The sequence below is a fragment of the Meleagris gallopavo genome, chromosome 12 (genome assembly GCF_905368555.1).
Source record: "Meleagris gallopavo chromosome 12, MGAL_WU_HG_1.1, whole genome shotgun sequence".
In the NCBI taxonomy this organism is placed as follows: Eukaryota; Metazoa; Chordata; class Aves; order Galliformes; family Phasianidae; genus Meleagris; species Meleagris gallopavo.
This window is the reverse complement of record NC_139415.1, coordinates 18,153,468-18,441,825: the sequence shown is the minus strand read 5'-3', so window position 1 is coordinate 18,441,825 and position 288,358 is coordinate 18,153,468. Positions and strand designations below refer to the sequence as shown.

The 288,358-nt window shown below is 43.9% G+C and overlaps 5 protein-coding genes and 2 long non-coding RNA genes across 17 annotated transcripts in view; 2 read left to right on the top strand and 5 right to left on the bottom strand.

The window, feature by feature from the left end:
* LOC146543571 (uncharacterized) overlaps positions 1-2,345 on the top strand; it is a 4,542-nt gene extending 2,197 nt beyond the window's left edge. Inside the window, exon 3 of the long non-coding RNA XR_014886001.1 lies at positions 12-2,345. This is a non-coding gene — a long non-coding RNA (uncharacterized LOC146543571). The remainder of the gene's footprint in view (positions 1-11) is intronic.
* The window catches only part of MAP2K5 (mitogen-activated protein kinase kinase 5), a 110,442-nt gene extending 52,151 nt beyond the window's left edge, over positions 1-58,291 (bottom strand). For 3 of the 5 annotated variants that reach the window (XM_085234403.1, XM_085234402.1, XM_031555358.2), the window contains exons 1-15: positions 57,996-58,290; positions 53,729-53,777; positions 49,043-49,110; positions 44,825-44,894; positions 41,852-41,892; positions 41,077-41,144; positions 38,616-38,664; positions 34,026-34,090; positions 21,677-21,716; positions 16,945-17,013; positions 16,773-16,854; positions 13,404-13,465; positions 7,955-8,003; positions 2,327-2,400; positions 1,383-1,433 (exon numbers count right to left, since the gene is read on the bottom strand). In XM_085234403.1, the coding sequence (XP_085090529.1) occupies positions 1,383-1,433; positions 2,327-2,400; positions 7,955-8,003; positions 13,404-13,465; positions 16,773-16,854; positions 16,945-17,013; positions 21,677-21,716; positions 34,026-34,090; positions 38,616-38,664; positions 41,077-41,144; positions 41,852-41,892; positions 44,825-44,894; positions 49,043-49,110; positions 53,729-53,777; positions 57,996-58,133 (975 nt within the window). In that variant the 5' untranslated portion in view covers positions 58,134-58,290. Of the gene's footprint in view, positions 1-1,382; positions 1,434-2,326; positions 2,401-7,954; positions 8,004-13,403; positions 13,466-16,772; positions 16,855-16,944; positions 17,014-21,676; positions 21,717-34,025; positions 34,091-38,615; positions 38,665-41,076; positions 41,145-41,851; positions 41,893-44,824; positions 44,895-49,042; positions 49,111-53,728; positions 53,778-57,995 lie in introns of all 5 variants that reach the window. The other 2 variants (XM_085234404.1, XM_010717608.2) reach the window with 2 other exon arrangements.
* An 8,479-nt stretch (positions 58,292-66,770) lies between these two features.
* On the bottom strand, positions 66,771-69,459 carry C12H15orf61 (chromosome 12 C15orf61 homolog). Its single transcript, XM_010717663.3, has 2 exons — positions 68,834-69,459; positions 66,771-67,480 (listed from the first exon to the last, which is right to left on the bottom strand). Exons 1-2 carry the CDS (start codon positions 69,162-69,164, stop codon positions 67,353-67,355), a joined length of 459 nt encoding a protein of 152 aa, XP_010715965.2. The 5' UTR covers positions 69,165-69,459; the 3' UTR covers positions 66,771-67,352.
* A 1,519-nt stretch (positions 69,460-70,978) lies between these two features.
* IQCH (IQ motif containing H) lies at positions 70,979-131,457 on the bottom strand. 3 transcript variants are annotated; one of them, XM_085234064.1, is made up of 21 exons: positions 131,330-131,457; positions 130,897-131,019; positions 130,476-130,573; positions 130,018-130,132; positions 125,468-125,590; positions 119,091-119,202; positions 118,269-118,394; positions 117,152-117,363; positions 115,343-115,861; positions 114,645-114,711; positions 110,503-110,586; positions 108,333-108,508; positions 104,539-104,811; positions 102,504-102,695; positions 91,851-91,971; positions 90,282-90,568; positions 80,658-80,825; positions 77,660-77,785; positions 76,203-76,264; positions 74,849-74,957; positions 70,979-73,596 (listed from the first exon to the last, which is right to left on the bottom strand). In XM_085234064.1, exons 1-21 carry the CDS (start codon positions 131,381-131,383, stop codon positions 73,495-73,497), a joined length of 3,249 nt encoding a protein of 1,082 aa, XP_085090190.1. In that variant the 5' UTR covers positions 131,384-131,457; the 3' UTR covers positions 70,979-73,494. The 3 variants fall into 3 exon arrangements, with proteins under 3 accessions (XP_085090190.1, XP_085090191.1, XP_085090192.1); XM_085234065.1 differs by having other exon boundaries at positions 119,091-119,223; positions 130,476-131,209; positions 131,330-131,442; XM_085234066.1 differs by having other exon boundaries at positions 119,091-119,223; positions 130,897-131,428.
* On the bottom strand, positions 85,642-90,275 carry LOC146543570 (uncharacterized). Its single transcript, XR_014885943.1, has 2 exons — positions 90,133-90,275; positions 85,642-85,889 (listed from the first exon to the last, which is right to left on the bottom strand). It is a non-coding gene; the product is annotated as an uncharacterized LOC146543570 (long non-coding RNA).
* Positions 131,458-131,484: 27 nt separating the features above from the next.
* AAGAB (alpha and gamma adaptin binding protein) lies at positions 131,485-151,700 on the top strand. 3 transcript variants are annotated; one of them, XM_085234070.1, is made up of 11 exons: positions 131,485-131,726; positions 137,418-137,608; positions 138,483-138,579; positions 139,096-139,185; positions 141,227-141,310; positions 145,116-145,198; positions 145,762-145,852; positions 146,649-146,753; positions 147,276-147,325; positions 147,836-147,927; positions 151,310-151,700. In XM_085234070.1, the coding sequence occupies exons 1-10, from the start codon at positions 131,654-131,656 to the stop codon at positions 147,911-147,913; spliced, it is 942 nt and encodes a 313-aa protein (XP_085090196.1). In that variant the 5' UTR covers positions 131,485-131,653; the 3' UTR covers positions 147,914-147,927; positions 151,310-151,700. The 3 variants fall into 3 exon arrangements, 2 of the variants coding, with proteins under 2 accessions (XP_085090196.1, XP_085090195.1); XR_014885942.1 differs by having other exon boundaries at positions 131,486-131,726; positions 147,836-147,967; XM_085234069.1 differs by lacking the exon at positions 151,310-151,700 and having other exon boundaries at positions 131,487-131,726; positions 147,836-150,345.
* Positions 151,701-151,750: 50 nt separating this feature from the next.
* SMAD3 (SMAD family member 3) lies at positions 151,751-217,087 on the bottom strand. 3 transcript variants are annotated; one of them, XM_010717600.3, is made up of 9 exons: positions 216,530-217,087; positions 170,638-170,831; positions 169,651-169,785; positions 168,950-169,024; positions 167,096-167,146; positions 162,616-162,828; positions 161,215-161,352; positions 159,096-159,240; positions 151,751-156,101 (listed from the first exon to the last, which is right to left on the bottom strand). In XM_010717600.3, the coding sequence occupies exons 1-9, from the start codon at positions 216,733-216,735 to the stop codon at positions 155,978-155,980; spliced, it is 1,281 nt and encodes a 426-aa protein (XP_010715902.1). In that variant the 5' UTR covers positions 216,736-217,087; the 3' UTR covers positions 151,751-155,977. The 3 variants fall into 3 exon arrangements, with proteins under 3 accessions (XP_010715902.1, XP_085090194.1, XP_085090193.1); XM_085234068.1 differs by lacking the exon at positions 216,530-217,087 and adding an exon at positions 177,951-177,972; XM_085234067.1 differs by lacking the exon at positions 216,530-217,087 and adding an exon at positions 175,249-175,481.
* Between the last annotated feature and the right edge of the window lie 71,271 nt (positions 217,088-288,358).

Below are 288,358 nucleotides of genomic sequence, written 5' to 3'. Positions count from 1 at the left end.
TCAATCAATAGAACAATGCATCACAGTCATCCAGAAAGAAGAAGAAAAAATGTAACCTATTCAACGTACACCTGGGAAAGAGAACAGTAATCTGGATTAGTACAGCGAAAGCATAATACAGTTTAATTATTAGATCTGCTGAAGACCACTCTAAAAGCAAGAGCCGAGTTGGAGAAGTTATTACTTTGATGCTGTTGGCTTGTCTGAATCACAGTGGTGCAGCTGTTTTAGGGAACAGAGGCACGGACACCAGCAGGCTCACTGCAATGTATACGACCAGATTCTTTATTTTAAACAATTTTGATGCACGTAATATTCCGGTGACAAAGGACAACCCAAGTCCTTCTAGGATGGTGGCACGAGTGTTTCACAAGCCACATAATGACTACACCTTGACTAGAAAAGCACTTAGCAAATAAATGGGCACCCAGAGCTGCTTTCTCCTTACAAGAAAGTAAGGAAAAATACCTGAAAGCGATGAAAGGTCATGGATTTCTCTCTCCACTTTTCCGAGGTTTGAAAAACAAGAATCAACCATTCTGTACAGCTGCCTGCACTTTGGTGCTGTGGGCTTTTTTGTTTGCTTGCTGTTAAACAAGCTGAAGGCTGATTTTTTTCCCCCCACTGATACCATGACAGAAGTAGTTGGCAAATAAGAAATTGTAATGACCAAAAATAAAAGACAACAATTACTGCAATCCTAAACTGAAGCATTTAAGTCCTCACATTCATTAAACAAAGAGCGCTGATGAACAGAAAGCAAACGCTGATGTCTGTGCAGTGAGCATTCCCTGGACTGAAATGCTTATAGAGCAGCGAAAGGCCCTGATGTCTCCTGACACATGGTAGAACACCACCCAACACGCGGGGCAGTGGCCTGGTATTATCAGCCCAGGTATGCAAACTTCAAATTTGCACATGGCAGTTTCCCATGGGAAACACCCACACAGATGTGCAGGTATCAGAACGCCCATGGGACTGACTCATATCTGAATGCTCAGCACAGCGGGCCCCATTCTCTGCACAGTAACGCCATCAGTGCTCTGCAAGGACCCATGGGCTCCCGAGGGAAAGCTGCATCTATTTATTTTTCAGTGTTGGACTGGCTCTCCTCTTTGTTCCCAGCTGTTGCGGTGCACGAAAGACAACCAGAAGGCACACGCAGAGCAGAATGCTCTTCTGATGCTATTCTCCATATCAGCAAAGCCTGCCGTTGTCACTGAGCTGCCACGTGAGCGTAGAGATGTTCTGTGACACACCATCACAGCAAGGGCAGGGGAGAGGAGGTCTGAGAGCCAATTTAGAATATATCCTCACCACGTAGAACAGGACTGTGAACAAATACTTGTATTTACATGTTATTCCTACATAAATCCACTTACCGCCATGTAAGCATTTGTTCCGACATACGTCTTGGCTATAGAATTCACCAGCTATCAGACAAAACAGTCTGTTAGAACAATATAAAGATAATGCGGAAATAAAATGGGCAATTATTCCTCATTTAACCTACAATCATCATTCCTATAAATCAACTAAAAATTATGTAAAAGGGAACAAATTTATCCGCAAAGGCATTAAAAATGATTAAATCTCTCTTTTGTTTGGAGCTCCCATTTAAACAAGTGCCGCATTACCGTTTATGGCAGATAACCTTAAACCGTTCTGTTAAACAGGATGCTTATCGCTTTAGTACCCCACACCAGTCTGATATAAAAAGTCAATTTGACGTAGGATTGAAGGCGCTCGTTTTTCAGTCAGCTGGCTCAAGATGTGCATAAAGCCACATTCATCACTTGAATGCAACCAGCACTAAATACGCTCGAAGGGACAACAGACCCTGACAACTTATCATACCGGGCTGACCTTCTCTTTGGTCCCGGCGCTTGGCTGAGAGTAAAGGTGCTGAAATTCAAATCACCAGCACGGCAAGCTCGTGGGTCACTAGCAGAGAAGTCCTCCAGGGAGGCCCAAAATGGAAATTAATTAAAATTTGTGCTGCACATTGTAAAAGCCCACCACTATTGTTACTCCCAATATTAATTTTTATTGTGGGCCAGTTGGGCTCCCCAGACACATCTCTCGTTCTGCCCTCCCTTTTGTCTGGCCAAAAAGCTTTCATATCAAAGCTGCATATCAATGAAGTTTGCTATTCGTAAGTAGTAATTACAATATCAGCAGTTTTTACTGTCATTAAACAATGAACAATCATATTCAGATGGAGAAAAGTCGCCCGGAGATTCGAGCTGAATGGCTGGCTCCCAGCAGAGGGGGGCTGCCCGCCCGGCAGCCAGGTGACTGCAGCATGAGACGTGCAATGGATTACCTGGGTGCTCACCCCGAAGTCACACAGCTTCACCTGCCCTCGTGTGTTCACCAGCATATTGGACGGCTTCACATCTGCCAAACAAAACCAGAGGTCATCTGAGTTATCCTGGAGGCGTCCAGAGATGGTTGTGATTCTAATACAAGAGTTGGGGTGACCATCACCGGCGTGATAGATTTTAATAGAAAACATTTCAAAGGTATGTTTCAATTACAACCTCTGGTTTGTAGCTGTCATCAGCACAGGTGACGTTACACCTGTCCCCCAAAGAGCAGCAATCCGTGCTGTTGAAGCTGCAGGTGACACCAGCTGGGAAGAGGCCACCAGAGCTCTGCAGGATGGGATCTGGAATTCAAAGCAATCCTGACAAATGCGACTGAAAAAAATATGCTGAAATTCAATAGGGACAAGTGGAAGCACTACGTTTTAAACGAGGATTAATCAGAACAATCCACTGCCTGGGCTGGGATGGGGCTGCAGGAGAAGACGATGCAAGGGAGAAAATCAAACACTAAAAATCCCATAGAGCTATGCAGGAACAGATGTGCACCGTAAAACCAGACTGTAAGTGCAGAGCTCCCATCACTGACCCCCTCTGATGTACAAGAAGTTCTGTTGCACACTGTAAAACCAACGTGCAAATAAAGCACTAAGCACCCAGCCAAGCTACACCATGAGAACAGCAGCATGCATGGTATGGCCAGGCTTACACAAGGGAAGATGAGAGCTCAGCCTAATCGCTGCCTTCTTCTGTCATTATGGGTTAAATGCAGCCACTCATCTCCCTGCTTCTTTAAAAGAGAACACTAGTTGGGTGCAGATGGATGAAACCCAACTAGGAAAGAACCTAATTTGGTTTATCATTAAGTTTGCCTTTCTTTAGCAGATGTCTTCTGGTACCACAGTAGCTCGCTTAATTTGTCCCTGTAATGTAAAAATGTATAACCTCAATTAGCAAGCTGATTAAACGCTTCCCTATATTTGAGCTAAAAAAACACTTTAGGAGGGGGGAGCGTTCAATAACACTTTATACAGCTTCACAGGATCCGCACGTTTAATTTCGGTATCAATACTCGTAGTACATTTTGCAATTTCCTCCCAAAGCCAAGAGGAAAAATCAGTGCCGGGTGCCTCCGCTGCACGACAGCATGCACAGCTTTGGGTGTGCTGACCTCTGCTTCGACTGCCACCCATGCACCAGTCTTTGGCAGACAATTACCTGCCCTCCAGCTGCAGGGGATGAGGCAAAATCCTGCGACAGAGCAATCCACGGCCCCAAACTGCTGCACACGTACCAGTGTTTTAGGAATATTCTTTCTAACCGAAGCTTCAAGAAGACTCTCACATTTGCTTATGGCAACCTCCAGGCAATGTGCCTGCCGAGCTGCTTTGCTGAGTGCCATGGGATGGGCACAGCACACCAGTGGGCCCTGCGCTCATCCCAAGCACTGCAAGGTGTGCAGCCATCCCACCCGACCTTCCCAAGGACACAGCATCGCTTTCTGACAGCACAGCAATCCTCTCTCTCAGCTCAGCACAGGTCTGGGCAGACAGAAGGATGCTCTGAGCACGAAATGCCACGACCCTGCAGAAGGTTTGCTTCTATAAGGGCTCGGCTGGGTGTGAGAAGGAGGCAGGGTGTTCTCCCACTTCTCATTCCCTTAACACGGCCTGCCCAGAGGAAACCACTGAGCCCAGAGCCAGCACCTCGTGCCATGGGGGATCAGCAGATCCCACCTCCCCACTCCCGACACGTGGCACCTGACAGTAAGTCGATATCATTTTAATTGAATGGCCATCTGTCATTCATTAAGCGTCGCCTGATCCGAAAATCCTTCCATTCACTAAAAATAAATAAACCAAAACAACAATGGCAAAATCCTAAAAGAGAAAGAAAGCAATGGGGAAATGAGTCCATTAGGGACGAAGGAAGGCAGTGCAGGTCGGGACCCGCAGAGCAATCCGCAGCCAAACAAGCACTGCTGAGAACAAACCCTGGTGGTCTTTGCAGCACAGTTTACGTAGCACTACAAATGGAGAACGTGAGCAAATGTTTGCTACAAATTCCAACGGTTGTGTCTGTTTCCTTGAGAAAAAAGAAAAAGGAAATGACAACCCAAGACAAAAATGTCACTCTGGAAAGTAACTCACATTGAAGGGAAGGAGGAAGAATAATCACCCCATCAGTAAATTGGCCTTTATGTTCATAAACCACTTCAGCTAATGGGTTAAATATTTTTTGGTTTTGGAAAACAAATGTGCATAAATAATGTTCTGCACCATCTGCTTGTGATTAATATTACTGTTTAGAAGTGAAAGAATTTAAACAAGAGCCAAAAGGGGTCATTATGCTGCCATTACCAGTGCTTGCTTCATACAAATGACTTCTACGAAGCATCATTATAGAGGGTGAACAAGTTCTCTTTGTGATCTAAGTCGTTTCACCTCTGCAGATAAATGGGACCTCCAAGCTCTTACTCACCAGTAAACACACGCGTCAGGGCTTCAGCTTTGCCAACACCCGACATTTCACTCATCTTGGTTCATTGAAAGGAAAACGGATTTATGATTGTAGGAAAAAAAAAAACAAACATCTCCCAGGTTTCTAAAAGCTGTCTCTCGACTTTCAGCGTTTTCCTCACGTCAGGCTGCAATATGCCAGGTTCAAGGGAGACCAGATACAAAAGCCATCTTAGCCGAGGACAGCTCACGGAACATTACTGTGAACAAAGTGAAGCTGCTGAAAGAATGAAAATATTTCCAATATTTTCTTGCCAAATGACCTCTGCAGCACTTTTTGCTGTGATTTTTATTTTTCTGAACTAAGCCCAAGCAATGTGTAAGTGTGCAGCTATGGGTACAGCCACGCGTGCACACGGTCTGTAATGCACACACAAGTGCCCCACTACCTTTCCTCGTGCTTCATTATATGCGATGCTAAAGCTGATCAGCTCTCACCAACGTGGGCTCAACCCCACGCATCACAAACCAGAACACACTTCCATCTACTCTGACACACCTACAACACACTCAGAGGCTGCGGTCCCAAGACCAGAGCAATATCTGCCAGTCCACATACGTGCATACAAATGCCTGTTGGTACAATTAAACACAAGTGGGTAACACTTATTTCAAACATCTCTTTTAATAAGAAGGTGAGAGAAAAACACACCAGATAAAATGCATGCGGCCTATACTTATTCTTGAACTTAACAGATTTTGGTTTGTCTTTATACAAACTTTGACTTTGTACGTGATTAGACTTGTTTAATTGCTAATTCTGTTTTAAATCTAAGTTAATTTCTCATTACCCTTCCATTTCTACTTCTTATCCTCTGGGGAAAAGAGCACACTTATCATTGGGACATTCTCACATCTTCCAAAGAAGCAGTGTAGGTGTTAATCTCCCGTTTACGTTTGATGTGGGTGCGATGGCTACGACTACAGCTTTGCATTTATTAATATGCACGGCTATCACCTCATTAGTTGCAAGGTACGTTTTGAAGTTAAGCTGTAATATTTGCTGAGATGTCTGATCTGGAATAAAAGACTGGCTCATTGTGTTTCCTTCGCTTTAATCCGTGCTCTGGTCACAAACCATCGTTTGCCACACTGCATTGCACAGCTTCTTCATAATGACTGCTCCTGCACCTCAGTTACCACCACCATGGAATTCTGGACCTGTTACCCCACTTGAGCATCCTGCCCAGCCTGCCTGATACATAACAGCAAGGAAGACTGAGTTCCATTTTCCCCCGTTTACCTCTGATGCGTTAGAACCAGTGAAGAGCCGGAGGAGATCACCATGACAAACTGGTGCTTCCCTTGCACTGCATTACATGCAGTGACTCTCTGGTGAGACAGGAAAGCACACGTATGTGTGTGTGTGTGCACTGTAACAGGCCCCTGAATAAACACTCTTGGACACTTCTATGCATTTTGCATATTGTTCTCACCTCGGTGAACCCAGAAACAGACCAAGGCCAGAAAAATCTCAATTGTGATGGAAGAGCCATTTCTGCACTTTTCTTCAGACCACAGCGAGGATCATACATAATTCATTAAAAACTCAGAGCTGCTCTCTATCAAGGCAACGAAAGCCACACACAGAAGGGAAAACTTGAGAAGTAAAAAATCAGGCTCAAGCTCTAAACTTACAACAGAAACAATGAGACATAACAGTGATAGTATTTCTGCTTGACCACAATGCTCCTCCAAATCATACTCAGCAGGTGGCCATAGCTCTTAATGAAAAAGATTCAAACAAAAGGGAAAAAAAAAAAAAAAAAAAAGATTCAAACCAGCTTTTCCTTTTCAGGTGCTGCAAAAGTGTGGCAAAGGACTGAGCTGCCCAATTTGCATGATACCCATCCACGGATGTTCCAGCTCCCTTTTCTGTTCTTCTCATTCTGACATTTGCTGTGGCATCTAGAATGGATGTCCCCTTGCCTGGAGCAGGTGGAGCTGTTAAACCACAGTGTTTGGTGACAGGCAGGCTCATAGATCCCATGTTTAAACCAGCACCAGAAACTGTGCCTGCACCCAGCTGGCCACGATCTCTGGGTTATTTCTGTTCTTTTAATCCAGGGACAGCCTAAGGTTAAATACAGGAGCAGCCAAAGCTTCGAGGTGGGGCAGAAACTCAATGCCTGGTGGTAATTAGGGTTTCCTATTAACTTCTTCTCAGGCACTGCAGAACTGGACACCCCCAGAGGAAACGGTCTTCCTCACCTATTTGGTTCCCAATCTGAACTGTTCTGCTTGTCTCCCTGCTTTACACTTCTCCTTCAATCACAACTGATGTCGGTTACTGCACGCTCCAACTGTGCACAAGGGCTGAGAGAGCAGATGGGTTAAATTAAACAGTATTGTTAGTGACATTAGGAGCTGGAGCTGTTACTTTCAGACATTTTAGAAACATTATAAATGTAATGAGTTTCTCTTTTCCTTTTTTATTTGGGGAGATGAGTGGGGGAGAAAGGGCTTCTTTGTTCTTTAAACAGCATTTCGCACTCTTTTTAGAGCACACATTGAAAAAAAAAAAAAACAACTCCATCTCAGCCCCATATATTATTTTTATAAATAAAATCAAGAGCAAGAAATAAATTTGGTTGTAAAAAGAATACAAGTTAGCTTCAGGAGCAAAACAGGCATCAAATGGCTTGTAATGCCCAAGCAGGATTCTGTAATTATACATGACCACTGCAGAGGACAAACAGGTGACAATCTTAGAGGTGTGACACCCCATCAACACTGGTGGATGCCACGCAAGATTTCTGAAGCACAAAAGAAGAAAACTCAACACCTATCTTCTGGTTTCACAAGTCAAGCATTTGGTGAACGCTGGTGACTCTGAGAATTCCATTTGGCACCTGTCTGTAACCACAAGCATTTCAGTCTCCACAACATTCGTTTCTCCCCTTAGGCTACTGAGAAGATGAAGGAAAATGAAGGAGAATAGTGGTAAAAATATTCAATCAGCAAATCTGCAAGGCTAATGAATAAGATTCACTCTGTGTAACCCCACTGCAATCAGATCAGATGTTAGTTTGGTCCGCTGCTTCTGTGGAAAGTGCTGTTAAAACAGGAGGGTGTTTTACCAAAGAACAGAAAATATCTGTTACTCACCTCTGTGCAAAATCTTCAGACTCCATAAATACGTAAGGCCTTTCACGACCTGAATTCAAGAAAAAGTAACAACACATATTAGAGACTTTTCCCCGACTTCCCACATTGTTTACTCGTTTAATGCAAATGTTGAACATTTCTTCTTCAACTACAGAAACCATCTTCTTTTCCTTACCATTCTCTGGACCAAACACGAGCCTCACTGCACCCTGCAGCCCCAGAGAACAACTGGGCCCTGAAGGGAAAGGAGCAGCACAGCGCTCTGCTCTCCTCCCTTCCATCACTGGAGCCGTTAGAATGAAACGTGAAAAGCTGTTTCTCCATTTCCACATCGGAGCATCAGGAGATGTGTTTTAATGGACATCTGTAGCACGTGCATTTGTACTACAGAATGTTTCCTAAAACAACACCCATGGTATTTCCGTGGGCAGAACATAGCCATGGGCTGGGCACTGCAGGGTGCCATCTCTGCAGGCTTTACTTCTGTCACGTCACTAACTCCCAAACTTTAACACAATTTTGTTTCCCAGATTTACGTTTTCCAGCAGCCCTGAGGACTCACCAGACCCAACCAACACATTCCTGCTTGCCTTTGCTTTTTACCTGCAGCACCTCTGCTCTGCCAACCAGCCCCCACAGAGCAAACCCTCTCCACAAAGTTTCTATCCATGAAATGACATTCCATTCATTCTCCCAAGATGTCCTCTTCATGCACCTCCACAGCAATAAAGCATTTCTGACATTTGTGAAGTCGCAGGAGTTTTTTCAGACCAAACAACCGCGTTCTTTCTGCTGTCCAAGCAGGTTGAAATGAAATCATTTCTGTTACAGTGATCAAGCAGAAGCACAGCAGATATCATACAGTGTGAGAGCAGAGAGCACAGCAAATTTTCAGCCTTCCTATTGGATTAAAAACTTGTCTTAAAATTCATTCTGTAACCAAAAACTGAATCCGTCCTGCAAGCCAAATAAAGATCCTGGATCTCTGGCAAAAAGCTCTGGATGGCAATTCCTCAGCGCTGCGCTCACGCCACTCCGGCTATCTCGTGGCCTCAGATGGTAATTACCTGCAACAAAGGGCCTCAGTCCAATTCTGCATGCCCTGCGGTGTGGCCTTGCTCACTTTATCCTTTCAAAAAGCAGAACGGGGGAATTCTACTCACACAGCTTTTTGACATAAGGAGGAAAAAAGCATCGACGCAAAAAGGGTATGCAACGTTTCAGGTTTCCTCCAAAGGTGAAAGAGATTTTAAGTACATCAAGCTTCTCTGATTATTAAACATATGTTTAGACTGTTTAACATCCCTGGAATAATCATAAAATTATTTAAAGTATGTATTCATAGAAAAAAAGGAAATATTCTGGAGGGGATGGGGAATCAACAGCTGTGAGTTATTATACATCTCTATAATGGAACATGTGCTGAATAAGCAGTTACAAAGACACTACTGAACAAACTCACATTCAGACCATCTCAATGCTGTACAGAGGAATGAAAAGAGGGTTTTCTTCCTTCAAGGGAGGCTGCAAATACGCACACAGAAAAACCCCAAACGGGCCCTAGTGCAGAGCACCGTTATTCACCCAACTTATGGCTGCCCATGCAAAGGAAGGGCTCTGCGTATCAAACGTGATGCTAAAATGGTGCTGGAGCGGAGTATCTTTTGATGGAACATCCAGCAGGAATTATTGGTATTCAGCAAAGTGGGTTTTACAACAATGAGTTGACAAAGCCTTGACACAAAAAGTACTTCCACCCGCTGTCAATCACTCACTCTCGTGACAGTTCAAGTGCACATCCTTTCAGGGAGAACTTCAATCAACATTAGCACTCAAAATACAGTGCACAATGTCACTGCTTCAGAAATTGAAGTGAAAATAAATGCATGAAGTGGCAAGCAAAGGTAGAAGAGATTTTACATCGGCAGACCCAAATAAATACACGGCACAAAAACAGGAGCCTGCACATTGCTTTGGGATTCCCAAGATATGCTTTTCCCATAAAAAAACAAAAACAAAAACAAAAACCAACCCCTCCCAGCCCTCTGCACAAATAAGGAGAATGAAAAGACAGATTTCCCCTGCGTGCTGACACTGCCTCACTGAGACAGCCAGGATGGAGTCGGTGATGGAGCCAGATTGCTCTCCAGCATCCTGGGGAGCCGGGTCTGTTCTGCCCCTGTTGCTGTGCTATCCTGCCTCTGAAAACACAGAGCATCACCCCAAGCTTCAGCAATGCTTCCTCTGTCCAGGCTCTCCTTGCATTATTTCCAGCATTCTGGTTGTCAGCTTCAGCACTCTCCCCCCAAAATAATAATTGAGAGAAGTGTACCGCACTCGACAATAAATTCCTGCTGCTTCAGCCTGAAAGCTGACTGTCCACCACAATTAACATGATCACTTCTGCTGTGTGAATCAGATAACAAGAATGGAAAGCAGGCTGTGCTGTACCAACTGCATGTATGCTACATGGCATGTTTGTGCCCTCTATCAGACACCTGCAATGCACAGTGCAAGTATTTACAGCAGCACTGCACAGAAATGGGGGAGAAAGAAGGAACTGAACGCTCCCTGGCTAAGGGAAGTTGGGGCTGTCACAAAAGGGATGTGTCCTGCTCAGCCTCAGCCTGTGCAGATCAGGGAGGACAGCAGAACGACCTTGAATAGGGCTCAGCATTTAGCTCAGGGACGCGGTGCTGGCCTTGCTGCGTTGAGCAGACACGGATCTCATCCTGGACCAGCTCGGTTCTGTGAGCAGGACAACTACTTTCAGGAGTGTCAGCCCAGTGCTTTTCGTGGAGATTAAATGTATGTACTGAGAAAGGAAGCAAGAAAACCATCAAATCAGATAGGGGAATGCTGGGGCACTGCTACATGCCCCCCCTCATCGCTTTCCTGTGGAAATGGCTTAGCTTAGAAACTTCTACAAGTATAACAAAAAGGTACTCTAATTAACAGATGTGCAGGTCACACATATTATTAAGCAGCTCCAACAGACTAATGCACTGTGTGTGTCTCAGGAGAATGAAAGACAAATGACTCTGTGTACACGGTGCAAGGAAAGGAAAAAGAAAATGCACAGACTGAAAGAAAAATAACGCAGAAGCTCCGGATTCTGTCCACAGAACCAAGCTCTCGCTTTTGTTCGACATTCTCCTTCCCACCAGTATGTGAGCAGAAATCCTTTAGGCTCTGGGTAATCTTCACAACCTGTTCGGGGAGGGGATTGTGGTACACACACACTATGCTTGGCAAAAGGTGCCACAAGCCACGCGCCGGGCTGCTGGGCTCTGCTGAAATGTCAGGCACCAAGATGAAGGGCACTCATTTGTGACAACTTAGCGGCGCCGTTCCCGCTGCTCCTGATAAATGATGGAGCAAACAGCAGCTCTCAGTGCCTCCTTCCAACAAGTCTACTATGCCAATTGAGCAAGAATTCAGCACCAGAGCAGAGGGAGCTGCCAGTGCTGGTTCAGCCTCAGCGCACACCTTCTGTTACTGGGAAGCAGGAGGAAGGGGCGAGCTCCACTTTGGAAGCACCTGCTCCTTTGTTCACCTCTTTGCTGACCCTCTGCACCACAGCAGCCACGGTATAGATTGCTAAAGCAGCAAATGAAATCACTATGAAAAAAGCCAAGCATCAGCTCTCTGCCTGTGTCAGGGAGCCATGCACCACCAGGTTTGCAAAGAGATGACCCTGCAGCTGAACGTGTAGGTACACACACACACACACAACATCTTTACTGAAGACATAAAAGACGGGGCTGAAGCACCACTGCTATAGAAAAGTGAAGAAGAGGATGAGGACATCTGCAGAGCACCAAGCTGGGTGGGCTGGAGATGGGAGGGAGACAAAAATAATTAAAGAAATGATCAAGTAGGTTAGTGTGGATGTATTAATTACACAGTATGAAGTGAGATAAGGAAAAGGATTTGAATAAATGCTGGAAGGCCCATCCCAGCATTATTACACCATAATACACATGCTGCTCGGCATCAGGAATGTGATACCACGAGCAACTCACCATCCACTGCTCCATGGGGAAGAAAAGATGAAACGTTTTTACTCTGAACTAAAGGTGAAAAGCATTCAAATTCCATAAGAAGCTGCTAGGCTATATAATGAGCAGATTTGAAGCTACTTAGAGGAAACAGCATCAGAGAAGGATGTTCATCACTCTGGGCAGGCCACACAAATTAAGAGAAAGTAGAGCTGTGAATTACAATGAACAGAGACTAAATAGCTGCCTGTGTTGGATTAAAGGATTTAAATTGTCAGCTTGATGTATAATGAATGTGAAAACCCAGCACTTAATTAAATGGCACACGATAGAATAACTTTGTTATGCTTTAAACTGCTTAAGTTATCAAAGTATTCCTTATATTTAGCAATTGTTTAGCAGCATCTCTCCCTTGTGAGATCCACTAAGACAGTGGTCAATTACACACTGTTCAGCCTTGGTTAAAAAAAAAAAAAACACTTTTTTTTTTCCTCCCCTCTCTCTTTTTTTGTTCCATAATCTGCGTTTTCAGTCACAGCTGTTGAATTTCTAGCAACACAAAGTCACAGGATGCTACTGAGACACAATGGCAGGTGGTGCAAGGAGCCCACCATCAGCCCCTTGCTACCAAACAGGCACGTGGGGCTGATGGATCCAGGCAGCTCCTTGCTCATCCCAAAACGACAGCAGGGTGATCCCAGAGCAGCTCCCTGCTGCCTTATTGCCAAGACAGAAAGAAGACAGAAAACACGTTCTACCATTGCGCCTTGGTATCAGGAACTGGTGCCATTTTTTCAACCCCAAATCAGAGTTTTCAACCAAACCTCATTGTGTTACTTGGTGCAGAGTGAGGATGGACCAAATGGAAATGGCACAGACAGTCTGCAGAAGTGGCCAACGAGGGATCAACGCGAGGCTGAGGACAGGACTGCAGAATTGATTTTTTAGGAAGCCACACAGCATAGGCGGGCACACAAAGGTAAATTAAAGGAGGATAAGAGGGCTGCTCCATCCCAGAAAAGGTGATACCAAGAAGCACAGCCACACAGATCTCCAGTAAAACGTGTTTTTTTCTCATCCCACTCGATTTATCACATCCTCTTACATTCCCTGAGCCTTCGGCAACACGAGTATTGGTCACACAATGGGATGATTCCCTTCACTCCTCTCTGGCCCAGCAAAACCTTTACAGCAGCAAATGGGCTCCATCGGTGTGTGCCTATGATCTGAACTGCAGAGGCAGCAGAGCCCTCTGCCCTCAGAGCTGCGTCCTCAGGCATGGGTAGGAGGAGTGACAAAGAGGATGGATCCTCCCTTCACATGGGGGCAGTGAGGAGGGGGGTTAAGGAGATAACTCAGCGTTCCCAAGGAGAATGGGTGCACTCACATCCGGGTGTGTTACACGCCCAACCAAAACCAGGCAGAAAAATAAACAAAGAAATACTTACAGCTACTGCTATTCTTCCCAGTACGTGCTCTGGAATTTTTCTATAAACATCCAAAGAACCCCCTGCAGGGACAAACAAAATGTGCTTAGGTAATACAAAATAAAATACTGCCCTAGATTTGAAGCCACAAGGGCTTTCTATGCCTTGGTTATTAATAAAAACACCATCAATGATATAACAATAAGTGTGTCAGAAATAACTGACCTTACTAAACTTTGAATAATCACATGAAACAGTACTTGCTTCTCTTTTCACCCACGTTACTTATTTTTGTACATAGCATTAATGCTAAAACACCTTTTGGAAAACCTCCCAGCCAAAAGACACAATATTGAAACTGGAGAAATCAAAACCTGTGCGTAGGTTCTCAGGAACTGACAAAGCCATGGTAACGAGCCAAAGTGGATTTCAAAGCCAGAAGTATTCTGCCTGCCTCCAAAACCTGGTGCCAGCATAATGCAAAGCTTAAACCCATACTTAAAGTCAGCTTCTTTGTGTGATGATCAGAGCAGTGAGTTGGGCTGAGCCTTCCAAACTGCATCTGCACTGATTCTAAAACACGAGGAACTTCTGGGCAAGCAAATAAGTTTTGCCAGAAAGCTCCAGTATGGGACACAATTTCTTACTTGGCACAGAAACATCCATCAGCATCAGAGAGTTACACAGAAAGCAAGAAATCTAAGTCATGGTCCTAAAGACATCCCCCAAAACTGAGAAAGACTGTTTCCCTCATCTCCCACGTAAATACAAGACCAAACTAGCATTAACAACGTCTCTGGGATGAAATACAAATTCTTGGCTAAGGGAGAAAATCTAAAATTGAGAATTAAAAAAATCCAAGTAGAATAGGGAGAAGAAAAAAAAAAAAAAAAGGACAGGCAAATTACACGCAGAATGTATTACACTTAGCTTGCAAGAATGCATAGGCTTATTCCAGGCTAAAGGTTCCCAGAAGTGCTCAGCACTGATCCAACTGCTCTCAGCATACCCTACGGATTGCACTGATGTCACCAATGGGAAAAGAGCTGGGCCAGTACTCAGCAGTTAGGAAAGCTGCACCTTGCACTTTGCTTATGGTTCTGTTTTTAGAAGTTAAACCCATTCGTTCTTAAACGCTGCAACATAAAGAAGTCACAAGGTCCTCATTCCAGCCTTTAGTCTTAACACTTTCTTATTCTAATGATCTTTTTTCCCTTTTTACAAGTACACGTAGATAGTACAAACGGAATTAAGAGGCAGCAGCACCACACAGCTGCTGTTGATTATGAGAGCCAAACAGAAGGCCATGCTCAGCATTAACAGCAACCACCTGACCTTATGACTTATCCTTCTGTTCTGGATTAAAAGACCTGCTCTCATACACCAAGCTGCTAAATGCTGCCGTTATGAGTGTTGCTAAGGGGGGTGCAGTACAACAAGTTTGCAAACAGTTGGGGAAATGGGCCACTTCTTTATGGAGAAAAAAAAATAACTGATAGTGAATAAACATTGTGGACCAAATTTCCAAACCAAACCTTTGCACAGGTAACTGGGTGGTCTGATAGCCTGCACTCCCATTGCTTCTATGGGGAGTTTAGCGGGTGCTCAGCGCTTTGAAGGCAAAGAGGCAATGGCACGGGTAAAAGACTGTGGTGCATTTCAGCACCTTTATTTACAAGAACATCAGTTCTTCTGCAGACAGAAAGATCAGAAAGCCTCATTTCACATCTCCATTGATCTCTACCATGGCAGCATGTGGAAGGGGAATCCAGATCAGTTCAGCCTCTTGTCTTCACCTGCATCCTCACCCATCCCAGTCGAATGCTTGGGAAAGGAAAATAATTGGCAAGGTCCCTTTATTTGCATTTGTTTCTTCCTTTAAATGATTGCTGCCGCTTTCTGCCAGAAGGGGTGCACAACATGAGGCAGATCAGAGGTCATCTCCAGTATAATTCCAAATAATTTTGCGTGGTCAGTGAACACCACCGTCGTGCAACATCACAAGGGATGCAAGCCCTAAAGGCTTAAATATTTCCAAACAAGAATTCGGAACTGCAAGCATTTATGTCCATCATATTTAAGAGTCTCTGAATTAGCAGCACACACGCTCCAGGCAGACACATGCTTTGGCATGAGCAGCTGCTTCCTTCCTGCGTGTGATACTGCGTGCAAATCTTGCAGTTGCAAAAACAGAAAAGAGAAATGGTGAATGGTCACAGAGAACACCCACAGATTTAATCTGTAGGCTTTGGCGAATAAATAAAGTACTTTTTCATCAGGCCTTGCAAATAGGGAAAATCTAGGAGAACAGAATGTTTGCAAAGGGGACACAAGACCCACTGGAACAGAGGCTGTAAGTGCAAAGAGGGAAATAACAGTAGTAAGAGATCATTTTAACAGGAAGGAAACAAAATGCAGCATAAAACCCTACAGGGCCTTATCTGAGCTCCCCATCAGAAAGACAGAAACTGCTCAACAGTGCTTAATGGCACACATTTGGCTTGGGAATTTTTTTTCCCTGTCAGTTAGCCCTTTCTCTGCAGTAAATCATTGGCGAGATCCTCACTTCTTCATATGCAGCTTAACTGAACCTTCGTGCACAGCCTGGGTAGGGCAGCAAACGCCGGCTCAGGGCGAAGGCCTGGAATAACACACATAGGAACACACAGCTGGGAGCAAAGCAGGGCTGCTGCACCACACACCAGGGCTGTGTCTGCCACGAGACGCTCTCAGGATTGGTACACAGAGGGCAGCAATGATTGCAAGCTGCCCTCAGCTGCGTGCTTCTGCCTTTGGTGCAAGAATGCAACGTTCCAAAGCACGTCTCTGCAAGGATGCAGGGGCAAACTGCAGGGAAGGGGATGGGAGAGATGAGAGCACGCTCAGAAACAAACTTGGTGCAGCACTGCTAAACAGCTGCGTTGGAAAATAATTCCTTGCTTTGCAATTAAGAACCGATTTCCACTGAAAACACACAGGACATTGGGTTAATAGATTTCTTTAAAAGAAAATCTGTTTTGGCTATCAAAACACTAAAAGTGAGGAACAGCTGTTTCGTCAGTGAGGACAGATTGTATGGAAGACTCAAATATCAAACCACAAATTAAGCCAGCATTTATTTCTCTTCTATTTACATTTTCAATAAAAGTAAGTGAAATTGCATTCAGGAAAATACAGCACAGCACAGCACATAACACAAACCCCACACTAACCCATTTGAAAAAAAAACCTACCTGCCAAGTTCTCAGTATTTTACTTGATATTTCAAAGTCAAAACACTGCATCTTGCTCCATATTGGGAAAGCACATCTATCTTGGTCTTTCATGTTTATATGCTTAGCAATTAAAAGCACACTAAATATATTTTAAAAAACCAACAGAACAACTCACCATCCATGAACTCTGTACACAAAGAGATTCTGTTCTCTACAAAAAAAGCCCCATAAAATCCTATGATATATGACGAGTCGCACTGGAAAAAGAAATGCAAAAAGAAGCCTGTAACATTTTCTGTAGGACGATGACAAGCAAGAGTAATTAAAATGAGTAAAAAAATCTGTACCTTATAGAGAATCTCCAACTCTGACATGATCTGTTTCTGGAGCTCTAGCGTTATATCCAAGGGTATGACCTGAAACACAAACATCAGACACACATTCAGCTCCCCATGGAAGCAAAGGATTCGACACAAAAACAGAAGATGTGGATTAATGTGAGCAAAGGAATGGGAGGAATTGGTGGAAGGACTGCTTTAACAGTCATGGGCAACAAAAGGAAATGAAAGGACAGAAGTATTTACTTCGGGAAGTCGGTTACAAATGAACCGAGCTGTGCAACCCATTTTATTCGTGAAAAGTGGGGAGATTTGTGGTTTATCCATCTGACCAAGAGATGACCCAGAACTTGAAGTCGTGCCCAACACGCAATGCGAAGAGCAGGTATGGTGGGTCTGTGCTCTGTGAACAGAGCCTGCAACTGACCCCTCCTGCTACAAACACGTTTGTAAGTAAATTCTGAACGCTGTGACCTTGATGAAGGTGCTGATTTTAGGCAAGGGCCAAACAAGCACTGCAGTATCAAAGGCAGATCTGAACGTCTCAACAGTGCCCTAAAGGGGTGTCCAGAGCCACCTCCTGCAGCCACTCTTCCAGTTCCAGGTTTGCATTCACCCCTCTTTCTAACATAAATTCTCATCATTGTACATTTGTTCTTTTTTTTATGAAACGTTAAAAAAAATTAAATATACAGAATAAATGCAGATGGCAGCAGATGGCACAGATGCTTCCAGGTAAGCATCACTAAAGCATTCCTCAAAATGACTACAAACAGCCCAACTAAGCAGATCAAAGCAGCCATTCACTGCCAGGGTCATCTGCTCCCCCCATCCATGCCCTCACTTCTCATTGCTTCGAGGCTGACAGCAGGACCTCCCAAACATGCAAGCTGACTGCAGAGCAACGATAACCCATAAACCACAACTCTGCTATGACCTCATTTCTTGGATCTCTGCACCTGAATTTTTAAGAGAACAGTAAATATTAAAAATAAGACCACAAAACTTTCTTCCATCTTCTCCAGAAGCCATCAGAGAAGACCAGCCCACCCTTGGCAGTACTGAGAAGCTGACTTTTAAAACCAATCTATTCCATGATTACAGGAGACTTGCAGACTTACTTCTCAAGTGCTACCATATAAATCAAAAGGACTCTGAATGCATTCAGCCAGGCTCGGACTCCTACCACAGGATATTTCACAGCTACATACATTAAGCTGAAGGAAAACAAATTCAGTCCACTTGCAGAATTATCAGACACAGGCTGCACATACTGCTGACAAAACCAAATGCGTGGAGAGCATTTCCAAACACATCTTACAGTATTCTGACAAAAAAAAAAAACAACAAACCCAATATCCTGCTTCTATCAGGAGTTTGCTTTAGGGTTATTTATACAAGCTGTCACTAAACTAAATTGTAAGTGTAATACAGGGCTGCCGAGGAATGTTTAGCACACTTGTCTAGATCAATAATCATTTGCCAACAATATTCGCTTACATTTTTCCAGCGTGAAAAACCTAAAATAATTTGCTGGTGTACCACCAGTTTTACCCACTGAATACTAACAGAATTTAATCTATCAACTGTATAAAATCAAATTTTATCTCACTGAATTCCACTCAGGGTGAGATTTCCCAGGCTCACTCACCGCCCCACACGACGATCCGTCAGCGTCATCAGCATCAAACACATCACTGGAATACAGCAAACCAAGACCTGGCATGAAGGAAGGTCCCTGGCTGATCGCATTAATCATAATTACTCCCAGAACCTGCGTTCTAATAGCGATGCTAATTTGGAGGAGTGGAGCTCCCAGCTTGTGGTGTGATGGACACCAGAGGGTAGAACCGCACAGAAGCCCACTGGGCAATCTGGAGGTGAACATCCCTGCGGAGCACACTGGGGACTCCACTGCCCTCCTTCCTCCATGCAATTACATGTGTTTTATTCCACCCAAACACACTCACAAAAGCAGAGACATCCACCCGACGGCAAGGTTGGAGGAATCTTAAGTTATCTGCGCCACTGAAATGGGGGCAAAAAGAGGAAAAAGGTCCATGGAGCACTACTTCGATCTACACTTGCAATCTTCACTGCCATTCTCTATCTGCATCATTTCCAAACACGTCTAGAAAATGAAAAAAGACTCCTCAAACCCATCACTAGCGAGACAGAAACCATAAATATTGACTTGGTTGCAGCTCCCACCATCATAGCACAGGTAAGCAAATGAGATGCAATGCTAAGCAAGTCTCTAAAACAGCACCTTCAGAAATAACCCTTCAGCAAAACAGTGGCTTTCTCTAGATTACTGAGAGCAGAGCAGTGAAGCTGAGCTCAGACAGAACCCCTTGCTGCAGGAGGAGCTGGATGGGCCCTAACATGGGGGAACCCAACACAGCCCCCATTCCAAGTGAAAAGGGTTAACTCCTGCAGGAGGAATACCTGAACACGTTTCCTCTGCTCTTCACTACACCTCCAGGACAAATAAGGATGAGTTGTCAAGTTAAATACAAGCAGTCAAGTGACTGAATTATAATTTACTCTGTGCTCAATTTAAATTAGTGTGAGGCTATTAAAATATACAGTATAAATACGGCAATTCATCACAAGCTGTCATGGATGACTTCATCTATTTGCTGGAGTGGCATACGTTCCACTAAAGGGAACGAGAGCAAAATCACAGGTCAAATAAAGCTGCTATTCTGTTTTAATTCACTTATTTAATCTGTGCCAACATAATTGTCTTTTACAGTATGTACAACTCCAAGGAAACTTGGGAGTATTGTAGTCAGTATACAAATGATTAATCAAATGGTCCATTTAAATGCTAGCTTAAGAGCAGGAGAAGCTAAAAGCAGCTGAAGATCAGCAATGCACACCCACATCTCTCCTTTGGATTCTTCCTTCTCACTAGAAAAAGGTTGTGTTTGAAAATCTACGAAATCGTTTGCACGATGCCTACCTGTAAGGGATAGACAAACTGCACAATGACAAAGAGAGCTCTGCTCTATAATACAGATATTAGCATGATTTTGGTCTATAATACAGATACTAGCATCGCTTTGTTTGCCTGTCCAGTATATTTGCAAGATTAACCAACAGCTGACAGCATTCTGATCAACAGGTCTCCAGGCTGATGCTGTGTCCTATCAGATCTGTGCTGATCCTGGCACAGCTCTCCTCTTGTTGTTGCTGGCTGTGCTGAGCCATGGATGCAGTCACTACGTTTATTAATAGAGTAAACCAGCATGATCACTGCCATAGCAGGTTTCCTGACCTCCAGCATCTCACTTTAACTATGAGAATACAGACACGCTGCTGCAGTATTAACTCAAAAACACAACTGACAGTGATAGAACCACCACAGGCAGTACCTGCACACAGAATTCCACTTCCCAAATCTTCACGATGCTAATTAACCAGGAGGACCAACCCAACCCTTGGACTCGAAGGGAAACAAGAAGGTGAAATTGCGGGGGAAAGGCTTTTTTTTTTTTTTTTTTGCCACAGGGAGGTGATTTCAATTAACCTTGCAAAGGTTGAACTCATTTCCCCTCCTGCTGGCACCATTTTGCTCCCGCTCCTCCACCTTCCTGCAGCCGCCTCCGGGGCAGCCCCTGCACAGCCCACAGCGGGCAGTGGGGGCACAGGGGGACACCAGGGAAGCACAGCATCCGGGGGGAGAGCTTCCTTAGTTCTGCATTGGAATCTGCAATAAAAGTATCACCGACAGCTGGATTTTCTGCGCTTTTGTGCGTATTGAGAACTGATAACAGGTAACGCTTGGAAAGACTTTTTCAAGTGATTTTTTACATTCCGTGCAATCAGGAGTTATTTAAATTGCAATACCTGTATTTTCAACATGCAGAGAATGAGTTCAGACCTGGTAGTAAGTGCTTGCCTTTACTCAACTCATGGCAAAGTTGAAAGCAGTTCTTCCAGCGGAGCAAAGGGCCCTGATGTGATCCTCAAGAAAAAAGCAGCACCCAGGACTGATAGGACCTCTACAAGGACTGACATCAGTACTTTCTCTACAGCTTAATTGCATTAACAGTTCAACTCTAAGTCATGCAGAGGTTGACAAACTGCAGTTGTTGTAGCATTACTGGTTTGCCACAGCTTTAACTGAACTTCAGAGAGGTCTGCTACTCTCCTGCCCAAACAATACCACCACAGCACACGGCTTTGCTGCTCAGAGCATGACAGGACAAATAGCTGTAGGTAAATACACACATTCAGCTGCATAAAAGGAACCGCAGGGGAGAGGAAGAACGTGACAATAACTAAACCTGCTAAAGGCACAGAATCTCCCAGGAACACGGAGCACAATCCTTAAGAAAACAGACATCCTCTTCATTTAAAAATGAGGTTGCAGAGAGAGCTCAAGAAAACAGCCCTGGGGACACGTGGCATTAGCAGAGCTGTAGTGCTGACACTCAGTGACCTCTGCAGCCCTTTCTGTTACACCTGAGGTGAGCAGATCCCTCCTAGCTGTGCCCACACCTCACGCAGCCCTGGGCTGGGGGTACCCATGCAGCCCCCACAGGGTGAGAGTGGGACCAGGGGAACTCTGTGCCCACCAGGATTCCCGTACTGCAGTCTGCCTTCATAAGCAATGGGGACCTGAATGCCACGAAGCAAACTGAGTGCTAACGATCAGAGGAAGGAGATGGAAACCCAGGTCAAGAAAGAATGGAGAGAAAGAGAGAGAAAGAAAATTACGGTAATATCTTACCTTTACTGCCAGGATTTTTCCACTAGGGACATGGTATGCCCTGCGTGAGGGAAAAAATTAAATAACTCAAGATGACATAAAATTATTTTCATACATACGTGCAACATGTATACGCTAATTTCACAGAAAAACGACTTGGAGCCAGTACTTTTCACTCTAAACCAATTTCCATAAAGCATTTCTCAAGACAGGCAGCGATGAACGCAATTGCTCTGCGGAACATACCTACAATGGAAGTGCTGAGTAGCTGTGTTTTGTTTGCTATCTGCACGCTTTACATACCATCCATACGTCGCAGACTTTGGCACAGCGTAACAGCAGGCTTGAATTGTGAATTTATTCACTTTCTCATTTTCTCTCAATGACCAGCTGCAACATTGAGTTATTCAGAGCCGTAACAACCAGCAGGGCTGGCTGCACCCATTGCTGAGGGCCTTTCCAGGGTTCAGACGGTGAGATGCACAGCTGCATCACCACACCGACGTGAGGTGTCCAACTCTTTACCAAAAACTAAAGACCTGCAGAGGATACGTGTGAAATGAACCTTCCACGTTCATAGTTCTTAGCAGTAGTGACTCACGTATTCCTAATCTAAGAGAAAGGTACAAGAAAAAAAAAAAAAAGTCTACTGAAAATCCAATGGAACTTTGCAGACAAGCAAAACTAATAAAGCTTTTCCCCTTCACTGGCTTTATTGCCTCATACCATTTGCATGGTGCCCTAAATCTGTGTCATATCTGTGGCACTAACATGGAAAAATGACAAAATTTGAGCACTGTCTACCTCTAGCAATGATTACTGAAGAAAGAGCCTAATAAGACTTTTCTACATACAAAGTCAGACGTGGTACAGAGCATTGGATCTCACTTATGACCCGGAGTGCTCAGAAATTTCTGAAAACTTCACCTGTGATTTGGAACTCCTGGATGAACACTGATGGAACTGAGTGCCATCAGCTTGTAGGAACAGCCGTGGTTTATAAAGAGCATCAGAAATCAGCGTTACCAAATGTCAGCTTAAGCACAAACAGCAAAACCCCGGGTGGAGCTCTGAGAGCGGCGGCCGAGCGCACGATCGATGCATCAAGGGGAGGAAATGAGCTCCGCTGTGACGACGGAGGAATCGACAGCAGCAAAACACGATGGACTTGAGATCAGCAGAAATGATAAGAAAATGAACAGGTTGAGATAGAGTGCTCAGCGTCTGTTGGCTTCATACGCACCGCGCCGGGCAGTTTGGCAACTTAATTAGCTTGTCAGGAAAGCCGATCTTTTTTCCATAAGAGAGATCTCCTGTTTCCAAGTGAATTAAAAGGGAAGACTTGATTATTTAATTATGATGCACGCTAATTCATCCGTGGAAGTTTGGGTTAAATTTCCAGCAGAGGGCAGATACCTGGTTTGGTTTACAGAGCATTGACAGTACCAATTTAACATTTAATTATCACTGAGAATTGGATCACAAAGGAGATGCCGGGCCCACGGGTACAGCGTGTCCGTTGGCTCTGCGAATGGCGTGCTACCTGGGAGGAAGGGAATTTGTTTACTCTGGGCTGATATGGCATCTCAATTGTCCTGACCTTCCCCAACACAATAACTGCAAAGTGATTAATGGAGTCTGAATGGGAGCTTTGGTTACACCAAAAGACAACCGTACACCTCTGTAGTGTTTTAATTAACAGCTAGCACTTCAAATTAGTCTGTAGTTGCTGCAGTAATTACCTGTTCCAATGAGCGTGTAGGGAAAACGCTTTTGTTAGATATTATGTAGAACCGTAAGTTGGAATTGATCATTTTGGCTATAGTTGGAACAGCTGAAACCTGAAAACTGAGCACTTCTGTGGCTTCAGAAGGATAAAATGTAAAATCCCTCAGAATAATGCACACAGAAAGAAGAGAATCATACTTTCGTGTGCATACTGGGCCCATCAAAAATCCTACAGATGTCTATTATGAGAATAAACTAACGTTCATACTCTATAAATAACATGAAGTCTCATCTCACGGGTCAACTCTTCCTGATTTCAGTGTCACCTCCAGAGGTAAGTAAACAAGCTCATCGTTGTAGAGCCAGATCATTAGACAAAGCAAAAGGGTGGGGGGGGGATTCATCATCCCTGGAGGTGATCCAGAACTGTGGGGATGTGGCACAGTTGGGGCTGGACTTGAGGATCTTTCCCAACCTTCATGATTCTATGAGCCCAATTCCTTCAAAATTCCCTCCTGCCCCATTACAACAAACAGCTCCTAAGCAGGACTGGCACAGCTGTACCAAACATTTTACTAACCATGAATGTTAACTGCATCCCTCAGCATTCAAAGCCCTGTAAGGACTCACACCAGCCGAGTCCTTCAGCACAACTTGGTCTCCACTGCTCCAAAAAAATGAAGACTTGCCCTCGGGGAGCTCAGCCTTAGGAGAAAAGTTGGGATTGTGGGGAAAGGAGAGAGATGGTGTGAGCACCCACAGACTCCTCTTGAGCCAACAAAGCCCTCCAGAAATGCAAAGAAACTTGTGACATTCTGCATGGTACAGCCCGTGCATCCCCCGTGCTCCATAAGACAAAAATCAATGCTGTGCAAAACTAGAGTAGGGCTTTGGGGGAACTGCCAGCTCCCCTGCATCTCTCCCCTTCTTGGATGGAGGATTTCCGTAGGAAAGCAAATTAAAAAATGAAAGCGTCAGGAGCAGCTGCTGTTTTTAAAGAATAAAGGGGGGAAAAAAAGGAGTAGCTGAATTTCATATTGCTTGCTTTGTTCTTCCTGAAGTATATGGCAAAGGAAGCCAAAGGAGATCGTAAGATGCTTTGGCTCCATCCTCTTTATGAAATAAATCACAGCCTCTCCTCACGTTAATGCTGAAAGATTCACACACCAAACAGAGATAGCATATAAAAGCGCTGTAGAAACTCACTACACTTCAAAAGTAAAACAAACCCACCAAACAGAACATGCACAAGCTTCCTTCTGAACAGCTTAGACGGCAAACAAAAACCATCACCCCAAAAACCTGCTAAGACAAACAATGTGCCATTCTTCCTACAAGGAGTTTTACCTAAAAGCACCATGGGGAGCTGCATTCCTTGCTGTGACTGTGGCAGAATTTCTTTCAGGGCAAAGAACTGACTTCAGCTTTCAGCACTGCACGCACTCGAGAGAAACAATTTTCCATTTGCTTTCTCACTTTTAATGGCAAAGCATTCACCCACATCTGCGTGACTTCAGGACGGTCACCTCGGAAGCGCGGGCTGATGACACAAAGATCCTTCAGCTCCCTCCATCAGCTTGCCCTAAAATATGCATATTTTCCCAACTTCACGCATGCAATGTTGTCTAGAAACTCAGAACAAATACAGCCTCTTCCTAGAAGCAAAGACGGTACTAATTATTGCATCATGATGCGAGACAGCACTGCAGATGCCCTCAGCAGCCCACCACGCAGCCCTGCTCTCCCCATCTGCTCATGTGGCCACCAGGATATATTTTCCTATTTTTCTCCCCAGTAGCCACGGAAGCAATCTCTAATCAATAAGATACTCCTTACCAAGACCAAATGATTCAAGGGGAAGCCATGACCTGTCTGCTACGCCAATGAGTCAGTCCCTTCCCTTCTTAGAAATATAACTAACATCAGCAAATATGACAAAATGATGTACTGACAGCGCTGCCACGTTAGTGATGTGAGGGCAGGAAGCTGGGAAGCAGCGCTCCCCTCCAGTCAAAGCACAAAGAAACTTACAGCTCGTGCCACAGCGTAGAGCTGCTCTTGCCCTCCTGCCCCCCAAAAAGCAGCAGTGTGCCCCTTACCATTCTGCTGCATGCTGCTTTCACATGCATGCTGCTTCCCGCAGAAGTGCTGGGTGCTGCACACTGCCTGTGCTGATGTCTCGAGGATGGAGATGTCCTGCCTGTCTCCTGCCTCGCCCTGCTGTCCTTGGGAAGGAGACTCAGGCATTTTCACCCAGAAATGACCACGCAGAGAGAACTTTTTAGCTCAAATAAGGGCTTAACACAGAAAGTGATGGCTGTTGACAAGCAGCACCTTCAGATGTAGGGAGGCAGACCAACGCTCTCCTGCCCTGTGAGAAATAACCCAGAGCAAAATCCCTGTGTCAGTGTCACATGAGATGAATGCACTTCTCTAAGTGTTATGCACTGCAGAACGACACGCCAGCCACCAGCTGCAAACTATACGCAGCAAATCACCCACAGATTTGGTTTACTGTTAATTTTGCCTTTTTTCCCCTCCGTCCTCCTAGCACTGTCACTGTCTGTAGTGCTCTTGGTCAGGCCCTGGCAGACTAATGATGGGACTGTCACGTACTCAATGGCCATCTAAAGAAACAGATTCAAATTGTTTCTAGGAAATAAACACTCTGACAGTTGTTGCCTTCTGCAATAGACAAACACATTAGCCTGACTCTCTGGCTGTTAAAACAGGAAATCCAAAGTGCACAACAGTTGTAAAAAGGAGCTTTTATGGGGACTGTGCTAGTACGAACAGCAATCTATGCCAACCTCCCCTCTATCTAAAATCCCATTACAGATGCTTGAGCACTGATTGCAAAATGATTTGTTGTTAAACCAGAAAACAAATCGAAAATACTTGCATCTAAATTCCGAACTTTTTAAAAGAGCAAAATTGGCACTAACAGCTGCAGAAAGAAAATGCAGAAAGAAGCAAAATGTCTCACTTAACCCATCTCTGTGGGAAAGAGAAGGCATTGGCATCCAAGCTGGAGAGCAGCAGAATGAATCCCTCACCTCTCACTCACAACCTCCTATTATCTCCATCTGTTACCACTTCCACCCACCTACCTTCTCCATTGCAACCGCTCAGGGTCATCAGCACAGTATGAATCCAGCGCAGGTTTTGGGAGGCATCTGAAGCAACAGAGAGGGCCAGAAAGTACATCACATCCTATGGTGATGGTAACATAGCTGTCTGTCTTCCATCTACAGCTGGATGATCCGCATCACCAAATCACGTGTACATGATGTACTCACAGCAAAACAACCGTTCAGGAAACACAAAGCAGATCAGTAACGACCAGTGCTGGAGGACAGAACTGTGCTAAGAAGCAAAAGTTTTCCAGGTATGTCCAGAAAGCTGCAGATTCCCCATTCCTGGAGATGTTTAAGGTAAGGCTGGATGGGGCCCTGGGCAACCCCACCAGGTGTCTGATGTAGCAGTTGGCAGCTGTGCCCACAGCAGGGGGTTGGAACTCGATGATCTTTGAGGTCCCTTCAGCCCAATCCCTTCAATGACTCTGTGATTCGTTGTAACGCCTGAAATAGCTTTTTCTTTTAATCATAGTTCACTTTCAGGAAGGAAGGTTGCATGGAAGTTTTAGTTAAGACAACAGACAAACAACATTTCCAGGAAATTGCTGCAATTCCATTCTGCTCTTTAGGATCCAGAGTAATTGAGTGTGGAACAAACTATCCAGAAAAAACCACCACCACTACCACCACCACCACAATTCACAGCATCACAAAAAGACCCCAAGCAGGGGCTACAGCCCAGGAAGGTCTCAGCTGTGTCCCAGGAGCAGATTGCTATTTTTAACCAAGAAACTGCTGATGTTGCCTAAATGAAGGCTACGTGCAGTGAGAATTGCACTGCACTCGCCCAATGCCTCCTGCAACACCACCAAGAGCAAACTTTGGGGTTTCTCTTTGCCTTCTCTTTCAAGCTATGGACCACAATGCAAACAAACTGGCTTTAATTTAAGAATCATCCAGTTTCTAATTAAACAGCCATAGGCAGCTGGCTGGATACATTTTAATCAGTTTCAATAACCTATTGATTGCATACTGAAGCTTAAAAAATTAAAAGTAAAAAGATGATCGGGGAATTGTCCCATCTCAGAACAACAGTAGAACCCTCTGTAAATAACTCCTCTTTTAACCATCAGCTAAATGAACACTTCAATACCGCAGCACAAAGTCTTCTGCAAAATTACTTTAACTAACAAGCAGAAATTTATCAGCTTCAGCCAAAATCAATGCTGAAATCAATTTGAACACTGGTTGTGTCTAAAGGGGCTCATTGGCAATTTAGGGAAATTACACCATGTAAATGCCTGTGCTTTAATTGAACAGTTTCATCAACTAGGCTGTGATTGCTGTCCATTCATTTATTTACTTTCACTGCAGCTACCATTCTGCAAAGGAATGGTTTTTGTCAGACTCGAAGGAGGCACTTTATCTTCATTTTATGCACTTTCGTGCATAACAGATTTTATGAGGCAGGCAAGCGGTGGCCGGGGTCAGGAGAAACAAGTGCCCAGCAATCACTGGTCAGTCTTGTTTAAACTGCAGTGGCAATATGCAGAAACGTCACGGAGTATTTCCAACGCGGCCCAGCTATGATCACCACAACGCTAAAAATAAAACAGAATAACCACAAGGAGCAGAAAACGAATGTAATCTGGGGAAGGCACTAAATGAACATGCCTCCGTAGCTGTAGCACAGGACTGCAGGGAGCTGCGAGGTGCAGACAGATGTGTTGAGCACAAATGAGGACATTTTACCTTTTCATCCTTTCCCTTGCAGAGCAGCTCAGCAGCGCTGTGCAGGGCAGTGCTGGTGGCACACAGCCAGAGCCCAGTGCTTTGGGCACAGCTGCAGAGCTGGGTTTGGTCACTGCTCCGCTGCTCTGCTACCTGGGAAAACGTCAGCTTGAGTCTCTGCTTACCTTGCTGGATGCAGATAACGAGACAGGTCTCCTCTGCAAACAGAGGAGAATCTGAGAATTAAAGTATCTTAAGATGGGGCAAAGGGCGAGAGGGAACGGCCTCAAGCTGTGCCAGGGGAGATTCAGGTTGGACGTCAAGAAAAACAACTTCTCTGAAAGAGTGGTCAGGTGCTGGAATGGGCTGCCCAGGGAGCTGGTGGAGTCACCAACCCTGGAGGAACATTTAGATGTTGTACTGAGGGACACGGGTTAGTAGGAAACATTGGTGACGGGGGGACGGCGGGACTGGACCTCAGAGGAATTCTCCAACCTTGGTGATTCTATGATTCTATGACACTATTACAGCACTGGGGATTCCAGCAGAAAACCAGAAGTTAACGGTAGCTGAGAAGAACAAAGGGGAGCTACAAGAAGACAAGGGCTCTGCTGAGGTTTGAGCAGCACTGCAGTTAGCCTTTGGCAGGAGCTCCTTCACGGCAGCCTTGTGCACTGGAAGCCCTGGGACAAGCTAGCAAACCTCACAGAGCCAAAGCTCCTCAAGACAACAGTAAATCCCAGCCATCCCAGCACACAGAGCTGCTCCTCGCTAACGGCTCTGCCACGCTCACGCAGCACCGTCTGCAGGCTGTCGGGCAGGAGAAGATCCACGTCCCAGCTGTCTCGCCACTCGCAATCTTTAATGTGCTAATGGGGCACCCCGAGGTTGGCTGAGATGGAATGAAGACACGGGCATATGTTGGAATGCACAACTCGACCTAGCAGCAGTAGTGCTCAAGTAAATGGCTCGAACAAATTAAGCTCCCCATTTATCTGCACTTTCCCTGGCTATGCCTCTCATTTAGGTGGCACAGCAGCAGCAGCCGCTTCTCCTCCAATCACTCAGCTTAAAGTGAAGCCGTCTGGTTTAAGAGCATTCTGCTAAGATGAGAACTCATTCTCTCCTCTCCTTCCCTCTCTTCCAGATTCTAGATAACCACAAATTAATTACAGCATCGTTGGGACTTTACGTTTATTACAGTACAAGAGCTTGCTGCTCTTTAAGACTCCTCTAACAGAATCCAGAGTACTTACATACCATACTTACATACATACTTACATCCCATACACGATACGTCCTTTAAAAGCAATCCCAGGTGCACAAACCTACACTGTTCTCTAAGAATATCTTCTTTCTCATTAGCTACAATTACAAAGCAAACACTAGAAAACGAGATAAGAAAAATATTCTTCTTGCTTGTTTATAAATGAAGCAAAGAGTGATGCTCTGGATCTGCCATGTTAGAGACTTCCAACCGTAACTACCTGCTCATGTCTACTGCCTAACACTTAGATGCAAAACACACACAACCACGTATTTTTTCTTCTAAACAGTTTGACGTAGCACATACATCACATCAGAAACCTTATTTCATTGAAGTAAAGGAACAGTCTTACAAAAAAAAAAAAAAAAAGAAAAAAAAGGAGTCTCTCAGAGCCCTGCAGCCAACGATGGATCTGAAGGATGCTGCTGAGAAGTATAGACTTCAAATGCCTTTTGGTATGCTAGCTAATTATTTTCTCTAAAGAAGCAATTTAATACCCCAAGTGCACTAGTGTAGGCCTTCTGTATGGGTGAAGCAGCCCAGACCATACATTCTCCATCCTACCAATTTCTAGCCATTAGCTGAAAAAAAATTGGAAGGTCTGCTGCAAAGCTGTCAGGTTGTGCGAGCACAGCGTAACCATCGCAGGGAACCACAGCACCGGTCTTACAGCACTGCACAGAAACTGGAAATCCCACTGCAAATAAACTACAATCATGGGAGGCAGAAGAGAAAGGTTCTGGGGTGCTTCCTGCCTTTGCTGTGGCAGATTTCACCCTTTTCTTGATAGGGTACATGCCTCCACGGCTCACCAGTGGAATAATTCCTGCTTTTTGATTGTGTATTCAAATACACTTTTTGAATATACAGCTTTGGATCTGCCGCCCGTTCACACATTCCTGAACACCCAAACAAACAGAAGGAATAATTAAATGACTCTGCCATACCTATCACTGCAGCTGTTGGATATTAGGAACAATTTACTCTCTGGAAGGGCAGTGCTGCCCTGCACAGCAGCCCAGGGAGGAGGGGTCACCATCCCTGGGGGTGTTCCAGAACTGCAGGGATGTGGCACTGAGGGATCTCAGAGGGCTTTTCCAACCTTCATGATTCCATGATTTTATAATCATTCTTCAATTAAGAAAATACTGTATCAAAATCTAGGGGAAAAGCAGGAGGTCAAAGAACTATAGAAATCTCTCCTCTTTTTAGAAAAGGAAAACATTTAGATTCAGCAAGTTCTCACTAGAAATATTGCTATAAAGTATTGATTTTTTTTACCAGACTCAATTGACTGAAAAGTTGTTTGTATAGCAATATTGGCCAAGCCAATATACTGGAACAATTTTGCTACACACAGTAATCAAGTGTATTTCTAAAGTATAATTATACTGTCATAAAAATAAAGCTAAGACACCTCTTCTCCAAGCAATAAAACAGTTGCAGCTGTAAAGAACCCAAACAAATGAAGCAAATTTTCTAACTAAACATAGCGTCTTCCAAAGAGAACAAAAACACCTCTCCTCTCCCCCACTTAAGCCAAGGTTGGCATGAAAAGTGATCAATACTTCAATCTCAATAAACTATTTCAATAGTAGTTAATTCATGTGGAAAGAGAGGCTGAAAATTTTTGCTCAGCGACCTGCGACACGCTATCTTGTTTGCTGAATGCTGATAATATATCATTGCCATAATGGATATGACTTAGTATAAAGAGCTGGGAAGAAAGGAAGGGGAGAAAGAGAAGGATGCTACATGCACACAGTCATTCTTTAGGTTCCAATCAATACTACACACAGCCTCTTCTGAAACGAACCGACAGCAAGGAACGCTGGAAGAGGAAAACAGCCAAACGTTTGCAATTAATTTTATTTGACAAATGTTCATTGATTTAGTGGAATAAAATCTATGTGGGCTGCTCTCTATGACTAGTGCAATCCAGCTACCTGTAAGTATTCCATTTTGCAATTTCTTATTGGCTTGTGCAGCACGGCTGCTCCTTCAGCCAGGGGATTGGGCTCCCCATACCCAGGGGGGATTGCTGTGGTGGGAGAAGGTCTACCTGCTTTTTCACAAAGCATGGGGAATGGCAGCTCCCTGCAGCAATGGCAACTGGCAGCTCTTCTGGGATGTAAGAGTCACCTGGTGCAATTCCTCAATCCAGCACAACAGGAAACAAGTGTGGGAAGGCTCGAGAGGAACACAAAGCTTTGGAGCAGCACAGTTTGGAGAGGAAATAGGAGAATATAAATATTTTATAGTATTTGCATTGCAAAGAAAAATCAGACTTCAGGAACGTGCAAATGACTCACAAAAATGGTGCCCATTCCCTGGAGCTCTGAAGAATGGTATCTACACTGGAGAGAACACTGCAAAGTCACTGCAATCGCCAGTTTAAAATGTGAACAGTAAAAAGAGAAAGACCGAATCAATTCCATGGTGGGGAGGAAGGCTCATGTTTTTACAGGTCTGATTTTTGACTTTCCCAAATTGCAACCAACACTCAAAAAACTTAAGGAAGCAAATCACAGCAGCAGCCCAAACAATCCTGCATTCCTTCCTATGCTATTATCCTCCGAAACTTCAATGCTCTCATCTCTGGTGCTTCCCCACTGCTGCAGACTGTTACTAGAAGAGTCACTTACATTTGTGTAAGAATATGAAACAAAGAGCTGGTAGGTAACTATCCCGCCCTTCCGAAAGACAAAGCCTGAAGGTGCATGTTTGGCTTTATACAGCATTTTAACCAAACTTCTCATATGAATTTTACAAAAGGCGGAGTACATACAATGCATGTGGCAGAGTTATAGAGGAAGAGGTATTTGTATATCAATTTCTGCACCCAAAGGCACTGTGCTGCCTGGCAGGCCGTTACACACAGCAAGGAGGGAGGAGCAGAGCTGCTCCATGGGAGCAGAGCACGCTAAGCTGACCGAGGGATGCCAAGTTCAGGAGATCTTAATGCAAAAAGATCAGCAAAGCACACATTCACTTGCCTTACTTTGCATTCCTTAGACTTTGGCCACCATCAGACGCAGGACAAAGGAGACTTTTGGTACAAGGGCCATCCTTCTGCTGCTCAGTGTTTCACATAGCTAACTCCTATTTCAGCTAAGTAGCTAACGAAAGTCATGCCAAATTTGGCAACCATGATGCAAGAGGGGTCCCCCCTTTGTGGGCTATTTCTTTTCCCTGCACAGACTTCAGGTGCCTCTCCCAGGGAACGCAACCCTCCTGGGCCACACTTCTCCCACTCTCATTCACAGCTGGAGCTGCAGCAGTGTATGGGGATGGGGAGGAACCTTTCCCAAGCCAGAAAACATCAAGGCATCACAGGCTGAGCCGTGCAGCTCAATGCTCTCTCTCACAATCACAGAATCATGGAATATGCCAAGTTGGAAGGGACCCACACGGATCACTGAGTCCAACTCCAAATGTTACTATAAAGAAAAGAATCCTGTTTGTGCTAGTTGCTTGGTCTAGGAATATCTTTCCCCAGGAGAAGGTGAATGAGCTCCATTCCATCTGCACGGCTAACCTAATTTCTGAAGAGTCCATTCAGACACTACTGCTGTCCCTTCGAGGTTAACCAAGTCCACTCCTGTTAGACCTTCTGCAAGAAGAACTAGGCGGGCTGTTTATTATGCTGGCAGCCCATCACAAATTAAGCTAAATGCACCGTAGCTTTTAAAACATTTTTTAGAAAATGTTAATATCAAAGTTAGAATGCATAAGGTATAAACAAAATCCTAATGGGATGCTGGGTTACTGTATATGGTAAATAGCTCTCCGGAGGAAACCTTTATTACTCCCTCAGGGCTTTCATACAAAGTATGGATTTCTTAATTCCTAGCAGAATATTTTTCATACACCACTGCAGACTATTAAGTACCAGATATTACATTATGTAGTTTAAACTTTGCACTATGCATGAGAAAGACCTTCCTGTCGAGAAAACTATCTCTCTGCTATTATAATCTTTACAATATTAAAATTAATATTGGCTGCAGGGTATAAGCTTCACCACCAAAATTTGGGGGAGTTGATCATTTAATGTATTCATCAGCCTGTGCGTGAAGCTTCTCATAGGGGAAAGAAGGCACTGCGACAGCGAGAGGGGTATTTACTAATTTAGAACTGCTGGAAAGAGGCACAGCCACCGTGTTACCACGTCCCACTGGTGTCACTCAGCACCGGGCTGCACAGGGCGTGGTGAGCCAGCAAGAGTAATGGCACTGCAAATACCAAAGGCAATTCATTATGCTTCAGGACATTTCAAGTTCCACTTGTGAACCATTAACTTGTTACCCAGGAGGGATTCCAAGCTAAGCATTAAAAAGATTATAAAATGCACCAGCCCTCACGGCGCCCAAAAGCAGATACCTTGTAAATATGTAAAGAGAATTCTTAAGAAGTTTATATTAAGAATTTCTTTTATAGCCTTTTCTGCATAGCAGTAACGGCCCACCTACATCTCACTGCATATGTGAATGGGGAAAAAAAAAAAAAAAAAAAAAAAGCACTTACATTTTATTTTCAAAAATGTTAAATGAAATTGAACACTCACTTGTAGACCGTGCCTCCATTGCCATGACCGAGGATGTCTCGATACCGTATGTCTTGTTCATTCATCTCCACAAGAAAGAAAGAAAAACAAAAGAGATGTCATGCTGTGGATGGAAATGTCAAGGAAAAGCAACTCTAGGCCATAAACAACAAGCAGTCTGGGTCATTTCAAGTTCAGCTGCAAGAACGAGAAGATCAATACAACATTTGCTGTCCAATTTATAAAAGACGATACCAAGGGACAAAGTGATGGAAAGTTTAATGACAATTTGTTTGCCTGGGTCATTTCATTAAAGTTTGATAAAAGGTGTCAAAATGGAATGATATAATATAGCTGAAGAGGGTCAGGTCACAGATAACTGATAGGAAAAGGGTCTCCAGAACAGCACATAACCAAAGCCAAAGTTGGAGGTGAATGGAAACAATCCAACAGAAAAACTGTCATCTTAAGCGTGGCTGGAAAAGTTCCTGATTTATTCTGGAATCAGCTTAATTGATGCTAACTTAGGACAGCTCTGCCAGCAGGATTACTTCGCAGTGCTTAATTTTCATACACAACTAACTCACCTAACTAAAGCAAATATGAAGAAGCAAGAATAGCCTGTAAATGCTATCCAATAAAAAGCAGTTTTCCTTGAGATACAAAACAAAGCACTTGCTTTGGTCTCTGCTCACTGGGACACCTTTCCAGATACGGCAGCGTCCTCAATTCTTCAAGCAACAGCCAGGTATAAGCACCACACACTGGGAATGCTGGAATTTGTGACTTTTCTGCTATGAATTTTCACAAAAGCTTATCAGCGCCACCTCAACGGTCAACCAAAAGAAGAACTAAGTTCAACCTTTCCACACACAAATACAGCCATACTGAATCTCAGGCTAAATCACCTTACAAAACAATCACTGAAGATGTTTTTTGTAATGCCCACGCCTGCTAAAAAGAGACCTCTGAAGCAGAATAAGTTCTGTGCTATATGCATTCTCCATTCCAAAAAGATCTCCTCTATAGCCTTTTCACTGCAGTGAACTGGGCAATTCCCATTTTTAAATGGCATTTCTCTTGCAATCTGCGACCAAATCATTAATTTATTTGTGTACATCATGTATTTTTCACGATACCAAGTTAAATGTTCACCACAAGTTGACAAAGGCTTCCAACAGAAAACCCCATGATGCAACTTCCATGTCAGTGATGTCAGTGAGATAAGAGGAACTTTGCCCTGGCTTCAGCTGGAACAAATAAGTGGTGGCAATGAGCCGAAATGCCCCAGTCAGCACTCAGCATGTCTTAGCAGTAGAAATGGAATGTTTAGTTGATTTAAAATAGCATCTTATAAGGACAGGAAAGCTGAACTCCAAAACTTGCATTCTGTTCTTTCAGTACCTTGTTTCCCCCAAGAAACACTTTCTGCAATGCATTTCTTCCGATGAGGCAAAATCTCTGAGTTCTGAGAGAACGAGAAATACCTCAAAGCTGAAGTAAACCCTGCATTATTACCTATTATTAGTTAAACCTGGGCCAGGTACCTCCAAATGGTATGAACGTGCCCACTGAAATGCCAAGGTTAAGGTACTTCATAAAGCAGTAATTCAGGAATGGAGTTTAAAATATGTGAAGAATAGATACCAGGGTCCTGTGTTTTAAAAATAACTTCTCCCAGGCTGCCAAACCCATTAATTTAAAGCACGTTTGCTGTTTAAGGCTTTCGTTAATCCTCCAGTCTTGGAGGTAGCAACAAACACGTTTCTCCTATATTCGCAGCACCGTTCTCACAAATAAAACTCTTAGGAGAAATCAAATGAATCCACCACGCTAGGAGCACACTTGGATCTTTGCTTCTTGGGGGAAAAAGAAATATTTTTTTGTAGCTACGCAAGTTATAAGCAATAAATTGAGCAGAACGAGAGACATAAAACGTGTTCTCGTTTCTCCTCCTTCCGAATGGGAAGAAAGTGCATCTCCTTGTGGGGCTCCACAAAAGAACCGGGCAATGGGGAAGGGGCAGTGAGCCCCGCCAGCACAAGGAGCAGAGAGAAACCGTGATTTACTGGCTCAAATAAAGGTGCCAAAAACGTGCCGTGATTTATTTGTTTGACTGGGAAAACTGGATTCTCAATCACAAAATGATAACGTAACAGCAATGAACTCGATGGCACGGGCTGGAATATTAAAGCTGCAAAATCAAGTTTGATTGGATGCCAATATTAATGGAATTAATGGAAAAGCAAACCAGACTCCAATTACGGATCAGCAACAAAACGCCCTCGTTTATGCCTGATGTTTTTGAAAGAAATCAGCATCTGTCTCTTGTAAATCATTAAAAGCAAAATGCTCAATTAATCCTTATTTTATTTGTAGAGGCCGACAGAGGCAAAGTCCTGTAGCCATACCTTTGCTTTAGGAATCGAAGCAATAATGGTTTCAGAAAGCAGTCACACTCTATGAGCAGACAATTGAAGAGATTTAGTAAATCCCACTTTATAGAGCAGAGACTAATCGGAAAACACGAGCCAGTCAAATGTTTCTTATGAACTGTTGACACTATATCAATGCTGAATCAATTGGTGGCATTTACTCTGAGTGACAGAAAAGAAATAAATATTTATATCACATCACCTATATCAATGAACCTGGGCAGAAAGCTATTTCTAACCTGTCAATATTTGATTATCTTGAAGAATCATGTCCCCTTCTTTTAATGATTAATATGAATTCCTTATTAAACCTAAATGGAAACTACGAGAGGGACATCATTATGAATGCCTGAAAGCAGAAACTGACAAAAAATAATAAAAAATAACAGCCCAACCCATATTTAAGTAACGATAAGTGTGATGTAATCCCCCAAAGGAGGAAAAGTTTAGGTTATAACCAGAAACCTATTCCCACTTACAGATCTGTGACCAAATTATGCAGAACACAATGCATTTTCTCTTGACTGTTTGTGTGCACCTCTGCAGGGAAGGCTAGATAAAAGATTAAAACTTACTCTGAATTTTCTTTGGGTTTAAGTAACTTCTTATGTAAGATTTTTGGTTCTTTCTCAAATTCTACTGCACAGGAAAGAAATCTGTAACAGTCTATGGCAGGGCACAAAGTGCACTCATCTCTGTTGCTCAGAACGAGTTAAATGCCAAATTCAGCCTATGGACACAATCACAAGAAAATAGCTTTTACTCATGTTCAGTATTTCCACTTCAGAATAATATTCCAAACAGGAGGTACGATATTGGAGTAACCATCACATTCCATTTTAAAAGCTCAGAAGCATGCTGGCACTTAAATCGTTTTAAGTTAGCCACAGAATTATGTTCTTTAGCTATAGTTTTGGAACATTAATAAACCCACCCAGTAAAAAAATCCGTGAATATTAAACCACACCTGCACACATAAGGAACGCTGACAGGCTTGAAAATGCACTTCCAAGCTGTACTCAAAGGATGCAGCACCAAACAGACAAGGTTACAATTCGGGGCTGTTAGACTCACATTTTAAAGGGGCACTCTCATCTATTAGACCATAATGTTACAGGTGATACTGAAGGACAAGCGTGAAGACCAGCCTTTATCTTCTTGACACGCTCAACTACAACTACTTGATTCATGAAATGCCAATGAGGCTTGGAGAGGTCATTGTGTGAAGGCACTGAATACGCATCTGAGATAATTAAGATTTCAGCCTTCGAAACATGGAGGGGAAGTGAACAGCAGTTAAGAAAATCAATAAGAGTCTTTTATTTGCAGTGACACAGATGTCTCAGTCAATAGAGCCTAATAGGCAAGCTTGATCGCAACGGACAGGTGCCTGCCTCCAAGGCTATCAAAGGGCTTTCGCTATGACAAACATTAAAATATATTTATGTTGCTACTGAAGAATCTGGGATTCTTCTAAGGTAGTTTAATTTAACGGCGTATATTTAAAGTCACTGCACTGTGTGAGCCTGCCCGGGTGCTCGGTTCAAAATGAGTAAGAAATGATGCTCCGTTTGCTCAAGACGTTCCCCTGCCCATCAACTTTTACATTAAACCTTTCACTTCTGGCTGCCAGCACCCAAACGCCTGAAGCACGATGAGAAAGTAACAAGGCAGCATTCTGCAGCTTTGGCTTTGTTGTTGTTCTGAGGCTTGTGTGCTTGTTTGCTGCTTTTAAAGGAGCTGCAGAATAAAGGGACTGCAAATAGGGCAAAAAACAGCTTCCTTGCAAGAACCCATATTTAAGTATCTACTGCCCTAAAAATACGAAGGTCACTCTAGCAGTTGACTTAGTTATTCAAAATTGATTAACTTTCTTCCCTGAAATTGTGGCAGCAGTGCAACATGTGTGAGATACTTCAATTTATTCGGAGCTAAATCTGATTAGCACATTTTGAGAAATGGGAAGCAAATTGCTATGCCAATCAAAGTAAACCAGGACACATAACTCATTCATATCATGAAAGTTTTCATGGCCTCTCCAGTTCTGTATTAAAAGAACGGATTATAACAAAGTGAGCAGTAAGCATCTCTCCATCTATTTGTGGGGTGCCAGTCACCATGGCATTAGGCAGCAACAAGATGTGCATGCAGCCAAGATCCAGCACACTGCACCTACCTGCCCATTAGCAAGTATCTTCTTCAGCTCCGCAGAAGACTTTTTTAAGCTTAAAAAAAAAAAAAACAACAACAAAAACCAGCAATTAATTTTAATGATTGTGTCATTTCACTCCACAAAATGAAGGAAAACCACACTGAGATGAGAAGAAGGCACTGAGAAGAAGCTTAAGCCCACTGTTACGCATTCTGAGCAGATTTAACCGGCAGTGCTCAGCGATGCTGTCCATGTAGAAATGGAAAAGCATTAATAGTTGAGAGAATCAATATATTTTTCACCTTAACAAACAAGTGCTTCTAAATACACGACAATAGTTTCCTTTGAGATAGAACCCATTGTTTGTCAGCTCAAAAAAAAAAAAAAAAAAAAAAGGAAAAAAGGAAGATATGCTCACAAACCAGATGTTTCAAAAACAACAGCAAACACAGGGCTCACCCCTGGCCTCCAGGTGCCTTACCTTGTTTCAGAACCTCACTAATTTCTATAATATTTCAGCAGAAGGGATGTGCCAGTCCCTAAAGGAAGGGGGTCAGTCCCCACTGCTGTGTGCATCCAGTCCAGCTCTCATGGCTGCTGCAGACCCCTTTATTTTTCAGGGGAAGCCACCCCAGTGTCAGCCTTAAAGTAGGTAAAATGATCTGTATTTATTTTCAAGTGAGAAACCTCTAACAAACCCCAGGGGAGCATGGCACGCTGCTGGCTGTGAAAATTACCCACGCCTTCAAATGTCTTCTGCCCACCCCAAAACACCACTTCTCTGCTTCTATCTCCGTTCCTTGTGCATTCCACACACCAAGCTGCCTGTGAGCAGCACCTCTGCAAAATTCCTCTCAAAGAGGCATTCTGCTCTTATTACCCAAGTATATATAAAAAAAAAAGTACAAAATAATATATTCTTGAAAGGCACACACACACGTCTTGATCACAGATCATTATTAACAAGAACACTGAAAACACAGATTTCGTATTTGGTGGCTTTGTTCTTTAATAGGCCTCTTGTTCCCACGACTGCTTTAAAGAAAAATTAAGTTTCCCAAGGAAACATAAGTTGATCTTGTCATCTTTCATGACTAACAATTTGTGAACATGAAACAAAGAGAGACTTTCAATTACTTCAAAAACAAAACTCATAGTGCAGAAGGTTTTAGAAAAGGAATGGCAATTAACCACCAAATAAGGTGACAAGAACCTTCTAGAAGCCTCGTTTTCGATGCACTTTAAAAACAATCTCAAAGTACAGGAAGGGCTGAAAGCAAAAGCACGGCAGTGACAGAACGCAGCTTTATTTAGTGCAGCAGTACGATGGATTGGGACAAGGAGCGCAGCTCAGAAAGATGCTCCTGTAGACAGCATCTATATATATAGCTCCTACTACTTGCTTTCCTTGCAAAGCCACAGATAAACAGCACCAGGGCTGGTCGGAGTGGTCCTTGACAAGGCCACGTGCCATGTCCCAGCCCCAGCATGGCCCCATCACTGCTGGGAGCAGCACCTCCCAGCCCCACCGTGGGGCTGTGTCTGAGCACCTTCCTCTTGGTCGTTTATTTCCAAAGTGGGCTCAGAGATAAAAGCTGTGCTGAAGCACAGCTCAGTGCAGCAGCACACGGCATATGCTTATTAGAATCGAAGAATAATTTAGGTTGGAAGGGACCTCTGGAGGTTTCTATTCCCGCGTTTCAAATATGCTCTTATGTGAAGAAGAGAGAGGAGGCAAATTTTTCTTATTTCCTTTTCTTTTTTTTTTTTTTAAATTATATGTATGTGTGTATAAATATAAAATTATATATCATAAAAATCAATATTGAGTGTAACACCTTCCTGTAACAGTTCATGTAATGAAAGTGAGTTCATGCTCCAGTGTTTAAAGACAGACCCATGGAAAGGAGAAAGCATTTTCTTGCATTTTAAGACCTTAATATGGGTTTTGAAACCAGGGCTCAAATAAAAAAAGGAAAAAAAAAAAGAGAGAGACTTGAAAGCTTTGCTGAAGCTGCATGTCACAGGGCACCTGAGCTGCTCGGGTTCTCACAAAATCTGACCCCACAATTACAAATGTACCAAACTGGGGATCAAATCTGAAAACCAAAGAATCCTAATGAGATAAGCAACAAAGACCTGAACATACAGACTTTGCTATGCATAGTGACAACTGCATCAGTTAAAGTAGCTCACCCATAAACAGTATCTCCACACTTTATATAAAGGACAAAGCCACCTGAAACACCCAGCACAGATGTATTTCTTTGGTAGAAACCCCTGCTAACAACCAGCAATGTGAGCCCAGCAAGGTCCATGAGTCACAGTTGATTCTGCCCCCCCTCCCACTGTGCTTCGCTGTGCCCAGCTGTCTCACTGAGAAAGTTACTCAACACCAAGCCTATGGCAGGTGAGTGCTGTGCATAGGATCCATTTTGATTTAAGAAAAGAAAACAAAACGCATGCTCCCATTCTTGACTCTTACCTATTGCTTGGAAGGGAATCCGAGACTGCAGAACTGCTATTATTAGCAGACCCTGCTCGTGTATTTACCTGCAGGCAGGGAAAGAATCTTTATCAGTCGTTTGTGTTCAGAGGACACTATTCTAATTAACCTGTAATTTGCCATGAATTTCTCATTTCACTGCGGAGGTTAATTAGCTTGTTGCTAGGCATGCCGATGGTTGAGTCTTGCCTGTATGTAGGTTAGCAGGCTATACAACCCACGGACTACAAAATGCACTCCTTCTCTCTTACGCGCTTAGTTAGATAAAACAGAAAGAGATGGGATGTCCACCATTTAGTCTTAAAATCGGAACGATCCATCAGTATGTTGGCAGTGCTCTGCATTTCAGGAGCAGTCAGTATGGACCTGGATGAACCAAACAGCCCCAGAGATGGCCCTGCAGTGCAGTGGGCCCCACGCTCTGCTATATTACTGAGAACAAATGAACGTGCTATTTTTGCTTCCAACTCTTTGAACTAGCAGCAGACATCAGTTAATAACTGAATATTAAAATTTAAGAACCTTACAAACAGTGCTTTAAAAAAAAAAAAAAAAGAGGCAATTCCATCTTTATTAAAACTGTATATATAGATACCACAGCCAACACCCAGCAGATGAATCGCTCTCCCATCCTCACACAAAAAATCTGCTTGTCAGAGCTCAAGAAAGTGCAGTTTTATTTGACATTTCAATAAGTGGAACACAGCATTACAAATCCATCTAACTTTACTGAAACAATTATTGAAATTCGTACCTTCAGGCCATGTATGTTCCGTTTCCCAGGAGGCTTGCAGGCTGAAACAGTAATTGACTAAATTGTAGAACACATCAGGGCCATTTACAAATTTGCTCAAAATGAATCTTTTAAAAAGAAATGAGGGTGACACCAAAATTAGCAGAGAGAAATGATTGAAAAGTGCCTCCCAAGACCCAGAGTGGGAATTACGAACCAGGATTTTTAACTTGCAGGAGTGAGCATTTATAAATGCTAAGAGCTTTCTGACACCATGTAATATAAATTCTAATTTCTGCTTAAAACACATCAAAATTCAGAGAACCGTCGGATTAAATTATCAAATTCTTTTTGTAATTCAAATTAAAATCAATATCTTATGTCATTATATTTCTATGTGCTGTATTTGTCTGACATTCAACAGAAATATTTGCAAGGAGTGTTTTAAAGGAACCGACTGCCACGTGTCATAAATTAGCCATGTTGTCAAACACAGCTTGTTCTAAATGTGGAAAAAACACATCGGGGCAACAGCAGCGAGCCTCAAGAAACTAAATACTGGATACAAGCTGTACAAAATGCCACATTTTGGCTCCAGACGTAGAAATGTGGCACCTCACTGTGACATCTGGGCTCAGAGAGGAGCAGGCTGCTGGAGGAGCAGGCATTTCCTTTGAGTCTCCAGAGCTGCACGCTGCCTCGTTTCCCTTGTCAGTGGATGTGCTTTTGTCAAACGTTAAAGCCACGACGGCTCCTAGCTACATGTTACAGACAGTTCCCATTTCCAAACTACAGTGCCCTACAAATGGCATGTTAAAGGGCCTGTCACTTTTGATTGATTGTCTGAGGAGGGATGGATTTGATTTTTCTCTTTCTCCGATGCAGATGCATTTCACTTCCATTTTTGACAGCAGGAAACAGAACTATTTATTAGTCAGAAGGACACAGATGATAGTTATTAAACACATCAGTTAGGGCCAAGCTGGGCCACGTGCCTTTCAATGACATTAGGAATTACCACGTGTGCCTTAGAGAAGAAAACAGTATGGAACCGTGGGCAGAAAAAACCTCAAACAACAATCAGGAAACAATAAGCTATTCTAAAACACACAGAAGGATACTGTGATATTGTTCCCCCAAGAGATGAAAATCAACATCTTGAACTAAATTTTAGGAAGCCAGTATCTTTCTGACTTACACTTGAATTATATATATCACACATGCTATTATATGAACACATACAGACAGAGTCTACATCCCTACCACGGAACACAAAGTGAGAATATGTATACACACACATATACATGTATGTATGTAACACAGACAGGATTTGTGTGTGCATGCACTATATATATATTTAAATATACAAAATAAACTAAATATCAGTTTTCCTTCCTGAGAGACTTTCGAATTATTAACTGAGAAGAGCACAGCCGAGAGAAGACAGAACAGCAGGTGGGCAGTGGCTGATGGCTGACTGTGGGGTTTTTTGGAGAAAGGCTGAAAGGGCAGAGAGGGCTTGGGAAGAAAGCTCTTAAAAAGGGAGAGCCTTCAGTTACAAGCAGAAAGGCTGCGTGTCAATGATGAGGCGTCAAGGTGAAGCAGCAACTCTGCTCTGAAGCAATTTAGAGGAGTAATGGCAAACCATCTGCAGGGAGATGTGCGTGGCTGAACCAGTGGTGGCTAAGGGCCATCATCAGCATGCCAATGAATGCTGGATCTGTACAGTCAAAGATCATCACCTTTGGATGGACAGCAAACAAAAAAGGAGCTGGTAGAAGGAACAGGAATCCATTGGGCTGGTTTTTCAGGAGCAACCCAGCTACCCCCAAAGGAGAACGTAAAAGGTTAAGCATGATTTGTAACCTCAGAAAGGCCCCTTTTCACACACAGCCAAGCCAGCTACTGAGCTTCTCCTGGCAAAATATCCTTAAGGAGATACTCAATTGCTCTGCATTAAGGGGTACCCCTCAACCAGACCCTGTGATCCTGAGTTGTACCCCCTTTGCATTCCCCTTGCATCCAGCCTTCTTTTAGCTCGGAAGCCCAGCATCCTTTGGAGACCTTATTAGCACGTGCTTGAGAAGAGTGTTGGTTAATTGCCCAATTCAAACTTCAGAGAGTTGTAAGTAATGGAAGTCTAGAATGTTTAATTGGGAAACCCATGGTATGATTATTTGTATAATATCAGTTAAGTGAGAGTAGTTTAATTTTTAATTATTTCAATTAATTTATTGCTGGGAGATTTACTTGGAGAATTTAAAGCTTATCTGTTTCATCAATTAAGAGCCAGATTCAAAGACTGGATACTGAGAGAATCTGAATGAATCAGTGGAATTATGTAATGGATTCATCTCTTTTTTTAAACCATTACTTGAGTTCAGAGAGCGCGGCACGTTCCCAAAAACCTGGCCAGCTGCCTACGGATTTTTTGTTCAGGACGGAGTGACCTATTTTTCAATGGCCTCAGCCTGCATAACTGATTGCAGTTCTGGAGAACTATTAAAGCACTTGTGATCATGATGATACTGCACTAGCTGCCCAAATCTCAAACATGTCATACACAGAGCTTCTGTGATAGACAGGATCCCTTTTAACAGTGACACGTCACATTCCTCAAGTCTGTTAAGATGATTAACATATTAAAATATATAGCAAAATCATAAAAAATCCAATCTTTCTAAGCACCCAAAAATTAAATTATTCATCTGCTTTGGTTTGAATACAAGCAGGATCATCGTCAATGAGTTTCTTAAATGTACATAAATATGTACCATGCAAACTGAATCTTGTTAGTCTAATTTACTCCAGTAAATTAGCTATTTTATATGCAATAAATGTAGTTTTCACTACACTCCCCACAATAATGAATTCTTGTATCCAAATTAAGAGGTAAACATCATGTTATGTGCATTTAAACCTCTCGAAAACATAACTGTTGATGAAACAGTTTACTGATATAATCATTGTTGATTAGAATTTGTTAAGCATTACCTCTTGGATATATCTGGAGAGGCTCTATTAACTGTCCATTTACTTGCTGTTCCATTACAGTGGAGTAATACTGCAAAGAGATTAAAAAAAGAGATTACTCAGTAATGTACGAACAGTAGTAAGTGCACTTATGGATTGTTTAATTCACTGTACATTTTTTTACTGCCATTATAGATATCAGCCTCTGCAATGCTTCCTCACCACTTGTAGTGCTCACACAGTGAAGCGGAATGAAAGGAACACGACCAAAGGGTGGCAACAAGCAGCACAGGAACCTGCTCCTCATTCAACGATGTGCATCTCAGGCTCACCCGAAACCTGGGCACGCTGCAGCAGACTGGGCAAATGCAACATTTACAGCAAACACAGCAGCTGCCATGCCTGGAGAAGTTGGGAAAACTAGTCAAATGAGGAAATAAATATAGTCCAAGGGAAAGAAATAAGTGACATTAAGGAGACTCCAAGGGAGAAAAGAATCTGCGAGCTATCCAAGAATTTGCAGAGCTGAAGCACAGCCAGAGCAACTGGGGCCACATGCCACATAGGCAGAGAACTCATGCAGTCCCTTGCTGTTTTCATTTAATGCACAGTAGGGTGAGGGAAAGCCACTGCAGCCATCAGGAGACCTTGGACTACTGCACTTGTGTTCTATTGAGACCACTGGGAGCAATCTGCAGGGAAAGCACATTGCTAAAGGAAGGCTGAGCATGGACAAGAGCGATGCAAAACCATCTGAAAACATCAATATTTAGGAAAATAGAAAACACCTAACATGGCATGAGGATGAGCAGTGGCATTAAGCAATGAGATGAATATTTGGATTGAATAAAACCTTTTCTAGCCAACCTTCCTCAAGGAGCAGTGAGCACCCACCAAACAGAACGCAGAACCGTGTGACCAGTGACAAAGCAAAGTGGCCCCAGGGCAGCAGACAGACCTTTCCCCAGGCACTGCCTGGAAAGCACACATCTCCCACCACGATGTGTAAAATATCAAGAGCACATCACAAAGCACATTTCTTTGGCAATCCCCGTGCATCTTTGAAGCAAACACGCTGGCGGTGGTCCAGATCTCCATGGCATAAATCAGCACAGCTCCACTGACTTTCATGCTAATTCTCACCAGCTGAGTGTGGTCTAAGACTTCAGAGTGTCACTGTTACCACTTCTGGTGATACTATTACTCAAATTGGCAAGAATAGATGTCAACAGGAAAAAAAATTCTAAGACTGGATGAAACACGAGTATTTTGCTCAGGCCAATGATTTCCCACAACGCAAGCATTCTTTACTTATACAGCTTAAAAAAGGCAAGAAGTTGACTAGCTGCTGAACGTTACAAAATGTCTCATTCTTTGATAATGGGATTAAACAAGTGAACTACACTAAGTAGATTTTTAGATGGGCACCACAGCCAATTTGTGAGCAGAACCTCATTCTGTTTCCTTTACAGCACAAAGACCGTGACCTGCTGCGATAGACCAACAGCTTCACAGAAATAAACATTTCAGTACTTCTCTTGTCTCCGATTTTTTTTTTTTAAATTAATTCATGCTAAGAAACAGGAAGAAATTTCCTCTTGTAAAAAAGAAATCGTTACGAAAAAAATTGCTGAGGGCATGAGTATCCGTCCAGCCCCACCTCCTGTGTGTACATTTAGCACAGTGCCTGCTGCTTAAAGCATTTCCCTCATTAAAGTCTCACCACAAGATTTCTGAGGAGGGTAACTTGTTCATAGTAGTATGTAAACATATAAATCCGCATCTTAAACAACCCCACGATGCATGCTTTCACTGTGTTTATACAGAGCAAAGCTATTCATTATAGAAGCCCATTGCTTTGAAATAATCAGTGGGGTTTTTCTGGGAGTCAGGACTACCTGCAACCTTATTTTGTATTGTGGGTGGCCACACGTAGCAAGCCAGACCCACTCCCATGCCCTCATCCCCTGAACCTCCTGGTTATGTTACCTGAACCCAATAGTTAGGCCATGACTGCTCACGAGAACACAAGGTTGGTTCTTTTTGTTGTTTGTTTTTTAACTACTACTTTCCTGGTGCCACTCTATGACCTCGAGACATGTACATACAGTATAAACAGATATTGCATACTCTCCAGAATAATAAATTAAAATGAACATACACAAAACTACATTTCTTCCCCCCAAAAAAAGGGAGAGAGGAAAGCGTGGCCCTCTCCATTACTCAACCGGTGATGACAAGTAAATGAAATATCAATCATGTAAGCTGTCAACCTTTTGGGACAGCAATAACTGTTAACAAGTAGTCTGGAAAAATTGTCTGAAAATGACTTGTCCTCCACATATGAGCATTTGAGGTTTCCGTGGAAAATTAAGATGCCAGTGGCTATTTGGAACATTGTTCAGGTATTCTTTTTAATGGAAAATTTGCCAGTTATTGATCCGGAGCATGTACCCCTTGCTTTCAGAAAGCTGCAAGCAACTTTCCAATCAGAGGCTGTCAAAAAAATTACTGCCTTTTTATAGCGATACAAGACAACAGCTAAAGTGCAACCCCAGCACTGCTCAATGCCTATCTTTAATCAACTGCAACGTGCAACAGAAAAATAGCTGTATTCACCATTCCACAACATTTGCATGGGCACAGTGCAAAGTGTTTCTGTGTACTCTGAAGTAATTCCAGAACTGTCCAAAAGCATTCCTGCTGTCAAATGCTAAAACCAAAAACACGAAGATGAAGGGCTGGGCATGGCTCAGAACAGCTCTGCCATCCCCACGTCGTGCCTGCAAGGAGCAGATCTGTAATCTCAGAGAATTATGCGCTCATTCTTAATCTGAAAGAAAATCTCCCACTGCAAAGCAGCAATGAAGTGGCCAACTAGTTCAAAATGAACATTTCCAGAAAAGGAAAGCCGCTGAAATGGAAAGGAGTCATTTAAAGACATCCTATAATTTTTAGGGGAAAGCAGAGTTGAGCAATGGTAACAGTAATGTACTGAAACTTTCCCAGTAAGCTTGGAAGCACGGGAAAGAGGTGACTTTACAAAGATGTGATTAACTGTAAGGCTGTGCCAGGAAGGTGCGAGTTTTCCAGTTTAACAGCAAAGCAACAGACACTTTGTGAGGAGCAGCGATAAATGCAAAGAACTTTGCTGGGGAAGCACTGCCAGTGATCTACTTGTATCAAACAATACCAAACCTAACAAACAAGCATAAAATCCCTTTCCTTTCTTTCCCCCAATTTTTTTTTTTCGTGCTCTTCAATACCTGACCAGTACTGTAATGGTCTTACCGCCTCTGCAAAGAAAAATCACGAGCAGTTCCAGAGCTCAACCCCAACCCAGGGATGCTGTCCTTCTGCCACCCCACGACAAAGTTGGGGCAATGCCCCAAATCTCTCTGATCAGAGCCCTCCAACAGAACTGCAGTCACTGGCTCCAACCAAAGCAGCCACGGCTGGCACTGATGAGTTTGATGTTGGTGCCATTCACGTAATCAGAAGTGCACTTTGCAACGAACTGCCATTCCATTTGACTTAGAAAAGATCCATTTGTTATTTATTTGTTATTTTCTTGCTATCCATTTCATTTCAAAGGAAAGGTTAAATGATTTTTTTTCACTTCCATCTGCAACTTGAAACATACATCTAAGCTATATTGAAACTACTGTTTCAATAAGTAACCACATGCTTTATTTCTGTAGTCTGATTTTATATTTATGGGTATCTTGACAGATTTTACATATATCTATGTGCATAAAGACACAGACCTGCACATTTCTCATACTAAAAAACAGAAAATGTGTCTTTAAATCCTCTATGAATACTGAGCCTGCAGCTACAATGAAACTCTTCTGTTAGGAGGGGTGAAACAGTCTCCAGATGAAAGTAGATTTTGAAAAATTTTTAGAGCCCAGGGGTTCATTTTTAATGAGCCGTTACTTTAAGTACTGCATAAAAAATACAAGAAATTGATAGTCCATTTAGCCTGCACTATACCTAATGCAAAAGTCATTAAGATGCATTATTCTTAATGTTTATGATATGATCAGTAAGTGTACAAGTCTTTTTTTAAAAAGTCAAGCATGACCATATATCTCACGTGATAGAGTTTTTAAACACCTACGCTTAACATTACACTGTGAATGCTGCAGCTCACATTAATGATTTGATACGTGCAAAAACACATGAACAGAAGCTGACAAACATGGAAAGCATCAGCATTTATCATACTGTACCTACATAGGACAGCATGGCCTTCATTTCTTCATCACTTCTGACAGTAATCCGATCTCCGTCCTCATCTTCATCTAACAAAGAAACGCATTACGTCGTGAACAGTGGAATAAGGAGATCTACATCTTTAAATCCAAGGGTGGTTGGTTTTTTTTGCCTGCACACTTTCAAGTCAATGAAAATAAGGATATATAAGCCCACAACACAGGTAATTAAGTGCTCAGGGAATAATAACACACGGTGATTTCAAATATTAATTAACAAAGACAACAATTACATATAAAAGGGAAGCACAAATGAAACACTCAAAACTTTGCTTCCAAGAATTCTTCTATCACCAGAACCTCTCCAGAAGCTGAGAACCCCATACCAAAACCCTTTCAGTGGTTATTCCAACACAGCAAACACAAAGCAAGGTTTCTTCGTGTGTTTTGGTCCTCCCAGACAGAGTCAAGTTCGGGCAGAAGTTAATTTATTATTATCATGTTGAAATTTATAGCGATCTGTTTTCTTTCCAGAGAAGCCCTCTGCTCTCACTGCTGTCCTCAGCAACCTCAGCCCACATGGACGATGCCAAGGTCCTCCCATCCACGTTAGCTTCATGACACAGAGACATTGACTTAAACTGTAGCTTAGAAGTGGGCACAAATCCACACGTTTATAGACGGAAATGCATTTACAGGAGGACAGCAGCATGCCAACAAGCAAAAACCGTTGGTGTTTTTGACCATGGGGCAACTACAGCTCCGTGCTGAGAGCCCTGGACACGGGGACAAGGCAATTCTGGCCTTGAGGCCCTGCTGTAGGGACAGAATCAGAGCAAAGGTTGGAGAGGCTCCAACAGAGCAAGGTGTTTAGAAAGAGTAGTAAGTATATGAAGGTGTAGAAGAGGAAAAGCCATCCCAAAGACATACGGCAGGATCCAGCAGGTGCAGATGCAACAGGGAGACAAATCCCCCCACCAGCACCACACTGTGCTCCCACACACTGTGCCTGCTGCAGCAACCAGCCCCGTCCTCTCCTCCAGCCCCAGAGAACAGCTCAGTTTGCACTCGCTCAGCACCAGGAGAGCTGCACAAGGCCCCGGCTGTGGGCACAGACCCCTCCCTGCCAAACCCATAATAAGACGTTCATTTCTTTTTATTGCTCCAGCTTTGGGGAGAAGGGAGGGCTTAATGATCTGTCTCCAATTTTTGCTGCAATCTAAATATCTGCCGTAGATACTTAAAAAACAAACAAACAAAAACCAAAAACACAAAGCCTGTGGGTGTACACCCCCATTTTACATTTATTTTTTTCCCCTTGGACCATGAGATTTTTTGGTCAGGAAAAGGGCATCTGTTGTGATGAACCTCAGACCCACCTGAGCTGGGTTACCTGAAGTACTACAAACCCCTACTGAACACCAAAAGGTGTGGATACAGAGTGAATGCAACTATTCCTGTTTGGCAGGGGTTGGACTCCATGATCTCTTGAGACCCCTTCCAATTGCTGTGATTCTGTGATATGGATTTGGATCTGGAGCAGATACGCTCACTTTGGGACACAAGCAGAGGCTGAAATCTGTCTGCAGCTCTGCTACATGTTCTGCCTGCAAACAGCTCTCACCCCAGCAAATGGAAGGTGACTCTGTTCCCCTGGATGAGAGCTCACTCCTGCATGAGAATCTGGGAACGGACCTAAATCAACTTATTAAGATTCCACTGAGAAAAAGAGTTTGTTCATTCTAGCTCTGAAAACCAAACAGCTCATTCTGAGGATGCAGAGAAGAGCAAAAACATTGCAGAAAAGAAAATACAAAAGACAAATAAGAGAGAAAAAAAAATAAAGTAGCATAAAAAACCCTTAGAATTGCACTTTAAAAACGTACCAGGAAAGAGCTATGGGACACTGGAACATGAAAGCTGGGTGAAGAACTAGATGGCACAGTCGTGTCCTACAAGAGCCTTGTGGAAGTTAAACTGATGGATTGCCAGCTTGCTACAACTACTTGCTGAGGTTACCAGCCTGCAGCGAGTCATGACTGATGAAAAGATTAAGAAGAGTTAGCGAGTTGAAATGCAATGCTTCCTTGCCTGGAAACATCTTAGGCAGAGAGGAGGAGGAGCTGCAGAACTGCTCGCTGGCCAAAACCCAAGGCTCAGCCGTGCTGCAGGAGCAGAACTGAAGGAGCTGCTGTACATGAGCGCAGCCAGAGCTGTGCATCAACAACGGGATTGGAGTGAAAAACAGAAGAGGAAAACATATGTCAGAGACAGAGATAAAACCTCTAGACAGGCTTGGTTTGAAGGGACAAACTGAGCTGGGACCACTGAAATGAAAAAATAAAAGCTGGAGAACTCCTAGAGCCCAACCGCAAAGCACTTCTAAACATCACATATTACTCCTTTCAAATGATAAGAAATTAACTGCAGAGTTCTCCGAGTACAAAAGTCCTGATAACACTGCAAAGAGAATAAACTCAATTTAAAATGCGTTGATGAAAAAGCAGGAACTGTAACCTGGCATTAGAAAAGCAAACTCTAAAGTAGTCAGGCAACGCCTGAAAAGAGCAAAACCAGAACAGAACGTATTTCTCTTTTCTGTGCAGATTCCCTTGCTGTCCTGCCATAGCAGGCACAGCCCCAAACTAACCAGACAGAATGCACGGGTTCACAAAGATTTCCAGGCTTCTCTACTTGCCTAGAGCACAGCAATGCGATTTTCCAGCACATTAGGGAAGCAAAAGTAGAACCAAAAAATCCTACGTACTGGCTGGATTTTGCTAATGTCACTTAAAATGGAGGAAGAAATCCTAGCAAGATACCAAATAGCATGCAGCAGATGGTAAACAAATATCATGAGGCAATCTTCACAAAATCTGCAGCGTGTCACAAATACACAAAATGGCAGAGTTTGGATAAGAGGATCATAACAGGCCATATGTTGTTAGTGATTTTATTTGTAGCAATGTGTGATACGGTGGTGAAATCCACATAAAGGTCCAATAGCAGGAGAAGCACAGCCCCAGGTACGAGCCGCAATGGGCGCTGCACTGTAGATAACAATAACCAAACAAACAGCTGAGGAGGCTGCACGAGATGGCAATTACCCACATCTGAAGAAGCAATGAAGCAGGTGAGAACAAAGCTTGAGCTGGAAAAATCCAGGCATCCGATATGGATAAAGTAACCAGAAAAATCAGGCATCAATATACATAACATATTTTAGATGCCAGTTAAATGGCAGGGGAAATGGTTTTGTGCAGATGTAAATGACAGACTAGAGACATGAACTGAAAGCACAGAAGCAGATGTTGGAAGACACGATGAAATAAGTATTTCCAGGAAAGTTCTACACATGGTACCATTAATATGGGCTACTGCCCTGATGGCACTGGCTGCTATTGGCGCATGAAGTTCAAAGAGAGCTAATGGGTGATGGGGAGGGATGTTCAGAAAAATAATAAAATATCATACTAAAAAAAATTAAAAAGGCAAGGTCTGGAGACATTGACAGTTTCCATTCTTAGGTCTCTGGTATTTTAGAAGGGCAAAACACACACATGAAAAGAACATCGGAGAGCAATAAGTAGCACTTGAAGGCTCACAGAACAATTTCCTTTGATTATCCACACTCAGAATTCACCTTAAGGCCCTGAAAATGGGAGAAATGGTAACAAGAATGCCAGGCCCTATGCTGGCCTATCTGCCTTCACCATCAGCATCGCTATCTGACTCTCCTTGGCACCTCACTGCTCTTCAGACAGGACAATCCCCTGGGGGGTCCATACAAAAATAACAAGAGTGCTGAGAGCAGAGCTGAAAGGTGCTGGTTGAGTATGTCAACATTGGACTAAATCCACAATAACACAGCCACTAAAAGCTCTCCTAGCTCAGCAAAAGCACAACACAACCCCCTACATGAAGAGTAAGTGCTGGCAGGGACAACCCCAACCTGCAGCTTGCTCTGACCCCATACACAAGCTGTTCTTCTCAATCAGACCCACGGGGCCTTCCAGAAGTTATTACCTCTCCCAGGTCTGAGCAGGTGGCACATCCTGCAGCTCTCGTACCTCCTTCAGGAGCTGAAGCTCTGTATCAGGGACACCACCAGCAGGGGCGGTGGCAATGGGTTGATGGTTGGACCTGATGATCTTACAGGTCTTCTCCAACCTTACTGATTCTATTCTATCCACCCACACCTCCTGCTCTTCACACACAGGGGAGGCAACAGGGAGATGGCATATAGAGCCTACGCCCAGCCACAGAAGGAAAAAATGAAGCAATTCCCCATTACTAGCAGTAACTGGAGGTGCAAATACAGCCATGCTGCCATAGTGGGTAATAAAGCTCTAAGTCATACCATATTTCTGTTAAAACTACCACTCCTTTGATTTCTTCCATAAGAGGATAAAATTTGCAACTCAGACCTACAGGTACTTTATACTTCTCATTTAATTCAAGCAATATAATTGCAGTGAGGAATAAGAGCAAAGGAAGGTCATGCTGGTAATTAAAGCTGTATTGTGGAAATATGCTCACTCAAGTTGTGATTAAATAATAAAATATTACTTAGTCAAGTATCATCATTAAACTTGCATTACTGCATAAATATTTAACTGTAACATATAATGAACATAAACATTATTTATTTAAAAAATGACAACCTTATAATGCAACCAAGAAGCCCGTTTATACAAGTCATACTTACACTCAAACGCTGTTGTCGTTGCATCTGGCAGAACTTGACCGATGACATCCTAAAATGTAAAGAAGAATTAGCTACGTAGCAAAGGGGAAATGCCTGAGACAACTCAGAGTAAATCACTCTAATTGCTCCCCAGCTGCAGGCAGGAGACCTGAAGTCCTGCGCCTCACCGCCGCCCCAAAATCACCAACTTTTCAGTGCACACCACAAATCAGTGCAAATCACTGCTCTCTCCTCCTTCCTCTCCACGTTACCTCCAGGAATACCTTTTTCTTTTTAAATAACTCAATCATAACAGCAAACAAACCAGTTGTCATCCGCTGCTGCAGTTCAACGGATCAATTTTTACCCGTGGGTTATGGAAAAATGTACATCTAACTCATGGATGTCATAAAAACAGAGGTTTATGAATAGCTTTTAAAGCCAGAAAGCAGTTTTTTTTCCCCTCAGTCCTCCTGCACTGCCCCGAGTGCTGGAAGGAGAGCTCTCCACACGCTCTGACCCTGCAGGGTGACCTCACTGCACACCTCCACCTCCCCGTCCCACAGCTCAGAAACATGAGGAAGCATCCACAGCCCCGCTTTGGACCAAACACAAACCCTTCCTCTACAGCTAAATTTGCATATGAAGAACTGCTTTCCCCCCCTCCCCTCTCTTTTTTCCTTCCCCGAAGTCTTTACCCCCAGCACTCACTCAGAATTCAGTGACAACATTCTGCTGGGATTTAAGTCATCCCGGCCTCCCAGTGCATGTGCCGTTGTCAGCTCGGCGCGGCTGCAATAAGTCATGTCGGGGCATGGCAGAAATGCACAGCATGGTTTTCTCCTTCCTGCTGCCTGATTTCTCATGTCAGGCAGTCTCTCTGCTGACAGTGTCACAAAGTGATTAGAAATTAATGCACAGCAATATTTATTGCGGTACGTGCACTGTGAGCATCTCGGGGTGCTAAGCACTCCCCGTAACAAAGCCTTAGCAATCACTGTCCTGTCACTTCTGTTTTCTCCATATCCTTCATCTGAGTGCAGGAAATTAAACATTCTGTGCAATGTTAAAGAGACACAATTAATATAATGAGAAGCAACAAAGATTTCCACAGAGCTAACTGAAGCAAATAATATTTCTCAGAACTTTCTCCTGTCTCTCCAGTTCAGATGCTAAAATAAATGAACTGTCATTTAAACTATTAATTTGACAAAAAGACAAAAGCTGTGCAATACAGCTTACCTAATGATTCCAACCATAGAGACTGTAAATCCACCCGACCACAGCAAGACCCCAAATGCTTCCATATTAACCCAAATCCTTCTGGCTAAATGAGTGGACAGTTCTGTAGATACTCGGTCAAAAGCCAGATGAGCTGTACCCTTTGTCCTTAACAAGAAATTAGAGAAGACTGTGCTGTTAACTAATTACTTCTAAATCTATTTAGTTAAACACTGAAAATTCCTCAGCAAACACTCTTTAATTGCATTAGGCTTAAGCCACCTGTAAAACATCAGTGTGGGAGCACACGGAGACTTGCATTACATGGAGGTAAAATTGGGTATGAGAAAAGCAGCCCGCCTGGGGATGTTTGCAGACTGAGAGGTGTGTAAACACAGGACAGGGAGGGATGTGTGAAGGCTCCCGAGGTCTGCCAGGAGTGCTCTGCAACTTCCACAGCGATGGCACTGCGACACCGACGGTAAATTCTGTTATAATATCCCTTTTTTCATTCAGGGACTTCTTTAAAACGAGTAACAACAGCGTAGCACTCAAGAGCTGTTCACAGCCTTGTACCAAAAGTCAAAAAGAGCCCACCAACAACCACACAGCTTTGCTCTGAGCAACTTTCAGTATTTCTATGAAATCAGTGCACTGAAGAAAACCCATCCGAGCAGTGTGTGCGGTGAGCTCCCTCAGCTGCTGCACAGCACCTCCACACCTCAGACCTCACAGTGACCCAGGCTTAAGGGATTACTCTAAATTTCTACAGACTGTGTGCAGTGGTTTTCTACGATCACGACAGAGATCACAAGGAATAAAATACTGTGGCTCGTAAGCAGTTACTTCAACAGGATCATATCTGATAGCTCCTGTTCCACCCTACAAAATGAAAAGCCTCCAACAATGAGGGAAATAACAGGGAAAGGGCAGCCAAAAGGAATTCCGTCAAATCCACCCTCTAGCAGAACTGTGGAGCACTTATCTTGGGTGAGCAGAAAATGTGAAAGCACAGCCTTTAAGAACAGCACAAACATTGAGACCATGGGCTCCGTTCTCTCCATTCTCAGTCAGAGCTCATCTCATCTCACTATGACTCCATGAAGTTATCCTGAATTAACACCAAGCACTTAAGTGCTCTGCTGACGGCTCGGACAAATGAATTCAGACAGCCTGATAAGAAAAATAAGCTCATTGTAATTCATTTAGCGGTGCCTTTAAAATAAATCTGTTTACTGGTAACTCACAGGTCTGCAAAGCTGATACACACCGAACATATTTAAAGTGACATTATGAAGAACAGCTCTTAGCACCCACTTCAGGAAAGTAATCAAGCAAATGTCCAACCTGAATACAGCAGCAGTGGCACCGCTAGGCACAGTCCTGCTGCACCCAGGCCAGGGAGCAGCACCCACCTGCAGCTGTTAGGTGTGCATACAGGCTGCATGCTTTACGACCAGACTCGAGAGATACAGGGAACAGTGGGGCCTGATCAGAGCGCTGCTATTCAATAATTTACTTTAATAGGGAACATCTCAATTCTCCACACTATCCTTAATTGGCCCTCCATAAGCCCTCAGTGATTGCCTGTGAGGAGAAATCACAACAAAGGCAGGAGGACAACAAAAGGTTTGTCCCACTTTGGCCCTCCTCACTGACATAGGACAGCAATGCATCATCATCACCTGCTGACACACCGGGACACAACAGCATCGCACGACCTCTACTTCCAGCAGGACATCACTGCTCCCCATGGTGCCCAGCTCTGACCACTGACAATCACCAACACCAATGAACCTGATGCACAAATCTGTCCCCTTTCCTTGGGACATTTCAAACCAGAATGACTCACTGGCTGTAAAATGGGAAGCTCAACCTGCTCAGAAGCAGAGAAACACATCTGCAAGACATCCAATAGATCTTCTAGCTGGATGCAAGCAAACATCTAAGATGAGCACCAAAATCATGCGTGGAGAGGGGAAGCATCAGAAGCCACTTGTTCGCATGACTTCAGCAACAGTGCAGAACAAGACCAGCAATGCATTCATCATGTGCACCTGCAGTTTTTGGCTTCGGAGAGTGGATACTTATGTAACTGAGGCTTGCTGACCACGGGAACTGCTCTCAGAAGGAGGAAGAATGCTCTGCATGACCCCTGCTATGGCAGAGTCCCTCAGCATTGATTTGCCATACACATTCAGTGACACATCCCCTACGTAACTGCTTCTCCAAATACATTAGCAGTGAAAGGAGTCCTCTCTGACTAGGGATGCACCGAGCTGAAGAGCTGCTGGCACACTCTCCCTGACCTGCTCATTTTCCACACCATCACTCTCAGAAAGCATCACCTCCAGGTGGCCACAGACTGCTGCCAGTGTGGATGGCTCCAGGGGCAACTCCAGGTCTGTGCATCCATCGATCGCAGTGCTCAGTTGCATTTCAGGTGTTGAGGTCTCTGCTGGGCTCCTTCAGGTCACTTAGTGTCCTCACCTAAAAGGGCAAACCCTAAGGGCTACATTGGCAACTGCAGAGCCTCACGTGTAAGACACGGGTCAAGCACCAAGTCACAGTTATAATGCCTGAACACCTCTCTAGCTTCACAAATTCCCAAATAAATCGCGGAATCTCTGGGTTGGAAAGGACCTCCAAGACCACCAACCCCAACCCATCCCAACCACGCCCAGTAACCACGTCCCCAGTTAGGAGCTCTGGTTCCTGCTGCTCCAGCACCAACAGCACTTGCTGTCATCCCACTGGATGAGAAGCTCCAGTGTTACGCCCATGTACCTCCAGCTGCTTTGGTACCAAAGTGACACAACTGAGACTAAAAAACAAAACAGTTTCACTGAGCCATGCTCACCACACCTGCAGTAGGGGCAGAGGGGTCACGAGTTTCAGCAACTCCAGAGAACAGAAAGAGCCTTCGGAGAGCCCCAGGGCAGCTCAAGGTTGAGCCCAGAGAGCAGCCAGCAATGCCATCACGAAACCCGGCTCGATTTGGTGATTATTTCCCCATTTTTGTGGGCAGGAGGCGGCTGGCAGCCCACCCTCAGCTGCACCCACTCACCAGCACGTCCCTGAAGAGAAGCTGGGGCGCCGAGTGCACGGTCCAGTCCACGGCCCCGCCGTCGGGGATCTTGATGCGGATCACCAGCACCTGGTGGCTCTCCATGGCGCGGGAGGGGCCGCAGAGCAGCCAGAGCATCCCCGCCCCGCCGGGCTCACATGCTGCGGGGCCGCGGGCCGGGGGCTGCCCTGCGGGGCCGGGGCCGCACCGCCTCCGCCCCTCCCCACCCGCAGGAAGGACTCGCGGCCGCCCCGCTGCCCCGGAACCAAAACGGAGGAGCAGGGAGGAGGGAAACGAGAAAAAAAAGGAGAGAAAGGAGGGGAGGCGGCGCCATGTTGTGGGAGGTGCCATGTTGTGGGGCGGTGCCATGTTGAGGGGAGGTGGCGCCATGTTGTAGGAGGTGCCATGTTGAGAGGCGGTGCCATGTGCTGGGAGGTGGCGCTGTGCTGGGGGCGGTGTCTCCCCTCTAAGCGTTTTTGCCCCTACGTTATGCTGTTTTTAAGAGGAAAAGCGTTGCTGAAACGGCGCTTCAGATTAGCGGTTCTGCATTAAATATATAAAAAAGTGTGAAATAGCCTGGTACAGCCAAGCAGTCAGAGTGACGGAGCTGCCCCATGTGGTGGATCTCCCATAAAACTTCCCAGGGCTGATTTTCCCTCATGGTTGAAATGCAGCGCGGTCCCAACAGCCACAGACCCAGAGCCCCAAACCGCAGCATGCATTTTCTGCTTAGTTCAGTGGGAGAAGAACATTAACCTGTGCATTTTATCACCATCTTGCACATTACCTCACGTGACAAACTGAAGTGTTTGGCTCACGTTACCAAATTAGAGGGGTAAAAAAATGTACCTTCTGTTTGATTCAACTCCTGAAGCACCTTCAGGCTTCCCCACATTAGAAATCTACACTGAGCTTTCCAAAAAGAACAGTGGACATTCGCATAGATGAATCCTCTCTCTGCTCAGTAACTCTGTAATTTAGTTCTGACACTGGAAATTAATAGAGCCCAGCTCCCCAACACCTGAGGAATCCAGGCTGCCCGCGCAGACTTCCTTCTATTCAGAAGGGCCTTTTATTCATGGCCCCCCTATGCCTTTCAATCACATTCATTTCAATCAGATTCATTTTCTATAACATTTTAAAGAATAGGATACAGACTCAAAGAATTTCTATAGAACCATAATGTTTCTAAAATGTCTTCTTCTACAAGACTTTGGGGAAAGCCAACTTAATTTGCCGAATTTGCATAAATATCAAGTAGTGTTTCTAGGGCTGATCACAACCTTACATCCCCATTCTGATTTGTGTTGATGCAGTTGTAATCAAACTTCACTTTTTTTGCATCTTATCAAGAGCATCAAGCATGTGTTTGTGGATACGGGATTGTTTTTGACACAACTTTCTTTAAAACCCATCTTTCATAAGAAATTTTCATTCTAACTGCACCAGCACTGAAACAAATATTTAAACTTTGTCAATTTCCAGAATTTGTGGTATGAGAACAGAAATTTATTTTTATTTGTTTTCTCAGTGCTGGGGGAATATTCATTTTTCAATGTATCTTAAGGGATACTTAAAGTTCATTACTTGCCCAAAGAATTTATTTAAAAGTTTCTGACACAAAAAGTTCAAGAATTCCAGAAAGCCACAGGAAAATAAAACAACAAAGCAGTCTGGCTTTCTCCACCAAACCCAGATGACATGCTGTCAGCGAGAAATATGCATGGATTTCCTATTTGTAATTACGTATTGGAAGCTATTGTCTACCCACAATGACATAACATTCAAAATCTGCAAAGGAGCAATATATCAGGTCTTTAATTACAGGAGGATCTCAAAGCCCAGGACTTCTATAAATTCCACGCTTATTTGTGCGGGGGAAGCATCCTCCATCAGTGCCACAGCCTCCCAGGCTGGCGGTGTGCTACAGGCGCAGGAGCAATCATCTCAGAGCAGTCTGCTGCTGCTCTCTGCTGCTTTCCATTGCCTGTGGAAAGGACAGCAGAGATGAGGAGATGGCCACATGAAGAAAATACATCTTTGTTTTCAGGGAAAAGCAAAATGCTGACACAGAAGAATACTAAAATTGCTAGCATTGCCGTGCTGCAGGATCTCAGAGAAGCATCAGTGAGCGGTCTGGAAATAATGCTGTGCCCCCTGATTCCCTGCAACGTAGCTATCTCGGTAACCTGTAAAGCCCTCAAGAAGTAGGGCAATAAGTTATTACTTGTTTCCCTAACTTCCTTTGCAGTGGGAATTATCTAACACACTCATTTTCCATCTTTTCCCTACCACAGACACAATGTAATGAAGTTTCGAGTCCTGTTACCAAAACTCCATAGAAAAAAGAGGAGGGAAAGAAAGAGCTGACTCTGCTGGCCCAACTCTTGCACTATTGCTGTTCAAGGAGCTGTGTCTAGCAGGTTTTTTCTTCCTGTTTTCCTTGCCATTGGTTTAGGGATGGATGAGCTGAATCTCTGGAGTGAATCAGGCCAATGCAGACATCACACACAGTGCTCAGAGCTCATACCGTCCTTCCTACGGTGCACTTCCTTGCCTACACACTGCATGCTGGTTTTGCACTGACCCTTACAATGCTCCCATTGCAGATCTTCAGTGAAGATGAAAGCAGGTGGATTATGCCACTCGCAATGTATTGTATGTATGAGGCTGTATGAGGAGCTGAAATACATTAGAACAAGGATTAAAATCCCCAAATAACTCCTGCTAGTCCTGTGACCACTGGGGAGAAGGAAACAAGGCTCAGGAAGGAAGCGGAGCACGAGGCAGAGCCAGGAAGTCCTGTGTGCTCATTAGAGCTCCCACAGAGCATGGGGGAAATTCTAACCTTGGTACTTGGTACTGCTAAGATTTCCTGCACCAGTTTCTACATAGCTATTAGGCATAAGACAGCATAAGCCCTTCACTTCCTAAAGAGAATGGCATCTGGTCAATTGTTTGGTAATTTTCTCTTTTTTTTTTTTTTTGTTGTTCTTTCTTAAATTCTGAAAAGATTAATACATAACTTTCTATGACAGTAAACATACCACAGTAAAATTCACTCTTTGCTTCCCACATCTTCAGATTGCCAGTGCAGCAAACATAATTCCCTTAGGCTTATGAAAAAAGTAGGTCAAGTGTCCAGCCTTTCTAAACACATCTTTCCTCTCTAAAAATGCATCTCCCGGGAGAGAATCGCCCAAGTGTACCAGCTTGATAACTACAAGTATAAATGGAGATCCCTTAAAGCCTGCTCTCCAAAGTTGCACAAAAGCAGCTGCCTTCCTTTCAGGCCTTCTCAGTGCCCTTTACATTCATTTTGCAAGGGCTTAAACAGGCAGAAACCCACTGCACACTGCAGACACAAAGCAGTGCGGCTAAGAGGCAAACGGCTGCTTGTAAACCAAAAATCAGGACATTAATTCATCTTACATCCAACTCAGTGGGAGCAGAATCTGGCCTCAAACAGATCTTTTAAAACTCATCATAAATTCCTGTTGCCTTGAAAAAGAAACCCAAAGCTATGAACTTGATGTTTAAAGCTCTTGCTCGAAATTATAAAAATATTTTAAAAGAAAGAACACAGAGTTTATGCAGAATAAAACTAATATTGTTTAAGGGCTACATAAGATGCACAATTACTGAAAAATTACAACGCAAACCAGACCAGTTGTAGTGAGTCAAAGTGGCTGTGTATCATTAAGGATATTGCTGTACCCACCAAACCAGCTTCAGGGTCTGCATAATTGTTTCTGTCAACCTATAAATTCTTGAGTAACAACAAAATTATTGTGATTTTTCTTGCTAAATAATTCATACATCACAAAGCATATCTATAACCAGGCCCATGAATCACCAAGCATAGAACAATCATACGTAATGGCATTTCTTCCTCTAAGAAATAGATCTGACTTTGTAATATATATTTCTAATTTTGCTTAAAATCTTCAAGTGTTCTTTAGAAGCCATCTATTTTGAAACCTGTATTTTAAAATTGAAAGTTTTCTTGATCAGACTTTTTGTCTGCAGGACTGTAAAATATGGTTCAGAGCAGTTATAATTCTATTAGGATTATTAACATCACTGAAAGTAATATGTTGGTTTTATAACTGACTAGTAGAAGGCTTACAAACTGTGCTTCACATGATGCAATTGCTATTAAAATCTAAGCCACACACAGTCTACCTTACCAAGCAAGTAGCAGCCATAACACATCCAAAGTAGCTAAAGTATAACAAAGTACTGCATCATTTCAAAGCTCGGTGGCCTTAACTCTATTTTTTAAATGCTGAATTGATATATACGTGGGGTTTCCTATCAAACTGCCTCACTGAAACTGCTAATGATGTGGGGGGGTTCTGACTTGAACTCAGACAAAAATCACCACCTCTTACAGTGCAGCAGAATGCGCCCATTATGTGGACTTCATTTCTTTCCAAAAAGATATTGCAGTGCCTTTAGTAGAATATTATGATGTATTAGCATAAATAATTAAGGTTAAACTACAGTCATCTAAGAGTCATAAATATTTGGAGTAATAAATATGAGCCTTCTTTATTGCAGCTGTGTTTATTCACTTACTAATTCACAAAGGTCAATAATTTACACTGACTTTCCTAATCATTAATGCATATTTTGGTGTTCTGCTGCACACATGCTTTATTTAAAAGACTTAATTGCAAGTGCAGTAATACCATCTTATTCTTTTCTAGAAATAGAAAAAAATCTTTTAAATAAACTTGGAATATATTAGTGACAATTTCTATTATTTTAAATCCCCCTTTCTACATCTCCTAAGTTGCCACTTCTGCTTTGGCACATTTAAGCTGAAAGAGTAACCCAGCAATGCACACACGACACCCACTTCTGTAACTATGTATTTCTCAGAAAAAAATCAAGGCAACTTACTTTTCTGTAGTGAACATGATTAAGGACTTACAGCAAAAGCCAATTTAATTTGAATGGCCAAAGTAAATAATACATGAAGCAGAATCTCCTTTGTTTCTGGCAAAGCTGGTTTAATTCAGAAGCCCAAAGGGCATTCAACTACTACGAAATACCCAAGTTTCATTCATATGAAGGAGATCTACAATTATGGTTTGCAAAGAGATTCTGACAGTAACAATCTTTATATTGGTGTTACATTCTCAAAGGTGACTACTTAGGTCATTAAACTTTTTTTTTTTTTTTTTTTTTTTTAACTACAGAACGATTCCAATAAATCCTATTTCGTCAATTTTAAATTGCCACAAACTATAAGGACTGTGGCAAAATGCAGTAGCATTTCTCTTTTGAATATGGGAAGAATGAACTCTAGATTCCTGTTCTCCTGTTCCAGAAAGCATTAGCAGTGGAAAGAACCTCAGTAGGTTTGAGAATACTTAAAACTCAACAGTACCAGGCTAAGGCAAGCAGCTTCTCAGAACCCACCAAATTCTGCAGGGAGAGCAAGGATGTACATACAAAAACAAAGCCACAAACCCAAAGGATTCTAACCTGATGCTGCTATGCTCTCAGAATCACAGCATTTCAGCCACAAAGCAAGCTGTGGATGGACGCACGTTGTGCTCAGCTGGATGAGAGCTCCAGGTGGCTTCAGGTTCCTTGAAAGACTGGGAAAAAAACTAGAGGGAAAGATGGGCAATTCAGAGGAAGGGGACACACCACTTATTTTTGAAACAGAGAATTGACAACAACTGGGAACATCACTCCCTGGTGCAGACCTAAGTTCAGCATTAATTCGGAGTGGAAAACAGCTAGGAACTTCAAGCTGAAATTGCGTCCACTGGAAGGTTATCAAGCGCACCTTGCGATAAAAGGAATGCCATTATACGTAACGAATGATAGCTAAGCACAATGAACTGCCTAAAACTAGGTTTGCATTAGTAGTCACAAAACGTTGTTAAAAAAACATGAAAACACATCTTATTCCACTTTGGAGAAGCGATATCAGAAAACAGTATTTCCTGGGGTACTATCGTTAGTGCTACACAGTCTCTAGTGAAACATTTGTCAAACATACAAAAAGGTATAAAAGTGAAATATAGTAATTAAGACCTGGGCTTTATTGATTGTGTGGCTTAAGTAATTTTTCACTACAAACATAAGATTTAATAAGTATAAGTAGTTAAAGATCCTGAGTTGGCCGTAGTCATTAGCATGTAATTGAACTGGTAAAAAAGATCAGTTAAACCTATGTTGATTACCACCTTATCTTTGAAAGGCAATTAAGGACCTCAATCATTGCAACAAGATTTGATTGTGCAGCCTTTATTGGACATTGATCTTTCAGCAAAGCGCAGTTACATTTTCCATTAATTTACAGTAGCACAGTTTAACTTGGATACCTGAAACCATTGACCTGGGTGAGATGTAATGCTAAGCGCTCGTTTAGGTTAAGATGCCCCCAGTAGTCATTACTGTTTAAAAGGACTGCTACAAGAAGCAGCTACCTGATCCGCTGGGCTTAGAGTAAGGTTTCATTTATCTGAAGTAGTTGTTAAGTGCGGTGAAACAAAGCTCTCTGCCTTTTTCTGTCATCTCTCACTCATTTAAACATCATCCTTGAATACAGCAGAGATAATTAAGGCAAGAGTTACAAGATAAACTACGCTTTGTTTCAAATGGAAGTGGAACAGATCAAGTTCACATAAAGTTATAAGGGTCACTTTGTAATTCAATCATCTACACAAAAAAATTGTCTGAAGCATATGTTGCACACATAACATATGCATAATATAATACACAAAAAAAGAAGCCCATTATGTCAAACAAGAAGAAAACCAGCCTGGACGGGAGAATTCACAAAGCCTGGTTCCCTACAAGTTGGCCTCTTGAAGCCTTGTGGTTACAAGACAACCCCAAAGGTCTCAGAGGCAAGAGAGAGCAGTTAGGTGTTACATGCACAAATCAATCAGCCTCTGAACAAACTGCTTGTCTTTAAAGCCCACTTCAAGGACACTCTTGGACATCCCCACAAGAAGAGGCGCTGTTCCAGGATTGTCCCTATAGGAGCCGACAGCTACGAGGAGTTCCTGGCAATGAGGGTCAGAAACATGAAAGAGAAAGGGCTTGGCTGAGTGCCGAGCCATCGCAGCACTGCTAGCACGTCTGTCCTTGCTCGCCATTCCTGTGCTCCCCAGAGACTAGCAGAGATTTTAGACAAGATGGTACCAGTCCAGGCCATCGACATTTCTGCCTTGCATTCAGGTCAGAACTCAAGATAAGTAACAACAAAAGATACTAAGAAGCAGCCACCTATGGCAAAAAGAGACCGCAAGGCAGACGATGCCTTTTACCTTCGGTTGAAGACAGTGAAGTAGATACATATTCATATTTGTCAGCAATTTTGTAATTTAGTGATTTCCGTTATGCCTTCTAGCATATTTGCCATTTCAGGTACTGCAGCAAGTCACACACACAGGCCTTAGCAAAACAAATGAACGATGCTATATTTGCACTCTGCCCTCAGACATCTTCTAGTTCATCCTTCAGCACGATCTGCTTCATAAGAGCAAGAGGTCTATTGATTTTCATGTAATACAAGAAAATATTACATTTGCTTAATTGTTACACAGTGAGATCATTGAACAAGAAATCAAGTCTCTATTTAATGCTGCAAGCAGCACAGAATTGCAGTAATCAATAGGGTAGTTTGTCAGATGTTCTCTAAGGAGACTTGCCCATCACCGTATGGACAAGGAGTCACGTTGCCTGCAGTTATTGAAAAACAGGTAAGCAAAGTCAGCAGTACACATTATCAGAAATCAAACAAGCTGCAGTGAGTGGAGGTGCAACTCCAATAAAGAGCTGTATTTATAGTCTGGTAATTAAAAACCATTTTATCAACCTCGTGTTGAGACTAAACCTTTACAGCAGGATATTGACAAGATCCGCAGCAATGAATGAGCAGTATTTGACTGTAAACTTATGAGCTGCAGTTATTTAACTTTCTCCAATACGGTGAGAAGCAGTTCTAGAATAACACTAACAGTCATTTTTACTATTAATGAGGTTTCTTATCATAGTGTTTTTCATCACTGAGACCCATTTAACTCGTGTCAAGAGTATTCACCAAGATTAAATACAACAGTGTGAGCGCTTTTCTGATTAAAGCATTACTTAGTGTTGCTTTTAGAAAATTGTATTGCTTCATTAAGTGGGGAACAGTTCCATTATCCGGAATTAAGTAAAAAAGTATTTAAATTACATTATATTGTAGCTATAGCTCGGCAATAATTTATTTAGGAATAGTGATTACCCTCCAAAAGCAGCATCTACTCATTTCACATTTATCTTCCTATTATGAAAACTGGAATCATCGGCTTCCATCACTGGACTCAGGATTTGGAATAGACAGCATTACCTGCTGGCATTAAAATTAAGCACCAGTAATATAACCCGTACAGGCACTTCTCTTTGAACTTTTAATCCAGTAATTCCATACTTTCCAGTCTCCAAATAATTCCCTATAAGCTTTTTTTTTTTTTTTGGCCCATGTTTGCAGCTGAATTTAAGTCTTCTCAACTTTATCTTTGTCTGTTCTCACCTACAGCTGGAGAGATCATTTGCCTTGGACAGTAATGAGGGTTGTATTCTTTTCATTCTTCTACATCAATTAAAAATATCAGCAATTTGTAAAGATTTAGTCCCCAGCACTATCTCACATTACTTTAGCTTTATTACTTGCCTATAAACCAACCAAAAGACAAGAAATATAATGCATCTATCTGGAATTGAAATATTATAAAATAAAAACCAAAACCAACCATGAAGCATATTTTAGATACTTTATTTAAATACCACTTAAAGAAATGTGATACATACAGCTTTTTTTTTTTTTTTTTTTTCCCCAAACTTCTCAGAGGTATTTTTTCTAGAAAGCCTTCTGGTACCACTAGCAGTCAGTGCCATGGGTTCATCCAAACCCTCTCACAACTGTAACCACTATTACATTTCAAAACACCAACTAGTTGAGACTTAAGCAGTTTAGTGCTTTCAGAGAAGTCTCACGGATTCACAGCTTCCTTGCCCACATTGGTAGATGTACCTTTTTAAATTATTAGAAACTTCTTGAACAGTTCCAGTCACTGACTTATGTACTTATGTATTCTAACACTCTCAGAGATATTAGTTCTTCTCCCAAAGCTTCTACTTTTTCAACTTTACTATCCTCTCCAAAAACAAGCCTATTGCCAAAAAATTCCAGGAAGCTTCCTGAAGACACAGTGTTAAGTGAAAGAATACACCGTATAAAAATACAGAGCTGCCTTGAGTTCTCTTTAGGCACCGGGAGCAGATACTTGTAGCAGCTGTAACATGGAAACCCACCAACTGACAGTACTTGAGGGCACCATTTCAGTACATTGCACCTTCATCTTCTTTATTTAGAAAATAAATAGTAACCGGGCCACGACTGGTGTGAACAGTCTCTGTGACACTGACAAAGAACCAGGAGCCAATTCCATATAGTAAGGTTGGGATGCCTATGAAAAGACAAAAACATGTTACATACAAAGACAGCAAGTCAGGAAAATTAAGTCTGATAATTCAGATATTAAATAGAGGAAAAGCATTCCTGTAAAGCAGTGCTAATAACATTCTGCCCTTACTGAAACGCTTACAAGAGGTGTCGGTGCACACTATGCTCCTTGTGTGTGAAAGAAACAAGACTCAGAAGGCAGCTTAAGAAAAGCAGTACACAACAGAAGAAAATGGGATGGAAGCAGTGAAATGTGATGTCTACAAAGTTTGCTTTCTTCCGATTTAAAGAAAAATCCAAATACACACCCACAAAGACACCCACCCAGACACCAGCTGAGTCTTGCTAGGCGTGAGGAGAGATGGAAGCACGAAGAACTGAACTGACTGAACAGATCAATGAGAAGTTGCGTGGGGGAAAAATGAGCTCAGCAGTCACAACTACAAACAGTGCCATTGTTTTTAACACTGCTGAATGACCACCTACTACAGAGAATAGTATTTCACCTAATACAGGGTAAAAAAAAAATAGAGATGGATTTGGGCCTCCAGTTCAGTAAGACAGGGCACTGAATTCAATGTACTTTCAGTTACCTAAATGCTTCAACTAGATTCTCAATAACGATGGGCTGACATTTCAGCCATGTTCACCCATCATTTCAGTATGGCACATGCACAGCAGCTGCAAGAGAGAAAAGTCTAACTGTGGGGAGGATAAAATCAGATGAAAAGTTACTACAGGAAAAAAAGAATATTTCTTACTAAGTCCGGTAAAAAGGGGAGAAGATGAGGAGCAAGAAGTTACTGAGGGCATGCAAAGCAAAGAATTTCTCTCTGAATTAAATACAAAAACCAGAAATTGATGGAGATATTACTTAAACGCTGGCAGTGTTGCATTCGTAGACAAAGCACTGATACATATCCGTATATTTCAAAACATATAGAAAACGTTAATTCAAAATAGACGTTTTGAAAGATGCGGCAGTGCCGATTCAGGTTCTTTATTTATAAGCACGGAGCAGCTCGGATCAGCTCGCACGGCCCACTGCAAGCAGCGGCCATCAGCTCAGTCCCTCCTGAGAAACGAACCGCCGCGCTTCAAGCGCAGCGCCCGCTCAGAGGGCGGCGAGATGAGCGACGCCGCGGGATCCCAGAGCGACAAGCGCGGCCCCGCGGGATGCAGCGCCCGACCCGCAGGGAGCGCAGCGTTGGGGCAGCGCTCGGAGCCTCACGGAGCGGGACGGCAGCGCCGGGCCGCGGTCAGCGCCGGAGGGCGCGACCCCGAGGCTGGAAGCGGCGGGGGAGGGAGGAAGGAAGGAAAGGAGGAAGGGCGGCGGGGCCGGGCGCCGCGCACTCACCGGCGTTGAGCACCTTGAGGGCGGTGAAGGCGGCGTTCTGCAGCGCCAGGTCCTGCGGGGCGGCGCGGGAGCAGTGGTACTTGACGAAGGGGAAGCAGCCGGTGCGCAGGATGTGGTAGTTGGCACCGTCCACGCACCAGTTGAAGTGCGAGAGGCCGAACTGGTCGTTGCGCACCGCGCTGTACTTAACGCAGTACGACGTCCAATGAGGCAGGCCGCGCTGCCGCAGGTGCTGGCTCAGCACCTCCGAGGCGTCGGGGCGGGCCGATGCCGCTCTCCCCCACAGCAACAGCCCCACCGCCGCCTCGTGCAGCCGCCTCAGCGCCTGCATCCCGCGGGCCGCCCCTCCCCGCCCCCTCCGGCGGGTACGGCCGGCGCGCCTGCGCGAGGCGAGCGCGCTTCCCGCGCATGTGCCGCCGGCGCGCGGCGCTCCGACCTTTGGGCGGGAAAAGGCGCTGAGGGGCGGCGCGCTGCAGTGCTGTGAGGAGCGGCGTCAGACGCGTGGTGTCCTGTTGTACCTCAATAAAAGCTGGGGTTTGAACCGACAGCCGTTCTGCTTGAGGAAAATTGTACAGAAGAGCGGCAGACTTTTCCTTTAAATAATTACAGAGAGACTATTTCACGCTCAGCAGTCTTAAATCGTTGAGCTATTCATGAATTACTACCAACAACGCGCCCTGTTTATTTACTACAATGCGCTATGTGTCTGTGGGACCAGTAATTAATAATCATCAAACTCACCTCCCATAATTAATAGAGCATAGAGCTCCCTTTGGTATCTATCTTTATTAGCAGCAGCAGTGGGAGGGGTGGGAGCTGAGGTGAAGGGCAAAGCTGTGTTACATTGTGAGAGGGACCTCAGGGTTACTCAGTGAGCATACACTGCCTATCCAACCAGCATACCTCATCACAGTTACTTGGGGTTTTTAAAGGAGTTATTTCACAATACTTTGCTGTTAAAAATAAACAAAGGGAGAATTCTTCAGCTCCAGCAGCAGAACTTCTTGCTGGTTGAGTGAACACGGCTGTATCCTTGCTGAGACAATGTGTTCTGCAGATGGGGTGAAGGACCACCTGCATCTTCCAGTGCACAGCAAAACACTGCCTGCTTGACAGTACTCCAGAATCAGGACCAGAATGACAATTCCTTAAAGGTGAAGATGGAGTTAGTCTAGTACGGAGCATGCTGTCAAAAGACTTCCATTAACATTTAGCTTCACAATTAAGGTCTCTGTCCGTGTTGGATTCTGATGTAGTCAGGCAGTTCTGGTAGTGCCTTTTTTACATCTTACATTTCCAGGGATTTGTTACTTTTTAGCCGCAAATTCTCCTAAACTTACTTTTTAAAGACCAGATTTTTTAAAGGAACTGGGAGGTTTCCTATCTGTTGTATTCCTCTGCTGCTGAGATGCACTCTCCAGCTCCAGATGTCTGTGTAGTCAATGCAAAGAAGCAGAGCTTTTACAGCAAGGAGTATTCCCAAGCAAACTACAGAGTAGCGCACAGCAGCTGAGCTATCATTAACGTCAAAGCCAACAGCAAGAGCTACAGAAACGATGGTCATGTGTTGGCCACTGCTTCAATGTCTAAGATCTGAGGAACGCTCTACAGGACAGGAACAACAGCCCTGTGCATGGAGGTGACAAGATTTCACACAGACATGAGACAGGTTGGTGCTTTGTGCATTGTGCATACTGGTGGGGAGAGAACATAAGCTACAGTCTGTCAGTTCTTGCACAACCATAATTAACACAGATGTAATTTTAAAAAGCTGTTGAGATTCATGAAATGCTATCAACTGAATGCATGTCTTCATTTGCAGCCCTCGCCCACTGAAAGCATGATACCTTTATTTTAATTGTCTGTCTTCTGCAGCTGATGCCCAGCCCCACTGCCCCTCCTGTTCTTCCACAAGCATTCCTCTGCACCTTGCAGCTGGGGAACCACCCTGGGCTTTTGCTGTTATTAGCTGCAGAATTCTTTGGCAATTGCTGATGAGCAGCTATGCCTGGGTCATCTTTTATCTCTTGATTCCCACATTTCCCACTTGCTGTGTTTCTTCCTAGTATAGATCCTATTCTAAATACTGCTAAAATTCTTGCTATGGTTCAAGAACTCTGGGCATGGAAATAAATATTTCCATAGTCAGAACAGGAGAATAATAGCTATATTTCTGACTTCTTTTTGGAAGATGATGATTTCAGTTTATAGCTGTTGTATTAAAAAAAAAAATAATAATACACTTTTGGCACCAGCAGCATGGGAGTTGAATGTGAGAGACTGTGAAGCATTTTCAATCCATCCATCAGCTCAACACTCAGAAGTGTTAATAGTAATTAAAAACTTTTTTCCTCGAAATACATTTCACACTTTGCACATGCTGAGAAATCTCTCTCACCACGGGAACTTTCAGATCACTTGTCCTCTGCAAAAACAGGTACAGTTGTCTTTTGTCAGAACAGAACAAAGACATAAGGAAGTACAGGTTTCATTTACTCCTAGGACACTGAAGTCTATTAAGTGCCAGTGAACTAATGAGCCTCTCAGACCTTATGTTGTTCTGGCTTGGATCAAAGCTTAATTTTCCTTAACCCTTAAGAAACTAGCTGACTCCTAGGCTGATACCTAGGAGTATACAGTTCTTCTATACCTCCTACCCCAGGTTTCTGCTTTTTTCTTTCTTTTTTTTTTTTAAATTGATCAAACTGGGACATTAATAGAGCTTGGAGATCAAGCTAGGTGAAAAATCCTTGAAGAGTATCTTGGCACTAAAACAGAAAAGAATGTATTATGAATGCAGTGAGAAGGTAAGAAACGCACATTAGTCTGTAGCATGTCAAAGAAGAACACAGAACAAAAACATCTCATCTTGTTGGAAGAACAAATGAGAAATTATACTATGTTTTCTGGGCAAAGTATTTCTTGGCAAATGAGAGATCACTGCTATGCCTTCCACAGCCAAAAAGACCTATGTTGTTGTCATTACTAACTACGAAAACTTCTAGGAAGTATGTTCACTGTTAAATTTCACATTACAAAAATTTGTGTAAAATTTCTGTGGAAAAAAAACGACAACATTGAGATGATGTCAAATAAGGTACAAGGACAAACAAGAATTAAACAAAAATATGCTTAGATTTTTAGTTTAAACCCATCTGCAAGGAATGACTTCTGTGACTAAGTAAGAAGAGAAAAATGTTAACACAAAAGGCTGTGTGTGAAACTGATAGGTCAAAGACTCAGAGGCACTGGAAAAAGTAGATGCTGATCTCTCATTGCTTGCTCACATTCATAACTTGTCTCAAAACTGATTTTGCCTGAGGTTTTTGGGCAGTAAGTCCAGATATATTTGCCATGCATAATACAATAATAAGCATCCAAGGGAGGAAGATGAGCTCTTCTACAGTATAATTTAGAATGTGTTTTCTTTTGGGATAAGGTTACGGATCTGATGGACACAGGTACAAATGTAGCAGTTGTTCTCAATATAACAACACACAATAATTCTGATGAAAAAGTCAGCAGTATCTGAAATACAGAATATATCTGATGAAGAGGTCTGCAAAAGTCACAGCATACTGGGAATTATAGTACAAACGTGAATCTCAGAATCTACTGTTGCACCAATGTTATTGCTATTATTTTTCATAATTTGAAACAGCATAAAATAACTGCTGCAAAAGCAGGAATGATAGCAATAAAGATGTTTGGTTCTAAAGAGGAACGTGAGATGCTAGACTTCTAGATAAGAAAGCAATGAAGTAAATTATTTACAGGTAGAAGAACCCAGAACTTACTCCTATGTTGGAAGCCTGTATTTTAGTAGACAGTAGGTTCAAAAGGGAGTTTGGGATCCCAGAACTGTTTTCAATCAGGAATGATCTGGTGATCTGATTAGTGACAAACATAGGATGGTATCTCAACATACATGCAGGGAAGCAGTAAAATGTAGAGAATGGCATTTTCATTTTATAACACCAGAGACAAAATTACTGGAATACTTCATGAGGTCTGGGTACACCACTTCTATGGGAATATTAGCAAAGCAAATCTCACTTAGGAATTTTGAGTCTAGGAACAAAAAGGTTTGTTCCACAGAAACGTGTGATTTTACACCAAACAGTTCTTCATTTTCTGAGACAGGAGCATAACGAGATCCAATCCTGGAAGCTGAAGTCAAACAAATTCAGACTAAGTGCGAGGCAATGGCTTTAAGGACAGTTCACTGGGGGATTAGCTAGGGATACAGCAGACTGTCTGCCTCCATTAACCTATCTTGGAAGGTAGCTCATGAAGATACAATAAGACCATTTTAAGTTGTAGGCTTGGTAAAAGTACAAATATATATGTGGCATGTAGGTCAGAGTAGATCATCTCCTCTCCTTTAGAGTCCATGATTCTACTAATAAGGTTTTAAAAACAAATACTATATTTCAGGACTCACCATATGAATATTAGGGACATTTACTATGATTCTCTGTTTTTGAATAGATTATTTTGTGAAATAAGGGCTATTTCTGTAATTACTGTATTCAAAAATCATGGATACTTATTGTCCCAGGTTACATTCACATGCCAGTGCAGAAGGAAAACCAAACCTGTTCTTACAGATGAGAAAGCATTTCCAGAAGTATAAAGAGCACTTAAACATCTTCTGTTAACTATTCTTTCAGAGCATCTGCTTTTGAAGGATGCTCTTCTTCCAATTTCAGTTTGTTTTCTGCTGTAACTCCTAGAATTGCTTCAATATCCTGAATTGCCATCTGTAACAGATTCAAGGAATACAAGTTATTTAATGGACATTATAATGAAATCTAGCAGCCAAAAAGCACAGCTGGTTGTACTTGCTTCCAAAAGGTAAAAAGTGTTCCACGGGAGAGGATGCAGCAAGTAAATTTACTGTTACTTTGAGTCTGCTACAATAATATAAAGTATGTGCAAAACTTTGAGAAATAAAAATATATTTCCTTGCACTTTGTATTTCTAATCAGCTAACAGGTGCTTTACTTCACAGATGTAAATCATTGTTAGTTCACTGTGAAGATTTCCCTGTGATATTTTTCTTCAGTGGTTGCTTTTGGCTCCCTCACACTGAAAAAAATATATATATTTTGTTTTTCTGTAACAGGATAAAATTTAATTATGTCTTCTCTAGAACTCTCATTTCACAGTCTGCTTATCAGAGGAAAATACTGTCAGAGGTAACACTGGAAACAGTCTGACAAATTATGTGATGTGACTTCAGTGCGAATCCATAACACGGTGCTCCCCTCTACCTTTCTACAAAATGCTTACAGACAAAATCTCAGAAACTTCGTGAAGTAAAAGATCGTATAGTTTAGCAAAAGAACTGCCTCCGGAAATCTCTTTTTGGCAGCTGGGTTGTCACAAAGGAGCTTCAGAGGCGCTCCAGGGGGAACATTCCCAGCCTGACAAGCCTCAGCACTTTGTCCTGCCTCCACGGGCAGCTCCTGAGCGCATCCTCTGGCACACAGGGGTGGGCACTGTGGGCAGACTGAAAGAGCGGAGAAACACGGGGAACAAAACTGATGGCAAAAATTAATGGAACCAAAGTTGAAGGATGTGAAGTAACAAACTCTGAGTCTGCCTGCTTAAATCAGAGTTAATAATCTAAGGAATTATTAAAAATGAGAAACTTGTTTCTAATTTGAAATTCCTACTTTGATGATGTTTCCTTAAGATAAAATAGACAATTGAGACAGAACTGTCTGAAGCAGCGCCAGTAACTCCTTTGCTTCTTACAAGGGAAAATCAGGAGCACTGCATTGTAAATGACTTCAAGCTGGAGTGTGCCTCTTCTCAAAGAAAAAGTTTCAAACTTAAATTTAACTAACAGGTTCCTTGGGAGACTTACTGTATTGACCTAGACACTGTAAAATACATACCGCGAGCAATAAGAAAGGAATGGTTTAGCACTTGTTTATGATACAGCATGAGGTATTTTCAGCCCTTGTGCAGAAATTAACCAGGATCGTTAGTTAATTAACACCTCACCTTAAAATTGGTCTCGCCTTGCATATTAGGTGCTGATATTTCTTGATGGATGATGAAGAGATTGCGAGCAAAGGTCATGAGGACCCCCTGGAGATCCTCTCCGATTGTTCTGTTAATGATATCCAAACAAATGAGTTTACCAATGATTCCCTTCACATGCTTAAAAACAATCGCCCTCTCATTTGTGCCTGTCTGGTGATGGAATTTAATGAGGATTTTCAATCTCACAAGGTGGCAATCTTCAGGGAGATATGAAGGATGAGGCTCCATTTTAACTTGTCAACAGAAAGGATTTGTGTAATAAATAATTTTTATTAATCAACAGCAGAAGTAAGCAGTAAGGTTTCAGTTACTCCAAGTAAAAGACAGTCTTTGAGTTAGGAGTGAGACATCAGAACACTTCAAATACCTGGATTAGTTTTCGAAGAACTGTTAATTCTGCCTGCAATTTGTGAAAGACGTCTAATAGGAATTTCAGCAGTATCAGCATTTCTTAGATTGCTGTATCTTTCTTAGAAGTACAAACATTACCTTGTGAGGATTTGGTTTCTCAGTGCTACAGACTCTCAGTACACATAGGATATCAGATATCAGAAGAACAGTGTTCCTCGTTTGCTTACTGGAGCTGACAATAGATCTCCAGTGTAGTAAAGTGGATTATACAGATGCTTTAGGTATGTTGCTGATGTCCTATCACCTTATATCCTTGAAAATGCCACATTAAGATAATGAAATTGCACTGGAAAGCTAGTGGAAGACAATCTAGGATCAGAATATATGGCAAATATATGACAGCGTTCTTACTAATTTATTATTACAACTGGCAACCCATGCTGATGATCCAGGAGGTGGTGGTGTTTTTCACCAAGGGGAGCAACTTCTGAAGTATTATCCTAAAGGAGTCAGAAAGAACGTAGGTAGGATGCAGTGTCTCTTACATACGGGCTCTATTTTCCAAGGCACATAGCTAATAATTAAAGTGAAATCCCACAGGTGGGGACAACCTCTACAACCTCCAACAGCTTGCAGACTCCTAAAAGGACAGTTTACCAGTGATCTTGTCTTCAGTTTCTCCACATTTATCTTGCATAACTCCCATACTTGCTATCTACCTGTCTCTGCACTCATTCTGTTTTAGCCTCAAGGAAAATTAATCCAATGAAAGAGCTTTCAGCTGAGTTATTGAGCCAAATCAACTCCCAGAGGTGTGAAAGTACTGAAGTCACTACACTTGTTTGTTTTCTGCATGACTTTTGTTAGAACCCAAGCCAGCACACACTGTGGTGCCTCTCTTTTCAGATCAGCTGTGTTCCCAGCTGCTTATCAGTCTGCATAACTGACAGTGTTTACTTACATCATTCCCAATCTGCATCGCTTCTGATCGTCATACAATATAAAAACAGTTCCCTGTTTTTGCTGTGAAATAGAAAGACAAATCTGCTTTAATTATTCCTAACATAGTGATAATTATAACAAATACATTGGACAATAAGTAGATCATCATATCTAAGAAAGAGTAGTTTGGAGTTGTGTGCAATGGATTATTGCTCAGTTAAGTAGATTAATGCTCTAATTATTGTAGAGAATACAATATATTAACTTCATCTAAAAAGAATACACACATCAAAGTCCATTCAGTAGGAAATACTTCTGTTGTAGTGCAACAAGAGATGGTCATAATAACCTTATAACTGTGTAAAGAGACAATTTTTATTATCAAGAGACAAGCTAACCTCTAAAAGCTTTATCCTTGCTTTAATTTAGACAGTGAAAAAGTTTAGATTTTTCCTGTTCTTAAATTTTGTTCTGATAAACACAGGGCATGAACTTCCATTAACCTCTGCTCTGGTTCATCATGGGCCTGATACTCATGACTGCACTGGCAACAGCTCACGTGGCACTGTGAGAGGGCTCATGAACAGGTGCCATTCCTGGGGAGAATTTATACTGAGATAACACAAAAAACTCTGTGTTTCCCAATGAAACCCTGTGCCGTGGATCTGAAATCTCTTACCTGCTCTTCTGTCCTACCTAACACCTTCTACATTCCTTAAATTTTATTATTTTCCTTGTTATAATTCTGTTCATAAGCCTTAAACATTTCCTTTCCTAGCAAGGACTGCATTTTCATTTCTTCATGCCTCTCCTGTTCTCCCTTCTCACCTGACCTCTTTGCCTCTGAAGGTGTATTTTATGGTATGGGTACATAAACGTGAAATGGCCTTGTTAGGCCAAGTGCTGTTGTGAGAACTCTGTGTTAGTGCTGTCCTAAGCCCAAGCCCAGCCCCTGGCTGACGGCTATAATCCTTTTTGCCCACATTGCTGTGCAAATAAACCAGCCAGGAGAGCGTTCTCTCTGTAGTCTCCAGGAGAACAGTGTCTCACTCCCTGGTGTGCAACTTAAACATGTGGTAACACTCCATCCTTGGCTGCTTCCAGGCAGAAGCCAAAGCAACAGACATCTCAGTACTGTGGTTTTTCAAGACTCATATCCCAGATGAAGTAAGCTACCAGGTGTTGGTTATAATACTAGAGTAATTTTTGCAGGAACGGGTGAAGACTTTCACTTACAGTTCATTAATTAGCATCATGATAGCAATTTAAAATAAAATTAATGGTGATGTTTTCTTATAGGTCCTCTTGAACATAACTCCAGTCTAAACACACAGCAAGGAGCTAGCTCCAGCAGAACACTTTATATTATGCTCAACCATATACTTCAATTTTACCTTTTTCCAAATGGCTTCACAGTATGAGAAGTTACATACAAAAATTATGCAGAATGAATATCATGATTTGTAGTCTTCTTACCTGGAGGTCAAATCCAATACCATGAGCTTTACACATCTGGAGGAGAACACTGTAGTAGATGACTGAAAGACTGGAGTGCCTCAGCTGACTGCTTGCTACTGCACAGCGGCTGCTTCCTGGAGAAAGCTGGAGAGAACCACACAAGTTTCTCTGTTTTCATGCCATTTTATATCAGAAACTAAGATGTTTCTATCTAAATAAAGGTGTTTTTTTCCCTTCAGTTTCACTAATGTAAGCATGAGCTAGGGCCACTGATTCCTTCTGGAGGAATTCCTGTTTGTAACAATGTCTACTGCACATAGGCATTTCCATGCAGAGAGATTAAATCCTCTCCTTACACTGTACACAAACCTGTACATCACAGATGTAAACTACAGAATTAGAGAATTAGTGACATTTCAAGTGCGTTTCTTCAAGACTGAGTGTGTGATCTTTTCCCTGGAAGTGCTTGCCCAAGCTCAGCGACTCCAGGGAGCGATTCAACTGGTATCAGCGGGTCTGTGCTATGGATGAAAGTCAGTACAGCATTTGAGTTCAAGCTCAATCAGTGCTTAAGCCTGGAGAACAGAAATGTTGCATTGCATAGAATTTGATAGAGATGTTCTCCTAAACCAGGGAAGGCTTTTCTGTAATGTTCTTTTGAATACTGGACTCTCTGATCGGAGTGGGGATACTGCACATTGAAGCGTGTAATTTACAGTATTTTCTCCAAAATAATATTTGTTTTGACAGTGACTCATTTAAGTTGACATAGTTGAAATCCTTATATAATACATCTCTGCCTGAAAATTAATCATGTTTATAATATTCTGAGAATTAATAACACCCATTGCTCAAGTCATTAACTTAAAAAAGGAGCTTCCAAAATCTGTTCTCTGCAGTAGGGGACCACAAATAAATGAATGCTTGATAAAATAATCCAAGTAGCAGTTTAACAAGCGTAAACTTGAATGTGGCTGCAATAACACAGAACTATTGTTTAAGGGTTGGCATCAGGTTGATGAGGTGCTTATTTCAGCTACAAAGCATGCATACACATGCATAATGAACTGCAGTATGAATTATTAATGTGTTGCTTATTTAGCCTCATCTGTCTAGAAGATAATGTATCCTAACTATAATGAGTGATTGGTTTTGTACATAATTACAGTAGCAGCAGTATCTAGGAAATTTGTTCTTTCAAAGAAGGATTTCTAAAAATAATATCATCACACAAACTGAGTTGCTGCTCCATTTTATCAAAATCAAACCTACTAGGATTGAGAATATATAATAAATTAAAAGGGACAGAATCATTATTAACATCATAATTTCACACAAAGTGTTTTACTTAATCATTCATTACAGATCATGTGCTGTAAAAGCATTTGTCTCCTTGTTTGTTTGTTTTTTTTTTCCCTAAAGATGCTTTTCAGAGAGAGCACTTTTTTATAGTTAACTCTTAAGGAGATAAAAACCTCAGAAGAAAGAAGAAAAATAAAGAATATAGTGACAATTTATGTTAATTCTGACAGAATTTTAATTAAAAAAAGTTGCTACTTGATTACTTTTCATTTCTAAAACTTGTACTACTGGGACCAATCTTATCTAATTTCCTTCTCTCCAACTAAAAGTGGTTACTTGACAAGAACCAATAGATCAAGAGCTCATTAACCTCTGAATTACAGATCCATGACATTTTTGGAACAGTGCTACACTCCTCCTCTGTCAGAAAAAGGGGAGTTTTGACTCTTCAGTCAAAATATGTAAAAGCAGCGTCTGTCTTTCTTACACATACCTGTATACATACACTTTTTAATCTCTGACTTTCCTAACGGTCTTTCTGCCCTTTTAGAGGGACAGTCTCAATGTTGAGAAGTCTTATTAAGTCCTCCACCAATAAACATTTTAATCTAACAGGTCACCATAATAAAAGATAGCTGTGTTAGCCATGAACGCACCCATGGTAGGTTGCTAAGGGTTCAAAGTAATATACAAATATCTTCTGTAAACTCACATCCCTGTACGGCACTGATGTGGACACAACTTAAAGAACTCAGAGAGATTAAAAGTGAGACTGACAGGAAGCAGCAAGTGCCAAGTCACAGCATTCCAGTTCCTACCTTGGGAATGCCTGGCTACCACAACAAAACCTACAACCCCCAACACCTGGGCATTGTGTGCAGCACAACATGTAGCACTGAGTGCGGATGAGTCTCACCTGGCAATGGAGAGCAGTGAGATCAAGCAGGGGAGACTGCAGGACTCGGCTGTCCTGCTTTGTCCTGCAAACTGCTGCCTTCTGCCCCTTAGGCTTCGTAACTGGTCCAGAGAGAGCAAGGAAAGGGGAATACAACCGCATGCTCCTGCTTAAGGAGCTCAGGGTGCTAAGAGCTCTTCCTGTTCAGATGGCTGTGCCCGTAATTAATACTGAATGGTCAGGTGGCTCCAGTGCCGTGCAGAATTTAACGAAGGTTCTGAGAACCAACGTTTGGGCTTAACATAAGTGAGAGCTCAGAGGGATTTACACGTCTGGATCCTTCTGTGGATGGAGCCGTGACTGTTGCACATTTAGCTTTGTGCATGAAAGTACAAAGCTGGGGTAGAACTTCAGTGCTGAATTCTGATTCCAAATCATAGTGCGTGAGCTGAAGGCTCGGATTTCCTTGTGACTGCTTTTTAGTCTCTCCTATAGAGCAGTGCTTGCAGCTCCTCCCTTTTTCTTGCAACTTAGAAACTACTAGTTTTTTTCAACTTGAAAGATATTTATTTAGAAGTTAGTTGCTATCACAAATCAACGTTATTGAGTGCAAAGGATAAATAATCAACTACCCATAGGCATTCAGAACCTTTATTTTAATTTCTAATGCAACAGTATCCCATTTACTTTATTAGCATTCTAAAACCTAAAAGCAGCAGTTTTACTATTCAGCTCCTTCAGAGCGGTGATCTAGAGCAGATTTTTAACTTTTCAGTAACTTATATTAATAACTTTATTTATGAAGAAATCACTGCTTACTGTTTTTGTCTCCTTGAGCTGAGTGCATTGGCTTTTCATTTTCCTTGAACCAAGAGGTACTTCAGAAAGGCCAGAGCAACAATCCATGTTTCCATCTGACACATAGAGCGTGAGCTGAGTCAAGGCCAGCTGGTCACTATAGCAAAGGTCAAGGTCTGTTGCCCATACCTGATCAAACACAAACAGGTGCGTTTAAAAAAGAACAAGAAAGGTGAGATTCAGCAATTGTCATCTATTCCTACGTACATGTTGAAAATGTATACTTAGGGTTCCCTTGTGCTGGTGCATTACTGGCTCCAGTAAAACAGTCAGAACTCCCAAGAAACTTCAAAAATAATTTCTTGGTGAGAATTGAAAGGTTAAGGGGAAGACGGATACCTGTGCTACCAAGGTTTTAGCAAGGATTAGTAGAAGTAGGTCAACTCAGCTGTGAAACCTGCATCACATTAAATAGGTAATACTAAATACTAAATATCACACCTGAATTTTTAACTGAAGAATAATTAAGATTAAATAAAGTCAAACAAATAGGTATTTTTAGATAGAAAAAGGGAAGTTCTAGAAGGCAAAGTTTAACTGAGTAAAAGAAGTAGAGAAGAGTGGAATCTGTGTGCAGGAGTACCCCAAACACAGCCACATCCATCCTGCCTGATTACACATTACTGCACCCTGCAAAGAGGTTGCAGCATCTCCTCCTCCTTGGAGATCTTCCCAGGAAGCCTGGACATGGGCTTGGGCACCCTGCTGTGGGTGTCCCTGCTGGAGCAGGACTTGGAGCAGATGCACCCAGAAGTGCCCCTCACCTCAGGCATGCTGTGGTTTGGCAGGCTGCACCAAGCCTGTGAGATCCTCTGCAAGCCTGTACTGACAGAGGTCGATTCTCAATGCAAGAACCTGCGATATAAGCAACATGGCGTTGGTTTGAGTCTTACTGACCACAAAGAAGCCCCTTGCCAAGTGGGTAGCATTTGCTCCCCCTTGGGTTTATTGGAGCCTGTGGGTAGCACAGATAGGTAGGAGAGAAGCCCACCCCACCTACATGCAGGTCTCACTTGCAGGCAGTGGTAGAAATCTCACAGAACCCCCAAGAGGATTTCAAAGTGTTAGAGCCTGTGGAAGCCTGCAAGATTAGTGGACAGTAGGAGAATGGAGCACTACAAATTCTTTCTGTGACTCTCCTCTGCCCCAACAACCTGAGCATGGCTTTACTCATGAGTTTTTCCCGTTTAAAAAATGCTCGTGCCTACGATGCCAATGAGAAATGTTAATGCACACAAATATCTGCCCTACAGTGGACCCTTTTAAAACAAATCTAACAGTGAATGACTTGAATAAGCCTCTGAATGTTAAATGGCATCATTATAAGGATATTAAAAGGTCAGGCAGTCAAGGCCTCTTGGTAAACTGAAGTTAATTTCTGAATCATATTCACATAGTAATGCCCTTTTTATAATGGTGAATAAATCACATCAGTAACAGTTGTTAATAACTAACTGCCAAGTATCTGGTGCTGTATTAAATATCCTATTTGTCAACTTAAATATTTCCTGCTGCACGGTATAAAATGCAAATCGGATGCTAATAGCTAGCTTTACTTAGTAAAAGGGGAACGTTCACCAATTACAGTGCTTAATTTTCTTCAATAATTTATTCTTTATCATCACTTCTGCAAGACAGGAAGGAACTTTCCTATCAATTTGTACTTCTCCAGTATGTGCTAACATTTTCAATAAGTAGTAATTATAAACTATCCATACAGTAAACATGTTACATTCATTTCCATAAATATTATCAACAGATCAGTAGTAGCAAACGTGCTTTGAACCTTGTTTGAGTTGGATTTTGGATTCATGGCTAAAGTTTTGCCCCCACAATAGTTGGCTAGGCTCTGTGAGGAGAGCAGGGATTATTGCTATCCAAGGGCCGCTCAACAGCACAGAAAAATGAACTAGCCACTCTGAATCCAGACCTGATACCACATCTGTGTTTCTCAAGCTCAAAGTCAAGGGCAGCACTATCTGGAACCTTGGCTGATGCACAGAGAGGCAGAAGGCAAATTAGACTGAAGGTGGACCATAAAGCAGCTGAGGTGGAAAAGCACAGAAGCGAAGATGTAGTGCCATAGCACGTCTGCATGGGCGAGAACAAAGCTTGTGTTATGACAGTGCATACAGAATGGGTTGGGCATTTAATAGCAGATAAAGCAAACATAAGCAGTCACTGTCACAGGACAAATTCATTACACCCTGGCAGATTCAGACAAACCACACAGAACGTGGGATAGCTTGTATGTTCTGCAAAAGTTACTCAGCAAACCTTGTGTTTTCCCTAACATGGACATGATGTACCTGGACGTGGACATCTCAGCCTTATACCCTTGCCTGCAAAACTAATGGCTCTCATCAACAGAGCGGTCTGGCGGCCCTAATGTGAAATAAGGGAAGAGGCCCTTTTCTCCCCTTCCCTCACCACCTGCCTGATTCTCTCCTTCAACACTGTACAGGAGGAGAGCTACTAATACCTACTTCAGCATCCAACCCCAGCCCTTCTATAGATATGTGATCAGTCACAGGTGCATTTTACAATGATGATATCATTGCACGTTTTGCTTTCTTAAAAACAAGGGTAGATCTCCACAGCCCTGACCATGATGGGGAGGAAGACAAACATGGCTACAACCCACCTGTCCACCTCCTTTCATTCTGGGCCCGAGCCTGAGGCTGAACCACCCCTAATGCAAGTTAAAGCAGCCAAATGGTCATTAACGCATGCCAGCTGGGATCACCCCCAAGGATTCTTTTGCTGGCTCAGGAGTATTGCAGAACACAGTATTGTAGCTATGGCCCTTTCTGTCCTGGATATGTCCCAGACCATCGCTAATACAGAGAGAAAGAAAGGAGGATCAGATGGCATGAGATTCCAGCTTTTTCCTAGCAGGGGATTCCCTTTTGCCACGGAAATCCAGAAGTACCTTTCAAACTGCCTTTGTACTGCTACAAAAACATGAGACACAGGGGCTGGGCAACTTCATGTTCATGAGACTGGAACAAGATAATTTTTTTTCAACTTTATTAGTTCAAATGCAAGCCAGATCATTAGTAGTTAGCTGATCAAATTCTTCAATGGAATGATTTCTAAGTCTCTCCCCAGTTTGTGAAGGTCATAAGTGCTCTTTGCAAAGTTACAGCAGTTAATAACAGGCAATGTTTCTGGTAGTCTCAAGCAAGGATGGAAGACCTGAGTCTGGCTGGTGGAGCCGTGTGAAGACAAGAGTTATATAGCTGCTTTATAGTGCTCTTATTCTGGAACTGGCAGTGGGCATCTGTTTGCTGGCTCTATCAGTCTGGCATCTTTCACCAATAATAGATCAATATACGTTCCCAAATGGAAAGAGGTAGCTCATTATATCATACTAAGCACATGTTGGCCATATTGAAGTTAGCAGGTGTCCCTTGAGTGTAATGACCTAAAATTAATTGTAATAAGCAAGGAAAAAAGCACCAGAATCCTTTATATCCATGTCTAAAGGATTCTAATTAGGTAGACTCCACAGTTGATGACTTCTCATTTTCTATGAAGAAGTTACCAGCCTCATGCCAAAATCACATATAGCCACTGCTTTGCAAGTGCTCTTTGGCATGCAGAACATTAACCAAAATCAGTACAGCCAGAGCTGCCATCAGCAGCTGTGGAGACGAACTGAGGAAAACCTCTCATGTTAGAGTAGGGATGGGGTAGAGCGATGCTGTGAAAAAGCAGGATGAGACATTGCTACCTGTAACAGACAACTGAAAAATCTGCTAATAGGGACGTGCAAAAAACAACAAAAACAATTCCTCAGAAACATCAGCATCTCCCTCTTTGTGGCATGTAGTTTTCAAAGCAGTCCAACAGCTCCACAGAGCTAGCGCAGGCAGAACAGACATAGCAGAAGTGCTTTGGACTGCTCTCTGAGCAGAGCAGGCAGAAAGTTCATTTAGGTTCAACTCTAATCCCACCTACTGCATTTCAGCATGATTTTCTTCAAAGTGACACAGAGCAAGTGCCAAAAGTGTCTAGAACACCCTGAAAATCTGAGCTGGGGGTTTGTTGCCTGTTGGATTGTTGTTGTTTTATGTTATGAATATATCTCTGTAGTTTAGAAAGTGATGTCTGTGAGGTCAGGCAGTTAATAACCAGCTGAATTATCATCTCCTCCAGGAAATCAGGAGCCATTAGTAGAAGGCCTGTGCAAAGGTCAAGTGTAAGTAAAGCTAAAACAGTGATGCAGTCTTACAGCTTAACAAATATCTAATACTTGGGTCTATCCTCCTTATTTCAGGATATACACAATAAAGGCATCCTTTAAGGCTGCATGGCAAGTTAGCATAGTTTACACAGCTTCAACTTGAGATCTGGGGACTTCTGGGGACACCTACGTGTTCAGAAATCAAACTGGAGCAGAACTCGCTTGTGAAGTCCAGAAGAGGTATTTGATTTTTCAAACAAAGGAGAGTTCAGAGGTAACCAGATTTGTGTTTTTATACTGACTTATCATCATCAAGAAAAAGTAGAGGCATGGGTTAAGATTTTAGATCTCAAAAGTGGTTTTAGATAAATCTGTGCTAAAAAGAGCAGTTAAAAGCACATCCTACACATCCTACAGGACTTGCTGGCTGTTTTTCCAGGTCTGGAGCTGCTCCGTTACGCAGACTGCGCTTGTGGTTAAGACATCTCCAGTGACCAAAGTCACAGTGATACTGTAATTCTTTACAACCACCATAAAAATGCTTTGGCTTTAAAACATAAACTTGAGAAAGAAATGAAACATAAATTCTTAAACAGTTGCTAAATTATAGCTTTTCTTTATCCAGTATAATTGTTTTTATCTGCATCGAGGATCGATGTCTGCATTATTGTAAAGAGCACACCTGCTATTTTTAAAGAAGTGCTTGAATGACACTGTAAAAATGTCAATTAGTAAAATATTAACTCTACTGGGGTGTTGAGAACAGAGCTCCTTTATTGACTTCTATAACACACAGCACGACTGCTCGGAGCCGCAGCGGTGCGGGCAGGATCCGAGGCGGCCGCCATCTGGTGGCTGCTGCCGGTCGCAGTGGTGCAGCCGGAGAAGTTCAGCTCTTGGGCCCGAGCACCGAACTCTGCCTGAACTCTGCCCTGCTCGATTCAAGACTGGAAGGCGGTTAAGGAGAAAACCGCAGCTCTTGTTTGAAAATAACACGCTGAATTCTGTGAGGAAAAAAAAAAAACAAACAACAACGGGAGTAATTTTAGGATGCATGTGTGAATGCAGAAGAATGCATCCCTCAAAGCATTAATTAAACACTAGCGCCAGAGCTGACTGATGAGCCACTGAGAGCGCATCTCATCTCTAACAGAATCCCATGAGATCTTCTTCCCCACCGTTTCACAGGAGTTACTTCCACTTCGTAGTGTCCTTTGACGACTTCTCTTTTGTGGGCATTTGGGACAGTGCTATCCCTTTGCTCCTTAATAAGCAACGTAACTCGGTGCTCTTTTGCTGTTGCTGCAGAAGGTACGGGGCTGTGTAATCCATCAGACCGCTACAAAAGGTGACTCAAGATCACGCTTCTCCAAATTATCTGACCACACATCTATGGATGTAAGTTTGTGCATTCATTGAGCAGCCCTGCTCAATGAAACAAACTTATTCAGGTGCAGCTCCGTGACAAGCTGGGAGCAGAAAAGCTTCTAGTCAATACTACACAGGAGTTTACTTCAAAGGGCCAAGGCCGTGCTCCTAAAGATCAGTCTGAGAATGGAGTGGGAGGCAGAAGTGGCTCGATCCACATCACACACCTCATGTTTCTCCTCAGACACTGAAAATGCCGCGGATCCACGTCCCTCCCCCTGGGGAACACAGCGATATAACAGCAACGTGTAGAAGGAAACAACACATCGAGGGCATTTGCTTGCTAACAATCGCAATCTTTTAAAATGTTATGAGCAATGCTCATGTCAAATTTATGCTCCATAGCATTTAGATTTTTAAAGACTTCCAGAGTGAATAGCCTGAAACTGAAATACGTGCCAATCTGCCTTCTGCTCCAGAGTCCCCTTTGTGGGAGCATGCAGGGTGAGCACATGTGAGGCCAGGTACTGCAGCATGCAGCTGCTCAGTCTGCAAAGGCAGAAAGATGGTCTCACTTATTTGGCCCTTCACGTTCCTTAAAGAGTTGTATTTATGTGGCGTGTAACTTTACAAAGGATTCAGGGATTTTCAAGTATTCAAATACTCAGACTGTACTGGTAACAGATGTTCAATGATATTTTTAATTTTTAGCTTTACTGAAAATATCATGTATCAGTTGATATTTTCCATAAAATACAACTTTGAAAGAATGCCTGAGTATACTACACTTGCAGGAAATGTATCTGAGCCTTTCAGCTACTGCATTAAAACGGGCACTTCTGAAATTAGTGAGCAAATGTTCTGGGAGTCTAATAGGATTTCTTGTTTGCCAAAAAAAAATAGTGCTTTCAGGAGCACAATCTTTTGTGTAATCTCTCTCTCACAAGACAGATGGCATCATTAATTGCCTCTGTAACTAGTTAAATTTAAAAACCTGTGCTTAAATAATGTTAAAGTTGTGGTACATGCTGACAAACAGGAAATATTAAGGTAGAATCAGTCAGAGAAAAGGGAAGAAAGCCAAGGCAGAACAGAAAGGAATAGTAGAAGACCACAATAAACATTGATTGATTTAATACATCCTTGTTCGTGCCAGGAAATGTCACAACTTTAGTGATTTAGGAAGCATTTCTGCATTTTGGTGAACTCCTAAGTTGAGCAAAGCAATTGGCAAAAGTCCCACTGACTTCAGTGGGTGACGGTGTCACCTCTTGATCTTTATAAAGCAACTTTACATGAAAGTTATTTGATACAGCTCATCCACAGTTCTAATTATAATGCCTATGTAAATACATTTTGGCATTCAAACTTTACTGCAATCTGTATTTCAAAGCTAACATTATTCTGTTTCTCTGGTTTACCACAGTCACCCTATAGCGGAATCATTTACCAGAAGCCCCATTTTCTTTGTGCTTAAAATGGAATACAATTATCACAGCTCTGCCGAAGAGCCAGCTTTTGCCAGTGGATACCATATGCTAACTCTTGGGTTTTAAATACAAGCCCTGTGTTTAAAGCCTTTTCTCATACCACACAAGCCGTGATTTTCAGGCGTCCAGGAGAAAAAGACACCTAAATGGATTCGAGTGCATACAGACACACCCTCTTTTGAAAGTCCAGCCATGCAGCATTGATTATTCCATGAAGAAGAGACATGTTCCCTTTAACAGTTAAACATTTTCTCTAACAGTAAAGGTCCTAAGTGAAGATTGTAGAAGACAACAAACTCGCTCAGATAAGTAGGTGAGTGCACAAACAAAATCAGAAGACCTAAAAGCCAAGGAGATGCTTTGGGAATAAAATAAGTAATTGAGATTTAATGCAGAGATCTTAAATTCACACCTTTATGCAAATGCCCATTTTGAATTTGTAAACACCACTATCAATCACCAACAGTAAATGTTTTACTTTATTTAAAAATGATCTCGCTTTCTTTAGTCTTCAAACACAAGGCCACTACCCAAATACTGAAAGCTGAGCCTCCTCACCCAGATCTTACTTTACTTTTAGTCTGGCATGATGCTTTCCATTTGTACATCTGTCCTAACATTCAACCCTTTTGGCCAGTACCAACCAAATTTGCAATAAAGTAATAATTTCAAATATATTAATCTCCCATGAGATTCCTAAAATAGGCAGCTGGGTAGGGGAAAAAAGCCTTTCTAGTGAGTTGCAATGGGAAAGGCTGTGGGGTGACTTCAGCTGGAGAACATGTGGGAACTTAATTTAAGGTATGAATCTATGGGAAACCTGGCTTCACTGTTCTTAAATTCATTCTGTTTAAAAATAAAACCAGTTGAAGTATTCAAAAATGCCCTTTATTTTCCCAGCATGTGACTTGTGAAAGAACTTAATAGATCACATTATGACAAGGAAATCTGCCCTTATAAATCAAACAAATGCCAGGTTACTGTAGCATAGAAACACGCAAGATGAATATTTGGTACAAACTGTGATCAAAACTGATCATCAGCATTCAACTACATTACAGTCAGACTAGATGATCTTAGTGGTGTTTTCCAATCATAATAATTCTACAGTTATTTCTTTAAATCCATTCTCTTACCTATTTATTCCTTGGCATTGAAAGCAGAGTGCGCTGGGACAGTGGCCACCACTCCTCTGCTTCCCTGCCATCCACCGCAGGCAGCAGCAGATTCTGGAGTCAATGCCCTTCTGCTGTCTTGATTTATTACATTATTTTTTATGTTGTCAAAAGTTCTGATACAGCTGACTGTGGTTTTACTGATGGGCTTGTAAATATTGGCAGGAAGTACTAGGGTCACTTGAATGGTTCTGATTCTGCCATTTAAAAGACCCCATTACTCATCCACACAGAACACTCTCCTGGGCAGGATTGCATGGCAGCATTAATTTAATCCCTTCCACTTTGCTTAGTTATGTCTGTTGTAAGTCACATAGTTCACCACTCCAAAACTACACTGCTTTCCTAGTAGCATTTTCCTTTCTAGGAAATTTGAGGTGCTAACCTTGAAATATCATGATTTAAAATGCTGTATTGTATAGTCCAGACCCCTCAAAACCCATCTCTTCCCACATCAGTGCAACATGTGCCCATGGTGTGAAGATTTCAGGACTGGAGAAACCACGCTGTCAGACACTACTAGAAAACTGAATTTCCTATCTTGTCACACAGTACCTGGATTTGCTGATCTTCTACAAAAACAGTCTGAAATACTCTAAAGCAAACAAATTACTAACTGCACGCACATTTGCGCTGCAGCAGAAAGTGGTGTGTGGCCTCAGGCTGGAATGACATCTCACACTGCTCTGTGAGGTGCTGAGGACTGCTATACTATGCATACAAAGGCTTCACAGCTTCACAAGGGTGAAGATAAAACCTGTCAGAACCTGTGCAGCACGGGTAGAAGCCCTGCCACCACCATCCTATTTGCCAGAAGGAACCATCAATATAATTTCTTCTTTAGATTCATCCTCAAGTTGTATCTGTATTCTTACAGAGACACAGGCTTATTCAAAATCAATTCAAAAACAATCCCTATAATTATTCTTTTGCAGAGCAAAATACAAGAGATTGGAAAATCTTGAAACTCAAATACTCTGTGTGTTCTTGCCATGAATCATCAGCTTAGTGCAGGATGACGTTATTTTTGGAGAAAACGCTCACTGGAAGAAGTATAAATATTATTTTCTTCTCATCCAGCTTTGCAAGAAGCCCTTCAGGCTTTGTCGGGTTGTTTCTCTTTGAGCAAAACATTTAAAAGGTTCCTCGGGTCCAAAGAGCAGAGCAGGTCTAAATTTTTATGTTATTGTTAAATAATCACTGGCTCTACTTACCTCAACGTGCCTCCTCCTCTCCGTGGAGGAGAAATGAAGTGGTCAAAAGGGCAAAGTTTTTTCTGGATAACAGTTTGGAGTCAAGTAGGAAAGCAGGCGTTTCCCCGTCTCAGAGGGACATTATGACACATCGCATCCGATCCACTCACCTGCTGTTCCATTGTTTGTGGATGGATGAAAGTCACAAAATCAACTGAGAAGTAACCAAGCACTCCTTTCGATTTACAGGCTTCTCCAATTTTTAAGCAGAGTGAATTAAGAACTGCTGGATCAACAGAACTTTGTGGAATGGTAGTGCCAGATGATCGCAGAGGTCCGTCAGCATGGAGCTGGTCTCCTGACGACACTACTTTTATGTCGCCCGTCGGCTCTATCAGCATATCCACTGTAAGGTTTGTGACATTTTCTGAGAGTGGGAAGGCTTCTATCACACCACCTAGCAAGAAATGAATTAGCAGTTAAGCTAGTAATCAAATTCACACGTGATGGAGTGCACAGAATGAAACCATCCAGCTCCTGTTGTGCTCAGACATTGCAGGGAGGACTGCTATGGAGATACAGCAAGTAAATAAATGCAACAGGAGCAGCATAGTAGGACCCACAAATCTCTTGAAGACAAAGATCTCCTGTACGTTCTCCATGAACGGTTCAACCAGTGGGTTTTGATCTGCAGATCCTTTGCAAGCAATTCCAAACTTGAACTATATCACATATCTGACAGGAAGAATATGCTCTTGGGCAATATGCTCTTGGGCTGTCTGACAGCACAGCCAGAAGAGCAGTGAAATGACATTATTGGGACCTTTGGTGAGCGGTGTCTCCTGCTAGGAAGTAGTCTTGGAGACTGCCATCCTTACAATGGTCTGACATGCATCGCCTGCCTTTTAGTATTCATCCACATGAGGAACTTGGTACATAGAAAAGCTGACAAATTCTAGCATGGTTGTCTGTAGGAAAATCACAAGTGTTCTGGCGTGGTGTTCTGGATTTGCTATTACTGAATGCAGTGCCACAAGCTTAGGATAAACTCATATGTAACAAAAAAACTGCCTTTATGTTAATGGGCACAGTTTTTCCCCCAAATATGTTCAAAGCTTTGCCTCATTTTTGTCTCTTCCACAGACAAAGGGATGTACAAAACGTGTATATCCACAGTATACAGAACAGTGGGCAGAAATCATAGAAAATTACCACCCTAAACACAAACACTGCACTTCTTCAGTCTAAAATTTGGCATAAAAATACAGGCACAAAACCACGTTACCAGAGGATGCTAATATATCTCTGACACTTGCAGAGTCCAAGCGATAGTTTTGTTTGCACTGCCTGTAATGGACAAACCTGGGCTCCCTTCCGAGCTCCTCATCAGTTGGATACTGCAAAGGTGCCATGACAGAGTTAACACAGGAAGCGCTGATGAGGTCTCAGCACCACGCAAACAAAACTTTCAGCTCTCAGACTGGAACTAACCGAGGATTATTGAGTCAGAATTGTGTGAGAAAGGTAAGCCAGGATTAAAAAAGGTTAAATTCTTCAATGAGATGTACGACTGATAGAATAGTCGCCTACAATTCATTCGCAAATGAACGTTTGAAGCGTAATGGAGAAATAAAAGGAGATAAATATTTAAATGGGCCCAAGATTAACAAGAATATGGCATACAATATGGTATAATTACTCCTTATAACACTTAACAGCGACTTTGCAGTCTTATTTACCTTGACTAAGAAATGTTTGGAGGAATTTTTCCCATGTAGGGAATCGTTTCTCATTGACTGGCTGTACGTGCTGTGCTAAAAGGCCCGGCAGCTCCTGGGAGATCTTCACCAAAGCTGGCTCCTGCAGAAACAAATTAAATAGAACCACAAGCAATTTTACTACAGAAATGAAAACTGCTTGTGGGGTGATTAAAAACCAGGCCTCCAACAGGCAAAAAAAAAAAAAAAAATGTGGTTACTGTTTACCCACAGTAAGGAATCCTTTTTTTAATTTTTCTGCTTACTACTCTTCCCTCCTATTGCAAATTGTTCTTCTCTGAAAGACAGTTCCACCCCCTGCCTTCAGCGTAGCATCTATTTCATTATAATTTATATCAATAATTTGATCTGGCAACTGAAAATGCTAAGCACTTGGTAACTGCTTAGTGATCAATACCAGCAGTCAATAACTTCTACACTGTTTATATTTCGAAACTGAGCATACTGAAATAGTCACATACACCAGACGTACTGTTACTGGCTCTCTTTGTGCTTAAGCTGTTTTATAAGTGGAAACACCCTCTAGTTACAATAAATAAATAAATGAGGGAATAATCAAACACAAGTTTTTAAAATGTTTCATTCTCCAGCTTGTAATAAATTCAGAAGTGTATTTGTGCCTTTATCTATGGTAGAATTTGATCAGTCATATTATAGATGACAAACTAGCTTTTTCCTTGTATCAAGTTCTTCGCTATGTTATCACACAAACAAACCAACCCCATTAAATACAGAAACTAACTGCATTGCTTTTACTGCTCAAAACCGTCCCAGAAGTACACAAGCATATAAAGTGCAAGGACCCTGACTCTATTGCTTCGGGCTCCTTTCCTTGCTGCTTCATAAGCATTCTCCTGCTTCCCTTGGGTCTCTTTGCTTCTATTTTACATCCTCTCTCTCTACCATCCTGTGCTTCAGAAGATGACCAACTCTTCCTTTGATCTTGGCACCATCCTAAGCCAAAATCATGCTATCAGGAGCTCCAGAGGAACACGGTAAAACCTTATGGCTAACATCTAGGAACTGGAAAAAAAAAGAAACATTCTCTTTTTACACATCAGTGAATTTAAGGATATTGGCTTTGTAGTGAAGCACATGATGTAATGCAACCAAAACTACAAATTGATAATAATCTTGCTGCAATTTATCTAACAGAATGAGGAGGACGTGCCAATAATGAAGGTATAGATTCCATGTATAGCAGACCTAGATACATCTTGTTCCTGGGCACAGTCTGCCTGTGAGACTTTGGAAGGTGACTTTCTTATGGGCTGCCCAGCCACAAAAAGGGGGGTGGGGCTCTTGTGCCCTCAATGAGGAACTGATGGTGATCAATGTGGTCTCTTATCATACACTACAGACAAAGAAAGTGGTTGACTTTAAATACCTCAGAGAAAAATGTTAATAAATAGCTTAAGTCAGTACACCAATATACTAAGCACATACAGGTTTATAGCAAAGACAAAGGATCACATAAAGAGCAAGAACCAAGTTCAAAATTTACCCAAATTCAGGTCTTACACAGATAGTTTCCTTACAAAAACAAATCTGTAACAAGAAATTAAGGGGTCTGATACCTCGTCTGACTGAAACAACAGAAAAGTGAACAAATATCAGTTGGCCTTGTCTTGTTTTGTATTCATGCTGAAATATTGTTAAGGCAAGAAGTTGCAAGATCAGGTGGTTTGTTGCACACTGAAAATAAATACAGCTCTGAAGAGAGGATCTGAGTCATGATGAATGACGTGGAGCTGCTGACCTACACAACGGTTTGCACCTGTCAGTGCATTCAGCAATACCTCTGTCACACCGAGCCTCATCCCTGAGCCCTAATGCCTTCGGGTATTGTGCAATGAACTTTACTGGTTCATAAAAGGAGGCTGCTGGCAAGGCAGAGAGCATTCACTTCACCTGTACGTACAGGAACATCATATGCCACCACTGTCTGTCCACATGAGGGACCTCAGAGAAGACTCGTGCAGTCCTTCCTCACCAACCTCAGTGCTTCTTGCGTCAGTGAGGTCAATTAGCACTGAAGGGAGTGCTGAGGATGAGATCAGAGCCTGGCAGGCTCCATCAGGACAAGCTGACTGTAAAACGTGCAGGCATCCAAACCAGCCACCTTACTGTTTTTTTGTTTTATTTTTTTTTTAAACAGAAATAACTAATCCAAGGAAATCTGAGAAACGTTCTGGCAAGATCAAACCCATTGTAGCAGTGCTTTTAACAAGGCATGCCTGGATAATCAAGGTATTCACAGAAGGGAGGCAGGCAGCCGCTTCATAAGGATCAGCACCTGGAGTTCCAGCTGAAGGTTTTTTTTTGCAATGGTAAGCTCTAAAAAGGCAATAATCCTGATTATAGGGAGTTTTAGTAGGCAAACACCAGCCCGGATCCAACATTCCCTCACGAAGGCAAACCTTTTAAAAGGATCAGCGCTCTGTAGGCTAATTTCATTTAAATGGGACGGTATCTCCAGCAGAGCTTACTGATGTTTCATTTCTTGATGTGGCCCCAAACAATTCAGAATCATAGGCTGAATGTAAACAGGGAGCATTTGTTTGAATCTTTCAGCTGATGTTTCTTAGCACCAGCAAAACACAAGCAGCCCAATACTGTTTACATTGTTTGGAAACCTTTAAATCTGTCCATATGTTTTGCACCTTTTTATAATGATGAGTAAGCATGAAAAATTGACACCTTTTTCCCTCTAAACACAAAATAATTTCTCACCCTTCTGCATGCTGAATTTTAAAAGGCTTTTTTAGAGTAGCAGTTGCAACAAAAAAATAGGACCAAATGTGGCATATGTTGAAGGCACTGATTGGAAATCTTCTTGAGAGAGATCAGTCAACAAAGAAAAGCCTGTTGAGAAGATAAGTAAATAAACAGAAAGAAGAAATAAAGTTAGACCTAGGAAGAAAGACCTAGGGACATAAAGAGGCTGCCGAGCAGAATGCATGAGAAAAACCTGGGGCTTTTTAGCTAAAAATCAGATGGAAAGGAAATTATTTAGACCTTGCAAGCAAATAGAGTGAAGAAAGTGACTCCAAATAAGTAAAGCTGACTGGGCCAAAGAAGAACAAAATGACAGATCCTCAGCAATACAAAGTACCCGTTCTTTGTTGAAGTCAATGAAGCTATGGCAATTTATGCCACTCCAACGGCGCTATGACAATTCACACCATTTATACAGCATATCCTTTATATTGTGATCACTGGAGCTATGATAACTTATTCCAGCTGCCTTGATGTGAACTGCTGCAGCCCAGCTTATCCTTATGATCTCAGCAATACCAGCAAACATGGCAATATTAGAAAGGTCCGGTAGCTGCTTTTGAACTGCAGTCCAAATGCATGGAATTATTTTCTGTTTTGCAAACTGAACCAAAATGACATTTCCTCTAATTCGTACAGGTACCTGCTGACCAGAACCACAATCTGCCCTGCTGAACAAAACTATTTGAAATCCTTATCGCAACCAAAACGTTTTCAGATGTGACATACCGACTACCCCACCTACTTAAAAGTTTGCAACCTGATTTAATGCCCGAGCGTTTAATTCTAAACTGCAAATTTTAAAATTAAAAAGTGCCATTTTTGCCTTCCATGAGCTGGAAAAGTACGTTCTGATAGAAGGTAACATCATGTAAAACAGCCATCATTACCAAGTAACACAAATGTTTTTCGTATGTAAAATTGCTTTGTAAAATATTTGCTCCATCTGCTGAAAGTAGCAAAGACAATTTTCCCTGATAGCTAATGGCCCATTTCAGCTGTATGGCAAGCGATTCGCCGTGGCTGCGACTTGCATTAAGTAGAATGGCGAAAACAGTGCACAGAATTCTCCACTTATGCAGTATTATCTACTCACTGCTTCCTGAGAGCCCGTCCCTCATTACCACGGCCTTCGCTTTGGATCAGCACACAGGACTAGGGTTGCTTTGACTCAAGAGGCTTTTTGTCAAACCGAGGCACATATGCTACGCTTCAATCTAAAAGCACAAAACAGCCACTTTCCTTGACGACGAGAACAAGAAGGTTAGTTCTCTTTCAACTTTCCAGCACTTAAACTGCTGTTCCTTTTTTCACACCACATGGGGCCATGGTTTTCTCTTCTGGCTCATGCTGTCACTCTGCACGCTGAGGATTTCAATATATAAAGATCAAGCACTTCTTTTAATTCTAAATTCAGTTACACACGCACGCACACAAAGCAACAAACGCTGGCCGAGTCCAAAACACCCCTCCCGATTGCTTCGGGTTCATTGTACACTCTGCTACTTACCATACCTCTATTGAAAAGCACATGTTTACATTGTGCCCCAAACTACTTCAACATCTGCTAGCAGACCAATAAAAGATAAATAAACCAGGATTGTTTAGAAGGAGAGATCCTTTCTATTTCCTCTGCACGCTCCCGAACTGGCAGCAGCAATATGCTGTCGAGATCCCCTTTTGTAGATGTCATCTCAGAGAACAATGTATGCAGGGAAATCAAAGACAAAACCACCGCAGCAAGAAGGATCCTGAAAGCTCCGTCAAACAATTCTGTGGGTTTACGCACAGCGCGTTAATTGGAGATGAAGACAATTTCATTAAATAATTTTTTTTTCCTACTCCAAAAAAATACCCTATGTGCACTGCTATTTTATGCCTAAAAGTATCTATTTGGCAAGAAAGTGGCCTTCATTTTTCAAGGCTCCCCACCTGTACCTTCAGAGTGAGGAAAACGTGACACAATTTTCCTACTTTCCTAAAAGCCGTTAAAGATATATCTCATGTTTATGTCAAACACAATATTTGGGTTCGGCAGTCTGGGTTGATTCCCCTCATACATAACGAGATAGCCAATACTTGGGTGCATCTTTTCCAAATTTTAATCAATCCCTGAAAATACACCATCAATTCAGATACCCTCAAATTAATAACATTTTCCTAATTAGTTTCTTTTTGCATGTTTCAAACTCCAAAAATTTTGCTCACTTTCTTTTTTTTGCCTTCATTTCTGGCTCTTTTCTCCAAAGAAAGGATTCCAATGAATTCCAAACAATGCCATTTCAGAAAGAAAACACGGCACCGTACGGATTATCCGCAGTCACTCACCAGGAATGTTATCTAAATTGCTGAGCTGTAACGCAGAAGGAATTGTCAGACAAAACCTGCGCTGCATTTTGCAAACAACACACACTTAAACTTTCTTAGAGCTGCCTATGCGCTCCTTTTTGGATTTTAGCAAAACAAACATTTTTAAAATAATCCAAGCAGGCATTTTATTGCGTGAGAGAACATTAACGGATTTCAGACTTCTTTAGTGCTCTTGCTTTATCCTCTCCCTTCCACGCTGTTATTGCTAAAAACTGGCAGTTAAATTCAATTGATTCAAAATATTCGGGATCCATATGGCCTCAAACCCTGGAGCTGAAGTTCTGATATTGCCTCACTGCTGTTTTCCAGCATTTGCCTCTACTCTAGTCCCCAGATGGTGGAAGTAACATTTAAACCTCCTTTCCTCTGCCTTGTACAATAGACCTTGGCACCATTTCAACTGTTTACTCCGGTAATTAACAGCACTGATACCACAACAATTACAACTCCTACAATCTTAACACAATAATGCTATGAATTAGTGAGAGCTAATGGCTGGAAGGTATAGTGGTTCCAGACTGCGAGATCTGTGCATTTTTAGAATAAAATAAAAGGTACAAACAGCACGCTTGCGGTAGACAATGATTACCTAGTAATTAGTTTACACAAAGCTTCCTATTTAATGGCAAAACGCTGTAATTAACGCGTGACAGAAAATCAAAGGGTACTTTGTAAGCATATGAAAAATTAACACTGCAGGCCTATAGCTTTATGTACTGATTAGAAGCATATTAAATCAATAGGACATACACACCAACAGCTTGCATATCTGATTATTTCCACTCTCAGGAATGGATGTCGTGGCTTCCATTTAAGCAAGGACTACAATTGTCAGGCTTTGGTTTGCTTAGGATTTAGGAAGCACCCAAAACACCGCTTCGGCAGCTACACAGAGATACCAATAAACTGAGTAAGAAGAGCACTGCAGATAGCTTAAATATTCACTATCTGCAGACGACTTAGGATACATTGCTGACAGAGCACTGTTCATAGCAGGAAACAACCTGCAACTGTTAAGCTTCACCAACAATCAGGTCCTCCTTGAAGCCTTAGGGAATCTTTCTCTTTTTCTACTAAATATCATATTGGACAGAAGAAATTTTAAAAGCTTGTCAGAAATCTGCAAATGTACCTTCTGTGTTTCTGCCACAGATCCTGGCCCTCTTCAGGCTGGAAAAATCTGCACACCTACAACTGTGTGCAAACAAGGGCAGCACGGCAGAGCCTTACTTCTGAGCCCCTCTGCTCCACATGGTTCAAAACCAGTCAGAAATCAGTGTGCTGATGGTGCCATGTTTCTGTGTCTCTTTGACAATACTGTGAGTGGTTTTATTTTGAGCTGTCTATAAGCACGCTCTTTAATCTGAATTCTTCCTTCAGTAAAGAAAGAGAATACGGTACATAAGCTTCAGGTTTCTTACAATGAATGCAGCTCATTCAACCAGCTAAAAGCTTCTTCATCCTGATTTCCAGGCAACTGCAAAGTTTATCTAATTACTTATTACAGGGCATTTGAATGTCGACCAAAACCACTTAAATTTAAAGAAAAACCCATAATTTCATAGCATTTTATCTTGGCCTTTGAAACTGTAATTTTTCAGAGGCAATCCGTGCACAATCCTGAAACCAGGATCGGAATATCGCTTCGTGCAACTCAGATCAAAAGTTGGATTTTCTGGATTTGTTGCCTTTTGAAAAGATTTTGATTTTCTATTATGCATTTTAGTGAATTAACCAAGATATGGTCTATAGGGAAAAGAAACCGTGACAAAAGAGGGCGACACAAATGGAGACAACGAGATTCAAACACTCGAACATTTAAAACAGGAGGCTGCCCAAGCACATTAAATAGCTTTTCCTCTTCTACAACAGATACTTAACAGAGACTTTTGAAATGGCTGCGTAGCTACGGCCAATTACAATGGCTCATTCAAGAGATATTTGTTGCCTGGTTTTGTGTTCTATTTTTGTACTTCAGCTCTTTTCCTCTTTATCCCCACACATCTCTCCTTTTTTTTCAGTCTGATTTTACTTACCTTAGGGTTGCTGCTAGGTAAACTCACAACACGTTGCTGATGCTGGTGGTTAAGTAGGAGATGCAGAGTAACAAAAGTTAATTCTGAAATTAATTTGACTATTGTTGGAAGAACAGAAGAGGTGGTGTTAACAGCAAGGCAGTGTCATCCTGCATCCAAAAGGAAGCGAACTGCAAGTGACTGAGGTTGAGTTAGGAGGCACTGCAGACTTGAACAGCCTGCTGTCTATTCCAAAACAAGACAAACACCTCTAATAACACACATTATAAATTATGAGTTAGGCTGTGTGAGGTCAGCTTAGCCTCGAACCTTACCTCTGCCAGCGGCCACAGGTGGGTGCCCAGGTAACAGCATAAAAGCAGAACAGCTTATTCATTACCCATATACTCTGCCACCCCCACCATTCAGCAACTCACAGTTCAGAACCCCCCTAAGCCAGATACAGTCAGCAATTTTAATAACCAGTAGTTTTCTCTTCCAATAATTTATACAGTCTCTCACCAAGGATCCATATAAACATAAGTGAGATTTTCCCCAAATCCTGGAAAAATGTTAACTTTAAACAAAATATTCTGGCTTTGTAGCGTGCTTCGGAATACTATCTTCTAGTGAGCATTAGGGCTATCTTCCTGTAGGTATTTCAAATGCTCTCATCCAATTGTCCTACATACCTTCCTTCTCTATTGCATTTTCATGTACGCTACTAGTAGCAGAACCACTATTTCTGCTATGAATGGACTAACTGAAGCTTGAATTGGTATGGAAAATAGGTTGGAAAATCATGACATAATGGCATAAGAGCATCTGCAGCACAGATATATGCATTTATTAAAAGGTTACAGAACTGAATTTATTTGCCTCCCCAAATAATTATTCACATTGCAAGATACCTTCAAACAGATGAAGTTTCTCAGTACTTTCTGACCTTTTTTGGTTACAACTGGGGTCAGATTCTGATTTTCACACTGACAAATACCTTTTGAAATGGCCCCCAACTGCCAAATGAGCATACATGGTGGCAGCAGTTCTCTTGATATTGAACACAGTTCAAATCTGGGCCTCAGGATGACATTTTGATCAGCTGGCAGACTTATGCCAGCCTTCAGAAGGATGATGGCCTTACAGACACATTCAGCATAGTTTGTGAGTTCTATTCCTTATGCAGCTGCAAAATAATTAATCGCTCGGATAACTCAGCTGCTGCAATACGTTAACAAGGTAAAATACATCAATAATCTTGCCCCACATTTTTGCATGCCCAGTGCTGTATTTGAAATGAGGAACCTAAAATCAGTCTCATTTTCAGATGGAATCGATTTTTACACAATTCAAACTCAAAAACTACATTATTTTTTAATACCTTGCCTACGACATACCAATGAGAAAAATTTGGGTATCGTGTCTTAAACTGCTATGCAAATGATGCTATTTGTAAGTATTAACATAATTTAGTGCTTACAGTCATATCCTCCTTTCTAATAATTCTACCAGAACGGAGAGTCTTTTCACTGTACTCTTAGCCTGCAGGATAGTCTTTCATCAAAAAGCTGAATATTTTAATAACCTGCCAGCATATGTTTTGTATGTGGCAGCCTATGCCGATGACACAATATCTTCATTATCCAAAGAAGCAAGAGTACATACTGTAATAGGACGTTAAAGGATGCCCGTGCTCATAAACTAACGCTTCGATGTTTAAACGTGTATCATTACAATGGTATTCCTTAACAAAGGATGATTTTAATCCTCTGCTCTCAATGGCAATACTCAAAGGAGACTGCAATTCATTCATTATATATGAAAAAGGTCTCCTATGTGAGAAAAGAGGGCTAATCTCAGAAGGCAGAAACACTTGAACATACGTATTCAAACAAGACACTGAAAATTGCAGCAAGTTTCGCTCTGCTAAAGCTCACTTGAAAACTGGTCTGGACATATAGAAGTTTTCCTGCTGACACTAGAAAGTTAAATCAAATGCATCACTCCATATATAGTTTCCAACATACGACAAATTATTATGTTTTAGGGCTTCTGAAGGATTGGCTCCCAGCTGCATCAAATCCTAGCATAAGCAGAGTATGAAAGAGAAAGCAGAGAAAGCTGGCTATCACTATGTCCCTTTATTCAAAGTCACTTAGCCATGGAAGAATTAGGAACGCTAATATAACTCTAAGTAGTAACGCTTGCAAAGGGAACTTATATCCGCAAAGAACTAGACTCTGTGAAACTGCATTTCATCATGTCTTCTTGTCTTCTCCCTCCAGTTCTGACGGTGGGAGCAGGATGAAGCCGTGATCTGGTAGCTTCATGTTCCAGATTGCTCAGTGCCACACTGTTCTTCCACCAGGGCAGCTCTCCAGTGCTCTGCGTTGTATTGCCTGCCTTGTGCAGAGTGAGGGATCCTTAGCGCTTAGGAGAAATTAGCGCTTCAGTTTTACACGATAAGCTCTGTTTTGTTATGTAGAATTATTTGGTAGCTGTCAAATGCCACAGAACTGTAAGCAGCCCAATTCGAAATTTTAATATGCAATATAATTCAATAAAAAATTTCAAAACAGTTTTGATTGAATTAAAAAAAAAAGATCAAGAGAGCTGTAATGAGTAGTTTATGTAAATTAAACAATTCTTTCTGTACACATTCCTTCTGGCTTTAAAACCATTACGTGAGGAATGAATCTGGCACTGCATACAGAAATATTAAATGCTTACTGAAATTAACATGTTTAAATACCAATGAATATTTAAAGTACAAATAGTTCTCCGAATACCAGAACTAATGAACTCATTTCAGATCAATTTTTCTGTGGTTGAGATGCATCGTCTTACAACCTCTCTCCAGCATATGGATTCTTACCCATCTCGTAGTTCATGAGTTCATGCCATCCTGTTTCCCTCAGTGAAGTATTTACACACTCCCCCTCCTTACCTGAACGCCTGCTGTAATGAAACATGCAGGAGCCTAATGTTCTCAGATACCTGGAGTGTTCTGTTTTATACAGATGAAAACTGCTAACAGGTTTAAAAGTTATCAGTGAGGAAAGATGTACAGAAGTAATAATTCTTAGCAAAACAGAATAAAAGTTACCACTCTGTGGTTTCCAAGTGACTAGTATTGTTCACCATATTAGTTCAATGCTTTTGTTCCAATAATTCCAATCTACCTATGTAGCTGTAAGGCTTTCACCACCTATAGAAACTAAACGCTTTGTACTGAACTCGTTCCACAGTTGGATTTCAGACACTTGCTTATATTTGAGGCTTTATCTTTACTTTAATTTGAATTACTGGTGCCTACTAGTTCATACAATCTACTCTGAACTTTGCAACATCAGCTCTTACCTGTGTCTTAGACTAAAGGGTTATGGTGAGGAACAACCCCAGCAGGCTATGAAGAAGCCGGGACACCAATCAAGATTCCTTTCTTACTTACATGTGCCCACTTCTTACTCCATGTCTCAGGGCTGTGCTTCTGACGTTCCTTTAGAACCCAGTGGTAGCACTCCAAATGTAAGATAATATCACAGAAGGCAGTGCCATTTCCTCCAGATTCGTCATTCATTTTAAACAGCCAGCGCTGCACTTCCATGTTGTCCACAACCAGCTGGCTGAGAGCACTGATCAGCTGTGGAGCACACAACGACACAAAGAGCTTCTGTACTGGGACAATATCTCACTGGTCCTTGCTTTAGACTCCCTGTTCCCAAACATTTAGAAATGTATTTCCCAACTATGGTTTCTGTTTCTCAGAGCTACTCGGATTGCTGTTATTTCAGATACTTAGCAAAAGCTGAATTCTTCTTTGATTAAGAATTTATGGTCTTCGTGCTGTATTGAGCCCACTTGGGCAGAGAACCTGCCAGCAACAGAGCACCATGGAGAGAGGTATTCTGCAGAGATCTGCCTGTCCAGGCTGTTCTGTCACATCAAAATCTCAAGAAATGTCTCTGGCAGGGAATAGCATGGAGCGGGCTGCACTGTTTGCAGAATCAGAGAAACAGTTGTGCCAGATTCCAACACCAGCCGAACATCTGTGAAATTTTCCTGCTGGAGAATTCATTATATGGCTATAAATATATGAAGCAGCTACAAGGCAGGCTTTATTAAAATGCTAATTATTTATTTGTATATATACATAGATCTAAATGGCTTTAAAATGCCTTCTGCCCAGCTGGTGTAGGATGCGAGTAGCTCCTTTGAAATGGCAGATGCCTTTGAACCCAGTAAAAGCATTACAAGATCTTTTTGATTGGCTAGAAAGTATTTTTCATAGCAATTTCGGGGACTTCTGTTGTGTGTTTGGGTTTTGAGGGTTTTGAGGGTTTTTCTGTTTGTTAGTTTTCAGTAACCTCAAAGACAATTACATGTGTGTTTCAGGTGCCATTATTTGTGGCTTTTGAGAATCCTGTAAATGTGTTTTTCTTGATGACTCCCCTACAGTAATGAAAAGGATCAATAACACTGTAAGGACTGTAGCAATCATAAAGAATTATGTGCTATCTTTAAGTGAAAATTGAATTGTGTTTTAACATAGTGTCACCTCGCTTTGATTATTTAACCTAAAATATCAATATTTCATACAAGCAAACAGCTGCAGAACTTCCATAACACCATGCTATGAATCAAAAATATTAGATTCATGTAAGTTAGTTATTTAACAATAAATCAAACAGTTGTTTTACAGATCATTGATCATATATTTATTTCATCTACGATAAAAGCTGCAATGTATTGGAGTAGCTTAGGCTGTTTTCAGTGTTAAAGGTGATTAATAAAAAGCAAAGGAATGTGAAAAACCTCTCGAAGCAGTAAGAATATCTACTGATTATTTCCCTGGGTTCTACCAACACAACAAAAACGTTTTAAATAGAATCATTACAAATCATACCTAAATACATAATTACTAATTACGAATGTTCAGTGTCAACTGAACAGAAAACTCTCGTGCTTTGTAATTTTAGTTTGCGTTTTGTTCTCCTTCTTGTTATGCTGGCAGGACAGTTGAGCCTATCAATGTCAACTTCAGCTGCAGATATGCTCAGTAAAACCCAAATTGAATGGGCTGACTTCTTAAATGGAAGAAATTTTCCCTTCATCAAATACTTAGTTTTCCAGAAGCCTCCGTTCTATTTTCAGTCACTGGTAAAACTCCTATTAATTTCATTAGGGCCATGACTTCATCCACGGAGCAGCAACATAAGCTGTTTGAAACAACTGAACCAAAAGGCCTTATGTATTCTCAAGAAAGAACGTGAAGATATCAGAACAATTGTACTGCTTCCTGACTAGGATGTGAATTGCATTTACTTGGTGAGGTACGGCCAAAAACAGCCCAGTCTCATACACGATTTAATCAAACCTACTTAGGCTCTAATCAATACAGTCATGGCAATTGTACAAAGCTTGCCTCCTATCAAGTGAAAATAGGCACCTGCACGTTGACACAACCCAGAGCACGTCCTGCTTACCTGTTCGTGGCTGTAGATGTCAGATTCTCCAGGAGGGGTTGGCACACAAGCACTGGCAAAAATTCGTTTACTTCCAGACTTGGTACTATAGAGATGAGCCACTTCTGGCACTGAGCCCAATATAGGCACATTTAACATGTCAGCCACTGCTAGATCATCTTTGTGGGGAACCCCTCCGATAATGTAGGCGTCTCTACTCTGGATAAGGATTTTTATTCTTTGGATTGTCTTGGGACTGTACTTCAGCTGAGTGGCTAGGCACATGTGATGCTTCTGTATAAAGATAACATTATTCTTGTTAAAAGGTGTTCTTTTCAATTCCATGGACCTAATTTATAATGTTACACACAATAAATACATTATTAATAGCAGGCTGGGTTATGACCTATCCTGTAGCTTAGCAGTTTAAATTGATAAAAGCTGTTGGGGTGAGGCTCCATAATCGTGCACATCTTTAGTGTGTTGGAAATGGGCTCACTGGGAATAGAACTAATTACTACACATCTGTATTTATTTGATCCATGCGGAATTATCCTTCTGTCAGTCGGCAGAGAGGCTGGTGGCCTTTGGATAATAGTGATTCATCTCAGCAACACTGCTGGCATCGTTTAACTCCAAAGCGCCTAAAAATCAATACAAAAATGAAGAAAAACCCCTATAGCAGGGAACGTATTTCACCATGCAGTTCTGCCGTATTTTAAGCAATTCTCTGAGAATAAAACATTTTGATTTACTAAAGCTTTCACTGATCACGTTAAATTAGGGGGGATATACGTTCCCATTATACAGTAGTTCTGAGAGCTACTGTAAATGCAACCGCAGCACGCTCAAAGTGAGAGAAGTACTTTTTGTTGTTTAAAGGCACAAGAGCTTCAACTTTTGGGGAGGAATTTGAAAAAAAAGAAGAAGAAAGAAAAACTTTTTTACATTGACATTTTACCTGAATGAGGCCCTTGTCAGGAAAGCATTCCTTGTCAGAACAGCCTTGCATCGGATTGCCAGGCCTGAGAAACCCAGCTTATGTTCCTTCAAAGACCCAGCTGTTCTTTTACATGGACTTAAGAAGAAATACTGATTCCACTACTTGGGTGGGGCTGATGGTGGGAAAGGAGACAGGGGAGCCCTTGGAAATGCACAAGAGGAAAGCTCTTTTGACAACTGCCCAGCACTTGTACCAAACGCACAGCTCCAAGAAATGCCCAAGTCTGTCTGTAAAGGCGCCAGGCCTACTGCAAAGAGCTGGGATGTATCTCCAGCTCAAAGAAATGAGAGACTGTCCAAAACTCCAGTAAGAAAGTCTGAGGGCAAGGAGAGAGACCCTCAGTGCTCCGATTCAGTTTCTTTTCTCTCAAGCTCCATCACAGAAGTGTGGAGATGGCCTTTTCTGTCGGTCTCGTGGCAGCTCTGCCGCACAGAGGACGGGATCGATATCCATCCTCGGTCACTTGCTCCCTGGGGCACAAGCAGTGATGTAGGGACGAGATTTGCTTTGTGTCTCTCAATAATGGATTTTACAGTTAATTAAGGAGTGCAGGAAACAGGCTGTAAAACCTAGTTCATTTCTGTTTTGAGAGCAGCATGGCTGCCATGATCCATGGCAAAAGCAGGAAAAAGCAGGAGAGCTGAGTAATGCCCAGAATTCCAGCACAGTGCTGCATGGAGTAATGGTTAGTGGGTTAAACGAAACATAGCTCTTGGTTCTCAAGCCAAGAGGCTTGTTTTAAACTTCTCAAGCTCCAAGAAGCTGAACTTGGCATCAGCTTCACCAAGAGGGCAAAACCACCACTCCCCCCTTTTGAATTTGCTGCTAGCTGAGAAGCAGCAGAGCGTATCACGCTGCTCCTGGCTGCGCAGAGTCCCACGAGGTCAGTCTAATGGCTAGCATCTGCCCAAGGATGCAGGTGTAGGGACAGCCCTTTCTCCCAGTCTCCTTCCTGAAGATGCCAAGGTCATTGAGACCAGTGGGCAACTAGCAGCAGTTACAAGTATGGATTCTTCCACACATAAGAGATACATTTCTAGGACACATTAGGCAATGGATGGAAATAAAAATACACTTGGTGAAAATAAGGTAGAGGGTTTTGCATATAAAGAGGTGTACTATGCTGAACAGCCATAGGTATAGCTCAACCTGCAACTGCCCGTTGTTATTGATGGCACTAATTTACTTCTCAGCATTCAGTAACTGGGCGAGGAGCACAATCTGTATCTGTGAAAGAACCACACAACCCTTGAAATTAAGGCTAGCTCGCTATATCAAAGCATGTAAACATTTCCCAGCAAATCATAGCTGCATAATAACAGAGTTGTTTGCTCTTCATCTGGAAAATAAGTTTGTTTGGAATATTTCAGCAAAAATTTGGAAGAGTGATAGCTATACAGAAGAGATGCATGCTTGAAAATGATCTGCTTTTACATTGGAACTGCTTCAACCTAATCACCGTGACCAAAATTGGTCATTAAACCCATTTTTCATTCCTGTCAGCACATCCGTGTTGAGCAGCACATTGTTTGTCCATAATATGATGTGCTTTAGATGATACTTTTAGCATGTTTCACACTGAAGGTGTGCTTGAAATGTTTCCAGCATTTTGTAACTAGTACTGGAAAAATACCACTGGTATTTATCAAGGATTTACTATCCAAACAATATTACTTTTGAAGGTGAAGGGTCAAATTCTGGCCCAGCACAATAGAGATTGCAGATTGCAGCAGCATTCAGATGACAGGTGAGTACTAAAGGAAAGCCCAGCTCCTTAGAACACAAATAGCAACTTGATGCTTTCCTCCAGCTTCAGAGAAAACAAAACACATTCGTATCTACAGAACTCCCTTTAACTGCTGCCAAACCAGCCAGCAGCTCTGACTCAACGCTCCCTTGTTACACCATGAAAGTAACAAGCACTTTTTTCCAGGGTGGTTTCAAACTTCTTCAGCAGAAGTTGGTTCAGACATACATGTGTTATGCTACTACAGAACCACACTGGAAAAGCTAACGCATTTACTACATAGAAAAAGTTTATTCATGTTCTGATTAATCTCAATCTAAATATGGTACCACCAATTTTTGTTCAACAAAATAACTAGAAAAGAGTTATTAATATGGATGTATATTGAAATCTGAAACAGGACTTAGAGCATAGGTATGACAGATATACACATATCAGAATTTCATGGATATCAAATGTTAGCAAAGATGCTATATAATTAATATTTACAATATAAAATTCCTTTCCACTGTAGCGGAGGATCACTGCACTGCAGTGCCATCAGAAATGCTGTATGTAACACGCAATAGCTAGCACCTAGCAATAGCTAGCTTTGTCTTTTTTACCATGGCCCAGCATAAGAATGGCTTGCCAGATTTGAAAGTAATATCTGTAGTATCTAAACAATTCTAAGTCCCATTCTTTAGAAAGTTGTAAGCTGGATTTAATTGCAAGAAATGTTACTAGCACGTGAATGATTGGATGCTGGGCTAGCCAGGAATAAAGTTTGAGTAATAAGAATGGTTTATTGCTCTGATCAGATATAAATCTATCAAGTTCACAGTCCCGAGCATATGGTACGAATGGACAGTGGCCTGCAAATAGCAGATATAGGGCAATCTCAACTAAGTCTATAAACTAAACCGGGATATTTATTTCCAGTGCTCTAACTAGTAGCCTAATCAGTAAAGCCCTTAAACTTGCAATAATATTTCACTGATGTGTACCAGAGCGTTACAAGTTATAAAATTTCCAATTTAATTTTACTGCATCCCTCAAGCTGTAGTAATTAGAAGACAAACTCACAGGGAAGCTGTTTATAGCTTCAGGGGTGAGAATTTTGAACCTGTCCTGCAGGTCACTCATGTCCTCAGGGTTCCCAGATCTAACAGCTGCCTGCAGACCCAGGAGTTTATTGTAATACTGCAGTAACTCCTCGCTCAGATGAAGGGGGCAGATGTAGATGACGTCCACGTTGGCATCTAAAACAAAGGGGCAGAGTGCTCATTACTGGGAGAAAGGTAGACTCTATTCAGAACTGCAATCTGACGATTCCTGATCATTTGCTAACAAACAGCCTCGCTAAAAAGGCGCTGAAAATAAACCCGAGATTTTTAATTCCCCAATCTTCGCGGTTTAACTGCTTTTTCTGTGCTTCAGCATTTCTCTGAAGACAGGTCAGCAACCCAAAGAAATAGCTAGTTTCCAGAATTCAATCTGCAGAACATATTGGGGGCAGAATTTTGAAAGAATGGCAGGGGGATTTATCTGCACAACTCACATTAGCATCAATGGGAATTGTGCACTGCTTTAAAAATATATCCCATTAACTTCAGTAAATTATAAAACTGAGCTATTAAGTTCAGAAAGCTGATGAAATCACAATTTCATACGCACGGCCTGTTCCTTTTCTTGTCCTGTCCACACAAAAGCTCACCAGGATACCATTAATAACTATTGCTGAGCATGTGAGTGTGCTGATTAGCTAGTTCAATACCACAGTGCAAAAATCTGCTTTTTTGCATGTAGAACAACTTGATCTGAAAGACACCGAGTACACAGATACTCAGGGGTGAGAAAGAGAAAGTCGTGAACATATGCCATCGTGGAGGAAAATTTTAACTACTATGCTCTTCTAAAATATTAATAGATGACTTAATGGATTAATTGCCTTGTAAAATTAATAGAATTTACTGCCAAAAAGCACTCCTAGATTTTGATCCAACTCCTGCTGAAATCAGTAGGAAGTCTTTCATTGTCTTTGCTGGGCACAGAAACAAGAGCCCTGAAAGTGCCAGGGACAACTGCCACCGCGTGGGATCAAACCAGAAGCAATGCAAGCACTGGAGTAAGCAAACTCCGACCCTTACATTGTAAAGGAATATGGTTCCCACTTATTCACTTTGAATTTGGTGAATAACATGCTGCAACACATTTTAGTACTCTTTGTGCTGCCCTATAAAGAGATACCCAAGTCTGCTTTGGATGCAGTAGGGCTCCAGAGACAGATTAGCTAACAGAGGTCACACCAAGCAGAGATCCTCTGGTATTGTAAAGAAAAAACAACATCGTAAGTGTCAATGCTCTTTTGCTAGACACAGGTAAAGCACTGAGATAGTTAATCATTTACTTAATAATTAGCTAGTTTGCATCTTACTCGTGGTCTGTCTTACATTTTACAATGGAAGCAATTTTCCTGCTCGCAGGTTTTTAGTGAAGACAGCCCGTATATAGCATGTTTACTTTGTACCTTTAAGTTGCTAACTATCACTTTAGAGACCAAAAAAAAAAAAAAAAAATCTATGTTAAAAAATTGAAAAAATAAAACTGTACTGTGGAAAAACAATATTAGTGTCTAGATAATATATAAAAGCAATTACATTATTATTTTCGGCAACTGTAAATTTCTGGATCTAATATATTTTTGTTACAAACTTATTAAATGGCATTTATAAAATAATAATGATACTGAAATATATATGAATCAAGTAAAGTATGTCATTCCAGGGAGCCAATGGAGTTGGTCATTGACAAATAATATTCTACATTTGCTTTGCTTAAGAGAGGACCGTCGTTCTAGGGAGAAACTTTTAATGTATGCCTCTTGCCTCATTTGCTAATTAAAAAAAAATTGGTTTAAATAAGATCTTGCTCTTTTTTAGCACATCTTTCTCTCCATATGAGCCTGAATGAACTCTAGCAGGGTTAGCTACCTAATTTTGTAGAACACTGAGCACTTTTGATTGTTTGTGGTGCTCAGCATGCCTTGTAGGATGAGGTTGCTTTACCTTGTCACAGTCAGAAAAATCACTACGGCGTTCTTATGAATAACAGGACAGGAGCAAACAGCACAGTGCTTCTGAGCTTGTACGTTCTCTATATTTAGTATTAATACAAAAGGAAATTCCTCACCCGACATTCTTTTGCTCACAAGTACAGGCAGATAATCACAGCACAGCCAACACTCGTAACGTACCCAGGATGTCGCACAGCCTCCCCAGCTGCAAGTTCTGTTGAAGAGCAAGATCTGGAATATGTTCACGGATGCACTGGGAATATCCTGGAAAACAAGTACAAAGTCATCCCCACTGGAACATTAAAAAACAAACGAAAAAAACATACAAGAAAAGCCTGACACTTACTTAGGAGAAATCAGCTACTTTAGATTTATATTTTAAAATCCATAAGTATTTCAAATCCTAAACACGGTATTGCATAAATTACATCATGGTTGGACTGGATGACCTTGGAGGTTTTTTCCAACCTCGGTGATTCCATGATTCCACAATGTAACATCATGTTTTTGTGTGATGAGATTTGAAGTGAATAGCTAAATGCTGCAGACCTATACAGCTTTATCATTTAAACGTGCAGCCACATCTGAGTATTTTGCTCAAGTCTTCTGTGCTGCTGGATTGTTTTTTAAATGCTGAAAACAAAAAAATGACACCATCATTAAGCAAGAATCCTGCTAGAGCCGCACGCTTTGTTCTTCACACAGATAAAAGGCAACAAAAACACTTCATTAAGGAGGTGTCTCACTGGTACCTGATCACTTTGTTGCAGAGGAAGAATGAGTGGCAGCCTGTCTGAGCTAGGATTACCTATCTGGAGGTCAGACTTCCAACTGATTGCATATTTGCATTCAAAAGGACTGCTGCAAATGACACGGCCACTGTGACTATAATCTCTAATCCTGTAATTTAAAAATTAAGTTGATTCTAAATGAATCAGTGTGTACACACAAACACGCAGCCATGCAACACCAGTTGCCGGTTGGAATAGCTGTGATTAAATCAATGAGGACATTCAGCTCAATGCTCAGTATTTGCCCGATCCTTTAACAAGACCCTTACAACACTGCTACATATCTGCTCACCATCAGTCATGAAAAGCTTCCTTGGACAAAAAATGGCCAAATATTTCGTTGCTTTCACTCTGGAAGATGGTAATGCTGTTTTTTACTGCAAGGACAATTAATGTAAGTAATGGACGTTCTAGAGTGAGGTGGGAATGCTGCTTTGCACAAAGCATCAGAGCATCTTGGCACCCCACCAGCGGAGGGTCAGCCTCGCAAGGCACGAACCACGAATTTCCATTTCTCAGTTTAGTGTCACCAAAAGGACAAGGAGGGCCTTCCTCCCCTGCAGGAGTTTTACGATAGTGTATGTGCAGTGATTTCAGTGACTGCTCCCAATTTACACAGGGCTAAGTTGTAGGGAGAGTTATAGAAGTACTAAAAGAACGGGTGTAGGAATTAATGGCAAGGGGCCTGCTTTCACCTCCCCTCCCAACCCCAGCCATGACCTCACGCCCATAGCTGCCATTTTCTTGATAAATCTTGCTTGTCTCTGAGTGCCTTTCTTAGCAAAGGATCCACAACACTTTTCAAACTCCACCTTTGAAAAGAGAAGGAGCAGCACGGAGGAGGGGACAATTTGAGGCACCACAGGGTGACGGCTGAAGGGGAAGGAGGAAAAGGAGAGACCCAGGGCTCAGCCCCACGTGCTTCCAAGAGCCTGGGACAGGGGCAATAAATAGCATTTAACTTTCCTCCCTACGCTCAGGGTACCTGCTGCTCAGCTGAAACTGCTTAAAAAAGCACTAACGGGATCACAAAGCTCTGCTGCATGTACTGCAGGCTGTATAAGGTGCTGCTATTTGAGTAGAAAAAACCATCAATCATTTAAAAATAGTTAAAAGAGAAAAAGTATTTGAATCCCAAATATTGCAGAGGTGTATTCATCCGTTAGAGTGTGGGAGTAAAGCTGATTAGAAGCCTGCAGCTCATTTTTCATCACGCTAGCTGACAAGAGTGCTAACCAATCTTTACACAAGGAAATTCTCTTTTCAGCTGTACTAAAGTCAGAAGTTTTTGTTTTGGCGAAATAAATGGAAACATTTGTTCCTCACAGCAGTATAATTTAAGCCCTTTGCTGTCCCAGTTCCTGGATTATTTCCAGAAGTGGAAGTCTGAAACTGTTCTTAAAATGAAAACTGCTGAGAAATTCAGTTAGGACTCTATCTGCGTCCATTGGAATTCCACTTGCATGAGAAGAAAGACCAGATTCTAACTTGACCCAAACGCCAAAATCGGGGAGGTGTGTGTAGAGTTTGGGGCTCTTTTTGGCCTACCAGGTCGAAGACAGAAACCATCAACAGCATTTGGTCAAACATTGCCTCTTGGTGTCCGTTTAACTCAGACACCATTTTGTGATTGTTCAGATTCAGCATTAGAAACTCAAAACAAACGAGAAAGCCCTGCTGAGGTCAGCTGCCATTCAGTCCTAAGCTGACACAAACCTTACTTGTTTCAATTGCCCAGCAGCCTACCCAGGCAGCCTTCTTGGTGGGAATGCAAAGAAAAGAATGGCTGCTGAGGTGTTTGGCACTTCTGTTTCCAAACAAACATGACAAGATATGGCTGAGCAAAAACATCACTGGAAAAGAGTAGAAGACAAATGACAGCGCTGAGAGCTGGGCTCAAAATTTTACAGATTTTGAAGAAACGACAAATGTCTCAATTAATTTAGCATAAAGAAGCATGAATCACTTTTTCAAACAATACCTTCAAATCCCTCCCACTGGACAACCTAATGTTTCCACGCTTTCCTTAAGGAGGTTTCCTAATTCTCTAAGAAAACATCTGCACTCGAGTTACCTTTGCTGCTGAGTTTCTCCCTAAGGGGAAAGTCCCACTTGTGCCCTACTGCAGCAACTCCCCCACTCACAGCAGACTGCAGCACGGAGCACACGATGGAGTCGTGGCTGTGCCAAATGGACCGAGCTTTACCCACATCCCTAGAATTTACTTAAGAGGTTGAAATAATTTCAAAGCTTTTCTTAATTCCACTGGCTGATATAGTTTGGTGCAACGTGGACGCTCTGATGCATGTTTCAGCTTAACCTGTTTTGATTATACTGAGATTCTGCTAATATAACTTTGACAGCATCTGCTGTGCAACAACTCTGTTACTTCTGAATTTGGGCTCCTAAATTAATAATTGTTTTTTTCCTGTATTAATGCACTCATTTACTTTTTTACCCACTTCAGAGCTCTGGAATATACAAATTAATTTTAAATGGTCCCGCTCTGAGATAGGACCCAGACACATCCTGGCATATTCATGTGAGACTTTAAAACAAAGATGTAATTAAAGACAATTGTTCATCAAATGTATATTTACGTTAAACGCAGTCAGCAGAGTCACTGAATTAAAGGCTACCTGGGCTCCAAAAAACGAGAGCTTAACACTTATTTACAGTCTGCTTTAATTCAAGCCGTAACCAATTCACTTTACGAAATCCTGAATCTCTCAGGTCAATTAATTTGCAATGTAAATACAAACTATAAATCAAATTACAAGCATTTCGACACCATTCCGTGTTTTAAGAGATTATCGGTGCATTTTAGAAATTCCCAAGAAATCATATTCTTTAATTTCTAAACACCTACACTTGGCCATTGCTTAGCAGAAAACAGCTTTTAAGCTCCCCAATTCATAAATGTAATTAAATAATTACATTAGTGCTAATTAACATGAAACTGCAGATTATTTAAGCGCAAAAAACACTATTCAACTTCTTAATTATTCTTGTTCACACAGCATTTCCTTTTGCTCAGGCGCCCTAGGTGCAAATAAAGCATCCCATCTGCTCGTAATTAGAACTAAATAATTTCAGAGAATGTAGCTTATCATTTTGACTGCACATTTGATTAAAAACAGTGTACAAGCAATATCCTGGCTTATTGCTGCAACAGCAACAACACGCACGGGCCCGTGTTTTCCTATCATTAGAGGAGACTGGAAACATTATCTGTTATTTCAGGGGGAAAAATACAACTTTTTAGTTCATTTCATACAGATGAAAGCAAATTACAGCAAATCACCTCTCCGCTGAATAGAGGCCCCCACATAATGACTTTATTTGCTTAATCCCCAAATTAAACGCCGTTTCGAGCGAAGGCCCTGTGTTATTACTCTCATCATGTCGAGAACATTTTCCTGCCGAGACCAATTTGAATAAAACAAGGGGCCTTCCTTGAACTCAATCAAGGAGTCATAATGTGGTGGGTAATAGAGGTTGCTGATAGATTTGCAGGCAAAAGTGTTATACCTAATGATGGGATATGGATAATAGTCCTCCTGGAGGTCCTGATGCGATTCCAGTTGGCTGCCAGATGCTAAAAATCAAGAAGAGCATTGATCAGTGACAGGAAGCTGTAGTGGATTCATCTAGTCAAACTTCAGCTGTTCTTCCACTGTACAGTTAAGCCAGGCATAAATTATATTAATTGATTTAATTACATACTTAAAACATCTTCCCCAATTAATTTAATTAGGTGGCTACATGAAGCTACTGGCAGGGGAAGATTAGAGGCTGCTCACTTAATTAACAGAATATGAATGAAAAAAAAAAGAAAGCAAACATAAATGAAATTGTGAGCACTAATTAAGAGGCTGTCTGCAAACTTAAATACTTTCTGACAAAGTGGTGACAGGAATGTAGACGAGAGAGGGATTTTTTTCAGCAAATTAAGTGCCACAAGGTATATATAGGGAGCTAAGGTAATGCAGTTAAAACATTGATTTTCTGACAGAACCACTGAAGTCAAAGCGAAGGGACATTTCCAATAGAAACACTGCAACAGATTTTACAGCCACAAAGGCTGAATCGCTGATGAAGGATGAAATATGAGACTCGGACAAGTGTATGGTTAAAGGGGAAAAAAATGGAAACAGCTTATTGCGATCACTGAAGCAAGAGATGTTTAGAAAAGAAGAGCTGCCGTAACAGCTGGTAGCACCGCACACCTTGGCCCTGATGTAAAAATTCTCCAGGTGTCTCTGACGTGATTCCTTCAGGGTCTTTTTCACACGTGCCATGTGATTGTGCAGGAGCCAAGAAATGGCAATCACACCTGATGCCCACTGCTGCTGCCTGAAGCGGACGTAGGCTGTCCTGGCCTGGTAACGCCTCCACGTTGCCTGGATCTTCACAGCCGCCATTTCAGTACCCCCTTGGCCTTTGTATCTTTGGCCAGGTCGGTTTAAAATCCTTTCCACAGTCGATCGATTCTCTATCACTGACAGTATGTCACTTTTGGTGGGGTTCTCGTTAAGCACAAAGTCCGATGCCGCTTCCACCAACTTCTGACAGCTTATTGTAGCCAATGGTACAGCGTAGGCCTGGAGAAGCTTCTCTGTGCGTTCCAAAAAATAGACAATGCTCCCCCAGGACAAACAATGACGTTGTTTGAATGCCAGAAAGCCTGGAGCAGTCTGGTCGATAGTGCCGTGGCAAACAGCAATGTTGCAGTCAGGAGATGGATCCTGTAAGGAGAGACGTGGGAGGCATTTGTGGGAGCTGCACAAAGAGAACAGCCGCAGATTGAGAGAATCTGCCATTGACTGCAAACGTGTGGTCACCTCATACGACTGCATTACCACTTATCATCTGACTGTGGCAATTTATGCATCTGAAATAACGCTCCTTACATTGATTTATACATCACAGCCACAAAGTTTATCCCGTATCTACCATAAAAACCACCGTCACACCAAGACCTCAAGTGTCATGAAAGGGTATCGGCATTTTTATTGAAATACATTAATTGCAAATGGGAACCACGCTTCATTTATCAAATATAAAAACGAAGCTCTACAGCTCTTTACTGGACTACATCAGATGGTAATTGCAGTAGCAATTCTCAACAGTAAATCAGGTTACCTCCAGTTATCTCAGGAGAATGGGTAACATTCCAGCCCGTGAATTCAGCCAGGGTAAAACTTGAGACAGAGATGTTCTTGCATCTTAACTGTATTTTAAGATCAGAACTATATTTTATGGCATCTTCAGCCAGAAACTCATTAGTTGAGATTTTCAATCTAATACACTATTTTCAAACTATTTTTAGAGATTTTTTTTTAATTTACATTAAGAACATTAACTTGCATTTCTCAAGTTTGCTTGCAAATAAAGATCTTCTTAATAGAAGAAATGTCAAAAATGCCAGACAGTGTGCTATGGAACACAATCACTAGGCTTAAAAAGATAAAATGAAAAAAAAGGAAGAAAAACGTTTCTTTTGCATGGGGATCAAGAACAGCCAGCAAACATTAAGCAGTCAAGGTCAAATTCCCCTATAGTTTCCTGTAAATATAAAGAGTAACACTACATTTGCTTAACTGCAGTGAGGTAGATTTAGACGAGACATTAAAAAACTCTTTTATAACAGTAAAGATAGTTAGTTAAGCACTGGAACAGATGGCCTAGGGAGACTGTGGAGCTGCTATCACCGGAAGTTTTCAGAACAGGTTAGGAGAACATCTGTCTGCAGTGTTGCAAGCATAGGTAACTCTGCCTGGAGGTCCAGGTAACCTCATAAGATCTTTTCTAGGCTGATCTTCTAAATTTCAATAAACGCACAGACAAATTCGAGAAAGTAGAAACTGGCAATATAAGAAGCATTTCCTACTCACTTCAGTATTTGTTATTTACTGGGTTTGGTTCCAACCCTCCTGTTCTAATTGAGCAACTTACAGTCACTTCCTAAGCCAGCTCTGCTGAAGACAATGTCACAACCATGGATAAAGAATTCATTTACCTCACTGTCTAAATACCTGCGTCTGTGCAGCCTGCAGCTCACACTGAAGCTGTTGAGCCGGGTATGCCTGCGCTGGCTTTGATTTTCTGGTCGAATCCAGGGAGCTGCTGGGTAGCAGTGATGCAGTCTTACCTTTGCTAGAGGAGTATGAGCTGCCAGTTGCTTCCTTTGAGCTTGGAAAGGTGGAAGCGTCTGTACTCACCGGTTCCACCTTACTACTAATCTGTCCTGTACCAAATAAATAAAGTATCATGGGTTTCATTGCTAAATAAGTGCAACAATAGCATCAAATTGGTATTCCACTGTTAGGTACTGGCATGCTGTAGTTTGCTCCCACATCCAAGTGGGTTGCAATATTCAGGACATATCACCAAAACCCATTTAGGAATGTCACTGGCTAGCCTTAAGCTTAACCATGCTAAAACAAATGTTTGTAATTACAAAAATTGAGATGATATTAAGGAAAACGTATCACAGTTTTCATTTATAAAAGCTCCTAATGTGCCAGTATGCAGTATACCAGGAGCATAACATCAAAATACTAGCACTTACACTCCTTGTTACTCCATATGGAATTTTAGTTTTTCAACTACTCCTTTTCACTAGGAGAACTTCCAACTTTATAGGGATGGCTTCTAAGCCCACTCTTCATTTTGCTCATGCTCATTTTCTTATTGCTGATAGCTCTGTCATATGCAACAAGCAGCTGTAGCAACAACAGTTAGAGGACTCAGGTCAGAATTCCATCACCAGAGCATGGTATGAGGAACCATTCTGACAAAACAGAGACTCGGTCAGATGCCGTAAGGCATGTTTACAGTGATTTACATATTGTTGGCTTTAACTCTGATGGTCAGATCTTGGATTCAGGCACTTAGAATTTGAAACAGGAATGTAAAAACCTACAAGGATTTTCAGAACTGAGCAAGGGCCAAATCTTCACAGGGCTCAAGAAATCTGATTCCCATTCAGTTGAAAGACACAGGATGCTCGTGTGTATCTTTATGCAAATGGTATTTTTAAGAATTTGACTGAGAGCTCATTAGACAGCTGCTTCCTCCAGAGACAAAACAAGGGCCTGAACACAAAGTTGGAGATGCAACTGCTGGCTGTCATCAATCATCTGTACTCACCTACAGCTGACTTCTTGCGCTGCCTGTGGAATTCATGGAGAGGAGCTGCTTTGGATACAACAGGTGTCTGGAGAGTTATCTTTGCTGCTGGAGGGATAAGCCTTCGTTCAGTTAGGCTCAGAATATCTACAAGAATATGACATCACTGAGCTATTCGTACACATTCCAGTTATGAAAGAAAAAAACAGAAACCATAAAGAATTAAACAATAGCACAACCGACTTCTTTGAATTCTAAATCAAAACTACAAAAGCAGTAGGTAATTTTTTAATAAGGACATTCGAGGAATGTAAGCTTTGCCTATGAAAGTTGACAAAGACATGAAACACATTATAGTGCTGATTCTGAGAGTGATGTGCTTCTACAATGGCAATGTTATACACAGAATGGATGAGAATTAACTTTTATAAGCTACAACATAATTACAACTGTGGACTGATTACTAAATTATCCAAGTGCAAGTCTACTTAAAATTGAATGATTAATAACCAGACATTAATCATAACTGTTTATCTTGACCATTTAATTTTGTTACAGAAGAATCCTCCATCAGGTACAGTTCTTTCTATGGCAACTCAGCTGACGTACAACGTAAGAACCAGGAAGGCTGATGCTCAACATAACGAAGTTAAACCACCACACAGAGCGAGTGGTCTGAAGTTAATCTCTACCCTTTGCAGTGTTTGAGAAAAAATTCTTACAAGATTAGAGGTGCCAGAAAATTTGATTGCCAGATAGCTGCTGCAAACAGCAAACCACGTGGCTTATGTGGCGTACAGCTGGTGCCTGGCAGCAGTGCCCAGGTGGACTCCTGTGACTCACCTTTCTTCATATCTTCTTCTAACAGGGGTAAGGGAGAGTCCACACGATGAGAGGCAGGCAAAACCCAAAGCTGGCTGCTGGTTTGACGCTTCACTCCCTTCTGACTACGTGTCTGGGAAGACACAGAGAAGTCCTGGATTTGCAAAGACATTTTTCTACTCAACATAATAATAAATATAAGTTCTGCTATAAATAAGATCTAATAATGTAACAGTGCAAGCATTGCTTTTACTTCTTATGCTACAGTAATGTTTTCTGTCGTTACCTTAGTAATTTAAAATGAAGTTAATTAAATCCAGTTGCTGTCTTGTGATTTCTGCTATGCAAAAATCAGTGTATGAGGGGTTCAAGAAGGGGTCACAAGAAGTTTTCTCGGTTTTAATGAGTGCATTGTGCTTTCTGGTGCTTCTGGCATTACAGAATGCATACACCAATATGACACCAGAAAGAAAAGGAATTACTTTAAAATATGGAAAGAATGAATGAATACTAATGGAATTCAAATAGGTGAAACTATCCAGAAAGCAGGGAACAAGAAGTATCTCAGAGTTCTGAAGTTTCAAGGTTCTTTAACTACAGCAGGGAATGACACAGCCTAATAATGTGATGTGGAAACATGTGCCATGCTGGCTGTGCTAGTGTGGGAATTAAAGCTCCCTTACTTCCCTTTTTTTTTTTCCTGTTCTCCAGCATTTTTAGTATCCTCACTTTCTGCCTGGACTGCAAGTTGTTCCCAACTCCTAAAGAGAATGAGAACCAGAGCTTCAGCACACGTAACTCCAGACAGGTAAGTAACATCACTGAGAACTCTCACTTAAAGACAGTGAATTATTACCAGCAGAGCATGATATTCCTTGCTCTTGTCAGACTGACACCAGAAAATGGAGACAAAGATTTATTTCAGGGTTCACCTGAAATAAATTCAAGAGCTGGCTGCTCCTAAATAGCACTGTTCTGTTTGCAGTGCGGGCAGACCCCAAACATCCTGGAACAAAGGGTCCCAACCCCCTAGGATCCTAAGCTGTAGGCACCTCACCTGCCTTCTGCGTGTCAGAACCTGAGCACAGAGGAGCTGCAGTGCAGCCACGGTGCTACGAGACAACCAGAATCTCAGACATCTTCCCGTGTGAATAATATGTTCTAGGGAAATGTGTTATGGAGGTTATGATTCAGCAAGTACCTTTTTCGCAAGTCAGCACAAAGCCTGCCCGTTCATGGTAGGTACTTTTAAAGTACAGTTTTATAGGGCTGGAAGGGAGCACTTCATCTGTACTGCAGAGTAAAGCTTACGCTGTATAATATGCTTGGAGTGTGCTGAAAAACTATGTTTTCATTTCAAGCACTTCTGAGCGTAATTAACCTGGGACATGAGAAAAACAATTCTATTACCCTTTCTAAAGTGTTTTTCTCCTGTGGATAAACCTCTCCCTCTTGATTTTTTCTTTTTGCTTTATTTTAAATGGGGCACTTGTTGCAACACCATAGGGATTTTCTGATTAGTTTTCTATTTGTTTTCTTTCTTTCTTTCTTTTTTTTAACCTAGACAGCAATATTTAACCAGAACAACTGTTTTTGAAAATATATGTATGTCTTTCCCCCAGAAAAGAATATAGTCTATTATTAAATACAAAGGAAAGATGATCATAGCATGCCTCGAAACTATAGTTTATCAACCAAGAAGATTAGATAAATGAGATTTTCCGAGTATTAGAAAACCCCTCAACTTGATAGCAATGGTGGAAAAGGTATGTAACAACAATCAATCATTTCATGATTGTCTGCTCCAAATTGCCATCTGCCTTCGTATTTTTGATTAAGATCCTACTGAGATTTGATGTACACAGTTAATAATCCCCACAAAGAGAAGGATGAAATAGTAAAATCAAATCAGTGGCAGTAAGGCCAGTTTTCAGTATGCTCAGAAAGCTGGCAGGTAAAAGCCTGGAGAAGGCACATTTATTCCAGTGCAAAAGGGAAGAGGTCTCAGGCCACCTTAAGCACCACACAGATCAGGTAGGTAAGGCTCAGAGGCTCTCACATTGGTGGATCCTGATGAAATACACTGCAGGATACCTACAGAACTCTCTAAAGTAATCTCAGAACTGCTGGTTGGTCTCCTGCAGAATGGCAGCTCTGCCGGAAAAGCGCATGGTGCCCAGCTTTAGAAATGGATGTGGGTGTGTTGAGGGACTCTGACCCTGTTGTTTTAACCACAATTCTTGGGAAGAAAAATCTTAAACAACTGAATGAGCTAATTACAAATATCTGAAAAGAAAGCGCCTCATTCTGATGATCAAGCCAAATAATCTTAGTAATACATGGTAAGTAAATAAAGTGCTTAATTCTGGTTTCGAATGACCTGCTTTTGGTCCCCTGAGACTAAGAACCAGCATATGGAATTCAGTGCAGGAATACCCAGTGGTAATAAAGGACTTCTTATTCAAGAAAATTTCTGAGTGGGAAAATCACAGAGAAAATCCAAGTTTGTCTTTTTCGTTCCAGTTTATGTAGTCCTGCATTTTATCTATCTGATCATTAATACAGTTTCCACGAGATGCAACACTGTGACACCAGTATTTCTCTCACATTTTGTTTATCTAAATAGAATAAACTCCAATTTAAACAGAAGGCCCAACATATAACCTTCAATATGCGCTAAGTGGGCATCTTCAGCAACAGGTTTCACACATTATTCTTACCTACTTTAAGCTCTTAAACTAATCAGAGATATCTCTGAATCATTAATTTTCCACGTTATTGGAAAAATCAAGCTTTGCTCCTTTGACGGCCTCCTGCTAGCTCTCCCAGCAATACACCTCCATCAAAATCCTGCCTTAGCAGGTGCAAGAGAGAATAGATGGAGAACTTTGGTGAATCTCACATCTGTTTTTTGAAAAAGGGAACAGAAGCAGCACAGAAGGAAGTAAGAAAGATAATTGCTGGCTTGAACTACAATACATTTTACTTATGGGCAAAGGGCCAGTTTACATCAGGCAGAATATGCAGGACCATCTTATTGGAATTCAGGGGTGGCCCTCCATTCTTGTCCGGAGACAGCTGTAAACCAGCAGCCCATAGCATCACAATCAGGCACTGAGTTTTGTTGAGGAATGCTGATATGTACAGAAGCAGCTTCAGCAGCTTCGGCTGCACCCCTACCTAGCAAAATGACAGTCAGTCTCCAATTCCAGATGACAAGAACTGGAGAAAACCTTAAAACAAATGGTGACCTTTCAAAAGATTAATTTGTTTACCAACAAAACATTCTACGTTTGTCATCTGAGATGGAGGTGACCTTCACATTCCCATTTCTAGGTTGAAAGGATTCTGACTTCACTCATCTGTTAAGTTAACTCCATCTCACCAATTATTTCCTTTTTAATTTTAGTGACAGGATGATTTTATTAATCCACTGTGCTGTTTATTATGATTACATACCGTAAGACAAATGCAACAAGCTTATTTTGAATTACTGTCATGTAGCATCGATTGGTTTAGGTCTCATTCTGCTACCATTGACAAACCGTGCTCTGACTGTAATTATCACCAGATACACGAGTTTCAAAGAATCCGATTTTGAGGACCAAAGTCCTGCTCTTCTCCTACAACTTCTAATAATCCGAAAGGAAAAGAAATGCCAAGCTCTGCCTTAATTTATAGCTCTGGAAATGAATAGACCCTCAGTGATAAGCCTTAGTGATTAGCACAGTGCAAAGAACTGAGGATATAACTAGAGATTGCACTCAAATAACTTAGCTAAAAAAAAACCAACCAGCAAAACAGAATCACTGCCATCACCATTACAGCCACGCTATATAAGATGCAACTCATAAAGGCTAGAAATCATCACCATATTAAATTCTAACTCATGAATAAATTAAGAGGTTCCTAAGTTTACAGCATAATATATATTTATATGAAAACAGGGACCAAAAAGTGCCAGTATAATTCTATAAAAGAACAGCAGTCCTATGGAAATGAAACATATAGTTGTGAATCTTTTCTACATTGCAGCAGTTAGCCAGAATTATTTTTGCTGCAGTTCAGATTACTGTTTGTTTTGCTGGATCCTCACGGGAAGAGTGCATACTTAATTATTGTCTGCTTGTCTTTTTTCATTTGTTATCCATATGTAGTCTACAAAATAAAGCAATGCCCGGTCTGACCATGGTGTTTCCAACAGAATTACATTTCTCATTTGAAGATAACTACAGAGGATGCAGCATTAGTGCTTATCTATCCAAAGAAATACAGAAGGCCAACAGTAACGGCACAATTAATCACTTGCAGTTTCTGTCATAATATATCAGTATACAACAAAAGACAAAGAAATTTTTCATGAAAAAAATGAGATCTTAGAAGTTTGAAAACGAAAATAATTTTTCAAGCTACTCAAATGGCAAGATAGCAAAAAAGCCTGTGTGCTCCGTGTGGACCCACTCAGTTACAGCCAGCCTGCCTGCCATTGCACTGCGTGTAAAAATGCTCAGGTCGCCTTGAAAACTCAGATGCTGAGAACTGTTGGAGAAAGAGGTGAATGCAGTTAACGAAGTGATTTGTTTCTCATTCACGTCGCTGGGAGAGTCCTTCTGCCACTGATTTTTTGGGGGGGGATGATCACTGAATTTACGTACATATGTGGAGCAGGTACATGGGTACGCTCACGTGTCTGCACGTGTGTGAGATCCCGTGTGTGCGTGTGTACAGATATTGCCCTCTAATGGCTGATTAGCAAAAATAAGGTAGGCAGTACCTAACTTCATTCTTCTTGCTGTTTTTTGCTTCCCAAAAGTAAAGGCCATACAGTTTTAGACCTGCAACTACACACGGATTTGTTTCAGTTACCATCGGTGATCTCCAGCTATCGCTGCACTGAGTGCTTGTACACCTCACACTTAACAAAAATGCCTTTGTCCACAATCTAGGTAGTAGACTTTGTGAATCTAATTGCAAAACTGTACCCCCAGCGAAGGCAGAACATTTCAAAACAAAGATCGTGTCATGCAGTGCAAAAACACTTAAAAGCATCTGCTTAAGAAAGCTGTAAGATACATGACAGACAGGAAATACCCTCTTGTTTTTTCATCCAATCTCCCTATCACAAACATCAACTGTGAATATGTATCAGAAGTTTGACTAATTTATACTGTTTGTAATTTCAGTCAACATGAAGAAGTTTTCTTGGATATGTTTCAGTGAGAGCAGTAAAACACATGGCACTCAGCAGCGTAACATTCCTCTCTGTGAGGGTTTTAGAGTGGTTCTAAAAAGCTATTAGCCATGATGCTTTTCTCTAATTAACTGTATATCACAGGCTTAGACAAATCACCCTTTAGTCTGGGCAATAGCTTTCAAAAATCACTTTTATAAGTGGCAGCTTACAACTGTGCCATTCACAGATTGCTTCTGGTACCTAAAACCAAACCCCCCAGAATCTTATGGCACTGGACTTGCTGCATAATGCTTCCATTGTAAAAGTAAATTCTAGGAGAGCACTCTTGTACAAGACTGTTGGGCATGTTCTTTCACGTGGACCACAGTGTTGCACTAAATTTGAGAACATAACTGATCTCTTCTCGTGGTATTTCAGAGGAGCAGCGGTTGCAGAACAGAAAGTGGGAGGACTCAAAGCGTAATGTAGCACAACTTAAGCAGTGTAGGAGCAGAGAGAAGGGTCATGATGTGGCCACCGGTCAGGGGACCCTCAGGGGCCTTGAGAGGTGTTCTGTACCAAGGGAAACAGCTTTACTGAGCTGGATGAAACGCTGTGCTTCAGAATCCCTCAAAGCTCAACTGTGAGCACACTACATTCATGAATTTGCTCAAGGATTCTGATTCAGTGTAATCTCTATTTTCCTGCTGAGCGACACTGATTTCTGATGCTGCAGCCCTATGGCAGGATTCCTTCTTTTATTAAAGTCAGTTGAAACTAGCATCAAAGCGAAGTACAGGTGCTCTAGGCTCATTCACAACAACCCTACTGGCATTTGAAAACAGGATGTGCTCACATCTTGTAAAGAAACATCTGTGGAATAAATAAGCAAAAGTCCACCCTTCCTTGATCTCTGGGTCACAGCCTGACCTCCACAAGCTCCCGTTTGTTCCTCTTCCTAATCTTACCATGATTACACACATTCCCACACACATTTATACTTTTGCTGGACTGAGGTTTCACTACCCATAACTGTTATGCTGCATGTTTGTTTTTCCCAGTGTTGTCACTCAGAGAGCTTTGTTACGTATGAATGTCAACAAATAGAAAACTATGAGGTACTTTCCCTTACAACGTACAGTTTTTTAGTTAGGTCTGATCTGTATTAACTTTACTGGTGAACAGCCAACGTGTGCAAGTCCACAGGACAACAAAAGTTACTTACAGGAGCAGGTTTTTTCTTAGTTATACGTGGCAGCCTGGTCTCATAGCTCTTTTGTTTCAAAACAGCTTTCTTATTGATGCTTTCTGGGTCAAGCATAACCTTCATATCCATTTCCAGCTGCTTCTGAAACATGTAATGGAAACATGGAATGTGCATGGTCTTAAAACAGTAGGCCATAAGTATTCAGGGATTGACTAACGTTACAAAATGATGCAAAAACAGTAGGCCATAAGTATTCAGGGATTGACTAACGTTACAAAATGATGCAAACGTGCAAAACGATGACTAAAAAAACGCCGTTACCTCACTGTCCCCTCAGAGCTGGGCAAACAGTGGAAAAGCGCGTGTTGATTAGACAAACAGCATAATAAGGCATCAAACCACTACTGGCACGTATTCCAAATTTGTTCAATTAATGTCACTGCAGTGTTCTGAAAGTCCCAGATTTGCACATCTTTGAGTAACGTTTTAAGTGCAAAAGAGTGTTTCACTGACTTGGTTAACAGGGGTCAGTTCTAAATTCCATGTACCTGTGCCATAACAAATGATTTAATAATTACAAGTTAGGAAACACAAACAAAGCAAATAACATTTTTAGAAAAAATTCCCAACTATTAATACAAATTATCCTGTTAGAGAGGAAGAGTTAAAGTCGCGTTTTATATGATGCTGACATGGATATTTCTTTCCCTGAATGATGTCTCAGGTAAATCTCAGATTACTTTCCCCATCGATTTTGCATCTCAGCCTTACAAAACAACCTGGTGAACTAGTCAAGGGTGTGCAAAGTATGCATCAAACCAGAAATACGCAGAGACATACCCAACATGCAGTCCTGACCTGAAGCACATATCCTATAAAACCCAGAGGTGGTGTCATATATTTTTGTGCTCTGAAAGCGTCTTGAGGTGAAAACATTTCAGTTCATGATAACGCATGTGCTTTCATTTATGTCTGTACTAATTGCAGTGATACCTCCCAATGCTTTTATTGCTTACTGAGCAGTCTCTGCACCCAGCAGGGTTTATTTACTGACCAGTGCCAAAGAGGGAAGAGTCCTGAGGTGGCAGGGAGGAACGGGGCACCAGGCATGTCAGCACAGCACAGTTATTGAGAGCAGCTGGAGCCCTGCCACTGCTGTGCTTGTTTCCCAGGGCATGGATGTGGGAATGCAAAAAGCCCTCTTACTGTGTGAAATCCAACTAATGATATTTATAGATGAGAACTCTCTGCTGATACTTCTGTTGTGTAATCATAATAGAGGAATTTATGAAAATTGTATTTTCTGACAAACAAAACATGCCATGACAAGTGCAAGAATTGTTGGAGGTACGTTTGAGCTAAGAAGGAATTGCATTACTTTGTCTAAGCACTAAAACCTGGTGAATTTATTTATCTGCACAATATATTCCTTTATTTTGATAGTAATTACAAGCAGATGTATCAATGAGACACTCCTTTAGATCTGGATCTGTAAGAACAAAAGTTATTATCCAAGCCAATTACTCTTTTACCCACATGGCTGCACAGAGACAGAAAGTTCAATTTGCACCTCATCAGTGATTTTGTGGTATTTATTTTATTACTATAACACTACTGTACGGAAAGGAAACTGCTTGTGCTATTAAACAAGAATTGGGAAAACCTGAGCATCTTCTCAATTAAAATAGGAGATGACTCACAATGCAAATTCCCCAATCAGACAGTGCAGCGATCAGCACCGGAGTGGCAGATTCCACCCAGTGTAACAAGAATGGAAACGCTTAATTTGAAAAACAAAACTCAAACAAAATAACAGTAACACACCAATAAAGGTCACTGCATAGGCTGGCGTGTGGCAGTGGGCAATTCTATAGCAGCAGGGTGCTATCATGGGTCCTTCTGTCTGCCTTCCCCAGTGTCTTGTATTTAAACTACCTTGAGCCATCTTCGTGTTTTATGAAACAGATGAGAAAGGCAGTGCAAACCATGTTATGATGCTGATACAGCACCCTGTGAGAATGGGAATTATTGTGCTCTGTTATTAGCACGGTGTACGCAGGAATATACAAAACAAGCTGATGTGATCAGTTAAGGATTCACTCCCTCTTATACTTCAACACAGAAAACATTTCAGAGCCGAGAGCATTTTGCTGTGGCAAGCCACCAGGTCAAACTCAGTTCTGTTTTGCAGTTACAGGTGGTGCATGGTTTCAAATAGAGTCTGACTCCCTTATGAACGAATTACATTATGTTCGTCTTTGAAACAACATACATTACCAGTAACTAAACCACTTTTCAAGTCTATTGGTGGCACTTCCATATTCTAGAGCCTTCCAGAAACAGTGTTTCATTTACATCTTTAATTCTATTAGAGATGAGAGAATATTCACTTGGAGTCTTTATAATTACTGCAGGAGGAAGACACCTTTTATGGCTCTCAGGCATCGACATCATCAGAACAAACCCAATTACAACACATAATGAGAAAACAAACAAACAAAAAAAAAAAAAACAAAAAAGGAGGGACAGTGCTTCACAACTCCCCAGGTTCACCCAGCCTCATCCTGCTGCTGCTATGACTCAGAAATACCATCCTTGTGACTAAAGAATAATTTTAAGCCCATCCTGACACCTGTGGGCAAGCTATTTCACTCACAAGAATTCTATGTGAAAATTGCATCTGTGCTCGTGTGACTCCAACATTATTTTATCCTAACTGCCACAAACACAACCTGAGCTCCATTTCTGCTGTCACACGACCTACTACAGATTGCAAAGCACAAAAATATCACTCTGTGAATTATTCATTTCTCTCAGAACCTCCGAGAGTCGAGAAGTTGATTTCTTCAAGCCTACATAACCAGAAATACTGCCTGCAGATGGAAAGCTATTTGTTCACAGACCTGTTATTCTGAGTGGAGAAAACACAAAAGTACACTTAAATAAAACCAAAAAATGTTCATAGTTGCTAGTGAGGCAGAGACAGGAAGTGAGGAACTGCAGGTGGTAATTTCCCAGCTGGATTTCACAACTATTCAATAATAAAAGCTTTTTATGTTGGCATGTGGACAGGCATGTGGAACAGCTGGCAGAACAGCACTGTTTGCCCCTTTCCTCATCGTGGGAAATGAGGGGCAGCTCGTGTGACACTGGGTGTGCATCTCTAAGCAGATGCACTGGATATAGAAATGAAAAGAGAAAGTCAGGGCAGCATACAGCATGAGCTCCCCTGTAATTTAAGCTCACTGGTGCACACGAAGAGCTATAAAACCACTGATAATGGGGAGTGTTCAGAGTAGCTGCACTCTGTCGATTTGTTTCAAACATATGTGTGTTCATACAGGACAGGGTTGGGATATTGGCAAACTGCACTCTGCTTTCAAAACACCACCAAGCACCATTCTTCTCCATTCAAAACTGAGAAAGCCAGGAGTACGTCAGTCAACAAACATCACAGTTCATATTCTTTGCCAATTACAAATGAAAATATTTTCAAAACAGTAACAGCAACATTTTATACAAACATAAAACATATATAAAAAGATTTCCAACTTCTTCAGTACAATCTCACAGAATTTCATTTCTGTAGTTCTACTGAGTAAAGAAACTTGAGCAAGTTAACAAAACTCAGAGCTCTCACTGCACTTTTTCATCACTTCAAGAGTAAGTAATATTAAAATATTACTTCATGGCAAGACTTCTTTTATAAAGAATAGGAGTGCCAGGCTGCTCACTCTGGCCATACAATTGCATGTCACTCCTGGTAACAGTACAACAGAACGCCTCTCCTTAAAGCTCCCACTTACTTACCAAACTTCCCTTGAATTTAAATTGTAATAACCCAAAGTTGTGACAATGGGTATTTTTTACTCAATTAATTACATACATTTGTTTTTAAAATGTGTTTGAGGAAACTACCAGAAAACTCACCCGACGAAAGTCAGATCTTGAAATAAAAATAAAAAGTACTTCAGATACAAACATTTTCAGAAGGCTTTAAATTAATTACAAGGATTACAGTTTTGGAAGACAGTGAAATGTTGGACTTCAAATGTTGGATCTGAACTTAACACAGAGGTTACTGCCCTATATAAGAAAGAAAACTGTTCCCACAGCTCTGCATATCTCTTACACAAAGCCAAACCAGAGAACTGGTCTCATATAACACAAACTCATGCTATTCCAGGATACAATCCCTTTTATTTCAAAGGCATTTCTTGCAGAACTGCAGCTATGCATATGGTATTTGCTGGACTGGGACCTTACAACAGAATAAACATCTGGTTTCAGGATTCCTTATCAGCATACATGGGAAATGGATGCACCACAATGATACTCAAGTCCTTCCTAACCTTGATTTTACCCAGAAGCAGGGAGAAGGCTCCTGCTCCTCAGCTCCCTCATTCTGCTGAGGGTCTGTAACAATTCAGTCACCAGATGCCGTGTTATCAAACCCTGAACTCACATGGAGCCAGAACAAAAGGCCATGGGATCAACCGGTACCTACGAGATGCCAGTCCACCCATTTAGTGCAGTGTCTGGGAAACAAGTGATGTGTGATTTCAGACCTGTGAGCCTGGAGAAAGGCGCAGTGCTGCTCTGCTGCATGCCTGGGCAGTCATGGACTCAACGGGCACCGGTGGTAAAACCAGCTGGTTCTCAGAAGCACCACATTGAAGGCCCCTGTGTTAGAAAGAAAAAACAGTGAGGTCTGTAAAACCTACCTTGATGTCACCTATTAAATGCACACTGCTCCCATCTGGTTGCATCTAAAAGACTGCATTCTTGTTTAAACTTTTATTAAGCAAAAAATCACAAGTGCTAGCGGTAGGTTGCTGTAGCTACTTAAGACAGCATAAACTTTTGTATTGATTTAACTTATACAGAATGCAACTCAAATAGTAAATGACCCAAAATAACTTAAGTTGGGCCAACATCCCCATTTGCTTCACAAGATTCTGATGCTGCAGTTTTTCTGTCTTGCTGCCTTTGTTTGTCTCTGCCACGAAGCAGATGTTTCACTTACCATTCAGGGGGCTGTTTGGAACGTACTTCTTCATTGTCAGTAGCAGAAATAGTTAACACTTCTCTGCTTACAGCACTTAAATAGTTTTCAGCATGTTTCTGCCAGAGGGGAAAAAGGTTTAGACAATTATAAAAGTACGAGGGATGGATTAACTTAGCAAACTAGATCCTCCCTTGACCGAAAAGTTGATAGGCTTTGTGCTTCTGTTGGACTCAATCAGATTTTGGCCAAAGCTAAGAAACGCAAAACAATCAATTCTGAGCACAACAGCAAAGGGAAGCCACGGTACTGAACCACAGTGTGCGATCAATCCTACCATTCACCGCTCAGAAAGGGGCTCCAGGACAGCCGCACACGGCCGTGTGTCCAGCCGCTGATCTCAGAGACGAGCCGTCCTCTGGATCTGCCCTATATTACTTACTCTCAGCCCAAACTCAGTTCTTTCAATTGCTGTTTCCAGGTCGCTGATATCCTCAGCTTCCACATTTCCTTTCAAGCTGATATTTTTCACTTTGTCTTTAAGCTTGTGCAGATCTTCTTGAACCTAAGAAGCGAGTCATGACAGAGGTCATCCCCATCCCCAGACCCGTGCGGTTACACGGCAGCGTTCAACCCAAACCAACGCCTCCTAAACGCAGCAAAGAAATACACACAGCCTCCCTGAATTCTGCGCTTTTACAAGTGAGAGAGAAACACAACCCCAACACATTTAAAGCCGTTGATCAGGAAGAAACCTGGGGGAAAACAAGCGAACAAAAACATAATTGAAACAACGAATCAATGTCAGTAAGCATCAGGAGGGCGATGGGTCAAAGAACCCGCAGCAACACGGCACGGCACAACACGGCACCCACCCGCAGCAGCAGCACGGCTCCCGCCCGCTCTCCCTGCCCCGCAGTGCCGGCCATGCCCGCCGCCCGCTCCCATGGCAACACGACGCGCGGTCCGGGCCGCACCACCCGCCTCACCGCAGGGGGAGGGCAGGGAGAAGTGGGCAGGTCGGCCGGTCGATCCCGAGCGCGGCCCCGCTCTCCCTCCCCCGGCGGCGATCCGCTCTCTACTCTCCGCTCCCCCCGCAGCGGCTCTCGGCCGCCGTTCCCCGCTCGGTCCTCGCCCGCCCCGCGCGGTGGTAGCGGTGGTAGCGGCGGGCGGAAGGGGCGCGGCGGGCGGCGGGCGCCATGGCGGTGGCGGGGCCGTACGCGCTGCTGAGCAGCTGTGATGGCGGCTTCGCGGCGGAGGAGCTCGTCAGGCGTGAGTGGGCGGCGGGGGGTCGCGCTCGCTCCGTGCCCTCGCGGGGCTTCCCCGTAAGGCTTTAAGCGGGAGGTGGGAGGCGCGGGTCGGCTGGCGTTGCGTGTTGTGCGCCGGTAACGTCCCCGGTACCGGCAGGAGGAAAAACGGGAGCAGGGAAGGTCCTGAGTGCCTCGCTGCAGCCTTTTGTGCTTCGGTACGGAGCTCCGCCCTGCGCTCCTGGGACACGGCTTCCTTTCTTACAGCTTGAGAAAATAAAATCTGATGGAGAAAAGTTGAAAGTTCAGCTCGTGCTAAAACGAGAGAGGTTCCAGGAAGAAGCTGTTTGGATCTCGGTGGTTTTGCTGTGATGGCTTTTTAGGGAACTGTGACAAATCACTCGATGTGCGTGGTAAGATGGGTGGTTCAGCTGCTTCAGCATGAGGTGCCATCCAGAGACCCGGAGCTGTGGGCACAGGTGAACCTCGTGAGGTTCATCAAATTCAAACACGAGGTTTTGCACCTGGGTTGTGGCAACCCCCAGCCTCAGTATAACTGGGGGATGAACAGAGCACAGCCCTGCCAAAGAGGGCTTGGCAGTACTGGTGGGTGGCAGCTGGGTGTGAGCCAGCAGCGTGCCCTCACTGCCCAAAAAGCCAACTGTGCTCTGGGCTGCCTCACAAACAGCACGGCCAGCAGTCAGGGAGGTGGTCCTGTCCCTCTGCGCTGTGAGGTCTCACTTGGAGCTCTGCGTCCGAATGTGGACTCCTCGGAACAGGTGAGATATGGACCCGTTGGAGCACATCTAGAGAAGGGCCACAGAAATGATCTGAGGGATTGAACACCTCCTTATGAGGACAGGCTGAGAGCTGGGGCTGTGCAGCACAGAGAAGGGAAGGCACCGGGAGGACCTGGCAGCATTCTCTCAATAAGCTGAGCTAGGTGTAGGTGTCCCTGTTCTTTGGACTAAGAGACCTTTAAGGGTCTCAAACAACTTGTTCACTCCATCTCATTAAGCCACGCTTGCAAACAAGAGCAGCAACTTAAGTGTCTACAGTCAGAGATTACTCTGTCAAAGTAGCTAGGCTGATATTATTTAAGAATTCCATACTTTTTGTAAAATTTTATTCTCGATTGCTTGTTTGTAAGGAAGGTGTAAGGAAAGTGACAAGAACTGCTCACAGTTCCTATAGGCTTCCTTTATTTCTTGTAGTGAAATTAAGTAGGTGAGAAAGGAAGGTAAGCCAAAAGCCTGATGGAAATACCATCTGCTCTGAGAAAGTCTAAAAGCTTAACTTCCATCAGGTTTTATCTTTTTTCCAAGTAGTACTCATTTAGGAATGCCTGAGCTTGCACCATTTTCTGGTTTTAAAACAGTCTCATGAATCCTCTTTGCAGCCTCTTGTTGAGTTGCTTTAAAAAAGACGTTCTTAATGTATCTGAAAAAAAGCGTAGTGGAAAGAAACAATGTGAAGAATCTAAAATGCCTGCTTTGTGTAGCAGGTGTTTCAGAGCCAGGAACATGAGCAAACAGCAAAACTTGTAAGGACGTGTAGATGAGGATCAGGTGGCAGTGGCTGGCTGCAGTTGATTGAAGGCTGTTGGTGAGTTGGGACAAAATGCTGCTGCAGATCTCAGCACCTGTGCTGTTACAGCATGCAACCAGAAACAGCAGCTTAAAGGCATTGCTTGGTAGTGGCTTAGCTTGGTGCTAAGGGCAGGAACCTTACATTAACGCCTCTGAGGCAATGTGATCTTTGATACGTAATAGTTATGTTTAAATATGCTCTTGAATACTGTATTGCACGGTAAGGTCTGTGTATTGGCTGTGGGTTCGGAATCTATAGTACAAAACAAGGAATTTACCTCTTATCACTGCTCTCACCACCGTGTTCTTGGATTTCCCTGTACTCGCTGTGGGCAGACCTGTTTTATACATACGGAGCAGCTGCTTGGAGGCTTCTCTGCTAGGAGTCAGCAAAACCTGCAATCTGCTGCTGCTTCCCAGTCTAATTACAAGGCTCTTCACAGTGTGCATATTTGAGTTCTCTTTAGTTTGTAGGAGCATTTCTTATGTTGTGTTCCACCAGGTGGCTCTCAAGGCACAGAATGGGAGTGATGTGGTGCTGGCACACCACATCCAGCTGGCAGGATGGGGAGCACTTGGCCATAGCAAAAAACTGAACTGTGCTCCTGCATGCGTTCAATCCAAAGCAAGCTAAGAAGAGTGATCAGTACTTAAATCTCTTTGGCAAAGGATGAAAAGAAAAATTGCAGTGATTCTGAAAAGAAAAACTAATCCAGGGGCCTTAAGCACAAAATATTAAAAGTACTTAATGTCAGTTGATTATTAGAGCATGGGGAACACTGCAGCTAGATGGGAGATGATCTGTGTCTGGTTCTTTGTCTCAACTTTTCAGGAAGGTTGTTTCTTATCTCTCATGGTCCTTTTGAAAAAGGAGTTGATAAGTTGGGTTTTGCAGTTCTGCATTGTCCTATTCCTTGTAAACTAAACCACTGCTCAGAAGACAAAGTCTGTATGCAAGCCCACGAAATGAGAGATGTGAGTCCGGAGCCTGGAGTGACTCACCCTGCCCAGGGAAGCACCTGCTGCTCCAAAGAGCTTTAAAGCACAAGCATGGGACACAGCTGTGCTCTGCCTTAATTAGTAGTCTTCAGTTACTGAAGAGATGGTGGGAGTCTCTCAATAAGTAATTTTGGTAAAATGTCCAGCATTAGTTGTTCAAGATCCTCTACAAAATGCTCAGCTTTAGATCGTGGCTTTAATGATGCTAAGCCACGTTCTTCTGTAGTGCAAACTTTTCCATGCATGTTTTTAGTTCCTTACTACTGATGCATTTGGAGTCTGCCTGCATTCCTGTTGTCTGAGGAAGCTGTTTGTGCTCCGTGGAGGAGTGAGGTGATGGGGAAGCCCCATGGGCCTGCCTGCACTGCTGTCTGTGACTGAGGTGGTTTTCCAGACCCTTTGGATGGCAAAACGCTGATGCTTACAATGGCTAGAAAGCCTGAAATGAAAAAAGAGTAACTCAGCTGAGATAAGTTTGACAAGCCACCTCCCTTTGCCATATTTGTTTTCTGGAAGTTTATTCTGTATCCAAATAAAACATAATGGAGCTTGTTCTGATGAATGTTCTCTAAAATTAGATAGGAAACTATTCTGGCTGGATTTGCTTTTTTCCATTGAAACACAAGCTGTGTTGGGAAGAAACTCCTGGAATCCCAACGTGGCAAATATCATTTTAGGATTCATTCCAATGTGAATTGTGTCCCTGTGAACTCAGCCTGGGCTGCAAGGTGTAGGATTTTGCAGCCTGCAAAGCCCCCACAGTAACGGGTCTGTGCCTGCAGAAGGAGAGGAGAAACCCCCCAACACCCAGCCTGCAATTACCTTCCTGCCACAAGCCATCAGGCAGTGCTGCACTAATTGGTTCAGCCCCATGTACTGTCCCAGCCCCACAGAACTGGATGGAGTCCCTGCAGGGAGCTCCTGCACCCTCTGAGCTCAGCGTGCACCATCCATTTTTACTGGGAGAGAGATGTCCCAGGGGTTGGCAGAATCCCCTTGGGTACAGGACAGAACCAGAGGCACAAAGGGGTGGAAGAAGAGTGCTTCCCATGCAGGAGCAGCAGCACGTGATGGGAAGTGGGACACATCCTAGTTCTTCAAGCTGTGCTTTGAGGCCTAAGTTTGTCTACAAGCCCTTTTACAAGAAAAAAATCACTTACAAAATTGATATAGAAGTTCTTTCACACCAGTTTTTGATCTCTTTTGGAAAACATTCTCTTTTTGTACTCTTACTTTTGAACACACCCTTTGCCCAAGTTTTACTGCTGGTTTTCCAAGTGTCAGCAATTCCCATGGCAACAAACGTGCTTGTGCCTGAGGTATCAGCAGGAAGGACTGCTACAGCTAGGATCCTTCATTCTCTTACTGAAATAAGCAGATCAGAGTAAGCAAGTCCTTTTTTTTTTGCTAACCCACTGCTCTTCAGCTGAGTTGAGCAGGAGCTGCCTCCTTTGCCCTTGATACCCATTGGCAATGAACTACTGGCATAGCAGCAGTGGGCACATTGTGGTAAACAGTTGTATCTACTGATACCAAACTAAATTATGCAGAGGATGGCACTTAATTAGCTGGTGTTTCATAGCAGAAACTTGACAAAATGCTTCTGTTGTACTAGGGCATGCACATGAAGTCCATGCACTTGGTAAGCTGCCATGCCATCCCATGCCACTGAGCTGCTGTGTGCTGCTTAAGAGTGAATAAGGAAGTTGCAGAACAGCAAAATTCTGTCAAGATTACTGGCTTTCATTAGCTGTTTTGAAAGTCTCTTCTGTATTTATCAGTGAACGTAAGTTTGCATGCTTGTGCTCTAGAAATACAAAGTTCAGAGCCAAGACCTGTTTGGTGTTAACTCAGCAGTGTTGTCCCTGGTCCCCAGATGCTGTGGCTGCCTTGTCCAAGAATCAAATGCTGTTTGCAGACTAGTTACTCCAAAAATTTGTCATCCAAATTAAAAAAAAAAAAAAAGCTGAACTTCCTTACACTAGAAAGAAGTTAATGGGTCAACTTGGGTTTTTCCTGTAAGAAACCTGGACAGGTTTCCTCCAAGATTTATCATACCAGGATCACATTTCCCCTCAGATTCCCCACTTCGTGCTCCTCCCTGCCACAAATCCACCTGGTTTAGAGCTCTCCTTTGTGCTGCCCTGTGTGCCAGAGCTCAGGCACTGCTTAGCCTGCCCAGGCTTGGCAGTTAGCTGCCAAAATAATAATAATAATAAACCAACAGTACTGAATCTGTGGCAACCCTGGCAGTGAGCTTTCCTGCCTTTGGCTATTAAGACACAGATCATTTCAGTTCAGACTATTTGGGGAGCAATTCCTGCATCTTCAGGAATTGTCTCAGTACCTTTAAGTTGTAACCCTTAAAATCTTTGAAAACATTTGTGTTTTTTTTTTTTTTAAAACTCCTCTGCTCCCAGCTGACTCAAGTGATTATATGATTTACTTCTAAAGATATCCATGACTGTTTATCTGGAACAAGATGTTCTGCCCTTTCCAGCAAGGTACAGCTGGGTTGCTCTGCTGCTACCTATAATTCAGCTCCACCAGGTGGCCGTCACACTATGAGAGTGTTCTGCAAAGGTTGCTGCCAGCACACGAGGGGCAGGCAGTGCAGAGATTGCATTATCCAAGCACTGCCCTGGATTTTAATTGTTGAACTCCTACCTGGAATTTAATGGGCATTACAACTGAATTCCAGTAACTCGCTTTCTTTTCTCATTAGTTACCTTGAGATTCTGGTCACAGTCAAACAGCTTTTTACATCTGAATGAACGTGCAAGGTTTGCTGGAATGAAGTGTAGTTATTTGCTCCATCCATCCTGCTTATGGGCTAGCACTTTAGAAAATGTTCCAGGGGAAAAAAAAAAAACCAACAACAACAACAACAAAACACCTTGCTTTCAAGAGAGCTTCTGTACCATATTTTTTTCTGAAAGCTAGAATTCATCTAAGACTCATAAACAATAGAATAAAATAAGAAATTGAGTTTAATTTTTTTATGAAAACAACTTATTTTGTTGCAACAGGTGAAGATGCCTCTGTATCGGCATTGTACCAAGCTTTTCCAGTTGAATTATCTCAATGCTGGTTTATATCATTTATCTCATTCAATTTCTTTTATGCAGGCATCACAGGAAGAGAGGACCTCAGTGTGGGTGCTACTACGACCGGAGGAGTGAGCTTTTACCCCTGGACAATAGATAATAAGTATTACTCTGCAGATATTCACCTCTGCGTGGTGCCAAACACAGCTCTGGTTACAGGAGCCATCGCCGAATCTGTGCAGGCGTTTGTGGTGTACTTCGACAGCTCCACAGTAAGATCTGTGCACTGTGTTGCTTTATCTGTATGGTATGGTTGCCTTATTGTGATAACTACAGTTAGTATTCTCTCGATCTTGTGACCTCCATTCCTTTTGTTCTAATAATGGTCAGTAGATCAGAGGTCAGTTATTCCCACTAAGAGTGGCAGCAGGAACGTTTCCTTCCCTTCTGCTGTTTGACTCCAGCTGGAAACAAGGCTTTTCAGGATGTAAATAGGCCACTAAGTTAAGGCAGTCCTCCTCCAGCCTATGACCTCCAGCTTTACTCTTAACCAATGATAGTTCAGAAAGGCTGCTTGAAAACAGCCAAGAACAAGGAAGCCAATTCTAAGTCTCAGTGCTGTCACGTTACCTGACCTTGTTTCTGCAAGGCTGGTGGCAGTGAAAACAGTGCTTTAGCAAAAGCCTGAAAGATTGAAACGAAAACCAATCTAAATAAGGAGTGGTTTTAACTACAGATGGGAGAGGATGCATGCCACGCATTCTGCAAAGTGCCAAGTTACCTTAGGTATCTATCTCACATTAAACCAGAGCAGAATGTAGTTCATTGGCTGCCACAACATCAACTTGAGCGTGGAAGCTGGAATAGCTGAACATTAACCCTGAGAGCTGCTAACAGTGAAATAGTAGTGATTGACATGAAGCAAAAGTCTTTCCTAATGTAAATTAAGGTTGTGATGAACATTAAACGTGAAGGGGAGGTGCTAGGAAATAGGCTTAATTCACCTTTAAAGTAAATCAAGAATCAGAAGGTTGCTTTCTATAATCAGTTTCCTTATTTTATTGGAGTACAATTAATGATTAAAAACAAATGTAAGAAATGAAGTATTTGAGGATGTATTACAGAGAACTTATTTTTCTCTTGTAGAAATCTGGGCTCGATAGTGTCTCTGAATGGCTTCCCCTGACAGAAGACTGGCTACCAGAAGTCATGATCCTGGTCTGTAACAGGGTATCTGAACATGGTATGTTACCTTGAGGTCCAAAACTGACTTCGGATCAGTGAGCTTGCAGCACCATCATTTCTTAAAATGTCTGAGTGAGAATGGACTTCATATTTGATTGAGAAAAGCTAGGTTGAGCTCACAGCTAAAAAGTCTTAAGCTAGAAATAATTAAAACTGAATCAGAATTTTACAGGCTTGCTTAAAATGAACTTTGCACATCTCATTCCTTGTATACCAGCGTGCAGTGCAGTGTAACTTCACAAGGCAGTCTGTCACTTCCATGGAAGTACCTACTGCAGAGCCATTTGATTGTATCATATTTTTAAAAAAAATTAGAGTTCAATTTGAGGCTTTTGGAATCCAATTGGAAGTGGTTGGAGAACCCAAACATCTGCTACACATTTCCTCCTTCCCATTCTCCACACAATCCAGAACAAGCAAACAACTTGAGGGAATAAGATTGAGCTGGAAGTTCAATGGCTGATATTAATCTCAGCCATGCATGCTTAGGAGACATTTTGTTTCCCAATTTTAGGTGTTAACAGACAGAAAGCTCAAGAATGGTGCATCAAGCATGGCTTCGAACTGGTGGAACTGAGTCCTGAGGAACTACCAGATGAAGATGGTAGGATTGCTACTTGTTTTAATTTCTATAATAAAAAGACACCAAAGTATCTTCAAGATGTTTGCAAGGGGCATTGTATTGTTTCTGTGCTACATGGTAACAGCATGGAACGCTCCCAGCTGGTGAGGCTCACTCTCAGCTGTGTAAGGTCAGGAGGAAAAGGTGGTTATTTCCTCTAAGACATTCCACTGGTCTCCTCCCAAATACAGCTGCTGTTTATGTGGCACCTACGTAAATATATCAGATCCCTTCTCAGACACTAATCCTAGGACTGTATTGATACATAAAAAGCATTTGTGCTCCATTTTAAAATCAGTCTCAAAACAAGAACCACATAGATGTCCAAGGGCAGGGAAATTCTTTGTCTTTTTGAATAACACTTAAACTACTGCACATACCAAGAATAGACATTCAGTGACATGATGGGCTGAGAAGGGTTTGAGTACTGAAACATTTTAGAATTGCATTCACTGTTACACAGGAAGTAAGCCAGTTTCAAAATCACTTGCCTGGCCACGTAATTACAACTTGAAAAAACCCATAAAACAGAGTCAGAAGTGTGATGTTCTGCTCTTGAAAAGTGACTGTGCACTTCCTGACAGCCTTATCAGCATCGGCCTTATCTCATCTCAGTGATACACAAGTGTTTACATCTCATTTACAGCTCTGCAGTGGTAAGATAACCGATTCCATTTCCAGACAGGAGTGGAATAATCCACTCACATTTTCTCCATTTCAAGTTCAACAAGATCACGGCTATTTCAGTCTAACATGTTTTGAAAGGAAACATTAATAACATTAAGTTACTTTCCTGCTGAATAATTGTTGTAGAGAACAAGCTATTTACGGCTGAAGTAATAAATAATGGGAATAACAACTCAGGAAGTTGATCTTTGGATTACTAAGATACATTCTCTATCCTGGACTTTAATAGTAGTAGTTGGTTCACCGTGACTCATGCATCAGAGGAAATACATTGTACTGAGTAACATATTTACCCTGTAAACATGCTGTATGAATGACTGAAGATAAAACAGATGTAGTAAACATTGAGCCAATATCTGTGTAGGAATTAAGGCATTAATGGCAGCTCACTGCAAATGAACAGGAGCTCTTGCTATGACTACACTATCGTTTGTGTACCGAGGACAGGAACTCTTAGCTGAGACTCTCGATAATGACCAGTATAAAACTAAACAGCACTATCATAGAGGACAGTATTTGATCTAAGGGGTTAGATAGCTTAAAATTAATATCTAGAGGCAGTTTCAGTTCCTACACCTGTCCCTGAGTCACCCTAGACAAGTTTGATTTTTAAGCAATCACATTTTCCTCTCCAAAGGGCATTTCTTCCTAATTGCTTTGTGAGACTTGCACAAACATGGGAAACTGACTAAGCTGAGGAAATGGGAAAGCTGACTTTATGTAAAACAGTGTCAGATCTATTCACTGAGTAAGCTGGAGTCCAAATAATGCCTTCCCCAGTCTTTGAAGTCACCATAAATTTGCAGGATTACTGGAACACTTTTAATTAGGTGTTATGAAGATAGCTTTAGTACAATCATTGTCTTTTTTATGAAGCAGTGCCCCTTTTCCAATGGTTATCTGAAGTTCTTTACTTTCTGAAGGAAGGAAAAGTAACTCTAGCATCTGTTCATGATATACAGCATTCTGAAAGATCTTGGGGGTAAAAGAGTTCTTTTGGCAGTGGCTTAAAGTCATTTATTATTATTTAAATTCCTTGTGTTATTTATCAGTATAGGTCCAATGCTAAATACTTAAAGCCCTACTTAGAATCTAGATCTTTCTACAAAAGGATGAGTGCTCACACTATAAAAAGCCTAGGCCTAGAGGTGTGGCATCAGTCGAAATTTGTTTGGCCTTTCATGAAGAAATACCTCCTTCCTAATCAGAGAAGTCATTTACTTCCATTCCTGTCAGATAGGACGGACGTTCACAGTCTCACTTCACCTTGTTCTCAAGCACGTAATGGTTTTTGGTCTTACTCTTAGTAGTCAAATGTCTTCCTATTTTTATTTAGATGACTTCCCGGAATCCACAGGAGTGAAACGAATTGTGCAGGCCTTGAATGCCAACGTTTGGTCAAATGTGGTCATGAAGAATGGTATGTAATACACAATCCTTCCTGCATGAATTCTGAAGGCTCTGAACCCTAGAGGGCTCAATATTTTTAGCAGGACTTAAAATGAAGCAGCTACAATGGCACCACGTCAGTACACAGGAAACTAGAGTGCTCTTCCCACATTTACATGAACAGGAGGCTGCTCAGTTACCACTTCTATTGTCCCTTTGTACACAGAGAAACTCAGATGCAGTGGTTAAGATGTAATCCCATTTCAGTATTTGTGTCCTCTAGATTTGCTCTCAAATGTCTGATGAAGGATTTAAATACATGAAGTGCACTGCAGGAAGGTCTGTTTTCCCCACAGAAAACCCTACTGCAATAAACTGCAGAACTCTTTGAAAATAGCACAAAAGCCAGACAGCCTGACTTCCTATTGTAAGGCAGGGCCACAGTTTTGGAAAAGTCACTTAAGGTTTAGATGTATTAGGAAAGGAAATGCTGTGGCTAGTCCAGATTTAACATAAGCATAGATACTTCTATTTTCTTGAAAGCTTTCTATTACCTCTCTAATTATACAATCTGTTGCAGGAAATGTAGGAAGATCAAACTCTTTTGCAGTGCTTGGCCTTATACTTTTTCTTTCAAACTCATCTCACTACCACCCTTCTGAGGTCTACCTGCTCCCCTTGGGTACAGTTTTCCACTGTTGTGGTTTCTTCCTTCCTATATCTTTCAACAGCGTAATGATTTTGAGAGGTTTTCATTAGTTCCTATAACTGCAAGAAGGTTACTGGGATTCAGGGCAACTAAGAGCTACTAAACTTGGGCCTTCTGAGTATTTCTCATTCTATATCAAAATGAGGCTAAGATTGGTTGCAGTTTAATCTAACTGTTGTAGAGAGGTATTCATTTGAGATGGCATGAATTTAGTCTAGCTAGTACAAGAATGGTTTTCTTCATGTTTGACAGATGTCACATTATAGAAGAACAGAATTTAGTCACACGTTGAGGGAAATTCCTGCACATCAGTGGTGCATTCTGTAAAGGCCTGTGAAAATCCAGAGTTTTTATCTCCACTGCACAGAAAACACACAGTGCTGATATATGGCACTACAAACCCCTCAGGAAGTGAGCTAAATTTGGAAGCTGTTGCAACTAATCTGTGATTTCAAAGGGAAATGATTGAGCTCATTTTTGCTTAAAATAAAACTTTTTACAACCTGTAATATATCTTTTGTTTTCAGCTTCCTCCTGATCCTGGAAGCTGGCCACTATGTAAATAAGAGCTCAACTTTTCTGCTGAGTTACCTCTAACTGCTCTCTATTTAGAATCATGCTTCACCCTAAATTTTTTAATACAAAATGTAAGACATTTTTAGTAGCAAAGGTTTGTTAGCATTGTTGAACGCCACCATCCAGAAGGCCAACCTTACAGCATTGCCTTGCTTGAGATGCTTATATGAGACTTCAAATTAATAGACTGAAGTGACTTCTTTAAACTATGAGCATTAAAGCCATATTGTTTTAAAGCAGGCTACCCTAAACCTGCACACAGTTTCCCCCAAAGTTGTGAAGTTGTGTGTGCAGAGGCTGCACGCTTATTAAGAAAGGTCTTGACCTTCTCAGGGTTTCTTTACCCATTAAGTATGTTCTTGCTTATACTGATTCATAAGGTATTAAATACAATTAACTGTAAACACTTTCGCATCATGTCATAAGTAGTACATACTTGGTGGGTACAAAAAGCAGCATGATCTTTACTAAAAGAAAAACCAACAGTCTTACCTGAAAGGCTCTGAAGACAGTTTGCTTTTTGGTGGGTATGCAGTCATCAGTTCTCCAGTTCTTGGAGCTCTCTTCAACCTCAGAATAAGGTCACTTTCTTGTGCAGAAGAACATAGATATCTCTTCAATTCACAGCTCTCCCACTCCTAAAACCCAAAAGCTAGCATACTATTCTGTCCTTAGTTGTCCCTACAAGAGGAAGCCTGGTTGACTACAGTGAAAGAAACAGAAACAACTTACTGTCTTCTGAGAGGGGTTGCTTGGCTGCTTTCCTGCTTAAATATGTGCTGCAGTGATCCCAAGTGAAGTTAGTTACCCAGGGAGGGGCCAGTCATTAGCCTGGTTTCCTTTACAAAGAATTAGCCTGGTTTAGTGGGACCATGTGAACTTAATTGTTTAAACAATTCTGGAGTTTCAACCTTTTAATTCTGTTTTTTTGTATGAAAGTCATGGTAGCTTCAGACAGGCTATGGAAGAATGTTAGATAAGGACAGTGGAAAACATCTTGCTGCAAAAGAAGTGATGTGGATTTCCAAGCCCTGCTCAGAGCACAGCTTAATGGGGCTCTGCCATATTGATGACACCTGTGACCCCACATAGCCTGCATCAGAATGGAGCCATCCATTATTACAATAATTTGAGTGAGATCATTTTTGGCTTTGATTCTGTAAGAACGCTCTGTAAGACGTCACCCACTTCCTGAATTGCACCCAGAAGTTGAAATAACTTCTACATCCATTAAAAAAAGTTTATAGGAAGGTTTCTTTCAAGGGCGTGACTGGAACCAAGAGCTGTGCCTGCCTCCTCCCTAACCACGGATCCAGAAACCAACAGCTGCTCTTTGCAGATCCTTTGTAGATGCTGGTATTTTTCAATTAGACAACGTTTTGTAGTTACACAGGCTGAGGTTACCTGTGGCAGTGGTGGGGATGGACTGCAGTCACTTATCGGTGTGGGATGAGCTCAAATCGTAGATGTGAACGGGGTACACGATCAGGTCACCAGATCCGCCCCTCTGCCAATGTGGGAATGTTCTCTCCCAAGCACATTCTGGGCTGCAGAGGCCAATCTGACTTCAGATGACTCAGAAATTGGCTGAAGATCGATCCTTACTTTTTCCTATAAGACAACTCTTTGCTCAACTTGCTGAAACTTTGGGAAGCTGCTTTGTTTAGGGTTGCAGATCCCAACCTTTTATCACTCAATTGCCTGTTAATAGAGCTGGCAGACTTACGGGCTTTCATATTTCTTGCAACTGAACATTTTAAGGCGATTCATTCGGCTAGACTGATTCACTTCTCCCCAAACCTCTGGCAAGTGATCTGTAAGGGCAGTAAAACTGTACAGCACAGCGCCAATTGAAACAAATACCTGCAGGGGGGAGGGGGACGGGGGGGAGAGGAGGACTGGCACAGGACACGTGTTAGCCAAAGTGCACAGCGTAGATTATTGAGCAGGAAATGAGGTCTCAGTAATTCTCCAACTGAGATGTGTTTACACGTATTCTCGACAGCTGATGGCTTCAGTTACACATTCGGCTCTTTAAGATTTTGTATAAATGGCAAGAAAATTTGGCCCGTGTCTAAAAATTACATCATCCCAACATTTGAATCTAGAGCTTAGTCATTACTGTAATATTAATTCAGAACACATTAAAAAAAAAGTAACATTAATCTTTCTTCTGGCACAGGTCATTGTTTCCTGGCTGTTTGCAGTGCAATAACTTGACGCTGTTTCTTTTTAGTTGACTAAAATGCTGATATTTTCAGAACAATCTCCTGAGCCCCGACGTAACTGCAGATATTTGCTGTTTGGGGCAAAGCCAGAAGAAAACACAGCTTAGCAAAACCCACGAACAGCACTTATTGCATGTACACCTATTGCACCTCCACCTATTGCACATCCATTTTTGTTCAAAGGTAACATTCTAAAAATAGAGTTTAATTTAGAAATGCTGTGCTGTATTGGTGTGTCGTCCCTAAGACATTGCCTGTGTCGGTTGCAGCTGTTTGCTAAAGCGTTCCATCTTCTGTCACACTAACAGCTGTTTTGTTTCCAGACAGGACCCAGGGCTTTGGCCTTCTCAGTACGTTAGCAGGTGCAAACTGTAGCATTGGGTCAGAAGAGAACCAAGATACAGAAGTAAACAGTAATTCCTATTTCTTGTTCTTTGCTCATTCTGTGTCCCACGTGGCTCTCTTCTGTGTCACACTTGGTGTAGTGGTGGAGGGGGGTCTTTCATCCTTTTCTCCTCTCTCGAAGGCTGCTGCACAAGCTGTCGGAATGGGTTTTCAGGGAAGTCTCTGATGGCTGAAAAAAATTCATTGTTGTTCTTGAAAGCTGTCCTGAGAGCTGTCCTAGGAGCTGCCACCTCACAGCTGGGGGCTCCCTGTCCTTCAGGACATCCCCCATGTTGATGGGATGTCTGGCGGTGTGGTTTCCTGTTCAAATCCAAGAACAGTGTCTTGTGCAAAAAATATCACTTGTGAGTTTTGTTAAAAAAGTAAATAAACCTATCCTAGCAGACAGCTGTGTATGGCATTGCAGAAGTGCCTTTTCCTCATACACATGGTGCAGGGTTTGCAGTAACAGTTTATGATAAAAAGTAAGATTTTAATGTTAAAAAAAGGAAGCACTTGATCTGCTGCTGATGCTTTGCAGGGTGCATCACTGGATACTGTTAATATCTTTTTGTTTCCTGACAGTCCAATCCAGCAGCAGCAGACAAGGAACCCCACTTAGACAACAGAGAGGATGCAGCTAGCACAAACGACCCACAGATGGACAGCGTCGTAGGTAAGCTTGTTCTCTGCTTGGCAGACATGCTGGAGCAGGCACCTCAGGCTGGAACAGGCCCTGAAAGCCACTGGCTTTCTCTCAGCGAAAAGGCAGAGCCAGGAGAGGCCAATTGTGTAGCATCAAGGGTTCTCTGAGAGTAAACGGGCCCAACTTTAGAAAGGATAGGGCCCTGCAGGTAAGGTCTGCCAGCAGTGCTGCCAGTTGGAAAGGTTCAGGTCTGCTTTTCTGAAGTTTCCTCGCTGGTGTATTGTTTATATTCTGAAACACATTTAGAAGAACAAAGCTTTAAGCTTTGTGGGTGAGAGAAAAATCATTACAGTGTGACTTCTCACAGCCTCATTCAGCAGGGTGAGTGCTGGCAGCTGTGGGTGTTCTAAACTTGAGGGCTTTAGATAATTGCAGCATGCCAAGAGGTGGGATTTCATGTCACAGGTTGTGTGGGGAGGTCGTCCAAAGGTTGGATGTTGTTATTTGGGATCTAAATAGTGTTATTACTCTTTAATTGAGTCCAGGGTTGTTCCTAAACAGATGATTTTATAATAAGCAAGAAGTCCTAAGGTAGCTAAAAATGAACTTAAATGAACACAAAAGACATTATTGCAATGTAATGTAACAAAATTCATTACCACTGTAATGGTACCATAAGTTGTCTATCTGAACCATCAGTAAATTAAATGGGAGGGCAATAGGTTGAGAAAGTACTGTTTTTGACCAGAAGTTTGCCACTAAGGCTGTTATGCCTGCTGGCAACAGAGTAATTTACCTGAACCAAATCTGTATGCATTTGTTTTAGATCCTGTGTTAGATACAGATATTCAAGAGCTGGCCAGCCTGACCACCAGAGACGGCGACCTGGAGAACTTTGAAAGGCTGTTTTCAAAGTTGAAAGAAATGAAAGGTACTGAGCTGTATCACCCATTTGTATTGCTCAAAGACCTGCAACCAGCGCGGCTGTTGGGAAATTCTATGTGATTCTCTGAAGTTTGTATGAATTCTTCTGCCTGAGGTTCTGTACAGGTAGCTGATCTTTTCACTAACTTGGCCTTCATCTTAATAATGCTCTTGAAAGAAGTAGATGCAGCTCAGCTGATTGCTGTCGTGTTGCTTTAGTCCACCATGGATTATTAACATTACAGTTTTCTATATACAAACCTATAACCGGACTTCTTTTTTTTTTTTTAAGCTCGACAACAGTGTGCCAATCTTGCAGCTTTAAAGGCACAAACGTTTGAAATGAAGTTCACTGTGCTCAGAAGTACTGGCTTTCTGTGGGAGTTACAATAGCACTTAGTAAATAAGCTTCCTTTTTATGATCCTAAGCAAGTTTCTTGTTAGTCCCCTGAAAACAGCTGCAGGAGGTTCTCTGTCTCCCTTCGTGCTCCTGAGTCATGTTCAACCTAAGTCATGTTCTCTTCCACAGAAAAAGCTGCAACGTTGCCCCATGAACAAAGAAAACTGCATGCAGAAAAGGTGAGGTTTTGAAATCAGCATCAAAATTATTAAAAATATGTTTTTTCTTTCTGAGCTCAGTTCCCTCTCTTGTAGTGTGGTTCACATCTTAAGGACAGTGAGAACAAACTGTGCAGTCCTGAGAAGACTGACTGAGATCTCCCCTAGAACTGAATAAAAACCCCAGAATCCAGAACTCCAGAGGAGGCTTTGCCTTCCAGAATTTCTGAAATGAAGATCCTGCGATCACTGGGGTGTAAGCCAGCTCTCACTGAAGTCAGTAGAAAAGCTTTGATCTCAAGGAAGATTTAATTATGATTTAATTAGCCCAAGTTTTCAGTCACTTATGCCTCCAACAAATTCTAGAAGTGTCTGAATTATTGCACCACGGTGTGACTGCAATTTATGAACGTCAGAGAGGATTATCGTGGAGGCCAGGAAGATTGCTAGGCTTAGCTGCAGCTCAGTTTCATTATTCACATGGTGAATGCTTTGGTCAATTATTTTTTGCATTCTTTTTTCTCCTATTAGGTGGCCAAAGCGTTCTGGATGGCAATCGGAGGAGACAGAGATGAAATTGAAGGTCTCTCCTCGGACGAAGAAAACTGAGGTCTTCTGTAGCTGTAAGCAACAGAGTGATCCTGAGAGTGATCTTTTCCTGCAGTGAGTGTTAATTGCAGAAAGCCCCATTTAGCTTTAGTTGCTCTCTTTGGTTAAAGGATTCACCATATCGTTGTAATGAGTAACAACACATCCACAACACCTTATGGTTAGAGTGGTTTTGTCTGACTGTTTGTTCTCCCTCAGAGAGTTTTGGATGACAACGTATGCATTTAGAGGAAATAATAGGTTACTTTACATTTTTCAAATTAACATTTTTATAGTTTCCTCTTTTGAGTTTAAACAAACAATTTTACTACCAGTTATCTTTCTACATATGGCTGTTGGTTGTTAAACAACTACTTAATTCTAAACTCAACATGTAAATGTAGGTCTGTTTGATGTTTTTGTGTAGCTTTATAGCTGACTTACAAAACAAACCAGATTTCTGTGAGGCATGAAGAGAAACTTGGTGTGCTGTACCCTATTTGAGATGCTGCGCCAGGGCTGCAGGGTTAATCCTGCTGAGTGCCAGAGCTATTAAAAATGGCCCATAGGCTTTGATTTCTGTTTGTGTTTGTAAGCATGTGGTCCTTCCCTAAGAACTCCGGAGCTGTGCCACGTTCCCCAGGTTTCCATGAGAAAGGAGATTAGGGATTAAATGCAAGACAGACTTCTGCTGCTGTTCCAGGCATGAATTTCCCCGCTCACACCTTCTGCAGTGCAGTGCCTCCAACAAGGAGAACACACAGACCTTCATGTGGTCAATTCTGACCTAAACATTGCATTTCAAACCTCCCCCGGTCACCCGGTGCATTTACTGCAACTTCTGCTCCTGTATGTTAATTGGAACATACCAGAGAACAAGTCTCAAATGGCTGCTTTGTGGTACCAAGGGTTAGAAAAATTCCTTCCTCCTCAGCATTAGGGTACTGTCATCTTCACACAGTCACAGGGTTTCTGGAGAACGAAGGCATGCACAGCACTGGAGCAGGAAGGCATGGTTCGGGGAGGAGAGATGAGAAGAGGTAAATTCCATCCCTCCTGCTGTGCCGCAGCCACCTGTCAGCTCCCTGCTGCAGCACCGCCCCTGTGGCTGTGTGAAGGGGGACGTGTTCTCCCCAGGAGTGTTTCCTTCCCGCTCTGGAAACAGGCAGTGTGAAACAGCCTTACTTTGAAGTTAACTTTTCTCATGTCTGCTCTTTCAGATCAGTAAATTTAGTGAGACTTAGGCAGTGGCTTCCCATAAAATATCTGACAGCTTTATACTCCAAAGGCACTTTCACAGTGGTTCTTGACATTCACTGCCTGTTCTTTTAAGATGAGGCAGAGCTAAAACAACAGGCTTCTTTGAATACTGTAAATGGTTCCTGGGTAAAAACTGAGGCATTTTCCATTCTAAGAAACAGAACTGATGTGAGTAGTTTGAATTGCATTTCTCACATAAAGACGGAGCAGGAGCTCCACCACAGCAAAAGACATTTTAAAGAAGCAACATTGCTCTTGCAGGGGCACTCATACAGGCACTGAAGGGAACACACAGCAGGGCTGCTCCTTCTGCCCGGAGCAGCACACAGCAGCACCCAGCCCTTGCTGTGACTCTGCCCTCTCCTCCCATTCGCTCCTGTTTTTTTTTCCTCTTCTCTCAACACAGGGAGCTGCAGTAAGGAAGCGAAGGTTGTTTCTTCCAAGTAGGGAATGGTTTTCTGTTTGCTTCTTCGTAGGTGGGGGTGGTTGTTTTTTTTCCCCTATTTGTTGTGCAATAGAGATGCATGGCAGAAGTGCAGAGTAAATTAATTGAAGGCAGTGAAGAACATAATGCACTTGGATACTTTATAAAAACAACTTTTATACCTGTGTTATACATGTGATAGTTTATTTAAGCTGAATAGAATGATAGAAGTTTAGATTCTTCTCCTATTCACGGGGTAGGAGCAGATAAACTGCCTTACCCCAGCAGTCAGGTACCCACAGACTGGGTGCACCCAGCCTGCCACACACATGTGATAGACAGCAATGAGAAAAAGTGTGTGAAAGCACAGAGCTCGTGTGGACAGCACAAACAGGAGGTAAGCAGAGCAGTGGTGCAGTGGTGGGGAGGTATCCATATTGCTGCTAAGACTGGAGAAAATTTGTACACATTTTCATGCAGATCTTACTGACATACTGCAATGTAAATGTGACTTGTTAGCAGGTACATTCCATGCTTCAAGAAAGCATTACTCATCAAGGTAGGAAGTGGGGCTGAGAGATACTGGAAAACAGTTTTAATGATCCTTAAAGATTATTTGTATTGCATTTTTCAATCCAAGTTTACTTTGCTGGTGGCTTAGGTGTTTTTTATTTCCTGGAGAGCCTTCTTTTTGGCTGCATCATTTCTTTACACAATAGCTGTTATTAAAATGAATAAAAGGGGCATTGGTGGAATTGCAAACCTGAAAGTTGTGGTCTTAGTTTCTCTTTGTGTTCTGCAGCGTTGTTTAGCAACAAAAGAATTCCTACCTTGGCTTTACATCCCTGTGTCTCTGTAGGATGCTCCCACACAGCAGTGAGGCCCTGCTGGATGAGCCAGGCTGCTCACCTCCATGCAGTGTTGATACTTGGTTGCTGTTTTTTTTAGCTTTTGAGATTTTGAGGTTTCATATATTATCAAACTTTTATTTTGCTTCAGTTTCCCGATATCAGTGCAAACGAGAAGTCTTTGATTCTGAAATCCGTGATACATTCAGGTGACAGCAGAACTCACGGCTCAGCGCTGCTTTACTACCTCGCATTTTGGCAACCCTCATATAAAACCTGGACAAAACCCTTTTATTACCACATTGTTGGAAAACAGAGTGGAAAAAGTATTCTCGTAAATCCTCTGTTAGGAAAAACAACAAAAAAAAAAATCTGAATTTCAGTGAAACCCAAGGAGGAACGTTAGGAGTTCACAGACTTAGATCATAGCGTGCCTTGGCTCCATTAGTGATGCTATTTGGAGAATGCCCTCTCTGAGGCCAGCTGAATGCCAGCACACAGAGCCTTTGTTGCCAGCACAGCACGTGGCATTACTACCTGCCTTCTGCTGGAATTAGTGCACAGCACAGACACTGCTGGGTGCAGCTGTGGTAATAAGAGCAGCAGCCATATCCATGACAGCCCACAGCTGAGCAGGGGGATGTGAAGGACTCTGCCACAGGTACAGCTCAGCTGCTGTTTCAGTTCTGACTACAGCAATTGCTAAAGGTGCTGTCCTTGAGTGGCAGGGAGAGAACACAGACCTCTAACAGCAAGGGGAACAGCCAAAAATATGTCTTGGGAGATGAAGGTAGGAAGGCTTTTCATGTAGGAGCACAATGGAGCCATGCAGCAGCCTATCCAAGGAGGAAAGTGGTGGAATCTGTCCTTTGAAATCTTTTTCAGGATTTATCTGGACAAAATCCCAGCTGACTTCACCTCGTGCTGCAGCAGGCCTGGGCCAAACAAGAGGCTGACCCAGCCTCCAGCACAGCTCCAGGCTGGCACTCCAAGCAAAGAGTGGACACGTAGCTACGTCTGACTGCTCCAGCAATTCAGCCATTGATCCTTTCAGCCACGTTGTTCTGCTTCTACTCACCTTCAAAACCCATCAGTTAAAAGAATTGATTGCATTTTTTAAGAGATGCTACTTCTGGCTTCAAATTCATTAACACACTGCCCAAAGTACGATGACCTTACCTGTAACAGATCTTACATGCCTTGCTGGAAGTGCTGTGTACCTGCAGGCTCTGCTGGTGCTGTAGTACCTGTGATTGGAAAACTCCAAATGCTTTCAGTTTGTGTCCTTAAAATTCATTTTACAATATCAGTGTTTGCTCACGAGCCTCGGTTTTCAAATCAAAGTTTATTAAAATGTCAAAAATAGAACTTACAGTTTCACATATGAAATAAGAGGCATACATAGTACAGGCCTGTAGTAACAAAATAGGCGAATAATGCTCAACAAGCTAAAGCATGTAGGTGACACCACCGCTCGTTAACGTACATCTCAGGTTAAGAAAACCTAAACACTACTGCATACATGCTCATACATATCTATCAGAGGGGAACAGTTCCATCAAGAGTGAGGGAAGTAGGCTGCCTCCATTGGGAGAGGACCAGATGCACCTCAGCAGCAGTGGTGCGGACTCCTCGGATCCACTGGAGGAAACATGAGGATGAACCAAAGCAGTTACAGAACGGTATGTTGTTTTCTTTTTGAAGCCTCATAAATCTGAAGACTGAAGAACACAACTGAAAGGGCCCACCTGGGAACCTGACTCGTTGCTAAAAATTAAAACAACAGCTCAGGTACAGACTCCTGCTGGAGATGTCCTCGTTTTGCTTTCTTTGCCAGCGCTTGTTGCTCAGCTCTGAGATGCTTCTCTTGTTCTCACGTCAGTAACTGCCTGAGCAGCAGCCACCAGAAGGGGTCACAGGAAAGATTTAACACTCAGAATACTGGATTGCCCTTTCTGTTAAAAGTTACGCATTTGATTCATCTGAATATTCAAGAAAGACAACATAAATACAAGCATGTACATAATAAAAAACATATACGGAATTTCTTAACCATATCGCTCCATCAGCTATGATATAGCAACTAATTATTTCTCCTCCTAGCTTCCAGCTTATTTGTGATATCCCACCCCTTCTACCTATCCGGTGCCCTGGAGAACTAGGAAGGTTCACAGATGCTTTGTGACAGGGCTGAAGTCCCTCACTGTGCTGTTCTTCTCGCTCCCTGTGCTTTTTCTCCTTAGCAGGCAGCACGAGTTGTGGATGCTAACACCTGCTCCTCAAGCTGGAGTCCTGAATATTCTTCAACCTGTAAAGTTGTACACGGTTCAAAGTGTGCCATCCTGTAGGGGAGGGGAAGCAGAGTTGCTTCCCACTGTTTGACAGGCCACCTCCAGCCGTTCTGTACTGGAGCTTTCAGGAAATCGGATGAATCAGATTTCTCCATCTTTGTGCATACGTGTGCTGATTCTAGCTAGTGCACCAAACGGATAGCACTGGATTACTTCTAAGACAAGCTTAACACAAACTACACACTGCAATTCAGTTCAGTACATTAGTAACTAAAAAAAAGCCCTCCACAGTCACATAAAACCACAGGGCCATCAGTGTCATCTGCCAGCAGTCAGCCCCTTGTGTACAGCTACACTAATCAAAGAGTCAAAGCTCCTGCTAGTGACTCTGCTAGTAAGGAGAACGCATGAAATGCTGGTGAAACAAGCCAAGGCTACCATCAGCGAGGAGTGCCATCTCACTAGGGCAGGCTGCTGGCATACACCCATGCTACATATCAAAGCTACGTTCAGAAAGTTTTAGAAAAGAATGGAAAAGCAGCACTAAGCCACGTGTACCTGGTGGCACCAATGGCACCACGCAGCCCCATCCCTTCCGTGCTGGGATCCAGAGCTCATCTCAGCTCGCTTTCACCCATCCAACTCACTGCTGCTGTGTGAGAGAGGGATCACAGCCCTTCCTCGCCTGCTGCATGGCACAGGGCTTCCCATTTGGCTTTGTAAGGTCACATTGGAAGCCATAAGGCTTTTATGCATTAGTGAGGAGGCGAACAAAGGGGAGGAGAGGACATTACTCCTTTAAAGAAGATAATCTCTCTGTTTTATCTAATTGCATCACTAGACCAGCTTCATGCTTTCCACTGGAAGTCATTTAGTTAAGGGATGATGAGGTGGGATTAACCAAAGTTTTTACGCATCATCCAAATCCTGTTTCTAAAGAGGCATCTATTAACAGCAGTCAGCAACTCGCTGTCCTTCAGCAAATGAAACACACAGAGGGAATCCAGGTCCATTTCTTAGTTTGGCTGAGGCAATTCCATGCAGACCCTGTACAAAAGCAGGGTTTAGTCCAGCTCGTGCCCCAGGTCGGGCTGGGTCCTGCACACACCAGGGGAATGAGCTGCATGACACCTGAATTTAAGGTGCCGTTTTGGTAGCTGGTGCACAAGACACAACAGAGCCCAGCTTTTTGATGATCATGTAGATAAAGAGGCTAACGTGACTTAAAGGGACTTGAGTAGGAAACCTGGGGACAATTTTACAGAGCAGATTCTCTCCTCTCATTAAAACAGGAAGTCAAATATTTCCACAGAAGTCTGAATAAATTACTGCTTGCAACTGTTAGAAAGCTGTACCTGAAAGCACATGCTTCATCAGCCCACGACGACAGACATCCCTAGCTAAGCAGCTCAAAAACACTACTTTATACAGATGCTCTCATTGCACAAGTCCATGCAATCAGAGATTTAACTAAAAACAGACACACAGCAAAAACAAAAAGTAAAAAAAAGTCCTAGAAAACCTCCAGTGCTATGATACAAGCTGTGCTGCACAGGGAAAGCTCACCCGAAATCCTGCCATCTGTACCACAGCTCATCCTCTGGGTTCAGAAACAAAACTCTCCTCTGGAGCATCCCTTTGTCTGCCTGGTGAAGCAGACCTCTGCTCTGCGTCCACCTCGGGTGCTGCTGATGCCTCGGGTCCAAGCCAAGCGGTGGGGCTGAGGGACAGAGTGGATGAGCACATCCAAAGAGCCTCCCTGCAGCCAGGCGGGCACGTGGCTGATCCTGGGAAGTGTTTGAAAGGCATCACAGGGCACGGAGTCCGGGGCTGCTCGTGTTCGTGTCTGGGAGCACAAAGCTCTGCAGGACTGAAGCCTTCACACAAACCACTCAGTGTCCATCGCAGCCTGTCCTTCCCAGAGCCACACGTTGTGTAGATGGGGAAAAAATAAAATTCCGTAAGAAATTCTGATTATCATTTTCTCCCCTCCCCCTTCTAATATTTTGGCACAGATGTGTGTGGTATTCAACACAGATGTAAAGAAGCAAATAACCAGATAGCACTGACAAAGTTCTGAGACTTATTTGGCAAACTGGAACCATAAAAACAAGTGCTAAGGGGTTGGTTTTTTCCAGTTGTGGAAGTTGTTTGCCACGACAGTTGCTGCAGGGAAAAAATACTGAACAGTCTGGAGCATGTATATTTAAAATGAACATTTTATAACATGTTAATACACTCTCTCCATTTCTCCAGGTGAGAACACATCTCAGAGGATTTTCATTAGATGAAATAAGTTTTTAAACCACGTTTTGTTGGTGCATCTGAGATGTCCTGGTTCCGGCACAGTCACATGTGACTGTGGGATAACCTACAGAATTGGGTTTTCTGCAAATGGCAGCAGGAGCCATCTCCAGAGCAGACCTGGGCACGGAGTTCACGAAGCCCCTACGACTTAAGAAGTGGCAGATACCAATCAACACAATGAGAAAATAGAATACAAACTTTCTTTAGTTAATGCACAGTAATGAAGGCTTAATTTATCCAGCAAGAGCTTCTCACATTCCCAGTGTCTGTTCGTGAGCAGCTCTAGTCACAAGTTGCTGCAGCAGTGTCAGAAAGAGCCGTGACTTTGGCCTCTGCTTCATGTAAATCCAGATTGAGACAAGCAGGGCACAGTGGCAGCTCGGGCACAAAGCAAGGCGCTGCCTCTCGGTGAGCTGTGCAGCATGGAAATCTGTTCCTTTCAGGAGCAATACTGGACAATCAGTCCTCGCATGTGCTTTTCATGCTTTCTTTTCCACCTACTGCTGCAATCCCAGGAAGAACGGGCATACATCAGGTGGATGGAGACAGCAATGCATGAGCGAGAGTCATCCCAAAGACCCATGGAGTCTGTCAGAGATGCTGGGGCTGCGTGGGGCGGATGGGATGAGCCATGGCTGGAGGCACAGCACTGGCTTCTCTCTGCTGAAACAAAGTCATCTTTTATCATGATAAACTTCAGCTTCATTCTGACTGCGAGGGCCCACAGCCTTGTAACCAAAGTGCTAACAGTTTCAGTGGAAGTGGCTTCAATGGGTCTTTAAGTTTAAAAAAAAGAAAAAATGAAACAAAACCAAGAAAAGCCACCATTTTAACAGATTTGTTTCTCCTTATCACTTCAGTAACTGGGAATCTCTTCTCTATGTGTTTTGCTAAGGGTTCAGCCAATTCCATTCTCCAGTCTTTGCTCCCCCGCCCGCCCCCAGGAGGTGCTTCCTTAGGAGACGCTGGAACAGCGGATGCTCGGGGAGCCCATCTGTGTGAGGACCTTGTCCAGCCACTGCAGAGGGCCGTTGAGGTGCAGCTCGATCCAGCAGGGAGTGCTGGTCACCGTCTGCCGCCTGCGAGGAAAAGGGGTCGGGGAGAGAGGGAAAAAACAGAGCGTTTAAATGGGACATGCAAAACTTTACAAATCTAAGAAGGTTTTACAGCTACCGAAGCATTCTTTCCTGCTTAGACAACAGTCCTGCACATGGGGCCAAAGGAATGTCTCTCTCCTCTCTAACACGCTTCTGGCCGATGCTGCCAACTTCCTGAAACCCCCATCTTTTCCCTTTACATCCCCTGTCATCCCAGAGGGAAACTCACAACATCATCTATTTGCTACTGAGACTTTCTGGAAGAAGGTGCTTATCTAAGCAATGCTCTCCAGTTTTATCCTGCAGACCTTGTCTCTCCTAATTAGTTAGCAACCAAAGTATGCTAGATTTCTGTGCATGAGGCCAGGAGGTTCTCTTCACCCCATCTTTGGGTTTTGGCCAGATGTAGAGGTGACCAGAAGTGATCCCCACTCTCCCTGTGCTGGAGGTATGGACCCAATTCTACAGCCACACAGAGGGCAGAAAAACAGAAGTATGGCATTAACTGATGTGTTTTCAAAACCTCAGGAGCTGCTGGCAGTGGGTGGAGAACAGCAGGGGTCAGACTGCCTGCAGGGTCGCTGCTCCCCGCACTTCGCTTCCCATTGCCCCCAGCATCAGCTGCCCTGTTATTCCCCAGGGCCAAAGCCCACAGAGTCCCTCCAGACAGCAGGGCAAGGCAGCAAGGGGAGGACAGGGAGGGATGTGGGACCACGGCACAGGGCAGGGACTCTGCCCAGGGACAACAGGATTCTCATTTCAGGCAGAGAGGCAGGGACAGCTGCTGTGGAGGAGGAGGATTACGATGAGAGAGAAAAATAGCCTGGAAACAGCCTTGGTTTACACCCTCGTTTCCCACAGAAGCTGTCCTTGGAATCTGCTTGTGAGAGGGAGACCAAAGTCTGTGGGCCCAGGCAGAAATCGCTGCCGCAATGGAGACTGTGCCCTCTGGGGCTGCCCAGCACTCCCAGCACCATCCCTGTCCCTTGGCAGCAGGACAGGGGCGCAGGGCTCTGCGTACGGCTCCGCAAGGCTTTGGTGAGGGCTGGAGTGCGTCCCAGCGATGCACTGCGTCCCTTGTCCTTGAACTGAAAAAGGAAGCAGCTCCCAAAGGCACCGCACCCATTCCCGAGCAGGGCTGGCAGGGATGCAGAGCCCCAGAGTGGGTGTGTGGGCAGGGCTCAGAGCTGATGGGAGTGTGGGCAGTGCAGTGCATCCTGGTGAGTGCTGGCACTGCGGGCATCCTGCAGGCTGCTTGGGCAGGGGGATGCAGTGAAGCAGACAGACCTCCAAGGCCCCACAAAATCCAGTCTCCCTTAACACAGAGCATTCCCATTTGCTGCCTACAACTAGATCAACACTGAGCAGTCCAAGTACTGACCAGCAACAACGTGCAGAAACCCAGTGCCCTCCTGGCACACCTCACTGCCTTCCCACCTGCACGGCTGCACGCTGACTGCAGCCTGCCTAAAGGCGAACTCTCACAGCTGCACTGGGCTCTTGCTGGACAGAGAACTTCTGTCCTGCACGTGCAATTGGCTTCTCCCTGTTCCCTCCCCAAGCCCCTGGCAGAGCAGAGCACCAATACCCCACAGTCAGAGTGCTCCAACAGCAACACAGCCGAACCAGAATCACTGGAGCAGTGCTCTGGATGCAGCTCCCACAGCTACCTAGCCCTACACCCATCCGTTCAACTAATCAACGTGCTCTGACAAAGGCACAGAGATGGAGCATTTTGTGGCAAGGAAACGAAGGAGCAGGAGAGCAGCTTCAGCGTGAGCGTAGGGTTTCACTGCCTACAACACTCTAATGAGATAGTTGACTTTCCGTAAGTCACGCTCATCTGGATTTCATTATGAGCTGTGGCTGAGAGCCAAGGCTGAAATGCTCTGGCCCGGGTGCAGGACAATTTCAAAACAAAATGGACTCCAAACATCTGGAGAAATGAAGAAAGTGGGAGCGTACCGTGCAGGACCCAGGCTGCAGCTGAGCCGTGGCACCTCCCCGCCGGCAGGCAGCTGCACGCAGGGCGCCTCAGCACAGCCGTGCTGCTCGGGGAGGCAGAGGCTGCCCTGCGCTTCCAGATGAGGCTGACTGAAAGGGTGCACAGTCAAGCAAGTATTTCAAAATCGTATTTGGCTGAAGTCTGCGCCAGCTTTTTCTCTCATAAAATAACATTCATTTTCTGACAGATTTCACCTCCCCTGCTTATACTACTAACACCACTTTTACTCCCTTTGCTACTCCTAGGGATGTTTGTTTGTTAATGTAGTGGGCGACGGCGACACAAATTACAGAGATCTGTGTCCTCACACCCTGTGCTGTCAGAACAACCACATCATCCATCCCAGACTCCACTGCATCTCCTTTTTCACTTCTAATAGTGACCCTGCTTCTCCCTTCGCCTCCACTCACCTCGAAGTAACTGCCCTATGACAAGCACTGAGATCAGGATGAGGGGATGTAACAGTAATTTTGCAGCAACTCTTAGCAGTTTTCCAAATGTGAATTTTCATGCTGAGTTGTTTTTACTTTAATCTCATTAGTCTCTGATAAAAGAAAACACCAAATCTAACCCATATCTGTGAGGAAGCACTCGCACTGATCCTACCCTGATAACAGTGTCGAACTACAACTATCAAAAACCTATCAAATACACACCCAAGTTTAAGAAAAAATAGTACTATTTCCTACACAGCCGTGTAGATGTGTCTGCTGTGCTTCAGGTAAGGCTCCTGGTCTGCACAGCACTGTGACCAAACACACACAGGTTTCCAATATATCCCATGATGCAGGTTTCACACAAAGAGGATGGGAAAAATAAGACATGAGGTCAGCACATTCCTAGTAAATACAAGACATGCATTACCAAAGAGATACAGTGTTAAGCCTCCCAATCACAAGGCTGAATAAGGAAGCTGTGCAGAACACTGCCAGGCCATACATGAGCACACCACATGTTTCACAAGGGCTGACCTGTATTCTGCTCCCCAGCCCTTGACGAAGCTCATCCGAATCGTGCACATCCTGGTCAGCTGGTACACAGCTTCAAAGCCCTGGTTTACAGACTGAGCCAAGAGAGCTGCAAATTCCTGGTTGTTAAAAATCTTCAAGTTACATCCTGTGCATAAAGAACACGACAAAAACAAGGTGTTAGCCCAGCCACATTAAGAAATCTATTTCTTTATGAGAATGGAAGGAAACTCAACGCTGCTTTCCCATGTCCCCAGACCATGTGACACCATATACAGACTGCTCAATGACAGCACTTCAGAAAGCCTGCTAGGGTTGCCACATTTCCACAGCCCATGGACTGAAAACCACATTATGGGACAGAAGATCACTCACACAGCAAGCTGCCACCTGCGTGACCGGACCTGGGATCCTCACGTGGAACCTCATTTATACTATTTATACTATTTCCATTGTGTTGTAATTTAAAAGCCTGCCTGTGAGTGTAACACTTATTGATAGCAACTGCTACAGAGCCTGAAACAAAGGAATGCATGGGTTAAAAACAGGACTCACTGGTGCTGGATTTATGTGGTGCCTGTCAGCAGAAGTAATGAAGTTCTGAAGTGAAACAGCTCTGGGCAGCCAGAACCCAGTTACCAGGGTTAAGGAGGCTGGTAGCAGAGCTGTAACCATCTCTTAAATTTAAATCTGATGTGCCAAAGAATTTTCCTTTAAAAGTGAAGTGCTCCCCTCGGTGTTTACTCACAGCTGAAAGATTTGTTCAACTGTTCTAGGTGATAAAGGTGAAAAACAATCACGTTATTGTGGTTACAATAACTAAATTAATACCTAACTTTTATGCTTGCTTTCTCCCAGATAACCAGAAACAAGTTAAACCCTGAAACTTGGCATGCCACTGGTGCTCATTTGGGATTACATATGCCAAGTCTGAAAAACAACCAATTGGATTGTGATGAATTGTACTTTTCTAAAATCCCTTCTGAGCCTACTCTCTTGGGCTGGACCCACACTGCCATCTGTTTTGGGCTGAACTGCACACAGCAAAGCATAACCACATTCAATGGCTCAGCAGCTGCAAAAAAAAACCTGCCCATTTTTGTGGCCATAAGAGAGCCCAGCCCAAGGACCACGGGTCTTGTGGAGTATGAAGGGAAGCAGTGCCGGGCACACTGCAGCCTACCAGGGGAAAATAAGAAGGGAGAGAGCAGAGGAAAAGAGCTATGGCAAGGAAAGGAAACAGTTTGATCAGACTGCAAGCTGCTCAGACCTCAGGAGTGATGTGAACAGGTCTCCCTGTGACCGTGCCTGGGAGGAAGTGGTACAACCCGGCCTCGTCAACAGCGGAATGAAGAAACCGCTTCAAAACCAACAAAAATTGAAGATGAATCTGAGAAGGCAGCCAGACTGTGGCAATAGCAGGGAGAGCCGGCGTCCAAGAAATGTGCCTGAGATGGATCTACAGCGGAAATGTGGGCTGTTTATGTTTTCAGATGTTGACTCCAGCCCGGGTGGACTCCTGTGATGTGGCTGGAGAATTAAGTCATGTTTGTAGCACTGGCAGCTGCTCCCTAAGCATCTGAGAAAGGAAAGCCATTTAGATGGGCCAGGACTTGCAGTGTATGGATCTCTCTTCTTAAAAAAGAGGATCTTTATTCAAGTATTTCTAAATGAAAAAGTTACTATTTAAACACATACATACTTTCAAATTAAAAAAGTAGATTTAGTAAGCCTAGCTAAATACTCTTCTGAAAAGCATGTACTCATCCTAGCTCATGCACGTGTCAAACAAAAAATATCTATTTTGCCCAGATACATGCAATAATGGCTCCTCCAACATTTCAGCACACCTTAGAAGTGACATTTCTCTAGAATAAAGTTCACAGAAGAAAAGGCTGTACTACAGAACAGAAACCAGTAACAGCTTAAATCTATTATGGGCTAATCTAAATTCAGAAAAAAATCCTAAATTATCTTCTTTTATATAAAATTATAAGCAAGACTATTAGATAATTACAGCATTAACTGATAAAACACCGTACTGAATACGTGGCAGATTCTGCTGAAAACGTGCAGCACTCTTGTTTCTACTCTTTGTGTTTCTACTCGTGTGCATCCTTACCTGGGGGGATCTTGCAGACTGTTGCTGGGTGCCAGCCGTAGCGCTGGTTGCAGTTGGGAGACTGGACAAAAATGGCACTGTCACTAAGGCACTCAGCAAACACCTCGCCGCCAATGTAGTACAGCCTCACTCCTCTTCCTGAGAAACACAGAGCACAGTTTGGGGTTAGTTCAGAACGTCCATCTGCAACACCTGGAAGGTGAGTGGGGAGAGGCACAGCCGACCTGCGCACCTGACAGAGCTCAGAAAGCAGCTGAACCATGAATGATGGTTCATGATGGGCATGAAAACCAGCTCAGACCTGTGCTCCAGCCCCACTGGGCTGCAGTCTCACCACCTCCCAGCCTGCCTACTCCAAACAGCAATGCCCTGATACCTTCTAGACGAATGTACTGTTGGTTAACATATGGTTTTCAACCTTCTCTCAATCACCACAGCTGCATTTAACTGCTTGTTTATTTACTTCATTACTGATTTGGAATTAAATTATCCAGTGTTTCCAAATAGCTGCCTTTTCCTTGAGACTGTATTTGTATACAAGAACAAGCACACCCTTCCTATAAGAGCTTACACACATCACTGAAATCTCAGTTAATAAACTCAGGAATTTGTATTTGCTGTGGTCTTACACTGCTATTTGAAAATCCTGCATTCATTCTTCCATGCTGCACAAGGAGCCTGCTGAATTTAAGGACTGATTTCTGAATCTTGGCTCGTGTTTGCTGTGTGAGTGTTGTGAGTGCTGTTTTCTTTTTATTTATTTTTCAGTGCTACAAATCAGTTTATAAGTAAGGAAAGATCCTCCTGTAAGAACCTTTACTATCCAGAAAAAGATACATAGGGGAACGGAGTCAGGACAAAGAGTAGGTTCATTTCTGATGGTATCAGAAGAAAACACTGCAAAGCATAAACCATTTTGCCTTTTACTAGAAGTGCACAGATCTAGGATATTCTATTCAGCACCAGCTTAACTGAAAACAAAATTGAGTCTTACCTTGTAGTATCAAGCAAGAAAAGAGAAAACTGGGATGAAAACCAAGTTTCCATTTATAAGAGAACAGTCAGTTAGAAAACAAATTGTGCATGAAGGAAAACGAATACACAAGATGACCTCTAACATCCACCCAAATGAGGTTCTGAAGACTGCGTGCAAAAATTTAAGCTCCATCTCTGTTAAATGCAGTTACTGTAGTGTTTCTCAGTGCCTTTTTAATTGTATTTTTATAAAAGAATACAATTAGTGTTCCTTTAAGGAGGATTAACCCAAATCACCGTGGATACCGCAATCCCACAGCGTCCTAAAATGGACAAGCTGGATGCCATTAGGTAACTAAAATCTGCAGGCAGATCCCCGCCTTCTGCCTTGAAAAACACCAAGGAAAATAAGGAGACAGAAGTTACCGATGTGCCGTCTTGTGAGCTCCACTGCTGCATTTCTGTTCACATTAGAGAGCAGACCAAGGCAGAAGCGTTCAGAATTCGACGGGTCAGTGAAACCATCCACGGTCATGGAGGGCTGCGAGGCGTGGAACGTCTCCCCCACGCGCTGGTTGAGTTCATAGTAGGATATGGAGCACCAGAACGCCGGCTCGCAGTAGGTAACGGGCTGCAGATCTGCACACAAATAAAAAGCAAAATGAGTCACAGGTCCTCAGAGAAGGGGGAATGAGGAAAGCGCCTGTTCTGAAATATTGTTCTGCTTCATTCCTTGGGCTCGCTGGAACCACCAGACCTTAATTACTTGACAGATTTTAATGGAGTGCAGCTAGAAGGTTACATCACCCCTGAAGCTTTTGGCACGTGGAACAATCAAAATAGTCCCAGATGTAAGTCATGGAGTAAATGGGGCGTCACTCCACTATCTTGGAGAAAATCCTAAAAGTGAAGTTAGTTTTTCTATGGAGCATGGGACCACTTCTAGGTAGGCAGTACCCTAAAAACAGAAAAGAAAAGGAGAGAAAAAGAAGAAAGAAAAACTCAGGGCAGACCACAAACCTGCCTTCAGTGCCACTGCTCTCCAGAATCCTAACATTGTGCACTTACAGCAAAGCAGCTAGCAGCAAAACTGCTAGCATCTCTGCAGCTCTTTGCAATACAGTCAAATTGTATAGAACTGCCTTCAAAATAATAAAAAAATTATTTCTTCCAGTCCAACTGATTTCACATTTTGAAAAGAAAAACCATTTTCCCAGCAGGTGATAATGTTTCTTTTACTGGAGTTACAGACTGAGGCAGACTTGGGAAGACAAGAGAAAGGTGGGGCATTCAGATGGCTTTGGGTGATTTAACTGCTCCCCCTGAAACCAAGGAGAGTTATGCTTGTAATTTCAGCAGAGAAAGGCCCAAGCCAAATATTCTTGGAAATGCTGCACTAGATGGTGTTCAGTCCTACTGTAAGTCATGGATCTACTGAGCAGGAACTGTGGAAAGCAGCACAAGCTAATTGATAAGTGCTGTATTTCCCAAATTCAATGCAAGAAACAAAAGCAAGAGAAGATTTCTTTCCATCTGGCGGAGTTTGCATGGAGCAAAACCCCAGCCGTTCTTGCAGCCTCCCCATCTGCTGCTCTGGAAAGGCTGTGGTGAACCTGGGGCTGAAGAGATGGGCTCCATCCCAGCCTGCTCTCACCCAGGAGTGGCTGTGGAGGTTTGAGAGCCATTTCTCATCTGCTACTGCTTTTCTCCGTAAACCTCAGTAAGAGGCTGCAGCAGCCTGACCTCAGCCACAAGATGTGATGGATTCCTCACTGAAGGACATACAGAAATTTTATTTCCAGCTTATTTGCAGCTTGACAGACAGAAACCAACAAACTGTCTTAAAGAAAAGCTTGTCTCTGAACAAATGCAACTGAGGTTTACTGGTGCTGCTTTCTCCCGTGATTTGTAGTCTTATGTTTTGGCATAAGCTGCTACAGAATTGTGTTAGAACTGTCCTGAGTACTCAATTCCTGGGTTTACTGTTTGGGAAAGGTAACAGAATGCAGTTCTGCTAAAACCAAAGAATCTTGAGGGGACACATGGTGGTCAAAATCATGATGCATTACAACCAAGTAAATCCTACCCGAATCATTTCCATACATTTCCAAACCTGACTTTCTACAGCTTTGCTTTCCCAGGTGTCTGCTGAGCACTGCCATGCTGCCCATACCCATACTGCTTGTCCCCACAAGACCACAGTACCACCTGTCCAGATGCAGAACTAAAAGCTTGCTAGGTGCTCTGCACATGCTCTAAGAATAGTTCTAATCCCAGCTGAGGTTAGTGCGTTTGCTAAACGCTGCTCATCAGAAGTTACTGATTTATGTTATCTAACTGCACTAATTGCAGTTACTCCTAACTCCCCCAGAAGCAACAAGATAAATAAGTGTGCTCACTTCCTTTCCCTCTGCGCTGTCTTTTCACTGCTTAGAGAAATAGTGTTTCAACACGGAGTCACAGAGGCTTACGTTACTGATGGATTTGCCCACAGGGCATGTGCTTATTTCACTTACTGCTTTTGCGTCAAGTCTTTTGCAGAGCAAGCACTGACAATGGATTTCCTGTGCACCAAGGGACTGCCTTGCTCCCAAATAAAATGCCTGCAACCTCAGGCCTGGCCCTCAGCCAGCATAAACTCCCTGACTTCATTCCGAGCGTCCACACAGTGCTGGCAGCTCTGCTTTCATTGGGGCTCTCTGTGTTCTTTCCAGTTCCAATTTCAGCGATACAGACGAGATCACTACAACTTCCAGTTACATCTTCGTTTTGACAACTGAAAGTCCAAATCAAAACCAGAATGCTTGCAAAGCCAATGCACAAGCAGAAAGGAGACAAAAAATCCCCAAATGTTACCATGCAACACCTTGTTTTGTCTGTGGATGAAAAGATGAACTGAAAGTCCTCAGGTTCAATCAATTACAGCTTGATATCAAAATACACACAACTGCAGCTCAAACCAACCTTGCTCTTATTGTTCTAGCCAGCTTGCCTCATGCTAGTTTATGGTCTTTGTAATTCTCTGGAATATGGCCATGGGACAAAGTCCAGAGTTCAGCTGACACAAAGTAAACTGTCTTAAAAGCTTCAGGCAGTTCTGTTCAAATAAACCATCAGTTTTAATACTGGGATATTATTTCCTTAGGAGTAAAACTTCAAAAATACATGTTATATTCTTTAAATTTTACATTTCATTTTCTTAGCAAACACAGAGAGAAATCCCCCTTAAGCTTTTGCAGAAGAAAGTGCAGCCCTGAACACTGCAGTGTCCTGCTCATATCTGTCCACAGAACTACGCAGCACAGCAAATGCAACACTATTGCAGGCCACCAGCCAGTTTCTGTCTGACTGGGGAGAGAATCTGCAAGGCTGAGGGAAAGCTCAGCTCTCCCAGCTCACGCAGCCCCTCTCTGGCCTGCAGGGCTGAAGGATCGAAGGGCTGCTGCTGTGAGCAGCTCCTTATCTCAGACACGCTGCCTACGAGGCACAGATGATGACAGATTCTTCATTCGACAGTTGCTGGGGGTTGCTCAGTATGTTCCATTTTATTTATTGTTTTGCAGCTTTCTCACCACAAAAATTGATTATAGAACTATAAAAAGAGACAGAATTCCTAAATTTGTGGGACCTTTCGCCTAAGAGCAGTGAGTATTTGGTTTGCAAAACTCAAAGATATCTTTTAATGCTGCTAAGTTCAATGCTCTTCTGATGTCTGCTCCCTAGACTACAAAGAGATTCCTTGTGGTTAACCAGCCTCACCTGCTCCTATTTAATTCTTTGTCACCAGTCTGCACATTAGGAGTCCTGCAGACCCATCAGCTGAACAGCATGTGTTAGGAGCACTGTCCTGGTTAGAAAGGATATGTGCTGGGGCCTCTTTCCTAGAAACCACTTTTCTCCTTATGTAAGGCAGATGCCACAGACAGCTTGCCAGGTTGGTTTTGTTACATGTAATTGGCCTTTTATTTTTAGGTTGACTAAAAATGCTAGAAATTCACATCAGCTCTTCAGCAGCACACTTGAGCATAACAGATTCAGATAGGGAGAAAAAAGAAAAAGAAAGAAAGAGTTAGCTATGTATTCTTCTCTGAGGTTTTAACAGTTAAAATGAGTAAAAGTTTAGTGGCATTGTGGCAATATATTCCATGCTTTCAAATAAATAAATAAATAGAGAAGAGAGAAAAGAAATCCCCTTCAACAGCCCCAAGACATCCACAAGTCAGCCAATGACTGACAAATTTTGGAGCAGAGTCAAAGTACCCTCTGCCAGGATTAAAAGCATATGTAAACTTTATGGCTATGGTTATTCAAGAGTAATCTCAAGTGGCCTGTGTCTGCTGGCTTAATGAACATGCGGAGAAGTAATCCTGCAGCTAGCCAGAGCTACGAGTGTGTTTTATGAGAGACTGTTGAGAGCAATTTCAAATACAGTGAGAGCTCAGACTGATGAAGATCAGATCTTCCATGCCTGTAGGTATGAAAATGAAGAGCAGAAACTTTGGGAAATAACAGAGGTTCAGGGAGAGCCACAGGACACCTCTAGCAGGATCTCAAAGGCAAAAGGTCCTGTTCAAAAGCTTTCTAGTTCTCCACAAGAGAAGCAGAAAGGAAGGATCCCCAGGCTCCTAAAAGTGTACGGCCCACAAAACGTCTGATTCTCAAAGAGGTCTGTGATATCTCAATATGTGCCTCTCAATATGCTGGTGTTCTTGCCCTCTCTCCATTTATTTGAGCTCTCCAATCACACACCAACCAGCCTCCTCCATTTGCTCAGTTATTAGCAGAAAGAAGCACCAGCAGTGCTCAAAACCTAATCAGATGCACACAACCTCAAGAAATAACATCATCATTAAAAGGTCATGCTCTTAGCTGTAATTACACACAGTTCTCAAGATCACATGCTTACCCAGATTATTGTGTGCCGGAGACATAGGATTTGGTGATAAGTTTGGAGAACCTGAAAATCAAGACATTGTAATTATTAGTATGGCATCTGCACAAAGAAAAACACTTGCACAAAATCTTCTGTGCTGCCCAGGCTTGTTGAGAGGGAAATCCCACTTCTTAGCAAAGTCTCATTTTGTGACATTAGCAACTTCTCTGATGTTGATTACCACTTAAATGAGCTTCCAAATGCTACTGCTTACTATATCAGCTCGCTACATCTGCAATACTGTTGAAAATCTTCACAGAGTTTAATTCACTTAAACTCTACCCATTAATTTTCAAAACTGTGCACGCAGTTGCCTGTTTTATTTTCACATGCAGTTATCAAAACTCCAGGTACCATCACGACAGCCACACTCAAGCCCAGTTAGCTGAGCATTTACTGTACATTGCTAATCACTCTTAACAGTGGAAAACCTACTACTTTGTGTATCAGTGAATCTTTCTGGTATTGGGACAACGGAGTACTGCATCAACCTACACAGCTCTGACCAAATCACTGTGGCAATTTTACCCTCTCGTTCCAATTTTGCTCATAGATTTTGTGCACGTATTTCAGATATCTGCACTTGGATGTCCAGAGCAAGTTCCAGTTTCTGGATGCCACATGGATGCAAGCAGGTGGTACAGCCCATCCATTCTTCCCTCTCACACTGAGTTCAGCTGGTTTCTTCAAAATTTGTTTTTCTATAACAAATGAACTCCGTGACATCTGAGGAAGGGATCTAGCATTCAAACACGAACTGAGAGTATTTATAGCATCTTCCAGACCAATCCACTTTCCCAAAAAACCATACATACATTCCGAATGTCAACCGCATTACCAATGATTACATGCACTGAAATGCATCGTGTCAACAAGCTTATGTTTGATGTAGACAAACAAACCCACACTCCTTTCTGCCATCTGTACAACTGTGGTGCAAGACTGCAAATCAATCATCTCTCTTTCGGAATCCCACGTTTATGCTCTGTGGCTGAAGACACACCGAGAAGCCAGGATAACTGCATGCAGTATTTGCATCGAGAAAGTTCTGCATGTCTCTTTTTATGCAAGTGCCATGCATTAGCATATCCCTCTTGTACGGGATCAGAAAGGCATCAGTCTTTCTAACCAAAGACACATTTTTGCTTCCCAGGCAAAAGTTTTAGGAATTAAGAGTCTGAACTCTGAAGAGTTCTTACTCGCAAGCAGTGACACAGCTCAGTCCAACAGGATGCCTTACACAGTTACCTGCAAAAAGATGGTGTTTAATTTTAACGTGCTGATAAAGGTCACCATGCATACTAAGGCTGCTCAGTCTAAATCTGCTTTAACGCTACTTGTTTTCTTGGCAATGAGTCAGAACCTCGCCTTCACTGGGATACATCCATTAAATAATAAGCCCATTTAAAAATAAATCTGCTAGTGGTCATTTCAAATACAGTTAACTGGACATTTCAGTATGCACAGCAGACAGATAAGCAATCAGAAAAATGCCTCTTTAGAAGGTGCCAACTACTTGCACCATATTCCTGTGCATACAGATGCATGAACACAGTACAATGCAAGCTATTATTAGGTGTGTCTCTGCTGTTTCAGGCTCCTGCTTAGCAGTATCTAACGATGGATGTTAGGGAGAACAGGAACATGCTGTACCTTTCAGCAGCTCTAAAACACACTGTCCTGTGCTTCACATGAGATGTCAGGCTATATTTGCACTCCTACAGGAATAAAATAACTCTCACCACCATCTGATTTTCAGAGCTCCAATGAAAGACTTTAGAAGTTTAGATATGACCTAGAAAACTATAAATGGCAAAAAAAAATTACCTGCATCCATGCTGGGGTTCATCTGGTGGTCACTAGTTTCTCCATCCTCACTCAAATAGCCTGGAGGAGGTGTCTCTAGAATCAAAAAACAATCAAAATCATTGCAACTGGATGAAAAATCTGGAACATTTACTTTGCTATTCACAACAAGCTTTTTTTTTGTTTAACTATTTTCTTCCTCAGACTGTTAAGAGTAAGAGCAGAGCATACTTGTGAATAACAGAGGAGGGAAAAAACAAAATCAGGATTTTCAGTTCATAAAACTTTAAGCCACGTAGATAAGTTTTCTGTCCAGAGATTGCTCCTTTCCTGGTGTGCAGCTGCACAGTTTGCCTATAGAAATAAGGTGTAAATTGCTTGTAAAAAAGATGCATAAATAGAAAAGCTCAATTCCATCAGAAATTTACACTTTTACTCAAATTAAAATGGCTGAACGGCAGTCAAATCTAAGGGAACATTCAGCTTTAGATACCACAATAAACTGAGTATGCCTACTGAAGGGAAAAGGTGAGTTTGAAGAAAACAAAACTTAAACAGCACTGCTATTGTTCAACATTTACAGCTGTCATCTGCTTTTGTACGCTTCCCATTCCTTTGCTTCATAGCAGTGACAGAAATAAAGACTTGCCACTCATTCAGCACACGCAGATTGTGCAGTGTGACCCTTCTCCACTTGCTCACTAGATGGAGAGATACCATACCTGGGATGTAGTTGCTCTGCGGCTCAATGCCTGCTGGGAAGTTAGTGTTCTCTGGGATAGAGTGACTGTAATCGTCCAGCGGTGGGAACTCAGCTGGGATCTCTGTGTGCCGAGGCACCAGCACTGGGGGTAACACTGCACAAATGGAAAAGAGAGAGAACAGTATTAGCAGCTTTAAAATAAAATGACTGAGACCCTAGAAAATGAAGAGTAACCAGTTTGGAGTACCACCCTTACATACACACAACACCAAAGTTGCTAATTAAGAGACACAATCTGATATTTGCTTCTGAAATAACAGCAGCAGTTAAAGATGCTATTCTTAATGCATCTCAGCTGGGGATGAGGTGTGCGCTTAGCTGAACACACCTAGGCTGTCTGCCTCTTCTAAGGCAAAGAAACAAGCCTTCTCATTATTAAAAAAAAAAAAAAAGTTACATCACATGATTCGAAAACGAAGAAATTGCACCTAAAATGAAATGGCAAGGTAGGATTAGCATAAACATTCTGCCTGGCTCTGCAGGTTTGTACCAACATGCAGCAGAACTATCTACAGTTCCAGATGAAAGTCTCAGAGGCAGGAGGAGCGCTCAGAACAGGAAGCTCAGATGTGTTGGAAGCTATTCCTAAACCTACTTGGACTTAACAGTAACACTTTATCCTTAAGACCAACAAGACCAGAGTGAGGCTTGCACAGAACACTGCTACAGTCCTCACTTGTATCTACTGTGTGTGTGAGTTGGTTCTGGGCACACAGGGACACATTAGGAAGCTGGCAACAAGACAGCCTGCTCAACTTGTTTTTCATCGATTTTAAATGATATTTTCCCCCTGAGTGCAGATTCATAAATTATTCTGCTGCACGCAGTAATAGACTATCATCAATAATACATACGCTTTGGTTTTAAAACCCTACGCCTGCCGCTTTATTCAATTTTGAAATGCACTTATACATCCCTCAGAAGGGACACACGGGGACAGCGGTACCTGGGGTCTCCACTCGTTGGTAATGATAGGGATTCACGCAGACTTCGTCCTTCTTCATGTTGAAGGCGTACTCGCACATCTCCATGGCTCGCAGCTCATGGTGGCTATGCAGGTCCGGCCACCGCCACAGCCGGCAGTAGATGACATGGGGCAGCCCCTTGCGGTGGGACACCTGCAGCCGGCCATCCAGCGACCTGCAGGAGGAGCGAGAGGGGAGAGTTATGTGGGCTGGCACTGAAACACATCACTGACCTCATCCCACCAAGGAAGCCAATGTGAATGCTGCAGGCTCAGCGCGTGGCTGGTCCACTCGGCTCTGCGTTGTGGCACAATCCCCAGAGCCACCCAAAGCCACTGAGACACTGCTGTAGGATCCTAGCTGTCACGTGAAGCACATCTCTGAAAAATGCAAAAATGTCTGTCTACGTAACAGTTTTGCTTCAGATTCATTAATTTTCTGAAAAGAGCTTAATTTGGAGGCATGGAGAAAGCCACCCCAGGTTAGAACACATTAATTTAAAGATAGTGTTTGGGTGCCCTAATACAGAGACCATCTGCAGAGCTCTCACCAACTTATGCTGTGCATAATTAAGTCTCATAATACATGCTAACAAGGCCAGACTTTTAACATACACAGAGACACAAACTTCCATCTCCACTCCCTGAAGTCCAGCCCTCTGCTTCTCTTGCTTTTCTTTATGACTGATACGAAACACTCCTGGGTTTTGGTGAAACACAGTATTTCTTTCTTAATTTTGATCAAGGAAAAAGAAAATTCAAATGTCGTTTAGAATTATTCCCTTGGTTCTTTGTGTTGGCAGCCAATCCAGAAAAACCAACCCAACCCAACCCAAACCACACAAACAAGTATTCAAGCAGTGGTTCTGCTGGTCTTGGCTGCCCTGTGAGACTCTTCCCAAAAACAGAGCTTGGTAACACGCACACCTCTTGTAAACACTGCTGCAACAGCAAGGAAGGAGAAACAGCACAGATCCCAGCTGCACCTGATGTGAGGAGCAGGGAAACACATTGCAAAGCTGTTCAAGGGAAGCATACAGAACAACTATGCCATCACTGAAGGAATTGCTGGTACAGAGCACAAAACATTAAAATCTGCAATTATATCACAGCTCCTAAATATGCACAACATCCACAGCTCTTATTTACTGCACACATACACTTCTTCATATCGTCTCTGTGTTACACACGGGTCTTCTTCTCTGCAAAACCAGAGCTCTGCTGGGTCCCACCCTTCAGACGGCTCTGAGCCCACCATCGGCTCTATTTCCCAGTTGTGCTCTCATGCCAAGCTCCTTCTGAGCTCAGCAAAGAAGAAAGCAGGTTTTCCAGGTGCACAACTCATAAGGAACTGGTGGGGAAGGTGGGAAAACTGGACTGATTTCATGGGTGACACAACGTCACTGTGTGTGCAGCCCCGCAGCCTGAACAGCTACCAGCAGTTTCCTAAGCCAAAACAGCCTGAAAGCACAGCGCAGCTCCCAAGTGTTGCTATCACAGCCATAAGGAAAAAGAGATGGACTTTATGATCTTATCTAGAAAGACCTTTAAAATGACAGAGCCATATGCTTTGTTTTCAATCACAATAACCTCCCCGTCTCCCCTCTCCCCTCAATAAGGAGGTACAGTAAAAGAAATGACATTCCCCCAAAGCCCCGGAGGCCAACTACATTTTTATGATTGTGAAATCCCTCCTTAGGCTCTCTGCTGAGGGATGTGGGACAAAGCAGTGCTGTCTGCATTCATTGGGAAGAACACAGCTGAGTGTCAGGGTGGTTTATTTCCTCCTGCTGTTCTGCCTCAGCCCTCCAGGTGCATTTTCTCCAAAGGATCCTGGGGCTGAGATGGGACAGGTTAACACTGTGCTCAGCATTTGATTGCTTCAACATTTGTAAAGCCCAGAGCCCTCAGAGATGACCCACGCACACGTCTGCCTCTCCCATCTTCATGCAGAACAACCAGATAACAAAAGACTCCATGATGCACACAACCTTCAGCTCTCCTCGGCCGTGGTCTGATGCACAACGCGGCCCTGAGGGCTGAGTGGAGTGTTTCCCAACACCACCCGAGAGCTCTGCACATCCAGGCTTCATTAAAACTTACAGAATTTAAGAGCCAAAGTTTCCATGAGGCTAGGGATATGTTCCTTCCTCCAACCTTTCTTTTAACCAGCCTGTGTTGAGCAGATCCCTATGTACAGCTGACTTTATTATGCTATCTAACAGGATTTCTTCTCAAAATACCAAAGCTTCTCTGCTCAACAATTCATTGCTGGCTGGATCTCCAAAAGCAGCCCCACTTCTTTTGGGACATTGTCTCTGCCTTCCCAGTCAGTTGCAGCTGAATACGTCAGCTGTCCCCATGCTGCACTATGGGATTAAATAGCTAAGGCTGTGAAGAGCTCTTATTTTCAGTGTCAATGTTCAGACCTGAGTGGGTGATCCAGCCTCTCACCACGTTCCCAACCATCACATTTCCTGAGCCTGGAGGATAGAGGGAGAAAATAGTGCAATCCATGGCCTGTAATCATCACTGCCCGCCAGCGTGAGAGCATGTAGGCTACGAGACCCTGCAAGGAAACGCAGAAACAAAGCCAGAACATAGCCAGGCTGTCGAGCTGATCCCAGTTCACAATGATTTATAACAAAACTAAATTCAGAAACAATTCACACAAAGCCCTGACGTGAGCAGGCGTCCCTCCAGCACCAGGGGTGTCAGCAATGAAGGCTGGGTCTGAGCACCCACAGCCATGCTCAGGTGTGCTTGGTGAGAAGTTGGCCGAACACAGAGGGCTGCAGCATGGTGTGTTCAAACACAAGCAGGGAGCAGGCAGCGGGAAGGTCACCCCGCCGTTACAAGCAACAGCGATAAATACCACGTGAGGAAAGTGCCAAGACTCCACGAGTGCGATCAGGGAATTTCGTTGCTTGCACAACAGCCTGAGGCACAGCCAGACCAGCACTGCAGCACCATGAGAAGCCAACAGAAACCCCGTGGGCCGAACGCTTTAGGACTGATCCATCCCTATATACCGCTACAAGCCACTTGTAAGGAAGCATCAAACACCCCAAACTGGGTGCTCCAAAGCACCCACACTACTGCAGCTCAGAGAACAACGGCCAGCAGTGGCTCCTGATAGCAAAACCACAGGAGGGAAGGAGAAGAATGACAAAAACATTGAAGCTTTTTCCTTTTTTTTAAACAGTCCACTGTAACTGTTTGAAAAGGACTGAGGAATAAATAGGAAAGCATTACACTGCAGAACAGGAATTTGATTTCTAGGCCTGATTATGTTGTTTTCTTTTTTTTTCTTTTTTTTTTTTTTAAAGCATGATTGAATTTCTGAGATCCTGAATCAGAGAAGAAAAACAATCACTACCACCACCTCTTACTTTCCTCACTGGACATTTTGCAGCAATCTTTCCTTCAGATGGGTAATGAACCTCTTCCCTGTACTCATTCTCCTTTAAAAGTGAGGCTCAAATCAGTGGAAGGCAGTAGTACAAATCAAGCAAAGTGATACGAGCCACAAGATACTGGAGGGATTTCTGTCAAGATTGGAAATTTCCAAATGCACATCAACAGAGATTCAGTCCCCTGTCTCCCCTTCCCTTGCTATTCACATACATATACACTGCTGTTTGCAAAAGCCATCAGTTTTATATCACCATCATTAATCTTCCAAGAGAGCAAAACGTCTCCGTGCTCACATATCACCAGCATGTGCAAAACGGGGTTGAGGAAAGAGAAAAACAACCAGGAATAAAAAGTTTCAGTTACGCATTTCCATGGGGTTCTTATTAAAAACCACAAGCAGAAGCTGGTTTTTAAAGCCATGACAAATAAGTCAGCAGTACGCTCTAAAAGGCACCAGGAATTATGGCCACAGGCTGTGAGTTTCTCTCAAGCACAAAACATGATAAGTAGTTCCTTACTGGTCCCGCATCTGGTCTACACCAGGAAAGCAAGCGTTTATTCTTGTAGCAGAATCTGGCTTTTGTGCATACAGCACTGAAATATCCACAGGGCTTCGCTGAAAACTTGGACAAAATCTCAGCTTTCCCTGAATACTGGCCAAATGAAAAACACTGAATAAAAAAATGACCCATGCAGCACATTCGTAATTCAAAAGCTGATCCCTTGCCATCTCTTTCCCCTCAATTTGCTCAGCATCACTGACTTTTCCAATTTCTGGAGCAGTTTTAACAATACTGTCATTCACGCTCTAGAAATAGAAGTTAACTGTATCCAACTGAGACTTGCAATGCACCTTATCACACCACCACAGAAGAAACTAATCATTAATACTTAGCACTTACATTTGTAGAAATTGAGAATTAGCGAACACCCAGCTAGCCTGCAACACATCTCTACGGAAAGGATCCATTTCTCTCTGGTCTCTCTCACCTGGAGTGCTTACTCTTCCCTCCCTTGGACTTGGAAGGAAACACATCTCCTCTACGCCTGTAGATCCATCTCTGAGAGGATGCTCCTGACCCTCAAGCAGTGGAGCAAAAGGCACAAAGGATGAAGCGATGGACAGAGCTGGGAGACCATGCCAAGGCTTTAGGTGAGCCCTGCAGGTGTACTTACAGGCAGGCACAGGACCAGAGGCGGTGAGCTGCACGGCTCCATGCATCCGCTGCCCATCAGGTCTTGAGCAGAGACCGCCACAGACTACAGCATCAGGTGGAGGGTTTACAGGTAGGCAATAAATCCCAATTCTTCTGATGCTGCATAATTCTTCTACTCTACTCTCAGCCGCTCTGGGCTTGCAGAGCAGCTGACAGTACAGAAATGACCAGTACTCCCATGTGTGCTTCCTACCGCCTATTTACAGCTCTCTGTCTGTCCCAGGGCTTTGCAGATTTCCCCTTCCCCCCACCTGAAAGCTAAAGAAATGCAGCACAGAGAGTTGATGTCAGGATCAGATTATGACAGCATGAGTCATTTATTAAGATTCCAGTAATGCTAAGCTCTTTAGCAGGTGCCTTGAGACCATATTTTGCAGAGTCTAATTTCAGATTCAGACATAAGTACGTTTTATTGGTTTACCATAAACTGTCTGCCCATTGTTGCTCCTTCAGAGCCGCCTGCTGCTGGTCCTGCACCGCTCAGCTCTCCCCTCTGAGCTCGGCCACTTCTGCTCTCTGATGGCACACAGATCAAAGCTGTTTCATTTATGTTTCTTCAAAGATACATCTTGTTTTGTCATGCAATATCACAATCAACTATTTTTTCCTTTGTGCTTCTTATTAACCTCTCATTTACACCTCTTCTACTTACTCCTCTTACTGGCTGTTGGCTGTCAAACCCAGCTCCCTTTCTTCTATTTAAGCCATTCTGTAATTACATGCCCCTGCATCTTTCAGCTCCTCCTTGTTCTGACCATCAGCAGTTCAGAGAATGGCTCACTCACTGACCCAACGCTTTGCCACTCACCGCGAGAGTAAATGGGACAAGCTTTACTTCGCTAAGAATGTAATAATTCACCTATAATAATTATTGCCAACAGAGATTGGTAGAGAATAAGAGCTGTAAGCAGCATCTGCAGCTTACCAGTGTTTCTGAAAGTTTCACATCCAAGCCCCTTACCACTGTATTCTTCTGTGGAGCAAATGTGACTTTTGCATAACAGTTTTTATAAGCCCTCTGAATTTAAATCTTTTTTTTTTTTTTTTCCTTTTTCTAAGCATCCCTGGTTCTTTTATTTATTTCAGCAAAGCCTGCCCAAATCTGTGTCAGACTCATCAAAATTTATTTGTGCTTGAGCCTGGAGGGGCCTGGGGGTGGAAGAAGCATGCACATGGGAAGCTCGGCCTCTCCAAAGCCGCGTGCCTTTTTGGAAACTCATTTATCACACAAGCTTGTCATTGCTTCCCAGAATCCTGTGTCTGACTCCAATCCTGAAATCCAAAAAGCAACATGCTCCTGCCCAGCCCAAGCAGCAGCTTCCTTTCTGTGAGGAGATTCCAGGCATTCTCATGGCACTGTGTATTTGTATGTTCAGAGGAGTTTCATAACGTGAAAATGGATGGAAATGCCAAAGAGATTCAGATTATCCTCCATAAGAGAGGGCACATTAAAAACGTAACTCAAGAAAGACTGAATAACTGGCTGGCAGGGTTCTGCCATCAATCTAGCAATCAAAAAAGCTGCTGTAAAACTCAGTTACTGCGTTAACTTTCATGGCAACTCTACTGATTTACATCTAACATTTAGCTTCAAAATACGTCTTCTTGATGCTCTAAGGAAAAAAAATCTTCATAGCTTCACTGAAGCCAGGAGAGCTTTGCAAATTAGCATCAGCTAATCATTATAGATCATTAGATCCAGCCCAACTCCAACCAGAGGAAAAGAACCACGGGACGGATGTGCTTACTGACTGCCGAAAGCAAAAAGAAATGAAGGCACTGCACAGTGCTCCAATAGAAGCCTCGCACTGAGAACTGCTGCCCCATATATACTGGCTGCTAACAAAAGCAAGAATGATTATTGTCAGGAGTGCTGAGAAATGACAGTTTTAAGAGCTTGGACTCTCCCTCACACATGCAATTGCCAGTGTCATCCACAGGAACTTCATATAAATACCAGGAGTCGGAACTGACTTCTCAGATAAATGTTTGTGCATTCTATCAAGTTGGGTCAAAGCCAACATTTCTTATGGAAACATTTTTGGTGGTCTTGGGCAAAGAACATGTTTACTTTATAGCAGATATAGCTAAAAACGTTGCGTGACAGCCTCCAATTATCTTGTTTGGAATAGTTGGAGGCTACTTGAGGTTCGTTGCTGTTATTTTCTTTATTATATAGTGAAAATGTTGCTGCTTTTCCTGTAATTTAAAAAGTTGCTATTTCAAGATGTGACATCTGTGTTGGTACCTCCCCCACATGGATAACAGGATCCAGGGTGAAGTTGTCCAGAGTGCCCATCTCCCATTTTCAAAAGCATCTCAGGTGCTTTTCACACAGATTGATAGCCCTTTTGGATCACATGGGCCCTTAAAGCCTCCCATTAACCCTCCTGGCTCTCCGCTATATTGCTTTCTGAGCTGCTTTAACAACAACTTGGCTCTGTAATTATTTGCACAACCAGTACTAATTAACAGCACACCACAAATAAGGGCCCCGGTCCCACAAACGCTCATGCTTCCGTCCCAGCCCCTCCGTGGGGCCATCCTTTGGAATCTGCTGCAAAGCAGAGCTACACACAGGCTCTGCGGTGAGGACCTGGTCTTCATTAAGCTCGAGCAACTTGAAAAGAAATGCAGATTTTAAAAGACAATGAAAACAACCTTCAGTCTGGGTTACTCCGTCTGCAGCCTCCGCCGTGCTCCCCTGCGATTAGCCACCTCTCTTCTCCAATCTTTCCCAGCCTCCGACCCGCGCTGGCATCCCGCGAGCTGCTAATGAATCAGTTGCAGATGAATCACTTCCCATGTGCAGACGGCGTGTTTCATCACAGAGCAGATTCTCACAGACTTTCCTCTTTGCTCACACAAACCCAGTGACAAAGAGCTGCCTCCGCTATACCCAAACAAGCCTTGAAGTTTCCACGAGATGCTGAGGGAAGGTGTGCGCCGTGTGAGAGGTGAAAAGGGTAGTGGAAGAGGTTGTGTTAATTTTACAACTCTGACTTCCTTAATTATGAGTCACGGCAACGCAGGAGAAATCCAGCTTAAAAGCAGACTGAAGGAGTGCGATGTCTTAGGGGAACGCTGCAGATTTAGGATGGGACGCCTCATTAAAAGCTCACAAAAGTTAACATTTTACAGTCTCTTATGCCTGTAATTACTACTGAAGTCAGAGGCTTGTGACTCTGCAAGAGTCCAGATATATGTGGGGGGAACAGCTTTGTGAACTTCTCCCTCTCATAACCAGGTTTTACAGCACACTGAGGGCAGGGACAAGAGAAGGGGGTGCTCCAGGCTCTGGGGCTGTTAGTTTTATTTTGTGGGATGTTTCGGTGCAGTAAGAGAAGAGGGTTATTTGTGTCAGAGAGACGGAAAACGCTTCAGCCGAAATGTTTGTTTTTTCCCACCAAAAGCACTTAACAGCAAAAAGAGGAAGCTGTGGATGTGGCCTACCTGAGAGCTTCCTTTCTTCTAGTAAATCTGCACATCAGTGACAGGGTTTGCTCAGGCTGCCACTCGCAGCTCAACAGCACAGCACTTGTGCCATGCAGCAACAGAACATCACCACCCTGGCCACCGGTGGCCCACATAACCATCCTGCCCATGGAAACCCAGTTCTGTGTCCTCACATTACAGGTTATTTTTAATAAATAAATAAATAAATAAATACAATAATAATCCTCAAAACTTAGTATTTCTTCAATGCTGCAAGGCACCAGAATTCCTCTGCTCACCCAAGCCTGACTTGCACTGCTGCTCCCTCTAGCCAGGACGCACCATTTTGCCCACAAGACATCTGTTTCACCCTCTCTATCTGAAGCAAAGCAGTGCAAGCACAGATGTTTTCCCTCTGCCCCTCATCCTGCCTGAAGCTGCACCAGCCCTGCATGGCGATACGGCTGGGAACAGGGATGTATAATTTCAGTGCTCAGCTCTGACTAATGCAGGATGTGTGGGAGCGCAGCAGAGGGGCATGAATAACAGCTCGGCAGAGCGTCTCTGTATCGTGCTACGTCAGTCTTATCATCCAAACAGGATCTCCAGCTTGTGCGTGCACAGTACCTTTCCTGTAAAGGTTTAGTTGTTACTATTCCTTGCGTGGAAATCCAGCTGGTATGACACAAAAAGGAGCAGGAAAAAGCAAGCAGCCAGAACAGCCGCTTTCAACATAAACAAATACCTTATTTTTATGTAAATGTCAGTAGTAATAAAAACTTGAGGCAAGTGATTAAAGAACAGTCCAGGAAAAAAAAACAACAACCAACACAAAAACAAGTCCTCATTCAACCACCGCAGCAGACAGAGTGGTTCCTAAATGAGATGTTTTCCAGAAGTTTTCCATGAGGTGTCCATCGTGAACTGCTGAAAATACCAGTTGCATCAAAACTCACCTTTAGGCAACAGAGAGACATTTCAAGCAGCTTTCCTGTTGTCATCCACCTCCCCTCTCTCTCCAAAATAGAAAGAATATTTAATATTCACGCCCTGGGAACCTCAACTGAATACATACTAAAGTGTGAAGCTTAGAACAGAAACAGCCCTAGAGCTTGCCAAGGAGAGGGAACAAGGAGGGAAGTAGACTCGCAGGTAAATATTAGTTTGTACTTGAAAAAGCCAGAGTACATTTTGAAGCTGCTTTTGATTTTCGTGCCAACTCTGTCAGACGCAGGCAGGGCTTGGCCGTGCAGGGAATGAGTGCCTGGGGCACAGCAGCTGGCTCACAGGGATGGTGACATTATCAGCCAAACTATGGAAACCCTTCACAAGCAGCCACCCAAGTATTGGCTGGGCTGCTGCACGCACCTTCTACACTTGTAGAGGGAGCAAAGGGAAGCTCTTGTTCCCTCCACTCCCACTCTGGACACCATCCCTCTGAGCTCTCTTCCCTGCTTCACCTCACCTAACACCAACCTCTGTGAGTGCTGAGCATCAATGCCAAAGTCTGGAAGCTCCTTAAACTACTGGAGAAATCACTCCTGGCCTCTGCTGTGACCCAACAAGAGAATCCACAAAAGACAACATTTTCAGTTCCTAAAGTGTTTTCAAAATTACATGGGTACACAGATGAGATCCATCTCTGTGTAGCCAAGAGGAGAGTAACACCCACTCACTGCTCAGCAGCTCACACCAACACACAGTGCTTCCGTGGTCAGTGCAAAGTCCACCCCATGCTCCAAATCAAAGCTTGAGGGAAGCTGAAAAAGCAAGCCATAGTAATTGCTCAGAGGGAAATGCACACAGGAGACCCAGCAACACCACCCCACCTCTCTGACACAACACACCGAGGCACGTAGAACAGCGGGCAATTATGGATGGTCTTCTTTTTATGTCTCCTCTGCAGCAGCATGGTGCACTTGCTGGGTCCCTGGGTCAGAGGTGAGTCACAGAGGACCTTCCACCAGTGAATCATACACACATTTTTAAGCACCCTGCAGGTTTTGTTGGGTAGGAGATGTCTCACGACCTACACCATCCCTAAATACTTCCAGGGCTGCCCAAGGCGGGGGTGTGTGAGGGCACGCAAACCAGCAGTGATCCTCTGCAGCCACCTGAATGGTGCAAAGAGAGACACTGACACAGATCTAACAGCACAGCTCACTGACATAGCAAGAAGTGACTATGGACATAAGCTACACAGAGATAGGGAAACAATGGAATAAGTCACAAATATTTGATTTCACAAGTTAAGACGGTTTTCTTTCCCTGCCCTTGTGACTAAGCCTTTGGTCCACACACCCACTCCATCCTCAAAAAACAGCTCCGTGAAACAAATGTGATTGCTCTAAAATACACACAGACAATGACTGGGCACACCTCCTCCTCACGGCACTCCGTCTATTTACCAAGAGTCTGCACTGACTGTCTGCCTGGGATGCACCAGGATCCAGCTCCCCCTCCCACCAAGATGTTAAACACTGGCAAGCCCAGCTCCTCTCCATTTGCCTTATCCTGTTCCCAAACCTCCATCTCTGCAAACAGCATCGCTCATTCAGACGACCTTTCCGGGATCATTCCTAGGTCATAAAATCATAGAATGGCTGTGCTGGAAGGGCCCTTAGAGCACACCCAGCCCCATCCCCTGCCATGGGCTGGCTGCCTCCCACCAGATCAGACTGCCCAGGGCCCCGTCCAGCCCAGCTCTGCACACCTCCAGAGCTGGGGCACCCACAGCTGCCTGGGCAGTCCATGCCAGCAGCTCACCACCCTCTGCATGAAGAACTTACACCTAACATCTAATCTAAATCTGTAAAATAAATAAATACATGAAGATCTACCTTTTCTTTTCCCTCTTTGTGATCCATACAACCTGCCTTCTGGTGAATGCTCTCTAGTCTCTTTTTCCTCCCTGGCATAACAGTTTAATATCTTGTTCCTTCAACCCATACAATAAAATAACTAAAAAGAAGATTGTTCTGAACCATCAATCACACTCTTTTCAACCTGTTTGCTATCTCATACAAGGTATTAAGTTTGAACAGCTTACAGCCCTGTCTTCAAGGCACTCCAGCACTTCTTATGTCCCACAGCTGAGTGCTCACTGCAGCTCCCTCCCCAGCCAAGCTGTGTGCCCTTACTGGATCCCCACCACACGCTTCCCCTTTGCTTCTCCTTCCCTCCCCACCTCACCCCTTCTCTCTGCCTCATGCAGCTTCCAGTTCCAGCCCTGATGGGATGGAAGGATGACCCATACTGACTCATTTCTTTGGGAAAAATAGTCAAATTGAGTGTGCCACACATTATCAACATGATGCAAGCAGAGAAAAAGGCTTAGAGGGAGGGGATGGTGCAAAATATTAAAGTAATTAATACAGTCAACGGTTACAGTTTTCTCTGGATAGTCCCATGAGTACTGTCTCACATCTTTTAGACTGCCAACTATTCAGTGCAAGGATAGTCTGTATTTTTTCCCCCTTCTAAAGTAATAAACGCATTCTTGGCAGCTAAATTATTAATAAGGAACAAATGGTAATTGATTTATAGATGAGCCTGAAAGCGAGGATTTGTCTTCCTTTATTCCAAGCCATTGTGTCCACATGGCTTCATCCTGGTCCTGTCCTGCCAAAATCTCAGCCTCCAACACAGCATATCCAGCCCCAAATTATCTGTGTTTGCATGGCCTCTTCACCTCTGCCATATCTGACCACTGACCAGATACTGCAAAAGAGAAACAAAGCGGTTATTTTCTTTCTGTCTCTTTTTCTTCTCAGCCAGCAAGAAACAGCTTAACTGGATTAGTTCTTAAGGTTCTCTTTTTATTCATTGTGTGCTTGTTAAAAAAAAAAAAAAAAAATACTCAAGGAAAAGATGAGTTTCACATTCAGACTTTGAATATGCTGAGCTTGGGGAATTAGCTCTGTGCTGGTGGAAAGTTCCACAGCTCCAGCCCAGCTCTTCACACCAGAAGCATCTGTCCTTCCCCTGAGCACAGCTTTCTCACATTCCAGCTGCAGGGCCTGCACCAACAGCTCTGCTGAAGGAGCTGAGGATGCTGCAGGGCTTTCCCCGCTCCTCCTGGGCTGAGCTGTAGGGCAGGCTCGTGGGGCAGCACCTACTTCACAGCCTGTGTGCTCATTGGAATTAACAGCACACATCCTATCGCGTTCACAGTGCAATGCTGGCATGCAGAAATCAGTGGTCAGCTCGCCACAAACTCAGCCTCTCTAAGGCAGGACCCGGGGCTTTGCTGAAAGCAATGCAATGCTCATTTCTAGAAGCACTGTGGAGACAACGCAGCAGTGCTGCTCCAGTGCTGGCTCAACCCAAACAACGGCAACTCGCACACGAGGCAAACCCAGACCTTCAAAGGCATCTAGGCAAATGCACTGTCACTGAATATTTTGTCATAGAAGCAAGAGCCTAAAAATGTAACAAGAGCAGATAATGCTCTGCGACAGGCCAGCACACATCCTGTTGTTACCCTGTAAACAGCACGATGTGAATTGGCACTGCTGTACAAGCAATAAGACAGGAGTGCCATCACTGCAGCCCCTGACCCAGAGCAGACTGAAAAGAAAATGCAGCACGAGGGGCACAGTCCTCCACCTGAGGAAAGATTTCTTCTTCTGGGCCACCCAGCCTGCCTTGCTTTGGGTGAATCAGACCCACATCCTCAAAGACTTCAAACACCTCTTAGACTTCTTATTTTATTTTGCTTTTCTATGTAATGCAAGCAACAGGTCCCCTCTGATGGGAGCACATAAGGACATTAGAATCTCCATGCAGAGCTTCCACACCACAAGAACGGACATCAGGCTTTACACATAAGTGCACTGAATGCCTGGAACAGCTGCTAAACCAAAAAGCCATAAACAATCCTGGGGTATAACAACATATGTCATTCAGACAGGCTGCCCAGAGCCACGTAAAGGAAAGCAGGTTCCCCAAGCCTGAAGGGCTGGTGGTTACCTCTTGGGAAGGGAATGAGCAGAGCCACTCATTTGCACATGGAACAAATCCAGTAAATTCCATTCCAGACCTCTAGATCACTGACTTTGGAGGACACTAATTGTTTTACGGCAGTGCCCACTAATCCCCAATGCATTATCAAGGCTAACACACAACTGGAAAAAAAAAGAAAAAAAAAAGAGAAAGTCCCTGACCCCCAAGAGAGCGTGACTTCCATTTACAACAGGATGCCACAGGTAAATGCAATGGACAAACAGGACAGGCTGTGTGCCTCAAGTGTGAAAAGAAATTAAAAGCATCTCCACCACATTGCTCTTCCAGCAATTAATCAGATCTTACTTTCAAAACATGTGTGCTCAAGTTCAGGTGGAGAAATCTGGAAAGCATTTTGGTTCTCATTTTTACATCTGGGGGAAGAAGAGACATGCACAGCACTAAAAATATACATTTTTCTCAAAACCAGAGAGCAATATTAGGAAGAAGAGGCTGCGGGGAAATGTGTGCATCAGCCAATCAAAGAGCACCAGTCCTTTTTGCTTTCCTCCACAGATGACCCTTGATAAATTATCATGTCTCTCCGAGGGATTTTTTAAATCTGGTTTTTATTATTACTCCTATTCTTAAGGAAGATAAGGTCGTCTCTGGTTTCAAAACTCCAACGAGGGCTGCGTACTCCCACATAGAAGAATTCTGCGGCTGCAGAAGCTCTGGCTTGCTCAGGCAGCTACTGCTGAGGGATGTAATCAAGCAGCAGCACAATCAGCTCCAAGAGGCACTAAACCCCCACAGCATCCTTGGATGCATGCTGCAGATAACTGAAAGTCCTAACTCACAAATAACAAAATGACTGCACACGCTGGTTGTAAAAAACCTCCGCAAGGAGCAGGAGAGCTGTGGGCAGGACAGCACCTGAGACTCAGCAGCAATGCAAGCACAGTTTATGCCAGTTTATGCACGAGTGCATACATTATTCTGAGGCATTTATTTCTCAAACAATACTGGGCAAACCAAGCACAAAGGCTGTGTTGGCTTCTCCTGAGCTGAATCCCTCAGATGTCAAAAAACATTAAAACAAAAGAAAAGGAACGGGCCAGAGGAGGGTCAGGGCATCCCAGCAGCAGGAATCCTTGCAAGGCCACGGCTGCGGCCGCTGTGTACCTGACTCACAGGCTGAGGTGCATCCGGTGGCTGCGTCAGGTGTTGGACTGGTAAAAGCATTCCCTCATAATGACCTTTTAATTGTTTTCTGACAGCCACGACACATTCTCCAGGGGACTGAGAGGCCAGAGCTCTGAAGGCAGCATGCCATTTGTCACGAGTGGGCATGGAACAGGGCAGCCACCTGCTTCCCATCTGCACTGCTGATGCCTTTGGAAAGCTTCAAGTATGGCTCTTGGCAAACAGCTCCACCTCACCCAGACTGCTGCTCCAACACTCCATCAGGGTCATTTGCTAGACCTCGTGCTTCAGCTCCATTAATTTAAATCTGGGCTAAAATCTAAGCATATACTTAGAGGGCTTTGCAGAAAGGAAATGGATTGAGGAAGCACTTGTATGATTTGCTTAGTTAGGATGCAAAAGACTTGGAAATCTTGAAACACTGCTGTTATCTTAGATAACGAAATATTGTTTCTTTCCTTTAAAAAAAAAAAGCTTGAAATATTTTGTTTTGTGAGCACTCACTACTTCAACTCCAGCAGGCAGTACTAACACACCCATGTACTAACATCAACGTGTACTTATTTACAAATAGTACTCACCCCCTTTGTATGCTCCTACCTGAAAAAAAGCCAACATATTTAGCATTTTGCTTCCTGCTGCAAAGATCTGACAATTGGAGGCCTTGTCTGCAAGATAAGGACAAACACTGTGGAATATCATGTCACTTCCTTCTCACTGCTGCAAACCAAGGACAAGCAACCAGCGGGTAAAGGCACTCTCCTTTCACCTAAGCTTTCACGCACAATAAAGCCAGCCTTTACTCAAAGTGACTTTTCTTTAAAGCTTTATATTTATCACGTTCCTTTAGGAAAAAAAAAGAAATCGTTTGAATGCATTTAATTTTACTCTGTGACTGATAATAGCTAAGTGTATTGCATCACCTTCACCAGAACAGTAATTCCTTTTAAGTTGCTTTTTCGTAGCTGCCTCAGACATGCCTTAGATAATTTTATTGGCCAACTGAGGACTAATGCAAGACATATTCTATGAATAAATGCATTTCCAGAGCCTCAGACTCAGAAGGTGATTTTGCACATGGCCAATGAGAAGCGCCTGCTTTGAAGTGTTCCTGGAATCAGTTACAGTTGCTTAAACCACTGATCAAATTCTACCAAAAAAGGCTGAGAGAAATGTTACTTCAGACTCAGTTTATCTTTCCTATAAAGCAAACATTAAAAACAGAACTTTCCCGGATGAAATGAGCACTTTCACAGTTTCTGAGTATTTAACAGAGGTGCTTAAAGTCAACGTTTCGTTTTCTTTTTTGGAACGGATGAAAAAAATTCAAGCCAAACTTCACTGAATGGAAAAGGCAACACCGAACGCCCTTCTGTTAAATATAAATGCTGAAGTTACCCCAGCCTATGGGGCAGACCGGTTCTGTTGCTCAGTGATACAAGTTAACATCACTCCAACCTGCTCTGCTCTCTAAAGCATTTCTTAGGCAGCAGTCTCCTGGTTCTTCCTTCATCCAGAATGCTCACTGTGTTTGGGACAAACCCAAAAATGTTGAGTCAGTGAGAGCTCGCCCGGCTCTGTGCTGCCCAGCCCATGTGCAGCCAGCCACACACAGGAGATGCTCAGCCCCATGCTGGACTTCTGCGCAGCTCAGTCAATATTGACGCAAAACAAGCCCAGGAAGGCAGAGCCTGGCGTTTCCCAAGGAAGGATGCATCCCTACACCAATCCCCAAGCACAAGGTAAGAGGAAATGCAGTGGTAAGAGAAAATGCTCTGTGGGACTTGCTGGGTAATCAGGCCACTTATTCTTAAGCTTCAATGGGATTAATTTGATTGCACACTCCTTTAAAGAATCCTGGCCCAACTTTTCCAAACCTACCTGAATTCATACTTGAGATTGACTGAAAATCAAATGAAATCTCTGCCCGAAATTCAGCACAGCAGGCTGCAGGAAATGCACAAAGTCACTGCTGTCCTATCATCCTAAAAACGGCCTGCCTGGTATTTTGGGGAAGGAAAAGCAGAACAGAGACTGCTACATAGAAGTACTTATTACATTTCTCCTGTAAGATTATTTTGTTCTAATTTGCCACAACACTAAACCACTCTGACTTGCATTTTACACAGAATGTTTACAACGTGTGGGCAAATTCAGCAATGTATATTTTTTAAACCTGATTGCTTTCCCACACACACAGTGTGAGTTACTCTGTACCTACAGTTCTTTTCACAGTAAAAATGCCATGACTTTCTATATTCATTACTGCCCAAGAACAGCACCCCTGCAGGTCTTAATGCATGCAAAGCGGTCACAGTAAGCTTCCAGCCTGCTGCAAATCCTACCTGAAAGAGGACAAACACCTGGAAAAAAAAGCAATGGAAGCAAATAAAGAAAACATCCTGAAACTCACAGACAGGGCATATCTGAACAGCCTCGCCTGAGGTCAGTGGACAATTCAAAGAAAGCACACCATGGTGCTGCCAGCTTGCCCTCGATGGAACATTTTGTTTTACAAGGCTGCTTTACAACAAGGCTGTTTTCTTCTTGAGAGGATCACAGGAATCCTCACGATGCCCTTCCTGAAAAGTGTCAGCGGTGCACAAATGGGCTTCAAGGACGAGGGGAGATTTAAGACATCTCCTTAGTGAAAGCCCTGGGCCCTTTCCAGTCCTGTGTGAGGGTGGTGTTACTCACCTGCAATGGCATTACTCCTTGGGCACACGCCTTTGCCTCTCTCATTTTGCAGTGGTTTTCTTAACATTATGCTTTTATAGGAGAATTTTGCAGCAAGTTTGAGGGAAATGACATCACCAGTCTTCACTTCAATCAGCTTAATACTGAGTGCTGCCTTCAAAGAAGCTTTTAAAAATACATTTTCAGTGGTTATTTAGCATTTAAAAAAAATGCCAGTGCATGCAACCCTATAAAGTCACACAAAAAGCTTCCAATTCAAGCATCTGAACGCTGATCCACATTCATTCTCTGTGCTGCTAATTAACCACAAGCTGATTTCCTTCAGCAGTACGTTTATCTTAGCACTATGGTTGTCCAGAATCTACCTTCCAGAACACAGCCATCATTAGGCTTCAGAAAACAAACAGCTGTGTTTGTTACTGAACTGAAAAACGCTCCACTGAATCGCTGCTTTGCCTTCTATCACGGGCACAGAAGTGACACTCTGGCCACCTAGAAGAAGGTCATCTTTCTCCAAGAAGCTGGTAACAACCATTTGCACCTCTCAGTAGATTAACTAGGCCAAGAGGGCAGAGCTAAACCCCAAATACTTGGTTGGTAGCCACAGATTCCTATCTCTAGCACGCTCTGGTTTCTCAGTACAGAGCAGTACCAGAAGAGACCGACTGAGATAAGGCACTGTGTGGGCAGCCAGGAGGGGCTGCTCCCAAAAAGCCCTCCTTCACACGGGATGTTACTGTTTAAAACAAGTGAGGAAAACACTTTTCATTCTCTTCGCTCTTTCCACCAGCAGTTGTTGCCCACGTTTTGTTTCTATTTATGCAGTCAAGTCCTTTCACTCTTAGCCATGCTCTAACTACAGCTACAACCAACACATGGCCTTATGTCATGTGCCAGCAAGCAAGCAAGCACAAGACTCTGTTTCAAACTGGTACAAATCTCATACAGGACTTGGTGACTTTCCTTTTCCCCCAGGAAGGCATTTCTGCTGACATGGCACACCGGCACATTTCAGCTCTGCACATGGCACTGCATCTCCTTGTTCACAGCTCTGTTTTGCTCCAGCCTGGTTCTGCATGGCGTTAGCTACTACTAATGAGTGCTTTCATGATGTGAAACCTCAGCTCCTCTATCTTTTGTTTTTAGCAAGCTAGGCCTGAAATCTTGATTGGTACAATAGCGTGAACTAAAAAGCATGATTCTTGTAATCACATTTCCATTAGAAGTTCTCTTGTTGATGCAGTCCTATCAGGAAGTGCAATCTTTTCTTACCATTATAAATTAATTAACATTTATAACTGATACAAAATTCCACTGGCAGACTGCTTTGCTTTCTTGGAGAATGTTACTAAGGCCCACTGCAGTAAAACTGAGCTCTTCTTGTGCAATGCCTGATATTCAGCCTTGGTTACATTTCTAAGGCTGGCTGGATTGCTGTGCTGCCCAGAGAAGGAATTACACAGGACACAAGGAACAGCCTCGTAGTGAACATCCTTGCTTCCAACAATCTCCTTTCACTGCCTTCTGCTGTTACAGTGTGCTCCTATCCAAATTTTCTTCTCAGAAAACTTAATGGCAAGTCAGGATACGTATTGATATGAGAGCCTCTGTGCTGTGAGAGCACCCTTCCATGACACCAAGATGCACAAAATAATTGCCTGCAATTAACTGAATGAAATCACTGAGAGACCAAGTGTGTCACCAATAAAGCTTTAAATGATTCCAAAATATAACTCATGGATCATACTTATTTGCTTTAAAATTACATTACCCAATGGACATGTTTATTTACTGCTCTTTTCCTTCTACTAATCTGCTCACGACTTTTGGCAAGTCAACTTTTGATTGCGTTTTCCCTGAAAACTGTCATTAACTTCTTTTAAAAAACACCTCAGTCACTTAGAGACTTCATCATTCTCGTGCAACCCATGAGGTATATACAATGCTTTTCTAAACCATAACATCCCTCCTGGCACACACTGATCTATGACAACTGCATATGGCATCAGGTGTTGTGCACCAAAACACCCTAACAGAGCTACTTCAGGAACCAGTTTAAGTTTTTGGCTTCCTCCAAGGACCATGCAGTTTATCCCCCTGCTGTGCCCAGCTGAGGCATTTCGTTATTCCCCAGGAGGAGGCAGGAAAGGACAGAGGGACAACTTTCAAGAGTGCTTTGCCCCATTCACAGAAGCATGCTTCAAGAACAATTAAGAAACTAGGCTTGCCCACATCTACATCTTCTCTAACCCTAAAAAAGTAAAGGTATGAGAAGAGAAACAGTGAAGGCAATCATACCGCCCTGCAGAGCTCAAAAGCCCCTCAGGAACGGGTATCCAAGCACAACAGTGTCACTGGTATCTTGATTCCCCTTCCTGGCTGTGATCACACAGCAGGCAAGGGTTACATGAAGTCACACTTCTGCTCACCTACTACTGTGGCATCTGTTTTCCCTGCAGCACTGGGGCCAAATCTGTGGATTGTCTTTACTTATTAATAAAAAGATGCTGCAATTCAAACTTTGTGCTGCACTCTACCTCCAAGTGTAAGCATTGCTCGCGACGTTAAAAATCTGTAGATGTTGATAAGCATTACGATCTCCCTTTGTACATCATTACACAACTAAGTGTCTACCATAACATGAAAAAGAAAACTGCATTCCATATGCAATTAAACAACTATACGGTCCCCACTACCGTGGCATCCAAATGCCTGCTAACACTTCACATACATGAGTCAGTGCCCCCAAATAATTACTTGCTGCATTTCCAAGCAAGGAAACAGAAGCAAAGGGAGACCAACTGATTGAAGTCATGAAGGAAACAGGAGCACAAGTCTACCAGTGACCTAAGCCTAACGCTTCACACCATTTCCAAATCATGCATATGTTCTTTGCAGAAAGTAACAGCTACAAGGAAAATGAGATTTCTCATAGCTGACAGCAGTGAGGCAGGACATCCCTCACACTAACTTTTAACAGCAGAGAGCAACATTTACTATTTATATTTGCCATTCTAAAATAGGCATTTTCAATGGCTTCCCTACTTGTGGCAGTCCTCATACCTAAACATTTCAGAAAGTGCATGCTTAAAGGGAGGAACGTGACCATGCCATGCTGCTCGCTGCCATGCTGCCTCCTCCACAGCCCCACAGGGTCAGGCACATGCAGTCCCAATAAGCAATTTCCCCGTCCTCCTCAGAGACTTGGGACTTAATCCAGAGCTCAACCAGGGTTTGTGAACACAGATGGGTTTTGGAGTGGGTCAGTCATGTCTGTGTACATGTTTGCTTAGTATAACTTAATAAAAGAAAAAAATCTTCTCACAGTTCAGGGCTTCCTCATCATTCCCATGCTGCTTCAGAGTGAGTCCCATGGATTGCCCTTCAGCAGTTGGCCTCTCTGAGTCCCTCACAGGTCACGGTGAGAATGAAATACCAAACCCCCACTGCAGATTGCAATGTTCTTCTGCCATCTGCACTCTGCAGTTTGGTATAATCAAATACATTCTGAATGAGTAAGGAGTGAGTGTACGCAGCGGCAGTCTTTTATTAAGTGGCGGTTATTAAAAAAAATAAAAATAAGATTTGGAGTGTCTGTTGTGGGAATTCCATTTGCTCAGTCTGTGCAGGAGGCCTCTGGAGTTACTCAGAGAAGAGTTTTACTGGAGCTTTTCCAAAAAAGTAAATACAAAACCAAGCGCACGTACCCAGGCTGCAGCCTTCACGCCTCACCGAGAAACCCCCCCCATGCACTGAGAAACTGCAGAACATCTCCCCTAAGGAATCCCTACAACACACGTGAAGCGCACACACACTGAAACCACAGGGTCTGACAACCCACCCTGAACGGTACTCCCGAAACCGAGGAGTTCACAGCTCTGCAAAGCATCACTGAAGCAGACAGGTCAGGGAAAACCCACTGCTGGCAGCCTTCTCACCCCCAGGCAGTGCTTTGCACAGAGGCTGTTTGCACCGCAATGTGTCACACAGAATGTTCACTGAATCTTCGAATGCAGCACAGCGTAGTGAGGCTCTGCACCTTTTCTCACCATGGTTTTGGGGATCTTCTGGGGACTCCCCTCCTCCAGCTTGGGTTGCTCCATTGCCCAAATATGACATCAAGGGTCTGTGGGAGCAGCTACATGCTGCTATACCACATTACTCACCTGCAGATTTCATCCCAGGCCACAAACACCTCTACATCTTTTGGGCTGCTCTGGTTTGGGGGTTTTTTGATCAGTCAACATCTGTGGCCATACACACAACTTCCTAGCTCTTCCCTAAACAAGTGTTTGGCTGTGATGCTGTTACTTCTAAGAGCATTATAGCGAGACCACCTCCCTGATGAAACCAGAATTCCCACTGAGAGAGGAGATACAAAAGTAGAAGGTATCCTACCAGACATTTCAATCAGACCAATAGCAATCGACAGAGCCCAGTGCAAGCTGACAGCAAGCCAGCATCCATAGGTCTGTGTGGGTCCACTACAACACAGCCTCAAAGCAAAGAGAAAAAGAAAACGCATACAGTAATAATGCTGAAAGAAACAAAGACATGGGGATGCCTTGCTGAACACCTGGCAAACGGCAGTGAGAAACAGAACAAGGTTGGATTCACCACTGAGGGACCAACAAGGGACACGGGCATCCAGGGAGTATGGAGAGGTGGTAGCAGGGGAATTGCACAGAGCTCCAGAGGTGGACGGAGTGGAGATGATTACCACAGGGATTTAAGGGAATGAGACACGAGGCTTTGGGCGCCGATGGCAGATGAGGTACACACAAACCCCACAGCACAGAGCTGCTGGCATAGACACACCACCCCACTCAGGGCCAAAAGTGAATCAGGCCAAGAACCAAGAGCGAACCCCTATCATGAGTTCAGACAGTTTCATTCTTATTAGAAGGCTCTAAAACTGAAGTTATGGCCTAAAGTTAACCTCTCCTCTGCAATACCAGTTTGTAGCAGCACGCCGAGAAGGGAGCTGGCCTGCATCTGCTGTGAGTTGCCAAGGCACAAGCAAACACTAAGACCTCTGATTAAAAACCTCTCCTGAAGCCAAAGTGAAACAGTTGCAACACCTGTGAAAAAGGCAGCACTAATTAACTCAAGAATTTCCCAGCTTGTTAAGTGTTAATTTCTTGACAACATTTCAAGCGCTGGGCCAAAAAATACCAACATCTGTAACAAAACTCCCAGTGAGCAAGAAGCAATTACAAGTCCCCCCCACACAACTGCCTACTAAAGCCAAGATTTCAGAAGCAGAACCAGAGAAAAAAGAAAGAGTCAGGGAAATACACAGTTAGCTACCAGCAAAAAAGTTTAATATTTGTTAATAAGAAGCAGATACCAAGTGAAATGATTTACAAGTTAAAAGGCCAAAAGTTGAGAGGAAGAGATATTAATCCTAAGGGAAAGACATTCTGCTCATATACCATCTCCGGGGGAAACATTAGCAAAGCAAAACACTAGTATGTTTAAAGAGATTTCTTCTTTTTGATAAATATCATAAATCCACACATTCAATAGCTTGGATGTATTAAGTTGCAACTTTAAATCCTTTCTTTTTCATGTCGTACAAACTGCACAGAGAACGACTTCGGGTTTAAATAGGGTGCCACTGACCTTCTTCTTCCTGCCCTGTAAAAGGCTCTCTAAAAAATGGATAATATTACAGAGAAACTGTGTTGCAATTCCTAGGCACAGCAGGGTCAGCTGAAGTTCAGTCTTCCCTTTGAACTTCTTTGCCTCTGTGGGCTATAGTCAGATCTTTAGTGTTATTTTAACATGGCTTTTAAAGTTTAATTTCCTTTTTGTGGCTTTGTATGATTAACATTATTGACGTTAGAAGTGATATGCAGCCCCCTTTTCATCTGTCAGAGAGCATGGAAATATTTGTGGATTTCCCCCCCTCCCCAATTAATTAAAAACTTGCCTTCCGTTGCTGCAGCAAAACCAGCAGGAGGAATCCCACTTCCTCTGCTCCAAGCAGGATTTCTGCCCTTCACCTTCCCACGAAGGACTGTGCAGATTGGCAGAGCAAGAAACCAACTCTCAGCTTCATCAGATGACTGGCATTGATTCTTCTGGGTCTGAGGCTTAGCACTTGATGCACGGTAACTTAAAATTCTCTTCTTCAAGTTACTTGATATAAGCTTTGCACAAGACTCGGTATTGCCCCAGCAGCAGAGCAGTGACAAACCAGAATACCAAAGATTCGTAATATTCCGCTTTAAATCAACAAAATCTGTACAAACCTAAACCACTTCATAGGCTTCTGAGAGCTGCTACAATAACAGTGTTTGTTTTGAGCCCGTTTTTCCCTAAAGGCAATGGGCCCTTAGAGTCCACATCCCAGCATCTGCTGCCTGCTGTCACTTTGGGGCTGTGACACTAAGTTGATGCGGGCTCCTGAGCTGGCACACCTGGGCCCCTGGCTGTGAGCAAAGCCAGAAGGGAGGAATGGAAAAAGGGATCCCCAAGGTCAATCCCCAGGAAGCACCACCGAGGCCCTGCACTGAGATTAACCCCAGCCAGATGCTGAGCTCTGAGCTTTGCTTCTTCAAATAAGCAATAATTGCAAATGATCAATAGGACAATAAAGTGTTGGAAAAACAAACTAGCTCTCACGTGTTCTTTCACATTTAGTCCTATCCTCACTTTGCACTAAAACAACCTGAAAAGACTGTCAGCAAAGTGTGACTACAAGAGGGGCACTGAAGGAGGTCAAAGATAAATAAGGGTTCTTAGCCAGAAGTACTTGTGTAAATCCAGCAATGCGACTTCAGGAGTCTAGTTTAGCAGAATCTTTGATTCTAGAATAAAACAAACCCCAAAAATCATGTAAACCAGCTAAAATCATATAGGTTTGGCTGCAGCAGGCAGTGCTTGCCATAGGAAAGCAGAAATGACTCATCTAATGCAGCACTGAAAAAAAGGCACTGCACAGAAACAAGCCAGCAAGGGCAGTTTGCTGACAGTTTTTCTGTGATGACAGGCTTCTAAAAGATATGCCAGTTGCAATAAATTTTTCCAATTTAGCTATCTGGCATTAAGTTGAGGGAGCCAAAGGCTTAAAGATGTCACATAACATAAATGCAACCCTGTTTAATTTTGCAGGTTCTGAAGCAGTGACACCCTGGGCTTGCTCTCTCTCTTTTTTTTTTTTTCCCACCTCTCCCTTCTTTGATATGCCAAATCCATGACCAGCACAAGGGACTTCTTTGCCCCGCTGTGACTAACATTTATCATTTGTATATAAAGTAGTCATTATTCAACCGAATGCGAATTCAGCAAGTGCTCTTAAAAATCACCCACCCCCCAGCAAGAACCACAAACCAAACAGCCGCCCACACCCCGGCTGGAGCATGCCTCTGCATTCCTGAGCGCTGAATAACAGGAGGCTCTTTGAGCCCGTGCTGCTTTCCTCCTGCTCCTCCGAGCCCTTCCCGTGGTGCTCAATGCTCACTCGCTGCTGGAATGACAGCACTGGGATCACCTTCTGTTTTCAGCAAAACTCCTTGCTAAGCGTTGCTTTAAACCGAGATGCTCCTGGTACAGTCTTCTCTATTCTTACTTAAATCAAATCCAGAAAACTGAATTAAAAAGAAAAAACAAAAAAGTATAAACAAGCAAGTACCTCAGCTGAGCTGTCTCAGCATCACTGACAGCGTGAGCTCTGAGGTGCAACTCTGGGTGACAGCCACCTGCACACATCCCTCTGACTCAGGTATGAAAGCCAGATGTGCAACCAAGCTGGCCAAGCAGGGAGAGGACTCCCCTTCACTCTCTTCCTCACTCAGCAGCAAGAAGGGATGCTACTACAGGGCACTGCAAGTCCCAGGCAGGCTGGCTTCAGCCCCCAGCCAGAAGGAAGGCCAGCACACTATACCAGGCTCGGGATAAGTCCTCTGGAGCACGCAGGAGCTCTGGGTACCTCGCACCACAGATCCCACTTCTCACGGCCTTGCTGAGGCCTCCCTGCACTGCTGGATATATGCAGCCCCAGGGAACGTGGGCAGCTGCTCAGGGCTAAAAGTGGAGAGGGATCCTGAGAAAGGAACAGCACAGCGTGGAAGTCTCACAGCCTTCAGCAGCTGCAGAAGCAATTTGGGATGGTGGAATCACGAAAGCAAAGCTCCCCCTCCCCAGGACAGAAATATTTGCAAACCAAGATATCAGGCCACAAATAAATTCTCAACAACATACAAATTGCTCATGTTTAAAAGTGCTTCTTTACCCAGCACAAAGCTCAGGGTAAGCTCTCAGCTCGCATTTGCTGTGTTCACTCAGCAGCGGGTGAGCACCTGGCCACAACCCACACTGGGGCTGGCAGCAGGAGCCTCGCAGCAGTGTCATGTATGCTCTGCAGTGCTCACCCTCCTCACACCCCAGGGCTGAAGCACGAAGGTCCATCAGAGAAGTTCTGCACCACCCAACTAATTCCTAGGTCGGTCTCTGACCTTGCAGCAGCTGGCTTTGAAGGAAGCTCTGTTGAACTTAAATCCCTTATTTTCCTTCTGACCAGTGTTAATGTAACATTTCCATGCTAGGGAAGAGTCATGCAGTAAAGCACCATCATCCAAACACTGCTGTACCGCAAGCTGCATGCCTATTTATTTATTAGGCTGGGGAAAGTGTCCAGAGCTCTGGGTTTGCTGCTTCACTCACTGCCTTCATGTTATGCCTTACCTGGATCAGATTTTTCTAAGCCTTGGATGCAAAAAATGCTAACAAATCAAACACTAAAAGCAGACTTAGAATTGGAATCACTGAGTAATTTTTTTCATGCAGAAGACAAGTCAATCATCTCATGCTGAGCACTGTATCAAGGCACAAAGGCTTTCCTTTCTTTTGCTAAGAGCTTTGCCAAGATCTTTATGGGAAGGACTCCTATGAGACACCACACACCAGCTCTGATCCAAGGCAGGACCCAAGCAGCTGCTCCTCTGACAAACCCTGCATCACATTTAGCACTGTGCTGGCCAGGGATGCTGGCTGTTCCTCTTCAAAACCTGTCACCACCTCTCCCAAGGCAGTGAGGAATCACTGAGAGATACAAAGATTCCCCCAGGCTCTTCTGATGGGAGCGTTCCACCCATCCTCCTTCCTCTCCTCACCTCCGTGTGCTGAATAGGAACGGTCCAGGAAATGGGGGAAGATAGTTAAAAAAAAAATTATATAAACTTTGCTCCTCTAAAGCCTCTGAATTTACACCTATGAAGAATCAGATTCCAGGCACTGAAGTAAGTTATTTTGGGAAAATAAACCAACCAAAACAAACAAAAAAGAACCCACACCAAAATACTGTAGTAACGTAATTGGACAGAAGAACTCTTGATGGGTTAATTTAATGAAATGATTCCAAGTAAATTCCATTCCATCCTTATTGACTGAGTAACTAGCATTTATCCCCATATAATGGTATCAACACAATCAATAGCTCTCCAAGTAATGTCAGCTGCTAGCTAATTTACACTTCCATAGCTGCCATCTGCCATTCAACCCATTGTTACACAAGCCATGAGCCTAGGATCTTAAACCAACATGGTCAAAACAAAACTATTGAGAGACAGAAATTTTACCCATATTCCCAATGGGCAAAGCAGTACATTTAATCCAATTATGGTTTCATCACTCTTAGTTTTTCAAGTTTCATTCACACAGCCAGGAAATTGTGCTACAGTATCTGTTTATTTAAATTCAGCCATCAGTCCTGCATTTCAGAGAGAAATGAAAGACACTCATTGAGATCTTAGGTAAATTAATTAAAACCTGAGACTTCCAAATAGAAAAAACAAAGTGATTCTCATCTGTGTGCTTCCTGTTTCTCAAACTGCCATTTTGTCTAGCCTCTATCAAAGAAAAACAAATACTTGTTATCTCCCCTTAGAGTTGCTGCTGGTGAAGTACAGCGCCATGAAAAACTCAGACAAAAACACACTGAACAAACACAACACTTACACCCAGCAGTCCAGCACCCAGTAGATGTGCAATGACAGAATTTGCTCACTGGGAACCTCTTCACAAAACCACAGTTCCCACAGCAATGGGTGAAAATTCCACATTTGATCAGAAGAGAGGTGATCAAAGATGGAACAAAACACATGACAAATGTTCAGCTCTGAGTCACTACAAACACAATCAGCATGATATGCTGAACTCTGTGGCCACGATTATACTCAGGATGGAAACAATGGGACATATGGGCAAAAGCAATATTCTTCCTTCTTTAAAACTGTCTATTGTTCAAGAACAAAGCAAACCACATCCAAATACATCTGGCATCAACATCTAATATTTTGCAAGCTGATCTTGCTTTCAAAAACCAAAAGGACCTGAACATCTGAGTAGCCCACAAATTTTGCTGCAGAACACGATGAGTCCAGAGAATCACTTGAAGAAGGTAGCATGCCTGGTGCTGCCCACCTAAGCTGCTGGGCAGACTGGATCCCCAACATCCTCTTTTTCCTCCATGCTACCAAATTTCTCCAAGGGTGACCGAGACGATGGCTGGAAATGGCCTGTTCCTACCACAAAGGCAATTCATCCAGTTTGCATCTCATCCCTTGCTTAGATCTGAAGAGTGGCTGGAAAAGAGGGCAGCTGGGAGCTGGCTGAATGCTGCCCTGGAATGCGATGGCAGGCTGCTTTGAAACCACAGCTCTTCCCTGCGGGGAGCAGGCTGCTGGCAGGAGCGGGCTCATGTGCTGTACAGAGCATTAATAGCAAGCAGTGTGCTCTCACAAAGCACTGGAGATACCACAAGCTACTGCATGCATACAACCAGGAAACCCCGAGCTCCAGAAAATGCCTGAGCCCTTCCTCACTGTGCTATGTTACACCCTGGGTGAGCTCTTACCTTGGGCTGAGGGCCCCTGAGCAGTGATGAGACGACCCTACAATTTCCCCAGAAAACATCAGGCTACAAGTTTACCTAAGAACAGGCCCTCACAGTCCTTCCATCATTAAGAGACAGCACAGGGCCCAATCAGCAGAAGCTGGGCACCAACGTCCATTTGTACGTGCTACGTTGAGCAGAAATAAAATGCATGCAAGCAATCCCCTTTCTTCTCGCCTGCATTCGAATGTTCGGTTCCCAGGCTGAAACTCTTGTCCAAGTATTGATTCCAGCTGAAGAAATGAAGTGGAAATTAATCACGTTGCCATTTTAAGCAGCTTTCCTACAGCTTTCCAGGTTTCCCTAGGCATCTCTTTTCCATGCGAAAAAAAAATAAGAGCTGAGGCAGAGCCTGAAGAATTCCTAATTTCTTCATGCTTTCCAGACCTGCTGAAGCCTGGTCAAAGCTACAGGAGGCCCCAAAAGCCCATATGCATCCATGGCACATGCACAGAAACAACTGCAAACATGCATGCAGCAAGCTTCACACTTTCAGGAGGAATCTCAGTCCCTACCTCTTTGCAGAGCCCATTCACACACAGTTAAGAACATCTAGGCAGCCCACATCTAATGGGTCTAACACCCTGCCGACACTGCAAACTTGCTGAGCGTGTGCAGTGCTCCAGATGTGGGATTTCTCAGGGAGAGACACATGCAAGCAGAAATATGACAGCTTTAAGCCTTCCCTGAAGAGCTTGCATCACAACAATTGAAAATGCAGCTCTACGTTGGAGGCTGCCCACACTATAAAAAGTACAAGCTTCTAGTATTAAACACCTTTTGACAACTTCAATTGCAATTTCTAATAATCCTATCTACTTTAGTTCCCCCAAAGTGTCAAAGTTCACTCTAAACTGGCTTAAAACCAAGACCGGCGCAAAGAAAAAAACTCCACAAAATGAAAAACATCTTTCTTCCTGCACTTCTAACAGAAAAAGCCCTTTTTCCATTAGCAAATGGATGCCATTGGTAAGGAACCCTCTAGTTTTATGGAAGGTAGAGAAGTAATGGGCACAGCAAGCTTCTACTGGACCTCAGGCAGCTCAAGTGGTGTTGAGTTACTCATCCTTTTGCCCACAGCTGAACAGCCCTGCAGCCTCAGCAGGTCTCCCATATTTGCAATAACATCTCTCTGACTGTTCCCTGGAATTTCAGTTTTCCAGGCACAGGGAGCACCAGCCCCAGCTCAACACGTCTCTGGGAACTCGATGCTCCATTGGCCTTCAGCAGCTTTGGGCTCCCTAAGTTACCTGAAACCATCTGCCATTGCAGCCCCAGTCCAGGCAAGTATTTAAACATCTTTCAGTCCTGTTGCAAAGAGCCCTACAAAGGCACTGCAGAGCTCTGCACAGCAGTCTCGTGCCAGAAGAGAGGAAGATGTCTTCTGCTTCAAATCACACGGGGTGAAGGAAAATGCCTTGTATCTCCTCTGAGCACGTGCTCCTGGCTGAGCCCTCAAACTAGTTTGCTTTGCTAAGCACTTGTAAAGCATATTTCAAATAATTATAATCTTGAGGTCCTCTGTAACACTACCACAATGTATATTTATTAAGTTAAAAGCACGTGTGCTGCTACCAAACATTCATTACAACTTGTCCAGGCAAGCCTTATGTGCTGCGTAATCATATTTTTCTCCTCAGGGCAGAAATGCTAAGCATAGCTTGGAACAACAAGATACTGTTTTACCCTGGGCTTACCCATAAAAGAAATGCTTGAAGCATGTATCTGCCTTTCCCAGAGCCCTCCCCATACTGTAAAACTGCACTAGCATTCTAATTAAAAAGTAACACAAATTGAAAAGAACATAGAAGATCTTTTTTCAACAGTTCACATTACTTCAGAAGGAAAAATCAATAAAACAGGTAAGAAAATAAACAGTGGAATCTCTTTAAATGAAGACAGGATGCCCTTCTAGAAGATGCAGACACATAAGTTACCAATTTCAATGCAGAGGTCCCCTCAATGCCCACAAATGCATTAAAAGTGCACGATTTCCAGGATATCACACCAGGTGATCTTGTCGCTGTGAGCTCTGAGCAGCACAGAACCCTGCACAAGCAAGCAGCAGCCTCGGGCAGAGATGGCCAGAAAAAAGATTATGCCTTTTAAAAAGCAATCTCAATCAGAGGACGTGGAGCTGCATGCTTACTCGGTCCCAGAATGCTCTCTTTTGTTTCACTCACTTGACAGGGGAAGTCATGTTTCTACCTAAACTCAGTATGAGATGCACCTTTTTCTTTAAAAACTCAAAGAATTCCACTGAACACATATTTAGTAGGCAGACTGCTGCAGCCACTGCAAGCTAAAAATCACTTCACAGGCAATCCTCTCCAAAACGTTTTAATTCTTAAGCAGCGGCAACCTGGCTGTTAAGCAGATCTGCTCTGAAAGGTCAAAAGTCAAATTAAAGAAATATTACTGCAGGCAAAGCAGCTCCCTTAGAGAAACACACACATCTGACAACACCTCAAGCAATACCACCGCCATGTGCAAGCAGCTGCAGATTTTAGGAAGGGAACTGTGAACTGTTCCACTGACTTTATGAGGCTCAGCCAGGCAAGACTCCTTGGAACACGTCTGCCTTATGCACGTGAGAATTTGGTGGGTCTGCTGCTATTCATCCCAGTGCTCACAGGGCAGAAGGGCTTCCTGCTGCTCCACACACACACAGGGCTGCCTGCAGGATGCTCACTGGAGGCCTGAGATCACGGAAAGCTGGATTTGAAGAAATCAATTCCTAAAGGAGGGGATGGTGGGAAAAGAAAACAAGCAAACAACAACAGCATGCACGGCCCCAAGACAATTTCATGTTTCAAGAGAAACCTTCCCCTTCACACCCTTCCCCCATATTAAAAATAAAGACAAAAATAAACCATGAAGGGAAGGAAGGAAAAACCTCACCAAATTTGATGTTTGTTTTAGGCCTATTGCAACAACTGCTTTACTTAACTTTCATCTGCCTTTGCGGTGTCTCCGAGCCTCAACTGTAAAAAGCAGAGTATTCTACACACAAACAGCAAAGGGATACAGCAGGCAGTATCCTTTGCTGGGAGCAGAAATTAGAGACAGGTGTTGACTGCAAAATGGACAGTAATTGCTGCGCACAGGGAAGCCACAATACCAGAATCCCCAAAGCCACGTTACAGAGAGCTGCAAGGCTCTCCCCCCCCAGGCAGTCACTGGGCCAGCCCACGAGAAAGTCAGTTCTGGTGATGGCTATGGTTCACACACACACTGTAATAAAGACTTCCAGATTTCGTGTCTCACAGCATACTGTTACTCATTATTCACTAAGAGATGACTGAAAGAGAAGGGTAACAGACAAAAGGACAAAAAACTGCACAGCTCCCATCACAGAAACCTCAGAGTGGTTTTGCATAGTGTCCCTAAGGGGTGCAAATCAAGGCTGTTCTCCCCCTCCACCTTTCCAACAGAATAAATGAACAAGTAGAACAGCTTGTGATATTTGCATGACTGGGGACAGATCATCTGAACTGTCTGAGCAGATGAAGTCTAAATAGATTGTAAGTTGTAAAATACAGCGAGAAAGTCCACTGAAGACCCCTCACCTTCCTCATTATTGCACTGGAAGTTTCTGCAAGCAGTATGAAATGAATCGGTAACAACAAGCAACCCCTCTAACTTCCACAGTAGGCTCTTTCTTCTTACTTCCAGCTTAGAGATAATCCCGCTTTTATTAGGTGCTGATCTATTGCTTTAAGTACTGCTAGTGCAATGCAGAGGATGAGACCAAATGCCAGAGAAAGAGAGGGTTTAGCTGGAATAATCTCATGAATGGCTTCAAAAAGGCAAACATGGGAAGTACATTAGAGATGCATTTGAACACCATCAACGGATGCCAAGAATTCAGTTAAAATTACAGGAGATTCTTTTTAAGTTAAAGAAGAAAATATCATAAGATGTATTTCCATTCAGTACACTCAGACTCCATTTCTGTCACTGACAGAGACGTACCCATATTCTGGAATATGTTCACCTCTGACAAAATGCACAGTGGTGATCTAGCCCTGTTTCAGTGAGAAAACTCCCATGAAGTTACAATGCTTCACACATCTGCATTATCCGACATACCCAGCAGGCAACTATTGCACATGGGAAGATTAGGCAATTACAAGGTAATGTTGCCTTTTGTATAATTAACTTATCTGTGTGCTAACAAACGCTCAAATTGCAGACAGCCAGACTTGGTTGAGGAATGGAGGAATATTGCGAGTGCTGCTCATTTAGCAGTTGCACAAGGGTCAGACAGACGGCTGCTCACGTTCCGCACGGAGAACGCCAAACCCCTGCAGTCTGGCAACACCCAGCCAGCCCCATACCCACACTTCTTACAGGAACACCTTGTTCCAGCACACAAACACTTGCAGCTCTCATGAAAAGTGCTAGGCTAAGGATGGCACACGTTCTTCGTTAGGGGACACGACCTCTAACAGGCTGCTTACCTTGCACAATGAGGAATCACTGGTTGTTTGCTTTGAAGGGGACATGAAAAGGAGCGAGTCTGAATCTCCAGTGCTAGGCACAGGTATCTTGCAAGGACAGTTATCAAACAGCCAACTGGAAAGGCTTTGCATGGATGAGAAGCCTGCTCATTGAGGAATCACCATATACCTATTTGCTGGCAAAGCCACAAACTTGTATTGAATAGTCCCTGGTATTGAAAGCAACAAGAAACTACCAGTCACTGGCAGAGGATGCTGAGAAAACAAAATCTGCAGTCGCATTCTTCAAAGTCAAGTTGTTCCCTCAGTGAGTAATATTCCTCCAGTGGTTTGCAGGTAACAGGAACTATGCTTGGAGAAGTAGAAATCATAAGCAAAATTATGTCACTTGTCATTATAGGTAGAGACATGACAGCAAAAAAAGCATGTGGAAACAAGATAACTTGGGATTGTCATTTTTGTTGAAATGAACTTGGCTCATCAAACTAGCCTAATGAGACACAGAAACACAGCCCATTATGTCTCCTCTGTCCAAATCTGCTCTGCCACTTACTGGCACAGTAACAAAATATTTAGGGTTAAAGTGTAAGATAAAAATATATTGTCTAAGTGTGGGAGTTACTGCTATCACAACTTTTGCCAACATAATGCAACTTGCTCTGACCAGCTGGCCTGAATGTGCCCGCAAGCCAGCAACATGCATTCACTGAGCCTTTCTTCAGTCTGCAGAAAACTCTTCTAAAATCTCCCCAAAGAAAAGATTCCATGTACATTTTCACCCCGAAATGGTTGCACATTACATACAGTGTCGTTGGTCACCTCTTCCTCAGTCCCCAGGAACTGTTGCAGTAGATACAAACATATGCAAACTGTAAAGCTTTCTCTTGCTTACCCCTCTTCAGCCTGCTGTGCAGGAGGCAACCCCAGAAAACAAAACTCAGTCCCTGTGACAGTAAAGCAAACTACATCTATCCGTTCTTACCAACTATTCTAAGAAATACCTTTAAGCGACAGCTTCATTTGCTTTAAAGGAAACAAAATCCTGCAAGTTAGCGATAGATTCAAGTCAACATGAGGTGCAATCTATAACTGACTGAAATAAGTTACCAAATCACTGTTAGAAATGTTATGGCCTATATTTTGAAATAATCCTGGTCATCTAAAAATAACTCCTCAGTGATTTAAGTTGTAGCAATACCTTGCATGTGCACTTACACTGCAGCAGCCTCAGACAGCTTCTGACAACAAACAACAACCAAATGAACCTAGAAAACTATTCTTCATAGCTGCAGTCAGCTATGATGTAAACCACAAGTAAGGATGAAATACAACATGACGTGTAAAATTAAGATGCAATTCTTCCCCAGCTATTCTCATAATGATGTAAACTCAGAGCTGCTCTGCACGTGCAGAAGTGACGGCCCAGAAATCACCGAGAGGAAAACACGACTTACTGAGTTCACAACAAACATCAAATGCTATCAAACACCTATGCCTGGCCTGTCTTAAGCTTTGTCACATTAAGTAAAACCTTTTGCTCTCATAAGCACAGAACACTCCTGTTTCCTCTATGCCCCCTCCAAGCAGCCACCCTTCCCTGTGGTTTAAGATTCTCAGGCATAGCACAGGAAGAAAAATAGTATTCAGGCTAACATGTACCTCAACCTCTAAACAAACAAAGAAAGCAAGGCAAGCCCCAAGAAAATGCAAGGCACAAAGGCACAGATCACAAAGGCATACATTAGCAGAGCCCGTTAATAAATCACGCAACAGCTTTAGCAGGGCCATACAGCATCACAGGCCCCACACCAGAAAGGTCAGAGGAATTCTGCTCCATGAGCACTCACTGCTCCATCCCCACAGAATTCCCTCTCCCTGCTCTCACACTCTTGAAGGAACTCCAATCACTGATCAGCATTAGAGCTGGCTGCAAAAGCCTCATCCCACAATTTCATTTACATAAACACATGTATACACACCAAGCAAGGGTTACTCAGTTTCTGTTCAGATCTTAATAGTACGAATGTTTTTTTTTTTAATTCAGTCACAACGTTTTTTTTTTTCTTCCTTCACAAAAGTTAAACTAAATAACTAAACACCACTTGCTACCTGAAGTTATTCTGCTGGACACAAAGAATTGTTCTAAAACTTCCCCTGCAGTCCTAAACCTCCAACTTTTCTTCTCTTCTGCCAAAGTGCACAAAGACTGTCAGGATGCATGTGAATCAATGGCTCTGAGTGCAAGCAGATCCTTCATCTACTATCAGATAGATTGGAAACATACGATCTCTGAACATTAACACTCAAAACCCAAATTAATAACAGTTATTAGCTCTACCTCCCACCCTTCTTCTTTCTTTTTCTTCTGGAATAGCTGGCCTGCCAGTATGGCAGAAACTCTGAAATGCCACCCTAAAAATAGAAAGCATGAAAAGAGGGAAAAAAAAAAAAAATGGAGAGGGGGAAAGAACAGGAGCTGGGAGAATAAGCAGGGCGAGAAGCTCTGTAACATAAAACTGTCTCCAGATTCAAAGTCATCAGCCAATCATAATCCAATAAATGCCTGCTGTTTTTTTTTCTTCTAAGATCAGAGCACCCAAATGTCTATTTTTACTTCTGTTTAGAAGCAGCTACCTCAACAGGGCTCTCAAACCAGTGGAGCCTGGCATGCAAAGCAGTGACTTACAAAACTCAATTTCAAGCCATAATGTCCACGGCCTATGCTCGCTTGTATGCGTTCATTTGTGTCTGCTATAGCAATATTTTACAGCATAGTCTCTGCCAGCAAGGAACGGAGAACTAATGGGGGGGAACACCGGGCACGAGCAGAAAGTGCTTGTAATGAATGGCATAAGCCTGCGCTGCTCCTTCAGTGCACTTGACTGCCTAGCAAAATGCTTCCATCTCAGAAGCTGTAATTCCTGAGCTTCGTACCAAAGATGGACAGTTCTGTCTTATTTGGGTCAAACCACCAGTAAGTTTCCATACTTCTTCAGTTCTTCATCAGACTTGTGCCTGTGAGAGCTGCTGAAACGTGCTGCTATCCCAAAAGGCTCCCCCAAATTACACATACGCAACACCGTTTTACAGATATCATTCTGAATGCTACATCATGACTGCGTTATGATTTATTAACGCTACTCAGGAAGGACAGCTTTTAAACTGTTATTAAACTACTATAAACTGTTTCCACCCAGAACATGGGGAGATGTCCTCTCAAAAGCAATGTCACTTCAACCCTGCATATGGAGCACTGCAGCCTGCACCCAAGCTGTTGCTTTGCCTCTGCCCCCACGCACCTTAGTGCCAGTCAGCCCAGTCCTCGGGCCCTCACGATCCCAATCTGCAAAAGGGAACTGAAATCTTTCTGCTGCAAAGGACTTTGTGGCCTAAGTAATAAAACAGAGGTCACCAACACCCTCCAGCAAGCACAGGCCCTTCAACAGGCTTGAAAAGACCATGATGGAAAAGGTGGCTAAAAGGGCTTGATAAGTAGTAAAGATTTTTTTTTATCTTTAAATGGGTGCTGTTCATAGTCTTTGAGCTTGATGGCTGTCTTTTACACAAAGCAGCTGTTTAAAACACGTAAGGACTAATCTGGAGGTTGTTTTGCTCTTCAGAAATCTAAGTAACCATTACTTTGATTCTTAACTTCAGTGAAGGCAGGCATTAAACGCACTGCTTCCCACAGCAAGAATTCAAATCCAACTTGCTTCAATACCCTTGAAAAGAGCATTTATTTCAAACTTGTAAATGATTTAAAAGAAAAAAGAGAAAGCTTAATTAATAATGTTGTTTCCAGCCAGATGGCCAGCTATTAGCTTTCAGTCATCTCTTTCAGAACAACTCACCAGAAGTCTTCAGATGCAAAGGAGTTTTAAAGCCAATAGGTGCTCACAATTGCCCGGCCCTCAGCGGCTGCCAAACTGCTGAGTGAAAGAACACAGTTATAGGTACACAAGCGATCTGTTTTTCCAAACACGTGCTGCTGCTGCGAGTCGTGGCTTTAAAGGTCTACCAACGACAGCACGATCTCTGCATGAACACATTTCTTTCATTTAGCATTTTGTGTTTGGATGGCATTATGCTCACATATGGTTATATAATATTACTTAAATGAAAACATGAGGCTGTGTGTATAGTGTTTCCCCTGGACTCGTGCTAACACTTTCAGCCTAAGCTCAGAAGCAGACCACTGTGGTATGATGTGCATCAACCAGTCAAAATATTCCATGTGCACAGGAGGTACGGCGCAGTGATGAATAGATAAATATTATGCAAACCCAGTAAAAGTTGACCGCTAAACATCTCCGGAATTCTAATATTCCCACTGACGTAGCACCTACATATTTTCAAAGAAAGCTTCCAAAAAAAACTGCTCAGAACTCAGAACTGCTTTCTGAGTGTGAAAAGAGATGCTGAACAGCAACAGAAAGCCTTCTACAGTAGCAAGGTACAGAGTTTTGCAACCCTGTCTATCTGTCAAAACGCTAAGAGCCTTTCTCAACTGTTATTACATTCTCTGACATCCTCGTGAGGCAAGTACTGCATTTTCTAGGTAGAGAAGAGCGAGGTACAAGTAGGTTAAGCATTTTGCTTAATGGTACACAGTGGTGTGGAACAAAACGTGATGTTTTCAGTCTTCCCTAGCCACAGTGTACGCTCATTAAGGCAGTTATGCACAACAGAAAGCCTATCTTAACTCAGTTACAACTGGAAAAAAACAAAGATGCAACTGCAGCCCTCTATGTGAGCTTTCAGCCTTTTCTACTAAACAAACACCACGAGATTTGGGAAAAGGCTTCAGGGATCAGCTGCCTACCTACACGCAACTCATTTATGGCATCTAATTCACAGCAATGCTCCCAACAGCTCGCAGACTGCCAGCAGACTTCTACTGGCAAAAGACATCAGTTATAGAGTCACGTTGGCTTTGATGATAAGTGATTATTGACTTCTTTTTTTTTAATTTACATTTAGTTATTTTGTAAAGCTTGCCTCCAACGCAGTAGTTTCAAATGAGCTTATTTCCACTTTCCATTGCTCTAACTCATCTCTGCAAAGACTGTGCTGGGCATTGGAAAAGGGAAAAAAAGTGACAACCCAAGGCAATTCTGAAAAGAAAGCAGCACTTAAACAGGTAAAAAAAGCAAGTGTGAAGATAGATTCAGCTTTGTAAAGCTTATAGTCAATAAGTGAGTTAAATTTAGGCCCAAGAAGGAGGTATGGAGGAAGATCAGCTAAACCGTACGCAGATTTCAGCGTGTCAAGCCTGTGAAACTCATGATATAATCAATCCAGGCTCGCCAGAGCAGAGCCTTGCATTCAGGTTCCAGGTCAACAGCAGCAGTGATCCCAGGCCTTCCTTGCAACAAGCTGGCCACAGGGGAAGAGAGAAAGGACGGGTGTTATCAGCAGAGCTTGTGCTCTTCGAAGTTCAAGGCCTGGAATCGTGGTTGGGCTTTATCTAGGCCATGCACAAGGAAACCCCTACTCTTTTTCCTGTCTGCAAGGCTTGTAGCAGGGGAGGTGTGAGGGTGCTGCAGGAGAAGCACATTGCAATGGCTTCACCATGGGTATGTGAGCTGGCTGAAAACAGAAGAACAGAAAGAAAAAAACACAATAAAACAAAAAGACAAAGCACGGTGAGCACAGCCAAATCCTTCTTTATTCAGGAGGCAGTGCCAATGCCAACTCTCATCCAGGGCCATCTCAGCCACAAAATGGAGGCTCTCTGCCAAGACACAATAGTACCCAGTGGAAAATCGTTACTGAAACACGTGCAACAACTCCTTCAAAAATGAAATGCTCTGCAGAGAAGTTTCATTTCCACCAAACTTCCAACTAAATCCTTCCTGATGGATCTCCAGCCCAGGGCTGAAAAGCACCAGCTTTGAGCAGCCATCACACACTGCACCACACACGGTGCCTCGGGCCCAGGCAGGCATCCAGCCCAGCAGAGAACACACAGTGGCTCCAAGAACCATGAATGTAAGGGGAAAATCTTACAATACTCAGCCTATGGACACCTCTGTCCTCCATTTTCAGTGCACTGCTTTCTTGCGCTGGCCTGATTCTCCTTTCACTTGCATGTAAATCAAGCAAATTTACTGAAATCCACATAATTACACAAATGCAAATAGAGTGGGAAAAGACTCAGGCTCCAGCTGCTTGTCAGCACTGCTTTTATGATAGAGTGCTTTGTAAACACCAGTATAGTTTTTCAGATACCTTTACACATGTGCCACAGATTGGCTGTGCGTCTGACTCAAGGGGAACAACAATTTGTTCACCGAATAGTAAGAAAAGGGCATTCCTGTACAATTCCACGTGTGTAGAAATCACAGACTTTGTATCTCTATGAAAACAAAACCCAACATATCTGGTCTTTCTGCGTATAACAAAATCAATGATGCTTGTAGTTGGGTCTTCTGTCGTCCCACACAGCCACCAGTTATGGAGGGAAAGGAAAATCTGGAAAAAGTGTTCTCTAACCACTAAGCAGATAAAGTAATAATAACAGTTGCACAGCCAACACAGACACAAAGATGCAATCACATGCAATATTTCTGTGAACAATAACAGCTTTACATCTGGAAAGTGAATCAGACTAAGCAAATTTCTCCTTTCACATTAAAGAAACTAGAACAGGAAGGACAAAGTTTTTCCTCTTTTATCGTCAGAAAAGAATATCAGTATCAACATCCATCAGTCAGCTATTGCTGGTTGCAGCCTCACCACAAAGGAGGAAATTTCTGTTCTGATTTCCTTTTCTAAAGAGACTGTGTTATGGTTAATAAACATCACCAAACCTAAGAAAATCTTCAACCTTTTCTATGACACAACCTGTAAGCAAAAGTTTACTGAAGTTTCCAGATTAGATAACAACAAATAATGCAGTGAGCTAAGGATGGTCCCATAACAATACCCTGAAACAGAGACTCTCCTTTCTGAGAATCTCAAAGCTTGGAAGAAGTGAGGGCTCTGGGCAGCCAGACTGACCCTCCTGGCACCTTGTGCCCTGCAGCCTTCTCCCCAGGATTTGCAGGCTCACCTTTGGTAAGCTGACACAGCACATTCCTTTGGATACCGCACGTAGATGCTCCTGGCCACGGGGTCAGGCACACACAGAGCCCGGTGACACGACTCCCTGAAACGTGCCACTTGTTTGCTGTCGTAAGCTCAGAGCTGAACAGTAAGCGGGCTGCAAGGTACCTCTAGGGACAAATACAAGTTATCAAGATCACCTATTCACTTCTCCTAGATTACACAAGTTTTACTGGATTTTAATTATTAAATATGCTTTCTCATGAGGCTCACGAATGTGTTTTATTATTTCTTCCTCTCTCCTTGTAATTCAACAGTTCTGAATAACCCAAAGTCTGCCCACACTACATGCAATCATGTAGGATTCTGAAACCTACCTTGCCTCTAAATGAGCAAATCTGGTTAACCCACATCAGCACAGCCACAACAGTTAATGTTTATGCTACATGTTAGTTGTCAGTGAAGATTTTTTGTTCTGGAGCTCACACAACTCTGTAATTCTAATTTCTATCTCTAAAAACAGGATATTGTTATTCCTTTCCTAGCTCAGCTCCTCTGAGGACAGGGGTTACTTCTTTATATCACTGTTATTACTACGATCGTATCTAAGCAGTTCGTTCATGCCTGCTTCTGAACAGTCAGACCTTTAATACTGGAAGAGAGATCTGCTCCTCATTCTGCTCCTGCAGAGCCACAGCAGCAACCCAACCTCATGCTTGCTTCAGTCCCACCTTCTGACAGGGATGGCAGGAGATGGGGGAGAAAATGAGGGTCAGGCCCGAAGGGCTACAAAATGGCTTTAAATCAGTATAAACTGCACCTTATTGTCTCTTCAGTGACAAGCACAAGAGCTCAGTCATTAACAACTTCCTTGTCTCCGTGTTTGGACTCAAGTCCGATGTAACAAAACATAATTAACAAACATTTACTAAGTGCAGTGAAGCTGGCCAGCTAGAACCAGGGAGTCTGGACAAGAACCTCTGCCCTGTCCTTATTCCCCCATCCCTGCTGCCAATCTGCACTCTCAGCTCTGGACTAGAAGAAGCCTTTTGCACAGCACATCAAGGCAAGCAAGGCCAAAAGTTAATTAGTACTGCTCATAAGCCTTACTGGAAGAGAGTGCTGCAGCCCATCCCTGAAAATTTAATTGCACTGCATGGAGGAAAGCTAGAAAAAAATAATCATAATCACAATAATAATAAAAAAACAGAAACGGATAATTTGAGAATAAAATCTGATTTCAATTTAATTCAAGCACCGTTTGGCCCTATTTATTTCATAAAGTGCTTCATGCAGGATAATAGCATTGCTGTGCATCTAACAGTGTTAAAGCTCCTAATAAATTAACAAGTGAAAATTAATGGCTGCTCAGTCCATTAAATCTTGTTAATTTTACTTCTGTTGCAATAATAAAGTGATCACAAGTTTATATTATTAAACTAATATTTATTAGAAGAGCTCATTTTAATTGGATCCCTGATGTGATAATCCCATACAGTGTGCATTTCTTGATTTCATCAATTTTTTGCATTTATTTCTCATTATATTTAAATGACTGCAATGTTCAGGGTCTTTTCCTAATGTTATAAAAGTTAAACAACCATCTTAAACATTTTATTTCACAAAGATTCAACACTTACTACACAATATAATGAGAATCTTACGAGTCCTTCCAGAAGCTATTTTAAATATTTCAGTCCCACGAGAAAAGGAAAAAGAAAAAAAGGCAGAGAGATGAACGTCCGTAAACATCTCAGCAAGTGGTAGAATACATTTTTTTTTCTCCCCACTGGCCCATCTCTATCTTACACAAACACTGCCCTGTGGTCAAGAGGAGTTTCAGCATCACTCTGTACCTTCGGTGAGCGGAGGAGGAGGAGGGGACCAAAGGATAAGTGTGACTGCAGGTATAAAGTACACTGAACTGAAGGCTGAGCCCGTGTACTTGCTGTATTTTCACCATTAGACCTGATCTGCAAAGCCACACTAACAGCACAAAGGCCAGCCACAACAAACCGGGCGCCGCGTCCACCCTGCAGCTACCACCACCACAGCCAAATGAACTCACATGGCAGCAGCGTGGCAGTGACAGCACAAAGGTTAGGGCAGGGCCACAACAACCTGCCCATAAAGCTAGCGCAGTATAGAGGTCAGGAGAGCGCTGTGCCAGTAAAATTACCTGCAGCTGGGAGCCAGCAAACATCAAGGCAGCTAGCCTGCACGCACACAGGACTGAGCTGCAACCAATGCCCCACTGCAAGCCAAGCTCACCTTGAGAGCAGGCAGCCTGAAAGCAGTCTGTGCAACAGTAAAGCTACGTATGCACGTCCCACGTACACTGACAGCTGTACTGAAAATGAGACGGTTTAAATTTGGCATAGAAAATACAAATGTGTGCACAAACACACAGAACTGACTGGTCCTTCGCTTGGTGCTGAATCTCGACAGATGCCAGCCTCAAAAGAAGAGTTCACAGTCCTAAGAAGTGCCTCTGCCACTTTCTCTATCTGCAGTTTTCCTACTTTCCTGGTATTAAGGCAGTCCTCAGACCAAGGTCAACTCCTGTAAATACTGTGCAGTCAGCACTCAATAAAATTATGTTCACGCTGAAGATCTTCCTTCTTTATTCTTTATTCTTCCCGGTTTTCCTCCACTGAAAAGCAAATCATTTAAGGAACATTCTGTTCAGCTTTTTTTTTTTTTTTTTTTTTTAAAGTGCCGTATTTCCATTTCACTTGGTACACTCTATCATTATTAGATGAGTTCCACAAGAAATAACACCCACCTCTCTTCAAAAACTGCTTTCTAAATTAAAAAAAACACCACTTAAAAGAGGGTATTTCTTACATACAAGAATCCTGGCTCCTATAAAACCACTGGTGATATAAAAAAATAAATACAGTAATAGGCTTACCAGAAATATATATATATGAAAATGTATCACAGAATGTCTTGACTTTGTCTTAATGTACAGGACCACTAATGCTCTTGAAACAAAGCATTTGCTACCTCCTGCCACATATGCAAGATTACATATACAAGACTACATATACCATACAGCCCTCAGAAATTAGTAATTGCTCACTACATGTTCCTGACTTTCACAGTTCAGACCCCTATTCAGGTTGTGAAACACTCACAGTTCAGGTTAATGCACTATTTCTGTGAAAAAACGTGCATGGTTTGCCAAGAGCACAGCACGGCCTCTCTTCAGGTCAGAAATAGTACCACAAACTCACTGCTCTTCACCCAGGCATGAAGTCCACAGGGATGCACGCACGTTCTGCAGGTAGTGCCAGCTGTCGGGTTTGCTGCCAGCAAATTCCCAGTTCACCACATCTGGTCTCAGAAGCAGAGAGAGCTATCAAAACTTCAAAACATCTGATAGCAGCTGGAATAGATCTAAGCTTGCTCACAGAGCAAAGCAGAGAGGCCGTAAACTCGAACACCTGGCTGTGCTGGGGTACGTGCTAACAGAACTCCATCCTCAGCATTGTCCAAAAAGCAGTAAAAAACCCCCATCCTGAGAGCTGGGCTTTCAAGATCAACCCAACTACTACAAAGGGTATATTTTAATGGTCAAAAGAATGTGTGTTTTTATCACAGCATGCAGTACTATGAAGAGTTATTTTGCTGCCATGCAGACACAGCTTGCTACACCTCACTAGGTCAGCCCCCAGCACCAAAGCTCAGCACACACAGGTTTACAGACAGCTCCCTTGTGGAGCAGGATGGACTGTGGAGCAGCAGTGCTCCAACACACAGCCCTCTAACAAACCCTTCTGCCAGGCACTGGCAACGTGAAGCAAGCCCGTGGTCTGAGGCTTTTCAGGTGGAAATTGCTTCCTGCTGCAGCAGGAAAAAAAACAAAAGGGAAAGAATCCTGCCAGCACCTCTGCTAAGATCCGTGAGGGTCTCTCCAGCCTTCTGCTGTATGCCACATGTCCTTCCAACGGGAACCTGAGGGTGGGAAGTGTGTCTGTCAATTCACCTCTATGCTATCCATCATATAAACTATCAGGAGATTGCATATTGAGAAACATGCCTATTTCCAGTTCCAAGTTGATAAAAACGACAGCAGGAACAAATGTGGCCTCCTGATTCCACAGCCCTGTAACAAAAATTGATGTATTCCTTTTTCTTGTTCTTTTTTAATACATGCATTCAGTCCCACCTTGTCACTACAGGAATTTGAAGCGCTGGCTCATCTGCTGCGTAGCCCTTAGTCCCACAAGCAATGTTCCTGCAAAGCTTGAGCACTTTTACATCTGAAACTTGCTCTGTCTCATGGATACAATAGCTAATTTTGGACTTACCCTACTCCTGCTGGGCCAGAGTCATCGCTGGCATGGCTCCACTGCAATTCAGCCTACTGGTGCATTACAGACAATGCACAACATGATCTAATTCTTAATGATGTTTTTTCCCCTTTTGCCTCCCTTCAACATACTTATTTACCTAAATAGTAAAACACGATATGTAGTATTATTTTAAAAGAAAATACTAAAGCCATACCAGAATTGTCCTGCAAATGCTAATTTGGAGTGACAGGGTGACCAGATCTGTAGATACATTAGGACAAACAGCACAGTCCCGAGGAGAGGACACGGCCCAAAGTCACAGACCTTGCTCCAGCTTTGCCACCCCTCCCAGACAAACTGCTTGGTGACACTTCCCAGTCTCTGATACCTAAGTATCAACCTCTCACTGCGCTGCTTCTGAGGGTACAGAACAAAGCAACTTAACGACCACCACTTGCATCCCTGTAATGCCGGTATTAAACAATAACAAATGTACACAGGAAGCGTTATGTTAAAAATCTAACACTAAGACCAAAGGAGCTCGTGTCAGAATGTGCTGATACTCCCCCAGCACCAAGGTTTAAGACATACAGGATCCGGGTTCTGTGTTACAAGTGAGTATGAAATGTTATAATTTCTGTTCAGATTTCTTTTAGCTGAGCACAGTCTGTGAGAAGCAATCGCTTCTGCACAGCAGGCTCTTCCAGGACAATCTCTGGAGGTGATAATATTTACGACTTGTGACATCTGCTTGCATTGTTACTTATTTTACAGCTTTACAATTATTTTTCTCAACTAAAGCATCCCACTCCACCCATCTCTTTGCCTCTTTTGAATCAGAAAATACGAACTCTCCTTCCCTTATGCTACAACACCTTGTTGTTAGCAAAAGAATCATCTGCAGACTTCATGCTCTGCTCATCAGCAATGAGGCACAATACCACAGTCACATCAGCAGGGCTGCTCAAGTCATTTTCTTCTTCCGAAGAGGTATTTAAGGGAAGTGGTTTAGATAGGGCATTATCTGTGAGGGATGCACACTGCTTACCAAGAATTTTGAAATAGAGGTTTTACTACATTTTTTATCAGGGGCAGCTCTGCTCTTCAGCTAGAAGAGGACGCCAGAATAACTAACTAAGAAAGGTGAGGGTCCAGTTCTATTCAGTGTAAAATCTCAGCCACGGTCATTCAGCACTAAAATATCAGGAGACTCCTTTTTTTTTTTGATGTTTTTTGAAAAAACAAAACGACAACGAAAAAAAAACCACCCTACAGTTGCTGGAAGAAAAATTTCAGAGTTCCAAATGCCCACATTTCTAAGCTACTTGCTTCACTTTTTCATGCAACAGATGCTGCTTTGTATTAGCTACTGCATATTAAATCATTCTGACAACCAAGAAAGCATACATTTGTTTGCGCGAGAGAGGAGCATGAATACACACACACACAGCTATCTTCTCACGCAGAAGCACACAATTATGCAGCATTCAAATATTTGGAATGAACTTTGGCCTGTGTTTCAAACAACAACCAAAAAATACCCTTCAAACAACAACCAAGAACAGCCCCAGCAGTCATCTGGCCCCGCTCATGAAATCAACAAACCCTCAGCAATAAAGCACCGCCTGCGGCCAGCTAGCTGAAAGTTACGTGCAGGATTTTTCTTTGATGGGATACTTACACACACATCCTACATGATTTATAATGGTCTCGCAGAGCTCAGAATGAAGGCTAAAAATAAAATCTATGTTAACGCAAAATTTCGTATGTATATATATTGGTTATATTCACCCTTCGGTACTCCAAAGAATCCCTTTCAGCGATGCCATTTGCGTTCCCAATCTAAAAAGCCACTGGAAAACACACACACAGCAGGGCTCTCAATCACCTCTTCGAGCAACGTCTGTCTAGCTGACATGGAAACAAGCAAGCAACCCAAACAAACCATTTTCCCGATAGTTTATCAGAAATAAACAAATCTTCCCCTAACAACGCCGGAGAACGCTGAAACTTCTGACCACGGGTACCCACAATACGCAGAGCTGTTATCCACAGCGCTCCCAACTTTTTTTTTTTTTTCTTCCTTTTTTTAAATCTCAGTTGCAGACCTCTTTCCTGCCCTCGTCCCCTCGCACTTTCCCCCCTCCCGTTATCACGCTCCCACCCTGCCGCCCCTTTCTCCTCCCTATAACCGCACGGAGGGGCGCAGCGCAGCGCCGCCCGCGGGTCGCCCCGGCCCGCCGCTACCTGGGGATGGTGATGCACTTGGTGTTGATGTTCTGCGTGGTGATCGCCTTCTCCAGCTCGTCCAGCTGCCCCGTCTTCTTCAGCTTCTTCACCAGGCTCTTCACCGCCTTCTCGCACCATTTCTCCTCCTGCCCGTTCTGCTCCCCTTTCTTCCAACCCAGGAGCCGCTTGACGATGGGAGGGGTGAAGGGCAGGATGGAGGACATGCTGGCTCTGCCGGCAGCGCCCCGCCGCCCCCCGCTCCGCTCCGCTCCGCGCAGGCCCCGCGGGCAGCACAAAGCCCGGCCCCGGCGGCCTCGCCCGGCCCCGCGCCGCTCTCCGCCGCCTCAGCGCCTCGGGCCCGCGGCACCAAACTTTGCCCGGACTTCGCCGCCTCTCCCCGGCGGCGGCGGCAGCTCCCTCCTCCTCCCCCTCCTGCCCCGCTCTGTGTGCGCGGAGAGGCGCCCACTCCAGCTCATTCCCAGTCTGTCTCTCATGCAAATTGCCTGCTGGCCGCCCCGGCCCGGCTTCCACCCCCTCCTTCCCTCCCAAACACGCTCGCTCACGCCGCCGGGGGAGGGCGGGGAGGCGGCCGGCCCGCCGGGAACTCCGCTCCCCCCTCCCCGCTCGGGGCCGGGGCCCCTCAGCTCTCCTGTCTCAGCCCCGCTACGGCGCCGCGGAAAGGCGCCCCCAGAGCAGCGCGCGGCCTCAAAGCCCCTCCGAGCGGCCCTCAGCGCGGGGACCCTCAGCCGTGGCTGCGGGGATGCGACTCCCGCGGCGGCTGTTTTCTGTGGAAAAAAAGAAAAATAACACAAACAACTGCCACGCGTCTTTCCACACAGCTTTCCGCACAGCTGAGCACCACTCAGTCAGGCTCGGACAATCGGCAGTTTCAACCCCTTCGATTTACTTTTCCCTCATCCTCCCACTCTGCAGACCGGGGACCCAAATAATTTTTGCCCTGTATCATCTCCAGAGCGTCGTTTGAGCCTGTTTACCACCGATCTGGTCAGAAATTCTGAGACGGAACATTTTTGTCAGAGAAGTGCTGTGTGTTCAGGTCTAGGTGCTTTGTGGAGAGACTCTGGCATTGACTAACTCAGGACGGCATTCAGGTAAATGTCCAGCTCCTCCCTTTCCAGTGCTGGGCAGAAAGAGCTGTCTTGCTCCCCGGCCTCCAGCATTGCCCCCCATGCTGAAAGGGAGCCCATACGAATACGAACAGTAGCTCCTCAGTGCTCTGATCCTGTGACAAATCGTCCCAAAATGGTTCTGAGCAGCACACGGCAGCCTGGGGCCACCTGCAGAGCCACCAGGTGCCTCTGCCGAGGCCAGTTCGCCTTTCTGCGCTCCAGCTGCATGCAGCAGCCGTCCAGGAACAGGGGGTGAAAGTTTCAGGGGCCTGGCTCCCAAATTCTGAGGTTTTGAGCTGAGAAATACTTCCCAGCTTCCTCTGTCCTCCCAGACGGGATGATGGGGAGCGGAATTTGGGAAGCCTCCGGGGCTGCTCGGCAGCTCCCAGACACCTCAGCTCTTGCCAACCCACGTTCTCCAATTCCAGGTTCCAGTGCAACCCAGTGGGGAGACTCCTCGAAAGCCGGCATCCAAAACTCCCCGTGCCTGCAGATTCAAAGCAGCCAACTATATGGAATGCCTTGTGGCAAGTCAGGAACCTATGGGTTCAGACAGCGTCTGAAGCTCAAAGGCAACTGGCCCGACTTTCACAGAGGTTTAAAAACAGACAGTGTGCTTTGTTCCAAACTGACAGTACCAAATTTTGAAATATCAATATTTGGTACAAATTAAATACTCCTTCTCCATCACTATTTTTCCCCCAGTGCTCTCATATTATTCCCAACACACATTCCCCGAGTGTCTTGAATTTTGGAGGCTCACCACTAAAATTTTGGAGCATTGCCTTGACCCAGTTTTTGGCTGCTTCAATTGAGATGCCTGAAGTACAGAGATGTGGAGCCCCCATAGAGGACCCCAACATCACTTGGGGAAATAGTTCCTCAACACCTCTAAAACAACGCAACAAAATGTTGACACTAATAACTCTAAAAGCAGGATGCCCAGTTTACTTACTGACTGTGGCTGGTTTCATTGCTTTGCTGTGCATTTACGTTTTTCTGGAAGGACCTAGTTCCCAATAGCTGGAGATTAGCTAACAAACTGAGCTTTCATTAATATATATATAATATAGATATAAAATTAAAGTTTTGTCACAAGCTTAGAGAATAACCTGAACATGTGAACCAAGTAAAACACAGATGGGGGTATTAAAAAAAGCATTGGAAGTATAAATACTTACTGTGATTTTAGGTGTGGTGAAGTTTAAAGTCATCATTTTCTATTTTCCTACTTCTAGCTCAGCACGTTTTGCAACTGAAAGAAGTCCAGAAGACAGCTGAGCCTGAAGGAGCTGTCATGTCAATACCATGTCAGGGGAACCTCAGCTCGCACTTCTGCTGGAGACCAAATCTGTTTCTTTCTAGCTGCTCGAGCCAGAAAATCATGGGGACTTTTCCATACCTTTTTTCATAGCTAGAAAGCTTGCAGGAATACTCAATCCTCATCTCCACACTCAGACTTCTTGGTGTGACCTCAGTTCAACACAACTTCCAGAATTTTCTGTAGATATTCATGGGCTAATCTTCATTACAGTCATATTGCAAGTGATCAACGGGGTAAATTTGAATAAGGGGAAGGAGAGGAAGAGCCGAGTGGTTTGCTCACATTCGTGCAGTGATTTAGCAGCAAAAGAGTGAATAGAACTACTTACACGCTAAAACAAACCGGGTTTCCTTTGTCTCCATTGTAAACCAGGTGTAGGCAGCTAAATAACTGATCTAAACCCTGAGCTACAGCAGCACTGTGAACACTGGTAAAAAAGAAAAATAAGCAGTTGGTTTCAAGTCATTGAATTATGTTTTGAGATTAGGGATGTCACATTTAATGGAACAACCTGTGTACTTGCTGAGGTTACCTGTCAGAATAAACCATTCTTTGAAAATAGGGCTTTCTGAACCCCTAGACAGTAATCCTTTCTTTTAGAGAGTTTTGGACACTTTCAGAGTGGAAAAATTAACAGACAGGAAAAGACAGGACCGTCCCAATTTTGCATGGTCTGGATGTGTTCTCTGGTTTACAAAATGTCTGACGTCTTGGAAGCCACCTCTGGGCAGGATAAGTTTGCGTTAGTTTTTTTTTTTTTTTTTTTTTTTTTTTCCCCCTTTCCTTTGCTTTTTAAAAATTACTATCTTTATATGTTTGTGGTGTAGCACAGGTTTGGGGGCTTTATTTGTTGCACTTAACTCTTACTGAAAAATAGGAATATTTATAGCCTGCAGTAATGTGAGAAAACCCAGCCCAGCTCTCTGTGGTTCATACACTTGAAGAAAAGGAGCATACCCTTACTGACTTTCTTACATTTCTTAACCCTTTGCTAATACACAGTCATCTTAACTATTACTAAAAAAATACTCTCCACACGTCATGCTTGTTAACAGGATTAGTCAGTGAATAGGAACAGGATTTAAATCTGACTTTAACTAAGAGGAAAGTGGAGCTTTGAGCAGGAACACTGTAAAATTAGCAGGAGAAACAAGGTGTCCTTTGAAGTTCATGCATATTTACCATTACTAGAAATATTAACAGTGTCTGAGATTGAAGAGCAAAGCACAGATGCTATTCCACCTTCCCTTTATAAGCCTTGAACAGCAATAAGGGGGTGAGGGATCTGGAGCAGACAACACTGGTCCCATCAGTGCTCACCACCACCCCAGCACCTCCTGTGCAGGGACGAGCTGGGACAGGCAGCTGGAGGTAGCATGGCCATGGCACACTGTTCTCTGGCTATGAGCAGCTGGCTCTCCGGTGAGCCCGATGCCTGCTGAAACAGCTCCTAGGCTGCCTAAACTTGTAATTGTGGCTAGCTTGTGAATCAGGGAGCGGTTGAGAATCAGCTTCCAGTGTACTGCCCCCATCTCTTTCACTCACTCAAACATGAAGTTTAATTTCCTAAGTGGACACTATCAGTTTGTGGAAGGGCATGTTACACTCACCAGCTGAAGGGCAGGGTGCCAACCCATGAAGTTCATGGCAGACAGATTTTGTGGAGCAGCTACAAGGGCCATCACCTCAGCTCCATTCATTCCACAATATATAGGTAGCAGCCATACTGAAGGGTAGGACAGCCAGCTGAGAAAGTGAGGAGATAGTTATGAATTAGGTTATATTCGTATGTTGCATGTCAGTGCTATGACACTTAACTTTCAATCTATGTCACATATAGTATGTATAAACAAGAGAAAACGTGACAGCTTGCCTTGGTTAAAGTAATACAAACGCATGTAGATCAGCATTTATATGCAAACAAACCTATCTTAATCTCTCAGAATAAACCTACAGGAAAGTAACTTTTGGGGTGAGTCACAAAAAGAAGCAAGGTCATTCGAAGTCAGTGTCTTCAGAGTTAGCTTCAGCTCTGTGAAATACAGACCAGACACATCCTTTCAAGGTAAAGCGATTATCCTTCTCTACATATGAGAAAGCATACACGCATCCAATAAAAAGTTGATTTGTTGAACATTTAAAACAATGCATTATTCACATGCATGTTCCAAGAGGCTCGGTATAAGTCAACAGCCACCTCTGAGCAAAGGTCTAGTTGAGCCAGAATCCTGTTTCTGACTGTGATCTCTCGCCTAAGCAAAATGACACGGCAACAGCATGTCCAGGGTGATCTTTCTCTTAACAGATTCTTCCAATTTTTGGCAACAGAGCCACAGATAGATCAGTCCTAGCCTCCAAGATCTCTCAAAATAATAGCCTAATAGCCTCTATTAGGTCCCCACCTCACAGCGGACAGTGAGTGGAGCCACCCTGAAGATGAACTGAAGGCACCCAGTAAAAATACACTGCCTGTAAGATGTCTTTGTTATTTTCTTTACCAACTGGAAAATACCTTTGCTGCCTGGACGTGGTCCTGGGCAACCTGCTCTGAGTGTTCCTGCTTGTGCAGAGACGCGGACCCAGCGATCCCTTCCAGCCTTAGCCATTCTGTGACTTTTGGTGACTGTAACAGAGGTTACAGAGAAGAGAAAGGACAGGAGAACGTTCTGGGAAATGAGGAGCTGGGACCAATATCCCTGTGCAGCAAGGGAGGACTTGAGGCAAAGCTGTGTATGTTTATCACAAGGCTTGGTGCTCCCCCGGGGAGGCCTCTGCCAGCACACAGCTGCACGGGAAGCTGCCGAGAGCTGTGCTCCAGTAAAGCGGGACGTCCTGGTGATCGGGGCCCTTACAAGACTCCTCAGAAACACATGTCTAGCAGAATTTTTAAAGCAGACAGGGTCCAAGTCCTCACAGTGTTTAAAAACCCAAGTCACACTGAAATCAATCTACGGGAACGTACAGGAGAATGGGTGAATAAAAATGCTGTGCTAAGGAGCATAGATGGGGAGCACACAAAGGCCCCGTGAGATGTTTCAATTCTGATTTTCCCTGGTCATTGAAGGCTTGGCTTTGAAATCTTAAAGTGCCTCGTAGAGTAACCATCAGGGGATGGAGTTAATGATCCTTGTAGGTCCCTTCCAGTTGTGGATATTCTGTGGTTCTTAGCATGGTTTACACATGCCCAATAAGGGACAGGAGATGGCAGTTAGTAATACGGATGACAGCTCTTTGGTTTGTGTTTTCTTTCACCAGAGACAGATGTTGGGACACTGCAGCATCTTCTCCTGAGTGGGAGAGGTACAGGCAAGGAGACAGCAGCTTCCTGAGGCCGAGCTCTTGTCCGAACCACAATCACTTGGATAAAGCCTGATCTAATTTTTACAAATGTGCTAACAGCCTCAAATTAATATGCTTTCAATTAACTGGGCGATAAAACTGTCTACTAGAATAGACATCCACTCGGCTGTGCAGATATCCTGACAGCACTGAGTGGGGTATTTTCAACACCTGCTGTGCAAGGAGCCAGCACCTGCAAATGCTCAGAACCACCGAGACTTTGTACACAGCTAGCAAGGCCCCTGTTAGAGGGAAGTAGATCCTTGTAAGACATTTCCCTTTCTGGTTGCTGGAGCGATGGGGTTACATAGAAAACAGCGTAAAAAGCACCAGTAAAAAAGCTGCAACCAGAATAAAAGAAAGGTATGGCCCAGGTCCCACAGCCCCAAGCACAGAGACTGGCTACAGGTAACAAGAAACTCTAGCTCCCAGCCACAAGCATTTTATTTGGGATTCTTTTCCTATGTCCATATATGACTGTCTGTCCCTCCTGAATTCCTTGCTGTGTCTACACCCTTTTCTTTGCCAAGGCACATCTGTTAAAGTCTTCATTTTGGCTTTTGAAGTGGGCATTTTGTATCCAGCTCAACTTTAAAAATATTCTAAGCGAAGGCTAATAGCAAGTAAATATAAATATATTATTTTTATGAATAGGCCCCTGTTTTCACATGTTGCACTTGCAATTGCCCTTTGTCCACAACTGCTGGCATGTCAAATCCTCCATGGGCAGAGTACACTGCTTATACACTTTTCCTTGCTGTGCACAACGGAAATTATAAAGGAACATTTTAATTTAAAAAGTACATCCATATATATATCAGTCATACTGTTGGGGGGGTGAGGAGGGGAGCACTGTTGTGCAGCAGGCTTGGGGAGCTGAAATCACCCAAGCCAATGTGTTGGAACTGACCACCTACACTGCAGGAAGACCCCCACCTGGTTCAGACAGCATAGCTCACACTCCATCTGCCTGCTGAAGCGTTTGGGCTGAACCCAGGCAAAGCTGGAGGCCGCTGGTGGCAAATACATCCACACATAGAGAACAAATGCCTTGGATGTCAGCCCTGCCTCACCAAAATCAAGTGGGAGTTTACTTATTTCAATTACCACAGGGTTTAGCCAGTGGTTTTTATGTGATGGCTCCTCTACGTTTAACCAGCAGTTAAGGCTGCTCTCTTTTTCAATTTTGAGGTTTACTTAATTAAGATGTGCCATTACCCTCTTTTTTGTTTTAATTCTTTTGACCCAAAATGCATTTGAGGCCCCACAGGGAACTATCGTTCCCAACTGAATCAAAAATCCTCGTTGAGGTAGCAGTAGAAAGGAGTGGCATAGAGTTATTTGTTCATGAATAATATGTTAATATTTATACGTAGCTTACTCAGATAAGAAAAACAACTTGCAGATTTATGGGAGAAATTTTGTATGGCTATGCTTTGGGGAATAACTTCTCAAGCTCCACATAGAAACCCAAGTGTTGATTTCGCCTCCTGACAGTTTAACGCGTAACCAGAGAAAGTGCGTTATTCAGGATCAAATAAATAATACATCTCAGACCACTTTATCGGCCTGCTCTTCTCTTCTGCTGGGGATTTCCCTAGCATTTGTAGGGAGCACTGTCACATTAATGTGGGGCTCCTCAAGCACAGCTGAACTGGAGACAGACCACAAGCTGTGCACACATATCAACAAAAGCCTTTGGGTTTAGTTTTCTTTGGTCTCATGGGTGCTCACTGTTGCAAGAAAATGCAGCTTAGCCTTTTTCATAACATTTTCACAAAGCCCAACTCCTACTTTGACAATACGAATAGCACAGAAGGGGAAGGGAATCACGCTGCTGGTCTGTATGAGAAGGGGTGTTTACTCCTTGTTTATTTGTTCTAGGGGAAATGAAGCACTCCGTGTGAGGGCCCTTTGCTGATGAGTCTGTAACACTCTCAGGGCTCTGCTAAAGCATTGCCAAGTCTGTCAGGAGAGAGGAAAGCAATCTGGGCAAATTGACCTAAATTAAAACTAAACCAAATCAAATTCAGTTTAAGCACACAGTGTAATACTTCACATAGATGCTAAAAACAGAATTACTAACTCAAACATTCTAAACTCCCAAGTCAAGACCCTGACATATCATGAAACGGGCTTAAAATTACAGCAATTAAATTAGAAGGGCTGTTTCTTTTTTCCTGCTTTCTATGCATCTCAAACCATTTCTGCTTCTTACTTTTCCTCAGCCCTCATTTCATTTCATCTCTCGTGTGGGCTGTGGATCTGACGCAATTACATGTTTTCAGGAGCTAAGAGCGATGAGAAATGTCACCTGTGTGAGGCAGGAGCACTGCAAAGGAAGCCAGAGCCATGGAGCAAGTGCAATTAATTAGAAATTTACCTGAGATACTAAGCAAATTAAGGAAACCTCGAATGCTGCTTCATCATATCACTTTGAGGTCCTTCCTACACTGTTCATTCTTTTCTATTTAGAATGAGCTAACCAACAAAATTTGGATCAAGATTTCAAATCAAAGCTCCAAGCTGCCCATGTAAGGCTGCTTGTTGGTTTTTATACAAATGTTGGGGATATATGTATTTAGAGGAAAGTGCTGAGTATAAGGCTTTTTGTATTGAATCAAAGAGTGATTTTTTTCAATATTGACAGTCTTCCACCCCCATGGAGTTGGGCGTATCATTGAAAATCACATGCTTCAGCACTCAGTTCCTGTGAAGATAATGGAAGTTAATGAAAGTTAATACAGCCTTGACAAAGATTATAAAAGGTAATGTGATTTTTATGACCTGACTACTATTTGTTGCCGTTAGAAATCTCTTTCATAGTTTAACTTCAAACAACTTGTCATGAAAATCCCATCCTCTCCTTACCTTATGTCTCTTGCAGATAAACTTATGTCCATTACAAACGTGTCTATTTAAAGTCAGCAAAACAAGTGCTGTGGGTACTGGAGGGGAGAATAAAAAGTAACTAATTTTAATTTCAGTTACCTAACATTTATTTGATTCAGTCACATGGAACTGGATCTATGCAGCTGAGATGGAGCGACGATTAAGCTAAACCCTGAATATATATTCCCATGTGATCACCCTCATTATTTTTGCTATCAGGGATGATCTAACAAGTAGTTTTTATTTATAATCAACCATACTTTTTCTTCCCGCTATCCCAAGGGAACCAGAGTTATTTGCAGCTCCTCATTTGGAGAAGGTAAAGTGTAATTTATGCCTACAGTGCAAAGAAGCTGAAAAAGAGAACTATTTATTTACTTTTGGAGGCCTGATCCAAAAACCCAGTCTGGGCAAGAAATCAAGGGTTGATTTCTGAAAAGCCCTGGGTTCTTCATAGCTCTTATCTGAAAACCATCTTTTTCTTGGTTCTTCATATATTTTCACATAAGACATGCATGTACGTTTCAGTACCATTTGTAATATTGCATAATTTATTTTTATTTTTTGTGGTCTAAATCTGGATTACTGTAGTGAAACTGCTGAAGGCACGAGTATTTTTATAGCAAGAAAGTATAGCAAATATCAGTAAGAATATCTGCAGGTGGAAACATTACTTGGTGAGGTGGAGGTCCGTTTGAAATCACCCAGCTCATTTTTGTTGACAAAGCTGAGAGTTTGGCCTCTACTTTGCATTTGCTTAGTAAACTGAGTGACTGTGCTAATAGCAATTTGTTTTGATATTCTGGGACCTTTATTTTGTGAAATAGTCGCTTCGTTTTATAAAATACCTCTGAGGCAAGAACGGAAACCAAGCAAGTTGCAAAATAATTCTCTGATCAGCCACTCAAAGCCCTGTGAGATCTGTTATTCTGACAGCAGATTTCCCCACGAAGCACGCAAACTCAATTCCCACTTCTGCACTGTCATGTCAAAACTTGCATCCATCACGCTCCCACCGCCTGCTTCAGGCCTTTGCTGGTTTTGGTGCTACCTGAGGTGTACGAAACAACATTCTTTCTCCTGCTGCTCGAACACAGAGAGGCCTCAAGTAGGGGGAGAAGTTTGGAGTCAGCCACCCAGATGCTGCTGTGGCAATGTGGGAGACTGAGCCTTTTGTCTTTGCTGTCACTGAAGCTAGAGAACAATTTATCTGTACATGGAGCAACATTATGTGTCCTTCCATTGTGTGTGAGCAGTTTTCTTTCTTAACATGTTACACTTAATGGAGCAGTTAGTCCTTAAAGCTGCAATGTTTGTGGGTTTTTTTCTTCACTATAATTAAATCTGGAAGAGACCAACTCAACACTTTGTCAGTAGAGAGAATTAGACTTCCTGTTGCTACTTGTATGGCTTGACAGATTATGTACAGTGCTTTGCACAAATACAGTAAGACCTAAATACCTTACCACCTATTCATCTTTATCAGATACAACTCCCTTCTCTGCCTAAATGATTAATATATGTTGCCTGAGTCATTAATGCACTAGAACTGACAGGCTCTGGGCAGTTTAGAGATAAGCTTAGGGAGCAGAAAGTTGACAGCAAGCTGTCTCATTGCCATCCACCCAGTCTATCCAACTGGAAAAAAAAAAGACAATTGTTCAAATTACAATGGAGCGAGGACAAAAGCATAAAGCTAATTGAAAGAGACGTGAAAAAAATGCATTATGAATAGACTAGTAAACTTGAATTCCGAAAGGGAAGAAGGGCAGGGCAGAGATGCAACGTGACATGTTGGAGGAGAAGAGAAGGGGGGGGATGAGGGAAGGAAGGGCCCAGGGCTGGCAGGAAGGCATGGGGAGGGCTAAGCAGCACCCAGAGTATGACACTAACCTGGGGAAGGAATGGAGAAGGATGCTTTTGCAGAGGAGATGAATGAAATCAATGGACTGACCTGGTGGAGCAAGGCAGGCAAAGGTCCTCAGGGAGCAAAACAGAACAGTATATGTAGAGGACGTGGAAAAAAGAGGTCTTGGTGTTTTTCCAGGACTGCCATGTGTAATGGATCTTCTCTGGACTGGGGGAAAGATGAAGATGGTCTGACATGAGTGTACAAGGGAGCTGGAAACTAAGAGTTCAACAACACAAACAGGCCACTTTCGTGGTTCTTGTATATAGACAGAAAGGTGGATGGCAGGGCTGCAAGGAAGAGGGCATGGAAAGGTAAAGGTGAGGCTGTATATCTTTGTCTTTAAGACACTTTACAGCCAATGCTATGTTAATTTAGTGCAGTGCCAAAGACAATATAAATTGCAGAGCAAATCAGATCTTTAGTGTTCGAGGATGTAGAGGAACAGCAGATTGTATATTTAACAGGAAGTCAAAGAGATCAAAGAGTTTTCAAAATGGTTTTGTTTTTAAATGATGCCCTGGCTTTATTTTGTTAAGATTGAGCTGGGGGCCTCTCTGAAGAGGATAAAAGGAGAACAGAAATGTGTAACAAAGACATTTCCCCTCTCCTTAATAGTCACGGAACTTGACATCCCTGTCAAGCAGTAGCACCATTATTTGTACCCTTGCAAGCAAGGAAGGTATTTTATCCTTGGAAGGAAAGAGAGATGTTATCTTCTAGAAAAGAGGTAGAATTCTGCAGAAGCTCAGTGCTGTTAATAGATTGTTATGACAGTGTGCAATTTCATTTCCAGTGAACAATGCATATCAAAGGCTCGAATGCTACAGCAGTTAACACAGATAAAATAGAAAACAAGCACTGCAGAACCTACACTCCCTGGTAATGTATACTGCCAAACATTCTTTTCATGCCAAGAATTAAGTTCCATTTTTTACTTTTAGCTGTTTTCTGCTCGATGTGAAGGGCTGGTTTTGTACAAATGGAAGTGGCAAAGTGTAGCCTGTTATGAATTAAGATAGAATAATGGCATTCAACCGTGGAAAGAGGCTTCTCAGAAAGATCTTCTGTGAAAAGGAACATCACACAAGACTTTGGACACACATTTTGCTAATAAATTGTGCTTCAATCTGGTTTTGTTCGTCAAAACACTGAAATATCTTTATATTTTATTTTTTTCCTGAGTTAGTAAGGATTCAAGTGAATACTTCACAAGCATTTGTTTTGCCGGACTTTGAGCTTAATAGGCAGGCAATGCTGTGCTTCAGTTTTACACTCTTAGTACGTAGGCAGCATTATGAAGTTAAAGTCTTAGCTTCCAGCTAAAACAGGATATCAAAAATTACAAATGAGCGGATACAAGAGGAAGAAGGGGTTCTCCACAGGAGGCACGTATGCCCTCTGTGCATCAGAATGAGGAACAAACAAGAGGCTATTTCCCATTTCTGCAGCCATGGCTGATATTAGCATCGGAGCTGCAGATAAGGCGGTGCCAGTACGGCCATAAGAAATCCTATAATCAGAAATAAATATGGACATAAGTGTCCATTAATATTTGCTTCACACTGAGGCTTGCCATCGAAACCCATCAGTCCTTCAGTAGTTCTGAAGACATTTCCCTCCACCTTAGTCCTGAGATTTCCATAAGTTCTTCATGCAGAATATCTACCACTTATAAAGTTTCCTTTGGGTTTTTCCAGAGCATCAAAAAAACTTCATATTTCTGAACTGTGACACCATCCTGCCATTAGAGCAGAGGAAAGCTCCACTTCTTAGTTAAACTTACAGTGCACAGAGCATGACATATTAATCATTTATGTAAGAATGATGGCTGTCAGGTATCTTAAATACATGAAAATTCACACTTTCCTTCTGCTGCATCCAACATGTGAAGACCTCAGAGTGGTTTTCAAGCCCTGTGGGCTCTCTGTGCACCACATTTACCATCTCAGTCCCAGCTTTTCTCTCTTCTCTCACCATCACCAAGACTTGTAGTTCCACCACTACTCCCAGTGTGTCCTTCTTTACTGCTCACTTTCCATTTAACAGAACCACTTGAAGGATGCAGGAGGCAGCTACACCTTGGTGTCTCTCCCTGCTGGCAGGGCTTTTTGTCTCTACACCAAATAACACACCTGAGGTCAGCAATCATAGCAGGATGGGGGAATCACACAGTGAAGCTTCACAGCCCTACAAGCATGCAGCCCTGCGAGGGGAGGGAGCCTGTGAAACCCCATCTTCCCTTCTCTCGCCGCAGCTGTGGTTGAGTGGATGAGTTTTTGTTCCCTTTTTGGTTCAGGCTCCTGCTTCAGCTTCACTCTCGAGATAAGGCCTCGCTCCAGTGCTCTGCTCTCACCCCACAGAGCTGTGAGTCAGGCGGCCGAACCCACAGGCAGCTGCCTGCTGGGCTTGTGGTCTCTGCTGGCACAACGCGAGGAGCCTTCCTTTCACTAACCCTAACACAAGGCTCCCACTGTTCTGTGCTTGACTGAGCTGTCTTCTGTCCGTCCCTTGGTTTGCAAACACCATGCGTTTGGGGATTCCACTTGCCTCTAGCAGCAGCCACAGCTAACCTAGGGATCTCCCTCTATCCTCCTTCGCTGCCAACTCCGTGGATATTTCAGGTTCAGACGCAGACAGCATGCCCAGACGAGAGGGCAGAGCGTGGGGCAGGGAGCCAGCAGGAGAATTTCTCTGCTGCAGGAAAGAGACAGCTCCATCTGATGAGTCAGGGCCCCGCACCTGCGGAGATGGCTGTGGCAGAGCACCCATCCCAGCCGAAAAGGGCTTTTGTTTGAGATGAGTTCTCAGTGCTCAGCAAATGTCTTATCTGCCCCAAGATTTGGGAAGTGCAGCTCATTCAGAGCATGCTAAACACAGTAGTGGGAAACAAGGCAACGGTGGAAATCCCGCAGAAGCAGAGATGCTGAAAAGACAAAGACGCCCTCAGAAAGTTTAACCTTTTTCATTGTTTTTCTCTGAATAAAGGAAATTTATTTGTTCTCAACAGAGAGAGGAAGAAATTACATCGCCCATAGTAATGCTGCCCGAAAGGAGGAACTAAGCTGGTTTGCTGTGGTGTAACAGAGAGCAGAAAGCTGCCGAGGTGCGGAGGACACGTGCTGCTCACGCTGGGTCTTCTAAAGCTGCATCCACCACAGTAGCCCAGAGAAACACCCAACCACTAATCCAGGCTAACGAGGGTGCAGCCTGACACTCCTGGAGATGTGCAGCACTCACTAATTCAATGGGTGTTGAGTCGCTACTAAGGAACAAACCCGTAGATTGGGCCCCTAGGACACCTAGCTCTCTCTATAGGACAACTCCGAGAGGCTCTGAAGCAGCAATCCTCGCTGCCTGTTGCTTTTGTTCCCTCCTTCTCCCTACTCTCCCCAGCATGCAGCTACCTGGGTAGGATTTTCCAGGTGCCCACGCAGACGCTTGGCAGCCATGATGATGCCCTGGGCTCCCTGAAAGCCAGGGAGATGCTGCACGCACGTCCCACCCTGCACATGATGCACCAACATATGTTGGATTTTCCAGACCTCCTGCAGGGTCTTCAGCAGGGAGCCCTGCGGTTCTTTCACCCCAGCATCCAAGCCCGCAAAGTACAGTTTGCGGGGACTGTATGGCTGTTGAGCAGGCAGGCTGAACGAGCCAGGTTGGCACTGCTGTCAGAGCTGAGAGAAAGTCACACAGGGTGAATGAAGGCTGTGATCAGGCTCGGGGTTTACGCAGGGCAAAAGGAGATGGCAATCGGGTACACTCAGTAGATTATCACTTCTGAAACAACACCTAGCTCTATCAGTTCCTCCCTTTGTTATCAGAGCAAAACTCACTCTTTCCTAGCTGAAAGTTCAGTCGAAACACAAATGTCACTGAAAACCCAGAGAGAGCTTTGCTTTTCGAGTTTCGCTCTCCTGAGCCCGGGGAAGATTATGCAACAGGAACCCTGGGTGAATCATCTTCTGGCACTGCAGTAAATTAGGAAATGTTTGCTGCTATATTGTATAGGCTTCTACCATCTATTTTTTTGTTTGTTTGTTTTCCAGTGGATCTTGGAGTCTTCAAATTTCATAAGGCTGTTGCCCTCATCTGAGCTAGGAAAAGATTAGCAGTAGCTGCTGTAACTCCAGCAGCTCCAGAGAGGAGCTGCTGTAAGGAAGCGATGCTAAAGCAATGCTGAATGTTCTTGCTCAGCATTTTTAGGTTGTTTTAGAGTGCTATTTGTTTGGTTTTTTTTTTAGATTTCCTGTGAATATTTCTTACAGTTCTTCTCGCTGCTTGCTTTGTTTCTCTCCTGTAGCTCTTAACATAGAAACCTATCAGGTAACACAGCACTGAGGGGGGTCAAAGAGATGTTCCTCAAATACATGAGAACTCACATTCTCATTCTTCCCTTTCCAGATTTAAGAATCAAAATAATTTTCAGGATGAAACTGAAAGGTTAAGAGAAATATCAGTATTGTGAGGGCTACAGAGAGATCTACCAGGCACCTGGTTAACATGTGCGATGCCATAAAAACCCTCTCTGTAAAGATGTGAGCCTCAGTTGCAATTTCATTTCTGGTTATTCCTTGTACCACTATATATTTTGGTAGCGAGAAGGTGGGAATTCCTGCAAGCAGCTGAAGCTGGATGAGAAATGACATGAATGAGCCCCCTTGTTGATAAACTGATTGAAGTCATTGCTGAGCCACACGATCTGTTATGCTGCATATAAGGTTAAATTCCAGGCAAATAAAAAGGGGCTCGAGGTTGTTAGTTTGCTCTGTTTGCCACTTCACCTTCATTTCTTCCAAACAAGAAAATGTGAACTTATTTTGCTGTGGAAATCAAATAAGGCATCAAAGCCCAATTTCCTAAGGAGAATCTATCAGTCTGTTGAAGCAGACATTTTTATGACTAGCTGTGTTAACAAATCCAAACTAAGTATCCAATCTGTCAAGGAGAAAAATAAGTTTAGAATGAAAGTAAGTATTGCTCGTTAAATTTTAATGACAAGACATTTAAAAGAAGAGAACTATCCATTACAACGTTGGTGGAATGGTGCATTGTCAGATTCTCCGGAGAGGATTTTTGTCATGAGGTTTAAATATATTATATTAAGGAATGGTTGTTGCTATCTTCTCTAAACAGAGGACTTCTTAAAGGAAAAGTTTATGAGCAATATATATCCTCTTGTGGAAGTTTCTTTAAGAGTACAGCAATTAAAAACAATGGCTGGACACCAGTGCTCCTTGTCCCAAGGGATGTGAGTGGGGAAAGGTGTGTGCCAATGCTGATTTCACACCAGTGTGGTGCCCACCATTACTTCTATACCCAGAAGAAAGGAAAGGAAGGAGCTAGAGAAGCTCTATATGGGACAGAGCTCCATGCTGGCGGATGCCCAAGCCAGTGGGTGCAGCCCTATCTTCAGGCATCTCTGTTGGGCAGCACAGAAGTTTGCCAACTCTTTGATCCAGAGATTACCATCTCTGCAATCTTTAATGTTTTAACACTTTTAATGTCATTGTCTCGTCTCACTTTCTTTTGTTGCAAAACAGTATGAGGTCACTGCACTCTTCTTGTGTAAAAGACAGCTATTATCGTGGATGCAGTAGCTCTGCCTTAATGAAAAGGGCTACTGAAATGTTTGCCACACTTTCCTCACTTGGGCTGAACATTTTCACAGAGGCCTTGCCATTGTCTGGTTGGCCTTCAGGTTTTGCTTGCTATTTTGATTTGAATTAAATCGACTGCAACCTTTAGTCTACTTCTGAAGGGAGGACAGACGAAAATAGGTTATTTTGCCACTTTTACATGAACACTGTTAGCCTTTCCTTTGAGTAACATCCTCCTTCAGAATAGAAACCTGAATTTTGGCAAGAGAAGAGGAATTAACCCCTAAAGAACTACTTGGAAAAACCACTCAGGTTTGCCCAAGGGACAAAACTACAAAGAAGTGCAGCTTGGAAGTGCTCAGCTGGATGCTGTGTGCTCATGTTCCCCATGGAGGGCCTAATCTTGTACAACAGGAGATACATGCAAAAGGAGACTGGGGAGAGAGACCAGAAATGGCAAGGAGTAGGAGTTGTGGGAGGAACCAGAGGAGACAGAGACCTACTGACCTGTTTGTGCATCCCACTGTAACCCCACCAACCCATTTATTACAAATCATATAACTGGCTTTCCTCTCAGTTTCCATCAGCATGCAGGCAGGACCCTTTATAGGGATGAATTAGAACTGTGAGGTGATGGAGATATGGCCTGATGGGCTCCAAGGCTCAGACACATCATCTCCATAACCAGAACTAGAACAGTTTTGAACTTGATTTCTTTCTGCCTCAAATGTCACTTATAAACCAAGAATAATACCACCTCCACGTCTCACAAGGGAACAGTGAAAAAATACATTTGCTAATGCTTGTCATCAGTGCCCTAGGAAAGATTGTAAGGAAATGAATAATTCTGTCTTCGTAGCAGGATTTGAATAACATGCAGTAAATAAGGCATGGGCCACACATTGCACAACAAGGAAGAACAAGAGGTTGAATAATGGTTCACTAAGCAAGTTTGTACATGGAAAGAGACAGGACTCCTACCAGGAAAATTATGTGCAGTCACAGGATAGCAGATAGCATCGTAACATGAGGGCACATATACATCCACATACTCATTGAGCATCCTTCTTTCTCAGTGGCACTACCTACCTTGCAAGCACTTGACTTCATTATCACTTGAGCGCTTGGTTTGGACAAAGTAAGTTTTCCTGTGGAAAAAAACAACAACAAAACAAGAAGTCAAAGAGAAGGCAGACATTTGGTGCACAACAAAAAGGGTTAGGGGTCACTTTAGGGTGGAAAAGATTTCTTGCTTTTCAGTCTCTGCCCACTAGTGCTTCCAACCCACACCTCTCTGAACAATTGTCTAGTGAGTTTCCTGCTGTCAGAGCTACCACAGACCCAGCAGAAGCTGTTGTTTGTCTGCATTTGTGTCCCCATTGCTGGGACATAGGCCCATAGCCCCAGAGAGCTTCGGGAACACAGCAGCCTGCTGAAAACCATTCCCTGAACCCTTCCATCATGGCCCCATGCCTGTGGCTTGGGCTTTGCAGCATGGTGCTGTGGTTTATCTCCCACACCACGGTCTATGTGCTGAGGACAGCAGCTGGTGCGTTGGCTTGTGTGGCATAAGATGAGTAACAGCCGTGCACAGATGGTGAGGATATAAATCTGCACTCAACACAAACAAGTATGGCTTTGGCCATGGTTTCTCCATCAGCAATGCAGCCATACCATTTGGAGTTCACTACAGCTCATTTGTTTTCTTCTACTTGAGATCTGAGCAGCTCTGGTCCACCTCCATCAACAACAACCTCAACTGTGCTCTTGGCAAATGGCAAATCCCCCACTCACTGCAGCAGTTTGGGAGCACTGGCTTTATTTTCAGCTGGGTTATATAGACCTTTTTTTTAAAATTTATTTTTATTTTTTTTTATTTTTCCCTGTGAGGCTCAGCAAAATAATCAAGCATCATTTAGGGTGGAAAAAACTTTCAAGGTCATGAAGCACAAAGATCAACCTGACTTACTGAGTCCTGTCACTAAACTGTGTCCCTTAGTGCCCCATTGAAGCTAAAAAAAAGTACTGGGATATACAATCTTATGCGTAAGATCACAACTAGGCTGCTTAAGGCAATGCAAGGAGTGTCCTGTTCCATCTCACCATGAGATTTGGGTCCTTGCCTTCGGAGCTTGGAGTGATACCAGTGTTAGAGCACGGCTCACTGCAGTGAGTTTGTAGCTGCTGCCATTTTGAATAGGTTTCAAAGCTACCTGCCAGAGCTGGACTTCTAGTCAGCTGAACAAGATGGAGGAATGAAAAATGCTGTAAATTCAAAGTACCTTGTCATGTCTGGCATCACAAAGGCTGCCTTTGGTTACCGGAGAATATGTTTTCTGCCCTCCTTTTCCTCAATGCGTATGCAACAACTCCCACCCGCTTAGATATGAAATTGTTCATTGTGGAAATAAATAATTTACAAAACAAGTGGCCTTAATCTGAGAAGATGCATCAGCCTTGGGTCTATCTCAAGTTCCTCTCCTGTGGCTGCTGCAGTAATCTCCAGCTTACAAAGCTGAAGGCTGCAGGACCCAGAGAGATGCGTGGTCCTTGTGCGTGGCCTCCATGTGGACGAAGAGCCGACTTCTCCCTCCTGCGTCAGTCTTCAGCAGGACTTTGTCAAGGCTGATGAACCTAAAATTGGACTCAGCAGCTTCATGAGGAGGAGCTGACTGTATCTCCCTGCTTCTCCTCTGTCTCACGGCTACATCTCTGTTCAGCTGGGGGCAGCTGGAAACCAGAATCCTTATCTATTTGGGTGCTGTGGGAATAGCTGCGTGGAAGGGGAGTGTGATAAATGTCTTGGTTTGTGCTGTGATGCTTCCACTGACTCTGCCAGGTTTTGGATGAGATAGGATTGAGGATAGTGGGAGTCAGCCTTATTAGCCCCAAAAACATCATTATGCTTCCAGTGACTGCCAGTAAACGATAATTTCCTGTCCTCTGCAACTGTGTGTGTGTCTCCTCCGCTGGCGAATCCCACGGGGAAGGGAGTGTCTCCTATTCCATGTTTGCTCAGTGCCTCGTACAATGCAGCTGCCTTCCAGTTGGGGCCACTTGATGCGACCGCAATACAAATAATAAGGACTCTAATAATAAAATGCAGACTTCAATGGGATGTGGGTCAAGCTGCTCAGAAGTGTTGGCCTTTCTTGCTGACTTGCTTCCTCCCACTTCCTCGCTTCCTCCTCCGGTAGAAGAATCCTTCTACATCATCAATTCCCAAAGGTGGCTGTCCTCGCTGTTGTTTGGCTCTGCAGGAAGACCATTGCTTAAGACACTTGGCCTTCAGCAGACTTTTTCCACTGACGTGTTGCAGAAGTTCTCTTTCCACACCCTTCACTTCCCAGGAACAGCTGCTGCTCCGATCCTCCCCAGCTTCTTCCCCAGTGCTTTGGGGATGCCGTGGCCGCCAGCTTACCTTTGGGACTGGGGCTGCTTTCAATTTTGCTTTTCACAGAGCACTTCATTGACAAAAAGGCTCGTGGCTAAAATACTTCTTTGTTTTGATTGGAATTTTCCAAGATTTCAGGCAAAAACGCACATGAGGGTTTTCGTTTTTCTGTCACTTAAACTACTCCTCTATTGGAAAACCAGAATCTGAGGGAAAATATTGTGAACTAAATATCTGTGAAGTCTCAGTGGAAGACACAACAATCAAAGAAATCTATGACAATTTTGAACTGAACAACCATTTTTTTTCCAGCAAATATATATAACATTTTCCAACCAGCTTTAACAGTGACCTGTAATTAAAGAGGAGTCCAAGCCACAAAGTTCCGAACCAGACTTTCCCAGAATTTATGGGTGTCCCTGTCTGGGTTTGATTCAGCTCAGTATGAAGCAGACCAAGTATTGAGCTGAGATCTAGCTCCTCACTAAAGAGAAGGGAAGGGAAGAAGGAAAGGAGAGGAAGGGAAGAGAAGTAGTTAAGGAAGAGTAGAGAAAAAAGAAAATAAGGGATGGGAAAAGAAGGAAGAAGGGAAGGAAGGGAAGGAAGGGAAGGGAAGGGAAGGGAAGGGAAGGGAAGGGAAGGGAAGGGAAGGGAAGGGAAGGGAAGGGAAGGGAAGGGAAGGGAAGGGAAGGGAAGGGAAGGGAAGGGAAGGGAAGGGAAGGGAAGGGAAGGGAAGGGAAGGGAGGGAGGGGAAGGAGGGAAAGGAGGGAAAGGAGGAAAAAGAAATACAGAGAGAAAGCAAAAAGAAGGGACCTGCACATATTTTATTTGAGAAATAGCATTAGTTGCTTTCAAGCCACAGTCTGTCAGAAACCCAAAAAGTTCTCCTCCAAATGGCAGCAGAAGAGCTAGTTAGTACTGCTGGGCTGTATGCAGGGGTCTGGAGAGAGGTCCCAGGTCTCCTTGCATTCAGAGCAGTGAGGGAACACTTCTGACACCCTCAAGGTATGTATTTGCTTGATGGTAAGGGACAGGTTTTCAAGTCAGCTCCATATCATGGGTGGTGACCTTAGAAAATCTGGCCCCACTGGCTGGTGCTGAGTTCCTGAAGCACTGAACAGTGGCCCCAGGCGATTTTGAAAACACAGTCACACCTGTCCTCACTTCGCATCGCTATCGACTTCAGAAAATCTTAGATTGGCAAGATGTCAGCATTGTTTTTAATTCCCTCTGCCAGGTGTTGTTTGTGGAAACACGCCGTTCTTGCCACAGCGCATTATGTCTTAGAACAACTTAATCTCGTGTTTTGGACCCCAACCAACGTGCTGTTCCTACAGGCTAATAAAAACTGCTTATTCTATTTTATTGTCACAGATACGCTGGGGTGGTTGGAAAGGGATTCCAGGCCTGATGAAGGCAGGCAGGCTACCTGTCTTGTTCCTTGTTGAGGCTGGCTGGGGCAGGCTGCCAGCAAGAGCTGCTTCTTAATTGCATCAACACTTATCTTGTTCTGACACCATGTGCAAACATTAATGTTTTTCTGCAAATATGACTTTGGAGATTTATTCTGTAGGCTTTCAAAAGATGTAGATAATTTTCAGTGCAACAGGAGAGGTGGATGGACAGGCAAAGTCTTAGGGATACACTAGAGCAGGGACTGGTGTTACTCATTAAGCTAGTGATAACAATGATCCTGTAGTACCAGACATTATCAAGCATGTGTGACAAAGGCCAGAAGCCAGAGCAATATACAGTTGCTCTGTATATTAAGTCTTAGTTATACAAATACATCTCTAATTTAGTCCTCAATCTGCCACTCAATCCACCAAAGCTCCAGCTGCGTTTTGCATAGGGACAGATCAATGATCTAGGATTGATAATTAAGGCTAAAGAATCCAATGCATTCAGCAGCATTAAATGAAACTGGATATCGGAAAGTATTCAGATGGGATGTTTTCAGTCATGAAAGAAGAGGGAATAAGCAGAATGATGAGCACCCCGAGCTGGGCCACCATGCAGGCGTGATCCACACCAGCTAATCATCAACTTCAGTAAACTCTTTCCTTTCTTAACCCCCTTCAGTAAAGAACAGAGTCAGATTGTGTGCCTTTAAGAACTAGGAGGACAGGCTGGGAACCAGGGCTGGCTATGATGCATCTCTGTCAGTGTTACTATGATTTATAATTTAGGTTTCTCTGGTGAAGACGTGAGGTCACCACAAAAGTGGACCCTGAAATATCTCTGTCTCTTGTTCAAGGCGTGACATTTAGGATTGCTCCCACTGAAAGAGTCCTCGAACAGAAAACAGCAGCTGGAAGAGTCAGCATGGGCCGTAGGCTGGCTGCCTGAGGCGCTCATCCCCAATCCCATGGGAAATCCTATGGAATGTAACGGGCTGAAGCAATATCTTCCTGTATGATCAAATTGAGTCATGGCTCTAAAAAAAAAACAACCACCCTACAATGTACGACAGTGATCTTTCTAAAGCTTTCCTTCAAAACTCAGCAGCGGGTTAGTCCTTCTGCATTGTGTTAAACGGATCATTCGAGTGATTCATGAACCAAGACCAGGTCTGCCTTGGAAGCCTCTCCTCACACAGCTTTGCCGCTTTGGAGCATGGATTTTCCCCACCTGGATGAGCCAGCAAAACCCTTCACGCACTCCTGCAACCAGCTCAAAAAGGCTTTTGCTGCCCTAACTTCATGATATTCACAGAGGGAAACCATTTCTTTCACCACTACAAGCTCTTCCTATTTCTGGGTGGTTTCCTGGTCCTGCATGCTGCAAGCTCAGGTTGAGACAGGAATTAAAACAGCAGAAATGGGAAAATAAAACCATCTTCAGTGTAGTCGTTTCCCTTCTTCTGTGCTTTGAGACTCACTGGCACATCTGAGTTTTTTTCTTCCTTCTGTTTAAATGGACAGACCTCTCGTACCCCACACATATGCTGCACTTGTGGAAATCACAGCTTCCTAATTTCTTCTTGAAATCAAGAGCAAAGCTTCGGCGTCAGAGCAGAACAGAGATGAGCAAGCAGTAGTTGCCCAAACAGCAAAGAAAGCAAAGAGATTCAGAAAGGGAATAAGTACACGCAGCATGTATTTGGCATCTGAGTTGCACCTAGGTCGCAAAATGAGTAGAAGTGCTTGACTGAATCTGGAACGTGCTTGCAGTTATGCTGAGCTTCAAAGCCCCCACTGTTTGGGGCATGAAGACAATGCAGAACAGCTCACAGTTATGTTGGCCCATTCCTGTACAACACACCACTGTTGGATCTGATGGAGCAGTTGATCTGCCCATCCTCCTCCTGCATTCCCAGCATCGCACAGACACAGGCTATAGGGCTTACTGGAATCAGCTCACCCAAAAGTTTTTCATTAACATTTTCCCGTGAAAAAAATATACACTCCAAGCCACACAAGCATGTGGTTTCAATCCATTAAAACACTGATTCATAAAGTGTTTAGCAAACATTCTCTCCTGCATCTGCAAACAATAGCTACTCCCAGACTTTCACTGGGAGAGAGTTGGCCTCTCCAGAATGAAAAGGTGAAGTTGCTGTTGGAGCAAAAGCCACCACTCTGAGCAGCTTTCTTCTCAGAAAGAGGCTGTGCAGGGAGGTGGGCACCATCCCTGGAGGTGTTTTGGCACCATGGGGATGTGGCACTGAGGGACACGGCCAGTGGGCACGGCGGGGCGGGTTGGTGATCTCAGAAGTCTGTTGCAACCTGAATGCTTTTGTGGTTCTATGATTGTATGCTTCTATCCCTGAGCAGCTCTGCCTTCTACCCTTGGCACCCCGTGCTGCCCTACACTTGTCCTTGGTGGCAGCGGTGACTCACCGGCAGTGGCTCGCTACCAGGTGAAATACCATCTCCCAATGAACGGCTCACAACAGCTGTTAAAATAGCCTCAGACAAACAGAGCTCTGAAAAACACCACTGTCTGGCCCAGGGCTGGCTCCCTGCATAATGGGGACTCAGGTCATGCTGCTGGTGGCACAGGGACCGGGGCATCCCTGAGCTTGGTGGCATGGGAGCATCCAGCAACAGCCATGCAGATTCCCACACTAAAACAGATTTCTCTCACTACTCCAAGGAGGTGGAATTACTCACAGGTGGCTCTATTCAAAAATACATATGGGCTGAGGTAGAGAACATATGGTCTGATGGCATATTAATAACAGAGAGCTGAGGTTCCCTGTTACTCACATGGCAGCAAAGCAGATTGAGGGAAAGGCACTGCTCTGAGGAAATGCCTGATATGGCAGCGTGCACGAATCACCCTAAGCAGGTCATCTTGCTCCTACAGCCTGCTCAAATAGTACTGCCCGTTGATGGCTGCATGGATACAGAGCTTTTCCCATGCTTAGGTGCTGAGTAACGCAGCCACGGAGCTTCCCCCTGGTTCTCCAGTGTTAGAGCACATTTTTGAGGAATGCGTCTGATTAATCCCATTTTACATCCAGAGAAGGAGTGTTAGTCCTTGTTTTCTGTCCTTAACACCTATGCTTACTGGCATGGGGGTCTGCTGGGCTCAGCCCCACATCCCTACTCAGCTACATCCCTGTGAGGTTTGCAGACTGGTGGAGGCTGCAGCCATAGGAGACACACAGCTCTACCTTCCTCACTGCTTTCAGATGGGGATTTGGTATTGAACCCTGCCCTGCTGAGCCCACCAGTTGGGTCAACCCCAGCAGACAGGGCAGGATTTCTGCCCTTTCAGCGCAGAGATGCTTCATACGCAAGCCCCGGGGCACACTGAGACCAGCAACATCGCCTGGGTTTTGCTGTTTGAAGTGCAAAAAGCACAAACCAGAGACCTTCTAATCAAACTGAACCAGAAAGGAGAGGGCCTACAGCCTGGAACCCGGGACATATATGAAGGGAGACCCTATTGCACCCTCCCTTTTTTCTCCCAAGGTCTGAGCACAGCACTGCTGCAGCACGAGACCACCAGTGCCCACTGTGGTACAGCATCCCTGTGTGGTAACTGGACTGCCTAAAATGAAAGTCAGACTGAGCTGAGAGACCTCTGTGTTATTGGGACGAACCCCAGACAGACCTCAGCTTCCACTTTCATCCATTCCTTTGGCTTTGTGCTAATAGGAGCAGTGTGAGGAATGCCCACGTGTGCTCCAGCCCAGCTCCTTACACTAGAAATAGAGCATCAGGGCTCCAATACCTTTCAAAGAACAGCTCCATTCATTTAAACCCCAGACCCCTTAATTCCTGTTTCTCCTTCACCAGGAACCTTGCTTTTAGGTTGCATTTGTTGCAAGAAACGGGCTGGAGGAACGTAATGGCTGGAGAAGAGCTGAGCTAACAGGTCTGTGACCACAGGAACCCAAAGCAGGCAGCCTGCAGCTGCACCGCCCAGCATCCAGGGGCTCAGACCGTGCTGATAGGAGTACATAAAAAAATGCAAGAGCAGCTGAGCTTGCAGTACTCGGTATGCGGGCTCCCTCTGGTGGTTGCAGGCGGCAGCGCACAGCATTCACTGCGCAGAGCAGAGCGTGCAGCGCACAGCACACGTTGCACAGCACACGTTGCACAGCACCTGATGCTCAGCGCACAGCACATATTGCACAGCACCTGGTACTCAGCGCACATTGCACAGCACACATTGCACAGCACACGCTGCTCGGCACAAAAGATGCAGCACACCACACATGGAGCAGAGCACAAAGTGCTCAGCACGGAATACATGGCACACAGCACAAGGTATGTACAGCACACACTGCAGAGAACACAATGCATGATGCACAGCATCAAATGTATAGCATATTGTGCATGGTGCACAGCACAAACTATACACACACAGCCCTTTGGGGCATGCCCCGGACCCCAACACCATGATACAACATCTCCAGCCTGCTGCGTGCACTTCAATGCCTTCCTTTTGCTATGTTCCCCTCTGCAGAAGTCCTGTAAGATTCCAGGCAGCTCCTCCTGCTCCCTGGTTTTCCAGAGGCCCCCACCCCTCCCAGATCTGGGCAGTGTCACTGCTACTCCAGCACACACAGTTGATGCCCCTCGGTGCCGTGGCAACCCCAGCCTGGCAAGAAGAGGGGCTACAGCCCCAGCGTGGCTGAACGACAGGGAAAGGTGTCCATATGCTTCCATGTCGCATTCTCTTCTATTACATCACGTACGCCCGTGCTTTTTGCACCTAATAGATTTCTAAGTTAGCCATTTCTATCTGAATGGTCCCCTTAAGGACCTCCATATCACATATTTTCTGACTACTAGGGTTTCTGTTTCTCCATCCTCTGCCCCAATGCCCCACATTGAGGGGTTTGGGCACCGGGAGCAACTCCATTACCAGGGACGTGGAATCCTTGAGGCCATCTCTGCAGCACCCATTCAAAGCAGAGCTTTACACTTTCCTTGCAAGACAAGACTAGAAGCAGCACCAAGGCAAACAGGCTGCGCCTTTTGTCACTCTCCAGACCTATAATCATGCCAACATGAGAGAGGAGGGCAGTCCCTTTTTGAGAGGGCATCAGTGCACTGAGCAAAGGGGATGAAAGGGGCTGCAGAAAAATGAACAGGAATGGCAACACCTCTTGAAGCTTTGCATCTTGGTCTTTGCACCAGCCCCTGTGGTACTGTGTGAGCATTAGGGAACGCTCCCTTGGAGGCTGGGAGCTGCCAAGGCGTGTGCTGATGGGACAGATGTTGTTTCGTTACTGTCAGCACAGCATCCTGGATGTTTGAAGGGAACGCGTGTTTGTTAAGGAAAAGCAACTGCTACCAAGACATTCGCTTCTCCTTGCCTTGTTTTGGCTGAAGGACAGAGAAAAAGCTTGAGGCACTGAGGCACCTGCAAGCCCCCTTTTTGGGAACTGGTCTGAGGTGTACAGTCACCTCTCACCCCTTGGCCAAGCCTCAGTTCCATCCAAGATCTTCTACACGTTTGCTTGATCTGGTCTTCAAAATCTCTGTTGGTGGAGGCTGGCTGGAACTGATGCCCTATTTGCAGGGTTACTGCTGGAGCCACACAGTAGAAATGGCTTTTCCACGGACTTCTGGATGCTATAACTTTCATCCAAATCAAGGGCAGATCTTACAGAAATTGTTCCCAGAGTGTAATTTCTTGCAATAAAGTGGATAATGCCATCCAACAGCAGTGAGCTGGAGTGGGGGTCATTCTCTTCTCCCACGTAGCAGCAATAGGATGAGAAGTGATGGCCTCACGTTGTGCCGGGGGGGGGGGTCAGATTTGTTTTCAGGAACAGTTTATTCTCAAGAAGAGCTGTAATGCACTGGCACAGCTACCCAGGGAGTGTGGGGTCACCGTCCCTGGAGATGTTTCAGAACTGCAGGGATGTGGCACTGAGGGACACACAGTCAGTGGGCATGGTGGGGTGGATTGAAGATCTCAGAGGTCTTCTCCAACCTGAATGGTTCAGTGAATTCCAGCCCAATTGAGAGGATGAATTAATCTCCCAAAGTTTTACAATACTCTGATGGAAAGCAGAGCTTGCAATAAGCTGACAGTGCATCTTTCAGAAGAGAAGAAGGTTGTGGTAATGTGCTGGTGCAGTGACAGCCTCTGAATCCATACTGCACATGATGGAGTGGGCAATGAGTATCTACTGCAGGCGTGAGAGCACTTATTAGCACTGCTGCTTTATTAAGTGCTTAACCCAGGGCAGGGCTCATTTGGCTGCAGGCATCTGCCAATACCTGAGCCAAGCAGACACACACAGCTGATCCAGAGACCCCCCAGGCCCCAGCTTCGGGGCTGCAGAATCACATGGGCTTGGGCAGCACCAGATCAATTCTGAGTTATCATCTTCCCATCTATTAGCACACTAGATGACTGCCCTGCCCCAGCGCATCTGTATGCCTTACAACACTGCCCAGCTGCCCACACGCTTTGTTTTCCCTTATTGATTTTCCTCCACAAGCCTTTTCCCCTTTGATTGATTCCAGGAGAAAGGTGCAAATGAGGAGTCAAGCATCTTTATGACTTGAGAGCTTATCGAAAGCCTTCGCTGCTCTTAACAACCCTTCTCACACCACTGACTAGACCCTTAAGGGCTGATAGCTGGGTCAGGAGATGAAGGTTGGCCATCCAGAATAATGAGATGCCACCTACTTGTGTTCCATCCCACTATCAGCGGGATCTGAAGGAGGTGATGTCATCTACCTGGACTTCTAGGAAGTCTTTGGCATAGTCCCACACCACATCCTTATCTCTAAATTGGAGAGATAAGGGTTTGAATGATGGACTGTTTAGTAGATAAGCAATTGGCTGGAAGCTCACAGCCAAGAGGTCGTTGTCAATGGCTGACTCAGTGGTCTGCAATAGCTGGGGGTTTGGAACTGGATGATCTTTCATGTCCCTCCCAACCCAAGCCATTCTACAAAGGTGCCTTTTCCGAAGATTTTCTGCCCCTTGATAACCTTTTTTCTAGCAGTTCCCAGCTCAGGTTGGTACACAGCATCCAACCCACAGCAGCTCTGCTTGGTGTAAGGCTGCGCTGAGTGCAGCAGAAAGCATCTGCGATAAGATGCTGAAAGGGGAGGGAAAACCTCCACAGCTGTGGATCAGTGCGTGCTGATCCAGTAGCACCTGCACAGAGCACTATTGCTGAGTGCCGTGGTGGGTTTCCAGCTATACTTTGCCAAGAAAATCACATTTTTAAAGGATTTAGTAACAATCATAGCTAATAATGCACACTTAAATGGAGATGGATGCATAACGCTACTGGAATTTTGACAGAGGCAGAAATCTATCTATTAAATCTCAAAATCAAGACACAAGTATGCAAAGCAGCCATGGGAGCAGCCTTACAATGGGCCAAGTCACGTTACACACAAAGCTTTCAGCACCAAAAGCCCTCCTGCTGCAGCAATGACACCATTTTCACACCCACAGTGGGGAGAAAGTTGGGAAAAATCCCTCTGGACTTCAAACCCTCCCCCCACCAACAGCAGGAGGAAAGCCCAACACCCAGGCTGCTTCAGATTCAGCTTTAATTGGCATTATAGCTTCCAAGCCCATGCTGATGTTAGGCCATTGGGCACTGTTGGCTTTAGGAAGGAATCCCCAAGGATTCCCCCTTTAAAATAAACCAGACAGCGTGACCCACTTTTTCCTCCTCAGCCTCCAAAAATGGGGATCACCAACCTGACGTCCCCTCCCACTTGGGAACTGCAGGTAGGTGGTACCCAAACTGCTGGGGTTTTCCTTGGCTTATTAATGTTAAATACACGTTGGATGCTCTTTGCAGTTCCAGCTGGAGCTGGAGACTTTCGGAAGGAATCTGCTGAAAATGAGTTTTATGTACTGACTGGCTGAATGGATAATTAAACAAATAACAAAAGTGAAATGCAATTTTGTTTTACCTCCTGGGAACATTAGTGCTAGTTTATTCTTTTTATCAAAAGACTTAAGGAAAAAAAAACAACACCCTATGCAATTTAACAATATTGCTTTTGTAAACAATCTGAAAATCCAATAACTGTAAAACTTATGACATGTTATTAAAATGTCTTATTTTTTCTTCTCCCTACAAGTGAAAAAGCAATTCCAATCTCAGATGCTATAATTTAATTATACACTTTAGGTTCTAAAGATACCATAATTCTTAGCACTGAATACGTTCAATTTAATGTCCTTCTGGCACGTGTAAAAGCTCAGACGTTGCTGAGCACACGGGTCCGGTCCCACAAAAACCCTTGGCTTGAGAAAGGGGAAGAAAAATGGTGGCCTGGCTCATGGGGACTTTGTTGGGAATAGGCTGGCAAGGGAAAATGGGACATGCCCATTGCCAAGCAGCAACAAGGGATGTACCTGGGGGGTAGCATCACTGTGCCTACATTCCCTGCTCCAAAGTGCAGCATTGGGGTGGGGGACTTCATGGAAACGTGGCCACCTGGCCGCCACCTCCTGGGCCTTCAGCCCATCTACTGATTAGAACAACATCTAAACGCTCACAAACAAATAAAGTCAAGCTATAGCGAGCTAATAATAAGATACCTTTGGGTGTTCATCATGCTGGATTTCCAGGCAGTTAAATAGCTTAATGCGCTTCCCTTTGCCTTGCACATCAATCTCTTGAGCTGACTGAAGTTGTCTGCCATCCTCCCGCTGCACAGTGCTGTGAGATGCCTCGGTAGCAGTGCCTCTCCCCCCAGGTAGGGGCTGGGATTTGCTGACAGCCGCCGCGCGCGGGTGACGGATGGTGAGGGGTTGTCAGCAGGCGATGATTATCTCTTCGGGTTGTCTGCAAAACAATTAATGGCAATGAAAAGGATTTATTTAATTAATCACCTCCTGCAAACAAATGATTCAGAATGAGATAAATCACGGTGTTGTTTCTGAAAATGAGTTCTGCTGGAAGGCAGCCGGGCATCAATGTGCTGTTGCTGATGGGTGGAACAGGCAGCACGTAGGCTTCCTCCAAACTTTGGGAACCTCCAACACCGGAGGCTTCCTGTCCTTTTGGGGCCATGACGTGGAAGCTTTCAGGTGAAACCATGATCCAATTATGAAATTTGTCCATCTGACAACATCCTCCACAACTTCCATCAAACATCTTGGGTTGAGCCCAAGGTTCACCATGAAACCCCAAACAAAGCAAAACTCCCAAGCCCCACTGGAACAGCAACGCTTAACCACAGATCTTTCACTCTTTGGCGGCTGCTGTGGGGTGCAAACCAGGCAGAATTTGACCTTGGGAGAAAGCAATGGGAGACAGAAAGAGAAAACAGGTAGATGCTACAAATAACAATGAGCAGAAGTTCCCCAACACCTATAAATAACCCCAACCAGAAGAACACAGAAGATGTGTCACAGAGTGCATTTTAAGAATGCTGAAAGTTTCTAAAATTAATTTTCTTCATTTTACTTTATTAAAATTGCTTTCATTTATCTCCCGCGTTAAATATTTTATTTTTCCATATTAATGGCTGCAATTTCTACTGCAGCTTGTTTCTGTCATTAACACTGTACAAACTTAATATCATTAGTAGTTTTTTCCCTTAATTATGTGAGTGGAGAAGAAAAACATCAAAGTTTCCGTGAAATTGGAATAGTATATCTAAATTGCCTCATGTTTATTTTAACATTAACAGTAAATGAAGCTAATGGGCTTTTATATTATTAAAAGCAGCCATTTGTGTCCTGCCTGCTGTAAAATATAGCAAAGCTTTAAAAGATGTTAAATAATTAGTTATTTAATAGGGATGTGCAAAATAGATCAAACAAAAGGCAAGCTTCTGGGAGCAGAAGCTTTGGGTCACACTGGGTCTCCTTTGTGATGTCCAAGAGTTGGGTTTTATCCCAGAACAACTCGTGTCCCACTGTTATCTGATTGCTTTAATTCACAGCTGCCCACAGGACTCTGTGTACACAGGAGTGGGCATCCCTTGCATGGGGTCCTCTCCTGCTCTGAGCTCCCTTCCCTGCAAGGACCTCTGCCAGGCTGCTCCATGGGTTTGCCCATGCCCAGAGGGAGGGATAGCAAGGGTAAAAATCCCATAGAACAAAAGCAGCACCCTCATACTTTGCAGAAAATCCCGTGAATTACCAACTATCTCAGCTTGTCACCTTCGCATTCTGATACCCACGCTCCCAATTCCTTGAACCCTGCTCAAACCCAACCCAAGGTTTTGAAGCTGAGACACACAGCACCGGTGGGGACCAGGGGCTGAGCTGCCCCACCTGGGGCTTAGCTGAGTGTCTCAGGTGCAAAAGGTTTCTGTGGGGTATGGTTGCCCAGGGAAATGGTGGAGGCACCATCCCTGGAAGCGTTCAAGAAGCATGTAGGTGTGGCACTGAGGGACGTGGTCAGTGGGCAGGGTGGGGTTGGGCTTGGTGAACTTACAGCTTTTCCAACCTTAATGGTTCTATGCAGTTAACACAAAGCTTTGGTGGTGACAAAGGCAGCAGGGACCTGGAGAACAAAGCAGGGCACAACTGAAGCCTTGTGCTTATTTATGCCAAAATTCACAGCAATGCAGTCATGTTCTCCCCTCCTAGGGAAATACTCAGCATTGAGACAGCAATGAGAAATGAGTGGTGAGATATGGAGCAGTAACACTCCTCCATTATGTATCCAAACTTGCTGGAAAGCTGCTGCCTTTTGGCCACATTGCAGCACTTCCCTTCAGGTAGCACTGCAGAGGTGCGTGCATTGAGATGGGCTCAGTGAGCTTAATGGAAGCATCTGCAATGAGAGCATCACTCTGTTGTGACCCATCAGTGCTATCAAAACCATACATGGAGTTAATACTAATAACAAACAGCTGTGGAGTAAGGAGGATCAATACCAAATGGCAGACTTGCAGCAGGCCTTAGGAGAAAGATGGGAGAAGAAAAGGGGGGACATGGGAAGGGATGCTCATGAGCGTGGTGCAGGGGTGACAGCAAGCACTGAGACAGGGACAAAGGGAGCAGCAGCAGGACATGGACAGCATGCAACAAACAGGAGCTGGTGGTTACTTGCTGCTCATCCCACAGCAGATTTCAGGGTTGTTTTTTTTTTAGCAGTGTGCTCCCCCACCACCAGCCTCCGGCGTAAACGTACGCCTTGGCCAGCAAAGAGATGCTATTTCCTGTGCCTCGCAGAAATGGAAACATGTCAGGAGAAAGATCATTCTGCCTTGCTGCAGCATGGGCTGCACATGCAGGGCTGGAAGAAGTAAACAAACTGGCCCTGCACTGCAAGCCGCAGGAATTCGTCATCAGAGGCACAGTGAGGAGGGGAGGAATCGTGGTGTGGTTGTCACTGCTGCCCAGGAGGACTGGTTCCCACGATGGGAGCGTGCACGTCCCCTTTAGGGTTTAGGGTTACTCCAAAAAGTAGAGCCCACAAGCTGAGAGGAACGTGCTGGGGATCTCAGTGTGAATATAGGTGATGAATGATGGCAAATAGTTTTTCTTTAGCCTTTGTGTTAGCCGATGAAAATGGAATTATGGGGAGCAAGGAAGAAAATTGCTTAGAGAGGTGTGGGGTTTCCCTAAGGCATCCAGACCACAGGCCTGGAGATGGACCCAGGCTCAGACCTTGCAAGCCAGAGAATTTCCTGACCCCAGCCCCAGCTCTGCACCGTGCTGGGACCACAGAGGTGCAGAAATGCCACTATCAGCCCTGATACCGGCTCACACTTGCTGAGGTCCATCTGTCAACCCCATAGACTTCCAGAAGAATACACGCCAGGGACAACTATGGGGACCACTCCCAGCCCTGTATGCAACGTGGGGAAGTTTCAGTGCTTCCGGACACTTTCACAGCCTTCAGCCTCATGGGATGCCCCTCTCCACCCAATTGGAGCCCATCCACTGCCTCCACTGGACATCAGGAACGCACTGCGCCGTTGCAGTCCAACGAGGGGGAATAATTACAGGAAAGTGGCAGCTTTCCTTCTGCTTAACTTGCCTTGGAAGGAACAGTTGGGGGTACTACAGAAACTAATGTAAGGTAATGTAATCATTTACAGAAGATTTGTGGTAAATGAACGCTTGGCTGCTGTCCAGGCGCGCAGCCAGGGCTCATTACAGAGGAGGGGATGGCACGGAGAGCTTTCAATGGCCACTGTTTGTCTTTCGTTTCAGCTCATGTCTGACCCTCCTGACCTCACCAAAGCCTTCAGGACTTCTATTTCCACTGGCCGGCTCTCGGCAGCGGTAAATGCTATTTCCACTTTGGTAAACCCAGGGCCCCTTGCACAGCAACACCGTGGCTCCTCCAAACTCCAACACTTCAGTGAAGAACAGATATTTTTTTTTTTTTCCACATGAAAAAAAGCAGTGCTGGGCCCTGGGATAGGGTAACTTAGCAACTCCACCGCAGGGATTAGGAAAATTGACTCCAGACCAAACTAAAACAGCAGAGTTTCCTGTTTTGAGCCACTCTGTACTATATTAAAATTATTTATGAAAAGGGGAGCGAGGAAGGGAGGATGGGGACTCAGAGCTGCTGTTGGGGGGGAGAAGCATGGATATTTCTGTATCATGCTACCGAGCATGAAGCTGGGGCTCAGCATCCTTAATACAGAACCTCCGTCCACAGAGAGGACACCCAAAAACTGCCAGCTTTCCCATTGGATTTATTATCTCAAAGGAGATATGCCTCAGAAGTACAGGAAGAAAACTGGAAAGGCACAGAAAAAGTACCTTGTCAGAGCCTGGTTCTGCTGCCATTCATCTTCTAGTCCTTAAGAGATATTAAAATAGATTTAAAAAGATGCTTCAAGTTTTTGCTCTTTAAGGAACACATTAGTGCTACATAGGCTTTTGTTTTAATTAAAATAGGTATTGAAATCCTCCATGAAGCTTCAATGGAATTGTTACAGACTGCAGTTTGCTTGTGTGCAGAGCAGCCCAAATATACTATGGCAGTTATTTTGCAACAAGGCAGGAGTCTTATTAATTTAGCTCAATCAAATCAAAGCCGCTTTAATTTACAAAGCAATAAAATCTGCAAGCATCACTTTAGATCAAAGAACTAAAAACAGCCTAAACACAAGTGGAATGTTTATTTTGTACAATGGTCCATAACTGCATTTATGTGATTTAAAAGCTTTTTGAAGCATGTGATGATATTACATGCATATAGAATTGTGTCCTTGTTGTGGATCATTACTCCCCACAGAGACCAAAAAGCATTTGCTATTCAACTCCTACCTAAAATATTTCTCTTTATATATATATATATTTTTTCCCCCTTGCTTTAAATGGGATCTGTATGGTAATTTTTTTTTTTTTCAGGGTTGTGATGCAAAATCATTTACTAAAAGGGATGGTAATGACATAGAGCAAAGAAAGCTCAGCTGGTTTTTCAGCCCAGGGTGAAAGTGAAGTTTGCAGTGCCCCTGTGCTGGCAGGAATGCTCTGTTCTGTGGGTGCCTACAAGGAGAAATGCAGCACCCAAAAGAAGGCAATCCCCTGCCACTGGATGAGGCCACACATGGTGGAAGCAACAACCTCAATTTCTTCCTTTAACGGGAAGCAGAGCAGAGCTCTGCTCAGATGGCTTTGGGATGCTGCAAGCTTCCCAAATGGAAAGTATATCTGATTTAGACAGAAGCTCACCGCCAGAAAGTCCAGAAAGAGCCCTATATTTTCAGGTTTTAGCTCTGTAAATAATTTGGTGCACCAATGCTTGCTCTACTGTACTTTGGAAAGAATGGAAACTATTTGCACGTTAACAAAGGAATTCAATGGGTTGGAAACAGACTGCACTTTGAGCACCGGTTTTGCACCCTGTCTGAAGTTGTACCAAGTGCTGAAAAACAGGAGGCTGGTTCACACCTAACCTAACAAAAGGAATCTCTGTAAAACTGCATCTGTCACCCCAGCAAAGAGCCAGATCCTTCTGCCTGCTATGGGAGCGCAGCATCGGAGCTGCATTGTGTGTTTTTGTAGACCTGGGATTCTCTCTGCTGCTGTATTTTATTTTATTTTTTGGATGGTGTCAAAGACTTGGGGCTAAAAACCAAGAAACAAAACCAAACCGATGTTTTCACTTCTTCCCTTTCATTGGCTTCTCACTCTGGCCAAGAGGTGGTGGAAAAAAAAGAAAAAAAAAGAAAAAAAAACCAACAACCCTGACAGTGAAATACAGAACCAGCGCTTGGACAAAAACTTAAACAGCAAGACAAATCAATTGTAGTCAAGCAGTGGAAAATTCACAAGACTGCCACAGCTTTCTAGGAAAAGAAAACCTCAGCCTCAGCTCAGCCAGGCTGCCCTGTGCCATGGCTGGCGCTGAGCTGCACACTGCGACTCGTTCCATCACCAGCACGGAGTTGTAATAAAGGCAACGTGCAACTGGAGCTGCATTTTAGCACTGAGCCAACGTTGGATGTCCCTGTGCCTTGCTGCTGTACACCCCAACCCTGCTGGCCGCACACCTCTGCAGGACCCGGCTGCCACCTCCCAGCCGTCCCGAAGCATCACGAGCAGTAGGGAAAGCAATGAAATCAAAGGGATTTTTTAAATTTTAGAGTCCCTGTAAATAATACAGAGCATGAGTTATGCCACGAGGGCGATGCTAATTGCTGGCTTCTTCACTTTTTATTGCCGCCGGCACGCTGGGAGCTGTTTTATTGCCCATTTGGCTGTATAACAGCACTGCTGGGCTACTCTGCCCTCCCTAAATCTGCTGCTGGGGCTCAGCTCCCCGGAGGCTCCGCAGGCTGCGTGCACCTGGGGTGCATCCCCCACTACTGCCAAGGGTGAGCTGAGCCCTGCTGGAGCCACCTGAGCCTATTTCCATGGTGCTACCTGTGAGCACACTTGCTTGGCTTGAGATCATTTGAGTTAGAAGCAGACAAAGGTCACCTCGCCCAACTCCCTTGTGGCAAACAGGGACACCTACAGCTAGTTCTCTGAGCATTTTTATCCCTGTTATTCTGGTGGATCAAAATCAAAGCTGTTTCTCCCTAGCTGTGCACACTACCATTGGAACACCCTCCAGGATTTTGTCCTGCAGGAACTGAGGCAGCACTCAAGGACCTGTTCAAAGCTGTCTGTGCTCCCAAGCCAGCATCTGTTCAGATCCAAACCTTTCATTCACTGCCCCAACATGGCTCAGAAGTGAACAAAGCCATCAGCACATCCTTATTCCGTTCACCCCAGTACCAACAACATCCTGCACACATCTGGTGCATCCATTCCCCTCTACCACGTGCCCGTGTTCACTCAAGTAGCAGCTCTTCTTACTGCAGTGGCCAGGATGCAAATGGCACACTGCACAGAAGTACCCGCTCGTTTGCAGCATCCACTCCTCTTCCTGGTCTGCTACCTATTAATAAAAAGCAGAGAATGTTTTTCCTCCCCACATGTCCTTGAATCAGGCACTTTCCTCGTTGCCGTTTCAGATGCCTTCATAAAGAAGAGGAAACTTCAATGGCAGCAGATGGCAGATAAGTAGGAATGGTAAATAGTTTTAATTACTGCATAATGTAAGTGAGACAATAAAGGGGAGAGAGCGGGAACAAGCTGCTGCCATGGCAGCCCTGGAACTGTTGCGGGACCCAATTTGTCTGGAAGGCAGCATGTGTTGCTCTTAGTCTTAGGAGGGCTTTAAAAGAGAACGCCGAAAAATATTAATTGCATGGCTCATCTGCCCATCCATCTTCACAACCGAGTAACACGCTTCCTTAATTTCAGGGGAATCATTTTCAAATGGGAATCATGCAAATGAGTATTTTAGCTATTCATTTGTTTTACTGCAAGCGCTTTGTGAGCAAATGGCCTACAGCTTGCAATGAATTAAAAGACACGGGCACTGGAGACCGATTTTTAATACAAAGTCTTGACACAGAGACGACCCCGACCGACAACACAGAAAATGTTGGCATAGCAACTTTGGGCATTTTCATGCAAATTGGCTCCTATATAGATGATACGAATGCAATGTTTTCCTTCAACTAATCATCATAAAATTAGTTTCACTATATTTAAATGCTTCTACTTAATGCATTATATCCATATGCATGAAATTGCCTCAGCTAATGCAGTACATAAAATGCCAAAGATACAATGAATAGCCAAATTGCAAACAGTTATGTTATCTCCCATAAAAACTCCTTTTTTGTTATTGAACGTGGGGGCCCCAAAGGCATCTATCACAAATTGCTATTAACGCACATCCGCGCGTGTACCCACACACAAAACACCTATATTTAAGTAACCATGAAGTTGTTACACAACCCAAACTCAAGCCAAGCTCTTTGCTCATTGCCATCTCCACTGGATGTCCAGATGCACTCCTGAATGCACTACATGGCTTTGTATGGGAGCTAGACCTCACGTCATGTTGTTGCATACACAGATTGCTAAGCTATAAAGAAATACCATTTTGCATGAGTCTGCCCATGTGCCAGGGACCTGGGACCTCATCCCACTGCTTCTTGTAACGCTCTGGTCAGCTCAGAGGAGAGGGAGGAAAGAGTGCTGCCCCTCTGAATTTCCTTGCTTTGGATGGCTTTGTGCCAAACCTCGCTCCTGTTGGTTTTCTGTTTGAAGATTTAATGATATTGGAAATATTGGAAAATAACAGTCTGTAAAATACAAATAGCCCTTGTGAACTTTCTCTTCCGCTGGGGGCAAGATACCTCCTGTGCCTCTGCCTGCACACCAAGTTCCCTGAGTGTGCCCTGATAGCAGAACAACTCAGTTTGCATTAAAAGCCACAACCAGCAAATTGCCAAAGTCAATGAAATGGAGTTTTTGGACTTTGAACTCACTCCAACGTGCAGATGCAGTGCTTGTGTGTAAGACCTCTCCTGGGCTTGGATGTAAATAACACACTATGGGAGCACATGGGAGCTGGTGCCAGGTTGCACAAAGCACGATGTGCACTGAGAACAGTGGCCCAAGGAATTCACATTTGTTTTCCAAAAGCTTTTTTGGGGTCTTCAAACAAGACATGCTTCCCTTTTGGAGGGCTCAGTATGCCAGCCCAGCTTCTCAGTGCCAGCAAGGACAGACTGAAAACATATTTTGTCTGTCCGATACACAGGAGACAATAAATCATTAACAAAACATCACACCCTGCTAAATACCATCTGGGGAGTCATATATTTGGAAGCGTTCAGCCGTTCATCTCCTCCTCTAGCAAAGGGTTGGAAGTGAGATGAATGCTGAAGTGGGACATGGTGGTGCCTGCATCTCTGACTTCCCTGTATGCACGTATAGTCATGGAAGGAAAAAGGGCCCCCTTCACACTTCATTTTTTTTTTATTTTTTATAACACAGTTGGTCAAAAGGGCAATTCTGGGTCCTAAGCAATCAGGAAATGCAACCCACAAACAGCCAGATGGCTGCTCTTTAACAAACCTCAACTGGTTAACTGACTCATCAGGTTGTAACTCCCAACCCCAGAACTTCCTCGCTGTGCATCTCCAGGGTGGCTAGGTATCACATGCGGATAAAGCACCTCCCCCATCACTCAAGGACTAATTGCAAGATAATTTGATTAAAGCATGCCTCTCCTTCCCCCAAGTTAGCTGTATTTCATATTGCTCTAGTAGGAGTAATTTGCCAAGATGAAGCATCGCAATGTCACCGGAACGGTACAGGTGCAATGAAAGAGAAAACTTCATGCAGCAGCAGGCAGTGCCACCAGAGCTCAGTGAAATAGCTGTAATGAGCCATTAATCCAGCAAATGCTGCACTTTGCAGCAAACATTCAAATTATCCACAAAGAGGCAGTTTTTAAAACTTGTAGGTTAATCATAATTGCTTAATGAATGCTTAATGCAAATGTATTTTAACCTATTGAGCAGACTGTTTGCTTTGAATATTTGCTGCATAACACACGATTAGCCCCAGGGAATTTATTACATCATCATATCTTCAAGGCCAAAAGCATAGGGTAGGATGGCAGCACAGAGAATGAGAACATTGAGTGCACTTCTTGAGACCAGATAGACACAGAACTAGGATAAAGCAGCAGGTTTTGGCCAGATGGTTGGGGATGGATTAGGGGGGAAAAAAAATCTGGGGGACCAAACCACTGTGGTTGCCATCTCTCACATGATGGCACTGAGGAACACGGTTAGAGGGCATGGCAGGGTGGCTTTGATGGTTGGACTTGATAATCTTAGTGGTCTTTTCCAATCTTAATGATTCTATCATCCTACGACCCACCATCATAGGTCTGGGATGAAACTTGAAAACCAGAAATAGAAGTGATTTTCAGACAAAGAAAGATCTGCTCAAGATAAATCCTTTCCGAGGCCCTACAGCCATGGCTATAAACACATCAATCACTTTGCAAAACTAACCCACAGCCATTCCCAGAAAAGTAATTGGGGAAATAAGGTACAGGCACCATGAAAGCAGACTTGCACGCTCTGCAAATAGCACGTCCACATGTGCCATTCATTATCCATCCAGAAGAGCTCCCAGCCAGAGACTTGCACTCCTTTTCCAGGACTAACTACAGTATTTCACCAGTATTTGGGTTAAGAACTTCAAAGTATCAGCTGCAGAGTGTTATGTCAGCACGAATTACCTGCTGATGAGCTCAGATTTACTGGGAACTCATCATTCCCACTTTGGGAACCTTGGTGTTTTGGAGGATTTACCCTTTTTCTCCCAGATTTTGCACTGGCATAACGCTGTGAGTGAGGGGAAGTTATTTCTTGTCCAGGAACATCCCCACTGACAGCAGTGTCACAGGGGAAATAATCCCAACGTTTGCAGCTCTGCTTTCTACCAGGGCCAACAATTTTTCAAGCTGTTAATTCGCTTCATCTTATGCTTGGCAAGCGCGTGCCTCCCAGATATTGGCAATCATAATTTTTATTACTACTTATTGTAACAGTGAAGTCAGATTTGTCTCCATTTCACCCCAGAGAGTCACGCAGAAGCAAATTAACGTGGTAAGCAAAGCAAGATAGGCTCTGTGGAGGTGTCACCTCCTGCACACTGAGCACGGGCAGCACTGGAGACGCGGATGGGCGCCAAGTTCCCATCCAGCATCTAGGGAAGGCAAAGGGATGGCTGCTCAGAGCTGACACAGCACGCATTCCCTTCTCTCTTGCTCACATGGGATCGTGTGTATTTAAAAATAACAAAATTTAGAGCCAAGTTTTGAAAATGGGGTATTTCTTTGACTTGATAGAAAACACGCTTTGGTCTGGTGACACGCACTGAGGCTTGGCAGGCACAATCCAGTGACACCAAATCTCAGCACAGGTTTGCCTCCATCCTGCTCCCCATCTACAATCATGGGTTTGCCCAAACCCTGCCCTGGATATTTCTTAGTGCAGAGAGAAGGAGGCTGCTGTGTTCCCAAAGAGCTGCTGTACGCACTGAACAAGGTTTCACAGCATTATTTTGTAGCATTTGGGAACAAGCAGTTTTCTAGACCCTACTGCACTGCATTGAATGGCAGTCGTCTTGTAACCAGGTAACTACACTTCTAATAAAATTAGACGAAACAGGGTCACTTTTCTCCTATAGACGTGCTTTTCCTGAGCTTTTCCAGAGTTTGGCATTGTCACTATGGAGGAGAATGAGAATCAGAGCCTTTGTGTTGGCCAGGTTCCACCATGGAAGGTGATGTAGAAAAGGACATCTGCGAGAAAATGAAAAACAGGAGTGATTGGGAAGGGTTGGCACTGCCCTGCGTGGCACAGCACCACATTGTGCCTGTAATGCTGAGAACTGCCACAGGGTCACTATAAAACCTGATGATTGGAGGGATTTCCACCCCTTAACAGTTGGAAATGGGTTGTTTGGCTGTGCTGCCTTGGGAATATAGGGACAACCACTCTTCTCTTGATCCTCTGGCCTGTCTGCATGCTGGTTTTCCCTGTCTACGTGGAAGCAATGAGATGGACCTCAGAGAATGACAAAAGGGCAGCACGAGGGGCTGCTTCCCACCCACCCTCCCCACAGCGGGGCACCCAATTGCTGCTGGCTCCTTCCCAGCTTCAAGACAGGATGGGATGCTTTCCTCCTTGCCAACCTCTTTTTTGTTTGGCAGAAATAGGGAAGAATAACCCAAGTTCCTCCCTCCGTGCTTGAGCTGGTCCAGCCCAGGTGAATGCAGAGGGGCAGCTACCAGAGAGGTCTCTGTCCATTAGTTAAGGCATAATTTGATATCTATTAGCTCATTAATTTTTTTTCTTCCATTTCCTCTCTCCCCTCCCCTAGATGGGGAGCACTAATGCTTATCTTCAGCTAAATAACTCAGGTCATAAAAGGTAATACCATGGGTAGCAGAATGTAAACAAACGCATTCTACCTCAATAAACATGCTAATTTCCAGCTATAATATTCACAAGTAAAATATCCATCACACAGACCCTATTTGGCGAAGGCAGCAGCCCTCATCAGTCAATGAAGTAGGCTCCTGCCAGTTCACCGCGGGAGGCAAATAGTACAACTTAACTCACTTGATGATGCCCTTGGGGGGAAAACATGAGCCTCATAAATGAGTCTGGAAATGTGATAAAAGGATAATCTTGCATAAATGAGTCCATATCATCATTACCTGCACAAACAGAGGAGCGCGGAGATTGTTTGAATGATGCGGCCGCATTTAATATAAATTACGGCGCGGGGTAACCATGCATGGGCAGACACTCGTGGTCCCACTTGTGCTGGAGGGTGCTGAGGTGGTGGAGCTCAGATGCTCCCCTGGTGCCCCTTCATCCCTAGGGATCGAATTCATGGGACCAGAAGCAAATCCGTGCTTCCCCTGCACAGCTCCTGATGTTGTGTTTGTGCTGTGCTTGAATCGGAGCAAAACCAGCTATCTCCCAAAATGACAGGAACCCAAGAGCACCTTGCTAAGTGGCCATACGCCTTTAGAACAAGAAACAACACCAAGTGGCCTAAGCAAATACCACAATACCGAGCAGCCTGACACCTCCCTGAGCCCAGAGAGGACATCCCAAGGTTGGAACGCTGTTTCTAGGAAGCCAGTGGGAAAAGCAATGGCACTCCTATGGAGCAAACCCACGCATTTGCTTGGGATAGGTTTTGCTCTTGCATAGGCAATCAGAACTTCCCAACAGGTTGAGCACAAAAGCTCCTGCTGTGCCTGTGCTCTGTAGGCAGCTCCAAGCTCTACTGCCTATACCAGACCGTGCATGGGGCTGTTTGCAGCTGCAGGACACAACTCTCTGGGGTTTGGCCTCTGCAGGATGTATTCTTGTACTGCTCTGCCTCAGTTTACAAAAGAAAGCCAAGGTAAAGGCCAAAACCTCAAGAAGGATCAAACCAATTCTGCACTGCTGTGGGTAAATGAGTGGCACAATCTGTTCACATGGGTTTGCAGTGACCCAGTGCCCCAGATCCTCTCTCAGATGCAAGGCAGCATTCACCTCTTTAGATCAGTCTCCTTGTAGCTTCAACACATCTCTCCAAAGGAAATACATCACACCCAGTCTCTATACCAACAACCATACGGCTGATTCAAAGAACATTTGAAATACTTGTTGAAAAGGCACAATTAAAAACATGATTCTTATTTATCTGGACTATATATTGATCTTTCTGTTCCATCTGCTGCTAAGTGCTGCGCAGTGTAAATGAAAACCCCTGCCCCCATCAGACCTGTCAGACTGCATCAGCCTGGGAAGCACGGGCAGCTGATAGCACTGGGATGGAGGAGGGAGGTTGGGTTTGCATGCCAAGGATACTGCTGCAGGCAGAGACACCAAGTGCTACGTCAGGTTGAGGATTCTGACCTTCCCATCCAAAAAACCCGCACCTCCAAAACCCCTGTGCTGTGGAAGGGCAACCGAGTGGGAGCTGCTTTCCGTGCCAGGTGAACGTCCTTGTGCCAGAAAACACTGCAGATGAGCACGTGGAAACCCACAGCAGCAGAGGCTGCAGTTGCCAAAGGGTTAACTTTTTTTTGTTAAGTGGTTATTTGTGCACTTGAAATCCCAAAAAACAGAGTCAATAAAATAGAGGAGCAGAGAGGTTAGTTGCAAGGCTTGGCTGCGAAACGCACTGCCTGTGCCAAGGAGTGACACATCGAAGCTGGGGTGCAATTTTGCTCTACGTGTTTAAAATACTTTTCTCCATTTTGTAAATCTAGACTGCCCTCTTCTACCTAGAAGCATTATTTTTCAACGCAACTGCACAGCAACAACAGGATGCTCACTGGGTCACTTCTAACTGGAGGAAAGGAGGCTTTCCACACCAGTGCTAGGAGCAGCAGGGATGCCCTGCCCCATCTCACTTTCACTTCAATGAATTCGCAGCCTAGCCCTTCCCCTTCCAGTGAATGCTGGCAGTTTACTCCCACTTCATGAATCCTTTCTTCTGCAACTTTTAATACACTCTTTTATCACTGTCTACCCCTTCTGATGACCCTAGATGCTGCTTTACCCAACCAGGGCCCACCCTAACTTTTGCGGACCTGCACATCTGTGTTGTCTGTATGATGGGATGTGGATTAGCAGACACAGACCTTGCCCAGACCATGCTGTCTGGATCGGGATCCCAACCTGCACTGTGCCGCCTGGGCCCATCTCTAATTTTATTATTTCCGTTGAAATAAATGATGGACTTAATTGGAATTTCTGATTTGATCTATCTGCTCCCCATGCTGTATAAATATCCCTCAGCATTTATTTTTCCCCTTGCTCGTAGCTCATTATATTTTCCTCCCTTGGGATTCCTTTCTCTTTTAATAGCAATTTCACCCCATCTGTTGGGGAAAGTCCTGGAGGAAATGAAGTTATTTGGGAGCCCTGCTTCCTTCCCTGCTCTGAGGGCACGAGCTCCCCATGAGCACATTGGGACACGGCAGATCCTTGGGGACACTCCCATCCTTGCTCCTCCACATGCCAAAAAAATATGTGCAGACGCTATTAATTACCATGTAAATGACTCTGTGCAAAGCCTCAGCCCATCCTTGCCACTCTGGGAAGCTGGCACTCCACAGCTGCATCTCCGGGCTCAATTCCGTGCTTTATGTGCTGGTCTGAAGGGAGAGGGTTAGCTGGAGCTCTCAGATCCCATTGTGCTCACCTGCTGTGCCTTTGCTGCAGGGACCTCAGGCCATCCAAATGGTGCTCAGCTCTGCACCTCCGCCATCAAATCCCATTGAATGGGTTCTGTAACTGAATTCCCTGTGTTTTAGGAAGTGGACATAACAAAGCAGGGTGTGGCAGGGGTACAGACATATACATATGGATAGATATAGATATTAGATCTTGCAGGACTGTAGGAAACACATAAATGCTTCAGGATCCACCACCCTTGGCTTTAACTTTTAGAAAGTGTCACCCACACGGCAAGGGCTAGGACTGATACTCTCCATCCCTTCCAAGCTGTCTAGATATCTTATGGAGCCCTGCACCCAGCCACCCCAATGAGTTCTGGCACTGAGATCTCATTACTGACTTCTCCTGTGCCACCCAGTGCCCCAAACCCTTTATTTAGGTTGGCATCTCTTTGTGCTATCACAATGCTAATTGTCCCAGGCCAACCACCAGCAGCACCCAGAGCCAGCGAGCAGCAGATTTTGGCTGAACACACGTGTAACAGCTCCGGCTAGCCAGCAGAATTGCCTTGAACAAACTATCCATTACAACCTATCGTGCATGTTTTACAGAGGCAAAATTCCAGCTATCGTAGCAAGAACAGGTCAGGAGACTTTCTCTTTTAGCAAATGCATTAAAATAACAGAGACAAAGCAATTCCAGCAGACCCCTCACTTCTCAGCCTTTAATCTCAGTGCACAGCTATCGTGGGGACCTTACTGGGTGTCTGGTGTTACTGTCATTTTTCTTAATGAAAAATTAGCGAGCATAAGGAATAACTTGTCAAGCTATAGGGGAGCATTTCATGCATGACATATTTTTGCAGACGCTGTAACAGCAAGAGAAGCCAAAACAAATAGCAAGAAGTATTTTCATTGCCTAAAGTTGAATATGATTAGGATAAAGTGCAGCCACATTTTCTGGGGGAAATTTATGTGCTGGCAATAATCAGACAATTTCAGCTCTCGGATCACTGCCCCTTTTCCCAATGAAAATCAAATTAATTAGTGCATTTTCCCCCTAAGAACAATTTTTACGCAAAGCTGAGCCCCAACCCCTTTGCTTGCAGATGAGGTGAGCTCCCTGACAGTAACACTAGGCATATCCCCCCTACCCTGGCTGCCCTTCTCCTTTCCCAATGACTTTTCTTGGAGCCAGACCACATGGTGGTGAACATCAACCCAAAGAGTCTCAGCACAGGACAGCATCAGGAGAGCTCTGCAGGCTGGAGAAGCGAGCAGAAGCAGGAGGGAGTGCAAATGGACAAGGGGAGCCCAGGCCTCATGCCTTGGTGCAGCCATCTGCCTACAGCAATGCTTCCCCAAGGAGAAGGTCTCAGCAGGAGCAGGGCAGCTCTAGCACATGGCCAAGACCACTGCTCATACCTCCTCCTTCATGACACTGGTTTGATGCCCTGCTCTGAAGAGCCCACACATAAACCACTCCCTAGGTTATTCAAGCTAGGGATCATTAGTGCCATTTGATGACACGCTGCAGCAGCACCATATTGTTTTTACCATCCTATTACTTCCCTTCACTGAGCACCAAGAGGAAAAACACAGCACTCATTGCATTTGCCTGGGCAGCACTTGCGTAGGCCAATTCAGAAGTGCTTTTTCTCCTTTCTCTTACTATTATTTCTTCTTAGAATTAAGGCTGGGAAAGACCTCTGAGATCCCCAAGCCCACCATGCCCCTCAGTGCCACATGTCCACACTTGTGGAACACCTCCACAGATGGAGAACCCACCATTGCCTGGGCAGCTGCATTGGTGGATCACTGCCCTTATGGAGATGAAAGTTTTCCTAATATCCAGCATGAACTCTCCCTCCTCCAGTACAAAAGCCAGTTCATGTGGACAAACACAGCACAGTCCAGCTACTTGAACACGATGCCGGATGCTGTTCTTTGCAAGGGGTGGATGCCTGCACAGTTGTCTCCATCAGTGATTGTCCCAGCTCCTCTATCCCCCTTTAAAGGCTGTCACCTCTTCTGGGTGACTTTAACAGCCCCAGTGGTCACTGAGCCACTTTCTGAGCCCAGGATTTCTGCTGGGGCTGAAGGCAGGAGAGCAAAGGCTCGAGATAAAACATCCCAGCAGAAAGATTGATGGTAATTGTGTAAGCTAGCCCTTAGCTCACCCATGATTATAATTACGTTAAATTGCTATTTAATGGTTTTCACATCATCTTAGACAGTAAGTTATTTTTGTAATCTTTATTTAAAATAAACTTTTTTTTTTTTTTTTGACTCATGGCTGAAATCCTTCTCCCTTTCCTTCCATGCTCAGTGTGTTTGGAGATCAGTTTGTTCTCATTACCCAGGACTCCTCTACCACATAGTTATTGCCACAAGATTAGAAAATGAGTAGCTCCCCCAGAAGGGCTTCTTGGTGAACAGTCTGTCTGGTTGGAGTAAAAGGAAGCGTAGCTTCCCCCTCATTTGTCCACACAATCACTAAGTTTTGAAAAGATGACTAAGATCACTTAATCCAACCATTAACCTATCACCACCATGCTTTAGTTTAAAAACAAAACCAATCACAGAGCATTTATGGGTCAAGGAGTTTCACCCACAATTATTAACAAAAAAAAAAACTAGATTTAAGTAATAATTAGCTTAAAACAAAAATTGCAAAAGGTCATTCGAGCATCTTTTTCCCGCAGCTCCATGGTAAAGCATCTCTGCAATCAGCATACGGTACTTTTTGAAGGCTGAGCACCTCGAACAACAGGTAAAAACAAGACCCAGGTGTCTGCTTTCTGAATCCTAATGGAGAAACACAGTGAATTCAGTGAGCCCTGGGATGGATCATCCCAGTTTCACCCCCAGCGTGCAGAGGGCAGCACCCACATCCCCCTCTGGAGCATCGCAGAGGGCTGCAGGAGGAGGGCACAGGAAAGGTGCCAGGCGGCTGTGGTGGGTTTGGTCAGGAACTGAGGAAGTCACCACAGTGACCCATCCTGCACTGTCACATGGGGATGGCTGCCCCACTGCTGGAGCACTGCAATGGGACAGAAGTGACCTCGCGGCGACGCGCGGCTGGAGCAGCCAGGCAGCCTCTGCAATTAGCGGCCCCATTCCCAGCCCCAGACAAAGCCGGAGCTCCACGCGCCAGGCAGGACAATGCAGCAAACCCGGTCACACTCGTCACCCTCACTTTGAGGCTGTATCAACAAGACTGCCGGCCTAATGAGGCGAGCTTCAGCAGAAAATGACCTCATGGGGACGGGACCCCACCGTGAATCTGCTCTTTGTTGCTGCAGGAGCTCAACTCACACGGCCACGCGGGGTTGAAGCTGCTGGGGTAATCTGCTCAAACAGCTTATCCACCCAGATGGGAAAAAGCCTTTCCCACCTGCGTGGTAATATGTAGGATGCACCAACTCTTCCTTTTCAAGCTAATAATTCATCACTTTTTTTTTTTAATAATAATTTTATAATAATTAACAGGACCCCTTCCTAACCCAATCCCCTAGCATTTCTTTGTGCCTATTCACTGAGGTCAGAGAAGCAATACCTGAGATACCAAGAGAACACACTGAAAAACTATTAGACAGGGAGGAGAAAGATCTCTACATGTCTCAAAAAAAACTGCTTTCAGGTTGGCTATTAGGAGCAATTTCTTCTCTGAAAGAGCAGTCATGCAGTGGCACAGGCTACCCAGGGTGGTGGTGTGGTCACTGTCCCAGGAGGTGATCAAAAACCACAGAGATGTGGTACTGAGGGACATGGTCAATGGGTGTAGTGGGATGGCTTGCAGATCTCAGAGGTCTTATCCAACCTTCTGGCCCGCAGTGTCCCCAATATCACACTGGACCATGCTGTTGGATCCAACATCCCAAACCCTTTGTGAGCAAACAACACAACGGCGCAGTGAAGAGAGGGAAGCAGGGAGCACTGTGGCTCTGCACCAGCCCTCAGCACCAATGGGCAGCAGACCCTCCATGCAATGCTTGGAAATAGCACAACACTCAGCTCTGAGGCACAAGGAGAGCAGGGCCCCTTGGGAACTTGCAGTTCAACGAAAGTTCACCAAAACAGCCAAGTCCCCACGCAATACGCGCTTTGAGTAATTAACATCTGACATAATTGTGCTGGGTTGGAGTGCCCGACCAACAAACAAAGCCCATGGTTTGCTTGTGCTTTGTATCCACATGGTGCTGGAACATTGTGTGCTGCTGCACTGTGCATCTGGCAGCTGCAAAGCCATCACTGCTCAGACACCTCTTGCAGCCTCCTACCTTTGCACTATTAAAACCATCTGAATAATGCAAGAGAAGGTTTTAGTCAATGTTTTTGTGTTCAGGTCCAATGAAAACATTGTGGTGGAGCATTTTCCAGAAAATGCAGTCTTCAGAGCAACAAAAACCCTTATCTACAACCTAGAATGCAGAGGAGAAAAAAAAAAACAAAACCATTGAGACATTGGCTTCCCCTTGCTTGTGATCCATGTGGGATTATTCCCTATGGGCCACTCTACAGAGCAGGTGACAGCAAGCCATGGCATTTGTAACTGACTACCTTCCCTTGAGATCAACTACACACCAGCTCTACCAGATGGGAGCGAGGCAGCACGGAGCATCCTTGGGATCTTCCCATGTCATCCCCAGCTGCACTATGCCAGAGGCATGAAAAAAAAAAAAAAAAAAGGGAGATCAGGGTGAGAAAAATCAGAGAAAACATTGCAGCTAATACTTGTTGCAGCAAGCTGTGACAAAGCAGAAAACCTAGGCTGTGTTTCTGAGCAGAAGCCATTTTCCCATGCTTCACCACATCCCTAGCAATGCCTGGCGTGAAGGCAGATCCCAGAGGTGGTCTGCATCCATTCCTGCACACAGGGCATGACTGCTCCATTTCCTCTAACAAACATTATTCAGCCCAGTGTCAATACACTGGTTGCTATGTTTTTCCCTTGCAGTTCCTGCATTCATAATCACCATCAAATAGAAATCCAGGGACAACCTGGGTGCATTTTCCCATGACGGGTGGCACTGATGTAGCATGGCTCTCCCTACCCAACGCAGTCAACCCAGCATAGGGTTTCCTTCTGCTGGCCCCTCCTCTGCCCCAGTGTCTACTCTTCACTGCTAGAAACCCCACAAGCTCTGTTCCTTCTCCAGTAGACTTGCTTTAAATCAGGTTACAAAGCCACTAGAGAAGACTCTATGGACACATGGTCATCCATTTCCTTAAAATAAAGGGCATAAAGGAAAACCCCAATGTTTATCTTCCAATGCATTATCAGCATTGGACCATGTGAGGATGCTGAGGGACATCACTGCTGGCTGTGGGCACAAGCAGGGCTAACCTGAGAGGCATTTGGGGTGAGCACAGCACACTACACAGCACTGGAGATGCTGTAAAGCATTGGCTGGGGGAGGGCTGCTTCCCAAAAGATAAAGAAATAGTTACATGGATCCACTCACATTATCGCTAATTACAGGGCTGAGTACAGGGCTCACATCAGCTTCTTCAGCTGGGACTGCAATTACAGCACAAGTGTTTGGCTGGAAACATTTCTTTCCAATAACTTTAATTAACTTTAATACTGTGTTATTCACTCTTTCTTTTTTAACTTCAGAACCAAGGAGGGGGCTTTCCAACATGCTGCTGGTGATGCCAGTTCACAAAGCATCATGAGAAAAATCAGCCAAATGCCCAAAAGGACCTCTGCCATTTTGACAGCAGAACCTTTCACTGCATGAAATCACACCGTGAAAGGACACCAGGCCTGGCCTGGGTGATTAGAATAAACAGAGTATTCCATTAAAAGCTTGAATATTTGTGTAATGAAGCCCCTTCTCTGTTAAGTTACTGTTGGTCTGTCGGCATGATGGTGATGCATTGATGGCTGGACTTGATGACCTTAGGTCTTTTCCAACCTTAGCTCCTCTATGTTCCTGTGATTCTATGTTTTGCTGGATCAGAACCAGCAAAACTGAGGCTTTGCTACCTCCTGCTTGGGTGTGAAAGTGTTGTGGCTTCAGTTGTAAAGGCTCTGAAAGCCCACCCAGCCCCACTCCCTGCCATGGGCTGGTTGCTTCCCACCAGATCAGGGTGCCCAGGGCCCATCCTCCCAGACCTTGGGCACTCCAGGGAGGGGGCACCTACAGCTTCTTTTTCCAGCATTTCTCCCCAAATAGAAGATTTCTGGTGGTGTACAATGGCAGAGAAGCACCAGGGCTGGAGCCCACCCAACACAGTTTGGATTAGCAAGCCAAGTAAGAAAACAGCAGAGGAATTTAAATCTGAAGCTTTAAAACCAAAACTGTAAAGTAATTTAATGTATAGTAGCATAAAAATGATTCAAAGTTCATTGATTCTCCATCATTGCTTTCCTCAGAGAAGTCCCATAGCATGTGGCAGAAAATGACAGTAAGCAGAGAAACATTGCCCTGAGATTTTAATCAAAAATTAAAACATGCAGGCAACTGAAAGCCCTATCAGACCCTAATGATGGGGTCCTGGGCTCAAGAAAACCCAACCCAGACTCTCCAGTAATACCAGCAACTCAGTACCAGCCATTCCAATTGACCTGGGAGCCATCTTCTTTTGCAGGATGCAGGTATATCATAGCACACTCGCTATCATAGGACGTCACCAACATCAGGTACACCAACAGGACCTGAGGTCAGGTGCAAAACCAACACTGCAGTCCGTATGGGATAATCCACCTTTCATCCAGCCCTCTAAGAAAGGAAGACTGGCTTACACCCAGCAACCCGAGATTAAATGTCATTTAATAGTTTGTCTGGTTTTCTTTACTGACAGATCTCTGTATTGGTGCCAGGGCGTTTTCCATTTCTATTTCAGGTTCACCACGTAACAACTCACTGATTTTTTCGGGAAACCTGGCAGTTTTGGTGCGAAGGACGGAAGAAATGTTTGCTTGCCGGAGTCTGGTGGGTGACACTGTGGGCTTTAAACAGGATAAAAATAGGAACTGGTTACTTTCCAAAGGGAAAAATAAACTGCTAAGTTTCCACTGACTTGGGGTTGCAAAAATGCATCTTGGATTCTGGAGCACTTGGTAAAATATTGTGGTTTCAGCTTGGTAAATAGCAGAGAGCATTAGTTTAGAACTAGCAGTGTAAATACACAGCTTAATGGGATGGGTTGTTCCAGGATCTTTTTTTTCTTTAGTCACAGGCTCATCAACCTGCTTTAGTTCCAGTGTGAGTTGCCTCTCAGCTTTCAAGGCTGGCTGTGCACCTCAGCTGCTCACCCGCAATCCAAAAATGAGCTCAACTGCACCTTAGCAAAATATATCATAGAACTGAGTTGGAAGGGACCATTAAAGGCCATCTGGTCCCACTCCGCTGCAATGAACAGGGACACCCACAGCTCCATCAGGTGCTCAGAGCCCATCCAGCCTGACCTTGGCTGTCTGCAGGAGGTATCCCTTAAAGCACCAATGCAAGCAGAGAGAAAATCCCATCCTGGTCCAACATTCTGAGCGCACGAACCTGCCGCTCTGCTGGCTCCAGCCCTGCTTTGCCACTAGATGGCACAGGCCATTGAGAAATGCTTTATTTTATCGCCTTAACCCCAACAGAACCTGGAGGAAAAAGGATTTCAAAGCCACATGGAGTCCTGGAAAATTCATTTGGAAGCAGATGCCTGTGCACAGCACACATCCAAGTACCCATCGGAGCAAAGGATGGGGATTCCTCACTGCTCACACCGAGCCAAGCAGTGTTTGCTCACCAAAACAGCATCAAGGCAGCTTAACAATGCAACATGCACTCATGTTACAGAAATCAGAGGGCTCAAAGATGGTTAAAAATCACTGTACATCAGCTGCCTACTCACTGCCCAGCAGTACGCTCTCAGAGACCGTGGCTATTGCAGTCAGCCTCCACCTACTGCAGGGTTTGCAGGGATATGGGGCTGATGCTACTTCAACACATAAAAGATGTGCAGCAATGCCGATGATGTGGGGCAGAAGCTTGTAAAAATAACAATGGAGAGAGCAGTTTTCTTCTTTTTCTTATTTTCCACACTAAGCAAAGAAGGATTTGCTGCTACAACACTGAGCTTGGCAAGTGGAAAAGGAGAAAACTAAAGCTGCAAATGCTTCTGGGGAACAGAGTCTGACATTTTAATGAGCACAAATGCATGAAAAAGCAAGCCCCAGCAACAGGAAGGTTTGCAAATCCCCATGCCAGGCACAGGAGAGCATCCCTGGTCAGCTCTGAGAGCTGCAGGCAATGGGTCCAGGGCCAAGCCTGTGTCCCAGGCTCTCTGCTCCTTCCACCTCAAGCTTTTCACCTCCTCTTCCCCAGCTGCACTTCAGCTTTTGGGCAAAGCCTTCTGGACAGAAGGAGCTCTCTAAGCCTGGCAGAGTTATATCTACCTGTTCTTCCCAGCCCCAGTACCCAACTGCACTGGCTTAAGCAAAGCATCTCCCCCAGCACATCCTGCCTCTCGCAGGAACTAGCAGCATCACAGGGTCCTTAGAGTCAGATAAGATCACTGAGATCATCTAGTCCAACCATCCTTTGGATCCTGCCATGGATTCAGCCTTGCATTTAAAAGCTACTTTATGCATATGTATCCATGAATTATTTATGCATAACATTTCAGTGAGCACAAGAATTGGCTCATTTGAGCTTAGTAAACAAATATTGAGTAATGTGAATTCCTAACAAATCTGCTATTCAGCTCAATTTAAAAAATCAGTAAAGCAAGTCATAGTGACACAGCCAACAAAACAACACTGCCCATCAGTGTTGGACTAAAAGTCACTCATCAGGAAATTAATGTAACAAAATCATGCAATAATTCTGGTATGTGCTACAAATCCTCATCCTTCACAAATGGTTTTGGTGGTTGGTTTCTTAGAGCAAAGATGTGCAGAAACAAGTCAGCTTCCTGCTCCTATCTGGAGGTGGCAAAGCGTCACCTCAACCTCTGCACCGCACACACCATGGGATGGATGGACAGACAGAAACCAGGAGCCACCTCTCCAGATGTCCACACAAATCTGAGGACACCAGGTAGAGACTACTGACACCCAAAGAAAGAGGTGCTCAGATGTCCTGGAAGCCGTAACCAGGAATTCCAAGTGCAAAATAGTTTGGGTCAAATGTTTCAGGTTACAGATGCATTTGGGGTTGGTTTTCCTTCTTAATAACCCTCCTGCCAATAACATCTAGTGCTCCATAAGACATGTTAGTGGCATTAGTTACAAATATATATAGTATAAATATATATAGTATAAATATAGCCAGCAGTACAAACCAAAGTCTGCCTGGAAAAGCTTTAAATAAAAAAAGAACAAAATAAGTGTTTCACAGGCTGAACTGATTCCACTGGGTCTGCCTTTGGAAAGCTTGCAGCACGACTCTGAATGCACCCAGCAGCATCACCACCAGGGCATGAAGGGGTGCCATTCTGCAGAAGCCAGAATGAACATGAGATATAGACAAGAGGAGTACTCACACTATAGGAGTGTGTGATTGACATTCAGACAATGGCAAATTACTTTTATCAGGGACAAGATGGGCTTGAATTGTGAGTCTAGCAAATATCTCCATGTGGTAGAGGATAAACTCATCCTCTTGCCACAGCAGACAAAGCCCAGCCAACAGCTTCATTTTTGAATCATAGATCATTTTTGTTCAATTTGAGATCTCTCAGTCTGGAGACCAGTTAACAAATGGGTGTCACTTAAATGAACTACAGCTGTAGAACTAAAGCATACGTGGCAGGGAAATCCATGGGTGTATAGGTCTGCATGGGTTTCACAACTCAACACAATGAGAAAAAACCATGAAGAGCCCAGAATATAGAATCAATACAACTGGAAAAGGCTACTAAGACCATCAAGTCCAACCACCAAGCCAACACCACCGTGAGCAGCTTGTGCTGCAGAGCTCAGCTCCAATCCAAGCAAAGCCAGGGCAATTCCAGCCAGGGCTGCCCCAATGCAAAGAAAACATCCTGATCCTTCAGTGCAGAAGAGCCATAAAATGGTCTTTTATCACATTCTTCCACCCAAATCAACGTATCTGGAATAGTTTTAGAGGGCACACACCAACATCTCCAGAGAGGATGAACCAGCAAGAAGGGTTTTATGCAAGGCTCACAAGGAGCTGGGCAGGACATCCCATGCAAGCATTTCCCACAGTCAGTATTGAGAAATCTTCTTCCAAATGCCCTAAAACCACAGTTTTCTTTTTCTACGGCATTCTCAGGGATAATTGTGGGGCCACAAGGGTCTGCCCACCCAGCCAGACTTCTGCATCTGCCTAAAGGCTGCTGGTTGCCTTTTGGACAACTTGGCTACAATCCCCTCAACCACTCATTTTCCAATCCAGTCCACACAAGGTTGGGTGGCAAAGCTCGAGCTGCTCTTTCCTGCAGCCTCCTCCAATGCAACACAGCACCCACGGCTCATAGCAACCAGAAATCCAACTGTGCAAAGACATAGGCAGTGCTGGCAAACGGCAGCTCCTTTACCATCACTCCCAGAATGGGAGAGCCAAAAAATTCCCTCCAGCCCCAAACAGAGGTGAACCCACCAGGAACAGCCCCAGCACCTCACCCACAGCTGAGCTCTAATTGTTTAGAGGCTTAATAAGTTGTAACTTAAAGCTAGTTTACGGGTGTACACTGCAAAAAAGTCCTGTCGTAAAGAATTTATTACACTTCCTTTGGAAATGATGACAGTCCTCCAGTGAATGTTTTTATTGTTATTCATCATCTTTCGAGAGGGTTAGACAGCTCTGAAATACAGCTTTAATATGAGAGCCAAATGAGAAAGTGCAGATTTAAGGGGAACCTCAGCAGCTCAGGTTTCACTCGGTGCCTGCGGCGCTTACAGCATGTGGTTCTGATCTGCAGCTCGACTTTGTTGTACCCAAACTTCAACTGCATTAAATCCTCTTTGCAGCCACCACAGAGGGATGGGAAGTGCACCCAACAGCATCACCCTGCACGGTGCCTGGGATCCCTCACATGGACACAGGAGCTCTTGCTTCTCCAAAAGAGCAGTGCTGCGCTGCACAGCTGCCCATTGAGTACTGGCATCCCTGAGGATGTTCCAAAACCATGGAGATGTGGCACTGAGGAACATGGGCAGCAAGTTAGGATTGGGCTTGGTGATCTCAAAAGCCTCTTCCAACCTTAGTTCTATGATCACTCCCCGCCCTAAGCCATGGGTAGGCAGGAGCACAACTCCTGCGTTTTGCTTCAATCACAGATTTAATTCAATCACAGCCCCTAGGAACACACAGACACCTGCCTGGTTGAGGAGCCACCTTGCTTGCAAGGAGCCCCACAGCACACAGGGTAGCAGGTGCTGCTGTTCTCACTTTGTCCGACAGCAAACTTTGCATCACACTGCTTGCAGGTGCTGAACCTTTCTCCACCCTGCTTGGGTTTAAACAGCCCTATGAGGGCTGAAAATCTGTGCATCAACATAGAGATAATCCCAGCTCCCCTCTCTGCCAAGGGGAGTGAGCAGCCAAGGGTTAATGAAATTAACTCTCCTCCTCTAAAGAGTGTAGAGTCACACAAACCCACTTAGCACAACAGGGCAGGTTCGCAGCATCCCCACTGAGCCCTCAGCTCATCCCTCCACGCTGCAGATCTGCACTGCCTAACAGCCTGCTCCCTCCCACATCAGCTAGAACTAGATGGATCATTGCTGAATGCAGAGTTGCAAGAAAGGATTTATTTTTCTCACCAGAAACTGAATTACAGCTAGATCCCATCCCTAAAGCTGCCTTCCCCCCCATTGGCATCACACAGACCCAGAAGGGTCTCGGTGACAAGCCAGAACCCCACGGAACCAGAATCCCCCAAATCCCAAAGCAGCCCCGTTGTGGGGATGGAGCCATAGGAGCTCTGTGCCATACAGCTCAACGAGTCTGCCAGCTGCCCCGCGGGTGCTCTCACTTCTCATGCAATTCCATGTCTTTGTTTGCACTGTTTTGTGAAGGAGGCAGAGGGAACCGAAGCACAGGGAAAGCAGAAAGCTCACAGAGCTGACATATTTGCAGCGAGCAGCACTGCACAACCCTACTGCGTGTACACTCGATTAAAAGTTGGTTGCAATATTAGCTGGGACAATTGTGAAATGTCTGGAAGCAATGGGCAGCACAGCACGAGGTGTGTGTGGGCAGGAGGGAAATCCACCTTTGTTTCCAGGACCTCACCTACACCACTTCCCTGCATGCATATTTATGCCCTTCAAAGCATTCCCCTTTAACTTGGTGCAAAGTCATTACCGTAGTATTTTCTTTCCCTCCTTAAACAGGGCATCACGCACAAAAATTACATCTGATTATGAAGATAACCAAACACAGGTTTTGGGCTACTTCCATATGAGATCAGCAACAGAACAGCTTAAAATCTCACACACACCAGCCATAATTAAAAAAAAAATAAAGAAACTATGAAGAAGAGACAGAACAACGATCCTGCACATGGCACAAACCCAGGCCTTTTCCCCAGCAGACACAGCCCCCAGGAGGAGGGGTTGAAGCCCCCCCACCTGCACATGCCACTTGCTGGAGGCAGATGCCCTGATGCCATTCAGGTCAGCATGGACATCAGCAGCACGTTCTGCTCACAGGAGCTGCTGCTATTTGTCTCCCAGGGTTGACTCAGACATAGAAATAAGGCTGAAAAGAGGATTACAGCCAAACCACTCTCTAAACAGCATTTAAAGAAAAATAAGAGCTCAGAAAATAAAAAGCAATCAGAGATGCGCGTTTCCAAACTGCTGTCATCTCACAGGTGCAAGACCTATTCTTCCCCTTGTGCATCAGAATCCAAACTGACAGTTCTGTGTCATTCGTATGGATATATCCTAGCTTAGGATGTATCCCAACATCTGGATATTTAACAGTTTATGCAGCAGCTCAGCATCTTCTCCGTTGCTTGTCGACATACAGAGGAGCCTGCACCCAAGGGTAGGGCAGCAGCAGGAGCATTTCAAGCCACCATCCCCAGACACAGAGCCTGAGCAGAGATGCTCACCCCAGCCCACCCCACTGCCCGCATTTGCACACTCCCCATCAGGGAACACCTCTGGGTGCAGCTGTGATGCAGGGCAGTACCTGCTGACAGCAGCTGGCCGCGCTCCAGCCTGCAGCACTGCAATGGAGGGAGGACAGACAATGGCAGGAAGTTGTTGATGGCCAACTCGGCACTCGCTAACGACATTCGCTTCCTCTATTTCCCACCTTTCGCTACCCGCAGCCTCTGTCATGCACAGATATTTTCTGTGTAATTAAAGGACCACAGCACAGCCCTCATGGGAACATTCCGAGCAGCTCCTGGGGCTGCACTGGGACCCTTCCACGGCTGGAGCTGCCCTCCCTGCTAACTAGGAGTCACTCCTCTAAGTGACATTGAACTAAAGGGCAAAGATATCAATAGGTTCACAGAGGGCTGGTGATAGGTTCAGGGCCCCTCCTGTGAACAGCAGTTTGGCAAAGGCAACAGTGGAAAGAATACAAGAGCCCAAAAAGCAGTATTGCTAGGTATATTTTTCTTTTGTTTTCATTTCATACACTGCAAGATATAGCCTTGTCTATGAGTGGTGAGGTGCTGGAGCAGCTGCCCAGAGAGGTTGTGGATGCCCCATCCCTGGAGGTGTTTAAGGCCAGGTTGGATGGGGCCCTGGGCAGCGGGGTCTGGTATTAAATGGGGAGGTTGGTGGCCCTGCATGTGGCAGGGGATTGGAGATTCATGATCCTTAAGGTCACTTGCAACCCCGGCCATTCTACAATTCTATGATAGCACTATGTTGTCCAAGAAGTACACAAAACCTGCTTCTAACACTAAGAAACAATGATGCAAATTGCAATTAAGCTGGTGGAAGTGATTCATCCCACCCAAGGCTGCTGCTTCATCAGGCACTAACAGCTGATGAACAACTGCATGAAGAGTGGCAACTGGTTGGCTGGCTTTTTTCCCCCGAAATTTTCCTGTACAAGAGAGATCACCCAAACCTAATGATTTCAATATATCTTCGGGTTATTTTATTACAATCAAAGTAGGAGAGGGTGGAAGCAGGGATGTGCGAATGTGGGCAGAGGAGAGCTTTCAACAGCTCCCTGGCATGTGGACCCACCCTTATTTAAGGCAACCTGTTGCTCTCCAGGTGCATCCTGCAGTTACAGAGCAGACTTGGCAAACTTCCCTTCCTCAGGGAAGCTCTCCTGCATCACTCTCAATCCTTCAGCAATACTGGGCAACTCCATTGAGGTTGAGAACACACTAGGGAACCACAGTAGTGATGAAGCCACCCTTGGCTGGATGCTTCTCTATTTTGTTTGAAAGCTCACAGCCATTACCTACAGAGGAGTAGACAACACCATTTTTCTATGAAGATGCCATCACTACTGAAAAGCTCTGAATAAGAAATTAAAACTGGAACTGCTGCTCTGCTTCTTCATCTACTGCATCGTGCCCTTGGACTGCAACTCTTGGAGGATCCAGAGCTTCAAAACCCAGGTTGGAAGGAAAACAATTACGATGGGCTTAATTCATCTCAAGTCTTCTGAGGTCTTTCCAGCTGCTGGAAGACTTGGAACTGGCTTTTGCATATTTTGGATGACCTATTTATCCCACAGTTGGCAGGGCTGGGAAAACGTTTTCCTCACCAGGCAGGTCTGGGTCATGGGGAGTTGGTAGGAAGGAAGGAAGGAGGTGGAAACTTAGCATAAATAACAGCCCTCGCCCCTTCCAGCACCGCCTCATTGATCGTGCCCGTTCCTTGGCTGGAGGAGGTGGGACATTGGGGTTTGGTTTTGAAAAAAGTAAATCCCTTTTTGAACTGAATTACATAGTCAGAGCCTCAGATCTCTCGCCAGAGGCATGTTCTCGCTGTCAGTAACAGACTTTAAAAATAAATATGCCTCATGGCTGCCAGTAATGGGTCTTCTCTAATTAACCAAGTATTCTGACTGCCTTTGCTCAGTAATGTTGGGTCCTTGGTAGCTAACCTATAGGAACTGCTCTCAGTTCCATTGGGCTCAGCTGAACTCTGCTTTGCCCATCTCAAATTCAGCCCCTCCATGAGCACTGCCCTGTTTCTACAAGAGAGGGGCTGGGGGGTGAGGAGCTGCCATTAATGTGTTAATTGGGTGGCAATGAGGCAAAAAGGATACCACCTGATGTCTGAATTCAGGCACAGAGAGAACCACAGCTCCCACGAGTCTCAGATGTACACGATCCTACATGCTGAGTGCCTACAGCATCTCAGAGTCTTTTCCATACTCACATATGTTGTAAGATACCACATGCTCTGTTATTCTTGTAAGGACCCCGAAGATTAATTACTAGGAGCAATTAAGCTTTCCAGACTTCTCCATGTGAGGTGTTTACCAGCCTGGATGGATTTGCTATGGAGCACAGTTGGGAGATGTGGTCACACTGGATCACGCCCAACCCACACACCTCTCAACCTCATCCCCAGAGCCATCTCAAAGGATTGCAAGGATAAAAAAAAAAAATTACCAGCAAATAGAGTTCTCCCTGACCTTCCCTCGAGCCCTGCCAACCATTCCCAAACCTGTCCTGTCCAAGGCTGCCACAGAAACCATGGGCACTGCCCTACACGCAGCATCCCTCCATCTATCAGGTTAGCACTAACCAGAGAACTGTAGCAGAGATAAAACTGATCCTTCATCGAAGGACAGTGCTGGCTTTCTGTTGCACTGCATCTTTATTTCAGAGTGGGATACAGACGCTCAAACTCATCCACTTCACCTATCCTACTGAATTTTCTATGCCTGGTTTGCTTGTAATCAGACATAGAGCATCATCCTTCAACATCATTGCATTGAGTTATGCCTCCAACTTTGGCCCTTTCTCAGTTCTTCTCTACTGGAGCCTGGAGATCCAGACTTTCTTTGCTGCTTGATATGTTTTGGCCCCCAGAATTGGTACTGAGGGTTAAAGGAGCTGGTGGAGAGTAGAACCCTGCAGTGCTACTGCTCCTCCCTCTCCAACACAACCCTGGCCCCATTCCTGCTGGTTTTATGTTCTTATTTAATGCGTCTTTCTCACTTGAAGCCTTCAAGGCCATGATTTTGGAAAAGGACACTGAATTTCCCTACATGATAGGAAGCTCATCTTCCTCCACCAATGAGCTCTTCCCCAAGTGCCAAAGGGGGACGGATGCATCATAGGATCTGGATTACCCACAAGACAGCAAGAACTGACAGCAAGAACCAGAGACAAGCGAGCACCTCACACCCTAAATAAAGCAAAATGATAACCCCAGAGAGGAGAGTGGCCTTATTCCAGCAGTCAATCTGCCCCCACTCCTTGCCCATACCCCCTAGAGAACACCTTTTGGGGCCTCATACTCATAGGGAATGATATTTTATATCTCAAAACGAAAAGAGAAAAAACACACCCCGAGGAATGCAGTTTCATTGGCAGTTTCCTGAAACCCGAGCAGAAAGTTTATGAAAACCCTGGGTCATGTTTGGAGTTAGGAAACAGAATGAGCAATCGCTCTCCTTTCCCTCTTGCTGTTTGCTGAGCAGCACCACCAATCCCACAATGTTCCCACTGCCTCTTTTCCTCCAGAAGTATCATGGTTCCAAGCCCTGCTCTGTTGGCTTGGACATAAATTGGAAAGAAGGGTCTGAACAAGATCCTTCTTGTAGTTCACACACCCTCATACAAAAAACAAAGGATTAAGAAAGCAATTCGATCCCCACTTCCTATGGCTGAGTTGTTTGGAGCTGCTGTTATGAGGTCAAAGGAAAAGCAGAAAAAAAACCCAAGCTGACTGTCAAAATAGAAAATGAAATGGTGTTTTCCCTAAAAACTAGGAGGTTATGTTGGAAGTTAGCTCCAGAGCCAGCTTGGGCTGTTCTGCTGCTCTTTCTTCTCCTACCACCCTTGGAAGGCACACTGCAAAACTGCTTTGTGCAAACCCATGCCACCAAGAAGAGGAGCAAAGGGAAGGGGCTGCTGCTGAGATTTGGGCAATTGCATACTGGGTGTGTGCAGGAACAAAGCTGGGCTTGGGCTCAGAGGCAGCTCACCCCCAAACTGCCACAGGGAGGCTTAGTCCATTCCGCCCTGTCCTCTTGGGAAGATAACTTGAGCTCACACATCAGGCATCCCCCAGCCCTGTGCATTCCTGCTCCCACATCACCACCACACATGCTACAACCACTTCAGGATGCCACTTTGGGCAGATGTGCATCATCCGTGGGGCACCATGCACGTTGCTGAGCAATTCCCCCCACATTAGCCCAGCAGCACAATAGCCCAACAGTATGCTATTTTCACAGCTATAGATGCCATGAAAGATATGGTGTCCAGCAGAACTGCTTCCTATTGCATCTCCCACTGCTGGCAGTGCTGTGCTGCCGAGCATAAAAAAAAGCACAGAGACCAAATGGTGTTTTCCCTCAATTACCTCTCCCACTTGTGCCCAGCAGCAGCTAGGAAGTCAAGGCAGGCCATTGCACAGAGAGGCTGAAATTAGCTTGTGAATGCAACTTTATCCCAGTATTTCCCAATTTTAAGAGCTGGACTTCACATCCTTCACATTCCTTTTAACATAGCTTTTTTGAAAGAGGATTTAAAGTGAGGACACTGGAGGTGGCACAGAAGCCAGGCCAGAGGCAGTGCCTGAGTACTGGAACTGGTAGACCTGCAACATTTCACTTTGGGAAGGAATGTCACACTTCTCCTCCAGGCCAGGAGCACTTCATTCTGGAGAAGAAACCGGCCAAAGAGAAGACAGAGCAACTCAGGAAAACTAATCCACTGTTTCTTATTGCTGGTATGTCTTTAAGAGCAGCTCACCAGCTCAATCCAGACCCAGCACGGTCTGAGAAGTGGAACCTGAAATCCATTTCCCCATTAAGTCCTGTAGGGCTCCTGCCCCAAACCCCAGCCAGCCTATCCCAGCACATCTGGAGGGTCCAGGTATCTTTGCTTTTTATCCCATTCCTCCACATATTCCTGACCACTCTGCACAGAGCTAAGTGTCTTCAAGGACTCCTATGTTCACTTGGTCCACAGCCCATCCTTGTGGTTTCAAAAAAAAAAAGTCTGGAAAAAAGTATCAAAACACACCCTGGGAAGACTGCACTTGGAGAGCGCTGTGCCACAGCTGTCTCATCCAAAAAACTTAATGATGCTTGTAAGAAAAAGGTATTTTCACCTCCTTCCCCCACAGGCAGGCCCATCAGCCTGGCTGCAGAACCTGCTCCTTGGCACATGGCCCACCAGCCCAGGCTCACCATTGCTTTCTTCATTCTTCAAGTTACCCCCAAGTGCTTCCCACTTTGCCACCCGGCCATGAGAAGAGCCCAGTGCCATGCTTCGGTTTCAGAAGACACCAGAAGTCTCCTCCCAGATAAGCCAGCCAGAGCTCAGGGTAGATCTCTCAAATGGCAGAGGAGTGGAGATGTGAAGGCAGAGCTTTGCCAAGCAGATGGTTATAAGGCAGCTGTCTTCCAAGTGAAGCCAACGTCCCACCACAGCTCCAGCAGCTGCCCATGCAAACAGCCACAGCATCTCTCAGAAGGGCTGGGAAGCTCTAAAGCCATGTGCCCCACCACCCAATGAGGTGCTTCAGTAAAGCTACATTTTGGGGGATGTGGGACCCAACGTGACATGAAAGAAGTGAACTCAACCAGATACACAGCATTGGGTTGCTGCTTTTAGATAGAGGATAGCTGTCTCCAGGAAACAAAGAAAATATCAGTATCTTCAGAAGTGTTCCTGACATTACAATGCATTTTGCTTTTAATTCATTTTTCATCTCAGATTATCAGCTGTCAGAAGTTTTGTCATCTGAACAGGTCCAACCAGCTTTCGCTGCATACCTCTACTGAAACCTGCTCTAAATGCCAATGGTAATTATGCACTGAGGGCAGAGGAGATCATTAAAATAAATTACCTGGATTCTGAAGCCTATATACTGCCCTCCTCCACAATTAAAGTAATTTCATATTTCAGCTCACTTTGTCACCTTGTCTATCTCTCCCCAAGAAGTAAATTAAACCCAGGAATGTATATTAGAAGTCTGTGAAGTTGTGTCTAATAAATGGGGCTGCAGCGCAGGCAGGAGGAACACACAGCACACAAGTCACACTCCCTGGGCTGCAGGCCTCCCACTACAGCTTGCACAAGTCCTGTTGTACAGTTAGAGTGAGATAAAAATGTTTCTGTACCACATGCATAATCATATTGATGACCCACCCGTGCTGCTGCACTGACTTCACGGCCCATGCAAGCATCATGGGAACCTTCACCCACATGGCATGGCTTTCTGCCCCTACCCAGCCCTCCATCCTGGCCAGGACTTAAAGGTATATGATCATTAAAGTCAGAAAAGACCTCTTAGATCACCAAGCCTAACACCAACCCATCCTTCCTATGCCCACTGACCACGTCCTTCAGTGCCACATCCCCACATTTCCAAACTACATCCATGGACAGTGACCCCACCTCTCCCTGGGCAGCCTGTGCCATGGCAGAACTGCTTATTCTAAGAAGTTGCTCCTAAAATGTAACCTGTCCCTTCCTGGCACAACCTGAGGCCATCAGCTCTTGTCCTGTCACTGTTATTGGGAGCAGAGGCTGACCCCCACCTCACCACAATCTCCTTTCAGGCAGTTGTAGAGAGCAATGAAGTCTCCCCTGGAGGACCTGGGGACCCTCAATATGTTGGATACACACTAGAGGCAATGACAGCTGCATGCACTGGTTATTTGAAGCTCAAAAGAGGATTTGAATGGGGCAATGAGTTTTCTGGAGCACTGGGTAGAGTCACATTCCCAGTAAAAATATTTGCTTTGTGCCTCTGAAGGTGACAAGAAGAGAAGAATCAAGTCAGCCCCATCCCATCAGGATGCTCCTACAGAGGCATCCAAAGCTTGGATGGGGATCTGGGCCACCAGTCTTCGTCTGACTGCCCAGTGGAAACCTAGAGTAAACATTTGGCATCCACTCGACTAGCTCATTCATCCCACAACAACACACTGCTTATTGTCCGCTGGACAAGCACTGCTGTGTTTCCTTACCCTGACCTTTCCCTCAGGCCCCGTTCCCCCCAGCAACATCTCATTGCCCTTTATTTGCCGTGTTGGTGAGACGCACTGTCATCACACAGCCAAACATCCGACCCCACAGCCCCGTGTGGGCAGCGAGGTGCTGAGACCCCAGCAGCCCTGGGAAAGGAGTGCCCACGGGTCTGAGCACGATCAGCATCCCCGGGGTTGGCAGCGCATCCACAGCATTTATTGTTCCAGGGCACAAGGGCTCTTTAGGGAGAAAAGTCTCATGAGTGCCTTTGCAGAGATTAGACCCTTTTCCTTCATTGCTGTTATGCTCCGAGATAAAAACTGGCGACAGCAGCTGAGGGAGCGTCTGTCACTGCCTGTGTGTGCTCCTCTGTTTAAGCTGTCCCCAGCAGGGAAAGTGACTCAGGATTGACAAAAAGGGACATTCTCCACATTGCTGTCTGCCTCCCACCACTGTCCCCAAGTAGTCAGACTGGAGCCACTGGATGCTCCCAGGGCTCAGCTTTCAGCAAGCCCACCCATTTTGGAAAGCCCCCCCCGAGGAGCACAGGAGGAGGGGTATTAGGAGCAATTTCTTCTCTGAAAGAGTGTTTGGGCACAGGCAAAGGCTGTCCAGGGCAGTGGTAGGGTCACTGTCCCTGCATATCTCCCAGAACTGTGGGGATGTAGCACAGAGAGTACAGTGGAGATGGGTTGGGATTGGACTTGGACTTCAGAGGTCTTTTCCATGATGATTCTATGATGCTATGGGGACATTGCCACATCCTGTCCCTATGGCACAGGGGACACCTGCAGCAAGCCCAAGCCTAGAGAGAACTTCCATTACCCAACAACCCAACCCCACCGCTCCCCATGCTCCATCTCCAGACATTTACAATGACCAACTATGCCAGCATCCTTACTGGAGGCACCAAGGGGAAACACTGTTGGGTGAGATGTGCAAGAAAGCTGTGATTTCATTATTTAAGGTTGCCAAGAGTTGGACTTGATGACCCTCATGGCCCCATTCCAGCTTGGGATATTCTATGATTCTAGGAAGGTGATGGAGCTTAGTAGCTTCAATTCTGTACATCCAAACATTTCTCCTAACTTTGCCACTAGAGTGGTGATGACTTCGGATACGTCACCTCACCTGCTTCTGTTGAGTACCACGAGCACATCCTTACCTCATTCATCCAGATCTACTGCAAATTCCCTGCTTTTTTGGCTATGACATTGCCTTTTTGCATACGCTAGTGAGGAAAGCAAACCTCACCTCAGAGAGGCTTGCTCCGCAGCACAAGATCAGACCCAAAGCTCCACTGTGACAGAGGAGGACACAGCATGAAATGCAGAGGAGCACCCAAGGAGAGCAGGGATCTGCCAGGAGCCACTGCACAGACAGCCCTGGGCTGCCAGCACCACGCAAGCCCCATCTTGCTGCCACCCACCTCACCTCTAATTTTCTCTTTTCATGGTTTTAAGATTACAAGCAATTACAGTCTAGCCATGCTCACAAATTCACAGGTCTTAGAGGATGAATGCACTAAAAGACAGTGATGTTACACACAGCAGCCCCCAGCTCAAAGCCACAGCACTTCCAGACAGAGTTCTTGCTTGCCCAGCATCACACTGATGTGGGGTTTGGACATCGGGACAACAAGAACAGCAAAGAAGTGCTATTCTTGCCCCACTTGACTCACAGCTCTGCCTGCTGATACAGTCTCAATGCAGTAATTACCACTGGCTTTGAAGCCAAACATGTGCAGAGCACTCTCCCCACACCTCTTTCACCCAAAGGACATCGCCCTCACCCCATACCTGCCCTGAGCCCTTTGTAGTGCTGCCAGGGCAGCTCTCTGCTGCTTCTAGAAGAGACAGGAGCTTTATGCAGAAGAGAATGCTAAATTAAAAGACAGCGCTCTCCTCTGCATAAAGTTCCCTAATACAAAAGGTCTTCTGAATTGCAGCTCGCATCATCATGAGAAAGCCTTCTATTATTAATATTTTTACCCACTTGATGAGGGGACATTAAAGGATTAAGCTCCTGAATGGCTGTGTATTGCACACCTCTCCATGCCCATCCTGTCTCCAAGCTGCCTCCCCACCAACACCCCTTGTCCAGCCCCTCCATCCCACCCAGAGCTGAAGGCAGCACGAAGCCCCTTGCTGGACATGGAGGCTTCCTGCTCAAGTGCTACAAAACCAAAATAGACTTCCCTAATGTGAGCAATTAAGATTTTGGGAACAGCACTGCCCTATGCAAAGCCACCTTCCCTCACTAAGCCCAAAACTTCCTAAGTTCAGCTCTAACACATGTCAACTGAAAAAAGCCTTCGGTGTCTGCCATTATTTCAGCCTTAATCACAGAACTCTATTAAGTAACACCGCTGTTCCCCTAAAAATCCTGTTGAGTTCTTTATTAGGAAAAGGTTTTGCAGATGGACCAAGCAGCCAAACCAGAATATCTTTTTCCCTGCAATTTCAATGAAACATTTTTTTTTCCCCCACAGCTTTGAAATCTGAAGTTGGAGTGATTATCACAAAGTAATGACAACATGGGACTTATTTAAGGTTACCAACTTCTCAGCAGCCAACAGCATACACTCTGCTCTCTTTCCACTCTGACACTGGACCCGTCTCCACCAGCAGCAGAGTGGTTGGAGACCAAACACCACTCCAGCACTGCTTAAGTGGAGACAGTTTCCCAGCAGCTTATTTCCTCAGGAAATAAATAAATAAATAAAAATAAAACTCCCTGCAGCAGTAGGTTACAGCCCATCTTCTGGACCATTGCATTCTTTAGCATTTGTAATCGCGTCCCTTCATTGCTACAGGAACTCCATGCTTGCTGCAGTGATCACTGCACATCTCGGTGACCCAGAGCTGACACTTGGGGCTGATCAAGCCAACATCCCACGATGAATCTTCGAGGAACTGTCGGGAGACAAGTGCTAATGGATGGATCTCCCTCCCTGCTCCTTGCTGTGTGGGACAGCGTTTACCCTGATGGGCTTCCTCTGTTTCCATACAAGGAGGTGCTTTTCACTGCCAACAGCTAATTCCTAAGTAAATTCTTTTCAAATGTTAATTACAGTAGAACACGGTTGAATTTTACTGACCCCATCAAATCTGACAGGCAACTTCTCATCTTACCCAGAGCCACTTAAAAGAAAAGTAAAGTTGAATACATCTTCAGGCTAAAATATTTGTTAGTCTAAAAGCCTGCAAGCTTCAACCATAACCTTGCAATTTCCCTTGTATGTATTTATGCTGATAACAGGTTCGGGACAGTAATTACTGGGCTTGTAAATACAAGCAAATATCAGGTCTCAGGGCCAAAGGCCAAAACCAAAGCATGTCTGGTGCTCAGGAAGACTGGTAACTCATTGTAGCTCAATGACACGCAGACAAAAGAAGTTTGACTCCTAGATCAAGGCAAAGTGCGAGACAAGAAGGTGCTTGAAGATCAGGCAGTAAAATTTCAGGAGTGTGATCCTGGAGTTGATCCCTCCTACTTGGCCTCATCTCAGAGCAGCAGAACTTCAGGTTCCCCTACATCACAACGGGTCACCTACATCCTGCACTGGTGGAGAATGGATCCAGTGGTGCTTCTGACAAGAAAACCCATCAAACAGCCCCAGGAGCAGCCCAGAATCAAAGTACTTCTTCATATTTACAACACCTATCAGCTGCATGAGCTTCCATCTGGAGGGGACAAAACTGAGGCTTTTGTGTTTGGGGCACTGAAGGGAAGCCCATGGCCACGCTCTCATGGCAAGGGAACCTGGACCACCCCCCCGTGCATTTTTCATGTCTGATAGAGATGAGCACAGGAGCTGTTTCTGTGGTACACACCGTGCATCTGTCTGGGTTTAAGCAGTGCTGAAGCATTACATAGCAGCTCCCAAGGGAGGCAGCATGCTCTCAGTGCTGGTTGTATCCGAGCTGCCGGTGTGCATGAGCAAGATCCCAAGAACTGCAGGGATTGTACACCCAAAAATAGCCCACTTATTCCGCACCAGCCCCAGTCAGGTTACTCCAGGGATGACTTTGGCCCAAGAACAAACATTTCAGAGAGGTTTAGAGCCATCAGGAAGGAGATGTCCCAAACCGTTGCACGGAGCTTCTTGACGCAAACAAAGAACAATTCCCCAGCACTGTGCCAAACGCCAACCACGTCCACATGCTGATAGATCAATTTTACACCAGATTGAGAACCAGCAGCACTATCACCACACAGATACCTTTGGCTGTGGGGCTGGACCATCCCCTCACCCCAAACCCAGCTGCAGCTGGAGCCAGGACATGGGCACATCCCCTCCCAGCACCTGCACACCAACTCAGTGCTGCACTGGGTGAGAAACCACTGCTCTTCTACATTCTGTGCCAGACACAGCACAAGCCCCAGCCTGCAGCAAGCTCACAGGAGAGCAGGAACAGGGGGAAAGCACTCACGGTTACTCAGAGCTTGTGGTCAAGAGGTGGTTTCAGCAGGGAGACTTTGCCATCCTAGTCTGTAGTACTGATGCATCTGCTGAACAAACCCAGCCATACCAACAGTATCTGGATAGGCAGCTTTGGCCCCAGTTTTCTTAGTTACTATTTTCATCGCTTCTGCAGAGCCTCTGCTTTCTCACAGCAAAGATACTGGATGGAAGTGACACCAAGCACTTTGCTTTTGGGTACCACTGCGTGCATCTGTATTGTTGGGGTACCCCAGCAGGCTGCAGCAAGAAGCCCGTGTCTCATCGGAGTGCACATCAAGGATCCCATCCAGGACAGGGAAACACAAGCAAAACATTTCCAAACTTTCTCACCTCCAGTCTACCACTGCAGTGAACAGTCTCCAGCTTTTCAATGCGTATAGGCTAAAATGGAGCACAGCAACTCTCCCTCTGGGCTGCCAGCTGATATTAACTCACATTTCCCATGGGAAATTCAATCTGCTAAGCCATCACGTCAGTCCCACATTGGGTTTGCACACCATTCAGATGGGATTCTCACCTCACCACCCACCCAGCAGTAGTTGTGCCAACACAAAGCAGAGCAGCGTGCTGACCAAACACTCTCAGTTGGGGCTCATTATAAGTAATGCATTTATCTTGCATGAGTTCATGAAAAAAATCTTACAAGGGAATCCATAAAAGATGTTTCCTACCTAGCTCACAGACATGCTAGGCTTTGAAAGCACCCACAGGGGCACACAGTTGTGAACTGCTATCAGCATACTGGGGTTTCCAGCTGAGCCACAGAAGCTAGGATGTTCAGAGCCTTTTGTGTCTGCAGAGCAGTCATTCCATTCCGCTCATGGCTCAGACTGCAAAATTGCAATGAAGAGCCCAAAAGGTCAGAACCACAGCTCAGCATGGGCCAGGTAAGCAATCTCTCAAGCTCTGTTTTGAAAGCCCTGGTGAAATGAGAATGCTCTCCAGTCTCCAAGCCATCTGTATTTACCTCGTGTGCTAAGCCACTGCATCCTGTTTGCAAAGAGGAAGAGCAGAGGATTCCCAGCAATGCTACTACTAAGGAACAAGATCAGAGTGCTGCTCCCCATGTCTGAGCCTTAAAAGCCCCACATAATGCTTTAAATAATTGAAGTAGTACCACACTGTGTGGAGTGATGGCTGGGAAAAACAGGCCCAACTCGTCCCGTGGCATTTTTCTGCTGGGCACGCCTCTGGAAAATCCCCACACAGTCCCCAGCACAGAGTGAGCTGCTCTCCATCCCCATCCCGTGTCCTTGCTGTGGGTGAGGAGCAGAATTACTGCCCAATGGACCACTGAAGATACAGAGGCCAATACAGTCCACTCCAGGAGCACATCCAGCCACCCTTATGGCTCCTCACCCTCCCCATGCATAGAGGAAGGATACGGGGATGATCCCACCACAGTCTATTTTGCTCTGTGATTCTCATTGCTCTAATGCAATGTACAGAAATGGCTAAGGGCCTTTGCTATGTGTTTACCACGTGAGTCACATCTGCAGAGAGCTGGAATATCCTCTGCATGGATTTCTCTTTAAAAGAAAAAAGGCATCTCGATGGATTCTCAAGACTAAATTAAGGAGGAGACATTTTTGGGGAAAAAGGCAATATCAGTGAATGGAGACTTCAGAAACTGTGACACCATTTGGACCTGGACATGGAGTGGAGCTGTTCATATGGAGCATGGCTGGTAACGAGCCTGATAGACAGCCCAGGATAGGAGATGCCCCAAATGGATATCGCATGTGCCAGATACTCATTGCACTGCACAACCCAGAGCTAACCCAAGGCAGTGCTCTCACATCAGGCATATATTTATACCTGCAAATCCAGGAGATCAAACTGGCCAACCTGAATGTAGCCATTGTTTTCAGAGATGAGAGGACAAGGGCACAAGGAGACTCAGGATGGTAGTGCTGGCTGGCACCAACATGATCCCATGGCATCTGCTGCACTCACACCAAGGAAAAGCTGCAATATTTACTGGTCCCTAGGGGCATGGGGAAAGCTAGTTAACTGATCTTGTGAAATCTGCTAATTAATGTTTGTAAAGATCCGGAGATGAGAGTGGCTGTGTCATTATTTTCTAGCACACCCAGTTGCTTATCAGAGATCTGCAGCCCAGGCAGACGCCAGGCTGCATCCTGCTCTTTTCAGCCTGATTTAGCAGCAGCCAGGCAGGGTGGCAGTGCAGGACATGACTCACTGAGCTCTAAGAAGACAAGTTGGACTTTCAGAGCCCAGCCTAGACAGAGAAGATGAAACCAACATTAAAATGCAAGAGACACTCTCTATGAAGAAGGCTGGGACTGCATAGCATCCTAAATACCATCTAAAACCACCAAACCCTTGTGCAGTCCTTTTATTCCCAGCCAAGACCAACTTGGCATGGATCAAAAGCAATTCCATGGAGGTGACCACAGTGGCACCCACCACTCCCGGTAGAGGCAAAAACCTGAGCAACTCAACACCAAAGCATTCAATTGAGCAAAGCATCCATGCATGTCCTATCCCTGGAAGTGCCCAAGGCCTGGCTAGCTCTGGGTAGCTCGATCTGGTGAGCAAAAATCCAGCAGCAGAGGGTTGGAACTCCACTTCCATCTTTGAGGTCCCTTCCAACCCAACCGTTCAATGACTGGGCAGGGCACGAAGCTCAGCCTTGCCTGGCACTTACTGAACCACTCACCAAGCCCTTCACTGCCACAGGGTAATGTCACACGTGCTATTGGTGCCCTCTGTGCCATGGTGAGGGCTGTGCACCCTAGGAAGCAACACACAGCAAGCAGGATGCACACACACGCACCACACACAGGCAGCTCTGGCTATTATTAAGAAACCCCTGTTCCCAATTTGGTTTCTTTGCACATGGCTCCCAATATCCCTCCCTTTGGAAAGGTAGCAGCATCACATTTTCCAGCAGGAAAAGCTTTCTGCATAACAAACGTTTCATTTCAGCAGCATGCTAAATAAGTGCAAGGGGTCACAGGAGCTTTGAGATGACATCAGCCTCTTTACTATTAATCCCATGTTGAATATTATCCAGGAGAGAGTAATTTTTAATGGGGCCCTCGTTCGTCTTGTTTAAACTTGCACATACCTGAGCTACTTTTAGTCCTAAACCCATGGAAAAGAAAATAACATGACTTGGCTTTGGTGCAGGCAAGAGGAGTGCTAATTCCACCTTCTTTTATCTGTGCATTTACTCAGTAGTAGAGTCAATACAAGAAAATGGAGATTGCTACATTAAGGCACACCTAATAATACTATACTATTCTTAATGCCAAT

What these genes read in the sequence shown, in the direction of transcription:
- AAGAB (XM_085234070.1), top strand. Translation starts at nt 131,654, where the DNA reads ATGGCGGTGGCGGGGCCGTACGCGCTGCTGAGCAGCTGTGATGGCGGC. An exon ending in GGCGGAGGAGCTCGTCAGGC is followed by an intron (nt 131,727 to 137,417) that starts GTGAGTGGGCGG and finishes TCTTTTATGCAG; the next exon opens with GCATCACAGGAAGAGAGGAC. An exon ending in TAACAGGGTATCTGAACATG is followed by an intron (nt 138,580 to 139,095) that starts GTATGTTACCTT and finishes TCCCAATTTTAG; the next exon opens with GTGTTAACAGACAGAAAGCT.
- C12H15orf61 (XM_010717663.3), bottom strand. Translation starts at nt 69,164, where the DNA reads ATGCAGGCGCTGAGGCGGCTGCACGAGGCGGCGGTGGGGCTGTTGCTG. An exon ending in CCTCAAGGTGCTCAACGCCG is followed by an intron (nt 67,481 to 68,833) that starts GTGAGTGCGCGG and finishes GTCTTTTCATAG; the next exon opens with GCATCCCAACCTTACTATAT.
- SMAD3 (XM_010717600.3), bottom strand. Translation starts at nt 216,735, where the DNA reads ATGTCCTCCATCCTGCCCTTCACCCCTCCCATCGTCAAGCGGCTCCTG. An exon ending in GCAGAGCAACTACATCCCAG is followed by an intron (nt 169,025 to 169,650) that starts GTATGGTATCTC and finishes TTTTGATTCTAG; the next exon opens with AGACACCTCCTCCAGGCTAT. An exon ending in GAACCCCAGCATGGATGCAG is followed by an intron (nt 167,147 to 168,949) that starts GTAATTTTTTTT and finishes CTTGATTTTCAG; the next exon opens with GTTCTCCAAACTTATCACCA.
- IQCH (XM_085234064.1), bottom strand. Translation starts at nt 131,383, where the DNA reads ATGGCCGGCACTGCGGGGCAGGGAGAGCGGGCGGGAGCCGTGCTGCTG. An exon ending in GAGGCTGTGCGACATCCTGG is followed by an intron (nt 108,509 to 110,502) that starts GTACGTTACGAG and finishes CCTTTGTTTTAG; the next exon opens with ATGCCAACGTGGACGTCATC. An exon ending in ACATCTACAGCCACGAACAG is followed by an intron (nt 102,696 to 104,538) that starts GTAAGCAGGACG and finishes TGTGCTCCACAG; the next exon opens with CTGATCAGTGCTCTCAGCCA.